Source organism: Onychostruthus taczanowskii, unplaced genomic scaffold, assembly GCF_017590055.1.
Source record: "Onychostruthus taczanowskii isolate IOZ18803 unplaced genomic scaffold, ASM1759005v1 scaffold7, whole genome shotgun sequence".
In the NCBI taxonomy this organism is placed as follows: Eukaryota; Metazoa; Chordata; class Aves; order Passeriformes; family Passeridae; genus Onychostruthus; species Onychostruthus taczanowskii.
In genome coordinates, this window is record NW_024504786.1 from 1,983,359 (window position 1) to 2,271,716 (window position 288,358).

Below are 288,358 nucleotides of genomic sequence, written 5' to 3' on the forward strand. Positions count from 1 at the left end.
ACCAGCTTGTCAAGGGCTTGATCTGGAGCCCGCTGAAGACAATGGAAATGCTCTCATTGACGTCAGTGGCCTTTAGATCAAAAAGCCCCCAAAGCTCAGCATGGAAAAATGAGTCCTAAGGAGAAGCAAACTGCTCTAATCAATAGATGTTGCTGGATGAAGGTCTTTAACAATAGTTTAATGGGCCATGATGAGCTCCTCTGGACACTTTTATTTGGTATTGTATGTATCTTATAATCTTTCTCCTGAAACTTTTAATGGAATTTATCTCACTGGAGAATTTGGGAGAACATCTGCTGCAAATGATGGGTAAAGACATAAGCTGTTGTGGGTGGGGTGAGCCTCAGGAGGTTCACAGTTTGGGTTTGGCTTCTGCTTCAGATTCTTATCTGAACTATACAGATCTCCTGTGGCTGCAAAAATTGGACTGGAATTCACAAGAGTACGAGCCTTCTTGTGAGATTTCCAGCACTTTTCTTATGGTTTTGACTGAACACCAGATGTGGAAAAAATATTTAACAAAACTGGATGCAGTTTTTTTCATGTCTGTTTCTAAAAAGAGATGAAGGTTCAGGAATCTAATTTTATCCTTTCCAGTTTCACTCCTTGGTAAGATTCTGCTCTAGTTTAAAAAAAAATAAATGCAACTTAAGCCCAGAATATAGCTATTGCAACCATTCCCCAAAGAACCGTTCAAGTAGATGAAACTACAAACATTACATTGACTATAAATTAAAACCTTATGCCTTTGGCAAGAGGAGTGCAAAAAATGACCAGGGTGAATGGTGACCATTAGGAAACATCCACTAATGTTCTTTCCTTTCAAAGATTATTTTTATTTGCTTTGCATGCAAGCCTATTTGCATTTTTTACCCCTTCTTGCCTGCTTCCACAATAAAACCAGACTTTTAGGCTTTCCCTACCACAGATATTTGTGAGAATACTTGAGCAATTCTGCTTGCCATGTGGAAATTTTAAATTTTATATCAGAATTCAAAATCACCTGTAAATCTGATAGATTTTGCAGGCTGCATGCACAAGCCTGCATTACTTTTTGGGTGTAACACCAGTACTGGGATGCCGAGTCACTAATCAATGGCATGTTCTTCTAATCCAGATGTTCCATATGTTCTTTGTGGACAATTCACAGCTGGAAACGAGGGTCATATTAGCTGGTTTGGAGAGTTTATTAGCTGGTTTGCTCTAGTTGTAATGCCTGCTCACATTTGCATTTGAATTGGCGGTCTTTCATCAGAGAGGGGAACAAAAGGTTTGTTTGAAACCAAATAGTTAAAGTAGGTTAGGGGAGCTCTTAAGTCACAGGAAGATTTCACAACATGTGTAGGCAACTTTGGGAAATAGAAAATGGCCTGAAGTGAAGTGAATGGCCTGTCTTGAAGGATTTTAATCACTAGCATTGGGAGTAAAGCTGAGCAACAGAGAGTCAAACAAATCAAGCGAGGAAAACAAGTTTAAAAGTGGCACTGACCTCGCTCAGATATTTTATCACTTATGATTGACTCTGAAATTTTTGGTCTCAGTTCAGAACAGCAAGTTTGTCCCTGTGGGGTATATAAAGGCCAGGCCAAATGGAACTGAGCTGGCACTTCTTTCAAACTCCTCATTTGGTGTGTAATCTCACATCCAAGTCAAACAGGATGGATAAAAAAGTGGAGTATTATGTCATCCAGATTCTGTGGAACAGTGAGCTGTAGCTCTGGCGTCTGAGGAGACTGTCTAGAACTCACCATGTCTTGTCATTTCACTGTATTTTTGGCAATATTGGGAAGTTTTCTCCAATGATCTAGAGCCAAGCTTCCTGTGAAACTATACTGTCATTTAACAAGCAGCAAATAAACCAATTAATAATGGGAAGAAGCAGCTCCAAAGCATGGACATCAACACTGGGAATAAAATGGGAAAGAAAAACCCCAAGATTTGTTCTTAATCTTATTAATTTTGGAGAAGGAGGGGCTCTGGTGATGTCTCAGAGATTTTCTAGGTATCTCTTTGGGCCTGGGGAAGGAGTGGTTTGGGAAGTGAGATGTGTCAAGACCTCTGCTTGTGATGGAGATGGGGCTCCCAGTGCTGTTGAGCACAGGGAAGGTTTTGTGCTGGGAGAAGCAGCTTTCTCAGGAGCTGGCTGCTGTGTGTGCATGGGGAGACAAAATAGTTCAGCTTCTTCCTAGTGGTCTAGGAAATGTCCACGGGGATGGGCCCTTCAAGAAAAATCCTGGATTTTGAAATGCAGCTTGGAAGAGTGCTAAAAGTGGCTGCAGAAAAGGGTAAAGAGCTCTCCTACTGCTCTGCCCAGGCTTTGCTCCCAGAGCTGGAGCTCCAGCCCATGTGGAAATAGTTACCTCCAAATAACACATCCTGCGGGACTATTTCTGGTCATTTCACAGAAGCCTTATTAAAAAATAGAGAGTTTATTAACCTGAGATTCAGGGACTCAGCTTCATGATGAAGGCTGTAAACTCTCAGCCTATGGTTCAGTTTTACAGGGATGATTTGAGGGTTGGAAAAAGAAATCTTGTGGAGAGAGGCTTAAGGTGCTCCATTTGGTGAACTTAGTAAAAAAAGCAGTTCAGGCAGTGCCCTGACTTTGGGCAGAAAATGCTTTTGGAGGAAAAAATACCATGTACAAAAGGGCTTTATAGTCTAATGGGGGAAAAACATAATGAGATGCAATAGCTGGAAATTTAAGACAGGCAAAATTGAGGGATTGGGAAGGGAGAGGGGGCAGACTGTTGAAGGGGGCAGGGGATTTGTCATCCTTTTGCATCTTGAAATCAGAACTGGAGACCAGCCCAGATGACTGGTGAAACATATAGTAGTAGGCTCAATTAGCGAGTGAATGTGTGAAATTATTTTCTTGGGGATTTATATTGAGCGTTAAACTAGATGATCTGAATTGTCCCTTTCAGCCTTAAAAATGGAGGAAAGGTGCCAGAAAAGGAGCTAAATATCCAAATTCTACCAAATTGCAATAGCTGGAGCCTCTGGGCCCCTTTGGGAATGGCATAAGTGAAAGGAGGAGGGCTGTTCTGGGCACGGGGTGTGTGGAGGGACAGACAGAATGAAGGATGCCATCACATGCCTCCAGCACAAACCCAGTTGTAGCTGCTTTTCCTTCTTGGCCCTCCCAGCACACTTTTCTTTTTTATATATTTTATTTTTGAAACTAAAAATACATCCTCAGAGGCATTAGTCACTCTGCCCACATATTAATAAATTGCATAATGATGCCACCAAGCATCCAAAAACCTTTCAAACTGTTATATATTATTTCTTTCAATAATATTCTAAAAGGCCAGTGAGGCTTAATGGAGCCACATGGTATTGTATTTAATCCAGAAATCTGGAGCTGTCTAAAATCTCATATATAAATTAAGATAATATACAATATGTTTTTTCATTTAATTTGGTTTTCTCCATTTGGGTAAGCTATAACTCTGTAAGGCTGTGTCTTTTGCAAGGGGTTTTTGTCTACCAAATCATAGATTTGTAATGTTGCTCTTGGTTTTAATTGCCTGGGGCTGTTCCCCATAATAACTCAGCCAGTCCTTTGCCAGCTTAAGGAAAGTTTAATGGAACCACAGCTTAATTGGGCAGAGTTTAGAAGTTATGCAAGTTACAAAGTTTCCTGGGACTTTTCCTTACGGCCTCTCCCACACAGCTCAGTTGGCGTTCCTGCAGGGAATGTCACTGCCATGCCATGGAAATGGTGACCTCGGCAGAGCAGTGGGCACTGATTTGCAGGTGGCTCCTTCGTGATTCTCCTTGGACTCAGCTGGGTGTCTGGCATTTACACACAGGAATTTTTAGGACATCAGGAGCCACTGAGTAAAAAAACCCCAAATTCAAATATTTCCTGTGCTGGAAAAACATAAGGGCTTTCTTTTGATCTGGGGTTTGGGTATGAGGCTTGCTTTCATTAGTGTCACCTCTGGACAGGTCCACCTCTCCTGTACAGTGTCTGCAGGACGTTTTCACATGTTCTGTCAAGCCATGGCAGATATCACAGGCTGTGAGATAAGGGGTCACTAAATGTTGCCTTTTCCTTCTTTCTTTTCAAGCTCCCTTCATGCCTTTGGAAGCTCTGGCTGTCACTGCACCAGGGTGGAACAAGACTGTGGAACAGGATCTAAGTCAGGACCACAATTCAGGTACCTTCTTTTTCTTCTTATAATCTGTGAACCCAGTAACCTCAAAAATTGCTAGTTTTTAAGCTAAAGTGCTTCAGGAGATGGAGGGAGAAAAGTGTATATTCTTGGGTGTGTTCTGCTCTGTAGTTTGACATTGTGGAGGAGAGGAAAGCCAGGTGTGGAAACAAAGTGAGTGAGATGATTTCTTGCAGGGTCAGTGGAGTAGATGCAACAGAGGTGCTGAAATGTGGGGCATACCTTTCGTTTGAGGGAATGCGTAGGAGAACTAAACATGTTCTGGAAAGCAAGAAGCCTGTGCATTATGAGGGAACAACTCTGAATCATATGGGCCCAGGTTTTGGTTGATCATGTGAATAAAACCTCTTCCAGGATTTAATACCTCTGCTCATCATTTCTGGTGGTGTGGGTTTTTTTCAGTTGGCTTTTAATTTTACTTGGCTTTGTCAGGGCTAGATCTGACTTTGAGCAGGGATATTCTCAAGGCTGTAATCTGGTTTTGACAAATTTTTGGTACGAGCAATGTGTACAGAGGCCCCGTGCTCTCCTCATGTCTACAGGATTTGTCCAGTTTTGGGAAGCTGTGTGATAGATGTCTTTAAATTCCCAACCCTCCCTGGTTTCTTTCCCTCCATTCCCAATGCCCTGCTCACCAGAAGTGCAATCCACATCTCTCTTGTCACTACACTGATGATGTACAAAACTGTTTGGCTCCTGTGTCCCAATTCTTCTCCAAACTGGGCTCTGCATTGCTGCTGCTGCACAAATCAAACTGCACTTGTAATAAGCATCTCGAGGTGCTTTATTGAACACCAGATTTGTTAAACTAAGAGTTTCCCCTCTAGAAACATCTGGGTGATATAACCAGACATGTTGGTCTCACAAACTCCATCATGGGGGACAAGCTGGGTCACAGCAGAATGCATTGCTTGGGAGGAGGGAAGATTATCCATGAAACTTCACAAGCAGAAGCTGTGCAGAGAAAAACAGGAGCGAGCCTGAGCCCTTGAGGCCACCACAGCCCTGTCACCTCTGCCCAGGAGGCATGAGCTATATTACACCTTCTCCACCACCTCTGTCCCCTTCTGGGTCCTTTGGGACCCACAGGGAAAGGCCAGGTTTGCTCCTGGGGCACTGGTCCAGCCCTTGTAAAACATTATTGCAGGGGTCAAGTGAAAACTGACTCATTTTTGAGCAGGAGAACAAGGTCATTTTCTTGCAGCCCAGTAATTCCTTCATTTTTTTATTGGTGTTGTTATAAACCAACCTCTCCGAGGTGCTGGGACTTCGCCTATATTGCATCCCTGTTCCCATCCGGTTCCAACAATAAAACCCTTGCCTTTTTTGATCTCTGGCTTTCATGCTTGCTGACACACTCTGGAAAATTTAAGAAGGGCGCAAGGAATGGGTTAGTCACACTTGTTAATATTTATCCCATTGCAGAAAGAGCAGGGCTGACCTCAGAGCTTGGGCTTTGGAGAATAGTTATGAGAATGATTCCACCCAGCTGAAACGAAATCTGCATGCAAAGCTCGTTTGGTGCCTGGAAAGAGCTAGAAGGAAATAAAGGTCTTAAATGATATATTTCCGCAGTTAACGTTTTGTCCTGTTTACAGAATCTCACCAGAATACTGGGGGTTTTGTTTTGTTCATATGTTTTTCATAAGGATAAATATCCATGCAGTTTAAACATTTTCATTAGATTCAGACAAGAAGGAGGATGTGGGATTGTTTTTTTCTGTAATTGTTAATCTCTTCATTTTTTTAATGGTTTTTCTTAAAACACTCTTCAGAAATAAAATCTCAGGTAAATCAAAGAGATGGGGAAAGTAATTCTCTTTAATTATTCTTAGAGCAATTTTGAGTAATGTAGGTTAAATTAAAAAAATATACAAGCAAGATATTTTGGCTGGGAAGTATGTGTAATGTATGAACAGCAGGAAAAAAAAAAAGCCTTCCTTTCTAAATAGAAAATCTTTGAAAGTAACAGGGGGAAACGGATGGGAAGGGCTGAAGTCCATATATTCCCACCTCCTCCGCCTTGTGCTCTCTTAAAGGTGAGCTGCAAAATGCAAAAGAGAAATGTGTTAAATTCAGATGACTCGCTCGGGTGTCAGGAAGTGGCTCGAACAACCACACGAAGTTAACTAACACATTCCCATTTTTTTTTGTTCATCCCCTCCCTCCCCTGCTCTTCTCGTGAAATCTGTTTTTTTGCTGCTGTGGTTTCTGCCTCCAGGCGGGAGCGCAGCCACTTGTCCACCCGAGCAGCACCCCAAGACCCCCCCATGGCTTGCAGGGAGCCAAGAATTTCTGGGAGGATCTTCCAGAAAGTAAGAAAGGAGGAGAATTTTAGAAAATGTATTCCTGATCTAAACAGCCTGGTTGCAGAAGAAATGAGATAAGCTTTGAGGGATGGCATGTTGAGCTTGTGTTGCTTTGCTGCTCATCTTTTGTCTGGTCAATCCATCTTATTATCATCCACCTGCTCTGTTCTAGGTCTTCTTCAGCAACATGGTTCATGCCATTCTTGGGGTTGAGCATCCTGGTCTCAGGAACCTGAAATGTGAGTAGTGCTGTGTCTGTCAACTGCCTTCAGTCAAGGCACAGAGAGAATAGGGAGCTGGATGTGGGGAAAGACTTTTGGAGCTGCAAGTGGCAGAATTTGGGTTGCAGTTGGATGTGTGTGATGGGAATAAGTCTCATTTAGAGGACTTTGAAAGTGGTTCAGGTGACCAAAAGCAAGTTGGAAGCAAGATCCCCATATCCATCAGAAACAGTCCCACTGCCCTTTGCAATGACTCCTATCCCATGGACAGGAGCCCTGCAGATCCTCACAAAAAGGCACAGACACGTGAATGTTTCTCATTAGCTTCCACTTTTCCCTCTGGAAATGCTTCCCATGCCTTTTGCCCGCAGCTTGGCAGTAGGTGTGCTAAGGAGAAGGTTTAAATCTAAATGGAAGGGGGTTATCTGATTTACAGTAAGTAGATTTTTCATTTCAAATGGCAACACATTCAAATGGCAACAGATCCCTGCACATTACCTTGCATCAATATAATACACATGCACACATGCCATGCGTTTATGCCTAGGATATAAAAATAATAAATTATTGCAATGCTGTTTGTCTGCATAGAGCTAACTCATGTCGTACAACATGTTTATCAAAGGACACTCCTTAATTGCATACTAGTATTTTTTAATGAGTCATTAAGTTGTATGACTCTGTCTCTCTGCTGATTTATGTTCTCCTTATTTACAGTGTGACTGACTTCTGCAGCAATTCCTGATTTTAGTTTTCTATTCTTTAACAATACACAAGATTTCAAAACTGGAGGGTTTTTGTTTTTTTTTTTTTTTTTTTTTTTTTTTTTTTTTTTTTTTTTTTTTTTTTTTTAAGAATAAACCCAATTGTACATCTGAGACTCTTTAACCAAGGAAAGCCAAAATAGTATATGAAAACAATGGCTGTTCTCCCCCTCTTAGGGACACTTTAATTCTGTTTTCCCCTCTAACAAATTTATCAGAACTGTTCATTCTGTTACAGCCAGAGAAAAAAACTGTGGATTTGGGAACACCTCTATAGTTTAGTCTCTGGAAGGTAAATTGAAATAAAAAGAGAAAATTAATATTAATTTGCATTTCTCCTTTGGGAAAAAGATTAAATGAATTTTAGAAGGAGGTTCTGCTCCTACTTAGTGTTGAACTTGATGAAGTCACCCAGCTGATCATGGCTCAGTGGAGGAGGCGCAGCATTTGATAAAACCTCAGCAAAGGGAATTCAAGCAGCAATCCCCTTGCAAGGAGAGGGGTTATTAATGCTGAGGATCACTGCTCCTTTGGGGGTTTAGCTTTATTTTTTCTTTCTGGTGTAAGCAGTTGTCAGCAATGGAGAGAAGTTAATACAACAGTGTGGAGGCTCCAGGCCAAATGCATGGAACATCTGTCTTCAGGCACTTGTGGAAGTGTTTAGGATGTGTCTCCTGTGTCCTCCTCCATCAGGAGCAGCAGTGGTCCATGGCTCACCAGTGGATGCTCCCAGTTCACCCTCAGAGTCACTGGTTGGTGATATTAGAATGCCCTGGCGGCAGGACAAGGTGACAAGCCCTGGGCTGGTGTGCCCAAGGTTGTGCACACTACGATGTCCATGGTACCTTCACCTTTGTAAACCTGCTACCCTCATCATAAAGTCATAAAACCCACAAGAACCTGCATTTTCCCCTGCTCCTTTCTTTTTCAAGGTGAAATAACAATTTCCCCTTCACGTCCTGCTCTGGCAGCCCAGTAAGAAGACAATGATCTTGTACTGCACCATCATACCCAAACCTGTGAGGTGACAGCTGGTTGTTGCAGGAGATGAGAAAGAAAACTGATTTAGTCAAGGGTTTTTACATCAAGTGTTGATGCCAAAATATGTTCCAGCACATAGCAGCAGTAGCAGAGCTGGTGCAGTAGGGGTCAAGGCAGCTATTTAAATTGCTGCATTATCCTACATCCCTCCCAAAAGCATGCCTTTCTCTAAAAATCCTCCTCTGACATGGCCATGCCCATAGCAGGGTGTTGTGACCGCTATGCTGCCAGTAGCTCTATTTTTCATTGCCACTTACCTTTTCTGTTCTGCGGGGCTGATTTCTCTGGATTTATTTATTGCTCTATTAATGCAGCACAGCCATGCCATAGTTTCCCTTTGGCAGGAGGCACTGCATAGCAGGACTCATGTCTGCAACTCTGCAACAAGCACCTCCAAAATGTCCATTCCCGTGAGAGCCAGTGGCCTTCTCTTTGCATCTTTCCCCTGTCTTCACAATTAACCTCCCCAAGATTACCAGTTATGGGGAGTTTTAAAACTTTTCAAGAGGCAGTGGCTTCGTTTAGGCAGCAAAGCTGTGTATTGAAATATGAATTAGTAGCGTGTGTATCGGCAGGATAGACCATCTGCTGTGCTCAGCACCCGGGTTTGAAGCTGGTTGGCTGGCAGGACAGCATGTGTTTACAGAAAACCCTAACAGTTGTAAAGGAGCCATTTAGGTTTATCGTGTCAATTCCTGTACAACTCCACGCGGAGAGATTCCTTTCACAAACTCACATAAAAAAGACAGATAGACTAGTTTTGACCTCTCTCGAAACATTTGACGGTTGAGCTTGTTGCAAAGATAAAATATCTAGAAGAGGAAAAAAAAAATCTTGTCATTTCCCCCTCTTAAGCATTAGACTTCTTGAGTGCAACATCCATTCATAGCTTAATTCTTGCATTGTAATTTAACTGCCTTTTATTTTCCTTCTGAGATACAAACACAGGAGCTGTACATGATTTTCATACCACATTATGCAAGACATTGTGAAAAAGCTGCCCAGAGTAATGGCTCCATTTCAAAGTGATGCATATGCCAAGATACAGGGATCATTTATTTTGCTTAAAAAATTAAATGAGGATGGGATTAAAAATGTTATGTTTTGCCTATATGAGCAATTCCTCTATCAGCCATTCCAAACATATTGCCTCTTTGTAGCTCCTCTATAATACAAATTGTCCAAGGGAAGGCATGTGGTAGCACACCAAAGGGGTTTATGCTGCTGCATGAGCATCCCTCTTTCCAGGGACTTGCAAACACAAATATTCCAAGGACAGGACAGAACAAAACCACATTGGCCCTGGGGATGCCTCTGGACTGAGCACTCGGTTGTTTTCCCACACTTGGAGGAATTATTAAGAAAACAATCTCTTTAGTGAATGTGCTGAATCCATTGCTTAGCAGGCACCCTTGTTGTACATATGATTTGTGTGTGGATGGATGCAGAGAGAAAAGGGAATATTCTCCTACATCCTTAACCAAGCCCTTGGTCACCGTGTCCTATGTGTGACTCTGCCAGGCTGTTGGACTGAGAAGATAAAATAAGAGACAGCCACATTTGATGCATCTCTGAGATAACTCCTTCCAATGTGCAAAAGAAAAAAAAAAAAGAAATATCTTAATACATAGGTATTAAGTCTTCAATCAATTTTTTTTTAAATGCTTGATTCTTTTAATGGAAAAATCCATGAAGCAAGATGAAAGATGGCAAGATGAGAGATGGCAGGATGGGGGAGAAAACTTGCTCTTGCAAACATACCCACCTGTTTTTAAGGCCTTTCATATGGATGCTTTAGGACTGGGGATCAAAAGCTGCATAAAAACTGAGTATAGCCAATATCTTAAATAGGAACACAGTATGTTGGTAGTTTGTGAAGGGTTCTACAGCTTATATGAAGTAGCAAGGCTTGGGTAAGGACAGGAGAATGGTGGGATGAAATGAAATTACCTGTTTATAGGCCAGGTGCTGTCCTCTTAAGAGTCCTTTCTTTAAATTATGCCTTGGGTCTTTAGAAATGAAATATCAATTTATTACTACTATTGTGTATTCTATGATTAGAATCTCAGGGGTTTAGGTAACTTTTGCTTACAGTCTTGTTCATCTGTGTCTGTATATTATATGTGTGTACATGTATATGTTTGTAATTATTTTTTTTTAATATATTCAAAGTTCCTTTAACCTGACCAACAGCTCAAGCTCATGTGACTCAGGATTTGGTGCTCAGCAGTGGAGGAGCAGAACAGGGTGGATCAGGACTGTCAGATTCCTTCTCCAGGAAAGCAGCAGATTAAACATGAACACAGGCTCTCTGCTGGGATTGCATTCCATGTTTAGGCACATGAGGAAGCAGGGGACATCTCCAGCTGGGTTGCACAAGGTCACTGCAGAGGACTTAAGTGCCCAGGCCCAGATTTGGGGATTGGTGCAGCACCTGCCACACCACCCAGTGATCAGGGAGATGTTGTGGAAAAGTCCTGTCCTCTCTAAAAGCAGCATCTAATGCAAGTGGGAGAGCAGGACCCTGAAATGTCATCAAGAAAGAGTTTGGTGACCCAGGAGTTGGAGCCACCTCTCTGCTCTCAGGTGCTCACCTTGGCCATTCGGATTAAGCTCTTTCAGCCAAACCACAACCACTTGCCTGGCCCTGGAAATCTGCTAGAAAAGAGCTGTTTTGGGGAGGTAAGTCACCGATTCAGTTTTCCAAGCTGCCATGGTGGAGTAATCTGTAATGGAGCCTAAGGCTGAATCCTATTTTTTACATTTGCAAATGTTACAATCCAAAATTTCATTTTTGTATTTAAACTGTGTTCCTCCAGTTTCCTGTTCTGATTTTGTTTGTGATTCAGTTTTAAGTCCATGGACCCGTGGACTAAAAATGCAGCAACTTTGGGCGTCGTGTTTCTATGTGTCATTATTTTATTATTATCATCACCGTCATCATCACTATTATTATTATTATCACCTATTTTGGGGGGATTCTTCTTATATACTCATTTTTCTTGGCTGGTGGAATGCACTTTAAAGAAAAACATGAGAATGCCTATGACAGCAGCATTTTTCAGACTTTTCCTGAACATCCCTCCCGTTTGCCTGCGGATGGGATTGGGCGCTTCCCGCGCGGAGCGGAGCGGTGCAGCCACGCCACATCATCCCACTGCCTATTTTCAGGCTGTGTGCTGTGCCCTCCCGGGTCAAAGCGAAAATGGGAGAGGATGGCAAGCCAAAGCGTGGGGAAGATGACTCACTGGATTATTTTCTGCATTTCAAACATAACCCTTGAATTCTTGCCAATGTATCGATACAGTCAGGCAGTGAGCCTCATGTATTTATATTTATTTATGCTACGTAATGCCTCAGTCAATACACTTACCTATTTTTTTATATATTATGTTTATTTGTTTTTTTCACATATTTTCTTCAAAACAGGCACTGAAGGAGCAAAACTGCAACCCACCCAATGCAATTCCTGTAAACACAATGTGCCAAGGTTTCCAACAAGCACCAGCTCTAGTAACCATAATCATTCCCATTCCATGCCTTACTGAAACTGGTCAGAATGGTTTTGGAGAACTGGACAGCCCCTGCTCTTTCTCAGGAAGGAAAAACAGCTCAGCTGAGGTATGTTTTCACACAGAGTGGGATTATCTTTGCTCCTCTGTCTTGCATAGAGATGCTGGTCTGCAAAACCCAGCCCTGCTCTGGTCTGCATGTCCCACTCTCTGTTTTGGGAGGGGAGAAGGGAATGAGCTCAGGTGTAGGCAGGCTGAGCTGAGGCCATGATTATTGGAGAAAACATTAACATGGAGCTCGTAGAGGGAAACATGCTTGATACCCCAATAGGAAACTTCACTATCAAGCATTTGGTCTCAGGGATCATTTTATTCTCAGAAAGTGGGGCATAAACACAGAGTTAATTATGACCAGAACCTGCAGCAATAACCTGTTTATGGGGAAAACTCTAGTCCTGGTCTAGAAGAGCTGTAATCTTATCCTGCCATCTGAAATTTGTTTCTTTATTAAGATTACGCTCTCAACTGAAAGAAAAAAAAAGTGAGTTTATTTGATAAGTTTATTGCCTTTTGTCAGGATGGTAGTATTTTTTTCTGCTTTGAAAATAGATGTTCCTGTTTCTATAGCTGTATATTTATCCTTTCTTTTAGCTTTTTCATTGCTGTTCCCTTTAATCATTTAATGAGGAGTGTTCAGGTTCCTGATGATTTAAAATTATGACTCATAGAGACACTGGCAATATCTTTGCTGGAGAAACGTTGATCCTCTAACTTTAAGGCTTTAAATTCAAACCACATGTTTTTGCCACTAACTCCAAAACAACCCCTGGAGTTGTGTGACTGTCACTAGAATATAAACCAAAGCCATTCTGCAAACAAAAGCTGCAGTATTTAAATTGCGATTACGGTCAGAAAAGTGACTATTTTAATCATTGCTCCGCTTTACCCGGGAGATCTGCTCCCTCTGCACATTCCAAATATCTCTGCAGATTTTTATAGACTGAAAGGAGATTTTACTGCCTTCCACCCCTCTTAGCCCTACGGAGGCCGGCCAAGGCAGGCGGGTGAGCCAGATTTGTTCCAGACTCACACATCCGCGGGAGTGTGAGCTGAATTCCCGCGGCACGACCTGCCGAGCCGATGATGTGCCCGCCAGGACACGCTTTTGTGCTCCCCGGGAGCTCACAGGGTGCAGGGCAGTTAGAGAGGGAAGAACAAAACACAAAACCAAAACCACAGGGGTTTTCCTATAAACTGGTTTGGTTTGAAAAGGGAAAAAATCCCTGAAGGGCCTCTTAGGCTGGAATGGCATTTTTGAGTGCAGCTACCTGGATGGACCCCACTCCAAGGGCAGGGACTCTGAGTAAAGAAAAAAATAAATTTCAAAAAGTATTAGATACAGAACTGGGAAATTGAAAATAAGAGGCTGCAAATGTCTCAAGGGGATTTTCTTTTCTTGCTGGTTTTGAGGAGCAAATTAATTTCTTTTAATATTTTCCTCATGTGGACACTTTCTTACAGCAGTCTGGGTGCTGAGCTTATCCTCTTTGGGCTCCTGCAAACCCAATCACTGCCTCTCCAACCCTCAAGCCCTGTTTCGTGTGTTTGCTACTTCAAGAATCGAATCCCATTTAGAGGGTGGCTGCTTTAACTCCCGTTCTTCATTTGTGAAATGCAATATATGTATCTTATATCTATGAAAATCCCCTATTAGAGTATTGGGAATGTTTCTCTGATATACATGAATTCAAAATAAATGTTGTTAAGAGAACATCTAATTCATTTTAGATGGTTTTATTAGGCGTCTCTTAACAAATCCCAGAGTATGTAAATGAAATATAACTATACGTACATATTCATCAGTCTGTTCTTGGAATTAAATATGAGCGCTGTGACATTTGGTTTTAAGGAATGACTAATTAACATGTGTGCAGGATGTTCTCATCTTCCTGCTTTGGAGTCCCGGAGTCAGGGAAAAGCACACAAAGCATATTTCCACTCTTTCTATCATAGTTTGCAAAGCAGAAAGCTGCTCACGACAGCCAAGAACTTCTCAGGCGTTTCTGTACCTGTTGGGTGCTGACACAGGGCTCCTTCTTGAGTGCTTGGTGTTGTTAAATGTCATCTCGTCTGCTTTGGGGCCAGGAGTGCACTAAAAAATCAGCTTTGCAGCTGACCTGGCTTTTAATAATCACACCAACAAGTCACAGAGCACAATAAAGAGCAAGACAACTTCTGGAGTACGGCCAATGTGCTGTTGATTTACCTCCACAACAGGATGCTGGAAAACTGGGCTGAGCCCTCGGGTCCTCCCCATCCCCACTGTCCCAGAGATGCTCTCTAGGAAAACCTGGGCTGGATCCTGTAGGGATTTTTGGGGGTTGGATGCCTCAGTGCCATGCTTGGGAACACCAGGCTTTACTGCACTGCTGGTAAAAACCCAGAGAAACACCCACATTAGTTTTCAGCAGGGCTGGCTCGAGTTGCTTTTGTGCAAGAGCAGTGTGTGTGCAGGGCATACACTTTTTGCAGCAGAAAAAAATGAGTAAAAAAAAAAGGAAACAGACTGTAATTTCTTTCTGAGGGTGCTGGGGGAGGGCAGGCACACCACACTGCCCCGTCTGAGCGCCCTGGAGAAGTTGACCAGAACAAATCTCAGCAGGAACACACAAACCTCTATTATACCTTTTAAAAAGCTCCCCATTGAATGCAGCCGGGCAGATGGGAAGGGCCCTTTTATTTCCTTTTTTCTTTCTCCGCCTGAGTTCATTCTCTCCCTTTGGGGGAGCCAGGTTCAAAGACATGCCAAATGCATCAAAACCTTCCCAATAAAGCCCCTTTCACCTCCCGGCAGAGCAGGGATGGGACTGGAGCGTGCTGGGAGTGCTGGGTCTGACGGTGACTTTCAGGACTGTGTGTGGTAAATCGTGTGCACATTTCCCAAAACAATGCTCTGAATTGGATGTCTAATTCCCTGGAAATTAAATCCCTCAGCTGGTCAGGGAAAACAGGAGCCAAAGAGATTAAACAGTGCAGTAGAGAGAATCTTTGAGGGTTGTTGGGGGTGTTCTTGTGGGTTTGTTGGGGTATTTTTTTTAATAGCAGAGGGCTAGCAAAGTAGTGGTTTGGTGTTGCTTCCACTATTTTAATATGAACCATGAATTCCCCTCTTCCTCTCCCAGTAATCCCCATGAAAATGAGCATACCTCTTTATGCTCATTATCCAACAGGTGAGCTCTGTCCCAGCAAGCACAACCCCGTTTCAGGATGCAGAACTAATTTCTGAGTCCTTGGGGTGAGTGGAGGGGGATGCTGCAGATGCAGAGCCCATTCCCATGGCCCCAGGCATCCCACATCCTGCTCAGATCCCTGCTAGAGCCTGCAGCTCCCAGCATCTCCCTGGTGCTGCACTGCTCACCACAGCCTTCGCTCAGTCCTGGGTTATTTATCCCGGTACAAACTCAGCTGGGACTGGGATTGTTTGGGTGTCAAAGAGGCCAGAAACGGGGCCGAGATGTTCCCGTTGATTTTTTGTTGCTGCTGTGTTAAATACAAGCAGGTCCAGCCACGGATGCTCCGCTGCAGCGCAGCGAGTGGCTGGATGCTGGATAAAAGCACAGTCCCTGCTCCTCAGGAAGCGATCTTTCCCCACAGGGCTGCTTTTGAACTGCTACAAGTCAAAACTTAGTGGGCCTCACAGTGGCAATTTTTTTACCTTAAAAAAAAAAGCAGTTTCCTACGTATTTTTACTGACAAAAGCCTGACGCTTCCTTTATATGCTTTATTTTCTTTCTCCTCTGAAACGATCGTTAGACAAAAGCAGTTTTGCTGCTGGTTAATCAAGAGAGTGATGTGGCCCTGCATTTTAATCCTAAACCAATTAGCAGGATTTGACATCATGCCATTAGACTGCTTGAAACAAAAATCAAGGACAGCGTAATGCAGCTAGAAAAGAACAATAACCATCAGCGCTGCCCTGTCAAAGGGGAAGGAAGAAATTTGGCTGCGTCTGTAATTTCCAAGCAATCCCCCTTTCCTTAAACCTGATCATTCAAATGAGGGAGCTAAATAATAATGAGAGGGGGAAATGTTGAGTCTCTAATCACATTACCCTAAAAACTGCACCGGTTTTAAAAGCAGAAATTGCTGCTCTTGCTCCTGAGCCGGCACAAATTGGTTGCATTTCCAAACCCTGAGTTGTGGTTTATGATTTCTGTCGCAGGCACTCCGTGCTCTGCAGGTTGCACGGCGCCTCGGTGCAGATGCACAACGAGGGACCCCGCGGGGTGCGAATGCACCAGCATCCCTCAGAAACAACTTCCTGGACGTGGAAATGTTTGCTTTGTCCAAACCACCCTAAGATAATTAATGAACAAAGCACCTTTTAGCAACTGTACTTTTTGCTGGCAGGAATGCACCTTGCAGCCGGTCCCGCAGTGCCGGCAGCGCAGCCTGAGCCGGTGGCCGGGACCGGAGCCGGCCTGGCAGGCATTGGCCAGGCCACTGCTGCTGCCCGTGGGCACAAACAAGCCTGGCGAAGATACAGGGTGAGAACAAAACTGCAGGCAGGCCCCGGGGTGCAGTATTGGAGGGATGAATGCCTAAAGCACATCGGGGACTCCGCGCCTTGCTGCGCGCTCGGGGCTGGCAGCGGAGAGCGGAGCAGGAGCGAAACCCAGCGTCTCGTAAAGCAGCATATGGATAGAGCACAAATGGATGGGGTTTTATGTCCTGTGCAATATTTTCATTGATATTTATTTTGATTTAATTTGGCTAATGTGCAGGGAGAAATGAAAGCGTGCCATACTCCTCAACATCTGATGAGGAGATGAATACTTTTTAAAATTAGTATTCCCTCAGAGGCATCAATCTTTAAGGTCTGCCCAGCAACTGTGCTGGAAAATCATGAATTACTCCATGTAAATCACAGGATGACCCTTGGAGCAGCAGATTGTTGTTTTAATGTTGATTTTTTTCTGTTAGATTACAGTTTCTAGTCTTTCTGCTTCAGCCTTTTTGTCCATAACCTTAATTTTCCTTTTAATGAAAGTGGAGTTTTCCACAGTTTCAAACCATTTCAAAGAGAGGTTTTTTTAAAAAAAATTTAATAAATTATAATGAGATTTGTTATAAAAGGTGAAAGATAGAAATTGTCCTTATCCCTGCTTTGGGAGAGGAGAGGCTGAAGTGGAGCCAGGAGCGATGGTCACAAATTGTAGTGTGAGGTTGGAGACTGGGGCACAAATCTCTGCCAAAGACTTCCAGGGCGAAGTTGGGCAAGTGACATAAATCTTCCTCTCTCATAGTTGCCATCTGCAATACGGGACAAAAAGAGCCCATTTCCTCCACAGGGATCTGAGTACAAATGCCTTAAAACTGGCGAGGGGGGCAGCGATGGCAGGGCCATGTGCAGGCCAGAGAGGAACAAAAAATAACTCCCCAAAGAGGTTAGCGGCAAATAAACCCTCTGCCTTCCCACCAAAACAGCTCTCCCAGAGCTTTGTGGCTCTGAATTTTGAGGGAATAAATTTGTGAGAGGATGTTAGTGTGGGTAAGGTGAGCAGGGGCCAGGGGGTACCCAAAGCATCACCCCAAAGCCCCCCCTTTGCCCCTCCAAGGCGTCCCCAGGGCTGCCTCCTGCTGCACCACCGGGATTTTAATGTCCCGCTTCCCTCGCCTGTTAATAAAGGAACAAAAAGCGCTTTTGCCTCCTCAAGGGTGTTGTGAGACAAAGTTGGTAAGTGCTGAAAAGAAACCCAAACCCAAGGAGAAAGCTGGCTTTGTTGCCTTCGGATACAGACCACTGCAGACCTTGCTTGAATTTTGCTGTAACATCTCTTGAATGAAAACGTGTTCTTCCAAAAAACCTAAAAACACGTCCTGGCTGGAAACTGCTGCCAGGGGACTGAAAAGAACTGCAGATTATAGATCCTTGGGGCTCTCGTGGCAACAAAATGTTTGTCCCGTGGATTTGAGCTGGATCCAATGAATCCAAAAAGTGCTGGGAGTGACTCTTTAACCCATCCTCTTGGAAAAAGGGGAAAAAAACCCCAACAGGCTAAATAAACCAAACAAAAAAAAAAAATCAAACCAAAACAAATAAAAACAAAAACTGATCAAGGAACACAAGTTACAAGTTATTGAACATCTTTCTGTGAAGGGTCCCTTCCCCAGTCTCCCGGGGGCAGAGTGGTCAACAACACAGTCCAAAGGAGGGCTCACGAGCCATCCACAATGCAAAGCCAGCTCCAGGGGATGGGTGATGGGGAACACTGGTTTTAAAAAAGGGGGCTTCACAACAAAGGATTTGGTTTTGCCCACTGCAGATGCTGAAGGAGGTCTCAAACTGCGGGACCTGGCAGCTGAGGCTCCCCACTGCTCCTGTATCCTCGAGTCCATGTCTGGAGTCTCTGGTTTGTTTTTTCTTTAAATTTTAAAACGTCTTTTTTTTGTTGTGGTCGTTCTTCTCCCCCTGGGTGTGATGAGCTGAACAGGCTAAATAAACCAAAAAAAAAAAAAAAAAGAAAAAACAGAAAGAAAACAAAAAAAAAAAAAACAAAACAAGAAACAACAGCAAGAAAACAAATAATAATAATATTAATAATAATAGGAATAATGGGACATTGGACAGGAAAAAAGAAAATTCAGAAGGTCAAAGGCTAAACCGCCACCTGAATTTTAAACTAAATTGGAAAGGAAAAAAAAATTAATTTAGTTGGTTAGACCTTGTAAACTGGACTTTAAAAAAAAGTTTCCAAGGACAACAGCAGCAACAAACTGAATTTTCATAGTCAGAGAGGGCACCTTGGGGTACCAGGCAAAGAGGAAAAGGATTGTATAAAAGATTACTGATTCTGTGTTTCTTCTATCCTGTATTTCACTGAGCTCTACAAAAGTAAAAACCACATTTTCATGTTTCAAACTTGTGTCTATATCATGATAAATGTTTTTTCTTCACAGGAAAATAATTATTTAGTGGGAATAATTTTTTGTTTTAAATGTTCTAAACTAGATAAAATCTAATACTAAAAAAAAATCTCTAGAGCAAGACAAGGACAAAATTATCTCAAAATGGAGCAGAATAAGTAGTGTACCCACAGTCTGGCATAACTGAAGCATTAATTACTGGAAAAGGCTACCAGAAATATTTCAAGAAATGGCATCTTTAACAAAATGGGCTTTTCTGCTGTATTCCAGGCAAGCAAATATATGAGTCAACATCTGAAATGTGATGCAAAGAAAACATTGCAACTGCTTGGTTGGTTTCAGGAGCATATTATATTTATAAAAACCAGAAGTTTTATCCTTAATATTAAAAAAAAAAATGTTGTCTCCTTGAGATCTTTGATTTCCCTTGCCTAATTTCTAGATTCAGAAAGGAAATTCTTTTTTAATTATTTTACTGTATTTTATTTTCAGCTACAAAGTCAGCCTCCTTGGGCTTGCATTAATTTGATGTGCATTCATCTTAATTGAAGCTGATCCATTTCAATCTTGGCAGCATGTTGATAATAAACAGGAACCAAACACCATTTGGCAAATTCCAATCTACCAGCAAAACCAGGGAGAAAGCAGAAAACCTGGGGCCATCTCCTGGAATCAGTTCCTGGGCTGCAACTCAATCTTCGTATGTATATAGTTTTATTTTATTTTTTTATAGCCAAGCAGTTATCATCATAATTGTATTTGTAATTTCAAAGGTACATTAGCATACTAATGGATGATGAGCACTCAACAGTCACAAGAAATATTAATTAAAGAAGTTCTCCTGTCCTAGCAGGAACAGTGTTCCCTAACCCCCATTATGGAAATTGGTTAAACCAAGAGAATATTTCCTTTATAGTTTCAGCTCTTCAGAAAGCCTTTGATATCCTAAGCCAAAGCAACTGCCCATCAGAAACAGAAAGATGTACTTTGGTCCCCCATGCCAGCTTTTTACTTATGTCTGCCATTTCATTTCCCCTGTAATATGGGGGTAAGTCTTAGCCAACATCTTCATTTTCATTCATTAATGAAATCATGGCAATATCCCACTTTTCACTTAGCTGTCTCCCAGGCACTTTGGAGGTGTCTGTCACCATGGTATGTGTGTATAGAGAGAAAGCACTCTGCCCAAAAATGACCAGTCAGTGAAGTTTCTCAATATAAAAAAGGTCAAAGTAGTACAGGACTATTATTATCACTTAAAACTCCATGAAGCATTGAAATAATGAGTGTGGGAAAGCTGGAAAACACAACTTGATATAACCGTGTCTGTCAATGAGTTCCACACTCCCTCACTGCCCCACGCTTAGCAGTCATGCTTCTCACCCAAACTTCTTTTTTTCCTGAAATAAAAGGTCACTTTGTGCCATGCCAGAAGATGCTCTGCTCATCCACTGTTCTGCTGTCCTTCTCAGCTTTAATCAGCATAGGTAAAGTGCATCCCTAAATAATTTGAAAGGCAATAAAAACAAGCACACGCAAAAATTACCGCAGCTTCTACGTTCTTGAAAAGGGGGGGGAAATGTCCTGAAAAGCTCTCTTTATTAATATGAGATGGCAAATATTTTTTGCTGTTTATTAAATCATATGAAAGGTTAATTATGGTTAGCGACTGTGGGTAGAAAACAATTCTTGGAAGATGCTTTTGTAACAACAGGTTGGCAGTATGCAGAAGCCATCTGCTTCCTGCAAATGTTAAGGTACAATCTCAAACTTGTGAGGTTAAAAATTACAGATTGCAGAGTAGTTTGGTAGAAGGAAAATCCATGTTGTGTTGATGTAAAGTTGCTCAGTCTCCTTGACACACAGCCTGGAAGGAATGCCAAGTTCCCTAAAGGACGGTGTTTGGCTGGAGAGGACCCTCGCTCGGGGTATTCTGTGCTCACACTGGCTGTCTGCACAGCTAATTAAGTCATTTTTGTGCTGTGATTCATCTTTTTTAATACAAGAATTGGTTTCAAATCCTGACCCGTGAATAGGAGTGGATTGTGGCTATAATATTCTGCTTTCAAGTGGGGAATTCAGCTCCTTCCATGAAGGAGAATAGATAAAATCATTATCGAGGAGACACACTCCTGAAACTTGTTGCTTCAGTCCACAATGTGTGGACTTCACCATGGCTGCAAACTGCTCATGGGCAGCACTATCAGAAAAGAAGAGTAGTCAACCCCATTTTATAAATAGCGATCTGGGCAAAAAGATAGGAAGAGATTTGTCTGTGAGCACACAGGGAAGTTGTGGCTAATGGAATCAAACCCAGATTTTTCAGATCACAGTGAAGTGCCTTAACCACAAAACCATTCTTCCTCTCTGTGGGTCAGCTACGGTGACTTCAGCATTTGGGCTGGGCATTTAAAGATGTTTATCTTTTTCCAAGGATCAAATTTGATTCTGCTGGATTTTCCACTTCTGGAAAACATCACCCACTTCATCCTTCCCCTCTAGAGATAACGTTGCCCAACTTTTCCTGCTCCCCACCAAGGAAAGACAAATTGAACCACCTGTAAGAGAAGGGATGGGGAACTTCCCCCTTCACTTTTCAGTCAAACAGGGAGAAACTATTTTGGTTTTTTTCAGACACTCTGACCTGAAGTGATGTTATGCAACCCTCAGCCCCCTTTGCTGCTCCCCTAACTTATTTACAACCTCTCCCCACACTTGAATCTAGGAGCTGACTGACAGCCAGCTGCTGTGTAAAAGAGCTCATTTAGGAAAAAATCTGGGGCCTTGTTTCCTGCTACCCTACCCCAAACAATTCTGTCAAGGCTATGAATGTCTGCAGGGCTTTTTTCTCCAACACTGCTTGTTTTCCAACAGAGACTTTCCAGATAGACGATTTTTTTTAAGCTTCCTGTAAAGTGGTTTTATCTCCTCCTTTTGTGCTGAAGTTGGTGATCCACCCCATTATCAGCACCTCCTGCCAGGAAGGAAATCCAGCCATTAAAATCCCTCTGGATGGAGGAGAGAGGGGCAGACCTGACCACAGAATTTCACAGAATTTCTAGGTCGGAAGAGACCTTTAAGATCATCGAGTCCAACCCATGTTCTAACACCTCAACTAGATCATGGCACCAAGTGCCACATCCAGTCTTTTTTTAAACACATTCAGGGATGGTGAATCCACCACCTCCCTGGGCAGATGATTCCAGTATTTGACCACTTTTTCTGTGAAAAACTCCCTCCATAATTCTAGCCTGTATCTTCCTTGGCGCAGCTTGAGACACCCCTGGACTGTGCTGCAGAGCTCTCAGTTATTCATCACAGCCTTGCTCCCCAGGGCTGGCAGCATCCCTTACCAGGATGGTTAGCAGCAGCAGGACCTGCCCTGCCCTGCATTGTGCCCTTCTGCTGCCAGCCTTGCTGCTGCCTCATTGCCTGTGAAACCCCGAGCTAGGGGCTGCTGGTGGGCTGCAGGTGATGGCATCTTCTATTTCTGGGCTGAAACCCCTGATGGGGATGAAGGAACCAGCTCTATTCATCTCTCTTACGTTTTGTCAACAGACCTGGACCTTTCCTTCTCTTCTTCTTGGTCTGATCGTTCAATGAAACAGAAGATCATTATGGGTAATACCAGCAACACTTTCATCAAGCTTCCTGGAGTGCCCTGCAGGAGTTGGCTGCATGTGAGGGACTGAAACACATAGAAATTAGGGATGAGATGTTTCAATGCCACCGAAGGGATTTGGATGCCCAGCATCCATTAAAATGAGTAACAATTCCTGTCCTGCCCTAAATGGCCAGAGCCCAAATTGCTCCACGAGATGGAAACCATCTTGGTTAATGCATGGACACTTAAGCCCTCAGCATCTGACTTCACTTATATTTTATTTCCAGCAAACTTGGTTGATGATGTCCAATGAAACACTTGCACACCCCTTACCCTCTCCCCAGCAGCTCATTGCGCTGTCGCTTGCCAGCTCCACTATCAGGGGAAGGTGATGAAGGTACCTCATTTGTTTGCAAGTTGGAGAATGATGTAAAAGGCTCCTCGTCCATCATGATAAAGGCTTTCAAAAAAAAAAACCCAGACAAATGTTCCATCCTCTCATTTCTCCCGCGCTCCGTGAGGACATTTGAAGCAGAGGGAAAGTTCAGCGTAGCCATATGTACAGAGGGACTGCACACAAATCACAGCTACTGCTAATTGGATCCAGAGATCTAATTGGTCCCTCGTGGTGGCACCCTGGGCTGCTCCTGCCTCCCTGACCTGCCAAGGGGCTCAGCCACTCACAGCACCATCACTAAGCAGAGCAGGCATTCAGGGCCTTGCCCAACCTGAGGGGAAGATGAAGATGTAAAATAATATATAATAATGTAAAATAACATAATATAAAAGAACTCCAGGTACTTACTCTGAGGTTAATGTCTCATCCAGAAAGCATCCCTACACCAAAGCATTGAGAAACCTCACTAAAATTGCCAGAAATAGGAAGTTTCCCACATCCCCTTCCTGATCTAAGTGCAAAATAACATGCCTGTCTATGTTAGGGACTATTGGTCTTTTAAAACTCTTTTTAGGACCACTATCACCCCATCCAATTCCACACAGGAGCCCAACCATGAACTCTGGACTTGGATGCTCCCAAGTTACATGGAGCAAAGTCCTGGGGAAGTGGGGAGGAAATACCCAAAATTTGGTCTCAGGACCATTTTAGTCCTGGAAAAGGCTCTGAGTCTTCTTTTATTATGCAAACCTCCTCAGCCAATCCTGATTTTAATAAAGTTGATTAATGATTGCGCTGAGGACAAGGACAGTTATTCCCTGACTTATGCTACGCCGTTTATGGAAGCTGTATCCTTAAATGAATTACTGCAGGGATCATTAAATTTTGACTTAAATTGGACATAGTAAGCTCATTTGAAAAAATAAAAAGCTTAGCAAGTTATATATAAACTAGAGGAAAAATGAATCTCCTCAAGCTGTCTCCCATCTCCTTCTCGAGCAGGAACCTAAAGGGCAGATTTGCAAAGTGAAGTTTAAATTTGCAGGGCAAATCTTCATGAGGGCACTTTGAAGCTGCATTTGTGCAAGTCCTAATTGAATTACAGGCTCAAAACCTGGACCTTTATCCTCATTCACTTTAACAGGTCCCCAGATTTGGGGTTGGCAGTAGAAATATTGTTACCCTGGAGAAGGAAGGTGAAAACTGCCACCCTCTCCCTGTGTGGTGTGGAAGGGGCTGGTGGGAAGTGGGTGCTGCTCCCATTGCCCTGCACTGTGGCAGCTGAGGGGACAGACATGCAGAGAAAAGGCACACTGTTTTTTAATGGGATTGCCTTTAAAAGTCACATTAAAAAAAAAAAAAAGTTTGGTGGCTTTAGGATTTGAGTACTTCTCCACTGAGTGTTTTTAGAGGGAGGATGGAGATGCTGGACATGGAATTTTTTTTCTGCTTTGCAAGCATTTGAAAACAATTCAGTTTTTGTTGATTTGGTTCCCCTTATATAAAACTGCCAACATTACTCCTTGATGCTGAGAATAATAACAGAAATTACTACGGGGCCTTGTGAGGGTGGTCACAGACTGGGGAGCATTGCTCAGAAAAGCTGTGGCTGCCCCTGGATCCTTGGAAGTGTCCAAGGCCAGGTTGGACAGGGCTTGGAGCAACCTGGGGCAGTGGAAGGTGTCCCTGGCCATGGCAGGGGTGGAACTGAATGAGCTTTAAGGTCCCCTCCAACCCAAATAATTTTATGAATATTCATTCATTAAATAAAAAGGACTGCACCTTTGCCTATGGATACATTTCCAGCAGAAGGGAAAGACTATATGGAAAAGTAAGGTGATAAAATGGGGGGGTAGGGTGGGTGGTTAAGTAACAATATTCAGACCCTTCTTAACATCCAGGCTGTAAACTCCAGTCACACTTATTTATCCCACCTTCCAAATCCCAGTCACACCATCCTGTGAGATGGGGTAAGCTCAGATGGTGAAGGGGTTGCAACTACCTGCTTCCCATTCCCCATGCCTCTCTGTGTTTTAATTAAAAATCTTAATGAATTAATTTTTCACTTTGTGTCAAAATTCCCTTCAGTGGGCTGATCAATGATGGACATATCTCTTGGGAAATGGAATTGGAGAAATGCATGATACTTTTTTTAAATTATTCTTACTCAGCAAACTCTAAAAGGCTGCAGTTTACTGCCCCTTCATGGTGAATTGATTGGTCATAGCAGGATTAAATTTCTGCTCTAATCCAGGAGATTTTAAAGCATATACTAACTTTAAAAAAAAAAAAAAAAAAAAAAAAGGAAAACTGGGCTATGCTTCAGATATTTGATAATCTATAAATACAGAGCCAGTATGCACTCTGCCCAAAAAAAAAAAAAAAAAGGTGTAAAATAATGTAAAATTTCAACACCTCCTTGCTTTTTACTTTCTGGCAGAGGGCTCAGCATGCAGGGGGTTCAGTCCTTTCTCCATAGCCCAGAACTGCTTTTCCTCTGGATGGAAATTTCTATTCCATCGCCATCTCGTGGTTCCCTGCAAAAACTGCTGGCTCTGCAGAACGTCTCCTCGCGTTGCTGATGCTGGATTGCACCAAGGCACCTTTTAAAATGCCACTGAGGCACAGGGGGACTAAAATGAATATTGTGTGGCTGGGCCTGGCGTTGCTGATGCTGGATTGCACGAAGGCACCTTTTAAAATGCAGCATCCACTGGACATGAGGCGCAGGGGGACTAAAATGAATATTGTGTGGCTGGGCCTGCAACAGGGGAGTTTGGAGGGGGAAATGGGGGCTTCAGTTCCAACACTCAGGAACTCACATGGCTTTAAGCAGCCACACACTGTCCTGTGTTACACTGAGATGGTTGCCCAGTGGATTTGGGGTTTTTTTAGTGGGTATGGAATGGAACTTAATCCATGAGAAGGACTAGGAGGAAACTCCTCCAAATTATGAAAGACACCAAAGCTGTTATTTAGAGTGGAATATCTGGCATGTTTATCATAGAAAATTTGGTTTGGAAGGGATTTCCTCTAGTCCAACCCCTCTGCAGTGAACAGGGACATTTTTAACTAGACCTGACTGTTCCAAGCCTCATCCAACCTGACCTTAAATGTTTCCAGGGGTGGAGTATCTTATGTCTAAGAAATTATATTTTTTTATTATTTCATTGATTTTTACAACATGCTACTTTGGCTAGCTTGACCTGCACTGAAACAATGAAGAGGAAATCCAGATTTATTATGGTTTTTATAATATTATCATGGCATTGGCACTGTTTTGGGAATGCCACTTACTTCAACCTGTGCAAAGCCCCCTGTGCAGATTGCAAAAGGGGATTGCTGTGATCATGGGTTGTGATTGCAGGGAGGGAAGAGGATGGAGGAAGAGCTGCAGCAACTAACATCAGTCTGAAAAATCTCAACTCCAAGCATGCCAGCAGCAGCTCTCCAGCCCAGCCTACTCTATTGAACTTGTCAAAATTCCCTCACCTTGATTTCATCCTGCTGGAAAAGGAGTCTTTGCAGGAGGCTGCATGTGTAACCCTGGTTTTCCTCAGTAAGGCAGGGAGAGAGGGAATGTTGAAACTCTGCCGGTGGTTGGGAAATTGCCCCTCTCTAATACAAGCCAGACCCATGGAAACCCTCCAGGTCTCAAAGTCCCTCCTCGGCCCAGGCAGGACTTTGATGAAGAAAAGCAGGATAAAAGTGAACAGGAAGAAAACGAGTTTAAATAAGCCCAAACAAGTAACAGCATATTTTGAGAAAGCAAAGTGAGCAGCTGTGGGAAGCCCCAGCTGTTTCACTGCCCCACAAAAAGCCAAGAAACCATGGAAAATGCCCTGATGTGGGGAATGGCACGGACATCCCCAGGTCTCTCCATAGCCATGAGCACCATGGGCAAGGGAGGACAATGAGTAAATCTGTGAGCAGTTTTGCCAATGAAGAGTTCTAATGAAGTCAGTGTGTTGCTCAGCTTTGGGGCTATCTGATGGCAGATTTCCCATTTTCCTAGGAAGAATCCCCCTGAAGATGTTGGCTGGTGGACTCCCACTTCAGTCTCCAGGGCACATCAGCTCTGCTGCCCCATCTTCTTCCCTGCTGGATTTCCTTCACATCCCCTGTTTGCAGCCAGTTGGAGCAAAACACACAATCCTATCCCCCCTTGCCTGCCCTCACCATGTTAAGACACAAACAGGGTTTTCCTTCTTTTCCAGCATGGTGCCAGGGGCTTTGTGCTGCTTCTCTCCAGCCCAAGGAACATCAGGAACAAAGCACTGCAGAGCTCATTTGGGCAGCATACTGAAAGGGACATTGCTGCCACATTTGGGACCTACACTTAGGGCAGAGAAAAGGCAGTTTCAGGACCTCAAGAGGAAGGAGCAGTGGTTGGCACAAAGAACCTCTGGAGGGTACCTAATATACATTATTATCAGGCATTTAAAAGCATTTGCAAGAGGTAGTTCCCAGGTTACTTTTCACTCCACCGTGGAGCCAGCCTAGAAATAAATGAGAAGCTTGTTCCTTTGGACCTTGCTGAAATGAATGGCTTCCTTTATACCAGCTGCCTCTCAGAAATGTTGAGATTTAATTAATCCCTGGCTGGAAATAATGCATAGTATAGCCTAATCTCTAATTCAGGATATCAAGGTTAATGCCCAGCATAAAGAATGAGGTTTGTTGAATGTACAGTTGGAAAACTGACCACAGTCCCACTGGTCAGGTGCTGCTCACTGAGCAGCCTCAGTGCTGCTTCTGGGGGAGAGGAATCATTTGCTGATGGCTGAATTTGGGACTGTATTATCGTGCTGAAGCTTTGCTACAAGCCAAAAGAATGCTACAGCAGCTTGAGTTCCAGCTTCTCCCTCCTCCATTTCACTCCTGGCAATGTAGCCAGTCCAGCTCTTGGTGCCACATTACCAAAGTCATCCAAGGAGGACAAGTCTCTACAGACATTGATGAGCAACAGATCCGTATAATCTTCCTTTAATATAGCCTTGCTAGAAAAGCTGCAGAGAAAACTTCATGCACTGTTTATCCCCTCCCAGCCCCTCCCTGGGAGTCAGGTGCCTGTGTCAAGGTGCTGGAGCTCCTCAGAGGGGAGTGAGGCAGCTCCTGCTCGGGAATGTTGGAGCAGGATGGCCAGCAAGTGTGTGCTCAGCCAGCTTTGCACTGCAAGAGAATCACCTCCTTTTCTGGAGCAATCCACTGGCCTGTGTCTTTTGGGTCACTTTGGTAGCATTGAGTATTCCTGAGCACCCCTGAGCTCCTGCTGCCAGCTCTCCCTGGCTCTCACACACACAGAGGGATGCCAAGCTCTGCCCTGGCCTCATCTGCTCTGCCCTTGGTCCACAACTCCTGGAAACCACTCTTCTTCCTCTCCCTTTGACCTAGGCTATATATAAAGGGCTAATCCCAAAGCTGGACCTACAAAGACCTTAGCTGCTGGCTTCAGGGTGGATTTTTTAACAAATCATTAAATAACCAGAGGAGAACAGCGCAGTATCATCACTGAGCCACTCCAAATTCTGTAAGTGATTTCTTCCCCTCCCCAGGAGGATGCAAACTGTGAGGAGCTGGGACAGGTTGATGCTTGCCAGTGTCCTTTGACAGGTTTTATCTTAATTTGCATTTTCATAGGTGAGATGAGACACACTGGCTGGGTTTTGAATGAAAAGTGTGGCAGCTTCAGTACAGAACATCCAGATACGTGCTCTGTGTTGTCATGTGCAGACTCCAACTGGAGAGGATCAAAGGAAAAGGGTCTATTTTTGGTTTTGCATCTAGTAATTACTCTGAACAAATGAGCAATGCATCTGAGAAGTAATCAGCAATCTTTTTTCAGGTTTCCATCTGGTAAAATTCTTGTAGGTGCTGTAACTTCAGAATAATTTCAGGCCTGTACTTCTCACTGAAGACTCTGAAGTTGGAGTCAACCAGTGAGTGGAAGAACACAGATTTGCTGTTTTGTCACTCATGACCATTCAGAAAACTACTAAAACAACACTCCTCAGGGCTGTGAACACCTACACCCAGTAGTGCTGGATGCAGTGAGTTTTACAGAGTTCTAGAATATCATGATCAGAAAGGACTCACAGGATTCTAGGAATCCAACTCCTGGGAAAGTAAAAAGGAAAGAAAGAATAAAGGACAACTGAAAGAACAGAAGAAAGAATGAATGAAGAAATGAAAAAATAAAGGAAGAAAGAAAAAATATTAAAGGAGTCCATATCAAAGAGATATTTCCTTTTTATAACTTGTGAAGTTACACCCAGGGTGAGAGTTCCCTTTGCCTGTAAATCTTGTTCTGCAGTGACAGTGGGGAATGGAGAGGGTTGTGAGGATGAAGGGAAGGATGCAGGAGTCAGTTGCACTCTGGACTCACTACAGTTTGAGTCCTACATGAAGGCTGGAGCCTTGCCATCTTACGGAGTGTAACAGCGCTTGAAGAGTGAAAATCCCACCACTTCTCCATGTAGGATGAATTAGCACAGATTTGCAGGCTGGTTCCTTGGGAGGCCAGTGGTGATTCTGGGGTGAATTTGCCAGCTTCCTGTGAAACTGAGGTTTCACATCATTCATGAGCAAGTTCCGACCACTGAACTGGGGTGTCACAGACCCATGGAAAGGAGTGAGAGCAGAACAGGAGACTTTGGAGCTGTCACTTTTTAGACACTGGTTATTGCAGAGTATTCTGTGTATCATTCTGAATTTAGGCTTGTTTTGTATGAAAGCAATTGGCTGGCAAGATTGCTGTAAGTATTCCCAGTGGAGTTGTGTTGAGGGAAAAAAGATTCCTTTTCTTAATGGAAAATTTTGACTTTATAACTCAAAACTTGAAAATTTTAGCTGAAAACTGTGAGAGCCTTCCCCAGTGTGACTTCTTGTTTTCCAACAAAAATAAAACAGCAGAGATGGAAGTGGAAAGTTTCTGTTTTCAATCAGAAGGAAATTTTCCTTTCCTACCAGTTCAAATAGCTGGTAGTCTATAGTCTAGCCTCTCTGCCAGCCTCCAGCTTCCCTCTTGTTCATGGATCAGTGTTTCCCAGGAGGTAGAGGAAGCTATGCAGAGCTGAGAAAAGTCTGTGCTTGGCCACAGCTCTCTCTGAGTATGGACAATGTCACTGGAGCATTTGCAATCACATTGCCAGGGATCTCCTGGACACTGGTAGAGACGAGACACCTGCAGCTGTTGAAAAATAAAAATCTGTTTCCAGGCTGTGATCAGCAACAATCTGATTTTCCATGAGAAGGTGACTTTTAGGTCAAGAAATATGGAAATGTAAACTATTTAACCCTGTGTTGTGGAGAGATTTGGGCAGCAGAAGGGGTGAGGTGGTGGCAGAACTCAGCTCACCACGGGCAGCTCTCGGAGCTGGGTGCCTTTCCCTTAATAAGCCATTTGCATGTGAGGTTTGGGGTTGGAAATAGGGACTGTGCAGGGAGTGACAGAGGAAATCCCACCCTGGCTTCAGAGCAGAACTGATGGATTTAGTGGGGATGCTAAAGGAGCCCCCAGAAGTGGCCTCCCCGTCCTGGCAGTGCCACCACCACCACCTGTGTGTGGTGTCACCATGGGCCAAGGCACATCCAGTGACCTTCAAAGAAATAACTGCATTAGTTGGGGATAAACTGTTTCCCCCATATCCCATCTCTGGTGAAAGCCTGGCCTGTTAAATGAAACCCATTTTGTTAAGGGTTTTAAATGCTGCTTGCCCATATGCAGAATTATGTCTTTAAAGATTAAAAAATCCAATATAAACAAAATAAATCCAGGGAGCTGAATGCATGAATCATTATTTTAGTACATATTGTCCATTCTAATCTGCAGTCCAATTGTGAAGTCATTCAAAATGCTGCTTCTCAGTAATTAGCAGGAATCTAACTCCGAGCCAATTTCTGATTAAATGTGCTTAAAATCAATAAAACATCATGAGTGATTAGAGTCACGTGTGATTAGCCCTGTCGAACAAAGCAGAATAAGTTATGGCCTCACTTTAACTTGTCAAAAAACAGAACTGGGGGTGGGAATGAGGAGGAACAGCTGATATTTCTATAAAGGGTTTTTCCAGTTCTCTGCCTCTCTCTTCGTTCCTTTAGAAAAGTGAAAGGATTGGTTTGTTGTCTGAAAATTACAGGCTGAAAGGGAAAGTTTGGGGTGGCTTTGGCTTCTCTCATGGGTTTGTTTAAGGATATGCTGGGAATGTTGTTTTAATCCTACATCACAGCTCTGAAGAGTTACCTCCTCCTGGCCTCACCTGTTCCCCAGCTCAGTCCTGACTAATTGCAGGAGGAAATGGCTGTATGATTTTATTTCTCTTTTCTAGAAGAGGCACAAAGATCTCTTCCCTCTCCCTATAAAGGGAGCAATGCAGTGAGATATCCCCTGTCAGCAATAAAAGCAAAGAGCAACAGCTCAAGCCCAGGTGTTGGTTAAGAAGCACTGGAGGGTGAAGAAGCTGCTGAGATGGTTTCTCCACCCATGAACCTGGTCACTCACAACACTCCCACCCCGGAGTCTCCTGGATACAAACCACCATCTCCTCCATCAACCTGGGGTCCAGCCCGAGGTGCTGCTGGCAGAAAGTGGCTTTTTGGGCAAGGAGCTTTTTGGCAGCACGTCCCCCCATCCCGGCAGCTCGGGGCCGGGGGTGGAGGCGGTGGCTGCACCCGGCTGGGAGGGAGACGGCTGAGATCTCACGTGGGGGCTGTGTGGGGTGGGAGAGCTTCTCTGGAGCTGGGAGCTTGGCAGGGCTCGCCAGCAAAGCTTCCCTTGACGTCAGGAGATGGAGAACAACACTCATTTATAGCTACAGCTTCTTCCCTCACAGCTGTGTGGCTGCATCCCCACCGGCTGGACCCTCGGAGGAAAATCCAGCTCTGAGCTGCCTCTGGATCCAGCCCTAAAAGTGATGCTGCTGAGGCTGCTCTCTTCCTATCTCAGCACAGAAAAACCCACATCCACAACGTGCTCAGGGTGATGGGTGCAGAGGGGAGGCTTGGGAAGCATTTTCCCAAGTGGATTTCTGCTGGCAGACTGTGTTTAATTGTCTTGTTTTGTGGCCTGTTTGAGAGGACATTGGTTTTTTTTTCAAGAGTACATCCACATGCTTGTTTCCCACTCTTGGCAAGGCTTTGGTCTTCCACTAGTGAAGCCAGATGATATTATCATTATTATTATTATTATTATTATTATTATTATTATTTCCCATGAAATTCCCCATTTGCCTGTCCCATGGGACAAGGATTTGTGATTCCATGTCACAGCTGGGAGGTGCAATGAGCCATCAGGAAAAGCTTGGAGAAAGACCTACAGGTACAGGGAACCTTCTTCTAAGAGGAGTCTGCACTGTCCCCAAAACCATGAGCTTTGGGTTGATGTGTCTTCCAAAGGAAATTGTCTTGGAAGCCTCCAGTTGAAATGAAAATGAAAAGAAAGTGTTTAAATGGTGACTTGAGTCAAAATTAGTAATACAGAGTCAGCAAGGGTAGGTTGTGCACCATGGTGTGCTGGGGGCTGGTCAGCACTGCTAGCAGGGACAATGCACCTGGTTTGCCTAAATTCCCTCTCTTTTACAGTTTTTCTTACTGCTTTTCTTGCAAGCTGCTGGTCTTTAATGGCAAAAAAAGTGCTGAAACAGAGGAGCAGATCCTCAGCAGATATCCATGGCAGCAGCTGATTTGCCCCCAAATTACAGCAGCTGAGTCCCAGGGTCTGTTGTGCTCCAAGGGATAAATCACCCTGCACTGACCTCTTGGATGCAGCCTCAACGTGGAACCATCTGTGCTCATCCCTGGTGCCACGGCGTGTGTGGGGAAATCTGCTGCTTGAGGTGATGGGGTTCAGGACCATCCAACACAGGGTGCTGAATAAAACCCAAGGCTGGGTGTGGGAATTACATAAATCAGCTAATTATTCCTCTCCCGGAGCCCCCTGTGCATAGTTTGGTGTCTGAGCTGGGGATTTTTGCTTTTCTCCAAAGCAGCTGGAGATGGGATGTTGAACATGGTGTGTTATTGCTCCTAATGGTATTAAAGAAAAACATCTCAAGTGCTGGTTGGCATGTTTTGATTGTATGTGAGGGTAAAACGAGTGCCAGATTTGGAGCAGGGAAGACTTTCCTCCAGATCAGATTAGCAGGAGTTGATGGGGAAGTGAAGCAGGGAAGCAGGGATTTGGGGGAGCACTGGATAGAATCTCTCTCTTGGAGTTAATTTGGCATTTTCACTGAACAACTCCCAGATACAGAAGACCAGAACCCTTGGTGGTTCCTTTTCTCTCTTCCTTTGGTGTTACTATTTGTGGCTTTATTTATTTGTACTAAAAGCCTTAAGCTCGTTATGACATTTTTGCAAGTGTTTCTGTGGCTTGTGTTGAGTGAGTGTGTGCAGAGCAGTTGTTCCCTGAACTGGTGGATTAATGTTTGTCATACGATTGCCTGGGATTTCATGACCTCTGTGGCTGAAGTGAGCCCTGTGGGGTTTTTTATGTATGTGCAATTTAGCTTTTAATTAAGGCCTTGTTATCCAGGGAGTTGCAGCTTGGTTGGCTCCCATTCCCCAAGGTTCTCCTTCTCCAAAGGCTTGATACTGAAGTAAGGTAGCCCATATTTGGAAATATTCAGCTCATTTCTCTTGTTTCAGTTTTCCAAGCTGTTTGAATTAATCTTCAGTCTTCTCTTCCAATGTTTACTGAAGAACAGCAGTTTTTTTTTAACACTCCCTTGTATCACACAGTGTGATCAGCCCAGCTCAGACAATGTGCATTCACGCTGGGGTCTGTTGTTCATTTAGCAGTCTACAAGTCTACAAACTCCTAATGAAGTGCAGATGCACTGGGGAAGATCCTCCCTCCATGGATGAACCCTGGATCGGGATGCACCGAGGAGCCAAGGCAAGCAATCCACAGAAGCCACTTGCAGGCATTGTAGAGAGAGTAGTTTTACTTTTATCTTCCTATTGACTCCTCTTTTTCTTTGCTAAATGGCTCATCAGGTCCCTGTGTGTAAATCTTAAAATGTATATTATACCTGGGTATAAAATCTGTCTTTTTGTGGGAACATGAGTGGTTTCTGTTGGTGCAGGTTTTGGGTGCTCAGGCTGCCTTGTGTGCACAGAAGTGATTTCCAAAGTGGACTTCCTTTGCATTCACTATCTCCCTCAGCTGTGTCTAGGATACCCAAAGAATTGGGAGCTTTAACAGATGCCTGGCTGCAGATTAATTCCAGATGACCAGAGCAGATAGGTACCAGACCCTTTCCCCCTGCTGCTCCCCAAAGCAGGAATTTACTTGACAGATGCCCTCACACTCAACTGTTTTACTAAAGTAGCCTAAAGATTACTATTAGCAGGTTTTCACACATCTGTGTTGGAGTCATTTAGCATAAGGGCACCTCAAGCTGGATTTTATGGCTGTGGTTCAGTAATTCTGTATAATCATATGCCATCTCTATGAAGAAGTAGTAGAGGTGCCTCACACATCTGAAATTCCATCCCAGGCCAAACAACCAGGAGGTGTTGAGATATTTGTAGCCAATGCTTTTATTGACAAAATGCATGTTTGTAAAATCAGAATCGAGTTCTGAGCTCAGATTTGGTGCATATTTCAATTTTTTTGTATGTTAGATGGGCTCGAGCATCTCCATCCTTTTTTAATAGTTTAACATCCAGTTTTAATAGTTTAGTGTCTCGTTCTTGGAGAGTGCTTTTTACTGATGCCTGTGATTTAATACTGCTGATTTCAGCCTCTCATTTTTCCACGATCTCAGTGGTGAGATGTTGACCTGGGTGCTACACTAGTCTAATAATCTTTAGAAATCAATCTGGGGTGTTTAATATTCACACGGTGGCCAAACTCTGAGTTCAGTCAGTCGTAATCATCACACTGGAGCATGGTCAAGATGCAAAGTTTGGCCTGGACCCTGTGGCCATCTGGTTGCAGGGAAACCAGCTGCCTCTCGAGCTAAAAATGCCCTTCATCCATCATGATAAATCCCCTTTTCTACTAAATAACCTTAATTCTGTAGCCTGTCTCCCTGTTTGTAAATGGCCATACTCTTCAAACAAGGTTGTTGGTGGTATTTTAGGTTTCATGTGGCCTCCTGGGGACAAATCACAGCAGATACCCTGGCAATAAGTGGGGATGGATCAGCCAGACCTTGCAGAAATCCGTGACCAGGTCCATGAACCTTGGTGGCATCACCTGGGAAGGCAGGTGCCTGTGAATTGTTTGAGCCAAGGGGTGTAGAAAGGCACCTGTGAAGGGACAGGACTCTCCCAAAGGAAAGGCACATTCAGAGCACTTCAAATTTTATTTTTTTGTGATACAAGATAGGAGTCATGCCTCTCAACATTGACTTCTCCATTATTTACTAACTGAGCAAAAGAGATGCTGGTGATGCAGAAATTACCCCCCACTAAGTTCAGATGCCTCAAGTAGCTCAGATAAATCATGATTTAGTCACTCATTTCTCTTCACTAAAGGAAGAGATGCTAAAGGAAATCTACAGCACCACCTCCAATGTAGACATCAACCCTGGAGACATCTAATATCCCTGGAGATGCAAATCTCAGCTGGGCTGCCTCTGCTATTTAGTCACTCATTTCTCTTCACTGATGCTAAAGGAAATCTACAGCACCAACACCAATGTAGACATCAACCCTGGAGACATCTAATATCCCTGGAGATGCAAATCTCAGCTGGGCTGCCTCTGCCTCTAAGCTTGAATATGAGAAAAGGGAAGCCAGGCTGAAATCAAAGGCAGTTAGAGACATAAAACAGATGCAAAATGTCAAGAAAGATAAAAGACATTAGGTGGCCCATGGTCCTGGGAAGCCAAGGGCACCCATCTGAAAATGAAGCAGCAAAACAAGAAAGCAGCAGAGAAAAAAGCAGACTTGGACCGGTGCAGGAGGAGAAAAATTTCCTTTCAACACTGAAAGTAACAGTTTCTAAAATCCACCTTCTCTGTCCCTCCCAAAATGTAAATGCTAGTAGTTACCCCTGTGAAAATCTGGAGCAGTTTTGTGGTAGTAAGTAGCAGATTCTTGGCTACTGAAGCCTCAGTGTGGCAGATGGGTTTTTTGGAAAATGACACTTGCGCAGCCCAGCTGGTAACCACAGCTGAGATCTCCCTCTTGGAGATCTTAGAAGTCAACGGCTGCATCGGCTTTGATTTCACTGGAAGCAGTGGCTGGGCTGCTGGAAATTGCACCCAGGTGTGAGGTGGAGAGGTCAGACTTGGCCAGCAGCTCCCAGGGTGATAACTGACCCATTTCAGGCAATCCAGGCAATTCCCCCTGTTTACCAGGAGAAATGGCTGTGTTAACTGTGATACTGCTGGAACCTCGGGCAAATATTTTTTGCCTTTTTAGGTGAGCTATTAAAAATGTTTCCTGCCCTGGGTTTGGGTGATATTTTTGGCTGATGGTTGGGCATGTCTGCCTGTCGCTGCCCAAGCCCTCTGCTTTGGAAAGGCCAATCTGCTGCCATCCTGCTGCTAAACCAAGCCAGGAGCAGGCGTTTTCCACCCCCCAGCAGGAGAGGTTGGCTCTAGGAAACAGTTCCCTTCTGAATCACGCAATAAACTTGGAATATTAAACAATTTTATTGAATAAAAGGATAGCGGATTGTTGTGTCTCACATGTGGCAAAATAGAAAGTAGTCAACAATTTCCCTCAAAAGTAAACAACACTGCATAGGGCAGCTCTGCTGAGGCTGCTGTTGAAATCTTCATGCTCCCAGAAAATTTGGATGCAGTGTTATTTTCAGCTGGAGGGGGAGAAATGTGTGGCACATCTGACCAGTTGCACTTGCTTCTGACTCAGAAGCATCAGCTGAGTTTTTACTTTTTCTCTGCTGAGGGCTGCATATTGTTCCCCCAGTACAAAATGACTTTGTATTTCAAATGTTTCTTGCACCAGGTCTCCCTGTACCCAACAATAAATGGAGGGAACTCCAAAGTTTTCAGCGTCACCTGCAAACAGGTTTTTTTGTATTTTAACTTCCCTTGAGATGAAGAAAGCACAGCTTGCTTTGTACCATCTGATCTGACTGCTATTTAACCCTCCTTTTCCAATAGTTTCTGTGTTCTCAAACTTTGTCTCTAAAACTTACTTTTTGTGCCCATGCCATATGCACACCCACCTGGATGTGTTATGTGCTATGTTATGTTTTATGCTGTGCTAAGTGCTATGCACACACACCTAACCATGATGTGTTATAAGTAGAGATAGCTGTGGATTTTCCATCCTGTCATTTTCCAACTGAAAAAGTACATTCGAAAACATCATGTTTTGCTGTTGAAAAATAGAAATCCTTTTCCCCTGGATATACAGCCCCCAAATAAAGCCGTCGTTGGGAAAATTGAAATGAAATATTTCGTTTGGGGATGGATTGATTGAAATTAGAGTATATATAATGTTTCAGCTAAAAGTTTTCTTTTTCACAATTTCAACCAAGTGTTGAACTGCTCTTGCCAGTGGTGAAACCAGGAAAAGTGAGAGCCCTGGTTCAGCCCTGAACTTTCTCAAGAGAGATGAACTCTCCTTTCATGTGGGGTGCAGTGGTCATGGCACCATTAGGAGTGATGGAAGTGGCATTTGGCTGAGGCCACAGACCTATGGGAAGGGAAGAAGTCCTGATTTTGAGACTGGGATTTGGTGTTTCACATCACTGCTGCCAGAGAAAGAGGCAGTGCTGGGCTGCTCCTGAGAGTTTGGGTCCATGAGATACTTCCCATTGCCCATGGGAACACTGGAGGTGGTCTTTGGTTTGCCAAAATAGCCTTTGTGAGTGTTTCTTTAGACGGGATGTGTTGCAGGGGGAATTGCCATTTTCTGCTTCAGGAGGGACTAAAGAAGTGACTTTGGATGACTTCCACTGTCAAGAGTCAAGCTGTGGATGAAGAAATGGTTTGGTATGTGTCTAGTCTCAGTTTATATTGATCTGTACAAAAAAAAAAGCAAGGGAAGTAGTTGTTCTTTTGCAATGTAATTACAGAAATCATTGCTGTCCATTCAGAAACTGGAGGTCAGCACTGGTGATTCTGCTTTGCCTTCAGAGCCCTAAAGCACTTTGAAACACAGAGTGATCCTGCTTCTACCTGTAGGAGTTCACAGTTATCCTCCTGGGCAAGAGTTATTTAGATTATTTAATTTTCATGAAGGAAATTAGTTGATTGGTTTGGGGGGAGGAGGTGTTTGTTTTGTTGATTTGTTTTCCCCCTATAAATAATTTTATTTTTTCATCTAGGCATGCTGGAAAAGGAAAATTATCTATTCTGTAGCTACAGGCTTGTCTATGATCTAGTTATGTCCTTTGAAAACTGCCTCAGCTTTCAGAAATATCTGTTTTAGAGGAAAACATAGCATTACAGCTGTTCTGTAGTATTTAAAGGGCAGAAGCACCTAGGCTATTGCTCCCCTGACTTCTGTTTCCAATGAGGGAAAATCATCTTACAGACAGAATACTGCTGATCACCAAACAGTGCAGAATTGTTGTTTGATTCCTATTCTCTAACAGGGATGCACCAAAAATAGAAACAGCTGCATCTTTCAATTGAGTGAAATTTGAATAATGTTGCTGTGCTGGAAATGAAATAAAAAAGCCACATGGAGCAAGGGGTTTGATCTGGTAAGTCCAAATGAGACCAAATTTCAGTTTTCTGTAGCAGATCTAATTCTAGATTTTCTGTGACCCAAAACATTTCAATCTGGGTTCTAGTTTCATATAAGGACTGCAACACTGGTACAAAGGTTTACCTTGCACTGCTCAAGGAATGTTCTCACCAGCAGATGCTGGCAGTGGACAAGTGTACAGGCCAGCGATTGCCAGATGAACTCAGTGAGGTGTTTGATCAAGAAATTAAGAGAGCTGCTTTTCTTCCTTAATCCTGTTCATTTTACAGCTTTTAATAAATTTACTGAGAATAGTGGAATTTTCCCTAAAGTTACAGTTTTTAAAATGCTATTCAAGAACACCTGCAATTCTGGGGGTTTACACATCTCTGTTACATAGGAATAGAAGGAAAGTAGCCCCAAACCCCAGCCCCTCCATGATGCTGTTCTGTGCTGTCCTTGCCTGTAAGGCTGAGCCTGCAGGTGTTACTTTGCATGGATGTTGGACCAGCTACAGGTCCCTGGCACGCAGCAAAGCTGTTATTTGGTAAACAAGTTCTTCTCAAACAGTCGAGCTGAAAGCAATTTCTGCACATGAAATGGATAAACTAAGTGGTTTGGGTCTTGCAGTACCTAAATATCCTCAAAGACCCGGGTCCTGGTGCGGGACAGGTTGTGGTGATTGCCCAGCACGCGGCCGTGACACCGCTGCTCCTTGCTGTGCTCCACAGCACACAACAGACAGGGGAACAGCTTTCCATCCTGCTGCAGTCCTGCCAGAGCGAGTTTGTTCCTCCAAGTCTGCCTAGCACTGCTTGGAAAGCTTTGGAGAGTCCTTACTTGGTTTGTTGTCTCCCCACGGGATCACACCTGTGCTGCTCCCACCCTCCTGTTCCTCTCAGTTTCTGTGGGTCCCCAGGACATCCCAAAGATTGTCCCTCTGCAACGTTTACATCTTTCACATTCTTGGGCTCATTTGTCATGTCCCTCGCTTTACTCATTGCACGGTGATGCATATTTACTAATTCTAACATTTCCTCGTTAGTCATTCCCTCCAGGCCCATTAATCACTATAAATTCCCAAACGAGAGGCTGCAGTACATCGTTCCTTCCAACAGACAGCTGACACGTAGTAATTAGGCAGCTGAACATAAAAATAATGAGGCTGAGGCTCCCGCAGATCTCCTTCCCCCTCTCGGCACCTCGGGGGCAGCCTCTCTGCAGCCACCACTGCACAAGCTGCTCCCCAGCACGGATGTGCCTGTTTCCCTCTCTTTACCCCCCAAACCTGCTCTCTGATCCATTGGAGAGGTACCCAGGCATTTAGCTTTGTGACTTCTGGCGGTATTTTTCCATGCATCACATCAACACACACTGAATTATTTAATCTCTCTGCCTCCCCTGTTTCCCCGTCATGCAGGGACTGGTCCAGCTCCCGTTGTTCATCTCTACCTGCTGCTCCAGAAAATCCTCGTGCCAAGCTGCCCTGCCAGCTTGCTGCAGCCTCTCTAACTCAGAGCACACTCTTGGAAATAAATGCATCTTCTCACAACGGCTTCACTCCCTGAAATAAAGAGCGTGATTCAGGCAGGGGTTTGACTGCCATGTGCAACGCAGAAATGGTCTGAGAGACCAAAAGGCTCTTTGTGTCCAGACTAATTTCCCTGTTTTCTTGTATTCTCCCTCCTCTGCACAGTTAGGGAGCAGTTTTAAGGATCAGTTCTGCAGTCTTTTTTCCTTTTTTTTTTTTCCATGGTGATCGCTTTTGTTTGCCACAGAAATACCTTGGAAATTGAGTGCCAATGGAGAGGGACACAGCACCATCCTGTCCAAATTACATTGCAGTGTCCAACACCACTGGCCAAACTAGAGTTAATGAGAATTAGGAAGAAACTTCCCCTGCAGCTCTTTTTTCCTCTTCTGCTCCTTTCTGAAGCAATGTGTCTTGGCTGCATTTGGCTTAAAAAGACCCTTGATCTGCTTTGTTTATGGTAATTTCTTTATTCCTGAGAGAGAGAGAGGGAAGGCAGCACCGAACTGATATTGTTCTGGGACTGCAGATGGGCAGATGGTTTGAAAAAACGATTGCAAGATTTCACTTGCACTCTGGGCCTGTCTTTCACATTTGGGTGAAAGACCAAGTTTTGTCTTCTGTCACGGGAAGCCTAATTTAGATTGCCTAAAACTTGAAATCAGTTTGAAGACAAATCCCCAGGGTCAACGACTCCACAGATTTGGAGGTTAAGGAATTGAGGTTAAGAACTGACAAACGAGGAAGCCAAGGCAAGATTATGGAAATGAGGATCTGTAGCAAATTCTCTCTTGTTTCCCCCTTGTAACCTCCTAATGACATTAGTGCCTGTCTTTGACAGTCCCTTCTCAAAGGGGAACTTACTTGAGCACTAAAGACGCTTTTATGAGTCCCAGAGACACACACAGGAAAACATGTGGGCAAATCTGCTAAGACCCAGATATGGGACACAGTCCTTAAAAGCCCTGCACCGACTTAAAAGAAATGACCTGAAATAAGGAGACAACAAAACACGCTTGGCAGCTGGGTCCCCACCCCTGTATCCCCATCCCAGACCCCGTGCTGAAAGCAAACATCCTTTTTTACCTCCACGCTTCTGAATGCACTCAGTTAAAAATTCAATCTTCGCATCTCCCCAGTGAGCTGGAGCACTTCTACTGTCCCTTCTCCCAGCTGTGAAGCTGTGATTCAGAGGGATTGGAGCCAACACCATAAACCAGCACCTATTAACACTGTCCAGCCCAAACTCCCTAGCCCTCAGAGCAACTCAGCCTTTTTTGTAATGCAGTTTTTGTTGCTTATCCCAGCACTGCTCGGAGATTGCTGAACTCATTTACTCCAGGGAGAGTTTCTGCACATCTGGTCCGTGGCTGGGAATTTTTTTCTGTAAGTATCTCACCCTTCTTCACCAAGGAACACCATGTGAAGCTTGGGCTGGATTTGTCTCTGCAGGTGGTGGTTCTTTGACTAAAGCACAAGACCTGCATGTTCCTGCAAGGCTGTCTCACCCCAAGCATTGCAGCTTGGTTGCTGCAAGAGAAGTTTCCCCCCTGGAGTAACATCAAACCTTTCCTCCCACTTTTTCTCTTGATCATCCCCTCTAAAACTACTCAGAGAGCTGCTCAAGAACAGCTGGGTGGGTAGGAGGAATTTAATGAAGATGCCTTTACTTCCCCATCAAGTTGGAGAGCTGAGCCATGGTGCTCACTCCTTCTCTCCTTCTTGTCTGTTGCACTTTTCTAACAGTGCTGGTGAGCTCAGGCCCGTTTTCCCCCTATGATTAGATGGCAGAAAGCAAGGTGAACTTACTCCTTTTCTTTTCATATATTAGCCAGCTATGGCTAATGAAAAGCTGAAAGGTAATTCTTAACTGTACGGTGAATAAGATATAGCCTTAAAGGGGAACAAAGTATCCCTGAGGATGGTGGCAATAAGTATGGATAAATAATGGACATGGCTGTTTGGGAAGCACCTTACTCACCTGTCTGAAAGACTTGCCATCCTACTGATCTCAGGTGGATGAATTTATGGCCTTGTTGTAAATTTCCTGATGCCTCAGTTTCCTAACCTTGAAACATCCATTCAAAGTAGATAAGTAGATATAGCTTTACAAATAGATAATTTTTTTTTTCAGAAATAGAGTTTTTCCATCTGTTTGTTCCATTTTCCCATCTGTTCCTCCAGCCTCATAGTCTTGTTCAACCTGTTTACAAAGATTGTCTTTAAGTGAATATATATATATATATATATATATATATATATATATATATACATATGTCTTTTTTTCTATTCCAGGACAATTGTTTCTTTCACAGTGGTTTGGTTTGTTCTTAAACTGCCTCTCTGAACTTCTCTGGGCACTATTTTTGCTAATCCATTTACCTTTCCAGTATGCATATTGTGATCCTTCAATGTGCTCATTATGCTTTGAGGGCACCAGGAATTCGTATCAGATGCAGGGTGATCACTGTGGCAGGGCCAGACCATGAGCTGCTCAGTGAGAAAGCCAGCATATCCCATGGATGTGGCATTCTGGTGTCCAGCTGGGCGCCACGAAGTTGGGTGACACCAGGGATTTCTAGGAGACAGCCCAACTCCTGTCCCTCCACTACAATTTTAGTGAGTACCTGCTCAGGAGAATTTTCTGCTCTCATGACCCAGGTGAAGATGGCCTTGTAGCAGCTCCCAAGGCTCTGCTTTCATTGAAGAACCTCTAGTATCTTCTGAGTAATAACCAGGTAGAGATTAAGGTACCCAACACAGCCCCCAGCCTGATCAATCTGGAAAAAACTCCCTGGAATCAGCAGCCAGTATTGTATTACAGTTAGATCAGAAGCTGGACTGGATTTCTCTCTGTTATATGTCTGAGAGGCACAAGTAAGCACCCTCTGAGAAGGGATCATTTCTGCTACAGAGAGAGAGCAAATCTGAGTCTCTCCAGGCCACCCAAAAAGTGATTTTTGATTTGTCAAAATAATCCTTTAAGCAGAGGAATTGAGAACTTGGAAGACATCCAAAAATGTGTTAATCTACACTTTTTAAATTTCTCTTTTTATGTAAGGAAGGGGGGAAACTAATAATAAGCTTGTAAATCATGTGGTTAAGTTTAAAGAAAAATGCTTTGGGAAAGTTTTCTAGCCTCCTGCAAGACATTTTTGTTTTTATTCCTTCTGTCTCCGCAAGACTTTTGCCTTCTACCGTTTGCCAGCAGGACTGGAAAAATTCTACTGGTCCTGTCATCACAAGGGACACTTGTGGAATTGTTTTATTGTTACCCTTCTCCTTCTGGTAGGGTGAGATCAGCCCCTTCATTTAGCTGAAGTCAAGGCATCTTCTCTCTCGTTCCAGATGTGCCAAGCTGCTTGTAAACAACGAGGGGCCTTTGTTAAACCATCGGGTGTTCCTGAGCCTCTGAAGATTGCTGTGCTCCACCTTTCAGGTAAAAGGGCTCACAGGAAGCCTTTGGGCAGAGGAGACCCCAATTCCACTGTCCATGCAGGAGGGTTTTCCCAGGAGGACTAAAGACAACATTGATGTCTTTTGAAGGTTTATCAAGAGCGTCTTGCTAATGTTGGGGAGGGGCAGGAGCCTTTGCAGCAGCCCCTCCTCTTAGTCTTGGCTTTATTTTAGTGTGGTCTTGTGGCCACTGAGCAGAAATGAGCTATACATTTACCTCCAGTGGCTGTTGGTTTGGGCTGTTTTGGGGATTTTAGGCACAAGAAGCCAGCCCCGCATGTTTTATAGCAAACCCAAGGCTTCACCTACCAGCTCAGCATAGAAAGTTTACCCCTTACCAACCTGTGCCGGTTGGGTTCCCTTTGTTCCCAGAAAACAAAGGCTCTGTGTTCACAGCTAAATCCCCCCATCCAAGTGTTTCCTGTAACAAAACAAAAGCCTACTAAATAGGAACGTTTCTCCCTCTGGGAAAAGATGCATTCCCTCACGTTCACGGTATGCAGTGTTCCCTTAGTTCACTGATTTTGTTACTTTTTACAGTTCAGTTTCCATACGCTGCTGCTCATGTGTGGTGCCAATGCTGCTGGTGATGAATTTCTCGCAGAGCTGACTTGAGCAATGTCTCTCTGTAGTAATCATTTTCTGTCTCCCCAGCGTTTAGCTGAGTACATCGTCTCCAAGACCTTTCACCAAGCATCCATCAGCAAGGAGTTCAAGCTAAGCAAGACATTACCCCGTTCCAGAGGCTGAGCAAATCACATGCCTACCCTGTAACTAATTATTTCTATTGGCTGATTGGTTTTTAATGCATCTGTTTTACAGGTAAACAGATTTATCTTAGGAAGGCATAGGTAATTATGATGCTGGGTTTTTTTATTCATTGCCTTCCATCAGAGACTGAAGGGCTCTGAAGGGCTGGATGCTGAAATAGGTGTCATTTAGCTGTACAGTCCCTTGATTTTTGTATCTAGGCAGAATGGGCATCTGGGATTGCTGGAAAAAATTGGGAAAGCCTGAAAAACTTGTGGAGCCTTCTAACAAGACTCCATAAATGGATGACATTAACCATTAATGTGTGGTTTCCAACCCCAGCTCCTCATCAACCTCCCCTTTATAAAACAGAACTTTTGGTAATTGTCAGATTCCCTGGAGAAGCCAATTTCTGCAAGGAGCCCACAACATGGATCTCACATGCAGACAGCACAAGAGCATCAGCCATTTGTGGTGTTCCACTCACCCTCCTGATCCCAGGTGCAAATCTGATCACGGATATCTTGCAGACACCTCAGCAACTGCTCTGGAAACTCTGATGCTGGTTGTAGAGAGGTTGTACTGCAGAAACACTCAGAAATGTCCCAGAGCACTCAACCCATGGATCAAGGAGACCCAAAAATCAGTGCTTGACCCAAAGTGCTTAAGACTGAAACACCAGAAGATAGAAGCAGTAGATGGAAGCACAGGAGACAGAAATGTTCTGCTCACTGGTACAATTTAGATACAGCCAGGGGATTGCAATAAGGAAATGGATCCTGAATATCCAGTTCAGGCTTACAAATTAGGGAAAGGTCAGAAATTCACCAAGTTAAAATTCTTGGAGGGAGATGTCATATATGAATCTAGTAAAGTAAAGCCATAGCCAGAGAGCACTGTCTTGGTGATGTCCTCATCACACCACTCCTGCATGTGTTTTTAACTTGTTTTCAAAGAAGTGTGGGTCTTAAAATCAAATCTCTATTGCTAGAGGTACTCAGGAGTGGCAGTGGCTGCCTTCAATCTATCATGGCCAGCCTTGGAGACCTCAGCCAGGGTGAACCCAACAAGAACTCACCAGTGCCCATATGTTACAGACCTGCTCAGCTGAAAGTGTGGCTTCCCCATTCCCGGACTTTTCTGCTTAGGAAAGACTTTTTCTTTCCACCACTGCCAAAAGGGAGGGGAAAAAAAAAAAAAAAAAAAGGGCTTTCAGAGTAAATTTTACCAGGGCCAGGTTTTCCTGCCTGCCCTCCCAGGGCTGGGGGAAGGAGGAAGACCTTTACCTGCTGCTCGCTGCCGGGCAGGGGGCACCACGAAGGAAACAGGACCCAGCCGTCTGGCGGCAGCTTTTTTCGGCTGGATTTCGGCTCGCCTGCCGGGCTGGGGTTGCAGCTGGCTGGCCTGATCTCCTTCCCTCCCACCGGCTCTCACTGGGAGCAGAACATGCCTTCTCCTGCTGATTTCTGCTTGCCATATTGATTGCAGCAGGGTATAATGGAGACAAGTCAGGCAGAAAGCCAGCCACCCTTGGGAATGATTAAAGAGCAAGCAGAAAAGGATAGAAGTGAAGAAAAACAGGCTGACACTTAGGACGTGGTGGATTTGGAGCAAATTATGCCCTTTTCCCCACCTCACCCCTGCGAGGTGCCTGGGACGGTTCAGCGGCACCTCTATTTCAGCTCTGCCCTAAAGAAGCATCATATCGACCCCCATGAACGCGGGGAACAAAATCCCCAGAACGTGTACAATATCCCTATTGTGCATGGATTTGCAGCCTGATTATTCAGAGCATAGCCAAGGAAAGGTAAGGCTATGACCCATTGTTTTCCTGCGATCAATTGAATACTGTCATTTGCATTTAAAACGCTCTAAATTCGCACTGTCAATATGCCAAACAGCTGCTCGAGCTTTTCAGCATTCCATGGTGACAATCACACTATCATACATCATTGGCACCAGGATTTGCAATACTCTCAGTGTCAAAATTTTGTGGGTTTTTTTTAAGAGGAAAAAAAAAAAAATCCTCCCCTCCCCCCAAAATACCCAAACCTGTGAAAAATCCACTTTTAAAATGATGGCGTTGGATGCTGCTAAGCAGGCCTTCACAGATGCCAACATATCAAAATTCATCTCTTTTCTTCCTCTCCTACAATTAAAAGGTAGTTAAGAAAGAGGCTGTTCCTGATAGACCCACCTTCTGTTTTCTCCTTTGTATGCGTATTATTCATTAGCAGTCTAATAAGAGTTTCAAAATGCTCTGTGCCTCTGCCAGCAGGGCATATGTATGTAGACATGTGCTTGTGACAGATAAGTACATAAACAGCATATTGGCACCAGAAAGACATCTGTGCCTAGAAAAACGCTTGTGATATGTACATAAATGACATTTTAGCTCTAGTCAAGTCCTTGTGGCTTTGAGAGGAATATGTGACTGTACTGTTCTCTGTGAATACTGAAAAGGTGCTCCTTAGACGGGAGAGTTTTCCCGAGGTTTACGGGGAGCCGGAGGATGCGGAGCAGCCCCGGCGCTGCCAGGTTGCGGCAGACGGAGCAGAGCCGTGCCGGGGAGGGTGGGCGCTGCCTCTGGCGCTGCCTCTGGCTCTGGCCCCCGGGGGGAAGCACCCGGCACCCCCAAATCCCACTGGCTGCATCCGGGCGGGATGTGCCTGCCGGGCGGAGCTGGCAACGGCGGCGTAGCTCCTGGGTGCCAAGGGAATAAAATCTTGGACCAAGAAGCCAGGGGTGATGCAAGGTCGGGGGGCACAGGGAGGGCTCCCTGCAGCATTTTCTGCTAACTGCATTTAATTATCTGGCTGAAGTCCGAACGTAATCCCTTCACAACTGGCTTCCACAGCAGAAAAGGGACATTTTGGACTCTAACAGAAGGGGACTGAGCATCCCATCTTCTGGGATCCTTCCCAGATGGCACAGGCAGACACTGTAGGTCTGCTCACACCACTTGGTTTAGGCTCGTAGTGCCTCAGTTTGCCCATTCCTGGTGGCAGCTCCCTGACTTGGAGCTCTAATGAGCACTGGAAATGTTGTGGCCAGGAGGTTACAGGTGAGAGGTCCATGGTCCCAGGAAAACCTAGAGATTACTTGCACCTAGTCTGGGTGAGGGAGAAGAGAGAGAAGATGCAAAACTGGAGGCACTTTAGTATTCATCACACACACAGAGCAGTAAATATGGACTTGGCTTCCCGATTCAGGCATTTAAGCCAAAGCCTGGGATATAGGGGACCCCTTATGTCCCAGTGAGATCACCCCAAGTGGGGAACTTCAACCTAAGAAGCGAGTTCAACCATGTCTTTGCTGAGTTTGCCTCAGGAGGTTTGGGTACCCCAGCACTCTCCATTCCTGGCTTTCTGAAATTATAAATCCCTTGTAGAATTCATTTGATCCGGTAAAGTAAATCCTGAAATTAAATGAGTGTCCTAATCTGTCACTGACTTCAGGTTCATGAAGACTCACCTGTGCTGGACCATGAAACAGCAGCTGCACCTGCGAGAAAACCTTCTGGAACGTGGCATTAAGACAGATATCGGGGTGGTCACTGCTGTTCAAGAGCTTGCTCGTGGTGAAAATGGCCTCACTTCCATGCGTCTGACAGAAAGAGGAAAGAAACAGGAAAATATTCCTTGCTGGGACTCAGGATGGGTCCTTGGACTTTGCTGAGCCTGTTTGTTGATGTGACCTGAGCACGCGGCTCCCCAGGTGGGTGGGAGTCTCACACCTCCAACGTGATGGGTGGAACAACACTGGTGGATGAGCTGTTACTTGCCTGAAAAAAAGTGTTTTGGGGGAAAATTGTCTCCAGTCATTCTCATTTTGCATGTGATTTTTCCTACATATGTTTCTAATCATTAAGAAATTCTGTAGCTTAAATAATGCTCTGAAAGTACGGTAACTGTTGGACTACATTCTGTTGTAACCTTATTGAATTTCACTTCTCTGGAAAAAATAATGGGATACTATATCTTGAAAAACAAATGGTAATTGCATTTTTAACAGAATGTTTCTCTTTGTGTTTCAAAACCTTCTGCACACAGTTAGACATCTAGCCAGGGAAGAAGGTACAAAGCATATGGGCCAATTTCTGTCTCTTGGCTGTTCAAGATGCATTAATATTCAGGCAGTGATGTGTGCCTGTCCATGCAATATGGCACAATTTAGCTATTGTGTGGTATCCTTGAGCTCAGGTGAGGTGGTCAAAAGCTGGGTACTAGCATCAGGGGAGGTATTTGAGGAGAAATTGAGGGAAGGTGGGTCTACATCCTGTTCCCTAGTAGATGTGTAGGTGCACTTCCTCTTATGAATTCAAATTTGCATTATTTGATCTGCAGAAGACCAAAGTTCCAGCATTCATGGTGCTGGCCAGAGGAACAGGTTCATCCTGCAGGTGACCAGGATCTTCCAGATAAGGATCTCATCAACACTGCAGAGACTGGAGTTGCCCAACAGCCTCTGCACTGCCCATGCGCCGCAGCGACGTGACTTCCTCAGTGCTTTGGGGATTTGCACATCACCACGTGCTGAGAACTGGGTTGATTAAAGCCTGAGACCCGAAATAGAATCACCAGAGTTTTGATAACATGCTGGTGTTACTGTCTGCCAAGGTTAGGAGAGCCCTGGTAATACTGGAAGGCTCTTCCCTAATTCTTTGTAAATCTGGCGTGCTAAGAACTTTGTGAGGGGATGCATTTGGACATGTGAATCTTCAAGGCAAAGGAATAGACTTGAGGTTTCTGACTGACAAGACACATGTGAGTACATGCAGAATGTGCTCCTCCTGCTAAAAATAACAATTCTCCTGTCAACCACGATGCACCCACCCCCACAACACCACCCAGAAGAACACATTAACACCTTGGCTTTGCACGTAGCCCGATTCACAGCAGCCACAAGTGGTAGAGGGATCTGCACTCTGTGCATGCTGACAAATCATATGGCACAGCGAGGAACAGAGGAGTGAAACTGGGCTAGCAGAAGTTGACGCCTTATCATCACAGTCCCTCCGAGCATGCTGTAGGCTGACACCTCCACCAACCGAGTCATCTCCCTGGTGCCAGGATGAGGAGCACGAGCCTGCTATCCTGATTTAGCCTCTGGTAAGCCAGGCTTGGCTTGCAACACCAGGAAGGCTGGAAGAGGTGCGTGGACGCAAATGGTGCAGGAGCGCCGTGGGTGCGCCGGCAGGAGGAGAAGCAAAGCACATCCAACCACTGCTGCTCACAGCTGTGCTATGGGCACACAAAATGTGCTTTATACACAAGGGATGTGAGATGTTTCTCCCATTGCTGTTCCCTGTTTGCTGCCTAATCCCATCTGGGAACCTGTAAATAATATTTCAGAGCAAGAAGGGTGGAGTGGAGATAGATATTGTGCCTAAAAAAGACTCCTGCTATAGCCAAGGTGCAGGTCTGTCAGATAGCCTGGTTGTGCTTCTAAGATAATGAAAGACAGGGATAGCAAAGCTTTTTAAAATGGTGAAATACCAGAGAATACCAGATTTTTTTTCCCAATTATTGTTTCTTATGAAAAGCTGCACTTTATTTCCTTAAAAATTAAAGCTTTCTTTAAAACTGAAGACACAGCATCCCTGCTCATGGCAGGGATGGAACCAGAGGATCTTTAAGTTCCCATTCAACACAAACCATAATAGGATTCTATGGCAGTAAAAACTGACCATCCTTCAGAATTTTTCATATTAAATTCCCATTCAACCCAAACCATCATAGGATTCCATGACAGTAAAAATTGACCATCCTTCAGAATTTCTCACATTAAGTTCTAGGCAAATAATTTAAAAACTCATTATTTATAGTTTTGCTTTAGTATAAATTTAGATTCTTTGCAAAAGTAAATGTTGTAAAAGGGAAAAAAAAAAAAAAGGAAAGATAGCTGGAACCAAGTTGTAGCTAAATATCAGCAGGTGACACAAGATTGATCCCAAGTCATAGAGGTCACTGTCAGTCCACTACAGCCTTCCCCCAGGACAGTGTGAAGCTTTATTCAAAGGAGATTTTCAGAAAACCCAGGATTTAAAATATTTAAATGCATAAGTTCCAATCCCATGGCAAGCACATGAGCCTATGTTCTCACTTTTAGAATTAAGCTCCTTTAACTCTCATTTGTGTAGCTGGGAGAGCCCTGGGCCCCTGCAGTTCTTCCCTTGTCTGAACCTCCCCTGACGGTTCCGGCAAAGCCAGGAAGGCTTTGGTGGGCACTGAAGGCACCCAGCCCTTTGCAGAAGGTGCTTAGCACTTAACAGGATCAGCCCCTCAGCCCCTTGTGTGGTGTCCATCACCTCAGATGCCTCACCAGCCCCGAAACTGCGCGATGCCCACCACATGTGATCAGCCCCATAAGCTGCTTTCACCTCACCTCGAATGTTTGCTGTGCTGATAATCCCAGCGGGGTGCCCATATAAAGGAGCCCCTTGTTCAGGGCAAAAGGGAGGAATGCTCTTCCATAAGAAAATTAGGGAGTTGACAAAGTTGTAAAGCTAAAGGTTGGCAAGATAGCTTTTGCTTGGCCAAATGTTGTGAGGTTTCAGGGTTGTTTTTGGAGATCCTGGTGTTTAAAGTTAGTTATTCAGCAGGTGGTCTGGCAGCAGCTGTATATGGAAAAGCAGCTTCCAGTCAGCTATCAGCATTTTAGCTTTTTTTGTTTCTTCTCCAGCCGTTGCTTACTGCTGTTTTAGCAAATGTAACACCAGAATCAAGTCCCTTCCTGGGATGAAAACCTGCGAGTTCATCAGCCAAGATGGAGCTTCAATTTTGGCCTGATTTTGTGTCTTTCTTGACAAAGCTGAATGGTCGGATGCTCTTGGTGGTTCTGGTCACATCTCTTTTGATTATTGACTTAGTGAAAAAGAGACGACCCAGGAATTTCCCTCCAGGGCCACAGCTCTTTCCTCTCGTGGGAACCTTTGTGGACTTTAAGCAGCCCCTCCATCTTGCACTGCAGAAGGTAAGAGCTCCACGAACATTTTCCCTGCTAACAATATCTTACCCTTCCATGACTCTTACCACCACATGCAGAAGCAGCAAGGGCAGCCTCTGCAGAGCTGGGTATATAATAACCACGTGAAATAGATGACCCTCCTTGGTTTTATCTCTCACTATCATCTCCTCTTCCAGGGGAGTAGGATGGTCCAATGGGAGAGAAATCCATAACAGAGGAAGACCTATATGTTCCTCCTTTTTCTTCCCCTCTGGCTGTGACCATTTCTTTCTGGACCCCAGAAAGGGCTCAGAAGGGCTGGGCCAGGCTGGGGGACAGGTGAAAAGTGCTGTGTGATAGCTGGACTGTTTGGACATCACCTCTGAAAATTGTCCTGTCACTGTCTTTGCCAAGAGGCCAACAATTCACTCCATCACATCTGAAAGAAACGTTTAAAATCCTGAGTTAGGTCCTGTGGCTTCTTCTGTGCTGCAGAAAGAGGCAGTGATCCCTCTGGAAAGCTTTGACTCCCACCAGAGGCAAAAAGAGAGAGATTTTATACATGCTGAGTATTCCTCTCTGAAAAGGTGGAAGAAGTTCTGACATGCTGACTGCAAAAATCCTTTCTGGTGACTATTTGTCTCTTGCTTTTGCTTAGCAGGCTGACACCAGCCTGTTTACCCTGGGTGTTCTCAGACCATCAGCATGGGTGGTCCCTGAGGGAATCCTTGGGGAAGGCTGAGGCAGCAAGTTCAGCATATTTTGTCAATACACACAGTTATTAGGAAAATTAATCCCATTTATGTACAAGCACACAATGACTGAGACACCCATTTGGTCCCAGGCTGCTGTCACAAGTCACCTCAGCAGTTTGGGGTGACTCTGTGTGTCCTTTCATGTAGATTCATTCTAAGAAGAGGATGAGCTCCTTGACAGAGAGAAGATATGATCCCCCTTTTACCCTTATACATCTCAGAGGAGACACTAATGCCAGCAAAGTCCATGCAAGGAAAATGGCTGCAATTTGGCCATAAATGCAGTCAGCCTTAAAATTAGAAGTACGTGTCTAGCAATAAGCAGTTAGAGCTCCTGTCTAAATGGGAGAGCTGGAGAAGAAACCACACTACTCTAGACACAAAGGTGATGAAAGGGATAATTTGTTGTGCTTTGCCCTCAGCAGGAAGAGCCTGAGTGTGGTGACCCAGGTGGTGGGACAGAAAGGGACAGAACAGATGCCCATTGGTTACAAAGCAACTTACATCCTTGCCACAAGGCAAACTGGTGTAAACACCTGGTCAAGCCCAGGTCACACCAAATAACAAATAGAAGCAATCCATCTCTTCCACACTACAGCTCTCCAGCCCTTTTTATGCCTTCTGCAGCCTTCATGGATTTTATGACATGCATGTATGCATGACAGCTGAGATTTGATGGGACATGCGTGCTTGGGTTTGGGTTTCTCTGAAGCCCCTTTGCTTCAAGCAGGGTTAAATTCAAAGTCAGATTTCCCTGTTCATGGTCTTGGCCTGGTGAGATTTGAAAATCCCCACCTTCTTGCTCTCAGAGGACAATGGACTCTCTTTCAGCTTACGGGTCGGTACGGGAACATCTTCAGCGTACAGTTTGGAAGTCTAACATTCGTGGTGGTCAACGGGTACCAGATGGTGAGAGAAGCTCTTGTCCACCAGGCTGAAATATTTGCTGACCGGCCAAATATTCCACTCCTCCAAGAAATATTTAGAGGCTTTGGTAAGCACAGCTACAAGGATTTTGGGACAAAACTTCCATCTCTTTGGAATGATAACTGCTAGAGGGAAAGGAACGGGTTGAATTCAACCCTTGTGAGCTGCACCTGTGAAAGTTTGCACAGGGGAAGGCAAGAAAGCTAATAATCTCACAGGAGTATGTTTTAATCTCTGTGAGATTTAGGGATGAGGATGGGCTCAACACCAGATTTTAATGAAAGAGGAGAAATAAATGCAAGCTGCCCAAAGATCTATACACTTGCAGCATTTCCCCCTGGGTTTAATTTCTCCTTTACTTTTCCTGCCTGGGTTGCACACAGCTCCAGAGACGGGGTGCTCCTGCCTGCAGCTCTGCCAGCAGCGTGATAGTACTCAGAGTATTTTGGCTTACACCTTTTTTTCCCACGCAAAGTGACAAAGTAGCAGATTAAAGAAAATCCATAAAGCTAGATCTTTAGCATAAGCCAATTACTCTTGAATTTTAATTCCCAGGCAAAGCCATAGCCTTTTCCACATCCACAAGCTTTCTTTGCCTTGGTTTGGGGCTTTTGTCCATGAAGAATGGACACGGTTTCAGAATCCCAACACTCACAAATGACCCAGAGAGAGGATTGTTCTCCTGTTTTTTCCACCTACAGGGCTCATATCATCCAACGGGCACATATGGAGGCAGCAGAGAAAGTTTACTTTAGCAACACTGAAAAGCCTTGCTGTAAATTTTGAGGAAAAAGTGCAAGAGGAGAGTCGGTACCTCGTGGAAACAATTGAAGAGGAGAAAGGTGGGGGTTAATGCACAGCACTGTGCTCAGGGCTTCCAGCTAAATTAATGATGAGAAGTAAAACTCTTACCCCAGCACAGCTCCAAACGGGCAAACCATTTCTTCAATAGCTCAAATCTCTATCTTACACTTCCAGACTGTGCCTTTTAGCACTTATTTTAGACCTCAGGCCTCCTATTTTAGTTGTTCCTTATTAATATTGAGCAAATATATACTAGGTGGTTATTAAAACATGAGTGTTTACGTGGCTAAGGAAGTGTCTTGTGCATTCTGCGAAGGAATAAATGCAGCTCTCCTGCCATCAGGCACTTCCCCTCAGAGGCTTAGTTAACCTCTGCTTGTCCTTGGTTTTGCAAAGTATTTTAAAACTTGTTTAGTCAGGCTTTCCTTTTGTATCACACACAGATGAAGCGTGTGCCTTGCTCTTTTATGGTCCAGCTTTTAAAAACTGCCAGAGGGATATTAGTAAGAATAATTTGTATGTTGGTACATGGGTGATGTTGCACTTCAGCTTTAAATAGAAGCAGATGGGGTTGAGCTAATTCTATGGAGCTATATATAGTAAACAAGAAAGATCTAAAAAGGAATTGTGAAATTATATACTAAACTTGCTCCATTTTAATTGCTGTTGCACTGAACAGGCCAAATACTCCATGTTGCCAATTGATTATAGTCTTCTATAGTCCTAATCAATAAACTAATTAAGCCGCTGCTTTGGGCCTTTCTTCCCATTAGTAATGACAAATAGTGATCATGTCCATCACTCTGATATCTGAGCACCAGCCCAGTTTAATTACTTTCTTGAAGAGTGGAGAGAGCAGCAGTGCTGCAAGGAGTGCCTTGCATTTCAAAGTGATGCTCAACAGCAGCTCAGGCTGGACTGGGCTTGTCACGGAGATCAGTCTCTTGTCACAGCAAGTGGCTCTCCAGGCTGCTGAAATGTGTCCGAGGAGATGAAGGTCTTTGCTCAGTAGCTCTCTCAGGGAACACAGATGTGACAAGTATCACATCACACTTCACTTTATAAATGGGCTCTATGGGCCACATGAGCTATTTCTGGGGTTTACAGGTGGGCACAGAGATCTGCAACCCTCTCCCCTCTCTCCTCCAGCTCCCTTGATTTCTTCATGGTGCACAGCTAAAGCCCAGGGCAATGGTATTTTGCAGTGTGGCTGTCCTGGGCTCCCTGCCCTGGGCAAAGCTTTGAGGGACGCTCTCCTGGTGTTTAAAATTGGCACCAAACACAGGTTGGAGCATGCAAAGTTGACAGCCATAGCATGGCATGCTGCTGGTTGTTTTCCCTGGAAAATGCCTCAGACCCTGCTTGGGCAGCTTAGTGCTAATGCCACAGCCTGCCAGCAGTCTGGGCTGGGCACAGGACAGGATGTCCTGGCCCATAGTGCCCAGGCTCCAGCGGGATGCTGGAGGTGATGGGGGTGGTGGGTACCCCAGGACATGGGGTGAAACCTGAGCACCACCATGGGTGGGAAGCAGGTCTCACCCTGAGTCACAGCTGTGGATCTGATAGAGAATATGGTTTTGACTGAGACAGAACAGGAAAAACAAATGAAAGCTGCCTTTATAATCATAGAATCGTGGAGAGATTTATGTTGGAAAAGATACTTTAGTTGATGGAGTCCAAACATTCACCCAGCACTGCTGGGTTCACCACTAAACCATGGCCCCAGATGCCACATCCACACACCTTTCAAACACTCCAGGAGTGGTGACTCCACCACTGCCCTAGGAAGCCCCTTCCAAAACCTGCCATCCTTTCAAATGAAGACATTTTCCCTCATATCCAGTCAAAATCTCCTCTGGCACAACTTGTGGCTGTTTCCTCTTATCCCTTGTTCCTTGGGAGACAAGATCAACTTCCACCCGGCCAAACCTCCCTTCAGGCAGTTTCCTTTCCTTTTCTTTCCTCCAGGACAGCCCTTTGACCCTCATTACAAAATTAACGGTGCCGTTTCCAACATGATCTGTTCCATAACTTTTGGGAACCGCTTTGACTACCATGACAACCGTTTCCAGGAACTGCTGCACTCCCTGGCTGAAACGCTGCTGCTCATCGGAAGTTTCTGGGGCCAGGTAAAGCCACTTGGATGTTTTTTCCAGCTTCAGCTGCACATAACAGCTCAGAAACTGGGGTTTCTAAGGCACTGGTGTAATCTGCCTTTTCCTGTAGAAAAAGAGCCATGTTTAAAGGAAAATGACCAGGAGAATTGTTTTGCATTAGATTGGATTTATACACAAATCCTATCAGGAAAGCAAGGAAATAAACTAAAATTATTGGGACACATGGAATTAAGAAAAAAAAAAACAAACAAACAAAAAAAAAAAAAAAAAAAAAAAAAAAACCAAAACAAAACAACCCACTACAGGATTGCAAAACCAATCTTATGCCTGGCATAACCAAAAAACAACAGGAAAATCTTAAAAGAAGATCTTAAAACAATATCTAAAAAGAAGAACTAGTAACACTGTGAAAATCCCTATCTTTTCCAACACCCATATTCCAACCAGTTTCTTAAATAACAAAAAAAAAAAAAAAAAAAAAAAAAAAAAAAAAACAAAAAAAAAAAAAAAAAAAAAAAAAAAAAAAAAAAAAAAAACCAAAACAAAACAACCCACTACAGGATTGCAAAACCAATCTTATGCCTGGCATAACCAAAAAACAACAGGAAAATCTTAAAAGAAGATCTTAAAACAATATCTAAAAAGAAGAACTAGTAACACTGTGAAAATCCCTATCTTTTCCAACACCCATATTCCAACCAGTTTCTTAAATAACTTTTATTTATGAAAAAAAAATTGAGATTCCAGGTTTAGAAACAAAATAGGTGGATTTGGTGATGTATTTTCTGTGTGGCCACACACCATGGTCTGATCTCTGTGCCCACCATGGGGACACATGAAGGGGCTCATCTGCACCTACCTCACCTGTGGCCACCTCATATTAGGGGCAGCTTTGGCCACTCAGTATTTGAGAACTTTATCAGCAGAAAATATCTATCTAATTCTCATCTTGTTTGCACTGATTTACCCCTGTGTAAGTAAATTTGTACAAATTGGACTGTTACAGCAAGGATTATTTTTTTCATGGTAGCAAGCAGATTTAATCAATTAATTGAGAGTCCCATCCTCTCAACTATGATACCTGCTTTTTTCTAACTCAAAAAATGCTCTTTTGCTCTGTTTGATTTCTTACCAGCTCTATAATGCTTTTCCTTTCATCATGAGACGGTTGCCAGGACCTTTCAGGAAAATCTTCAGGCACTGGGAGAAACTTCAATATTTTGTGAAAGGCGTGATTGCAAAGCACAAGGAGGATTTGGACCAGTCCGAGGCAGGAGATTATATTGGCTATTACCTGAAGGAAATAGAAAAGGTAGGAAGAAAATAACTAAAACCACCTAAAGACTAACCCATAGAATGAGCAGAGAAGATTCAGGGCTGTTTTGTCAGGGGAGCTCTTCCCTCACACATTGCCTTCCCCTCCCTACCTCTGCCACATCAAACTTTAGCAGCAGCAGAAGCCTGATCACTTAGAAAACACACAGATTTTTTTTTTTCCATTTGAAAGGATTTACACTTTGTCTTCCTCCCTTTTTCGTTCTGTCACACGGCGTAGGAGGACTCTCAGGGAACATGTTCATGTTTCTGTGAGCACTCGCACGCCCGTGTTTGCTATTGTGAAACTTGACATTTAAAAATGCTACCTGCTTTCAAGAGCCACTCTACCGGGTGCAGCAACCAGGGTGTCTGTCAAAACAGTCCATAGGACTTGAAATTCAGTGAAAGTACAGGCTGGAAATTTCCAAGTCCAGGTGTAGATAATAAAGGAGCAGTAGGACTTCAGTTACACACAAGTGATTTTGGATTGGGTTTTAAAAGCATCCCCTCCAGAGTAAGAGCTTTCATTGCCATGTTTTTCCTCCAAGTTTAAAGGTGACACCAGCTCCTATTTCCATGAGGAAAACCTGCTGTGCTCCACCTTGGACCTGTTCTTAACTGGGACAGAGACAACGGCGACCGCCATCCGCTGGGCTCTGCTCTACATGGCTGCGTACCCCCACATTCAGGGTAGGGCTACTGAGGGGTCCTTTGCTTAGCCCAAAATTAGGAAAGGGAAACTCAGGGAACAGAGTTAAACCAGGTCTGCACATCTTGGATGTGCCTGTGCCCCAGGTGTCCTCTTGGGAACCTTTTGAAGACAAGTCTTAGGAAAAGCTGTTGAGGGAACTGGGAGTGTTTAGCCCAGAAGAAAGGAGGCTCGGAGGGGACCTTCTCATGCTCTACAACTCCCTGAAAGGAGGGTGCAACCAGGTGGGGCTTAGTCTCTTCTCCCAAGGAACAAGTGACAGGACAAAGGAAAATGGCCTCAGGTTGTGGCAGGAGAGGTTTAGGTTGGATGTTAGGGAAAATTTCTTCACTGAAAAGGTTGTCCAGCCCTGGAACAGTCTGCCCAGGGGAGTGGTGCAATCACCCTGGGAGTGTTTAAAAGGAGTGAGGATGTGGCACTTGGGGACATGGTTTGGTGGTGGCCTGGCAGTGCTCATTTAATGGTTGGACTTGATAATTTAAGAGGGCTTCTCCAACCCTAAAAATTCTAAGAGGAATATTTTGAATTTTTTTTTTTTTCCTCCCTGTAGAGAAAGTGCAGCAGGAGATCGACGCCGTGGTCGGGCAGTGCCGGCAGCCCTCGATGGCCGACAAGGAGGAGATGCCCTACACCAGCGCCGTGCTGAGCGAGGTCCTGCGCATGGGCAACGTGGTGCCCCTGGGGGTGCCCCGCATGACCACCAGTGACACCACCCTGGCTGGCTTCCACCTGCCCAAAGTGCGTGGGGACCACTGGCCTTCATCCCTCTGCCTTCATCCCAACAGCCTTCATCCCAACAGCTTTCATCCCACCAGCCTTCATCCCAACAGCTTTTGTCCCACCAGCCTTCGTCCCACTGGTTTTCATTCCCACAGCCTTCATCCCACCAGCCTTCATCCCAACAGCTTTCATCCCACCAGCCTTCATCCCAACAGCTTTTGTCCCACCAGCCTTCCACCCTGGCTGGCTTCCACCTGCCCAAAGTGCGTGGGGACCACTGGCCTTCATCCCTCTGCCTTCATCCCAACAGCCTTCATCCCAACAGCCTTCATCCCACCAGCCTTCATCCCAACAGCTTTCATCCCACCAGCCTTCATCCCACTGGCCTTTGTCCCACTGGTTTTCATTCCCACACCTTCATCCCACCAGTCTTCACCCTACCAGCCTTCGTCCCACCAGAGCAGGGTCTTCACAGCCCAAGCACCAAATCTTACCTGGAGGGGAAGCAGCCAGCAGGATCTTACAGAAATATCACAATTATTTAGAAAATACAGGCCCTCTTGATGGATTCTGTGGGGCTGTTATGGGTCTCACCTCCTTACAGAGGAGAACTGTGAGAGGTTTATGGTGCTGGATGTAATTTCCAATTTTAAAAGGTTTATGCCTTAAATTTTGTAAAAGACACCCTCAACACATTACGGGAATAACAGAAAGACAGGGAAGTAAACAGTTTGGGTTTGTTAATTCTACACAACATTAATAACCCTCTATTAAAAGTAGCACTTGATGAAGGGCAGGTAATGAGCATTGTTTCACACACACTGTTCTGCAATTACAAAAGCAAATATGGCATTTATATATAACTGGTCTCTTCCCTCTATATGACTGGTTGCAACAAGGCAAATGTTAAAAATCCAGGCATTTTCCTCCACACTGATTAGAATATTTCCCTTGCTGATGGAGAATGTGGAGATAAACCAGATCAGTTTTATCTTTTTTCTAAAAAACACATTTAAACAAATCAATTGAAAATTACTTAATTAAATTGCTTCAAGGTCCTATGGGAATGCAGTGCTACCAATTTAAAGTTGGTTTGCATTAACATCACCTGTTACTGCAGCTCAGGATGCAGATCAACGATTGGTGATCTGTAAGGCACACACAAGTGAACAGTCCTGCCGATTTTCACCCATTTAATTACATGCCTTAGGGGGAGAAAAAAGCCTGTTTTGCCCTTAAAACAGTGTATTTTACAAAGCTAATAATAACCCAGTGTGACAACATTTTGGCTCCTCTCCGCCGCGTAATCGCCCCTTTTCTCCACCTCTCGCAGGGCACCACCCTGATGACCAGCCTGACTTCAATAATGTTCGACAAAAACGTGTGGGAGACTCCAGACTCCTTTAATCCTGAACATTTCCTGGAAAACGGCCAGTACAGGAGGCGGGAGGCTTTTCTGCCCTTCTCTGCAGGTAGGGTGATGGATGGGGAGGTGGCTTTTCTTTTTGCAAAGCTTTTATTTTTTCCCCAAAAGACACTGCTTATAGAGTAGGGGGTACCGCTCCTGTTCAGCTTCCAGCCCATCCCCACAGTGAAAATCCCAGTCACAGTTAATAGAGGCTGCTTGGAGCGAGGAGGAAATCAATTTGTTACTGCAGGTTTTAAAAAAAAAAAAAAAAAAAGAAAAGAAAAGAAAAAAAGAAAAAGGTTTTTTCTTCTTGCAGAAGTTACATAACTGGGTTGTTCAGACAGTTTCCACTCGTCGCCTCTCGGAACAGGCGCAGTTTGCTCGCCAGTAAACTTCTGGGGAAGGTTTGAGCAGATTGTGTGGGTGAACATTGCCACCTAACCTTTCCAGGAAGAAAAGCTGCTGCAGCCTGTGCAAGGCGGCGCGGGCCGGAGGAGGCTCGGAGCTGGCTGGAGCTCACTCGGGACTCTCTCGGGTTCTTTGTGCTCCTTTTCCAGGCAAGAGGGCTTGTCCTGGGGAGCAGCTCGCCAGGACCGAGCTCTTCATCTTCTTCGTGGCCCTGCTGCAGAAGTTCACCTTCCAGGCCCCAGCAGCGGCCGCGCTGTCCTTCGCCTTCACGCTCAGCCTCACGCGCTGCCCCAAACCCTTCCAGCTCTGCGCCCTGCCCCGACACTGAGCCGGCCCGGGGCTGCCCCACAGCTCCCCAAACTGGGAAATCCCCTTCTCCTGACCACCCCGGAGATTTTGGGCTGAAATGATAGGCCCTGGAGGTCCAGCACCCGCCAGCATCTGGGAGGCCCGGGAAGGGCTCAAAGGCCAAATCCTGCACGCTGCAGCAAACACAACCCTTGTGGCTCTTCACCTCATTCCTGCTCCCTGCTACCAGTCTGACAAAATGCATGGATTTAAAAGCCTTATTACCTCATTTCCACTGTCAGCAATTCCCAGGAAGGTGTCTGCCAGCTGCAAAATCATGGTTTGATGTTGACTGTTCCGTGAGGAACATGTCCATCACCCAGAGACTGCTTAGCAGCCCCTAATGCTACAGCACCCAAATAGCCAAGGGCTCCTGAGGTGTCCCTGCTCAGAGCTGCTGGCCTTGGACACAAGTTCTGGACTCATGACTCAGCCTCAGTTTGGACTTTCAGGTGGCCACAGCCGATCCTGAGCCTCAGGTGGGCTTGGGCTCAGGGTGGTGGACATTCCCTACAGCACCACATTGCTGCTGTGTGATGGAAATCACAGAATCAAGGAATAGTTTGGCTTGAAAGGGACCTTAAAGATCAATCCCTCTACCATGCGCAGGGACACCTTCCACAAAATCAGGTTGCTCCAAGCCCCCTCCCGCCTGGCCTTGGACACTTCCAGGGATAAAATATATCTAAGCAGAGATCTCTGCAGCAGCAGCAAGCATTTTTTTGGATCTCAAAGGGTATATGGGAATTTTAATTAGGAAGCTACAGGGGAGTAAAAGGAGCTTCTACCAAAGCCCAAGCCGCATGGGATGGCACAAGGAGCTGTGCTTCCAGCAGGTCTGGAAGGGCTATAATAATAAGACACAGCAATTTTATATTAGAAAAAGCAAAAAGTTTGTGCTACTAAAATACAAATCAGAAAAGCTGCAAAAAAATAATCCCCTGGGGTTGCTGGGGAGCAGTTCACCTGAAGCGCAGCAGAAAGGGAACAGCAGAGAGTTGGAAGGGTCATGCCCATGGCGGCTCAGCCCTGCCCCTCAGGAAGGAAGTGTTGGAACAGTGGCTTTGTGGTGGGAAGTCACGAGTTCAGCACTTCCCCTCTGCTTCTGGCAAGGATTTGTGTCTGTGTGACCAGCATGGACAGTGGGGGCCGAGGAAGCGGCTGGGACAGGGCACCCTGCACCATGGACACAGCTTCTTCCTATGCCAGGCCTCTCTGGATAAGAGCTAATTAAAATGCAACTCGTAGAGAATTTGTCCATTTATGTGACCAAGCATTTGTGCTTAGAAATGCTGTCTCCTGTGTGCTTCAGCTTGGACTATAGTCACAGCAAAGATTCTTCTTCTTGTTTTTGTTTTTTTGCTTCTCACCTTCCATAAGTGACTTTTCTGTGGGTACCCACGGAGGATGTGGAATAGTTAACAGGAAAAGAGGATTACACCGAGTTTCATTTCCGCTGGTTTTCTCCTCTGTCCCCGGCAGTAGCGGCTTTGCTGCGGTACAAAGCAATCCCTGTGCAGTGGCAGATTTATGCCACAGGGGAGAGTCCTCTGCACATCACATCCCTGCCACGCCAGGCACACGGGGATTCTGTCACTGAGCTGTCCTTCCGACTGATCCCTTCAATCCTATTGCGTTTTTAATTGTTGTTTCACAGTCACGGGCTCCCATGTTGTGTTTTTGTTTTTGTAAAAGAGAAAACATAAAAGATACAGGGACTTTTTTTCACCTATGAAGTCTTCAATGCCACTCGGGACTAGGCGCTGGTTTCTCTCCATTTTTGTGTTCCTTCTGCTGTAGGTCTGACCTCTGGCTTGTGGCTGCAGCTTGTATTATTTGCACTGGTTTAGCAAATAAATATTGATCTCTTCTCTGTTTCATTTCCAACTTGTGTTTATTCGTTACTTTCGGGTTTCCTCTGTTTCCTCTCCTACTCCTGGAGAGAATAAATGATTGAAGTGATTTTTTTTTTTTTTTTTTTTAGTTAAATGCAATAGTGCCATACCTTAAAGGCAGGAGGCGTGAATTTATTTAATTTTCAAGTTGATCCTCTCATGTCACTGCTGGCGAACACATGCATCTCCAGGGGCTCATGCCTAAGTGTGCTTAAAAACCAGAGGTGAAAAGAGCTATTCTCAAAAGCAGGTCTCTCCCCTTAAAATTCCAAAGTAAAACAGAGATTTGCCTCCTCCAGCTTCCCAAGTGTAAGGTTATGGAGAACATGTGTACGGCATCACAACAGTGGCTCTGCTGCACTTCTGTGCCTTGTCATCAGCACTGGACAATCCCAACAGCCACAACTGATGGCCTCCAAAGAGAGAAAAGGCACCCAAAACGTCCCCCAGAACAGGAGGTGGCAGCTGATGACTGCAAGGGGCTGTGGCAGAGCCATGTGATGCAAGGGAAAAGTGCTGCTTCTCCCTGCTTCTTTCACAGCAAAACGCAACAAACGCATCAAAATTCCACGTGGTCCGTGTGCACGATCACCTCCCCAACCCAGAGCTGCTCCTGGGTGGGAAAATGCAGCACATTCTGCTGCCAGCTCCCACCAAAGGGCCCCAGCCTGCAGAGCTGGGCATCTGCATCAGCTTCTCAGCACCTTCACCAGCTCTGTGGGGCTTTGGGAGCAGCTTCACCGTGGGCTGTGACCTAAAGGACAAGTAGGAAGGGATGGCTGGAGAGCTCAGGGCACGGCCGGAGCCAGCTGCTCTGCCTGCACTCGTCTGGTGGAGATCAGAAAATGTTGGTGCTTAGGAAGCGCCGATTTCCGGAACAGCTGTTTACTTCCAGCCCACGTCACCCAGACACACGAAACAGGAAACTCAGTCAGAGGGTTTGTGAAAGGTTGTGCAACCTTATCTCGGGTGTCCCCTGAGACCTGGGGCTTGGCCTGGAACTCCTCAAACCAGGAAGCGAGCTGCTTTAAACAAGGAAAGCATGGAGGCTCTCGGAGCAGCTGCAGACTCCCTGGCACTGAGGAGCTGAAACTGGGACGCAGCACGGTGAGGGCACCTGGGAAGGAGGGAGCAGGGGCATCCTGAGAGATTGGTTTGTGGGAGCTGCATGCTCAAACTGCCAGGTTTTAATCTCAATCCCACAAAGCTCATTTCTGTCATTCAGACAAGGACGTGGAGCACTGGGGTTTAGTAAAGTACTGAGGGGAGGCTGGAGGGGAAGGGGGAAGCTGGGTGTGTTCTGGTTCGTGGTGGGTTTTAAATCAGATGAGAGGGAATGTTTCAGTTTCATCAATAAGGGGTTTAATCCTTTCTGAAAGCTGGGAAAGCAGGAGTCTGAATGTAGCCTTGAGAGCAAGCAGCAAAAGCCACTCCTCGCTGTCCTGTGTTTGCACCCACAGCCGTGCCAGCACATCACCCATCTCCCCCTGGCCCTGGGGGCCTCAGTGGTGCCCTGTGAGCTCAACCTGCCTGACCTGCTGTGGAACACGTCCCTGCAGAGCCCCACCATCCAGCCATGCTGCACTTCCTCTGGGACAGCATCTCCCTCCAGACATTCCTCATCTTTCTCTTCATCTTCCTGCTCGTCGCAGACTACATGAAGAGCAGAAATCCAAAGAATTTCCCTCCCACTCCCTTCCGCCTGCCCTTTTTGGGGCACATCTACCTCTTAGACTTCAAAGATCCTGCAGTCACAGTGCAGAGGGTATGCAGGTGGTGAGCAGCATGGGAAGGGGATGGAGGGACTGCAGCTACACATCCCCAGCCATGCAGGGAAAGGGATAACCCAAACCCCACAGGTAGTGAAGGCAGGCAGGAGGTTTGGCCTCATCCGTGGCCTTTACCTGAGTACAAGCAGGGTGACAAGTGCGGAGTGATTCCATGGACAAAGGTCACAGCACGATCCCACAGGTGCAGTCACAGATGTACAAACCTGACAGATCCGAGTGGGGGCTGGAATGGGGTGAAAAAAAACCTGGAAAAACACAGGACTGAAAAATCAAACCTGGTGAGGTTTGCTTGATTTATGGCCAATTAACACAATCTCCCAATCACTGATGCAGGAAAAGGGGAAAGGAAAAAACTACACCCTCAGGCAGAGTGCACACATTCTGTCTCCCCATCCACTCTTCCCTTGTTTTTACCCATGTCCTCTGACAGGACTGTGCTGGTCTCACCAGGAACATCCATTGCAAATGAAAACCCCTTTTGTTTATGTCCCCTCCCAGCTACGTAAAAGATATGGTGACATCTTTGGCATACAGATGGGCAGCATGAAGTTTGTGATAATAAATGGGATGCGGCTGGTGAAGGAAGTGCTCGTAAACCAAGGGGACAAGTTCATGGACCGCCCTGACATTCCCATTGACAAGGAGATCTTCAGCAAGATCGGTGAGTTACCCCTCAAAAGATGTCTCAGCTGTAGGGTCCAAGCCTTGACCTTCAGTGGTCTGAAACAGCTGGAGACCGGGCAGAGTGAGCCTTGGAGCTTTTCTCCCTCACTGGGAGATGGGCCCTGGCTCACGGGGGTGTTCCTGCCAGGACTGATCTCCTCCACCGGGCACCTGTGGAAGGCACAGAGGAGGTTCACCCTGACCACGCTCCGGAACTTCGGCCTGGGGAAGAGGAGCCTGGAGGAGCGCATCCAGGAGGAGTGCCGATTCCTCGTGGATGTGTTTGGGGATGAACAGGGTGAGTGCCATGGCCCTCAGCAGCTGTGAAGGCAGGAACTGGTAGGGCCTGTTGTAATTTCACTGCATGCTGAAAAATACCACACCTTGCAAGCAATGCTACAACACTGCCAGCATCCCTGCTCCTTCCTACAGGTGCTTTGCCTTCCAGCTGGCTGGGGAATGCAGCCAGGCAACACCCACAGCATTATTCACATCCCACCTTCAGTCTACTCCTTTCTGGGAAATACCGTGTGTGCATAAATGCTGATGTTTCCAATGAATTCAAACGACATCCTGCAGACCTTGTTTTCAGAAGTATACAAACATCTCCATAAGATGATTGAACTGGGACCACTGGGGTTGTCCTGACAAGCTTGGCCAGCTCATGGGGTCAGCCAGGCACCCCAGGAAAGCACTGACATAGGACAGTACCCATTAGGGGCCACTCATTTCATTAATATTTCTTGACTACTTTACCTCTGATGTGTGTTTTCTTATTTTCTGAGAGGAGTGGAAGAGAACTGATCTTTTTCTTCTCCAGGGAATCCTTTCAACCCTCAGCTTAAAGTCACTAATGCTGTTGCAAATGTCATCTGCTCCCTCCTCTTTGGCAATCGGTTTGACTACCACGATGAGGATTTCCAAAGACTGCTGAATCTGATGAATGAAATGACTGCCCTCCATGGAGCTATTACAAGCCAGGTACAGCCCTCCTGCCACCAACCCAGGGCCATAGTTTCTTCTTGGAATCAACCTTAAAAGTCACAATGTTGTTGTCACCAAAGCTGTCATTCCCTATTCCTTTGCACAGGGTAGATTTTCCTGTCATTTCTTTCTTCCTTCTGTTTAAGTTGTGCCATGCTCACACTGCTCTCTCTCACCCAAAATCACTTTTCCTGCCCACTGATTGCCAACCTGCCTGCTGAAATAGTGGGTAACACACAAGTTACCCTATAATGAATTCTGCTCTTCTGGAGCTGAGCTGTTTCCACCAGCTCCAGGAATTCAGCAAGTGCAATCACAAGGTAGTGTCTTGATGTCAGAAGAGGTTTTTCAAGTTGTTTATTCAATTTGTCTTTGTCCTTTTGTGTTCAAAGCTGTACAACAGTTTCCCATCTATAATGAAGTGCTTACCTGGAGCCCACCAAACCATTTTTAAACACTGGAGGTTGCTGAAAAAATTTATGCAAGAGCAGATCAACAAACACAAGGAGGACTGGAACCCCTCAGAGAGCCGGGACTACATTGACAGTTACCTGCTGGAGATCTCCAAGGTCAGCAATTGGGAGAAAGCCCTCCTGGAGTGGGGCTTAGAAACCAGAAGGGACGGGAAATGAGCTCAGATTCTCCATTTGAGCTGCCTGTGAAGCATTTTATGAGCTCAGGACACACATCAGGTTCAGGCCACCCATCAGCAGGATGGGGATGCGAGGGGTCAGCAGCTTCTGTCAAAATCCTTGGGGTGGTCGGGACCCAGTCTGGTGCCAGGACACCCTCACTGTTCCTGTGTCACTAACACACCTTTTCCTGAAGGACCACGGCAGTGACACCTTCCAGGAGGACCACCTCATAGCCTGTTCACTCGACCTAATGTTTGCTGGGACTGAGACCACGTCCTCAACCCTCCGCTGGGCTTTGCTCTTTATGGCCACACACCCAGAAATTCAAGGTACAGTTGAAAAGTCGGTGATTTCCCTTGCTTTTATCCCTCACAGCTTTGTGACAGACCAGTTGGGAGTGTCCCCACACTCACATAAGAAGTCCCTTGGTAGACCTTGTATTGATCCAAGTTTTTTTCCCTGGGCTCATTCCTGCTCTTCCCCCAGCCCGGGTGCAAGCTGAGATCGATGCAGTCATCGGCCAGGCACGGCCACCAGCCCTGGAGGACAGGAACAACCTGCACTACACCAACGCTGTCATCCACGAAGTGCAGAGGAAGGGCAACGTTATCCCTTTCAACGTGCCAAGAGTGGCATCAGAGGACACCTACGTGGATGGCTACTACATCCCAAAGGTAAACTCTGGAGTTCCAGGCACTCCAGGGACACTCCCAGCTCCCCAGGCATGGTGCCAGGCCAGGTCCCTCCTGTGCAGACACTGTCCCTGCCCTGTCCAGAGTTCACTCCCGCTGAACGTGAACTTTTGCCATCCAGAGTTCTCCAGCTCCCTGAAGGGTGCCACACCCCCACACATACCTTTGAGGCACAGATCCCAGCTCTTACAGGGACTTTAGCCCAAGATTACATCAATAAAAATGATGCTGATGAGGGAAAATGCAGTTATGTAACTGCACCTCCAAACTGACAAGAAGTAGAAAATTTGGACCTGCAGTGGGGTGTTGCACAAATAATTTCCGTAGAATTTGACTAAGGATGTTCTTCATGGAGAGGAGACTGGAAGATAAAACTGCCCCTTCTGCTGTCAGTGCCAGAGAAAGTGTAATTTATTTTTCTTTTTTCCTCTTAGGGCGTTGGTGTAATGACAAATTTATCCTCTCTGCTGTTTGATGAGAATGAGTGGAAAACCCCTGCTACTTTTAACCCTGAGCATTTTCTGAAGGATGGGAAGTTCTGGAAAAATGAGTATTTTCTACCATTTTCTGTGGGTAAGATTTGCTGAATTATGGTGCACATGTGGGCTTGGGTTTCCAACTGCAGGGTAGAGACAGAGAGGAAAATAGCAAGGGAAAGGGCAGATGGACCCTGGAGGTGCTACTCAAAATGCTCCCATTGCCTCCCCAAAGCACCACAACCACACTTGGAGCCCTCTTATGTCTTTCACATGCACAGAAGAGAAATGAGGATGAATAAAAAAACATGTAAATTCCAGAGATCCTAGGAACATCTTCACTGAGGCCATTGCTCTGCTCCTACATGGCTGAGCTCACCAGGGGCCTCACTGTTACCACCACAGGGTTCCCCAGACAGCAGCTTCCATGGGGAAGTTGATTTTAGCACCTGCTTTTAAACCAGCACCCACATCTCCTCTGGTAGTTCTTTGGTGAGCTCTCCCAGCATGGGCACATCCAGGTCGTGTGTATGTGTAAAAAGTCGTGCAATTTGGGGGGCAGGCCGTGCTGTAATGCCAAAGTTATTACTGGGAAGCTTGGTTTGGGTTGAAAAACTCACCAAGGAATGGGGTAACACAGCTGGACCACGGTTCTAAGGACAAAAAGCACACTCTGAGGATGCTGTGGGTTCTGTGTCCACAGGGAAGCGTGCCTGCCTGGGCGAGCTGCTGGCCCGTTCCGAGCTCTTCCTCTTCTTCACCTCCCTGCTCCAGAAATTCACCTTCCAGGTACCCCCGGACACCACGCCCAGCCTCCAGCCCATGATAGGCATCGCAGCAGCCCCACAGCCCTACAAGATCTGTGCTGTGCCTCGGTAGGGAAGCCTTGGCCACCATCCTCACATGGAAAATCCTTTGTCAGGGTGCTGAAAACAAGCCCTTGACAGCTCTAGGGGGAGGCTGGGTGGTTTATTTCTTTCAAAGCAATCGTAAAATAATTTTTTTCACAATTAGACTTTGCACTCTGTATCCCACAATGGTGTGATCATGTGATCAGTCTGGGAGCTTCCAGAGCATTATTAGTCTTGTCCTTTGGCATTGTAAATTAATGAGGGGCTTGGGGATTTCCTAATTTTGTGACGGATGGCCATGGTTCACCTTGGCAAAATGAGGGACACTTTAGAGACTGCACTGCTGAACCACCCACTGTGGCTGGGTACAGTGGGAGAGCAATACCAGCCTTTGTTTTATAACATTAACACAAGTATTAATTTTACATTTCCTTAATATGTACTTATCTAAAAAAAAGTCACTCTATAACACTTGTCTCATACATAATAAATATTTATCAAAGCATTTTTGTCATGAAGTGTTCTGCAAAGTGAAGACCAATGCAGGCCAAGTCCAGCAGGGGCTGCAGGCTTTGGCCATGCCCCTGTGTCTCTGTCCCTGCACTGCAGGAGGTTGGCACTGTAAAAGCAAAGGCAATTCCTACAGAAGTGATGGAAAAAATGATCCTGGCAGCACAGCTAGAATTACAATATGCAAAATCCTCTCTGTTTACCTGCCCAGCATCACAGAGTGGCTGGTGTGTCCAAGGGCAGTGGGGTGAGCTCCAGCAACAGACAATGCAGTTCAGCTGCACTCAACAGTCTAGGGATGAAAAGGCTGCCTTGGGAAATAACAGCAACAAATTACTGTTTTGAGCCATCAGCTACACAGTGAAACAGCCCCAAGATTGACAACCAGTGGTTAACACCAGTAAATGCACTGAACTGGGAAATAACTGCACCACAAGGAGCCTGTTGAGACCTCCAGGCAGAAGCTGCAGCCCCCAGGAACAGGATGGGAAATCAGGAAATCAGCACAGCACCAGGAACACACACCTCCAGCTCCTGCTCTCCTGCTGAGGAAATGAGCAGAGAGCAATCTTTTTTCAATTTTCCCTGAAGTACAGCTTACCTCTTCCTAAAGGAAGCAAATTTCTCCCAGTGACCACAGCTTCTGGCACAGCTCCTTCAGCACTGGCTGGGTGGGGGGCTCTGCCACCTCCTCTGATTTTCTGTGCCAGTGGAAAAAAAGTTTCCAGGGCTGTTCCTGGTACTTGAGGCTGTTTCACAGCTCCAGTAAGGTGGAAAAGTGAGGACACATGGTGGGACACAAACCAGTCCATTTATTAAATGCAGACTTTTCTCATCCCACTCCTAGGGAGAACTTGGTCAGCCCCAGCCCTACACCCCTCCTCTCCTCAAGCCAGCTGCCCTCCAGCCTGCTGCTGGCACAGGTTCCCACACCTCCCTTTTCCAGCAGAAACAAGAAATTTTGACTTCCTAGACCTGATCATCTTTCTTTTCATTCTCTGAAAGAAGCTGAAGGGGAAGGCTGCAAGTGGGCTGCATGCCTGGCATTGACTGGGGAACAGTGGTAAGTTTCTGCTGTGTGAGCTATTTCTGCTATTACTCCCAAACCAATTCCAGTGCACAGGTGTCATCTGACTGTTTTGTGGTACTTTTTTCCCCCTAGTGCTTTGCTCAGATTCCCATTTCCTTTCCCGAGCTGCTCCTCTATCCAAAAGCTCCCTCCATAGGCCTCTGCTCAGTTAGTTAAATTCCAAAAGAAGAATGCATTTCAAAGGCTTCTTGAATATTTTGCCCCCTCCACCTAAACCATCTCCCACACGTGACTGACCTCAGCTCCTCCCTTCCTTTGCACTCTGGGCTGTAATCCTGCATTCCTCTCCAGGGACACTCTTCACATGAACACACAGAACTCCTGCTGCAGTGCTTGGCTCTTCAGGAGCTGCCAGAAGGTGCAAGCAAACGGGGTCAGGACTGAACAGATCCTGCAGCTCAGCTCAGGCTTCCTGCACAGCTGAGCACCTCCTCCCTTCCCTTCTCCCTCACACACCTGCACGCTTTGGTTTCAGTGTCTGAAACTGTTTTTATGTCCAGCCTCAGAAAGCAGGAAAACCATTTCTTCCATAATGGCTTCATCCTTTCTGGGACAGGCCCTTCCATGCTGAGCAATCAACGTAGCTCCTCATCCTCAGATCTTCACTCCAGAGGGCTGAAGGCTGCCAGCCTTCACCAACAGCACTCCTGAGCTGGGGGTAGTGCTCAGGGAATGAGAACTGGCAACAGCATTAAGGATGGAGCACATAAATCACCTGCACAGCAGGCTGGACAGGGCAGCCAGTTTTCTTTTCCCAATAAAAGCAAGGACAGTGATTCAGAGCTGTACCTGATCCTCTGTGTCCTCTCAGGTGGGGTGAGAACAGGCAGAGACCTCACCTACCTGAGCAGCAATAATTACTGAGGTCACTCCACAGCCCACCTGCAGAGGGGTTTAATCTTTCACTTCACAAGGCCCTTTGCCCAGCTCTCAGTCTGGGGGGCTTTGGGTGGGAGGAATGAACTGGAAACAGCAGAGGAGAGCAGCACAACTCATCACATCCATACCCTCATTATAATACAAACCTGTCCTGAAACAGGGTATTTTAGGTGGTGTAAAAGTACCAAAATATAGAACCAGGCTGTGCATTGCCCAGAAACAGCATCTAGGGACCATTAGATATGTGGCTTGGAATAAACACACCAAAGAATTCATTTTAAAAATCTTTATGTGAATATAAAAGGATTTTTTCCAAAGAAAAAAATAAAACCAAAAGTTTAAAAATTAGTGCAATTTTTCGAGTTCTATGTAACACAGTGTTTACATTTGTTTTAAACAGAAGATGTAGACACCGACACACTGAAAACCTTAACTTAGGGGAAGGGGAAAAAGAAACAAGTAAGAAAATTATTGTACTAGACACTACCGACTCCTAAACAATTGTTTTCATTTTCTAATTTCTAAACTATTTATGGCTACCTAAATATAACATCAGTATTGCTTATATTACTTATTTCCAAGTAAGTGTATATCATAGAAAATAGAATACCCATATATATATATATATATATGTATTTTTTTTTTAATCAACAAAAAAATCAGGTGAAAATTTATTTTCAGTGAATGTTTCTTAAACCACTACATAATAAGGTTGTTGCAAAAGAATCTTCTCAAAACTGCTGCCTGACCCATCTTGAGTAAAAGAACCTACTAGTCCATATTTTGTATTATTGCTATAAAACACTTCTCTTCCATAGTAATTAATCTTATAAAAAAATAATTAACAAATGATATGTCAATCAGAACATATTTTTTTTTGTTTCTTTGGATCTACATTACCCGTTTTACTGGAAACTGGCTCAATTCCTAATAATGCCATTTAACTTCAGCAGGATTCAGTGGCTTCATCTCACATTTGAGTCTGCTCTCAACCGTGCTGGTACAAATTCACCTTTCAGGAGAGCCAAGGGGCCTCTCTGTTCCTCCTGCCTCAAAGGACATGGAGTGACAGGGCTCTGCTGCTGCATGTTGGACACAGCTCAGCTGTAACACAGCAGTGTTTTGAGCAGCTTTTTGGTTTGACATGGGTGAAGCAAACACTAAAATGATCCTGACCTAATGGTCCTGCCTGCACAGGCAGATGAGCTGAAGTGATTACAACACCATGGCTTATAATCCAGTATTTATTGCCACACATCAGTTCCTCATTCACAGGACAGAACCCAGGTTTAACTAGTTGTGTAACAGCTGCTTTTAAACAGGTTCTCAGTCCCAAAGAAACCCTCGAGTGATAGTCACAGGCTTCACTCTTAACAGTTTGGAGAAGTCCCAAATAAGCAACATTTCATCCAATACCTGAACACCAGATTCATTTTGGCAACCCCAACATGATTACTGGGGACAACTGTGCCCTGAAAAAGGCTGATCCCTGCCTGTAGTTCAGGACTTGAATTCTTCCATCACTTGTCAGAAGACAAACTTCCAATTAAATGATAGAGAGGTTCTTAGTTATTTTTGGTCCCAGGGTCTGCAGTTTTGAGAAGTCTAAGTCAAAGACATTTGCTCCAAGTTTGTCACTATTCAGCACCTGACAGACTACTGACACAGCTCCACTACTGGGAGAAGTACAACAAATCAAGCCTACCAACTACATGAGTATTTGAAGGACATCCATGAAAGTTTCCATGCTGCAAAGAACAAGGGTTAAGAGACCCACTCAACACCATCAGCAACAGCTCCACGTTTCACTAGAACACACCAAATACCAGACTTTAGGAATGGAAGCATCTTGCTAAGCCTTAATCTCCTGCTCCACTGCTCACCACCACCTCCCTCCACCCACACCACTGGCAGATTAAATATGCAACTGCACCTTAACAACAGCAACTCCACTAACACCACTGCAGCAATAAAAGACCTCAAAACCCTTGAGGTAGTCCAAAGGAGCAGAGTCCTGAAGAACACCACCACAGAAAACTCTCCAACAGCCACGTGTCTGGCTCATACCACACTGAGCACGAGCCTGGCTTTTAAACAATGACTTTTGAAGGGGGAAATCTGTTGAATGCCTATTCATACATACAGCACTGTAAAACAACCACCACAACTAAGAAGCAACCCTAAGTATCAAAAATGAAGCTTGCCTTTTCTCTGGCATGACATACAATGCCCAATTAAAGATTTAAGATGTTGGGGAAGGAAGAAATCAAAGGACAAGCTATAGTGAGGGGCAGTCAAAATGACATACTACCCAAATGTCACAATTCAAAACCTAAAAATTCTACAAAGCTGAACCCTGTTCTCAAATTAAAGATGGCCTTAACGGTAAGACAAGTGTGTTTTCATTCCCACATTTGTGTTAGATGGTGGTCTGATACAGCACCCTCAAATACTTAAATTAAGTGTATTCATTTCATGTTAAGGGCTGCTGCAGTTTTATTTTCTTTAACTGTGGGTATAATAAACTTTTTCTAGACCATTTGCAAAGAACAGACATTAACACCTTTCCTAAAATTACAATTCAAAACAAGAGTTAGACATTTGGGAAATAAAGTCACAAGTTTTGTGAAAAACAGCAACTTCCTGCACACAGATGTCAGGTAACAACCCTCATTTCATTTTCAATCAAACTATTACAGTTTATGCACTTTGCTCCCTGCCAACAAACAATCTCTGCTGCCAGTAACTGCCAAAGCCATCTCTCACTCCTCTGTCTAGCACAGTTAGTTCAGAAGAGCTGAGTGAAACTACATTTAAGAAAGAGGAAATGCAATTGCCATGCACAGGCTTGTATAAACAGGTTGAAATAAATGGGGCTCCTTCCCACCTAATCCCCTTTCTGCAGATAAGTGCAGTATACCAGACTTGAAACATAGCCCAGACTTTTGAGTTAGTATAATAGCTTTTTTCTTACCCAGGAAAAGACAAGCTTTTTTGGCTTAAGTGAATTCAACATCTTAAAGAGAGGTTTTCCTCAGTGCATATATGCACCAACTTAATCTTTGCTTTTTTTTTTTTCTTTAATAAACTGAGAAATTCTGCTTCTCATAAAACAAATCCTGTCTTCTGTTACATAACCACTGGTACCACACCTTAATTCTTCTTCTTCTCTAAATGCAAGTACTTTCTTGCTTTTAAAATTGTACTTTCTATTCTAAAAAAGTATTTTTTAAAAAGATGCTACCAATCTTTTAGATTTGTTTTCAGAAGAGCCCAACAAAAACGCCCAATATTGCCAGTTTCCTGAAGTACACCTTTGCATAACATCTTCCCATTATAAAAGTCAACTTTCTAGCCCAAACCCACTTAAATAAAGTTTTAAATATATAGTGCCAAATTTCGTATTTACAATATAATCTAAAGGCAAATAGAAATCTTTTAAGTTGTGCTTGTACATGTTGCATTTCTTAAATCTACTTGGAAAGCTACATGCTACCTTCTGGCTGATCACCTTAATCCCTTCCTGACAAGTTCTGACGTTGTCATTTGCAGCTACCCCGCATTCTAACCTCCTCTCTCATCAAGTAGGTAAAGTGGAAAGGTATAAAACATTTAAGGACACTTTAGCATGTGAGTCTTCTTCATGTCCTCCTCGTGTTTAATCAGATGTTGCACCTGGTACTTTAACAGTGAGGTTCCTCCTGGTGTTGGTGACGTGACGCTGCTGCGCCAGGAAGGAGCGGCCGGGCCCGGCCCCGCAGCCGCCGCTGCTGCCCACCAGCCTGGCCTCCATGCCCAGCTTCTGCAGACTCAGGCTCTGCAAGAGTTAAACAACAGCTTCAACAACAGCAAAAACAGAAGGAGAAAAATTACCCATCCTGCTCATGCTTTCTTAGTACACACACAGAATTTTTTCTGCGGTATTTCTTAGGTTAACTAAGTTAACTCGCACGTGTAGCAAAAGATGTTTCAAAAAGTGGATTTTGAAGTGACCCACCTTGTTGTACCATGCAGTTACAATCAGCTTTTCCTCATAGTCACGTAGCTTGGCTATTTTGTATTCATTCTGCAAGGACACAAATCTCAGTTAAAACACAAATTTTATCTGCTTAAACTTGCTGCAGTCCACTGAGTGAAATAAACACAGGCAGCAGAAATGCTTCGATACACCAAACAACTACAAAGCCTAGAAGTATAAACAAAGATACTTCCATAAAAAAACCAAGAGATAAATATCAGCCTGCTTTAAGAAGAGGCTAAACTACACAAGTTGCAGTTAGAAACACAAACAGAACTTGGAAATGTACTCTGATGGTTTGTGTGGGGAAATGCACAAGAGGTCTGCTGTGTATCAGAAGATCTAGAAATAATTTAGTAATTTTTCACCTGAAAAGAATGTACCTCCAGTGACTGGCTAATTGCTATTATATAATATACTTCCCTTGTACTCATACATAAAAGAAATGTGAGGCCACAGCATTTACAGTCAGACCTATTAGCCTACTGAATCATGCTGAGGAGTTCTGTATTTATATTCTGTATGTATATAGGCAACTATTCCAAATAGTCCCATCAATAATGCTGTGAAACTCAATGCATTTCCCCAGTTTTTTCTGATATTTGGACTACAGTCAACAATTCTTTCAGAATTTCAGCCAGGCAGATGTTACTGAATCACTAGGAAACAACATATTTAATGCCTAATATCAGAAACAGAGTATATTAGAAGTTATTTTTAAATATAAGCAAAATTTTTACCTCTAGTGCTTCAATTCTTCTGTCTTTTTCCAGTATCTGTTTTCTGAGCAACATAATTTCTGCTGATGCTGGATTTAGCTTGGGGTCTAAGGTTTTTATCACCTGGACAAGGCAAAACAAAAGCACTGCAAGTCAGTTTGATTCTCAACAGCTCTGCATCTCATCTGCTCAAAGGAGGAATGTGAGAACAGGCTGGGCACTGGTCAGGCTGCTACCCTGTACTACAGAGAGCAAAGGGTACAAAGGAATCCCTACTGCACCTCATGCTCAGCCTAAACCCTATTTATTCTCTCAGACTTAATAGACTGCAATAATTTGAACAGTCTGACTAAAAATGCAACTTGTAGCTACTGCTTTTAATTGGGAGGGGGGGGACACACACTCAATCTGTTTAATAATTTATGAGGGAGGAATGCATATGTTCAGAAACATGCCACTCACATTCCTTGCTTTTTCAAGGTACATTTTATATCTTTCTTCCATTGCTTTCATATCCTCATCTTTTTTTCGTAAAGCTGCTTCCAGCTCTCCAATCTTCTGGGCTGTTTACAGAAATTATCAACAAAGACATGCAAAATAAAAACAGACATGGTACTTTCAGGGCCTCTGTGTTCTCTCGATTTCAACATCCCTCAAATACAGAACAATGTAGAAGCTAAAAGTTTAAATTTAGAAGGTTTAAGTTCTTGTTTTTGTTTCAGCTGTCCCACCTGACCCTGAAATCCCATTTTGCAGAGCACTGTTCAACAAACCTCACCCCCACCAGGATCCTGTCCACCACCACCCACAAAAACCCCTCCAGACCCCCCAGTTCAGACTGAAAGCTAAGCTGCAGCAGAAAGCCTCATCCAGACAACTATCCCATAATCCAGTGGATATGGGAATCATTTCAGAAGAAACTTAACACAGTCTTATTAAAAAAATACCAAAAAAAAACCAAAAAAAACCCCACAAAACAACTCACGGTTCTGACTGTCATCAGGCTGGAGCTCTGCAAGATCAGCCTCTTTCTTCTGTAACTCATCATGAACCTCATTCAACTTTTCCCTGTGAATGAAAAGTTGGGCTAAGGATTAAGCTCACAAATAATTGCAGGTTTAACAGCTGGAAGCCTTAATTTCATGACAGAAGTATGTAAATAACTATTTTTAGCACTTCGTCAGGGTTTGAATAGAAATATTAATATCACAAAAATGCCACTTTTGAGTTGATCCTCCTTTAGTTAAAACTAGGAAAATAACAATTAAGCCCCTCCAGCATCATCTTAGGAAGAACTACATCTGCTGGAAGGACTGGAAATATTTCAGAGGAGTAGAATACACTTGGAGTGCTGGTTTTAGCAGTCTGTTGTAGAATCAGAACAGTTAAAATGCTGGTAGAGATGAAGAGACAGTGAAGTGGTACTGGTACTACAAGATCATCATGGTCACAGTAAACAAAACTATGACACCAATATGTAACTCTATGCATAATTCTCAAATCAGTGGCTTAGAAAAACAAGACATCCCTACCAAGATTTAAATAGCACAAGTTCCTGTGTGCTATTTAGTATAAATAAGCTATTGTGGATGCATGTGCCTTACTTACATGTGTGCTGCCAACTTCTGCTTCAGGTTGCTGGACTGTGAAAGGAGAGAGTTAAAATTCAGTTGTATTTCAGTATTGCATACCATGCAACATTCAAGGGCTCTTACAAATCAGCCAAGAATACTCAGCACAACTAAACAAGCCAAAGCAAATAAATCCACTAAGTGATAAAGCCAGGGACTTTGAAAGTAAAGTTGAAGGGTTACAGTTCCATAGAAGGAATCATATAAAACATGAACTTTTCAACTGAACTGCTGTTGATGTGGAGGTATTTCTCAGATACACTGAAAAATAAGATGCTAAACAAAGGACTTGATGCAAAACTGGAGGACTTTAAACAAAACTGACAAAATGTTTCACTTACTCCTTCAGTCTTGGATCCTTGCTCCTGTAAAGTCTTTTGCAGATCTTCAATCTGCTGCTGTAATCCTCCAATGCGCTCTTCATTGAGCCTTTTAGGACAAAAACACAGTTATTGCTCATCTAAATAGTTCACAGACAGATTTGTCTGTTTCATTAGCTGCTCAGATGGTCTACCCAACATGACTTAAGCCACAAATGAACTGATTTCAAATGCTTTTAGTCTGACTGCTACTTCTACAGAAACAAACACATGGAGCTTTACTGAACATTTTGTAATGAAATTCCTATTGTCATTTTAAGTTTTGAGAAAATGTAACTACCAAAAATTTTCCTATTCTAGTAGCATTTTTTAGCATTCATTGATAGAAAATCCATGGTCTAACAGTCTGAAGTTCTAGAAATAGCATTCACATACATTCTTGGTCTACCAAGAATAACTGAGAGTGAAAAAGTGTCCTGTAAGCAACACTTCCTTCAGGGTATGGTACACACAGATCTACCACATTTAAACCACCTTCCTTCTTCCTTGCTTCATAATCCTTCATTAATGATTACACTAGTGAAAGAAAAGGTTCCTACACTACAGATGCAAGGCACAAGTCACCCTAAAAACTCCAGACATGACCTTTTAGTGTATTTTAAGGTGTAGTTTCACTCATCACCTTTTCTCAGTTTCCAGCTCGTTCACTGTCCGGTGCTTCTGCTCCAGCTCTTCCTGGAGCTCAGCAATCCGTTCATTTTCTGATCCCTCCTGTTTCAGCAGGAGCATCTTATTTTCATGCTGCAGCCGAATAAACATTTCCCTAAACCAAAAACAACAACAAAAAAAAAGACACTATTAATTAAGAAGGTAACTAAGAGGAAGAAGTAACAGTCCTGTTCACTCGCCCAACATTAAAGTGAGCCAAGCAGGTTGTACTTAATTATATAATTGGGTAACAATGCAATTTGTTATTAAAAGGTAACTAAAAGTGTTTGAAAACTAAGAGATATGAGCAGAGTTTTAAATTGTCACTCCAAACCCAGATTTATATACAACAATCTGATATGGTTTTAAGAAAAAAAACAAAGTAATTTTAGTATGGGGAAATAATGCCTGTATGGGGGCAAAGCAAGGAGTGGGAGAAAGAATCACATTGATGTAAACACTGAACTTTCACAGAGGCATTGTCATGCCCCACCTATGAACATCCCAAAAACCTCAGCCTTTGGGTCTCACCTATATTCCACTGGCAGAATTTCAGCAGCAAGATTCTCATGGCTTTTTTCACCTGAAATCACATGAGGGGTTTAATTTAGCACACTTAAAGAAACCTGTAACCCCAATAAAAGAGTCTCTGAAGATAAAGCAGTACCTGTTTGACTCAGGTGATCCTGCTGCATCTGTGCACACCGGAGCTCCTCATTTGTCTCTCTTAATGCATCACACTGCACTATCAGTCTCTAACAAAACACATTTGAGATGGAATTAGGTCAGGCTGCACCACTTTTAAGACCAAATAACATTAATCAAAAGTATTAATGACGCATGAAAATTTTAGGTCAGTCTTGATGATCTTGGAGATCTTCCCCAACCTTCACATTTTGATGATTCTGTATTTTGTTTTATATGTGAATGCACGCACACAGGGCTAAACTAAACTTCATTTTTATGGTGGCACTGCTTCCAGGAAGGCTCTCCTCAAGCAGAGGATCTGAGAGAGATTTAGGTGCTCAAATAAACTCTTAAAAGGACTTACCTCTTTTTCTTTCATTAAAGCTTCATATTTTTCTTCAAGACGCTTCATTTCAAATGCCAACTTATCAGCTCTTTTGGATTCTTCAGACAGTTTGTTATGAAGCTCCTGGACCTTTTCATAAAAGCATTATTTAGCACAGGAATGTTGCAAGATGCTACTCAAAAAAGCTACATTAAAACAGTCCTTCCTACTCAATTCAGCCAAAATAAAAGTTGGTTCCTCAAGCTTAAGGAAGCAGAGATGGGATGGGGGCCTCTGTGTTTTGGGGGGATAATACTGATTTTCTGTTGGTTGGTTTTAGATTTTTTTTTAAATTTAACTCTTTCTTAATTCCTACTGAAATTAAAATAAAACTTCTAATTTTCATGAAGAATGGTAAGAATATGAGAATATAAGAATGTAGTGACAGGCCAGGGGGAATGGGTTCAAACTGAAAGAGAACAGTTCTTTACTGTGAGGGTGGTGAGACCCTGCCACAGAGGTCATTCAACTTTCAAAGGGAAGTTGTGGGTGTCCCAGCCCTGGAAGTGTTCAAGCTCAGGCTGGATGGGGCTTGGAGCAATCTGGGATAGTGGAAAGTGTGTCTCTGCCCATGACAGTGGAATGAGATCTTCAAGGTCGCCTCCCAAGCCAAACCATTCTATGATTCCATACAAACAATCTCAGTAACAGCTGAACAACCTCTCCCAGGCACACAAATTACCTCAGTCAGAGTAAAAAAGCCTGAAGACTGTGGACTCTCACATCAGTTGAGAGGGCAGCCACAGTTAAACTTGCAAGTTTAACAAACAGGGAGAAGCCCACAAGGGAACAGCAGGGTATGAAGGAGTTTTCACAACTCAGAAATTCCAAAAGGACAATGCGGGGTTGCTAAGGTGTTCCCAGCTACCTGGGGGAAAAAAAACCTTTCAAACACAAGTGCAGCACTACCTGTCTCTTGTAGGTTTCCAGCTGGGCTCGTGCTGCGTTGGCTTTCCTGAGCTCATCCTCCAGACTGACAGTGTTGTGCATGTACATCATGTTGGTCTCCTGCAGGGACTTGACCTGCCTGCGGAAATCGTTCAGGTCCTGCAGCTTCTTCCGATACACTTCCACCGTCGACTCCAGCTTGCTTGCCTTGTCTGCAGTAGCCCTTGAGGTACCAACAGCAACCAGAAGGAAAGGTTACAAAACCCAAACTCTGCTGACACACACTATTTTCAAAGAGAGATGCGACATGCTGAGCAGCAGCTACATTTCACCGCTTTATTTTTAAATGTATAATCGACACAAACTTGCTTATAAAAACTGAAATCAGCCAGCCTTCAAGTGACACTGACAGTCACATGCCAGAAATATGAGCAAGGGTTAGTGGGTCAAATATCCCTGAGGAATTCTGTGACACCACAACATCCTGTGCTAGACAGTCACCTCAAAATACTGGTACCTGGTATGTTCTCACAGGGGGATTATTCAGAATTAGAACACAACTGCTCTGTGAAAATTATCACTGGCAGATGCACCTGAGAACTGTCAGCTGATCATTAAAAAAAATCTACATGGTAAGAAAACATGGGGACCATAATTTTAAAATTAATTTTAAATCTGTGTTTATTATCTGCATTCATATCCCACCAGAAGCTGGTACAAGAAAATAATGGAAAAAATCTACAGCTAGGATTTGTTTCAGATGTTATTTAATAGCCACTAAGTTAAACACCTGAAAGCACTTTTCTTTCCATGTTTTATTCATATTATATTATGAATAGCAGATCTGCTTTCACAATACAATTTATTTTGGATATTTTTTGGGTGGTCTGGTATTTAATACAGTTTACATAAGCTGGAATGTTACATTAAATTCTCATGAAAGTTACTGTGTGTTTCATCTTCATTTTGTTAATGATCTCACTAACCTAAATCTTGCCTAGAATGCTGACACCAGAAGTTAGGTTAAAATTCTAGGGGCATGTATGTTTTTCTACATGAGAACTTCCACTTTCTGTCCCATACAAAGAAGCTTAAGTTCTGTAGTCATTAATTCTGCTTCACAAATTCCATGTGTAATTCTTGTCAAACAATGGAGCTTTTCCCTTAAAGCCTGCACTTCCAAAGAGCTCATTCAGGTAAGATCTGCAGAAACAACACCTCAAAAAAATCTTGTTAAATACAAATCCTTGGATTTAGCCATTAAATCCTAATGTGTGTGTGGAGCTCTCTCTGCTACATACCTAAGAATGTCATTTTCATCTTTCAAGGCTCTTGATTCTTCTGCCAGAGAGGTCAGTTCATTGTTTCTATGCTGCAGCTCAATCAATTGCTTTTCTAGATCTTCACAATGGACACGATAATCATCTTTTGCAGCTTCAAGCCTACCAGATCAAAACCAGTACTTCTGTTAGGAACTCATCATTATTGCACAGTTTCATTTAGTACTAAAATTACTAAGAAGAAACAAGATAAAAGGAAAACTACTGATTTAAGTAGCAGGGAAAATGTTACAATAGACATGGAACATTTTGTTGTCCATCTGTTAAATCATAATGCATTGCACACTGCGAATTTATCACATCAGTATCAAGGAATCTCATGAAAAGGGATTTTGTTTCCCAATACAGATCACAGAGACTAAAGAAAGAAAGAAATCAATTCAGTACAGAGACATGGTGGTGGCGTTGGGGAGTTTAGCTTTTGATTTGTTAACTCACAAATCAGCACTCACTTTTTTGCCTTCCATCACATTCTTCCCTTTTTGTAAGTATTAGAGGGCTATTCCAATTACAACTGATTCATTTTACAACAAGTAACAGATTCTTTTTCTTTTTAAATGTAAGGACTGCCTTTAAAATATGCTTATACAGCAGTAGACAGCTTTTAATGCAAAAGAAATTGATGGAAAAGCCCCAAAGAGCACCAAAATTTTCAGAGTGCATTAGACAAGTGAGAGATTTTGGGGAGAAATAATTTCATACCTGAAGTTTTCTTCTTGCAATTGTTCCAGCTGCAACTGTGCACTAAAATACTTTTTTGCAACCATGGTATTTGGATCATCAAGAGAGTCATCTAATTGCTCTAGTTTGTCATTCATAATCTCATTTTCTGACATCAAGCTGTTTTTCTCATCCTGGAGGGCAGCCACCTAGCACAGATAAAACAGCATGAACACTATAAGACCAGTCCAAAGAACTGAAGCAAGACAGCAATACATCACCAAATTAGTTTATGAAAAAGGCTGAGCGTTTAGAAGTTTTAGAATGTAGTTTACAGAGCACACTTGAGCATACAGATGCTTTAGTGTATGACAGTTACGAAGCACTACAGGAAAAATCCCTCTAAATAAAAAGACAAATTTCTGTAACTGAAACCACGGTAAAAAGGCAGACAAAGTGATATGGAGAGCTGCTTCCATTAAAAACGCCACGGACGCCGTACAAAAAAACTCTGAGTGCTGCTGCAACAATGTCCATCTTGCCTGGAGCTGAAACCAGAAGCAGCAGGGCACGGCCAGCAGCCCAGGCTGCCGTGCTCGGCGGGGATGGCTGCGGGAAGCGGGGCGGGCCGAAGCGCACACGCACGGACAGCCTGGCCAGCCTCGGGGGAGCATGCAACCCTGGCAGCACACACACGGCTACCCGGTGTCACAGCGAAGCACAGGGGCTACAGCACTTCACTGACAGCAGCCAGCTTCACAGCCACAAGGATTAAAGAGGATAGAACCTTTAAAGTTTGTCTAGTGAAAGCTGCTGTGTTAATTTTAACGTCCTGTCGAACATAAGAGCACGCAGCATGTGTTAGTTGACTGCAGTGAAACAGGGACAATATGCTTTTTGGGTTATGTTTTCCTGAATTATAAAGTAAACCTACCTTTCTTATACTCTTGGAAAATATCAAGGAAGACTGAGACCTTACAAGTGAATTTATTAAGAATTAGTTTAAATGAGAAGCGTCAAGTCAATATTATGGCTTCAAATAAATAAAATAAAACATATCATGATGACATTATTAAACAGATATAATCTACAGTATGCAATATTAAGAAACAATTTGTTTGTGATCATAATTTAAAAATCCATCAGGCAAACAGATGTAAAAGTCAAAGGGTGATTAATTGCCACTTCCTGAGGTGCTGGCTTTCTAGGTTCACTCCTTTTTATGTACCAGATGTCATTTATTATTTACATGCACACAAACACCTGTGAGTAGGGAGCACATCTGAGCCTTGCTCAGCCTCCTGTTCAAGGATCAGCCACTCCTTAAGCATGCACAACACTCAGACTTTCAGAATACTCCTGAAACATCACTCATCTCAGACACAAAAAAACCTAAAGACCAAACTGTGGCACAACTCAGAGCAAGTTTTACATCTTTTCTCAGTTGCTTTCTGGTAGCCTTCTCTTCTTTTTTAATTATTTCAATGTAGCAGAAGTGGTGTCACAGTCGACAGAAATGATGAAGAGAGGTTTTGAAGACACATCACAGTGTGACAGAGATGTGCTGTCATTAACTCATTTGTTTATATTCTGTACCTTTCCCTTGCACACATTTCACCTGTCCCATGCCATGTTATGAGCAACTGGCTCTGCATCACCTATGATTAATTAATAGAGAATTCAGGGAAAAAAGCCAGGGAAAACTGAAGAACATCGGGGAATTCTGCAGATTCTTCTCACAAGCATTTTTACATCTCTGCTTTCACTACGAAGCCTTACTACTGCCTCAAGAAAAAAAGAAAATTAAATATCAATTCAGTTATAGCAGTAGCTTCCTGGGCATGGCAAGTAGCTCTGAGCTGCTTTAGACACAAGTATTCTGCTTTTACAGTTGTCATTGTCAGTAAGAAATGTAAAACTGGCCTCTGCTTTTGTGGGTGTTCATTTCCAGAGGCTCTCACAGCCAGTACAGCCCTCTGGCTCCTACAAGAAGATGCCACCCAAATGTTCTCTTTGTGCAGAGCCAAATCTGACATGAATTGCCTTCCCAGATAAAACTCTTTCTATTCTCAGATTATAGTGCCATAAGAGAGGGACTAATGAGTGATTTTTTTTCTTTAAAGTGTTGATTGAAATGCAAATTTCTCTTTATTGTCATGAAGTCCTCTTTCCTTTCTCTCAAGAGTGACTTGATTAACTGCTATATCCATTAAAAACAAAAATAGGCCTATTTGTTTGAAAATGCCAGCAAGGATCTATTAGTTTTCATTATTTTTATCCTGAAATCTCCTTCTTGTTGCAATTGTGTATGAGAAAAAGTTAGCAAGTTTTAGATAAATTACAAATTTTTGTCCTTCATCAACTCCTATTGAAACAGCATGATTTTCCTATGATTAAATCTAATTACTGTTTATGACATGAACTGGATTTTTTGGACACATTACAAAAGACTAGAGGACTAAGTATGAAAAGGGCAATTTTTAAAACCATGATAAGGTTGTTTCAACACTACCTGCTACTAAGGGTAAACATTAACCTGAGACAAAGAACCTTTGAGATAAGCTGGCACACAACCTCAGCTTACACTTCCTTCAGAAAACTCTTCCCAGTAATTGCATTTTGGAGCACAGAATAATTGCTTTTCCCCCACAAGCTGCTACAAATTCTCACAAAAATTTGAACAATGCAAAATGCACTTTGCCCTTAAAAATTTCTGCATCTTAATAGCAACACCACTGCACATTAAAGAAACAAACAACTGACTGCTTCTTACCTGCAAATCCAGCTCTTGACATCTTTGTGCCAACTCCTCTTTTTCTGCTCGTGCTTCCTGAAGGTCTTCCAAGGCTTTTTTAAGCTTTCAAAAATAAGGCAATCAATCACTATGGCCCATATTCAAAGCACTCAGTTACAGCTTCTAAAATGCCTCAGCTGCTTACACTCATTGTTTAAGTTGGCTGTTGGGTGCACACATTGACACAAAAACCTTTAAATGCTCTGCTAGATCAGGATCCCTGCTCATTTCAATTGCCTTCTCAATGATTATCACACTTAGAAAGTAAATTATTGAAACACAACACCTTAGGCCAAAGGCTTAACAAAACACAGGAATGTGCTGTCACCATTTTCATGTTCCTTTAAAGAAAAGTTCATTTTATGTGCAACACCTTGCAGTGTTCATGTTATCAGGAATTTTATCCCTACCCCTCCCTGCAATGTAGGTTTGCACTGACCAGTTTTACCCCACACAGTCACTGTGGGTTTTTAAAGAAGCTATGGACTAACGCTTAAATTTTCAGTTAATCAGCACTGAAAACCAGCATTTCTTCATCTAAGGGATGGTCAAATACCAACTTGTTGTTCAGGCTCGACCTACAATAGCAACACAGATCAGGCAATTACCTGCTGTTCCACTTCACTTGATGCATCACATGGGGAAGCACTTGTTATTTCCTTGCTCATGAGCTACAGAAAGAAGCCACAGGAAAAAAAAAGGCTAAATTAGAGGTTATAGATCTGTAAGTTCACTGTCTACTGAGTACCAATTGTATTTTCCATTGTGTTATTTCATCCCTTCGATATACCAAAACAGATTAATAATGCTCCTCCTCATCTCACGGCTGGTAAAAGATTTAAACAGATCTACAGTAAGGTGATTTTTTACCTTCCTCCTCTCAAAATTAATCAAGTTTGCAGTAACACTGTATTGGATGAATGTGTGATGTGTTGAAGGTATTGCCACCCCCTAGTCAGTCAAACAGGAATGAACCAGAAGACGGGATTTCACTCCATTGATTTAACAGTTTTCACATTTCTTTGTGTCCCATTAACTGCCTCTAAACAAACAATGAGAACATTACTTCTCAGATACAAAGATGTACAGTGTGTATTTACCAACAATTAAAGGGCTTTAGTCTTCACTCAGAAATTACTGAATTATTTCTAGACCTTCTTCTAGAAAGTTTACTTAAACAGAAGACAACAAACACAAGCTTTATGGTTTATTTCTACCAACAGGACAAGCACATCTTTAAAGACTATACAGACAATTTAAATCTAAGTTATAAAGCTTATTACCAACTCCACTGTTACCTTGATGAGGGTGCAATTACACACCACCTTTTCTTCACATTCAGTATTTAGTTTTTGCCTCTCTCCACACTCTGCTTTACAGTCCTGAAGCTCTCAAAAGCCAGTGACTGCAGAGCTAAGCTGTGAGCTGGATCACTAAGATGATCCAACCAAGAACAAATTAAGACAGGAGGAGGAGCACGCCATGACAAAAATAGAAGAGATGCAGCTGCAAGCTTCTAAGTCAGAGGCTGGAATGGTCTGCCAGAACAATGCAACCTCACAAACACAATCAGCTTAACTCTGGGACCAAGACTACAGCACTGGGACAGAATTTCAGAATCTAACTCCAGTACAATCAGTGACTGGCAACTGTATACATTTCTTGTGTGGAATAAAAAAATCTTAAGCATTTGTTGTGTGTTTGGGCACCACGAGTGTAAAACCAAAACCTTTGGCTGGCGTTTAAGGTCTCTTGGCTCCAAACCTCCCAAATAATTTAGGAAAGTACTTATACTCCACCCTGACCTTTCCTAGGATGAAAAAATTCACAAAGGTCAACAAAAAGGTTTTTGGACTTCTCAACTGACAGCATCAGGCTATGAACTGTTACCTACCTCTTGAATGGCTGTCATGACAACGTGCTGAACAGACTCTTCAAGGGTCATGATATTCTGTATGTGTTCTGTGAAAAAGGATTTGTACTGACTCATGACAATGGTCATCTCAATGGTTTGAGTAAAATGAGAAACTGTTTGCTGAAAGATCCAGAAAAAACTATTATCCATAAAGCTCCTCAAAACAAGTAGTGGTCTCTTTATACAGAGGAGAACCATTAACCACCATCATTATTATCCAGTAATATGGCAGATAAGCACAAAAGATTATAAACTTTTAACTGGACATGTTTATACTCTGCTTAAGGAGAGATGCCATCAGAGCATGGAGGATTATTTCTGGTAATGGGAGAGAAAACAACCAATTCAGTCTTGAGCCTCTGCAGGCAGAGAAGCAGTTTCTAATTTAAGGACATAATTTAATTTTGCTATATTTGCATTTGAATAGGTCTTGGTACATATTTTAACAATACGAATAAACCATACATATTTCAGACTGTATTTATAAACCTACTCTGAACAAAGTTTTGAGTTTTATTCACAGACATTTCCCAGGGAATTTCTGCTTTTAAGTGAACTCCAGTTTCAGAACAGGCATTCAGCAAATTGACAATGTTGATGGAGAATAAAGGGAAGTTTCTACATCTTTTCCACCTTAACTATCACCTGAGGCAGTCTGATGTTTGCTGAGCAGGTTAAGGTAGTGCCTACCTTGTTTCCTCTCACAGTTGACTGCACAACCCAAAATAAGCTGCAGCAGCCTGCCCAGTTCAGTGGGATCCGAGTTCTCAGATATCCGGGTCAAGTCTGGAATAAGCTCTTCTGCAATCTGCTGACCCAGGAACTGAAAAAACAATTAAAATCATAAGGAAAAGTAGACTCCCACTTTTGTACAACATGAAAATCTGGTATCATGTAGGAAATCTGGGCTCAATGAGCCAGCCAGAGAAAATGCCCTCGAAGTTCGTTATTAGGTTTAGTTAACTGAGCACTTCTACAAGAAAATGTGACAATAGTAACAGTTACTGGGACAGTACTCATATATGAGAGAATTCATTTATTTAACCAACATAAAAAAAGGAATTAATAACACTTCCAGATGAAGTTGCTTCCAAATCCTTCAAAACTCTTCTCATAACCTTAAAAAAGTTCTGCTTATAGGCCTGCCAGAGATCCTCAGAACTGGCAGCAGGTCAGGGCCTGGCTCTTGGTGTCACAGCTCAGCCCAGCAAGACCAGGAAGCCACAACAAGATCTGGCAAGTTTTTCTAAACCATACCCATTACATAACTGTAATCACATCAATACAAAATTCAGCAATTTTTTTTTAACTCAAAACACAGCAGCCTTTTATGGCTACTGTACTCATCCTTGCATGAGACAGAACAAACTAATACTGTCCAGGAAGATTCCTACCTGGGCTCCCAGCTTCCCACTGAATATCACAAAACCTACACTGGGGTTGCTGAGTCTGTTCTGTTGTGTACAAAAGGATTAAAACTTCTCTGGACAAGACCAAACATGAACAAAAGTCAACAGGATTCTGCAGCTCAGTCCTTTCAACGTTCACTGGGGCAGACACATGGTTCCCAGTTTGTACTCCAAGAGGATTATCTAAAACACACCTGCTCAAATTAATTTCATATTCACTCAGACCTCCCACTTAACAGACAATTATCATACATCTGCTGCCTAAAAGGTCCTCAAAACAAATTACAGCTTTTTTTCTACTTGGCTAAGTCAAGTGGAGCAATAGTCATTGTGTTTAATGATGAGAACAATAACAGTAAATTGTTTTTTCCATACCTCATGATAGTAGTCCATAATTCCTTGCAGTATCTTCTTCAAATTACTGGACTAGTTGTTGTACATGAAAGACAAGGTTATAATTTTATTTAAAATTTTACTTCTTATTAAATCAAATAATAATTTCTAGTAAAATGGTTACAAGGCAGCTCTGTGAGAGGACATAACAGAAATACCACAGCAGAAAATCCCCATCCCACAATGCTGGAAGGCACTTAAACTATACACAGACAATTCAAGCCCATTTAAAATATCCTTGAAAAGCTTGAGCTTAATTCTGTAGGTTTTGGACTGCCAGATCTCAGGACAGCACAAGCCCACACACTTCATTATCTTCAGTTTTAAATACCTTTATTCTCCAGTTGTCACCAACATCTTCTTTGATGCGATTGAGCCAAGATGCATCAAACCAGGCAACATCTCTGAAACAAAATGAAATGATTAATCAATGAGAACAGACTTAAGTAAATAAGACAGCAAATTCCCAGCATTAAATCATCTGATGCTGAGCTCCAGTGTCTAACAAGGCATGAATTCCTGGAGATTGCAAGGTAAACTAATATAACAGGAGATTTCCATCCTGCTGGCTGCATTAAGGCACATTCCAGGGCTGGGAGAATTTCTCTGTGTGCCTGTGCCAGCTATGGATGGAGCACAAGGATGTGGAGGCCTTTGTCATGCTGAATTTTTATCCTGATAAAGTAACCATAATGAGGTAAAGAAACATCTTTTTTTGACTAGTGCTGACATTATGTTTGGTACCTACTCCTGCAGGCTGCACTAACATTTACTCCAATTCTCCAAAGGCACATATTAAGAAAACACTTTAAACTATTGGCATTTTGTATATTTTGTATGTCTCTGGTTCCCCTGGGCAGAAGGGGATTCAGTTTGCCAGCATAAACAAGGATGAATTGCTGAGGGAGGTGTTACACACACTCAGCTGCCAAGCAGTACAATCACAGCATATTTAACAATATTTAACTTTGACAGTACAATGTTCATTCACTGGTCTCAAAGCACCTAATAAAGGACAATCATTATCCCCACAATTTTTTTTTACACACAAACCAACTTGGTGTTAAGAAGTTTGACCAAAGCACGTGGCTGCCTAATACCCCAAATGCAGGGGGAGCAACTCTCAGCAAATCCTAAATCAATTTTTGTCATGTCCAGAAAAAGGGTGAGCACTGTCTTTAAAAAGTACATTTAAAATCTTTACAAACAGACAGAAGGGTTTTTTTTTCTTTTTTTTTTGGGGGGAGGGGGGTGGTGTGATGATGTTGAAGTAATTTCTTAGCAATTACAAAATGATACTTTGAACCTGAGGTGGTAATGCAGACTTCTCATCAATTACCTGGGCCAACAATAACATTGCAATGATGACTTGCAGCATGATACTATTTCAAAAAAAAGACTTGCATTACAACTCTCTATGCAAATTTCAAAACTAGGGTACCACTCAGACTACCAATCTTCATCACACCAACAGAACAGCTAATCAAAACTAAAGTAATTCCTAAATATTAATTGCAATTGAAGTTTTGCAATTCTTACGAACAGTAAGTTGTCATTTAAAACCTAGAACTTAAATCTAAGTTAACTGAGCAACGTCAGGAAGAAAAGAGCACAAAGCCATGCCTTTGGAATCTTTAGTTTCCCATTCCAAAAAGGAACACATTGCCTGAAGCATGGAAATAGTGCTGATGAGAGAAGTGAAGAAGATAATGTCATCCTTGCCCAATTATCCCCAAGTATGAATTTAATAGTGTAGTATTTGTGGATCTTCTCATCACCTTTTCCACCACAACATTAATCAGCTACTATATCATCCCCAAAACAGCAATACGAAGGCATGACCTATCTTCTGTTACAAAGTGTCCATTCTGAATTTCTGCCTACTTTAAAAGCAACTGTGCCTGTCAAACACAAAAACCTCAGGCAATTGAATCCCTCTTCTTCCAGCTGAAGAATCAACTTACATTTGGTGAAGCACCTGAGCCATGGCAACCCCGTTAGTCAGGTCCTGGACATCCCTGCAGGGTGCAGCTGTATTGAATGTCTGCAGCTAAAACAGGGAAAAACATGGGTTTAGTTCAGTAGACAATAAATTAGCTGCCATCTTCCTTCTCCCCTTTCAGGCATTTAGCAAGATGTCTTTCTACTTGAAATCCTTTTTGAACCACACAGACTTTAAGCCCAGTGAATTTTCTCAACACTTGGGACTGTTATGACTGGTAGCTTTAAAAGTTGGTACAAACACCCACACTCTGTTTTTTCACCCTAGGCCTTCTATCGTAAAGCAGATTATGGAAAGATAACTTGGGAGACTAAAGTCATATTTATCCAGCCTTTATTATTATGTCACAGTGCTTAGTTCTGGACATAACTACCTAAACAAAAAACAGCATCAAAATAAGGTGTGAAAGTTGATAGGGAAAAAAAAAAAAATCCAGTCTTTTACTACAAGAACTTAGTAACACAAATAGGATGGGATTACCTCAATGTTAAAATGTTTCTCTGTTTTAAATATTGTGTGATTTTTTTCAAACTATCCCCAAGCTTATAGCTAACATTTTGACAGAATTAATTATAGATTTAGAATAGCAATATTTTATTCCTCCAAAAACAATCAACTCAGAACTAATTATTCTAGATGAGAGAGCCATTTCCATACACAGGTCAGTTCATCTCAGTTACTCAGGAAAATAAGAGCCTTCTTTACCACAATAAACAAAACAAAGTTTATTATTAGTACTACTAAAAGACAGAATAGAATGGGAGCAAGCAATCCTTATAAACCCCATTCACTGCACGAACTGACTTCTTAAATTTAGTGCATTTACAATATCATAAATTACCTGTCCCTCTGCAAGAGGGCTTTCCCAAACATCCTGTGCAACACAAGCTTCTTCAGAACTCCTGGTAAAAATGACCTTGTGTTTGGGAAATGGAGCTACTGGGACCAGAGTGATGAAAAAGCAGTTTTCAGCTGTGAGAATCTGAGGCAGTTTTTCTCCTTTCTGTGTTTATAAAGAGTGACCATAATTCTGAATACTTGTTTGCTTCCTTCAAGAAGAGTCCAATCAAGCCAAGAGAAAAATAGGCAGAGCAAGGGGATTTTTTTTTCATTTAAAAAGTGGGTTTAAATCCTGTCTTACAGGAAGTGAGAAGTCAGTAATCCCTCGTAGGTTACATAAAAGATTAAGTGGAACACCACAGCCCAAAGCTGCTATGCCTGACAGCACTGGCTTCCACCACTCCAGCAGCCTCAGCACGTTTACATTTCAGGCTGGGTTTCCCAAATCCAGAGTTCTATGGCACAGTGTTGTGATGCTGCCATTTGGATATGCCCCTCATAAAACAAGGAAATTGCTATGTACAGGTGCAACCCTTTCACCTGAGCCTGTCAGAGCAGATAAACAAGGCCTTAGAAAACCCTGACATGCAACACTGCTTTATGCATGATCTCCCAGAATAGAAACATACCACTCCAGCAGCCTCAGCACAAGCACAGGCACGCAAGTTTACATTTCAGGCTGGGTTTCCCAAATCCAGAGTTCTATGGCACAATGTTGTGATGCTGCCATTTGGATATGCCCCTCATAAAACAAGGAAATTGCTATGTACAGGTGCAACCCTTTCACCTGAGCCTGTCAGAGCAGATAAACAAGGCCTTAGAAAACCCTGACATGCAACACTGCTTTATGCATGATCTCCCAGAATAGAAACAGCTAATTAAAATTAAGTAGAAAGCAGAACTGACAGTCTAGGCTTCTCTATGTATTTAAAAGTCACATAAGGACCTAGAAATAATAAGAGAGTAGAAGTATTAATTATGGTTCTCCAAACCTCATGCCAGCCCAATCATTTCATCAAAATGGATTTTTACCATTCTTGCAGAACCAATAAAAGTGGCAGGTGTGGGGAGAAGGCTGGAAAAAGAAGCCACAGACTTCAGGACTGTAGCAGTGCTCTTTCTTCCCTCATTTTTTCAGTTTTACTAAATACAGCTCCAAGGATATGCTGCTACTCACACTGAAAGCCATTTTGTGAATTCCACCCCAAATGCACTCTGCCACTTGCTGCTACAGCAGAAGTTCTTCTCTCAGACACAGAGCTGTTATGCTCCCAAAATACAGCTGAAAAGGTAATTTTGTACCTCTACCACCAAACATATGCAGATGAAACATGAGTGTAGAGAGTGCCCAGCAGAAATCAGCCCATCCACCTGGGAAGGTGTGCCCTCAGTTTCCCTTGACAATGAGGTTGAGTTTATACACACGATTATACACACGAGGGACAGAGGTTTTACAGAGTAAGCAAAGAGATTTTAAAATAAAAATAAACACTCCCATGCTGAAACCAAGTATATTAATAGAATAAGTCAGCCACTGCACAGAATGAAATTACCAGTGGTGCCAGTGTCAAGCAGTGCATTTACAGTGGAAAATGCTTCCAATTTAAGATGTTGCCACACTTCCAGTCCCTGGTTTGGAGGCTAAGGCAGTACAGGACTGAAAAACATCCAGTTAACTTTTCCTCTACACAGAGGAAAAATAACTAACTTAGAAAATTGTTTCTGCTGCAGCTTGTGAGTTCCACTGTAGCAGATATTACCTAAGTCAATTTTTCCATGGATACTCATAAACATTACCCCTATAATTCAGTTTAGCTGCTTTATGTTTTTCCTGTAAAATCCTCAGAACTTGAAATTCAATGACACCTGGGCTGCAGAAACAACAGGTAACATTTTTATTTGAATCTTATCTTTCTTCTCTGGACACAGCATGTTTTCTAATATTGCATTTGGTAAAATAAAAACAGGAAAATGCCACATCTGGCAGCAAAATACAGAGAATCATAAGCATCTGTTTGTTATATTAATGAGTAAATAAACAGAGAAACCATCAGAAGCAGAGAGCTACAGAACCCTTTTCTCTCTAAACACAGAGCACTTCATCCCCCTCTCCTCACATCACTTTTCTCCCTATTATTCACACTGAAGTTCAAATTGTGAGAGGATGTTTCAAACATATCCAAGTGTTAAGAATCAGTTTCTAAGTTGCAAACTAGGCCTGAGAAATAGGGTGCTAAATCTAAAAACATGCATCTGCTGAGTGCTGTATAGAAAACCCAACACAGGGTTGGGTCTTCCTTTTCACAGACACAATTTCCCAGTTTAAGGCCAGTTAAGGTTCTATTAAGATTCATGATGTGATTACAGCTATTGCATTGTGAGCATAACAAAAATTACAATTAGGATAGAAATATTTAAAGCAGGAATTGTGAAAAATAAACGAGTTCAGTACTGCTGACAGGATTGTTGTGAAAGAATTTAGGAATGCAGTGATTTTTTTTGCCATTGAATCACGATGGAGTTATTCTCACCTGACTGAGGAGAAAATACAAAGTTGAAGAGCCCAAAAAAAAGAGAAAGATTAAACAACAAAAGATAACCAACATAAGGCAACCAAAATTTTAGACAGCAACAAAACCTTGAGAGCGATTGTTGTGAAAGAGTTCAGGAATGCAGTGATTTTTTTTTGCCATTGAATCACAATGGAGTTATTCTCACCTGACTGAGGAGAAAATACAAAGCTGAAGAGCCCAAAAAAAAGAGAAAGATTAAACAACAAAAGATAACCAACATAAGGCAACCAAAATTTTAGACAGCAACAAAACCTTGAGAGAATACAACGTCACTAAAAGGAAAATGGAAGGAGGAAAAAGAAAGAAAGAAATTGCTTATCAGTGACTTATTACAGACTTTAACTCATTAACACTTGTGTACTGCCATGCAGAAATCAAGAACACCTTACTCAGGCTGCTGTTCCTGTTACTTTTACCAGTTTCATTCCTGGATTTCTACAATGCCTCTAAAACACTCCCTTCTCTCCACAATTTACACTTCACAGAAGCAACACTCCTGCTATTTCTAGAGAAACCCTTCACACAGGCAATTGTGACCTTCCCTGCCAAGATTTCATACAGAAGTTCTATTTCACAGAGCTCCCTGTCACCGAAATTACTGCACCTGCAAAACCAGAGTTACAGACAAGGTCACAGAAGAAGCTTGGAGAGAAAGATAAAGAGGAAGCAAGAGTAATTGATGAATTTGACAAACATGTTTGCACTCGATGACCTCAAAAGTCTTTTCCGACCTAAATAATTCTGCAGTTCCAAACAGGTGCCTCTGGCACAGGTAACATCACACACCCAGGTGTGGCGTGCCTGACTAATAAACGCTTTAACCAGCCGGCATGAAAAACTCTGAGGTTTCTACGCCTGTCAATTCAAATTAATTGCATTTATTTATTAATAGTGTTAATTGCCGAGCAGTTTCCACGGTGAAGCCACCGCTGGAGAGCCGCACTTGGGCCCACGGGATATTCCAGCCACCACCGGCACGCCTGGAGGGCGCCGCGGGAGCCTTTTGCTGGCTGTGAGCAGCGTGTCCCAGGCAGCCCCGCCGCCGCGGCCGTGCCCGACCCACCCGCAGCTCCTGCTCCCGGGCGGGGACGGAGGGAGGGGCGGCCGGAGGAACGGGGGGATGGATGGAGGGAAAAGCCCCAGCCGCTGGCGCCTCCTCGCTGCCCTCGAGGGTCCCCAGAGGCGGCGGAACCCCCGCGCCACTCACCCAGAGGATGAGGCTGTCGCACAGCAGCGGGTCCGCCGGTTTCGCCTCCATGGCGGCGGCGGCTGCCGCGTCCCCCGCCCTCAGGCCGCCCCCGCTCCGGCGGCTCCGGCCGCGGCTCCGCTCCGCCCGCGCGTCCCTGCGGGGGCGGGGCCGCCGCCAGCGCCGACCACTCAGCGCCCGCTCCTGTCCGCATAGCCCGGGAGTGACAGCGCATCTGACCAATCACAGCGGAGAAGGAGTGCACTCGCGCCAATCACGGTGAGACCCGTTGGAGGAGGGGGTTGCCCTCACGGCCGCGCCGGCTCCGTGAGGGGGCGAGTCGGGATCGTGTCAGCAGCCCCGGGCTGACGCGTGGGGGAAAAGCGATGGTGTCACCCGCCCGGAGTGGCCTCCTGGGCCGGGAGCGGCCCCGCGTTCCCCCCGCACGGCCCGGGAGGCGCCGCTCCGTCCCAGCATGGCGGGTGCTGCCTCTTCATAGCCCGCCCGGGCTGTCAGCGCTGCCGCGGGCACGGACGGGCCGTGGAGGTCACGGGTGAAGAGCTGCTGGCGTGGTGCAGAATTACCTGTGCTTAAGGTGTAGGTCGGTCAGTGTACCTGTACCTGCCACAGACATTGCTCTCAGAGCAGGGTAAAACATTGCTTAAAAAATAGTTAAATTTTAAAGAACCCAAAAGTTAAATGAGGTGAAAAATACCAATTATCTGGAGAGGTGAAGGATTACAAGCGCTCTAAGCGTGGGGGTGAGGAGCAGCTGCTTTAACCATTCTGGAGGTGGGAAATGTGCCCCCTTCCGAAAGGATGAGAAGGGTTGGGGCAATTTTACCTATTCTTCATTCATATTGTCATTTCTTCTTTTCAGGCTCGGAGTTGTTCCTGCCCAAAGCCCAGCAGCCTCCAGTGCCTTGACCTGCCAGCGAGCTGTGAGCTATTCCTCCTTCCTGCCCCTGGCACAGCCCAGGGCTCGCAGCCAAGGCTCTGCATCCAGCCCTCACAGCACATCAAACCCCCCCCGCTTTTCATCTTGTTTAGTTCACTACACGATAGCTAAAACGTATGAGTACTTTTTTGTTTGATCTTTTTTTGTTCCAGAAAATACTGTATTTGTTTCATAGGAAGAGGTTAGCCTTATTTGATCAGAACTTGTGCATGCCTGAGCCAGGATCCTGTCTGCTATAGCACTCTGCTTCAGACACACTTCAGAGAAAAGTCTCAGTACCTTACACTAAGGAGATGTGTTTTTTCTGTCTATTCACTGTTTCACCAGAACTTACTTAAATTTTCCCTCCTCCAGCCTTTTTTACAAATTTGAACCATTATTTTTTTTCTTAGCTGATTCAATTTTAGGAACATTTCTATATTGCCTCTTGTTACAGAAGCATACAGGATGGCATTAAATGCATCAGTGTTTAGGTCAGCCTAAGAGGGGACTAAACAACTTGAATAATAACTGCTACAGGCAGCATCTGCTGGTTTTTGGCTGTTCTTCTAGATACATACTTTAATTTTGTGTTACTGATTCTACTTTGCCTCACAGAGGTTAAAATTGTGGTGGTGACATGATGGTGTTTACCTAACTATTTCCCCTCCTAGTGTTCTCCAGAACTGATAAGGATAACTGGTAAAGACTTGAGACTGGACTCGGATTTCTGGAAACCCTCTTACAGTTTCCTTCACCAAAGGTTCTTAAAGAGATTTGGTTGCCATGGAAGATTAACATAAATCCTTATTAAAAATAGAATAAGGAATAAAAGGTTTTTACAGTAAAATCCCCCAGATTTCTGTGCTAGGATTTGTACTGTTTAGCATGCTCATTTTAGTTTTTTTTAGTATTTTTGCTCTTCTTAAATTACTGGGTTTTATTTTATCCCTCTTTACTTTGTAGTTTCCTTAATTTCATGTTCTTTCCCGAGGGTTGATCCTCATTCAGCAGCATCCAGAAATGATTATTCCTAAGGGATGGGGGTGCTGGAAGGGTGATGCAGACTGGCCAGGGCAAGGAGTGAGGCTGAGAGCCGTGTACAAACAAGGCAGGCTGTGCAGGTCGGGTAATCTGGGATTGTGTCAGCAGAGATCGGCTCCCCCCTGTGCTCCCGGCTGCTGCACCCAGCTCAGACGGGCTCCAGGTGGCTGAGTGCTCACCCAGACGCAGCAGTGTCAGCACTGCCAGGGTTTGGCTGTGCCTGCAGAGAAACAAAATCAGCTCCACGCAGAAATCTGCCCAGTTTTTACACCTTTTGAGTCACAGCTAAGCGGGGGCACATCAGAAGCTCCCCAGCACCGGGCAGCTGTGCCTGGAGCTCAGCCGTGGGGCAGAAGGGGAACAAAGGGATCTCTGTGCCTTACTGGAGTAAAGGTGGGTTGGGTTTATTTTGTAAGCCTGGTTGGAGATTTCTTCATGAGCTGCAGTTTATATGAATGTCTGTCAGTACGTTCTGGGTTTGTGCCAATCAAGGATTATGACCTACATTCACATCCCAGAAACAGGAGAGGCCAGCCAGGCCTGAGCTCAATCTCCTGATGTCTGATATCCACCCTTACTATGTTCTAAAGTCAGGTTAAATTACTTCTCTCCACAGGAATTTATTTAAAATGTGTTCACTCTCTTGACAGTGCATCCCTTGCCATCTTGACAAAGCACCTGACAATCTCTCAGTAAGGGCTGTCTTAACTTTCTTAACAAAACAGAAGAATGGCATTTGCTACAATAACTTAATTGCTATTCATATTAATAAAATCCAGTTCCTAGGGTGTTTTTTTATTCTTTTCAATGGGACTTGTATAATCATATCCAGGAATATGAACAATACTCAGTTGGTAGCTGGCTGACAAAAGCCCCATATCCAGACACTTGAATTTTCCCATACTTTGTATGGCACATATGCATCCCACTGGTAGTTAAAAAATATGTTTTTTAACTACCAGTGATTACAGGGCTCAATCTAAAAGGGATTTTCCAAGCACCTGGGAACAAAGATGTCAGAATGTAAAAACACTGAACACTGACCCTTGGTGGTTAGTCATGTACTTGCACATTTCTTGCCTTTAGAAAACAAGATAAAAAAAATCTACCTCTGCTTTCCAATCGAATTTAGTTGCTCAGTTGATTTGATTTCTGTAAGTCTGCACTTTCTGAGCATCTTGCAAAAGCTTTAGGAGAATCCAGGAATCCCCATCTGAATTTTTAGATGCAGAAACCAGAATCAACCCAATTCCCAATATGTGTGCGATGAATTATTGCACAATACAAACTGCTCTGATACCTGCTGGGCCACGCACCCCTTCACACCCTGTCACAATCCCTGGCACCTTCCTGCCACTTTTGAATCAAGCTGTGTATGGGAAGTTATTCTGCTTTCATGAAGAAAGCAGTGACCATCTATTTATTCTTTAAATGTGGCAAATTTAGAAGCTATTAAATGGAGTTTATTCAGCACAAGTGAACATCTAAAAATCTTAAAATAGGAATTAAAAAGCCACTGCCGTGGACCAGAGTTGTTTGTGCCTTGCTGGTCTCTACAGGTTTTGTTTCCCCATTGCTTTTCCCTGCAGATGCTCTGTGGTACTTTCCAGGTCAGTCATGCCCTGAGGGAAAAGGGAGCAATGTCAGGGTGATGAATGTGAAATTCTTCACTCTATTACTGAAGTATCTGTTTTGTGAAGTACTCTGAAATATTTCCCCTGGCTGCTGTGGGAGATGAAAGTCATTAAAATCTATTTATTATCAAAATAGTAGGAATTCTGGATATTTTGTATGTTCTGAAAATCAATACCTTGTGTGAGAGTATCTTCATTAAAGGAGTCTCATATTCAGGCTTTTCTGAAAGGTGGCAATATTTTCACATGGAATAAGCATCTTTCAAGTATTTTCACATTAGATGGAAATACTTTCATCACTTGAGGCCCTTCTTGGAAGTCATTCAACTATGAGAACATTTGCTTTAAATAAAAGAGTGTTTAAACCAGTGGGATTCCTGAAATTCCTGAGCCATTTATGCTCTTCTTTACACTTTTCTTAGCACATCTTAACTCAGTGAACGTTTCCTTATCCCCACAGATTTAATGCTGCTAAGAAACAGTCATCTCATTAAAACTCTCAAGGCTTGGGGTGGCATTTCTAGTCTTTTATAATTAATTTTGTTTTGACTGGAGTAATTTCTGGGCTTCTTGGTTGCAGACTCCCAGACAGAGTTATCTCAGCCCATGTGGTACAGTGTGTATATACAGAGTACAAATGCATGCACACCTTTCACACAGAACAATAATATTGTTTACTATAGGAGCTTCAGAAAAATAGAACAGCTGCTTTTCCAAATAATAGTTAAGGTTTATCATATGCCAGTGAGGAAGGTATTGATAAACTGAAACAGAAAATATGGAAATACAGCCACAGAACCAAAACCTGTGATAGCTCATTAAATTCTATTAAAAGCTATACTGGAGACAAAGCAGGTCTGAGGTAGAAAACTACCAACCTACCTTTATAAAAGAGATTGTGACCAGATCTTGTAATTACACCTTTAGGTATCACCCAGCAAGAGAGAAATGGTAACTTCCTTAAGGAATGATCTGCCTCAACTATTTCAGGGAAAAATCTCAGAATTGGCAACTTTTAAGAATGGTGACTTGAACAGAAGAAAATATTTACCCCTCTACAGCATCATTTCTGCTCAGCAAAACCCCAGTTTGGCACTGCACCCTTCCCTCCCCTGCTCTCACTGCATCAGTTGTTCCCCTAACGTTCGTTCATCTCCCATCTACTCTTTTTTATTTCTGCCTTTTCATTTACTTTCTCACTGATATCTGCACTTCTATTTTAGTACCCTTACCTTTTTTTAGTGAACGAGGTCACAAGTGAGAGTGGGCTTTGGCAATTCCAACATTATCCGGCTGACGTTAATTGACATCATGGAACTGTTGGCAGTGTGATGGCAGCAGCCCCTCTGCAAGTGCACATGTATTAAATGTCTCAGATACAATTTCAGTTTGTGCCCAGGACAAAAAACTCAGCACTGGGATATGAACTGTGGCAGAGATCTGCTGGTCATAAACACAGCGACCCTTTGAGATCCTGTTCCCACAGGTGTGCTGAAAAGGTGACTCCAAAGGCACCAGTTTGGCAGGTGGGTTTGTGTCCCAGTTTTGTGCCATACAGATTCTGATCCTGAAAGTATCCTCACACTTAATATGGTGCACCAAATACCTCCAGTACTCACCACAATCAGGGATAAATCCACAAGTAAGACCAGGAACGTGTTTTTTTCAAGATCAGGGAAATCACAAACTCAGTTTCCAAGAAGTAACCCCTTTGATTCTGTGCCAGGGTACTGGTATGTACTACTAGGGAAACGAATTCTGGTAATGTCTCTAATCTCTCTAAACAAAATAATTTTAAGAACTCTGTGGTCTCTTATACCAGTGATTGACCACAATCTTATTATTCAACATTATTACCAGCATAGAAGATTCACCAAATAAAATGTTAGTAACTTGATCATTATTTTTAAATGAAAAATTAACAGCTAAGTTATTAAAGAATATTCCTTTCTCAACATCTGAAAGTTAGTGTGAAAAGCACTAAAAGGCATGTTTCTAAATGGAGTATTGAAAAAGTATTCTTTAGTGGAAGAAGAGTCTGTGTTCAAAAACAGAAACACTGGGTGAAAATGCCACAGCCACCACTTGCTGTTGAATAACACAACAGTGTCTCAAACCCACCCACAGGTGACAGAGTAGGAGAGGTACAGGTGTGTGAAGTGTGAGCTGTCCTGGTACCGCAACATTTATATATTAAATACAGAAGTTATTGTGTACCTGCCTGTCAAAACCGAGTTCAGATTTCCCATCATTTCTATATCAATGTCATTTTTCTTGTTTTATTTGAAAATAGACTGCAATTTGCCTCAGAATTTTGAACACATTCTCTTTCATGTTTGAAGGTTCTCCTGCTATGGCATATTCCAGAGAGGGAAAGCCAACTCCCACAGCAGGGGTCAAGCCTCTCTTGGACAGACTGCCAGTGAGATTGCAATTATATTTTTGGTTACTGCATTTTGCACTTGGGTAATTTTTTAAGATAAAGGCTAATCTTGTCTTTCCCTTCTGTTTGCATTTAGAGATTTCTCCCTTGCTGTCGTGCTGCTCTCCAACAGCTGCTCTATTTTGCTCAGGCACAGGAACCAGGGGCACAGTAGTTCTCAGCTGAGCTCTGTGAAGCCTCCTACATATCCAGCAACCCCCACTCTCACATTCCAGGATGGAATTCAGTCACAGATGGGACTCACTGGGGGTGTGTCATGCATAAGCCCATCTCAGTCAAAACCCCCTCAGTTTGTGTCAAAGGCCATCATGCAGGCCCTGCTCCAGAACAGTGCCAGAAGGGTTTCACACACCTTCACACCTCTCAGCCCCGTCTTTGTACCTCACAGGCTCTGGTTTGGTTAGGTAGGCTTTTGTAGAGTTCATCAAGAGACTGGATGAGTAAAATTGGGAATTAATAATGCAGCAATGCCAGTGGTTGGCATGTCCAGACCTGTTGGCTTTGATGGGACTATTCAACTGTGCAAACTAAAATAGGCACGGCAGTGTTTGCCAGCTCAAACTCCAGAGCCAAAACAAGGAGCTCATTAAGAGCAAACACTGGTCCTGGCACTGCAGTTGTGCTTTACAGACCCAACCAAAGATCAAGCACCAGAAAAGCCCAACCTACAATTTAGACAAAATTATCCAGGATTCCAACTTTCAGGCATGTACTGAGACCAAAATGTCAGAAGGCAACATTTGGTCACAGGAATGGCTGGCCTGGGGCAATCATGGATTGACTACTTTAATGTACAAAGTCACAGAAGTTTGCATTTTCCTGTGTTCATTATCTTCCTCAAAATATTCTGGAGCTATGTGAAAGGAACCTTGCTGTTATTTAACAGCCTTTCTCTGTCAAATTCAGTGAGTTAGGCCAAATAAAATCTCGGTTTCCCCATTGAAGCCTGTGTGCTGATGGAAGTGAGAGAAGATTCCCTGCTGTCCTGCATCCAGCTGTGCCTGGGGACAGGGGAAGTGCTTTCAAAGGCACAGCTGAGCCTAGGCTTAGAGTGACATAAAAAATGAACTCAAAATCCTGTTTCTTCAAGCAGTGCAGAATTAAGTCTGCAGATTCCAAGACAAGTGTGTCTGTGGTAAGGCCCGAGTGACTGCAGTAGAGCCACAGCACACAGTCCCTGGCAAGCAGAAGGAAATCTTCTGGGCTCTTTCTACCTTTACAAATAATATGTTTTGCTATTATTTATTTAGAAGGGGTTTCACCTCTGTTAGTACTAACTCAATGCTTGAGTGGCCTAGCTAAAACAGACTGACCTAATGTGTTCAAACCATTTTCCAGAGTATCAACAATGCTGTCTAAAAACCACAGGCCTGACATCTCTGCTAGCAGCCTTTATGAACTTAACACCTTGTGCAGAGAACCTGGGAAAAGGATGGAGAGAAAGAGCTGTGCTTGTAGATCTGGGGAGTCCATTGGGGTGAAGCACTGAACATCCTGGAGAGGATGTCACTGCCTATACCACGTTCTCTGGACAACCAAACTGCTCCAGCTTTTGCATCTGCCAGTCTGGCACCTTTAATAAGTAATTAAATCACACTGTGGATGTGAATACATTCTTGGATAAATTATAAATGACAGCTCTCACACTGGCACGCGAGCACACAGGCATACCCAGGGCAGGAAATCACACACAGCATTTCATTTGTTGCTAATTTATCTGTAACAAAGTGAGGAAGATGCCCTGGGGACTGGTGACTAACAAGGAGAATTGTTTATGCTACAAATCCCATCCGGTTATTAGGCTTTGAAAAATGCTTTGTTTAGCTTATCAGTGCTTCAGCAGGAATGCCAGGGGCAGTATTTCTGTTCTAAGTGTATTTTTATTCCAATATTACTGACACATAAGAGGTTATGTGTTACCTGAGGGCTGAATATTCGGCTTGTGCTTCAGTGCCTTGTTGAATCAGGATCAGGATGGTGAACACTGCACAAAACCAAGCCCTGAACATGTTTCCTTATCAATTTTACAGCATTAAACTGAAGAACACCTTTACATAAATCAAACCTTTCTCAAGGACCATAGAACAGGACAAAGAATAAATACCCTATGGCATGTAAATGCCCATCATTAAAAATTACCTCAACATGTTAGATCTTCTGCTTAAATTCTGCACTTCACTTAGGATGTGGACAAATTCGTATTACACAACCTAAGTCTGCAGTTACGCAATTCCAAAGTATCCCAAGTGTCTGGCAAGTTTTAGAGATGTTTCACAACAGCACTGATAAGCTGCTACTCTGTCAGGTGATCAAAATACTTACAGTGTGCCCTTCATTCAAGTTAATATTTAAAAATAGGAATGCAAGGTTTTTTTATTTGGCTCAAGTACCTTTTCAATGATGTTAAATGTCTTTTAGGGGAGAAGATTTAGAAAGGGAGGGCATTATTTTCAGATGGAAAAAAACTACATTTCATTTCATAATTTATAAAACCTGAGAGTCCCTTGCCAGCTAAATGAATAATCGGCAAATAAAGGCAACTAAATTGGGCAATTAAATTATTAACTGGCAAACAAGGCATAACTGGCCTTGCTGAATTATTCCACACCAGCAGTGTCACTGACTCAGCTCCTCTCAAACATTTTTGCAAAGAGGAATGGCAAACTCAGTCTCGTAAATCTCCTGGACCACTGTAAGAAGTGTTCATTAGATTGGTTAGGAATAAATAATTGAAGTATTTATTTAGATGTTTTATCATTAGATTACTTTTGGAAAATCCACATGAACCAATTCTTCCTTCTAAAATGTCCTGGTTTTAATTTGCTTATGATTAGTTTAGATCTGGATTGCCAAAGCATGAGCTGTCCAGTGTAGTCCCCCTTGTCATCTGAACTGGCCTTGTAACTGAGACTGGGAGCAGCTGTCACTCCTCCCTGACAACTTCAAACCTCAAAGCTGCTTTACTGAACAATGCCACGTGCTTGGAAAAACCAATAAATGTTTGTGAGCGCTCGACCTGCTGAGGGTTTTTAAACTTTAATACCTCTCCTCAAAGATGCTGATGAGAACGGACTCACCGCTGATGCTTTAGAGCTAAATTTCCTTGTGGTAAAACTGGAAGATGTTGTGAGCTGAGCTGTGTCACAGAGATAAAGGTTTATACCCAGGAGCTTCTGGCTTCATAGCCAACAAACAGATCAGTGCTTCATGCCTTCCTTTTGTGGGCAAGAATTAAAAATGTATCAAATCTGCTGGCTGAGGTTTAGCACAAAGGGCAGAGTTCTACTAGAATTATTTTCTGAAATGCACAGCTTTCATTTTTAGCCAAAAGATGTGTCCAGATCTGAAAAGATCCTTTTTCTCAAAAATCTGACTGTCACAGTTTCAAAGCCTGGCCCCTGGTGAGGTACCTACAGGAAGAATTCCTTTGCAAATCTGACCTGTGGAAATGTGACCTCAGTGAACACCTGTGCTGTGCGCCGAGAAAGGAATAGAAACATAAGGATCTGATTCCTGAAAAACTTTAAGGCTCTGTCTGGATCTTTGAATTCTAAATCTGTTTTTCAGAATAATTTGCTTCTGAATTTGGAGTTCAATTTTGGTTGGGCTTTTTTCCTTTCATTTCCTCAAAATGAATTAAACTGACTTCTACTGGACTAAATATTTTATCATTCAGTTCTGGCTGAGGATTCCCAACACCATATGGGTTAGAACCACCAATGGCACCCAGATCCAAATATAAGACTATGAAATAGTCCTTCCTAAGGGCACTTCCAAAGTTTCCAGCCTAAAATGTTAGGAGGAATGACAATTTTAATAGTGCTGCTTGAAATAACACACACAATTACTGCATGAGAGGAAGCTCCCTAAATATTTGTCATTTTAGGCAAAGTCACACTAAATATTTTATTTTGTTAGGACTGTTTAGTGCCATCAAAACCTCAAAGCCTCATGACACAAACACTGACTGCCATAATCAATCTCTAATTCAATCACAGTTCAAATGTTCAAAGGCCGGCTCAGGATTTTGGAAGGGGTAAATTAATTCTGGCAGCCTTACAGCAATCTCAGATATCATCTGTCTTCTCCTTCTATCAGATCCAGCTGGGCGGGCCCCTCAGAGCCACTGATGCTGGTTAGAGCCAACTCCAGCATCACTGGGAGTGCTTGGACCCAATAAATCAGAAATTTGATTATGTGCAGATAATCTATTACAAATAAATGACAGACCTGGCGTGGTTTTCCCAGCAGATCGACTCAGGACAAGACTAAACCACTGATGTCTTAGCTGAAGGTGACCCTGAGTCCCTTTTTCCTCCCAAATGTTCTGTTAATGCAATTGGAGGAAAGAATGTCATACCAGGTGAAACTGGGCCCACCTAACCTTGGGACCTGCTGGACTCAGGAATTCCTAGCATCCATAAGAATGTCCATGGCTTTACTGTGTATGTAAGAAACTGCCTGGTTTTGCTCCCTCTGGATCTGCCACCCCTGGGCATCCTGCAGGAGCTGATTGAGTTTCCTACCTTGCTTCACTCAATCAGTGAGAGATCACAAGGAAATTAAAAATGTGTCACAATCCTGGATTTGAATGATGATTGAATAATTTTTATTCTTCCTACACACACACGTACTGAATGATTTTTATTCTTCCTACACACACACGTATTGATCACACAAAGCAGGATCACTGCCTGGATCTGTGCTGTAATTCCTAGTCCTAATCAAATGCTCTGGGAGCAGAGCTTAAGCATTTGCAGGGCCTCAGCAGGCCCTTGCACTCAAGTGCCAAGGCACTTGACAAGTTTCCAGCCCCTCTACCTGGTGCCTGAGCTCAGTAGCCAGAACTGGTATCATCAGCAACACTAAATATTCAATTTTCCTGTTTTCTGAGCAGCACAAACTCTCTTTCTGCAGACTTGCTCATGAGTCATCTGGAAATAAACCATAATCACTTGTCCCCTAGGAGTCATATATAAGTTAATTACTGTACAAGACAAGCTAATACAAAATACACAAGAGATTCCAACTTGTTGAGGTTGCAAAGGGTGAGGGAGCCTTTCAGAATTTCCATTGGTTACAGTCTGGGAATGCTGGGCTTCCCTTGACTCCATATCTATCACATAACCAGAAACACATTTTGTTCTCTTTGTTGTAGGAGACAAAGCTAAAGAAATGTGGGTGTTATTCCTGTGTACAAGTAGAGTAGATACCTAACGGGCCTCTGTGTGTGCAGTGTTTGTAAACACAACTGCTCTGGGCTGCAGCTGACAGAAACCATCACTGCTTATCCAGCTGAAAGGATGTTCTAGATCTGCAAATGCCCCCCAGCCCTGAAGAGGAAGTCAGAAAGGAATCGGATGTGCCAGATGAATTTTAGGTGCCACTGTGTGAAATAAAATCTGTTTGCCTGGAGTTCAGTGTCCTGGACTTGGATCTGACCATTGCTGTGGTGTCTTATTCCTACCCAGCCATCCTTTGCTGGTGTATTGTGTAGTTGTTATCTCTGCAGGAGAGAATCTTATCAGTGCAGGGAAAGGAAAATCTGAAAATAATGAAAAGGCCTTTGGCATCTGACATTTTTCTGCTAAGGATGGAAACAAATAAATTTATAACTTCACAGTAAAGGAGCAAGATTTTTTCCAGTAGTTATAGAAACACTATTTTTAAGGCTGGAAAAGCCCTTGAAAATCATTGAATTGAAGTTATGGCACATCAGTTTAAAACCTCCAGTTGCTCTTATTTACAGATCCTCATTACAGGAGGAAAGAATGGTATGAATAGTGCTGATTTGAAATTACTCATTTGGTGAATTCATAGTTTTAGACCTGGCTCTGGCAAGAGACCTGGTTTCCTGAACACTCACCTGGATTCTTTTTCCATTCAGCTTATGGTACAGAGAGAATCCCATTCTGGCATCCCAGGAAGGCAGAGAACACGCCAGACTTTATTTCAGTACATTTAAGTGACTGACACAACTGCAGAGGAGGAGGGAAACAGTGACAATTAGTTTATGTGAGATAGCTACACTGAGTTGCTGTGACTCTCTACTAATCACAGTAAATTATTATTAATGAACTGAATATGTCAATCAAATTACTAATTTAGTGAAGACTCTGCACTACTTCTCTCCCAGGAACCACAGCAACTCCAGCTGCCTCACCTGCCTCCAGTGAGCCCCTCACCCAGCAGAAACCAGCTGTGGGCATTTATTCTGTGGGAAGTGTTCTGGACTGACAGTGCAGGCAGTGCTGACACAGGCTACTAAGCAAGGCATTCTTCTGGCAGCAGTCTCAAGGCCTGTGTAAGAACCAGGATCAAGCCCTTCTCCCTGGAATTAATGTAGGTTCCGTCACTAGAAGCAGGAGAAATCCCATTTTTATATTCCCTGAAAAATTAGTAACTGTATTTTTATTTGCTCATTGCTTTCACACCTACAAGGTGCCGCTTTTGAAATGCCCATGAAGTCTTAGGCTGCCAAAAAGTAATAGATGATCTCAGAGGATACTGTTAAATTACAATACAAACTTGTGGAATGGGTAAAATGCACTAGAAAATCATATTATTTGTATTCAACTATGAAAAAAACCCCCAACCTATTACAAAAATCAACAGTCCAATAATCACATTTGTAAGTGTGAAAGCTTGAGATGTAACAAACATGAAGTCTCATCTTCAAGCATGAACTCACTTCTGAGAAGACAGCTTGTCTTTTTAATCAGCAGCATAAAAATCCAGCTGTCCCATAAAATTAATTTCTATGGGTAAAAATCAGGAGTAAGACGCAGCAGGCTTAGGTCTGGTTCTGTCCCCCATTCCTGCTTCCCATGTGAAACATTTGCCTAAAATAAAACAGTGATCTAGGCATAATTACATTGGTTTGCAGTCCTGTAAAAGCTTTTTACACAAACAAAAGTAGTGGAAGTTCCATTTTAAACAATTCAGTGAGTTGGTTTCCAGTCATGCATAAAGGTTTTTTAAATCTGTTTACTGTTTTTAAGTAAATCTGTGTGGTCTTGCAGAGGAAAATTGTTCAAAGACATCTCATCCCAACGTAAGCTCCCTGTTTATTCCAGCCCAGGATCTGTTTAACAGGAAAGGGACAGAACAGATTCAGAGGGTCCTTCTGTTGAGGCAGCCCCTGCTGTGGGCTCCTGTCCTCCCCCAGAGGAGGTATCCCATCTCCACTCACTGGATAATCTGTGTAAAACCCTAATTCTCCAGACAAACGTGTCTGCTAAATGCCTTCTTTGAGGCTCTGGGCCATATGGTTGGGATTACAGCATTTAAATAGTTTTTCCAAGTGAATACAAGGATGAAGCACAGAATAGTGCAGGGAAGTATGTCCAGAATTGCATTTTTAAAGGGATTTCAGGATTTTTAAGGCCCATGTTCTGCACCACTGGAGCCAGTGTGAGCTTGGCACCTTGAAGCAAGTGCAAGTTATATTTACAAGCCATTCACACTTTTTTCACCACGCTATAAAAAGATCTAAGTACAAAGGAGAACAAGGGGCCGTGTTGTTAATGCTGGTGCAATAAAAGCACATTTCTATCTTTAGGATGAAGATAACAGAGCACAGCCCCATGTCACCACTGCTGCTATGCCCATCCTCTGGGAGCACATCAAATCAATGGATCCCCAACAGCCAGGGACACCTCTGGGAGACACCGTGTAATACTTCCGGTTGTTTCATGTTTTTCTAACACTGTTTTATAACATACAGGAAAAGGAGGCTTTGAACAGAACCCATCCAGGACAAACAGCAACCACATGGCCTCAAAACCTGTTTCAAATAATGCCTCAGTAGTTATAGTTTCAAGAACAAAGATAGACATAACAACAAAGAGCATCAACTTCCCTCTTTCCCGGGTCTGGTTAATTTTCCCTTTTCCATCTGTGAGTATGACCTAATGATACAGACTTTATTTGTATTTAATTCTGAGATCTGTAGAGGAGAAGTACCATGTACAAGCTGGCTCTATGTTGTTTTTCTTAGCTGTACATACTTGGCCAGGCTTTCCTTCCCTCCACACCATTATTTACACTCCGGAGCACTGACTCCAGTGCGATGCATTATCCATGTTATGGCTGTTTATAGAGTAGAAGTGGTCTCTGTAACATGTCTGTTTTTCATGTCTTAAACCAATAAAACTTTTACATTTGGCTTATCAAAACCATTCTGTGTAGATCTAAGACTGTTGTGACTGAAATCAGTAATAAAACTTCTCTTGATGCCCCATGGAACAGAGCTAAGGCAACACTGAGCTCTCTTAATAAATTCCGCTCCGGTAAAAGTTTTATTTAAAAAATGTGGTTAACCCAAAGCTTTTAAAGAAGATTAATGTGGACTTATAAAAAATGTCTGATTTTATTATTAGTAGTAATTCATACAGTTTGTCCTGAAGTTTTCCTTTTCAGCTTCAGTTTGAACCATATGTTCAGGAAGTTCAACTGAAAAGCGATCCTTCAGCAATATTATTTTTTTCTAATTAACAATAACCACAGAGGTATTTTAGAGAAACCTACAGAGTCCCTCAGAAGGTTGTAGAGTGGGATAGATTAAAACAGGATTTTGTCAATTTTATGAAAAATTCACTGAAGCACAAATGGGTCAACTTCAGAGGAGTCCTTCCTTTCCTGTTCTACCAAACAAAGGATTCTGAGTGCAGCAAATCTTAGTTTCCACGGGATTCTTTTGTGAAAGGCCTTGAAGGACTCTGGGATCCATCAGTGCCCTGTTGGTCTCGCTGGGACTGAGCACAGGCACAGCAGTGCAGCCGTGGGGATCCCCAGACTCTGATCCACCAGCCCAGTGGGTCAACCCCAGTCAGAGGTGATGGGTGTCAAGCACAAAGCTCAAGGAGAAGCTGGAAGCTGGGTGCCAGACTGGGTTCATACAGACTGGATGGGGATTTAGGAATAAACACAGCTGTGGGCTCAGCCAAAAGCTGTGTGTGCAAACACAACACAAGAGACACAAAGATAAACCCTGCACTCAAATGAAAATGAGTAAAAAGCACAAGTCAGAGCGAGGTTCATAAAAATACCTTTGGGCCAAATTTCACATTCCTAGTCCTTGTACACATGATGTAACTGATGGCATCAGGAACATTTTTTTTTCTGGATTTCAAACATGGTTTCTCTTAAATTCCCTTTCTCAGCGACAGCAGATGAGGTGATGCTGGGTGCAGAACCCCTGCACTGAGGGCTCCTGGAGATTTCTCATTACAGCACAGCTCACACAAACTGTTTTTGCTGGCTGTTTTTAAGAACAAAGATCATTGTTCAGCTCAACAGAACAATCCCATCAAAATGGCAGCACAATGTTGTGCTGCTGTTATCACTGGGGTCCCTGTCAAGTTGCATCAGTTGAAATGCTGAGAAGTTTTATCTCCCTGACCTGTCACACTGCTCACTGTGCCCCAGAGCTGCCAGTCAAGCTGTGCTGCTTCTGCTGAGATGTTGTTTGTGCTTTGCTGGGTTTGTTGGTGGTGCCAGCCCTGACATTCAATTTTCCTGTTTTCTGACCAGCACAAACTCACTGCTGTCACTGCATGTGCAGCTGTCCTCACACTCTGCCCTCTTTTGCTCCTGAGACCTCTCTATGTCGTACTTGGAAATCAGGAGCAGTCTGGCTAAAAAAGGATGTGGCAATTGGCTTTTCCAGAGGTACAAGCTGCTCCTTGGTTGTGCCTGCTGGTTTATGTGAGATAACTGGCCCTAGAAGTCACTCAGGACTACTCCACCTTGATGCAGCTGCAATGCTTCTGTCCATGGGCACCCATATTCCTGAGGGCTTCAACCATGACCCAGGGAGCTTCCAGAGTAAGATCCACAGGAAAGAAGCTGTAGAAAGGAAACCTTACCCTAGCTGATCTGTGAACTGCTGCACATACCAGTACAGAAGAGCAAAGGCTCCATTTTTGCACAGTCACTTTGCAGAGGAAAACCATGTATTAAAAATAAAGAATCACCTTCATTTTCATAGTCCATTGTTGAAAGAGGGTTTATTAATCCTGATAACTTCCCTGTAAACATTAAATAACCTCCAATATGTTTAGCATATCTTCGTTTTTTAATTTGGTATGTTGCTGCCTGACCCCCTACTGGAGGCACAGTCCCTGGTTAGCAGCACTAACCTGCCCTCCCTGCAGACAAAGGTAATATTTACCTCTGTCTGCATTTTGACACATGCCAAACAACAAGCTTGAGCTCTTGGGATCAGATTTATTTATCCTCTAATTTTCCCACAGCATTTCAAAACCCACTTGGGCTTGAATGATGCTGCAGCCATTTGCATTTATCATTTGACACATGTCAGATCAAACAACTCTGAAATATCAAACAGGCCTCTAGCATTTTTGCTTTCTGTAGTTTATTGAATCTCTGGGATAACATTCCACAAAAAGCAGCATGGAAGTTCCTAATCTCACCAGGCCCCAGTCAGAGGTTGCTTGTTGTACTGGGAGGCTGGATACAGGGGAAAAAAGGAAAATGTTCTTTATTGTGGAACCGTGTTGCTTTTCACACCTCTTGTGAGAAGCAACGCAATAAGCAAGGAAACAACCTCTACCCCTAAGTGTTTATAAATCAGCATTTACTGAGTGAGCAGCACATAACAAATGGATTGAAAGAGACCCAGCAAGGAAAACCAGTCTGTACCACTGTGTGATTACCTTCTGATACAGGTACTGGCAATACTGTGGTGGAAGTCTTACCATCCTGCTGCATCCAGAACCTTCTAGTGTAGGTGCTTCTGGAATTCTTACCTGGAGAAGTCCTGCAGTTGCCCTGGCAGAGAGGAGAACACAGTGTGCCATGAAAAGCCTGGTTAATTAAAAAGCAGACCTAGGAAGGTCAAGCTGGACCTTTCAAATATCACTCAGATTTGAACTGCAGGATTTTAACTTGCCTCTAAAATTTCCAGTTTCCAGTGTAGAAAGCAGCTGGATTTTCCCCCAGGTATTGTTAAATCCAAACAGTTCACACTGGCTCTGTCCTTTCTTAATGCTGGAATCCCACTTCCTAGAAGGATTCTGTGTCAAACTGAATACTTTCTTTTCCAAGAGGCAGCAGGGATCCCTTTTAGAAGGATTCCTCTGGCTACTGTACCATGACTGAACAGTGTAGGGGCATTTGGACAGCACAGAAAGGTTTTACATTCAAGAGATTTTAAAGGGCTTAAGAGACAAATGGAATTGAAATGCATCAGAATACAAAACAACCAATCTCGTGTGAACATTCAGTTTGCAGGTTACCTCTATGAAAGGCTGTCATTCCTGACTCTTGCCTTGTGAGGATTCTTCATCTAGGTGGGTCTCATGGAGTTTTTTCCTAAGAGTTGCTCTTTGCTTCTTTGGAAGCATCATATTCTTGTCTTCTCCATGTGAGTGAAGCCTGGACCTCTCTGCAGGACTCTTGGAGCAGCTGATGACACGGTGGTTGCTTCCCTTCTTTTAATTTGCATGATAAAAATCTGTCAGCAAATTGCACCTGAAGGGGTGAGGATGGCAGGGTCTGCAGCTCAGGGGCCGGGCTGACCCCAGCTGGGGCCCTTGGCCAAACTTCCTCAAGCCATGACTGGGGCTTCTCTTGGACTGGGGCAGTGGGATGGGTTTGTCACTGTGCTGCTACCACAGGCTGAAGGACTCAGCAGTGCTTGGCATGGCCAAGGCACTCCATGCGGAGCCCTCAGAGGGCAGTTTCACAAGAATGCCTCAAGCCACAATCAGAGTTTAACATTACAGTGCCCATCGACCTGCAGCTGAAGAGTGTTAGAACTCTTGAGCTTTAATATTTTACTTCTTGCCTCAATTTGAATTAAATTTTAATTTGAGAACTTGGCAAACGGAACAATTTGCTGAGCCTTGTATAACACAAGGATGGCCAGGCAGTCTCACTGCAAAGTCCTGCAGCAGTGTTTGTGTTATCACAGCTGATTTCTCAGCCACTGGGATACAGAGTTCTCACAGCTCTGGTTTTAAAATGGATCATATGAAACTGGTAGGCACGCTGGCCTGGAACAAAAGTGCAACTATAAAGTACAAGTATCACAAGGGGAGGAAGGCATTAAAGGCCATGCAGGAAATGTGAACAGATCTCTGTAACTGTGTCGTGCAAGCCCACACAAGGCACAGAGAGTCCTTGAACCCTGTGCATCTACATTTTACACCAAGGCAGTGTGATTGTTTGTTCCCTTTCCAGACTCCCTACACTCCTTGTGCTAAGTCTTGCTACCAGTTCAGCCAGAGAAATCGAGGCCAGTTTGAGGATAATGATATAAATAGCAGGAAGTTTATGGAAACTTTGCTGAAGTTGTTTGTGTTGAGCTGCAAAGAGGTAAAAGTGCTGGTGCAGTGCCAGCCAACCCTGCACATCTGTCCCTGTGTGACCTGTACCTTTGCTATCCATTTGGAGTCTGTGGACTTCATTTTTACACACTAATTGCATATTAAAATAGAGATATTAAGATTTATGAATACTTACTGGTTACAACGCCCTGGTCTCCAATTGCTTTTTCCCACTCTTGTCTTTTCAGCTGACAGATTTTATCATGCCCCTGAGTTGGGAGCTCTGACACCCCACTATGTCAGAATCATTTTCTTGCTTGTTTTACTCTTTTTGTCATGATGTTTCTTCATTTTATTCCCATCAACTTTCATTGTCTTTAATTATGTCCCTGAACTTGTAAAGCTGTTTCTCCTAACAATGGGTACTTTGGAAAGGGTAACAACTGCTTTTCCATGAACTACAAGGCAGGAAGTGCATTGTTTCTTTAAAAAAAATACCAGATGTTTTTCAGGGCTGACTACTAACATTTAGGAAAAAAAAAAAAAGCTAGAAACTATTATTTTCCAAATAACCCAAGTGTAATTTTGTTATTGTGTGACTCCTGTTTGCATTTAACTGGGAATTACAGCCTAGGCCAATACTAAAGAAGGAATTTCTCTCAAGCAAAGTGTGTAAAGTCCATCTATGTGAATATTGACTCCAGGGAATCAAGTCCATCTGAGTGAATCATGTTATTCCTTGTGCTGTTCCTGCCAGTCCAAATACTGGCACTGGGGTACCTGCAATTGGTTGTCTTGTGTTCTTGAACTGGAGCAAATGAATATTCCTTGTCTCTGTGTGCAAGGATTATTGACAGAAAATATCCAGTGCTTCACAGTAAAGTGACTGCATTTTATTTCTCATTAAAATTTAAAACGTATACTTTAAATGATAACAGGACATTTTCAATATGGACAGTACAGTAAGAAATTACCCGCATCACACATGCCTGGAAATTTGCTTGCTGTTCCCAGCTCCCATGCCTCTGGATCACAAGCTGTTCATGATAGAGCGATACTCTCTCTGGTGCTCCACAAGCTTCAAAAATACTTCATATTTCTTGTCATAAAATCTATATAAGAAAGTTAATGTCAACAAAGCCTGAGATTTGAAGATTTAAATCCCCTGCAATTTACATGTTTACTTGTTTCTCTTAGCATTAAAGATGCTTTGACTCTTTGCTAGGTGCAGCTGCAGAGCCCTCCCTGATCTGAAGAGTTTCCACCCAAGCTGTGATTTCCAGCGGCAATTCCACCCTTCATTTCCCTACAGCCAGCTTGGCTTCTCGGACAGTTTTCCCCAGAGTTCTCTGTCATGAGAGTGAGGAGACACCGGAGCTTCACAGAATTCATTCAGGTGGCAAAAATCCTCCAAAATCACCGAGTCCAACCATTCCCCCAGCACTGCCAAGGCCGCCACTGCCCCGTGTCCCCAAGTGCCACATCCACAGGGATTTTAAATCCCTTCAGCGATGGGGACTGCCCTGGGCAGCTGTGCCAGGTCTGGACAACCCTTTCCATGAAGAAATGTTCCCAAATATCCAGTCTAAACTTTTCTTGGCACAGCTTGAGGCCGTTTCCTCTTGTCCTGTCTCTTGTTATTTGGGAGCAGAGGCCAACACCTCCGGCTGTCCCCTCCTGTCAGGAGTTGTGCAGAGCCACAAGATCCCCCCTGAGCCGCCTTTTCTCCAGGCTGAGCCCCTTCCCAGCTCCCTCAGCCGCTCCTGGTGCTCCAGCCCTTCCCTGGACCCGCTCCGGCCCCTCAGAGTGAGCGCCGTGCTGCGGGGCCCAGAGGCGGGCACAGGCCCCGCGTCCCCCCGTGTCCCTCAGCCCGGGCCCGCCGCCAGAGGGAGCCCGCGCGCCGCCGCCCGTGGAATCCGGAGCCCGTGGAAGTGTAACGCAAATTACCCTTAAAATACAACGTAATAGAAGAAAATCCTCAGAAATTCATAGAAATCATCCTTTAAAATATCATATTACCAATCCTTAAAATAGAAATAATCAAGCTTTAAAATGAATATAAATAATCCTTAGAAATACAGCATGAACGATTCTTAAAAGTATAATATACTGTGATTCTTAAAGTATCTGTCTGCTAAACATTACTGCACTTGAGCAGGGCTGTGAAGAGACACACCCGACCTCATCTCCACACCCCAGCTTTATCTCCCTCGAACTCTCCCAGTGGAACACACCAGGGCCAGCGTTACCTTTTATGCTCGTGGTTGGGCTGCACAACTTTTCCAATTTTCCCCATTTTCGCCATGGCCTCCTAGGAAAAGACAAACACCAACTGGAAAAGCCTGTTTTGATTTAAAATACTTTTTGACAAGAACAAGATGTTTCAAAACCAATCGGAACATTAGTGATGTATTTTGTTTCGGCTGAACAGGCCAGATGGCAGCAAATATGTTCAATTCCATTATAAAGTAGTCAAGAGAACAAAGCTCTGCAGACCCTCAGTAACCAAAGTCTGTTCCTCTCTCTCACTGGGAGTCCCAGGCAGAACAGAGTTATCTTTTATTATTTACTCTAACCAAAGGAAATGTTAAACACTGCATCCCTGGAGGGGAAGGTTCCCAAATAAAATGATACTGTACTTGAGATCCTGTAATCATATTCTGAAAGTATCGGTTCCCTGCAGCGAGGAGGACTCGAGGGTGCTCCACAAGCTGAAGGTAACCTGGGAATGTCTGTTCTGCAGCTCACAGCTGCCCTCACATTCCAGCACAAAGGCGCAAGAGGCAAGCTCTGATCCTGCTCTGCTTTTGGCCAAAATAAAGTCAGAGCTCACAGAATCCCCTGCAAAAGGAGTCTCTGGGACAGCCATGTGTGGAAGGGAGAGGGATGAGTAATCTGTTTCCCTTTTCTGATCTCTGTGAGATTCTGATTTTCCGTGGATTCTCCCAAGCAATCCCACTGGAATGAGAATTGCTGAAGTTAAGAGGCCTGAGCTCTGAGGATACAGTGGAGGCAGCAGACACTCAGTGATTTCACAAGGACAATCAAAGCAACAGCTTTTAGATGGGAGAATGCTAAAAACATTAACGCTCAGAACTCAAGAGTCAGTGTGTGACTAAATCAGGGTTCAGAGTTTCTAAGCAGGACCCTGAACCTGTTTTAATGCAGTGCCTAAGAATGAGGATGACCCTGCAGAACCCTGTGCTTCTGCTGGAACCTTCCAGCCAGCTGCTACAGCTGGATTTTTAAAAGGTTTGGATGATTTTACAAGGCTGGAATACCTGCCCTAGTGAAATCTGTGCTTTCCACTAATCCAGCACTTGACAGCAGAGGATCTCACAGAACTTCAGATGAGCAATGTCAGTGCAGTGTCACTGGCCCAGGGCAGGCTCTGCCAAAGGCAGAAGCATTGCCAGATGTGCACTCAGGACTCCACTCACTGAGGGTGCTGATACAGCAGCAGGGAATATTTCTGTGCTCTCATACGCCCATTCTCCTTCATACGTTGATTGTACTTTGATTCCCCAAGAAACACCCTTGAAATAACTTGCAGAGAGATAGTGTGTTCTTTTCCCTGGGACATGTGAGTCTGCTGGCACTGAGACTCTGCACAGCAGCCAGATTAAAATACTGCCATGGAAAGGCTGATATCCTTCCCAGTAAGAGAAATGGGCATTTTATTCCCTGGCCTTTAACAGGTGACACTGACAATGCTCAAGCATTGTCCCTGTTTACAATAGTCAGTCCCTTACACGGCCATCTGGATTTACAGACTATCCAAAAAATGAATGAACACACAGGAAAAAAAAAAAAAAGGCAACTAAAAGTAAAAGCCAATTCCCTCTGGTACAATGGCTACTGCTTTTCCATTGTGCCTTAGGGAAAACAAAGCCTCCTGAAACACTCTCTCACAAATGGAAGTGTCACCTTCCTTTCTGCTCCCTGCTTTACACCTCCTTTTGAACTGCCCTGGAGACACTGCACGAAAATAAACCCATAACATCTGAAGTGTCTCAACAGGCAAATCCATTTTTTTTATCACAGGTGCAACAAAAATGAAAAGGAGGGCCAGACTTTGCATTCCCCTGTCTGTGCACACTCGAGACCAGGACACAGATCCATTCCCAGGCTATGCTGTGCCTCTGACATGGGTGCTCCACACCCTCGTGTTCTGCTTTACTCTTACAGCTTCCAGAAAATGCTGCTTTTCTTCTGCTGGACCCCCATCATCCACCCTGAGCAAAGGAGGAAGACTTCCAAGTTTATCAGTTTATCAGCTAAAATACTTTTGTGTTTTTAAATCTACTGAAAATACACAGACTTTTGAGAATCCACAGCATTAAAGTCTCACAGCAACTACCATGGTTCCGTGGAATAGCATGGCAAAAAAATACACAGCCAGCAATTTTCAACAACTCACCCATTCTGAGTTGCTCAAAATATCCTAAATTAATTCCCTCTCTCAATTCACATTTTAGTTGTATGTTTTTCTGTGTTTTAAAGTCAGTTTGGTCATTGTTAGCTTGAACAAAAAACTTTACTCCCAGAGGAGAGTCCTTTCAACAATTTTCTGGGGACAAAAAGGAACAGAACATTGAAAATATGAATTTATAATGAAACGGGAAACAAAGGAACATTAGAATTGCATTACTGAATCGGATCAACCTTGTGCACTGCTCTGTCTCCAACAAAGCCTTAAATATAGCAAAGTGATAATACTGCCGTTCAGAAATAGTTTGTTTGAGGGTTGACATCCAAATCCATAATTCCAGTCACCAAGGATTTCACAATCTTAATTTGAATGACGCTCTATCTTCTTTGTTTGCCAGTCTAGACAGCACAATGAATACAGTGATTTAAAACACAATGAATTCTCTCTTAAAACAAAATATTTTGTAAAATTGCTTTTTAATCATTTCTTTTCTCTCTTTCCATAAAGGCTACGCTATAAATAAACCCTGAAAGTTCGCATTTGATCATCGTTTCTAAAGGCTGGGCAAGAGGCAAGTGAAGGGTTTACACAGAAAAAAAGAGAGGCACTGTGGAGCAGAAATAAAGGGATGCATTCATGATTTCTAACCTTTTGTTGGAGTGTCAACGCTGAGACAGATACAAGCCAGTAAACACTCTGCTCTCCATGGAGAGACCCAGCCCAGCGGGGTTATCCCTGCATGGGAAGGGACAGGGAACCAAACTCCCCAAGGCCCACCAAGATCTCAGGACAAGGTGCCATTTTGCTGCTGGGAAGGTCAGTAGCCACTCAAATCCACTCAGTCCTGGTGGCTGAATTCCACTCTCCAGCATCATCTGGGGCTGGGAATCCAACACTTGCTCAGCTGAAGAATCCAGGGCAGCCCCAACAGGCAGTGGATCTCCAAGGGAAACCCTACTGGAAACCCAGGGAAAATGTCTCCTAGGGAAGCCCAACTTTGACACAGCATCTTAAAGCTGGAAATTTCAATCATTGTCCCTTTAATAATGGGAAGGAAAAGGTTTTTAACCTTGTGTGGGAGGAGACAGCAGGAGAAGCCCATCAGCCTGGCACAGGAGCCACAGGAGGTGCACACAGGGAATAGCTTCAGGCTGGGAGACCCATCTTCTCTGATTCCCTGCCCTTGGGGTCCTCCAAGAGCTGCCTCAAAAAACCCTGCACATCCCACAGGAGGAGCCCACATCCCCTGGGACTGCACAGGGAGGCCAGTGAAGCCCACTTGTGGATAGAAGCACAGAATCACAGAACCAACTAGGCTGGAAGAGACCTTGGAGATCATCAAGCCCAACCTAGAATAGTCCCCAAGTCTGATTTTCAGCTGTGACTCAAGGACTGATGAGATTGAGTATTACTGAAAATTAATTAAGGCTCACATCCTTAAAGTACACAGCAGATGAGAAATCAGATTTAGGGACACCAGCCTTAGTTTAGAAAGTCACAAAATCCCAATTGGGCTTTTTCTTTATTTTGAGACTTTAAAAATTGTATCCAAAGTTAAATGGTAAGGCATCCAAGCACAAATGCAACTTCCCATCTGTGCTGTCATTTTGGTAATCCCAAGAAATGCTTGGACTTTCACCTAAGGTAATTATTAACAAGAAAACAACCACAGATCATTTCAAGTTCTCCTGTACCATTTCAGTGGCTGAAAGCACGTGGCTGCACAAAGCACCAAACTGAGGGATCTGATGCTCACATTCAAGCCAGTCTCACCTCTCCAGTGTTTCTGTTTAGTTTTCCTGTCACAGATCCAGCAGCAAGAAGAAAATAATGTAAAAGTTGCCCCATTCACAACAGGCTGAAATGTAGGAACATTCTTCCCACCAGATCTGTCCTGATTTCAGGATTCAGCAGGTGTTAACACTCAAACTATCAGAGTTTCCTTACCCTTCTAGTCTTCATAACAAATAAAACAAATAATGTTCTATGTAATAATTAAAATTGTTCTGCAGCAGTGAAGAAACTCTCACTCATCTCTATTCCACACACACAAATTCAGCTAACAGATGTCTTTAGCATCATTTTAAGAAGTTCAGTGACAGATATATTTGGATTTGAGGGGCATAAATAGATTTCTTGAAATGCTGATGTTGAAGAAATACTTTTAAACTTCTATAAGAATTTTAAGCAATGCTGCTATTTCCTCCTAGGCTTTTATTTAGGGACTGCTTTGGAGATGCAAAATTCATCTTATCTGTGTTTACAGGAGTTGCATGAATGTGTTTCTGCAGAACATTACTTTTTAGTGGGATATGACTGCATGAAGAAAGCATGTGATGGACCATATACAATATTTTTTCTAGTGGTTCCCCCCCCACCCCGCACTTAAATTTGTTTGAGTTATAGGGCCAGATCTTGGCAGCATGCACAAAGCCCAGAATCTGTAACTCAATTCTCTGTGGGTTTCTAGATGGAGCAAGCCAAGTTTTAAAACACATTATGGATAAATATTAGAGCTGAGCAAAAAATTCACACCTAAGACCAAAGTGTGAAAATTTGGCTTTGATTCATTTAGTGAAAAAGTGGAAAATTTCACACAAGTTAGTATTTTCCTTTTGCTCCGATCCAACATTGATTTCTGTGTCTGTATCAAACCTCAGAGAGAGAGAAAGAGGAAGAGTTTTGTCTGTCTGGTCACATGAGATACAGAGGAAGAGGGAGAAGAGGATGGAAGGATGGAGGGCTGGCAAGCAGGACACCAGCTCAGGACTTGAGTTTGTCTTCCAGGAAAAGTCACCGACCTTTGGAATCTCCCTGTCCATGTGTTCAGTAACAGCACTGGCCCTTTTTAGAGGAAGATTTCATGCATTTGTTTGTTACACTGAGGCAGCTCAAAACAAGCCCAACATTATTCTACCCTTCAACCACCCAACCTGAGTTGACAGAGGCCAACTGGATGGATCCTGAGCACTGAGACAAGGTGCATTTCTGGTTCCAGCACTGAATTAGATTCCAGAAAGTTTCAAGAGATTTCTGGAGTTATCTGGGACACATAATTTCTTCTTTTAATTTTCAGTTACCTTTCTCTGCAGTGGGCTGTGCCATTTCCCCAGTTTGGTTTGGCTGGGCACAGAGTTTGTGTGTCCCCAGTTCTGCACTGTGGGTGCCACATGGAGCTCCGAGCCCTCCTGCACCTTCCCCATCCCAATGAAGCATGGATCACCCAACCTATCCTGCACCACCAGAGAAGATTTTCACTCCTTAGTACCAGAACAAATGGAAAACAGCTCTCACAGCACCAGAGACAAGCACAGGTAAGGCCACAGGATCACTTCTGCCCCCAGAGCACTGACTTTGCCCCTCCCTCAGTGTCTCCACAGTGCCAGCCAGGCTGTGGTCACCCAGTTTGGTGTCCCAGAGCCCAGCCAGGCTGGTCAGCCACAGGCACAGCCCTAAGAGGAGCAGCAGTGGCAGGGCAGCTGCTGGAAGGGTGCCTTGCCATGTCAGCCATGATATTAATGACTTATTCCACAGCCCAAATTTAGAATGGGACAAGGGTCAGCTCTGATTGCCACATCATCTATCAGCTGGAAACTATGTTTGGGTCTAAGCTCCAGCCACTCTGCTACTAAATATAGGTTGGGTAGTTGTTGCTTTGAGTCTGCACTCCCCCAAGTTGCCTCTGACTAGCAAATAATTAAACAGTTTGCTTTGTGAGGGCTCTGCTGCTGGCACCTCTTAGTGCTCAAAGCTGCTTGGACACAAACCTGACAGCTTAGCAGGGGTTTCAGCTTCCCTGGGCAATGGAAAGAGCCCAAGTGCTCAGCTCCTGTTTCAGCTTCACAGACTGCTGGCACTGGGTGCCATGAATCAAGTCTGTGGGCAGCACCCAAGCAGTCTGGGGCAGGGTTTAGCTGCTCTTCCCCTGACATGAGCCTGTGCAGTCCTTTCTCCATGAAGGGACTGTTCCCTTCAGGGGCTGTATGTGAAGGTCCCAGCCATGCCATGGTGCTGATGCCACAGCTGGAACAGGCTCCTGACTCCAGCACCAAGTGACACTGGCAGCACATCTCTCTCACCCCCTTCTGAGGTGGAATAAATTTAACCATGCACAGCATCACTGTTAAAATAGACCAAGAAGTTCTATCCACTGAAACCACATGAAAATACATTTATTTAACACAGTTTTTAGGCTTGGAAATATGACGCTGATTTAAGCAGCTGTGTTTAACAGAGCACAAACTCAGCTGGGAGTCAGGAGAGCAAATTCCTCCACCAGCTCCTGATGCTGGGCACTGCCCAATCCACCCTCTCCCTACTCATCCTTCCTGGAGATGGAGCAAACGAATCCAGGGAATGCTCCTCTGCATAACCTGCAACACATTTCTTTTCTTCTCAGGTTCCCTCCTCACCCTCTGCTTGCAGCCATCTGTCCCAGTGCTTCCACCCTCAATTTTAGGAGATAAAGCCTTTGGGGCAGTCAGGGCAGGTGTGTGATTCCACACGGACAGGCACCAAGAACTGAGCTGGACGCAAAGCAATCCCTCCCTTAAGGGTGGGCAGGCCCTGGCTCAGGTTGTCCAGAGAAGCTGGGGCTGCCCCTGGATCCCTGGAAGTGTCCAAGGCCAGGCTGGACAGGGCTTGGAGCAACCTAGGATAGTGGGAGATGTCCCTGCCCAAACCATTCCATGATTCTGATGTAGACCAGGGAGGGTAAAACAGAGACACTGAAGACCCAGCCCAGGGGACCCTGACACTCAGCTGGGCATTCCACTCAATATTTAGCTGAGCTGCATGACTTCCTCCAAGGTGCAAAATTCAGATTTATTTGTCTGATTTCTTTCAACATCCATAATGAACATTCAGCTTTCCTCACATTTAGTCACCAAGTTCAGACTTTTATTTGCCATCTGGCAACAGACTGGGCTTTACTGGGGGGAGGGGATAGGAAAGGAGCTTTTTTTTTTTGCATCTGTATTTGCTTTATGAGCTATGGGTAAGGCATCATTTACACATGGGGAACTGGATCAGGTTCTCACAATTCATTCCATATGTTCACTTTTGCTGTCAAAACATTTTTTCGATCTAATTAATCCACACACGTCTCTCTGTCCATTTCCCCACTTTGGGCAGTTTCAGCATTTTTGGGGTACCTAGCTGGGATTGTCATAAAACCAACTTCTGCCTATACTTTGCTTTAGGGTTACTCCATCAAGAAAGCAAAATTATTTGCAATATTTCACTCTTCTTCATCTATTTATTCTTTCCCTCTTTCCAACACTGGCTGAGGAGACTTGATTTTCCTTTCCTTTCCTTTCCTTTCCTTTCCTTTCCTTTCCTTTCCTCTTTCAAATATATTCTTTGCCATGCTCCAGTGTCTACCTGAGGTTAATGAGGAAAATCCCTGCTGTGAGTTTTGATTTGTGATATTTTTTAACTGGTTCATCTGATGTGTGGTTTACTATTAAAAGAAAAAAAACCCTTGTACCTCAGAAATATGCTTACATTTTACCCAATCTGGACTGCATTTGGGAAATTACCCTGGACAGGGGCTCATAAAAAACAAGAGACCTTTAGAAAAAGTCTTTCACTACTGTACCCAGTAGAAGGTTGAGATGTTAAAACAGAGTAAAACTGCATTAAAATATAGAGAGAGCCTTTTAGTATCCTTACAGATATCCCATGTCCAACAAAAAATAAAACATCATTTAAGAGATACAGAGATATCCAACAAGTTGTGAACAGAGAATAAATCCTAAAAGAAAAAATAGAAATATTTTGTGAGTTTAGCACAGCTCAGAGAAGGCAGCTGTCCATGGCACAAGGCATTTGCTTTCCTTGCCATGATTGCTACAGACAAGGGGTCAGCCACCTTTTCCAGCACACTGCTCCAGAAAGTATTTTTCTTTCCCAAGTTAAAGGCTAGCAGTGACTGAACTGAGTGAAGCTGAAGCAAAGCACACTCATCATTGCAGGGGGGTGGACTACATGACCTTTAAAGGTCTCTTCCAACCCAAACTATTCTATGATTCTGTAATCAGCTGATGGTACTGTCCTGTTTTGTTTAAAACTGAGCACCCTTTCTTCTCCAGATCTGAAAATCAGCCAGGGATGAATGAGAAGCTACTGCTCTCATTTGTCTTCTGCCACTAGAACTGTCCTCCAAGAGTGCTCTTTAAAAAAAAAAAAAGCACTTTAAGTGCTGGATACGTATTGCTAAACAATTTTATTTTGGGAAGGATTCCTTAAGAACTTGGGAAGCCTGGTCTGAGGATGGGATGGCCAGTCAGTTGCCAAATGTGCTCTAATAGCAGCAAGGGAGAAGCTCAAACTGAGCTGTGGAATTCCCATGGACACAGAACTGAGAGAGTTTCATAGGAGGAAACTGCCAAAGTCACACCAGAAGAGGTGTTCTTCTCCCCTTGCTCCTAAAAACTTTGGCTTGTATCTCTTTTGGAGACCACAGGGAAATGGTAAATACAGCTCCCTTTAGCACTAAAATTTCTCTGTCAGCAGGAATCTCTTTATGTGCACAATGTCTGTGTACTGCAATCACATTTATTGCACAGAAAACCTGTAGGCACCAACTTGAACAAATTAATTTGGAATAAACTATTCTTATTGGCAAATGTCAGGTTACCCTCATCACCACCCTGGCTGAAGTTTCTCTATACAAAACCAAACTCAAGAACTATTTATTCACACCTGCCCCAGAGCCAGAAAGAGCCTTTGATTACAGTAATATTCAATAACCTCTGTTACTGAGCAAATCCAAACCTGTCACCCAGCACTGCCAGCAGGAGTTTTAAAGGTATCTCAGGCATCTTTTCCCTTAGCAGATGTTCTAAGAAAGCACTTGTATTCATTTGGCAAATAGAAAAAGAGCACATTTTATAATTGCCTGTGCCCAAAACAAAGGCTGGTTCTGTCTGCAAGCACTCCAGTTGGAATTAGAAGTGCATTTGCTGTGGGCGTGAGGCACCAGATCTGGGCTGGTCACAGCCTGAGATCTAACACAGCACCATCCAGAAAGCTGAGATGCCACAGAGAAGAGCACCCAGGACAGTCTCCACCTTCCCAAGTTTTGGCCATGTGGGAAGCCTGGGGTTTATAAGCTCTGGGGTTTGTAAGAGCTGGTTTATAAGCTCTCCTTTTTATCTGTAGGAAAGGCAAACAACACCAAATCCTTCCAGAAGGATGTTCTCAGCTTGCAACACCCAGCCAGACACCATTCCAACTTTTACTTTGCCATCTCATCCTATTTTCCCAGCTTTTTAAGAAGCCACCAGTGAGCTGCACCTTGTGGCTCCTGCTTCCAAGCAAGCTTTGCTCCTTCAGCCACTTCAGTGAGAAATTCCTAACCCACCGCTCCTGAAGTGCTTAGGGGGAAAGCTCTTCCCAGCACACCTTCCATGACTGTAGTCACTGGATTCATTGGCTCCTCAATTTTAAGCCACACAAGCCCTGAGATCAGCTTAGTTGGTCAGAACATGGTGCTGATAATGCCAAAGGTGTGAGTTTGATCCCCATTTGGGGGCCCTTCACTTTAGAGACAGACTTGATCATCCCTGTGGGCCCATCCAACTCAGAATATTCTGTGATCCTGTGAAGCCCCTAATCCACCACTCCTGAAGTGCTTATGGGGGAAAGCTCTTCCCAGCACACCTTCCATGACTGTAGTCACTGGATTCATTGGCTCCTCAATTTTAAGCCACACAAGCCCTGAGATCAGCTTAGTTGGTCAGAACATGGTGCTGATAATGCCAAAGGTGTGAGTTTGATCCCCATTTGGGGATCAAAGCCCTTCACTTTAGAGACAGACTTGATCATCCCTGTGGGCCCATCCAACTCAGAATATTCTGTGATCCTGTGAAGCCTCCTGCACCTCAGTTCCTCACATATTCCATGAGAATCACTAACACCACGAGATTAATACCAAACACTCAGGAGGAAAATCTGACCAATGGGGGACACAACTGAAGAAAAAACACTTTGTGCTTCACCATTCAGCTGATCCTAAGAACGGAGCCAATTCCCGCTGCTGAAGATCTGTCCTTTTATTTAAAGACAGCAAGCTGGGAAAAGAGATGAATAGCAGAGGCCCAAATGGTTAATGGAGCTTTTCACTTGTAGGTCACTGAGCAGAACCTCAGTGAGTGTTGGGAACTGTGGTGGGCTGCCAGCTTTTTATCGTGTCTTCTGCAAAGGGGATTTACTGGTTTCAAATTAATTTCTATTGTATGCAGTGTTCCCAACATGAAATGCTTCATTGTCATAGCTCAGTCACTGATAACCCTTTGCAAAGCCCCGCAGGAGAAACTGCTGCCACCACCTGAAAGCTTCCTTTTAAAATCACACTTGGAGAAGTGTCCTGACTGTGAACTGAGGCTGGAGGAGCTCAAAGAGCCTTCCCCAGCCGTGGGTGGGGGCACAGCCCTGCAAGGAGAGTGGCAGTGCAGCTGCACTTTCTGCTCCTGACTGGAGCAGAACTGGGGAGAGGCAGAGCCCAGCCCTGGGGTTGTCCTTTGCTCCCCAAGGTGGCTGCTCCAGGAGGAAGGTGAGTCTGTGCTGGCCTGTTCTCTGCAGAAAGTACTTTCTGAAAGGAAAAAAAAAAAAAAAAACCAAAACAGAAGAAGCAAAAATGAACAACTCTATCATTATCTGATGTGCTGAGATCTCGGCAGAGATCAGCTCAAAGATCCATATTGTTTACAGCAGCTGATGAGTCTCACAAGTGCTGAAGCTGTGCTCTCGCTTAAAGTGCTAACATATTTACAGTTTTCAGTCCTGTCCTTAGCACTTATCTGTCATTTCAAGATGAATGCTCCTTTTGTACAGCCTAATCACTTGCACAAACGCTCCACCAGCTCAAAATCCCAGATTTGCTTTGCTTTTCCTTTAGTAGCAATTCTGTACTTTGGAAATTGCTTAATGCAGTAAACCTGAAAAAAAAAAAAAAAACAAACTAGATTTTGTTCAAAGGTATTTCTTTGGCTGTGATGAGTCTAGAAGGGAGGGAAAGATATTAAATTACTTTTATCTGATGCAAGTCTGAATTTTACTGCACACCTTTCTAAACACACTTATCCATTGTTCTGCTCTGGCTTGGTTATTGACATTGGAATAATTAGTTAAGATCTATATAACATCAGAGAGCATCAGCAACATATCTAACTAAACCCTTGATAAGAAGCCATTTTTTCATGCTCAACAATCTTTTCTCTATTCATAATATTTCAAACATTTGGTAGGATCCCATCCTGCCCCCTCCTCTCCCAACAAACAGTAGGAGCATGTGCAATTAAAAGCTGTCAGTCATTCTGGTTTTACAGGAATAAAGGAATGTGGGTCATTCTACAACTCAGTAACTTAATTTAAAAAAATGCAACCCAGGCATGCAAGAAAAAGGATACAGTTCTAAGGAGGAGGTCTTACCCCGCTGGATGTTTTACATTACTCTCATTGGGTTACTGGCCTGTCACAAATCAGTTTCAGATGCACCTCAGAAAATGCTCAGCAAGGCAAGATGCATCTGTTGTTTCTGCTAATCCTGGTCCCAGTGCAGTCAAAAAAAAGGGCAACATCTGATTTTCAGAAGTCTCCAGAAATGTCTACAACTGCAGTTTAGAAGGGTCCATACCTGAGCAAGAAGAGCACCTCAGTTATGTGTAGGGCACAGCATTAGACACCTAAAGCTTCAGGCTGGGAATGAAAATGCTGATCTGGAGTTAGTCTTTGCTGTTTCTAAGAAATTGCCAATCCAAACCCTGAGTGAATTTGTGCTTTAAAGGATGTGGTCTCCCATTCCTTCCCAAATATTCTCTAAAAACAAGAATTCTGCATATGAAGTGCATTTTTTGTGCAGATGTACAACACAATCTTTAAATGTTCTGAATGCTGTAAATACTAAAACCTGATGCAAACATCAGAGTTGTAACCATGCTACAGTATATAATCCATCTTCCATATTATATACATAGCAATGAAAATTAACACAATAACAGACTGCAGTTCTAAGGTAAGATTTTAAAGTCAAAAGATGTTTCAGTTATGTGTAACTGTGTTGATAATCTACAGCCTTTCCATTCTGACTTATTTTAACCCACCAGAGGAGCACCTTTAACATCATCATAGATTTTCTTTGCACTTTTTGTTGTATCACTTTAATACAACAATAAACCCCATCTCTGAGGTATGTAAACATCACTAAATCTGCTTCACAAGTCAGGAGGAAGAAGAACAAACTTACACAACTTGGCCAAAGTCACAGACAAAGTCGGTGACTGAGGTGGGGATAAAGTCTATGTACTCTGCCTCTTAAGTTAGATTACACAGACTGTTTTCTCATTGCAAAATTCTGCTTTTATTTACACTCAGAAGAACTTGGTGCTGCAGTAGTTTGTGTCAATTTGAACTAGCACAGAGTGCCTCCCATTAGCAGGCTGTTAATAACAACTACTTTGGCAAACACAGAATTTTTCCTGTGTCCTTAGGAAACACTACACTACATTTTACAGGCTATTTGTTTGATCTGGAGAGCCAGGCAACTCACTCTTTATCTCCAGGACATGAAACAAGCCTGGGATTCGAGGTGTCCAAAAGTTCTGGACATCCATATCTGTTCATACTTAAGGAATTACAATAGGAGCAGGGATGCTGATAAACCAAGAAAAGCCCTTTTTCCTTAACCCTTCCTGGTAATGCTGCAGAAAAATCCTCCATGGCTGGAACAGGAGCAAAAACCTCTCCAGCCCTAAATCCTTCTGCTGTGTTGCATCTATCCATGGGAGAGGCACAATCCAAAGAATGGCAAATACCATTATTTGGAGAAATTTTAGTTACAAAACATATTAAAAAAGGGTGCATAGGAGGAAAATTGGGCAGGGAAGTAGGAAGGCAGTGGAATGACACTGGAGTGAGAGATGCTGTGTAATTAGCCACTAGAGGGAACAAGAGTCATGCTCTTAATTAAGGTGCAGCCTCTTTTAGCAGGGGTGCCTGAGGGTTATCCTTGCCCAGGGAAGCTGGATGGGGAGGGGTTGAAGCCTTTCCCTGTAAACTTCGGAGTAGGACAAAGCTTTCCTGCCCTTTGTCTGTGTTTCATCCTCCTCTTTCAGGTCTCTATAGGCCTTGGCATAAGCAGGAAATAAGACTTGAGGAATTCATTCATCTTCCACATCTCCTACCTGCAATGAACTATTTTTTGCACCTGGTTAAAATGTTTAAACAAAAACCTGGAATCAGAAGAGATGAGACAAAGGAGAGAATGAAAAAATAAGAAAAATGGTAAAAGAGACAAAGCTGTATTTTGCAGACAGGGTACACTTTCGTGCTGGCTCTTTTGAAGGAGAAGGGAAGAAAAATCACATTCACATCATTGCAAATGGCGTTAAAAATGTGGAGTGATGCTCTGCTGACATCAGTAGACTGAGACAGTGGTTGGGAGGGATGGGAAGGACCTGCACCCCCTCTTGCCTGCTGACCTGACTGGAGCTGCATGAGAAAAATGATTGAGGTGAAAAGCAAAAGCCCCTCTTTTCCTCTGCTGCTGCTGAAGGACACAGACCTATTCAACAGCACAGCAAGGACTGAATCACAGACAAACAGTCTTTTTATTACCATAAAAATGACAAATAAGTAACTGTTATAGCCTGTAAACACAAGACTTGAATTAAATAGAGTTCTAAGTGGTACAGTGTAAGTGGAAGCAGGATCCCACTCCTACTAAAGCCAGCTCAGCCTAAAGAGTATCAGATGTTACCCGGGCCTTAGAAGGCCTGGGACATAAACTATGTGTGTAAGAGAAAAAGAAGTCAAATGACTCATGACAGAGTTTGTTTTAATATAAATGACTTCTTCTGGCTCTCTGCTTTTAAAGCCTTGCCATGTTCAGATACTGAGCAGCTAACCTGGGCAGCTGGCTCCCTCAGCCCTGTCCTTCAGTTTGTGTATAAAATGTTGGCATTTACAAACTCCTATTCCTCTGGCTGAGGAAGGACAGTTTATTTTAGCACTGTGATCAGTGCCATCATAAATCTCCCCTCTTCCAGTCCAAGAACAGTGGCACAGCCCAGTCAGTGTTCATATGCTGTGCCCATAAAACAAGAGGGCATTGCCATGAGGCTTTACTAAAGTCCTGCAAGCCTTGAGAGGGGTCCTGAGGTGAGGGATCAGCACTGACTGATCCACAAACCGTCCCTGACTCTTTGCTTTTCATTATGTGAGGACAGGGGTAAGGGAATGAGATGTGGAAAGAGCTGGGATGAAGGAGGAGGAGAGGAGAAGAGAGAAGAGAGGACCAAGAGATGGGAAAAGAAAAAATGAAAGTTACTAAACCAAAAGAGAGGCAGAAATCAGAGGCAAAAGTACAAGATGAAAGAATAAACAACATCAGAGTGGGAGCAGAGAGAAGGAGATGATGGCTATTGGGGATTTAGTGCTGAAAGAGAAAAGCCCCAGTCCTATCTTTATTCTCTTTCCATGCCTGATTCTCCTCTGGGATGAGTGGAACATCCGTGTCCAAAAAGCCACACATTTGGCATTTAGTGTCTTATGGCAAATGTGCTGAATATCTACAGGGGCAAAGTTATACAAAGCAAATTTTAAAAAGTGAATCTTGCTTAGTCTCCCTTTCATGCAATGCAAGAATCATCCCTTAGATGGGACTATTGCAAAATTAAATGACCTTGCAACCACAACCAGTAAATAATGAGTAATGTGTTTGTATGCTCAAAGCTTTTATGCCAACTAGTCCAGGAAGGTGAGGAGAGCTCATCACAAAAAGGCCCCATTTATCAGAAGGGCTTCACACAGCTTAGCATCTTTAGGGCCATTACTCACCTCCCACACCTAAGCTAAGTGCCAGCTCCCAACCAAGAGCCTAACACACATCCCATTTATCTGCTGGAAGACACATGAGCTGCTTCCCTCAGTCTGGTCTAAAGACACAGCATCTAATACCTAAACTACTTAAAGTTAACAGAAATGGGCGACTTCACAACAACACAGAGAAAACCACCAGTCTGGGAAAATTAGGCAAAAATTAAGTTTTACCAGACATTTTGAAAGCAAAAGGGGTTTGCAGGCTACAAGACTCAGCAGTATTTTGCTGAATACATTCAAGGTGTTTGTGCTACAGGGCTGGGCAATGAAGGCACCTTTCAAAGGTGATGTGTTAGCATCACCCACCCCATGGTTTTGGGAAGGAGAGGTTGGGATGAACAATGGTACAGCTCTCCCATATATGCCTGTCATGCAGAGACTCTTCAAAGGAAAAACCATTGATTAGAAGTTGGTTTATTTTCCAGAGGGTTCTCCCTCGAGGGGTCCCCTGTGCTTCCCAAGCTCCCAAAGAAGTGACGTGGTCAGATCTAACTATCCCTCATTTGTGAGGAGTCCACTGCCACATCACTTTTCTCGGTTCCTTACCCAAAAACTGTGCTCCCCCCAGAGCTCCCACACTCCTCCCAAAAACCTCTACCTGGCAAAGGACTCTCTGGAAGCTGCGTGGCAAACAGCAGCTGACAGCAGGTGCTCACACAAACAGGCCCTGCATGGGTCAGGAGGTATTTCTGTACTGAGGGTTAGTGATGCTCAGAGGAATGCAGCTCCCAGGAATGCTACACATTGAGAACATGCCCCATAAATCATTCCTAAGACAACAACCCAACTCGCTTTTGCTGTGCACTTATAAGGCAGAGCAAGAAATGGGCACAGCAGCTCTCCCTGATTGTGCTTTTCCAATGTTTTCCAAGCCTCATCTGGAGAAATATCTTTGTGCAAAAATCTGCAAGTCAGGCTTTTCCATGCCCACTTGGTGGTCAGCCTTTCTGCCTTTATTTCCCTCAAGAGTGACAATTATGGTCTTGCTACTCATTACGTGGACACGTGTCCAAGTAAAAACAAAAACAGAGACACAAAGGAATTTCATATGGATTCTCTATATCCCATTACCCAACTTTAAAATGTGCCACAGAAATTTTAAGCACAGGACATGTAAAAAGTTGTATCAAAACAAGAAGGAAAGGGTTGGGAATGGTTGTTATATGTCTTTATCTAAGAAACCAAGGAAACAAGAACATATGATTGAACAAAGAAAAGAGAATGAGAATTAGATTCCAATTCTGAGGAAAGACAACACCTTAAAAAAGCAGCTGCATTCTAATAGATGTTATGGGATCTCTCCTTCACCATTTCAGATCTGTGATTATACGAAAGGGAATAAAGAAAAATTACTTTATTGTTAACACAATAAAATGTATTGAACACTGAGATAGTAAAAAGTCTTGTTAAACTATACAGAGAGAGAAAATGTTAAGAAACAAACCCCTCTAGAAACCTTAGGAGCAAGGATAACAGCATATGTAAAACATAAAACTTTTTCAAATATAGGGTAGCAAAAGTATGTCCTAGTGGTCTGAACTAGTGGCACCAAATCCCACAACTGAGTGATCATGATGTCCTTCAGTGTGAAAGACATTCAAGCATTTCAGACAGTGCTGTGACTCCACATGCTCGTGCCTGGCCACGGAACAGTCTGATCCCTGTGCTGACATAGCAAGAGTGCAAATCCCAGATGGAAAATTAATCTCACAATGTAGCCAGATTGAGTTTCCAATTCTCCAGTGCCTAACTTGAAGGTTGTTCTGCTCAGCTACTGAAGAGGTGAGGGCAGAGAGACTTTAACTTGTTTGACATCCCAAACATCATTTAAGCAAGACACGCTCTGAAAAGGACCTTCTTGGCTACTGACAGTTACAAAAGACCCATGGTACCCTCCTTTGTCCTCATCCTTCCTATAAAATATTGCTATCACACTTTTCCCTGCTTAAATGGCCTGGACAGAAGGGGAGTCCAAGGTCCAAATGACTTCAGCTGTGTCTCTGAGCACATGGATAAAATCGTTCCTTAAAATAGAAAGGGGAAGGATCACAGTACACTTTTAAGAAAGTATCTATCTGCTATAAAGACACATTTATGGTTTCCTCATATTTATGGTTTTCCTCAAGAAAAGACAGGGTCAGCAAGCTGAAAAAACTGTAAGGTTGTGATATTATTAAACTTCTACAAGCTGATCTTAATCTTATTCTTCTTGGAAAAAAAAAATCAACTAATTGTACGTCTCCTTTCACAAACTCCACTGTAGTCATTTCATGGTTTGTTACAAAAATATGCAGCAGCAGAAGCTGCACTATTCCAGGCAGCATTTTTTCTCCTACTTGCCAGGTCCTGGGCTTACTGACAGATGAGAAAAACACCATTGGTTTAAAAAGAGTCTCAACTTGTGCAGATTAACAAAACACTACATCTTATTCTTTGCCAGCATCAGCTGATGTGAGCTTCTAAAAAGCTGAAAGACATGACAATGTAAATGTTAATGCTACAGACAGAGGAGGTTATATTCACATACATGTGGTTGTTTCTAACACAGTAATTCAGGGTGTGAAAGCACCAGAACTTGGGAGAAGTCAGTGGAGCTGTGCCACTGTGCAAAGCCAACTACACTTTCAGCATAAAGACAGATAAAATAGATTTCTTTTGTCATGCTTCCCTCCAAGAGGTCTTCATTACCATTTCAGTCCATCCTCGTAAATGTGAAAAATATGTAATAAAATCTTTATCACCAGTCTCAGCCAGAATTAATAAACAGGGAAGTCACACTGATATCCCAACACAGGGTGCCCCATCTCCTTCCACCAGTGCCCAAATGAAAGGCCATGTTTTATTTCATTAGTGTGGTATTTCATGCATATTTCTGCTTTCAAAGCAGCAACAAGGCCACAGCCCTAAGTAGTGGACTGCTGAGGTTGCTGCCTCCAGTGTTAGAAGAGCTGTGCCAAACACTCAGCTCCTGTAAATGGGCAGTTCTGTTATAGCTGATATATCACACGGACTCGCTGCAGCTGCCTTTCCCTGTCATTAAAGAGTTACTGAGAAATTCCAAATCTGAACATTTGTGTCCTGCGTGACATTTCAAACGCAGCACGCTGAGCTTCCACAAAAAGCACAGCACTTAACAAAAGACACAGCCTTTGTGTCCCACTACCTGTAGCATCCACAGCTTGTTCCTGAAGGAGCAATAGCACAAACCAAGTGCAAGAGCTCTAATCACCTTTATCATCTCAAGATGTGTCATCTCCCAGTGAACTCTGTCAGATTCCTCTTTGGGCTCTGATCCAGTAAAGGACTTCAGCACGTGGGCAGTCCTGCCTGTCTCCAGCTGAGCTTCTTGCCTGCTTGAAAGTCAGATGATGCACCCCAGTGCTTGACTGGACTGGGGCACTGGAGTAAACTGGTGTCACTCCTCTGCAGTCCTGGAGCAACACTGATTTGCATTAACTGGGAATGCTGCATTAGGATTGAGGACAAAGATCATCTGTCACTGCAGCAGCTATGTGACCTGCTATGACAAACTCTGACATTTACTTAGACAAGTTTTTACCTGTAATAATTTCAAGTGATATAAACCAGCCACAAATCATCTGCTGTGACAATGAACTAAACACTACTGCACAGCATGTACTGATCTGATAATACATCAAATGTATGACAACATATAGCACTAGACACTGCACTCCCCAAGAACATTTCACAGCAACAGAATTATTTCTCTCCACTCCAGTATAAAAGGCAGCCAGCAGGATGATATCGAATGATGGCAGCTCTGCTTCTCATAAAAGGACCTTGGGGACTGCAAGGAGATTTGTGTATCTGCACTTCAGCAGCACAGCAATGTGGAAATGTTAAAGTTAGTAAAGCAAACAGACCTCAAATGAGAAGGGCAACAGATGTCAACCAGTATCACATGTCAGTAAACAGCAACAAGGCAGAGGGTACTTTTCTAAGCACTTTTGTGAAAGCATCGTGCGAGCAGCTACAGCCACATCTCAGCTGTGTGATCTCTACATGGTGGTGTTTGTGTGTGTGATTTAACTCCCACCAAGAGAGGAACTCCAGCCACATGGAAATGCTGTCCACTGGAGTCAGCTGAAAGAAAGTAGAAAGGTTTCTACATACTTGTTGTGGCTTGGAAAGTGAAAAAAGTCACACTCTCAAACTGATTGAAAGCTCATTCTGTGCTTGGCAAAGACAAACCAGCATTTATATTCCTCAGCTTTAATGCAGAAGGATCATCCTTAGGGCAAAAGAGTAGTAGTGATTCATCTGCTTTTTACCCTCACTGCAAAGACTTCTGACAGTAAGGCCAAAATATGCTAACTAAAAAGGCACTCTTTGTACCATAAACACCAGGCCACAAGGAACTGGACAGTGGCCATTAAATCACTGCCTTTTCATTTCTCTCTCTCATCTATATTTCTCCCAAGATTTCTGGTAAGGAGGCAGCTGACTCTATACAAAAGCCAGAGGCATTGCCAGTATCTTGGTGGTTTCATGCATGCCATATTGAATCTAACTTTATCACACAAGGAAAAAAAAACCACTCTCAACGAGGGAAAGCCATATTTCAGTGTCAAAACACCAAGGAAAGAGGTACAGGGATGGAGTTCTACTGCCAAGTCGCTGCCCTGAGCCCAGGCTTGGTTAGATGTAAATATTCTCCACAGCCATTGAACATTTTACATAAAATAGTTTGGTTCTCCAAGTCTCTCAGAAGAAGAGGCCACACCAACCAATGCCTACCTAAGAGAGCAGGAGCTTTTTACTTTGTGCCCAAGGATGGTCTCCACTAAACTTGGGCTCAAACTCTACATGAGCACATTTGGAGTTCTTGAAGAAAAGGAAGGCAAGGTCACAGCACCTTAACACACTCCTTGTGTACATCATGGTGCCTAAGAAAAACCATCTCCTTCCTCTGCCTTTCCAAAATCCTCTGATTAAGGGAACAGGAGAAAAAAAAAACAACAGGGCAGGAAGGCCTTTGCTGAAAGGTGCATTAATTAGGTAAGGCAAGCCAACAAAATGATTAATTTTCTGTTCTCCTTCAATATTATGTTTACACAAGTTGATTATAGCACTTAATTACTAATTCACCCTGCTCAAAAACAAGAGTGCTTTAAATTTTTAATGAGATGAGGGAAGGCAGCATTCCTGAACTCAACAGGGAGAAGTAATTTTATTTCCTCTTTTGATTTCCCAAGTTATTACCATTTCTAAGGACAAACTTATCCCTTCCCTGATCTTCCACTCAGTCCTTGCTTTTGAAAATATGGAAATCACGGGACGCTTGCATAAATTTCAATCCATGGCCTGACAGGTGATGCTTTGGAAAAGAAATAGAGGATCAGATCATCAACTGCACATCCACTGGAATAAATGGAACAAAATTACACCAGAAAAGGCCTGATCCAGAAATGGAAATGGCCTAACCCCCTCCAGTTCTGTCAGCACAAAAGTTGAATATGTCCCAGTACTATTTATGGGTGTTCTTATGAAAATGTTGTATCTTCCCCATTGCCAGTTGGTCCATTACCAAGGTTGTGGACTAATTGTACTCAGGAACTTCTTTACATTCACGACTGTCTGTAACACTTTAATTGTTACAAGGCAAACACTCCGTGTATCCTATGTTCTTCCTGGCTGATCTTTATAAAACTTGCGCTATCTGTGGGGTTTGTTACTTGTTTTTTCCCTCTGTGTTCTACCACCCAACCTCATCCTGAGACAACTGAGAGGAGATGTCCATCAAATGAAGCAAAACCCAGCAGTGCACGAACAAAACTCTTGCAGGCTCTGTTAGTACAGAGTTGTGAGTGAATTATTTCCCTGCACCACCTTAACTTCAGCTCCCACCTGCAACACAGTCCACAGACTCTGAGCCAGGGGACCACGAGCCCCTCAGCTCCTGGGGCTGCTTCCAGGGCTGCAGACGGGACCCAGGGGCTTCTTCACCTGCTCAGCTGCTGAACGATTCAGCTAATCCACATGAGATAATTACCTGACACCTCTTCCTATAGAACCCAGCTCATTTCACCCACCCTATGACCTGCTTTATAGAAATGAAAAAGATTCTTTATAGAATGAAAAACCTCTTCCCTTCTTTTTGTAGGTTATACCATCAACACGCTTAACAACCAAAACCAACAAAGGAAAGGCTAAACCTCCCTTAAAAGTTAATTTGAGACCTGAAAAATCTTGTAGTCACGTAGATTCTAAATTCTAGCTCAGTGTTTCACACCAAAAATATTCACAGAAAGCTGATTACAGAGAGTTACCAACAAAATGCACTCTAGAAAATCAGAGTTTCTTCTCTCCCATGCCTGACTAGTAACAATGCCCCACGTGAAAGCAGCATATCTAAAATAAATCTGGTAATCTGGTTCCATACAGGTAATTTTATTAATTGCTTTAATACGCAATTAAGGAATAGTCAGTGGGCTGCAGGGTTTTATAAGGCAATAATCCTGTTCCCTGGTGTACAGCTCTGTCCCAAAGAGTGGGCTAGCAAAAAAAAAAAAAAAAAAAAAAAAAATTAGCTGGATGCCTGCCAAATCAAACAGCACCTTCTTCCCATTTTCAATTACGTACGAGTGAGGCAGAGTAACGAGGATATACTGGAAACTTTGACATTTATTTATTGAACATTTTTACTGAGAAGGAATTGCTGGCTGGCTAAACCGGAAACTATATTTTTACTATAGAAACAATCCCATAGAAAAGCAGGATCCTGCTGCTCAGCATGAAAGGAATGGCTAGAACCAATAAATTGACTCACCTAAGCTAGCAATGTTAAGGTTATTTCATTCAATAGAGGATGTATTTCAAAAATCCAAGCCCCAAAAATACAGTCTATTTCACAAATCTTTATGCCACACTGTTTTACACAGCACTGTCTGCTGGGGCCCAGCCAGGCTGTGTTAGAGCCCCAACAAAACCACTCAGAGAAAAAGTGTGCAGCATTTGTTGGGACAAATGAAAAGATAAACCAAGAAGAAATTCAGAGGATTTTCTCCCCTTTCTGGAGTCTCTAGAGACTAAATAACCAAGAGATGAAATGGGGAAGAACTCACCACACTGTGTGGGTTTTTTTTTTCTTTTTGGATAGACCAATTGTTTTACCACAGAGGAGAAAAATGCAGGGAGAGTAAATGAAGAGGAAAATAGGGAAGTCAACATTCTTTGAAGCAACAACATATGGTGACCATGCCTGAGAGATGGAGGTTATAAATCTTCCCTTGATAGAATTACCTAAAGATGAAATTGCAGCTTCAAGGGGCTTGAACTTTTCAATCCACACTAGAAGCTTGCAAATTAACCTGTTTGGTCACAGCTTTTGCATTAACCTTCATTTCCAAGGCTTCTCTGTAAAGGCTCAGCATATTGAGATTTTTGGTGCTAATACAGATGTGGTCAGTAGAAAGCACAAAAAGCTTTGCACAAATCACTTGAAATATGAAGCAAAACACATGAAAATTAAGAATTAGAACAAAATGCTGAATTGTTCAAAGAGCTGCAGTATGGGAAGGGAGAAGAGACAGGAGGAATGTTGCTGCATGTTCCTTTGTGAGAATAAACTTATTTAGGGATACCAAAGGATAAAGGAAAAGCTCTGGAGTGTTCCAGCCGCCATGACCCACTGCCCAAGACAGGTCAGGGTGAGGCTCCTGCTGTCCCACGTGGGGTGGGTGCATCAACAGCCACGTGTGGTGAGTGACTGCCTGTCCTTGGATAAACCATCCTCTGAAGCAGCTGCTTCCCCATCTGTGAACCCCAGTGATGGGGCACCACAGGAAAAGCACCAGGGCTGTGCAGGAGGATGAGAGTTCAGCAACCAGCACAGCCACAGACCTAACCCAGGAAATGTCACCCAATTCCAACACACTTCTGTCCTGTGCAGGTAAATACAGCCTAACTCTGACTACTCCATAAGGACACCACAGAGTTGGCTCTTCCCTAGGTGACCCACCTTGTCTTTCCTCTGCTGAAAAGATGTCCTGGGGGATTTTGAGGACCTTGCCTTTGGGTCCAGATTCTGGGTGAGGCAGCTGCTCTGACCTGGCTGCCCCATGTCCCAAATACCTACAGGATGCACATTCCATCAAATTCAGCATCCCTGGTGGGCAGCACCCAGAGCTCTTGTTAGCAGAGCATGGTAAAGCTGGACTAAGATTAACAGAAGTGATTTGGAGGGATCCAGATTTGGGTGCTACTTCCAAGCTGTCCTAAAACTGCTTGAGTTTTAGAAAGTGGCTTTAGAAAGCCAACCCATAAAAACCAGGGAGCTTTCAAACATTTTGATCCTGACATTGAGTGGAAATGTCCAAAAATTGTTCTGAGAAATGTGACCAGTGACTGGGAAAAATACAGTAAAAATCCCCTTCAAAAAACCATAGACGTAAGGAGAGAGGTTATTGTAAAAAAACCACAGCTCTCTCCTTTACTATTACACTGAGCAAACAAAGAGCTTTGGAAAGCACAGTAATTAAGCACAAACCATCTATTAGAGGAGAAGTAATAACCTGTATTTGCAAAATCTACAAAGATGCTGAATGTTTGCAGCAGCACCTCTAAGAAAGGGTTGTTCTGGAAGACGTTACAAAAATAAATGTCAGAGAGGTTATTGAACTGCAGTGGTAGATATACATATGCACTTCCCTGACCCTAAAATAAATGTATTCAATTTCTCCTTTGTGATCCCATGTAGCTAAATGCTTTTAAACATATTAATATCTGTTCTGACATTACTGGATTTTTTCTGAAATATTTTCATATATAAGGGTTAGGGTTAAAAAACTAAAGGTACGTGGATACACAAAAATTATATAAAACACAAAACAGAAAACTTCACAGCATTAGATTTTTCCAGTGCTGATAAAAACAGACTCAATAAAATCAGTTTTGTTTTCCACTACTGTGAGATATTCAGTTATTGCACAGTAGTGGAAAACATCCTAGACTTGAAATGAAATATGTGTTTGAAGGCAGAAGATTAACAGAAGAGTAAGAATTAAATATGAAGTCCTGTCACCAAAAGTTGCTACTGAAATTACATTTATCAAAATAAGGCCTCTTTACAAGCACTAGAATTATTACACACAGATATCTATGTTGCACTGTGTATTTGCTGCAATGGGACTCATTTTAATGGAAACATTCTTATGAAAGGAAACTGCTCTTTGTGCTAACCTACACAGCACTGTAGAATATTCCCACTTGGAGAAGTGCCAAGCACAGCCCAGCTCCTCAGCTTATGCTGAGCTGTTTATTGATTCCAGTGGAACTGCACCAATTTAACCAGGTCAAGGAGCTGACCTCCCTATTCACAAAATATCTCCAGATAAGCTTTTGGTGCAAAATTTCATCTACAAATATCTGTCCCTGATGTTATAAAGCAAAATGCAACAAATGTATTACGGACCATCCTGATAAATCACTTTGTCCAACTGCATTTTGCTGCTCAGTGTCCTTGTGCAGCACGAGGAGAGAACACGGCTTATGGGATTGCCAGGTGGGAAAGCAGGAACGATTTGGGACAGTCAGCCCCTTCTTTGGGTTTCTGATGCCACTGTTGTTTGTATAAATGCAGCTAAGCCATGCTTTGACTGATCCACTAAAAATAAAAGCCTCACTGCTACTTTTTCAGCTGTTAATGGACTGAAATAACATGAATGAACATGCAGTTCCATCCTCAGTATTAACTCTGCATCACTGGGGGCAAGACAAGAGCTAAGATGTGTTATTTTTTACTGCATAAATAATGCTATGTTGCTTCTTATGTTTAACATTCCTCAATATGAAGGAAGGAAAGTAGGAGAAATGTAACTGAGATGAAAGTGTGACCTTCCTGCAGGATCAGAGCCTTGCCAAATTCCCTGTTTTGTCTGTAAAATTACATGGGCTAACTTCACACACAGCAGCTTCTATGCATGTCCCCACACATGTCCAAAGGCAAATGAATCCTCAACACACCTAAATAATATCTGGAGTTAAACAGAGGGTGGAGAGAAAGCACTGCTGGATCTTGTCTGGCTGTGCAGAAGGGACAAACTTTTCCACTTACATTTAGGTGTGTGCATGGTGCCAGAATCAAGGTGTAAGACACATTAAAACCGAACAAAAAATGACATAAAATCAGGTGCTGCATACCTGGATAGATGCAAAATCCCCAGAAGCACAAGCTCCAAGAATAGCAGCACCCACCAAAACAGACTCCACTTCTTTGGACAGCACAACAGGTTTGCCTGCAGAGGGAAGAGCCAGGCCTCTGTTAGGGAACACAGCAGCACCAGCAGCTCCCCAAATAATTAAAAGCAAAAAGACAAACAAAAAAGGAATCAAAAAGGGCTTGAAAACCATTATTCAAAACCCCATTCAGAGCTACATCCTGCTGTAGGTTAATGTAAATCTCTCTGCTCTGTGGTTCCAGGCTCCAAGAAAAGTGCAGCATTTCAATAAAATCATTTTAGCAAAATATTAATGCAGAACATAAAGCACACAAAAAAACCAACCCCCCAGATCTTTGACACTGGCTATTTATCTCATTCAAAGGGTTTGGTATAAACCTGTTACCCACACCCTCCAAACCCACGTGCCTATTAAAAGTTGACCTGGAGGGGAAAACAAGGCGGTCTCCTTTTTGTCTCTTTTGCAACAAACAAAAAAAGACTGTTTGTGTTTGGTTTTGAACATACAGCCAACAAAGCCAGCCTGGTTTTGCTGGAAGACATGAAAATATGAGTAGTAAATTTTCTCAAGCTATGTATGAAATAATAAGAGAAATCTTGTCTTCTAATTTTTGCAAGATACTGGAAAACAAAATTAAAACACTGGAAAAACAAGCAAACAATATATATTCTAAAGTAAAATTAAATATTAGTGTTTCATCACCCATGGGTACTATTGAGAACATACTTTCCCTTGGTTTATGGAGAGTTTTCTCAGACCTGTTTCACTAGTGTAAAGAAAAGCAGGAAAAGGCTAAAAAAACCAAACAAACACTAGCCTGCTTTCTTAATTCCCCTGAAAAATCTAACCAAGAGCATAAATCTAAATACTTTTCTAGCTGCACTTCAGATGCTTATCCTCACTAAGCTGAAAAATTTAATATTCCTGCAGTATTTGGCAAGTGTCTGCATTTGCAGTACTGAGATAATGTAATTCAGTGAATGATGATGCAAACACAGGGGTGGGAGCAGGGATTCCTGCTCAGAACAGTCTCCACCATATTATATCCCAAAAAATGCTGCTCCTGAGAGCCAGCTGTAAGATTAGAAGGAGCTGAAATTTGGGTGAAGTCCTAAAATCAGCCACGAACAACTTCCATAGAGGAAAAAGGCAAGACACACACTTTGCAAAATGAGAAATAAAATTAATATAAAAAAGCAAATTCACCTCGCACCAGGCTTTCAGTTACTTGATGCAAAGCTTGCCCTGCCACCTGAGCATTCCTGCAGCTCAGCTGAAGCACAGCTCAGGACTTGGGTCAGCTTGGAACAGCAGATCTCAAGCTCAGAGCTCCGTGGCTCTTTGCCAGGCGTCAGTGAGCAATTTTCAGCGTGCTCTAAAATTTACTGCCCATTTCCCGCATGGTCAGAATGAATAGGAATTCTTACCAGGCAAACAAAAAGATCAAGATACTTTTTAAGTGGCCTGTGGAATTATCTATTGGATGTCTGCATGGCTGAGTCATGGGCATTTGTGCTAACAATAATATATTCAGATTTTTTTCTTTTCAGGAAAGAATGGGGGATTGATCCTGGAATGTTAGTTATTTTATCTGATAGGCTCTAATGAGTTCAACATAACCAAGAGCATTTCAGTCAGATGAACTCTGACATCCCTTGTCAGTCATTGATTTTACAAATGGGGGAGAACTCCAGACTGCAAAAAGGCCTTTTTGTACTGAATTGTACTTGGCCATTAGTTACAGTCAAAGAACTTGTGATTACATTTTAATCAGAATACCTTTTCACAGATCTTTTCTTTTACACATTACCACCCAGCGCCCAACTCTACATATAGCTGAAATTCATCTAAAGTATGTGAGTTTTTGAAGGAAAGGCATGGACTTAACATCATTTTTCACAAAGCATCACTTTGACTACGATATATTTAGTGAATTTTAAGGTCCACAGGCATTATGTATTTTGCTTGTTCATCAGGGTTATAAAGTGTGGTTTGATGTTTGATGTCAGATCTCCAGACCAAACGCCCCAAATTTGAGCCTTAAACTTCATTTATGACAGCTTAACTGATCTTAATTTGAAATAAACCCAAACCACACATCACTCAATGTTCCTCTGAAGCCCTTTACACTAAATTTTGTTATTTTTTCCACATTTTTTGAAGTATATTCAATTGACTCGCAGGTGTGCAGAGACGTCCAACACACACAGGCTGAAGGGAGACCAAAACACCAAGGAGACCTGAGAGCTTCTCCTGTAGTGAAACACACACCCAGGGCCTTCCACCCACCAGGAATTCCACAAAACCAAGTGCAACACCTTGCAGGAGCAAGGATCCAGATGCTGTCCCCTAAACCACATAAGTGACACAGTCATGGAAGCAATTCAGGAAAGAATTGTTCTGTAGGATGGATGCAATGGCCAGCATGAGCAGGAAGTGTCACAAGTCAAATAGGATTAAGCCAATAGAAGGAACATTTCATTGCACATTTTTTTGGCCATGCAGCAAAATACATCTATACACAAAGTCTTTATTTCTCCAAAGACAACGTACTTAGACACCTAAAAAAAAAAAAAAAAAAGTATTTCCACTCTGTACTTAGACACCTGAAAAAAAAAAAAGTATTTCCACTCTTTCCCATGCACTTCCCCAAGCTCACCAGTAATGTCAGCGTGCATCTGCACAAAGAGAGGGTTCTTGCTCAGCCCACCACACAGGAACAGCGTGGTGATCTCATGTCCTGCAGCCTGCATCGCCTCCAAAATATGTCTTGTTCCTAACTTCAAAAAGGGGAGGAAAAACAGAACCAGATGAGCACAGGAGAGCAGCCCGTACAGAAGTACACCTGCATGGCAAAGGCATCCCCACCAGAAGCTCCTCTTTACTTTGTGCAACAGCATCTGAAAATCCAGCTCAGTAAAGAGGTTTCAATACTGAAGCCAAATAGGAAAACAGAACAAAAAGAGAACAGCAAATAAAAAACTGTTTTCTGTCTTTTCAGCAAAAAGAAAAACCTGAAGAATTTTGTATTGGTTTAACTATTTCTCTTGGCCTTTGCCCTATGCAAAATAAAATGTTCTACTTCATGGCTGGATTAATTGAAACATCTCAAATGCAAGCATATTTTAAACTTCTAATTTACCATCTCCATTCTGAGAAACTCAGATCAGAATGGCAGAAGCAAATGCTTGGCCATTGGAAAAAAAAAAATCTTTTTTCTTTTTGTTTGCTTTGCTACCCTCCTCACTGAAGTCAACCTTCTCCCTCTTTCCCTCTTGCAAGAATATTTTCCATTTCTTTGACAAACTATTTAACCAAAAATAATTCCCAGTTCTTTATAATACCTTGGAAGTTATGTTTGAAGCTCATATTTGACAAAATGCCAAATTCAAGGCAAAATGTTGCCCAGGCTGACTCTTGGTAGGCAGATTCCCCACAAAACACAATCTGGTCAGAGTTTTCCTAAACAGTTGTTTAAGTTTTCTTTAGACCATGCTGCAGTTTATTAAGAGTGCTGCAGCTGCAACAAACCCCTCTTCAAATAAAAGCTACTGAAAATGGAACTTGCAGGGCTCCACCAGGCTGGAGATGTTCACAGTGAATGCCCAGCACTATTCTGGACAGGCCTTCAAATGTATTTTGACTTTTAGACAGGCAGCTCAGAGGAACCTGAGCAGCCCCAGTCCCAGCTGACTAAATCCATCGCTTCCCTATTGACACAGAGGGCTGATCTCCAAATTGCACAGCCACGATTTTAATTATGGAAAAATCAACTGCTCAGAACGGGCTGGACAGCCACAATTACATCTCTCATCATGTTCTCATCTGGCCAACTGTTGCATTGCATTTTGCAGTGAATACTTAAAAGGAGATTCTCTTTCACTGCTTCTGAAATTCAAATTTATTAACAACTTCTCTCACAACATACACATGTCAAAGACCCTGAGAAAGAACATGCTGTGAAAATTATTTTGTGTTTACCTGCCTGGAAAATTGTATTCACACAGCAATTCAAATTAAAGCCAGACTTATTTCACTGTGGGTGGGGGGGGGGAACTAATTTAATCCTGGGTTGGAGAAAATGCAAATTGAGGGGCTTCAAATGCAAATTTTATATAAAAAGGAAAAAGCATCTCCTGCTGAAAAGAAAACTAGAGATTAACATTCTGTGGGCAGGCCTACACTTTGTACAAGATTTTTACATAGGTTTAAAGTTTATCTTGCACCCATTGAAGACAGCTAATGGTACAGGATTACTACAACTGTTTCCTTCAATAAAAGTGAAGCTAAAATTGGGAGTGAACATTTAATTTCCTAGGTATCCCATTAGCAATGAGTAAATATATAGTCAAAACCAATGTTCTCTGTCTACTTTTTAGTTACTGTTTCAATAATGCTTTGGTGAAAAAAATAATTTCCCTTAACTTGTAGTGAAAAGAAAACTACAATATGTCCTTTTTATATTAAATCACCTCAATCAGCTCTCCAAAAGATATGCAGCTGCTGAGTTTACTGCTCAAGACAGTATTTGTGTTTTACAATCAAGTTTGAGCTGTATCATATAATGAGATAATAGGTGACTTTCCCAGGATTTCCAGCAGAGAAGGTTTCCACTTCGTTAGCACGAGATAATCACGGGGCACCTGTTCCAGACTGGGAAGTTCCTTTCAGGGGCAGGAGCAGTCCCTGGCATTGTTGAACCTCTCCTCCACTTTCTTCTTTCAATGGTGGGATTATACTGAAGCATCAGGTATAACCCAGCTACATTCATCTGCAAAAGGCTCCAAACTCACAACAATAAATCCCAGGCTGGGGTTAAATTCTCCTTATTTGCTGAGGAGGGAGGGTTAACACATGAGATGAACAATTCCCAATAAATTTACAGCAGCCGCCCACCCTCTCCATCCCAGATGGCTGACCCAGCCTAGAAAAGTTGTTGTTTAACCAGGACAGGAGTTTGGAAGTTTTCCAACTGAATGGAGTTTTGTCAGGAAAACTCCCCAATTCATCAGGCTGGTCATGTTTTGCAAAAACACCTCAAGTTCAACAATTTATAAAAAAAAAAAGGACAGAAAGGACGTTAAAGGAATGTGGATTTCAGTGACCAGAGGGCTGGGGACAGCATGTCCCTCTGGAAACACCCTGAGCCAGGCTTTCCAAACCACTTCTGTGAGCCAGGGTTTCACCTCAAAACAGAACTTCTCGTGAACTGGAAATCCTGGGTTTAAGGGAAAATCAGGGCAGAACAAAAAGAATTCCGATAAATTCCCCATGCCTGGTGCTGGCAAACACCAGGGATGTTTCCCAGCCTCCCTGCCTGCCTGCCCAGCCACGGCCACAGGCTGGGACTGCTCCCCCTGGGGCAGGGACACAGGGGGAAGATGTGCCCTGCTGGGTCTGAGCCACAGCCCTGGCACAGAACTCTGCCTCACCCAGCGGGCAGGGAGGGCAAATCCACGGATTTGGGAACAATCTGAAGCTGAGGCTTTTCAGGGCAGCACAGAGCCCTTTGTAGAATTGCCAGTGCTTTTCTCCCCCTCTCTCAGCCTCCCCTCAGGACAGCTGGGATGTTAACACTGCTCCTTGTGCTGTCAGCCTCCTCCCTCACATCTGCACCAGAGGCAAAAGCTCCACGTACAGAATTGCCATAAAGACAGGATTTTTAGGGGAACATCTTCCCCCACAGCCTGCTGATTATCCTCCAGTTGGGAGTGGTCACTAATGTGGGTGAACAGTATCTTGCTCCTTTAAGAAGCCCATTAAGTGAATTAATGTATTATTAGAAATCTGGTTAGCAGAAGCGAATGATCAGAACAATTCATTTCTTCTTTTATGCACTAAAAATGTCTTACAGCAATGGCTTGGATCGTGGCCAGGTAGATAAGGGCAAGTTCATCCAGACCTCGAGACAATGTTAGTCCAACAACCTGTGCAGAGATCAAAAGGAAGATGTAAAAATCCAGCCAAAGTAAAACTCTATTATTCTCTATGGCTTCTTGTTGTAACAAGTTTTAAGTGCTAATTCCAAGCCTTACTCCTGTGAGCTGTACACATAATGTTATGTTAAACATGTTATTCCTGATCTGGGGAAGAGCCACATAAATTATCCTTGCCCTTGTGAAGAAATGAAGAACAAACAACATATTGTATGGGATTAGAGATAGATTAACTCTGACAGTTTTATGTTATGACTCAGATATTGCTCGTGAATGTATTTAATGTAATAATATGAAAATGCTATTACATAAAAATAACTTTTTAAAAGCATTTCTCCCCCTCCCTCCCAAGCACCCTAACACTGAAACACAATTAATAATTAAATACTATATCTTAACCTCCTTTACTCTGACATAAATCAATACTGCACTGTAGTTACTCTGGATTAATATCAGTCAAGACCTGAATGCAGACAGAATTGTGACAGAAAAAATGGGTTGCTATTACCAGTATTTGCATACAGCCATCATACCAAGGAAATTCTGATTTTGCTGCAGCATGTAATTCTTTCATAAAATAATGGAGGTATTATTAGGACCCAAAAATATATAGGCCTTTTTTTTTTAACATTTCCCTCATTGGTGGCTTAAAACATGCAGCAGTGCTTATGCCTTTCCTATCTCAGCCTTAATTACAGCAGATTTTGGTGCTGTTGAGCATCTGGAGAGGTTCACTTGAAGGACAATTTGCCATTTTGAAGGAGACTTTTGCATTAATCACCAGGTATTTTGATATCACCAAATTATACTCTTATGACACCCTTCTGTTACAGTTCTGCACAGTCCTGGCTTGTGAGTGAGCTGATCTACCATTGTAAATGCAGGGAAGAGGAATGCCCAAACTCTGGAAGTTGGGCTGAAAAGCTGTTTAAATCAACCACCCATGGGCAGAATATTTCATTCCTTTCCCAGACAGGTTCACCCAAATTTCTCTTGAAATTCATTGCAACAAATTGTAAGATGTGTTATCTCACAGGTGAGATAACAGCAGCAAGAGCTGTGAATGTGATTCCTAGGAAAGGTACCTGCACACACACAACATTCCTCAAGTTTTTAGAAAATTAATATGGCTGTAGTGATATCTCAAGCACAATGATCTCTGGTTTTCTACTGAAACATCAGCAGTGCAGCAAGAAACCCAAATCCTTTGGGATAGTGTAAATAGCTAAGGAGGAGTGCACTCAAAATTGAAGAAAAGCTCCTTCCAAACTCCTTTAATTTTTTTTCTTTTTTACCCTGTATTGACCTTTTTGCAAAGACAGGCTGTTTCTTACCATGCCCTTTAGTGTCAGATCTGTTAAGGGAGATCTGTTACCATGGAAATCTGGCCAAACATGTAAATCAACAGTGAGGAAACCCACAGGCAAAGATTTCTTAATCAGATCCAGGTGACTGTTCAAGTATGTATATATACTGTGAGCACTGCAAGAAAAACAAGTTGGAAAAAGAGGGGGGAGGTTATTCCTCAAACATAAAACATTTGTACCACCACCAAATGCAATAACCCCACTAAAGGAACAGCAAAATCCCACTGCCTGCCAAGGCCATGGCACTGCAGGGATATCTCTGTGCATGTGGGCTCAACAGGACATCAGAACTCCTTAATTTCCTGGGATGAGGGGAGATAATGGGACCTTGAGCTTGTCCACTGACTCCTAAGAGCTGCTTGAGATTTGGGGGCTGCTGCTGCTCCTCTCCCACAGCTGAGGGAGGAGTAAGGAGGAATCCAGACAGAAATGAAAACCAAATTCCTTTGCAAATGTTTAAAAATTTCTCTGATTAATCAATAGCGCTGGATGTACAGCTTTCCTTTTTTAAACCATAATTATTTCAGTGTGTGTTATGATTAAAATGCAGCACTAAGGGTGGAGGAGAGAAAGTTAGTGGCTGCTATTTTAGGGAGGAGCCCAACATGGGCCTAAATATGATTGTATCTAAGTTCAGATGCTACACCCAGCTCCACAATATCCAACAGACTTTTTTCCTGGACTAATGGTGAATTCTTCAGTGCCTTGGCTTGCAATGACTCTAGTGACATTCCATTTAAAAAATGTTGCAATTACACTCAGAATCTTTTTTTTTTTTCAAACACTCATCCTATCACAAACAAACCCATATATATTTTCCAACTCCTTGGAAATCCCCAAGTGAGGCATTTAATTCTAGACATGTGGGTCAATAATAGCATCTAACCCTAATTACAATTGATTAGTCATTGTCTCATCCACTGCAGACCCAAACAGTGATATTCATTTAGCCTCTACATGTATATTCAATCATGCACTAATGAGATCCCTAAGGGAATTTGGCATATGCTTTACTAGTTTGACTTCTGACCCACTAGCAGCTGTATATTTATACTTTGCATTCAACCATTCAGCTGCATGTTTTTTCAATTATACCTTACCATGTGTACATTATCAGAGGATATCATTCAAAATGAAGTACACTTGGAAGACATTAAAATAACTAATTTACATCATTATTCACGTCCTTTAAATGTGCTTTATGTGTCTTCCTGGACCCGAATTATGATAATTTGGAGGTCACCATAATTTCTTTCCTGTTCTTGTAAAAGTGGCCCTCTTTTCTCCATCCCTAAAGACTCCACTACAAGCAGTACTGCTCAGGATAAAGTAGTTTGAATTCCAGTCTCAATCATGGCTTGACTGTTGGGAAGGATAAAAAAGGAAAGCCTCACTCAACCACCAGACATACCAGCCTTTCTCTCCTTTCCTCTCCATCCTGGCTGATTGTTCTCACAAGGATTAGCCATTTGTGCAGCTCTGTCAGAACACAAGGACTGAACAAAAGGAGGCTGAAGTTGAGCCAAATATGCTTAAGATTCACATAATGTTGGAACTACACTTTTCCCCACACCTTTTCACATTTTATTTTTTTCCTAAATATAGATAAGGGTTCAAGGCACTACATTTGGACTGAGTGACCAGCAAAATCCCTCGAACACCTGCCAGAGCCTGTTTTACCACCTTTGTGTTTAACCCAGTATAACACCATCACCTCCTGGAGCTTTTTCTACTCAGTTCTCTGTGAAAGTATCAGTGGCAGCTGCCTCTGACCTGCAGAGCTGAGCATGAGTTGTTGCCATGAAAAAGGAACTGTGCTGAAAGTGGAAGAATAAGAAATCAATGCAAGGCTGCCCAGAGCTGTGTTCATACTTGGGACACGACTTCAGAAAGCAACCAGAGGTTAATCTGAAAGATGCCAGCAGGTATCTTTCAGGGAGGAAAAGAAAATCCAATTTATTTTATTTCTAAATTTAAAAAAAAAGGGTTCTAAAGCATCTAGAGACACAGAGAACTGCCAAATATGATTCTTATATTCTGCTAGGAAGATGCCAGAATTGCTGGTGGATGTTGTGTGTGTGACTTCAATGCTTTCTCTTCAGGATACATCTCCTTAGATGAGGAAACGGCACTGAGAGCTATAGGAAAGGGAATTCTGCCCTAAAACAGCACTTCAACAAGTGCTAAAGGACATACAAACTTTGCTGCCAGTTAGATACTTTCCTTCTCTATCAGATTAGAAATGGTCATTCTAGAAAACAGAATGATTTAAACTTTAAAGCAAAAAGGATCATATTATTTCTTTTAATTTCCTACTCTAATCTACCTGTACAGGATTTAGCAGAGCAGTGATGACTAAATAATTTCTGTAACTCACTGAATTCCCTGAAAAACCCCAAGTTTTGGAGCTCACAGATTGTGCCCATCAGATAGACCAAATGCTACATTTAAACTGTCCAGAAAATCCCTGTGTAATTCAACCCTCTTCACTTCCAGTAAAAGTAGGGTAAAAAAGAACCCAGGAATAGGACTGGGAGGGCAGCACAAGCCTGGCCTTCAGCAGCAGTGGTCAGAGCTAATTGTCTGAGCCTCTCACGCCCTCCCAAGCCACCACAAATGTCTGCACTGGTGCTAAAACAGCTGGAAATTTGCTCTGGTGGGGGCAAAAGAGAGTTTGCACAGGGAAACTCCCCAGATCAGCTGCTCAGCAGGGACCTGCCACTCCACACCTGCCTCTTAGCAGCCCCAGGAGAAAGGGAGGACAGGCTTGGGGAGGCAGAAGGAGGTGAGAGAAGCAAGCAAGAGGCATGGATTTGTGACCTCTGAAGTTGTTTATTTAATTATCGATACATGCTTGTGCTTAACTCTTCACTGCATCCAGCTTGGGAAGTAAAGGCAACATGGAATTGCACACCAAAGTATGGAATCCTCATCAGATGAGGATTCCATACTTTGCAATGGCTATCTGCAATTGCTGAAGATACTCAAATTCCTACAGCCACACAGAGAATATCCTTAAACATAATAAACCAAATTCTCTGATCTGTTGTGCTGAGAATTCCAGTGAAATCATTTATCATCACCAATAATCCTCCAAAACAAGATACCATGTTTGAAGGGAGCCGACATGAAAGATGAAGAGAGACAATCACAAGGGCCAGGAGTGACAGGACAAGGGGGAATGGTTTCACGCTGCCAGAGGGCAGGGTTAGATGGGATATTGGGAAAGAATTGTTCCCTGTGAAGGTGGTGAGGCCCTGGCACAGGGTGCCCAGAGAAGCTGTGGCTGCCCCAGGATCCCTGGAAGAGTCCCAGCCAGGCTGGACAGGGCTTGGAGCAGCCTGGGACAGTGGAAGGTGTCCCTGCCCACGGCAGGGGTAGGACTGGGTGGGCTCTAAGGTCCCTCCCAGCTCACACCCTTCTGTGATTCTGGGATTATTTTTATTCTGTGTATATGACTTAATGTAGATAAACACATAATCCAGAGTTTTGGCCAACAGCAGCTGCTACTTGTACCGAGGATAAGGCTGAAGTCTGGGGAATCATGGAAAAATAGAAAGGAAAAAAAATAAGGAAAAAACAAGTTCAAATTTCAAAGTTCCTGATTTTCATTCATTCAAAGGAAATTCTTTAACTAATATGTGAGAAGGACAAGGAGACAGAAGATGAGAAAATTAATATGAGACTTGTTTAGCAAATCTATAGCAATACCAATGTTTCAATAGGAGAGTGATATCTGGAAAGCATTACAAAAATACCATTGAGCAAACAAACTTAGTAAAATATTATCACTCTTTTTATAAAATATTACGACTCTTACAATCAGTGCTATTCTCCACCATGTTGCTAACTGCAGGAGACTCAAATCCAAAGTTATGACACCATACCCTTGGATAACATGGAGTTCTACTGCCAATATTCTGTGTTTAGTGTCCTGTTCACATCACAGTCTCAGTTTTTGCACTGTGGCACTGTTTGTGGTCAGTATCAGACCCAGCAGACACAAGTAGGCTACTCCACAGGCACTTTTCCAACACACAAAAAAAAAGATGGTTTATCCTGGCATTACAGACTAAACTGTTTGTCTTATGCTAGTGCTTCAAATGGGGGCACTGGAAAAATGGCCTGGAAGCCAGAATTTTGAAAAAGACCCAGTTCAATCTTTATTCCAAACATACACAGATGCATTTATTTCCTGATTTCCTTTTCCAAAGAACAACAAAGAGAATTCTAGGAAGCATGAATCTGTTTCATATTGAATGAAGTCCAATACATTTCTGGGAATCCTGGTCAAGTTCTTAAAAAACAAGTAAGGCAGTGGGCCCTGCAAGGCAGGGAAGGGTCATCCAGAGAAGCCAGGTAGAGCTTTATCTCCCCAGGGAGGACTGAAAATATCTCTGCAACAGCACGTGCTTAATCCATCTATCAGGACTGGCCCTGCCTCTCAGACCAGAGGGAGAAGGGAAAATGCCAAGTTTGCTGGGTTTTTTTTTTCTTTAATCTAAAGAGGAAAAAGACATTTAAGAGAATCACATTTTCATCAAACGTGCCCAATTGTTCAGCTAAGTCCTCTCTGGGAGTGATATGAACCATCTCAGAGTGAATCCAGGCCAGAAAAGCTTGAGGAAGTCCAGGCCTGACAGAAGTCTCTGAACTGTCTTCATCCACTTCTAAAGCAGAACAAGCTCAAATTCCCCATCACACAGAGCCTCTTGTTCAAGGAATCCTGGAGCTACCTCCAAGTCACCCCTCCATTTAAAGCTTTGTCTGAAAATTCATCCTGTGTTTCTCTATTTGTGCTGCCAAACAGGAGTTTCTCCTGCTACACCTTCCTTTAGATGACTGTTTCAAAAATACTGAATAATATATTCCTAATTAAGCTACATGCCATCCTTGGAGCTCAATTATTTCACCTACAAATTAAGACATACTGTTAGCCCAAGGCATGGAGGTCTGCTGAACAGGGCTGGTGCTATAAAATCAAGAACTACCTTGGGCTGGATAGAAAAGCAAAAAGTTAACATGGTTACTGAGATATGCTGAAGGTATCTGAGGGGAGTTTAAACCTTACATTTACGAGCAATCACCTGGAAAGTCTTTGTAAATACTTCCAGCCCACTATCTGACTGTTCATTCCCCTGAGTGAGAATGAGGACACTGCTGGGAATACAGTGTGCATCAGTCAGCAAGGCAGGTATGTGAAAAAGGAATAAAACAGTGACCTGGCTTCAGCTTTTGCCTCTAATTCTGGGAAGGCGACGTGGCCTCGCACCACGTGATCGATCTGAAAAAGAGAAAAGCAACATTTTGAGGATAAGTACATCTTGAAAATTCAATCCTGGAAAAAGGAAAGGCAGTGTTACAGCTTTAAAAAAGACAAGAGAGCCTCTAAATTACTCATGAAGTGTTAAATCCTAGTCCTAGAGAAGCCAATGGCAAAACTCCCACTGAAATTCAGGATTTGGCATATAAACAGTAAGAAAAACAACCAACCTTGCACCAAACCCAGGGCAAATGCTAAGCATGCAGTTCTTCAGTCAGGAGAGTAAGGTGAAATAATGACTTTTTTCCTGTCCAACACCCCCTGCATGTCCTCTACTCTGTCCCATTCTGCATGGATATCCTCATTGGAATTCTATCAGAAGCATCTTCTTGGCCCAAATCCCTACATCATCTTTCTCTACCACCCTGTTATGATAAAACACAAGGTGTGTTATCATCCTGATAGATGCTTTGTGCATTCATTGCAGGAAACAAAATGTATACCCTAAAAAGCAATTATTGCTATAAAAGAAGATCAATATAAGCTCTGTCTTATGCTGAATTTATAAATCAGCTTGTCCTTTCACTCCAGAGTGGTTACCATTACTCACAAAACAAAGTATCAGGTAGAATAATATAGGCTTTTAAGGCAATAATTCAGCAGGTTTTGTGGCCTCTTGGTTATATCCCATCAGAGGTGACAGTAAAAGCTAAGGAGGCAAAACTGCAGCTACTCAAGAGCACTGAGTATATTTGGCAGTACTTATTGACAGCAAATCACATTAGTATTTAATCTTAACAGCATGAGTCTAGTCCTGAACCACATAATGAAGCACACACATGTGAACACAGCAAAGAAAATAATGCATGTCTGTTCTCCCTGAGATCAGCATCAAAGACAGAGGTCAAATGTGTGCATGCACCAGAAACACAGCTCAGGCCTGAATTCTTCAATCCTGCAGAATCTCTGCAGAACACAGGGGCAGCTCATAAATTCAGAAAGAAATCTATAAATAAACATCATACATAGGTGTCTGCTCTGAAAACATTGTTACACAGAACTGTGACAGGAGTTACGAAGTTTGCCCTTAATTGAAGCCATGGCCACATGAGGGATGCATCTAGAAACCCTCTTCTTTTATTTTTTATTTCACATTTCACAATGATGTCATGCCATCCTCTGTCTCCATTGTGCAATATATTTCTTCTTATAAATTTTAAAAATATAGTGTAAAACCCCATTGAATATACAACTAAACAAGAATTTGCAGAACAAGGGACTTCTTAATCCTTCATTTGGGCACTATACAAACAGTTTTCAAAATCCAACTTTTTTTTTTTGCAGCTGTATCCCCAAAAATTAGAGATTTTTAAAGGGATCAGCTTTACTTTTAAGAAGTTTGATCAGACTTTTCAAATTTTATGGAAATAATTCACCTTGGGATGTTGATCAAGCAATGGAAAGAACTCCTAAACATATCCTTCTTTTTTTTCAGAAAACTTTAGGTGTGAGAAAGCAGGAGCTTTGAAATGACAGAGATAATAAATGCAATGTACCCTGCATATTGCACATAGCAGTGTCTCCTCCCATGGCTCCCTATGTGTCTTCTGTTCACCTCAAGAAAACCACAGGGGATATTCCAAGAGTGTTTTAATGAGACACTTTCCCTAATATTCCCAACAGTACTTCAAGCTGAATTTTGCTGTGGGTCCTAACAAGACTGTTCATTTTTCCCAGTAATTTCTTTAATGATTCAGAAACACCTTGTTCTCTGATCCAAGAAAGGAAAGGATTTTTAAAATCATCTTTTTCAAATGCCTTAATTTTCATTGTACATTTTAAGTGTGGAACCACTGTGAGCCAGCCAAGAAAAACTACTGACTGCCTGTATCCTGTCTGGAACTTAGATAAGTGTATTTACCTGTTCAGAATTAAGCACACAGAAACTTCCTTCTCAAAATTGTTCTTGCAAAGCAGCACATAAGATTTGCTGTTCTCCTTGAAAACTGGTAGTGTTATGAGCATATATTTATTATTTTATATGGGCATTATTTAGTTTTATGTCTGGTTGTAGCAGTTATTTGTAAAATGGGTCACTTTATGGTCCTAGCCCAATCTTTACCTGAAAAATGTAAAGCACACACATCCCACCTGCTGCAAAAGCAATTATTAAAAATTATTACTAATTATTAATTTAAAAGTTTTTAGCCACAAGGCTAAGGATGGGCTGGAGGTGGAGTGGGAAGCCAGGCTGCAGGGAGAGGAATGACTGTGCCACTGCAGCTGTGACACAGAGGAATGTCAGGTTGGTGTGGCCAAGGAGAGAGCTCAGAAGGGATCCCCAGTCCCAGCTCAGCCTGGGTGTGTCTGGGCTTCCTGATCCAGGAGAATTTCTGCTTTTCACTCAGTGACTGTTCCATATGGAATGTTTAAATGCAGCAATGCCCCAGTGCATTTCCTGGCCATGCACTCCCATCTCCAGGCTTTTAAAGAGATGGGTGGTGCTGACTCAGGAGTGATCACAGCTGCAGTTTGTGACAGACCAAACCCACCTGCACTTGGGGCATTCCAGGGACACCCACAGGCCTGGGGCTGTCTCCTGCAGCCTCTCCAGAGGCCCCTGCAGCTCAGCCCTGAGGGCAGACAGGGTTTCCACAAGTTGGGCAAGGTGACACTGATGCTCTGGTTTTGGCTTTTATATTTTTCAGATTCTGTGCTGCTTTAGTGTGTAACTCTGAGATTCACATGAGGGCATGGTGAGCTCTCTGCACAGAGCAGGGAGAAAAAACAATTCCTGCTTCAGCTGGGCACCAAGGACAAATGATCCAAATCTCAGGCCAAGAGCACAAACAATGTGGGCTGAAGAGAGAAAAACAAGAAGGATGGGACTTCATAACCTAAAGCTGTAATTGGACAATTAACTCCAATATGCAAACGGAGCAGAACTTATAAAAATGTATCCCATGACCAGCCATCCATTTTGTGACCACTTTGGTTCATCTTGGGTGCAGCCCTGGCTGGGCTCTTGTGCTGCCCAAGGTGGATCCATTGAGGCCTTTTAATAAATCCCTGCTTTATTCTTTAACTCTGTGTAGCCTCTGTTCCAGGTCAGCCTTCACAAGGCATTAACAAAAGGAGATCCAGAAACCCCAGGGTTAAGCAGTCACCAAGGACTTGCTGACACTTTTGGACTCAAGCCTAAACACTGTTGTGTACATGCAGCTTTTCTTTAAATTTGATGTTTTATTTCTGACTGCCTTCCTGTAAATACAAAAATTCATTTTTTAGTGAACTCTGCTTGGCTTTAATTTTTATTGGTAAATTAAATTAACCTAATACTGTTAGATTCTTTTTATTCGGGGAAACAACTGAGATGATGGAATAATATGTTACCATGTTACTGTTCTGTCCCTATATCTTTCATTTATGCCCATCAATGAAAACAACTGATCTAGATAATAAAATATGTATCATTTTCTTCACCTCAAAGTCTGTGTCAGCCTCCTGCTAAAGCAACGAATGAAACTAATTTGCCTGTAAGATAATTATAATAATCATCACCACCACCACAAAAGGGAGACATGCCCTGTATATAATCCCTATCTCTATGCAAATTAGTAATACATAACAAACATAACACTCATCTAATTGTTAATTGCTTTCAGCAGCCTGGTACATCCCATGATCTTATGGAGATGTTTCAGGTCTGAACTGCCAGTCTCCAAACACTCACCAGTTTTCCTGTAGCACTCTGGCCTCCCTCATTCAACCACAATCCAGGTACCATGGCAGAGAAATACGGTCCCCAAACACCAGGCACAAAAATGGGGGTTTCACTGACCTGGAAAAGCAACAGAAAGTTCTAGTGAATCAAAGTGCTTTTCAAAGTAGGAACTTCACAATTAAAGCTTGGCAGCTATCAGAGTCCAATACCAAGACAATTCCTGCTTCTCCACTGGAATTACCAAAAGAAGTGGAGATGTACAGGTAGAAATTTACTCCAAAAAACATGGGAAAATGTTTTCCCCCATTTATATAATTTTTAGATTATAAGACACAGCCCACAACCCATTCATCCCTACTGAAGAACAGCTGGGCCTGGACAAACAGAAAGTAAGAAATTTCAGGAACAGGACCTGTATTTTACACCGAGAGGGAAACTGGCTCATTTCTCCAGAAAAAGGACTTATTTAGAGTGACTAGTGGGATACAGTACTCTGCTTGATTGGCATGAGCAAACACAGGCACTGTAATCAGCACAGGAGTTTCCCATCCTGTACTTTAGGAGAGCTCAGAATGAGGAGGGAATCCTGCTGACAGAGGACAGTGCTGTCCCTCGAGATCTGCCATCAGCTCCATGCTGGAAGTGGAAGGCCAAGCTCCAGTGCCCTCTCAACAGTGCCAGGAGAGTGGGGTGCCTCAGGTGCAGGCTGCACACCTAGGCTGGGATCTGCTTGGCTTCAGCAGCAAACACACCTGGGTAAAGACCACTTTCTGCCCCTTAGTTAGGCTCAGCTTTACACAAACCACTCCTAGCTGTGAGGGCAGATAAGGCAGATATCTGAGCAGAGTCTCCCAGGCATGGAGCAGAGCTCCACCACTCACACACCAACATCCCCAGCACAGGGACAGCCTGGCCCCTGCACTCCCTGCTTTTGTGGTTAGACCACTCAGGATGTGGGAGACACTGGTTCATTTCCTTTCTCTCCTTCAGAAGATGCAAATTACCAGTTTATAAGGGTGGAGGGCATTTTCCTTCCTCTTGCAGACTGGTTTCACTTTCAATACACCAGACAGACTTTCTACACTTCCCTCCTGGTTCAGCAGATCCCTGTCCAGTCTGCAAGCAAGGCCCAGACACACCAGGAACTGGGATGGTGGGACTTGAGTCCCAGGACTTGCTCCAAAGACTAATTCAGCCCCACTGGTTGAACGTGGAACTCTTGCAGTAGGGGCTGGAGGACACAGGCCATCCATGCCCTGCCAGGCTTCTCTTGGAAGCAGGATTCATGTTTTCTCTTCCAGGACCACATATATACTCTCAAGTGAGACACAGCTGTGATTTCACTGGGAAAAAAGAACAGCAGTGCAGTCCTACACCATCCCATGATTTATGCTGCACTTCCCACTGATGATGGCTAAATCTGCAACTGTTGTTTTCTAGAAGGTGGGAACTACTAACAGAGAAGGATACAAGAGAATTAATTCCCTAACAAAATCAGTCTGTATGTTTCCAATGCTGAAGAGCAAAAAGAGAGGTCTTAGTCAATGGGACAATGGGGTTTTTTGTATTTAGACCTTGCTCTTCAATAGCAAAATTCTAGACCCATTGAAAGACGCTCAAGGTTTGCTGTTGAATTCAATAAAGCCTGGACTTTACATCAAAACAGTTTTGAGAATAATTAAAAATTCAGGCCTGTTCCTGTTAAACTTGATGCACATTTTCTCTATATTTAAACAGGCTGAACATTAAAGGCAGTTTTTACTAGCCAGTAGGGAATATGCTGCAAGATGCAGTTTACTGGCATTTGTGCATCACACATGTTTAGTAAATACAGCAGCAGGGAGGTTTCTGCACAAACAATAGTCTGCTCAAGCCATAAACTTACAGTACAGCTGATTCTTGTCAGGAAGTTAAGTAGGAAAACAAAACAACAAAAATTTGTTTTTCAAAATACATCACCACAGTGTCAAGAAATGCTGATTTCTCTCAGGAACGCATCTAACAAATCTGGGAATCCTGCTTGGATCTCCCTTATCAGCTCTGATGCCCTGACTTACTTTCCTTACAGATGTATGTGTACACATGTGTCTTGTGTGTCTGTGCAAGATTTTGGCTGACTAAACCCATTAAAGAGCAAGAATAGCTGCACTGAATTTACAAAGGCATTTATGACTCCAAGTGGACGAAGCTACGTCAAAAACATTGCAAAGACATTTGGTTTTGTTTTGTTTTCTCTTAAAACTACAAATTAATACAGCTTTGAGTTTTCATCACCTCGATGGGGCAAGCCTTCTTTTACGATTTCAATAACAAAATGAAGCACAAGAAAAAGCAAATCCTAAAACAAGCTGATTTTTAGACCAATTCCACTTCACTGACCTTACTGAGAACACAGCATGTGGCCGAAGTCCCCAGTCAGTATCTGCTCTGAACTGGTGATGGAAGCATGGGAGAACCCAAACATCCCAACTCACTCCCACCCTACAGCCATGGACACAGCACAGTGTCCCAGGAGCTGACAAGGTACATTTAGGGCAGAAGGGGCCTGGAGTTTTGAAGGCTTATCTCAAAATATTTGTGATGCAGAGAACTTTGAAGGGTTCTGCAGTCTGCTGAAGGAAAAATCTGGTTATGGCAAAGGGATCAAGACTAAAATCTAAATGCTGTGTCACCAGAAAAAAAAATCAAGCAGCCAAAGGATATTAAAGGCATCAAGATGCTTTGTGAAATCAGGGGAAAGTCTCAACATCAAGAAGGGCAATAGAGTTTATAAAATAAAAAACAAACCCACACCTTTTTTCTGTCATTAGTCCACAATTTACCAAATTCTCCTGTAAAAATGTTTAGATTCATTAAAAGACCAAATTCTCCCTGCAGCCAGTACTTCTGGCCTAGTGTTTTGGACACTCACAGGAATTTAGGACAGGATATTTCCATGCTGGCTCTTCTCACATTACACTGAGACCTTCCTATCCTCTTACTACCAAAGTACCATTTGTACACATTCCAGCAAACTTTCAACACATGAACAGAGCAAATGAGGGCGTTGGGAATTGCCACACTGATGAATAAAGCCAGCAGGGCACTTGGTTATCAGTTTTGTTGCTGTGGGAACTTTTAACTGGAATAAAGAACACTGGCTGTCATGCTTGGCTTTACTGATGATAGGGCATAATCAGATTTCCCATTTCCCCCTTTCACTTAAGGAGTTTAATTCACATTTTGCAGACTCTGGGCTTTGATACACATGGAAAGCAAGAAAATTTGGGATAACAAACTCCTCAAAACAGACACACAATCCATGAGAAGCAACAGGGTGAGCATCCTCCTGTAGCTATATGCATCAGAAACAGCAAATGGTTTCCATTTCCCCTCCTTGAAATATTTGGACGGTGATTAAATCTTTCAAGCCACGCAGCAGCTGGCATTTGTATTTTCATAATAAAAAGTCCTAATTCTGTTTGAGTATACATCCCACTCAATCCCACTAAAACACATGACTAGACAGAGGCATAAGGTTGGAGAAACAGTGCAAAGTTTGCTGCAGAACCTAGAAGGAAAGAGAAGCACAATTTTCCAGACTCAGGGCTATTTTGGTTACAATAACACCATGTCTCTTTTACAGCTTTCAATTGCCTTCAGACATTCTTATGGTGATATAGGAGGATCAATGTCATTATTTTTTTTTTTCCTTTAATGAGCTTAAGAAAATCCTTAATCTTTTTAGTAGAAAAACAACATATGTTTCAGATTTATGGGCAATTGATTTTTATTTTTAAAGCAAATAAGAGATGTCATCCTTCTCTGGAAGTTAAAATACGAATTCAAAGGGAGCCTAAGACTTTCTGCCTTCCATTGAACTGAAATTCCTCCTGTGACACACTCCCACTGTGAGACATAGTAACAGTTATTATCTTTTATATAGAGTGAAACTGAAACACAGGATATCCTCTGCTAGAGGTGAGAGTGATCTCTGCACAATTAATGCAGCAGGAATTTGAAGACAGAAGACGAGAGGAATCTGAACCTGTTCAGACTTTGAGTCATAAGCTGCATCTATAAATATTTCAGCTGAACGTGTTCACACAGGGACTGTTGCCCTCATGGGTGATGATGCCAGCTCAGACAAGGATTACACCCAGACAGGCAACTCCACCTCACAGTTACTCTGTCTGGGGATGGGGGACAATCCTTTTGTGCAAGGAAATGTCACCTTTCCCTGCCTCCCCACCACACACATTCCTGCTTGCTCAGCCCCACTGCTTTGGATGAAATGAGCACTAAGGAGTTCCAAGATTCCTGCTCATTTCACAGGGGAGAAAAAAAGAAAAAAAAAAAAAAAAAAAGAGTTCCACACCTTCTGAAAGAGAGAAAAAGGGAAATAAAGTTCTCTCTGGGCGGGTTTAACCTCAGCGTGTGCTTTATAAAAGATCATACTAATATGTAAGATATGTAAACATTATAGAGCAATCAGAAACAAATGAAAGGATGAATTCAGTTTAACAATATTCAGCTGTGGTGCAACTGCCAGAAGGCACTTTTTGTTATGAATAGATCATTTGGATGAGTTACAGGCCAGACTTGAACCCTGGCGTGCGCTGGGAAAATCAGTGTCAAACTACCTAAGATCAGAAGGTATCAGCAGCACATCTGGCAGCCCACAGAAATGAAAAATGTTTTTAAAATATAAAAGGCTATATAGAACTAAGGTAAATTAAGAAAGGACCTGCTTAAATGGCATTAATATGAGATCTGTAATGTATTTAATTTAGATTAGTCCTTCCCACTTGCCTCTCCATTTAAAACAAAGGCAGGCAAAAAATTCCATTTCAGTTATAAAAGTCTACCTGGAAAAAAAAGCAGGAGAGGCTAATGCACAGCTGATGTGAGTGAATCAGAGGAGTCTTTAACCCAAGTTCAGCTCTCAGGACTGCCCCTGCATTCAAGGACAGGACAGAACAGAGACCTCCACAGACAAGCCTCACATGGGCACCCAGCCACGCCATCAAATGAGCAAGTGGCACTGTGAGATTTGTTTCACTTAGCTTTGTTTTCCTGGACCAGCCATGATGATCAGGCACATGCTTGTGCTTCCTCCTCAGCTTTATGTAAATGTTAAGGCAATCAGAGACAAGATAAAATAACACACCGCACTGGAGAGAGCAGTTTTGTGAAGTATGAATTTCAGCAATTTTCTTCCCTACTTGAAAGCATCTGTTGCTGGTGTAGGCTCACAAAAACTCCTTCAATAAAACTGACGGAGAATTTGGAGAATTTGGCTATTACCTGAAAAGCAAATCTTTATATTAACAAGGCATACTGCTATATCCATCTTCTGCCATTTTAATTTCTGCTTTTTAATACTGAGCTTCTGATATGTGGCAGCATTCTGCAATCACTATCAGCTTCTCTGTTTACCTGCAACATGCCATAGAGAGAGGAAATATTTTCTGTGGGACTATTCTTGACTTTCACTCACTTCCATGAAAGCAAGTTTAATCCTTTCTTCTACTTTTAGAGTACAGTCACATTAGAGTAAAAACTTTTTAAGGTAATTATTTGCTAAGGAGAAGCTAGGTCAGAAAATTTGTTTGAAAATCACCTCACTTATCAGCTTCTATAGCCAGAAATTCAGAATAACAGCTGCTTTTGTTAGGCTAAGACAGGTATGAAGAAAAGATCTAAGACATTAATGGAGAGAGCAGAGAAAGAAACAAGGAAAAGCACCATATCAGTCACCAACTAATAAATGCTCTTTACAGTTCTGGACTTTGATCACTGACAAGTCAAATACTTTCATTAACTTTTTTGCTGACTTTTAACTTCCAAAGTTCCTGACTGACTGTGGATTGAGAATACTGACAGTCATTCAATTCAGAGGCTTTACATGGATGCATAAAATCTTGCATTAAGAAAACTGTATCATTTTGCTTCTGCTGACAGATGGGTCTTATAGAGCTACTCGACCCCAACCCTCTGACAAAGAATGAAAGAGATTCATAAAAAAAAAGGAAAGAACTCAAAGGGAAACCCAATAATGTTTCATTTCTAGCTTTCTGGTTCAAACTTAGGTCACAGTAATAGCTACTGAATGTGTGATTTAATAACAGCACTTGCTGGTGGCATATAGATATATATATATATATACACACACACATATACAAATTGGGCAGAGCTGGGGCATGAAATTGTGCTTTCAGTGAACTGATCTACTCTAAAACTGCCATGCTGGCATTATTTCTCAAGCTTTAAATGGGTTTAAAACTAAGCTTCCCCATAGCTCTGGAGGCTATTTTCTAAGTTAAATGTATGGTACACCAAGTCAGCTTCTTAAAATATGTCCATTAGTAGTAGTAATTACATACTGAACACAAAACAGTATTCTAACTTCAGCCTGATGTAAGATATATTTAAGAAAATAAGGTTTTGAAACACAAGAAATGTACTTCAGGACAAAGGAAATGAAAATTTATTAATATTCCAATTCCTACAGGTCATACACTGCCAGCAATTTATTTGCTTATATTTTAAGCTCAGGTCCCCTGGCCATCATGGGTTTGCTATGCAGCTGCATAGCTCGTGGTGGGCAAGTCACCAGCTCTGCCACACGTGACAGGCTGGCATCCCCTGAGCCATCCTCAGTGACAGATTTACTCTGCCACGATATTAAGACCAGACCACAAAATTCTTGCACAGAGCTCACTTTATCCCACTGGAAGGATGGAAGTCACACAAGTGACAACAACAACAGAGAGAGGACGAGGGCTTTGGGGCTCTGCCTGAGCTCACCCACCCACGGATGGTTTGGTAACCTGTTTACAGGCAGCTGAAGAATTCTGGCTTAGAGGATACAAAACACTTCCATGAATGCCTCACTGAATATGCACCTCATCATTTATTGCCAAGGCTATATCACAGAGACCTGAAAAATTCAATCCCTGTATTAATTACCTCCCAGACAAAACTCTCAGTACAGCCTAAAACTAGGAGACACAAATGAGTTCTTGGGGACTTCTGTTACCTCTTACTCCAAGTAGTAACCTGTGTGAGAAGGGCAGCAAAATGTCAATGACACACATGCAGAACTATTTCTAATTTTCTAAATTCTCCATAAAACATTAACTGGTCTACAAACTAGAGGCCAAACCAGGTATGTGATTAATGTGCAATAAAGAAACCACACTCCAAGGGCAACTTGATTGCTTCATCTCAAAAAATATTTCAGGTGAGATATACACTGGGACTATATACTGCACAACCCAGCTCTATATCTAACAAGAATCAATTTGAGTAAAACTTCACAGAATTTATTAAACATTTGCACAGTTAGATTTTTTTTGCTCGCTAAAGAAGGAAAGGTATTTGAAAAAAAATAAAACTTATGATTTTTAATAAAAGAATAGATTGACTCATGATAATATTAGTTACTCAAATTTTAAGAGTTTATACTTATTGGTATAAAGAGGAATTAATCTAGACCAGCAGAAGTAGTTTATATTTACTGGCATAAAGAGAAATCCATCTAGAGAAGGAAAAGACAAGGACGATACTGGCTGTTAAAAGAGTTAGAACACAGCAATTAAAATGTTGTTTAAAACTGACAACAACCAAAAAAATCACATTTACCAAAAAAAACCCAAAAAAACACCCCTGTTTTACTCCACTGTATTTTAGAAATGCAACAGATCAGGCAGGGTATAAAGAGGTCAGAGACTACACTTGTATGAGCAGCTTTTCTGGATATCTGCCATTAAAACCAGTTTGAAGCTGCATTTCTGAGAAAAGCTTCTGACAGTGGCTGCTCTGGGGCTGAACTAACTCACTGCTGTGACCCCCTGCACCTCCTGAGGCCCCATTTTCAGGCAGCAACCAGGTCCAGCTTTTTCATCTGAGCTGGCTGTGGGTATTTTTTCCAATGGGCTGCATCAATTTTCAGCCCAAGGTATGTTTGGCATTAGAATGTCTTAGGGTACAGCCACATGAATAAATAATTATGGGCAAAACTTGGAGGTCAGTTGCCCAGCAAAACCACCTCTACTCATCATCTCTCTGTGGTGTATGGTGTGACAGATCCCAGGGACCTGGCACATTGCACAGGAAACCAGGGCCAGAAGTGCTGCTGGGAGTTGCTGACATGGTACAAATACACACTATAGATTACTCAGTTCATTTCTTCATCTGCCCCTACTCTTATTTCACGATCGCACAAAAGGATTTTTAAAATCTTATTTTTGCTTTTTTTTTTTTTTAACACCAGTCTTATGAAAGAAGCTGGCAATGATATTAGCTTTAAACATTAACCAGCCAAGCTGGACAACTGATATTTGTTTTAAGTAGAACAATACTTTTCACGTTATAATATCCTGCCATTTTCCCCAGGGCAAAATAGAGAGCAAGACTAGTACCTACATCTCCTACTGTAAACTTTTGACTTTCTCTCTTTGCACTCAAACCTCTAAATTCAAAAGCAGGAAAAAAATTTAAAAACAGGGAAAAAAGGAGAAAATTATACTGGAAGCAAAAAATGCTCTTCATTTTGTTTGCCTTACTATTACCTAAGTAAAAATGGAGAGATGTTAATAAAAGAGAAGCTGAGAAGGCCACGTCTGAATGTGCTCCTCAAGTCCTGTTCCAGTTCTTTGCTGGATTTTACCTGCTGTTTGCAGAAGATGGGAGCTGCAATGGGATGTGAGCATTTGGAATTTGGCCACTTAAAGCACAAGCTAGAAGAGAAGCACGGCTTAATTACAAATCTATCAGGAGCACTAATTAACCACCCTACCAGACCACCTGTAGCCACTTTGGGAGAAAAAATTACAGAGTGGAAATATAAAAATCAATGCTGCAGAATAGACACAAAGTTCTCAACCTTCTACGAGACCTCCTGCCAGCAATCTCCTGACCATGACTTTCCCCAGGCATTGTGAGCAGCAGACTCTCAGCTTTCACCCAGAAAGCATCAAAAAACTCTGAGCCCTATCTGTGGATCAGGGTCAGGAGTCCCACAGGTGGTAAAAGGGAGCAGCAGATTTGCCATCTTGGGAAGCTGAATCCTGAGACTCCTGTCAGAAAGAGGCAAGTCCTGGTTCAGTCTGGGATCCAACAAAGGATTGTCTAAAACTGTCATGCCCTAAAAGGGCTCAGAGGTCTCGGTGTGCATGTTGTGTTTTAGAGTAATGGTGCATTTGTGTAGAATGAAGAGTTTCACCAGGCACTGTCAGATGGATGAGAGACCAGATTCAAGAATAGGGAACCACCCAGAGAGGGGCTGGAGCAGGAGGATCAAACAAGTTCTGCATCAGCACAAGGAGAGCCCAGGAGGGTCTAGGGAGCAGTGCCAGATTATCAGATCAGAGTCACTGATGAGAGGAGTCTCCAGGAGAACAGACAAGTCTAAGTACAGCATCTGCTTCTGGAACTGTCCCTGGGTTTGCTGTCCCTGGACACTGAAAAAAACCAATCCTGGTGTCCTGCACAAAAAATATGCACCCCTGTGAAGTTTGTGCTCCTTGTGTATGAGGTTAAACTCCTGTTTATTCCAGGAAGCAGACCTGGAATTAAGCCTGGGACGACTTGAAAGTTTCAGCTCTGGAAGAAGTTAAATGGGACTGAATGCAGGGGTAATCATTCCAGACTCAGTCAACATCCACCATTTCCTTCTGCCTAAATCAGAGATGCAAGAACTTCAAAAGTCTTGTCAGGGACCCTGAAAAAATGCTCAGCTTTGCAGCAAACCCTTTAAATTAGATGAATTTTGACTGTTCCAAGCTTAAATGCTCACATCCATTTACTTCTGCTTTTTATCAGTATCCATTAACACTAAGCTTATTTATGTTTCAGCTTGGGAAAGTACACGATGGACACACAGTAGCCTATGATCCTTTCTTTGTATTCCCAAAGGTCAAGGTTTCCTTCAGAAATTGGTAAAAAAAGACCTTTAATCTGCTAAATTGTTTTCAAAATCCAACACAGAAAAAAAGCGCCCCCATTTGTGATGGATTCAGATGCTTTTTGCTAAGCACTTAAGCACTAACAGTTCTGCATTGATTTATTTTATTGTTTTATTTAGTGAAATGTCTGGATATAGATATACACATTAACCTTTTTTTTTTTCTTCTTCCTTTGCTCATATTTACTGTGTCGCCTTCCTTGAAATGGGCACTACAAGTGCTTTGATAAATGGGCTGAAAGGTTGTCTGGTTACCCCATGGCTTCTGCTTGTGTCCTTGCTGTTCTGGACCCTTCTGCAGCAGTGCTGCTCCATGACTCACTGCAGTTACTTCTGTGCCTCTCAAAACAATAGTTCACTGGGGATCCAGGGCCTCAAATGAGCTACAACCATTTATTCCACCCATTTATTTTTACTTCTCCTCCAGTGATAGATATTCACTGTCACAAAATGCCAGTTTGTGTGAAGATTATAAATCTTCCAGCACAGCCATTTTAACTCTGCACTTGATAATACTACAGTTTGCTGCTATGGAAAGTTAAATCCCTTAAAGCTCATCACAGCATGAGCTAACTCTTCTCATATTTAAAAAAAAAATAAAACCCCAAAAGCCACATAGTCCCTTCTAACCTGTTGTTAACAGTGGGCAGTAACAGGTGTCTTAGGGAAGATCACAGAAATACAGGAAATATACAATAATTTACACAAAAATGTCCTCCCAGCCTTCAGTGAGATAAAGTTCAAGCAAATTTCTGTTCTTACCTTCAACCAACACAAGAAACCAAGTCTTCAGAAGTGACTGATACTGCAAATAACCTCCAGTTTTCATGAAGAAAACCTCCATTTATGCAGTAGAAAATAAATGTACTATAATGACAAGTTACAGACCAGTGCAAGTCCTACAAGAAGATTTGAGTTTTTTAAGTCTCAGAATTGTTCCTATAGCTCACAGCCCTTCAATCTTCAGTTCTGGTTCCTAAACAAACATATCTCAGATATTACTTCCAGCAGAATCTTATTTTAGGGAACTACTGAGACCTCATCCCAAACTGAAAGGTTGGGAATTGTGCACATGGAACAGCTATGCCACAAGTAGCAAAACAAACTCTACCCCCACACTGCACTTGAGAAAAGCCCTCCAGGACCCCCAGCCAAGCTCTGAGCATTCCCAGGCAGACCCAGTCCTTGTCTCTGAGGCTGGATGCCCCTCCCACACACCTTAAGGACTTTCTTATTTATTTTTTGCATAATGCAGTTCATTTTAGAGATTTTCCTATTCCTCCACTATCTAAGTGTTCCTTCTACATCAGTGAAGGCCACTACCAACAACAGTATTATGCCTGCACTTCAATAAATCCTCTGCAGTACTCCTGGAGCTGGAAGCAGATTCTCACATTATATGGGACATGCATTCACACACTATTTAAAACACGTTTTTAAACATTTGAATAACTAAATGGGTAAATCCTGAGGATTTTACCCAGTGTTTATTCAGCCCTTACTTACTGAGACAAACTCCCAAGGACAGAGTAAATAGTGAGAGAGGACCTCAGGCCTTTACCCACATCTATAAACAATGAACTCAGCATAAACTGTGATTCCCAGCTGACACTGGGAGAAAAGCAGCAGCTAATGCTTCTCCCCACTTTGCTCCCAGAGGGATTACATGACAAAAGATTTACTTTCTCCCTAAAAGAACTTGCCCCAACCCAGATATTGCCCCATTCACAGCTAGGAGGAACTGCAGCAAGGAACTTAGATGAAGAACTACTGATTCATGAGATGATGAACAGAATTGGAAAGGGAGAGGAAAAGCCAGAGTAAAAGACCTAATGCCCAACGACTGATGGAATTTGCCTGAGTGGGGGAACTGTTGCTGTTAAGAAGAATAAACAGCACTGCATTTATGCCCCTTGGCTGTGACGCCTTGGCTGTGGAGCACTCTCATATCACACCTTGCATTGGAGGGATCTTTGTCTGCACAGCTTACTTCGTGCTCATCGTGCAAGTGAGGGAACCAAGGAAAGGCAATAACCTGACAGAACCACAGTGCAAACCAACTCATTAAACAAAATATGGGATTTGACCCCAAATTTTCACAACCCTCACTGCACATAAGGCTAATTCCAAAATTTTTAAACTAACAGAAAATTCTGAAGTTGTTTTTCATACAATTACTGTATTCCCTCGAAAATTCAATTTCTTTGTTCTACGGCCCAGAAAAAATCTAGGAGATGACCAAGAATATCCCTTATCATATCGCATATAATTTATATTTTAGTTATTCTTTTACAGTTATTGGAAGAAAAAGAGTAGAAAATTGAGTCCTTTTTGTTCTCCCTGAGATCTAGACACACAGAGCAAGCAGGCTGTTCAATAAATTCATGCCTACTCACAAAAACAAGAGAGACAAGGGATCTGGAAAGGTCATTCATTATACATTTGTATGCCTGTCAGCTGAGAAAACTCCCCTATGCAGCTCTCCTTGGAGCAGAGCACTCCAGGAAGACACTTGGGGTTGCTCAAGACTTTGGGCTTCAGGCCAATCCATCCTTCTGGGTCTCGAGAGGAATGATCAGATTTGGTTACCCTGCAGCCTTGACAGGAGTGTTGCACCTGTCAGATCTGATAGTACCACTTGGAAGAATATAAGAAAAGAAAACCAAAAACTTTCCGTTACAATGAAAGACTGCTGCTGCACTTTCATTAACAAAAAAAAATTAGAATGTTGCTACTTAAACAACAAATCAAAAGTAAGTTGCTTTTGTCCTGTCCCCCACAGTGGAATGATGCTGTCATGTCAACATCAGTGAAAAAAGGCAAACATTTAACCTTCCCAGAATCACATAGTACAGAATACAACCTCCTTCCTACAACAGAAGAAGCAAAATCCCCCACATCCTATTAAAATATACAGCTGTTACAGTTAAGAAATGAAGGTGCAAGGCAGATTGAGGGCTTGATCTAATAACAGGTAACCAATCCCACACTGCTTTAAGCACAGGGACCCAAACTAGGCAGCCCAATATTTCCAGCAGCCAGATCAACTAAACCTTTGTAGTGTCAACATAAGAATGGAAGAAGCTCAGTCTCCCTTGCTCACTCTTCTTAAGGCAAAACATGAGGAAAGGAGCGAAGAACAGGAGAGGAGCCCTATTAGCAGTCAGACCTGGAAAGCCCAACACACAGACACTGCAGAAAGAATCATGGAATCATACAACGGTTTGGGTTGGAAAGGACTTTAAAGCCCACCCAGTTCCACCCCCTGCCATGGCAAGGACACCTCCCACTATCCCAGGTTGCTCCAAGGCCTGTCCAACCTGGCCTTGAACACTTCCAGGGATGGGGCAGCCACAGCTACTCTGGGCAAGTATTCTGAAGGCTCAGTACCCCAAATCCAACACCCTGATCCTCTGTCAGACAGGGCAGCTTGCAGTGAAGCACAGCATGGAAAGCACTGCGTGTGGTGGAATTTTCAAAGATTCCATTGATGCCAGTGAGTTGCCTCTTGAGTATCACCCTTCATGGATCTCCAAGCAGAGCATTTTTCAAAGCCTTTTCTCTGTCCACATCTATTATTTGAGTCTTTGAACTCAACTGATGTGTTCACAAAAAGCAAGGAGAGTTGAATGTACAGTTTTGTGGGAATACTACTGAGCATTATCTACTTTATGTACAATAGAGATTAAATTGCTTTCAGATACGTTCCCCTGCACAGGTTGATTATCAGCAAGGCACTGGGATGCAGAACTTTGATGTCTCTGGACTGGCATAGGCTAAATAGGAGCATCCCATTCTCCCCATCACCAGGGCATACCTGAGCTTTGAATTATGCCAGGCCAGGAACAAAGGAATCTTGCTCATAACAAAAACTTTTAATAACTCACTGAGAAAGCCTCCCTTTCATCTCTGCCAAGCTTTAGGAAAGGCTGGGAGGCAAGCAGAAATAAACATTGTACAGACTCACCACTGCTGGCTCTAAAGTAAACTCTCCAACTTCCTATTTACATTTCAAGATCTTAAGCTTTGTGGTTTACTAGTTCTGCAAGTAAGTGCTTTGGGTTTTGGAGGCTGCCTGCACATGATCTCCCACCACTACTGAAGTCTTCCTAGCTTTTATTAATATAATAGGGAGGTCAGAAAAGCAACAATCTTTTATATGCCCTGCTAGCAGAAATATTTTACTTCTTGCTTTTTAAAAACAAAACAAAGCAAGCAAAGCATACAACGGCAAATTAATGCCAGCAAAGGGGATATTACAGTTGTGTTTGTTTGTTTTTGAAACTGAGGATGCTGGAACATGGAACAAGAGAGTTTCATTAAAAAGGGTGTGGAGGAGTTCTTTGAGGGACAAGTAAAAGAAGGTGGCAATTTTATGGATTTATAACCCTTCTAAGGCCATTGGCTGAAAAGGCACCTAAAGAGCCTCTGTGACCTTTTCTACTCGAGCCTAAATCTGTGTACACCAAGGACGGGCAACCTGCAACAACAGTTGTGAAGTAAATGTGGTTTTCATTTCATGCAGCCTTCCCTAAATGTAAAACATCTTCATTAGCTGGGAAGTCAGCACTGTGACTGCTGCCAAATACAATATAGAAGGCAGCAGAACTGTGCCGAATGAGGACAGAGCGAGGGAGAGCCTCCTGTGACACTCGGTTCTTTCTCCCACCCCAAAACTCTGTGGCTCACATGCACAACAGGCTTTACAGGGGAGAGGAATATTTAAAAAGCAAGACTGCAGGTGCTTATCAATTCCATAAAGCTCACACACAGCTCATCCCCCATACTTGCCCAGTCTGCCCCAGCCTCACTAGGTTTGCTTTTGGTTTTATTTTTTCCCCTCCTGCATTCCTCCCCCTTCTCCCGCCTGACCCTCCCGAAGGCAGCGCCTTTCCCCTGGTCAGGAGAAGGACAAATCGCCGTCCCCGCTGCAGGCTGGGTGGCAGCCAGCTGGCAGGGCTGCGTGCCCCGGGCTGTGCCCTGTCCCCCCGGAGACCGCACGTTGCGGGCGGGGATGCCGGAGCGAGCGCGGCCCCGCACCGAGCTGCCAAAGGCCGCTCAGCCCCGCCAGCCCTGCCCTGCTCGGGGCACCGAGGAGCCCCTGCGCAGCGATCACTCCCAAGGCTGCTGCTTTAACAACGTGGCATGTTCTGAAGAGGAGACTCCGGTATCGGAGCCAAAATACACTGAATCCACTTGCTGGTCTGGCTCCCACTGAGATTAGAGATCAGGCTCGGAGAACACTTTGAGCCAGCATGTCTCTGCTGTCTCCTCTCCAGGATGTACTGCAAAGGACACGTACTGTGCATGCTCTGGGGGTGGAAACGTGCTTAACACTCTATTTGTGCGAACAAAGCTGGCAGCTCGGGCGGATATTGTGGAGCAAAGAAGCTCTATTGTGTTTGCCAGTCATCACGAGAATCAAATGAACAAATTTAGAATAAGCAAATTGGGCTGGAGTTCCTTTAGCAGAAAGCACTCAAAGGCTAGTCAGGCTTAGGGAGAGAGAGAATACGGGATATTCTTCCTGAAATAATCCATGGTAAACATTGGGACAGCAAAATGATCTGTTAATTTTGGTGTTCATGTCTGTCTTTTAGATCATGCATTAAATCTGAAAAGGTAGAAGATAAATTACTTGCGCCTCTCCAACTGAAAAAAAGGACTAAATTATACAGTTCAAACCACATGAACATTATCACCCAGGGAAAAAAAAATTGTGCACCAAGCCAGGAGAGTCTGTTCCCGATGCCAAGAGTCACATAAGTAACAAAAACAGATGCAAAAGAAGAGGTTGCATCTAAACTTGAAGAGATTGCTTGACAATCCCCAAAAAGAGGTGTTGAGTACAGAGAACTGATAAAGAAGGAATGACTGAAGAAGAACACAGACCGTATCACTAAATGAAGACAGAAAAAAAAAAAATACCAGAGACTCTGGAGATAATGGAACACAAACCTTGTACATTTGGGACTCAAAATACCAGCAAATTCACACTCCCCCCATTAATAGGCTAAAATTAGGTCAGACCAAGTTCCCATTGAAAGCTGCTCTGCCTACTTTCTTCAGCTGGGAGTCACAAAAGGTGTTGGAGCAAGAACAACAAATATTTTCATGATGGTACAACTTTGCCCTGCAAAAGCACCCCTCTGTCCAGGACTGGGGCATGGGAATACAGAAATCTGTGCCTGAAAACTTCCCAATCACATAAAGGTTTCAGAAAAAAAAAAAAAAAAAAAAAAAAAAAAAAAAAAAAAAATTTTTAAAACCTTTAAAATACCCCAAAAATCTCTTAAGACACTGGCAGGAAGACAGGCTTGTAGGGAAACCAACTACCTTATTCCCAGAAGTTAGGGCATGTCTGTTAGACCCACGCAAACTACAAGTTAGGAATAACAGGCAAGCTCCTGTTTCAGTGCCTCAAACTTGCTGTGATTTTGCTGGGAAACAACTACTCACACATTTGGTGTAGTCACCATGGCTACACAGAGAAAGGCTCCTAAAAGTTCCAAAGCCAAGTGTGGGTACTGGAGCTCAGAGCCCCTGCCTGCAAAGCCAACCAGGAAAGTCAGGAATACCCTTGGGCACAGAGACCAAATCTCCAGGGATGAATCCCAGCCCCAAAACAATCCTTCACAAGTGAAAGAGCAGCTTATTTGCCATTCCAAATGCAAATTCTACCCATGTCTTTTGCTAGGGCAAAGGAGGCAGCAGAGAATCATGTAAAATGCATAACTGTCCAAAAATATTCAGAAAACCATCTTTTCCTTTCTTTTTCCTCATGGATAATGGATGAGCCCTGAGGTGGCAGTGACTTTCAGCAACCAACAGCTCAGACCTGGGCTGGGGTCAATAACCTAATTACAACAAGCATTTTGCTGCTTTCATGAGCTATTCGACAGAAACATGATATTCTCTGTGTCCCTCTGATTACCCCAAACTGTCAGTGGTTAATTCCAAAAGCGTATCCTCACCTAAAAATGGTAGTTCCACCACAAATTAAACTATTATAGCCATGAGTAAAATTAGGTTCCACATTTGTACATTCTAAAATATCAAAGGCATGATTAGCAAAGTCTTTTGTTTAAGATCTCTAGAGTCCTGGAGGTAATGAAAACTGGGTCGAGGAGCAGTTTCTCTGAAAGTTTAAAGTAAATGCTGTGTTCAAGTCCTGTGACTCATGGAGAACTTGGTCTAGAGAATGGAACTACTGTACCAACACACAGATACCAAGAGCAGTACCCTGCCCTGAGCAGAGGAGGAGGAAGGGGTGGAAAAGAAAGGCATTGCAGATGATTTTGAACAGTTTCCTGTTACGGCCCCTTGAAAGAAACCCAGCCGTACTTTCCCCCTGCTTTCTGTTTGCTGAATTTCTCCTGACAGTTGGCTCCTTCGTTTGCCAGAACCACAACAAAGGACGGCCTTGAGTTTCCACACAGGCCATTTTCTCCCTCTCTCGTCTCTGATCATCTCACAAAGGTATTATTGTTGCTGGCTCACTGGGGCTCAGTGCACCTGAGGCACATCAAAGGCACTTTTTAATGCCCGCCTGACCACACAGGTCTCTCTCCCACTGCATTAAATTAAACTCGATGATTAATCTCTGCAGCCCTCAGGGTCCCTTGGTCCACACGGAGAGAGAAAATATATATTTCTATCAAAACACAAGTATAATATACTTTCATTTTATAGCCCTAATTAAAAAAAGGAACAGCTAATTTTGGCCAAATGCAGCTGCATATAGGTCTCATTAAAACACAAATACAACTGCTCTGTGTGCTCCACGCTCACTTCACACAGCCTGTGCAGGTAATAGATAAAAGAACAGAAAACTAAAATCCTTTCACAGATTAGATCCAGAGAAGTTTAGAATTTACTTATTGTCTGCTGGCTAGAGACTGTTATACCCCTCCCTGTGCAGATGGGTGAAGGCAAGGAGTTAAGGAAATGATTATAAAATGCTGAGTAGGTAGATTTAAGTAAAAATCTACTTAAATCTAGCAAAAACTGCACAAGCATCTATTCCTGAGTTTGAACTGAAATGATTAAAAGCCTTAAAAGTTTCTGCCTCGTGCAGTCTGTGTTCGACTTTGGGGTTGCTTTGATGACAGAGCATCAACATGGATTTTATCACATCCCTTTTGCTACATTAGCATATTTAATGGAGCCACAACTCTCATGGTTGTGGAGAGTGCACACAAAACGTGTTAATATCGATGTGCCATGCTCCAGTTTGGGAAGTCAAACTATCCACTGTTGTGAACTGGGTGTATGTTAGACCTCACCAATGCACAAATATCAACCATTAATAAATAACCACACACATGTCCTGCTCCAGGGCTGGTTGTGCTAAAGGAATGAGCCAGAGCCAGCTGGCCCACTGCCAGCTACCCAACACTGCCCTCAGACCTTTGGGGGAAGCTGCCTGCGAGCTCCTCAGCTCACTGCAGTCCAGTACTATGTCTCTATTAACTCATTTTAACAACTCAAACTAACTCAGCTATACGAAACAGGTTAGGAAGAGTTCACTCACACAGCTTCTACTGAAAGGGCAGAAACCTCCATCAAAAAAAGAGGAAACAATGGAAGCAGTGGCAGGGCTTGAAGGGTGACTTCTTCCCCCAGGGTGCCCCACCTGCCCTATGACAGACAGACAGGTACCAGTGGAATTTTTCAAAGACAGAGCAAGCCAAGAGTGATGGAGCTTGAAGCTTGAAACTTTTGTTTAGGAAGGAACCAAAACATATTCCAGTTGGTCTAGGGGATTTAAGCTTAATGCTCTGCTTCACAATAGTGGGATTATTCACGTCCTTAAATTCAATCGCGTGCTAAAATACTTTGCTGAACGACAATCCACGTGACAAGATCACCATTTATTCATGCTCAAGATCACCATGGATTCGTGCTGTTACTACAGAGACAACTTAATTTATTGTTAAGCCTGATGTTTTATTATCAGCCTCCTTTCTTTTTCTCTCCTGGAGCTTTCTCCATGAAGCATGTCATTCCTCCCCAACTCCTCTAGCACTCCCAGTGCCATTTGCTCCTTTTTGGAAAAATCCAAGTTCTAATCATTCTAAATTTAAGACCAAAATGAGTTTTAAATAAAAAATGTGGCAGAAAAGGGTACTTATCTAAATGGAATGCTCTCAGACTCATACATTTTAAAACAGTATAAATTTCAAAAGCAGATACTAAATTTTAATTGCAATCTCAGAGAAAGCTTTTGTATTAATTCACCGAGAAAAATTAGCAAAGTGAAAACTGCTTATTGGGGGGTTTTCTTTCTTTTTAGTCATGATATGTCTCATAATTCTACACACCATGGCAATTTTCAGAGGGAAAAGGATTTATATTGATTAAGGGAAGAGGTGGGGGAGCAGGGCTGTGACTGAAGATGGGCACTCCTTCTCCGAAGACACTCTTCTGTAACACATTAGTGATAGGCTTGTCACAGATAACTCAGGCTCAGGCTTTGGCTCAGATTTCAGGCTGCTCTTTAAACCACTCTGGCATCGTGGTTTTTACTTTCCATGTAATTTTTCAGTATTGATTTCTACTACTATTAAAGTTCTTGCTTAATAGCAAATGCACGGTAATTTATAATTAATATCCAAAGGTAAAGATAGAGTTACCAGAAAAAAAATTCAAGGAAAAAAGAACGGGGTGAGAAGGACAAAGGTCAATTTTCCCTTCAAAAACATAAGTTAGTAAATTCTGCACAAATTAGGATGACACATACAACCTACCCCCATGTGGCACGAAGATGTTCCACAGATCATAGCGACTCGGGATGTAATGGGCTGGTTCTCACATGGAAGGTTGTGTCCTTTCACATCTGCTCCAATTACTCCTATTAAAGTAAAATTTAAACTCTTTGTTAAAGAAGAACAAGCCACCCTGCACCAAACAGACCTTTTCTGCACTCAAATAATTGCTGAGTATCTCACACCACTACCACAAATTAAGAAAGTCTACTTAGCCAACAAAGGAAATAATTTTATCCATCAGATTGAAGTATTTATTCCAAATATAAGGACCCAAGATGATTACTTCTAAATGCATGCCTGTCATCATGATTTTTAAGTGTTATTTTACCTAGAAAGTGTTATTTTACCTGACATTTATTCTCTTAGGTAGCTCACTGGCATGCAGAATAAAAGTGCCCTGCTGTACTGGCAGGCTGCAGATGTGTTTATTTGTTCACAGTTTATCATGAACATCCTGGATGATGTCTTTTGTCAGGGGATGAGTTGGAGAAAGGGGTAACTTGGCAGGAGACTGGAAGGCTGCCAGCTTTATTGTCTTCACTGCTGCTGCTGTTCTGCCCATGTCAGAACCATCTAAAGGCAGAGTTTTCCTCCCCTTCAAGGAACTGAGCTTGGCTCTGAGGAGAAGAGAGTCAGCACCACTCAGCCTGCAGCAGAAAATACACCCAGGAGATGCCAGGCAGACCTACAGCTGAGCCTCAGAACACATCCCATCCTGCTAGAGTCACTTCAGGGGAGGCTACAGAGGCAATCTGCCCTTTCCTCCTTCTCCTCTCCCAGGCTGCATCCTGGCACCACGTTGTGCTGCAGTCAGCAAAATGCAGCAGCCAACAAGTAACATTTTTGCACTGGACTTTTCTTAAACATTCCTTTTCAGCTGGCAAGCTGGTCACCAAACTGTGAATTTTCAGCTGCAAAGCTCAATTTGGAGACCAGCATGTCAATACTGATTAAAAAAATCCCCTTCATCTGTCTGTAGAAGGATCAGGAAAACATTTGCTGGACATTGTGAAAGATGCTAAGTGCTAGGGCTGGTTCATATCCTACATTTCATTAACACCCCCTTGTTTAGATCACCACTGCAATGCTCTGTTATCAGATCAGTCTGGTGAGGTTTGTCTTACTGGGATCACCATGGTTATCCTGGTATTACGACGGTTGGAAGTCATCTAAATCATGAAAAAATTAAGGGCTAAAATTTTAAAGTCTTAAAAAATCTATCCTCATGTCCCTTTAACTAAACCAACTTGTAGCTATGAAGTGGCACAGCTGTCCTAAAGAGACTTAGGTACAACAAAAAGCTAAAACTAAGGCTTCTACTTCAGGTTTTATTTTTTCACTGCTCCAACAGAATAAATGCATATTAGGAATTTTGGATAGGGTTGTCCACAAGGCAAATTCCTGTACTAAGCAAGACCGTATTAGAATTTCTTGAGTTAAAAATACTGTTCACACTTGAGAGGGAAGAAATCTATTAAACTAAACAATCAGCATATGCTGCAAATGTATTTTCATAAACAATATAAAACTGAAAAGATCTTTTTAATTGCTAAGAAAATATGCATTCTGCAAAACAGGAATTATGGCTCTTTTTGGAATTTTAGTCAGTGGCTTCACCAGTGTTTAGAATTGTTAGAGTCTTCTTATTTGTGATTAATTAAAGTCAGACAGCAAATAAGTCTGGAATACAGGCTAAAAATTATATAACTGCTGCTATAAGTCACTTTCACCTTTAGCTTAGGTGGAATTTCTCATTGTCTGAGGCAGATTCAAAAGCAGAGGCTGAGAACAAGAAGTGTGCACCACACAGAACAGAGGAGAGCTTTTTAGGAAGGCAAGCAGTGCTTAGCAATGTGTACTTCTGGATCTCTTCCACAGTGACATGGTATTTTAGACACTGCACCATAAATCATCTACTTTTGTTGAAACAATGCTGATGCCTTTTGAAAAGGTGCAATGTAAACAGCATTTTTATGAGGCCAGCCCCACAAGCCTGGCCTGCCATCCTCACAGTTTTATCTCTGAAATTAGTACAGTAGGTCAAAATGCCAGATATAACTGCTTGGCTCTTAGATCCTCACTTTTCCATAAGAGGTATCAGATGGGCTGATCCAGGAGTCACACATGACCTCCTCAAACATACAATAAACAATTCTTTACCTTATTGTACTCAAAGCTTTGAAGCCTTCATAAACTCCAGGAACCTGCTCAGCCAAACCACACTTCACATCTAGCCAAAAGCAGATCTGAGCTGCATCAAAAGTTATTAACACTGCAAACAAGATGTCCATCCCATCATTCTGGCTTAGCCTGCAGGATATTTTCTTTACAGATATCTGCACTCTTCGACTCTCCTTTTGTTGCTGCTGTCATTTTTGCTATCAAATCTTTTCATTTTTGCTATCAAATCTTTTCATTTTTGCTGTCCTTTCTACTAAGTTTCCACACCATTTCCAATACATTTATTACCCTTCTGGATTCAAGAATTATGAGTTCCACTGTAAATGCTCCTCTTGTCCCAGACTGCACTGAGCTATGGTGGGATTATCATGCAGGTTCTCCCACTATCTTCCTGACTCTTCCCTCTGTAATGCCCCCCTCTCCCTAACAACAACCTGTGTGTTGGTTTTCTCCTCCTGGCAATCATTCCAGGAGCCTGCTGGTGTTTGTGGTGCCATCTGGGAAAACATATTCAGATTAGCAGACTTCTCTATCCAGTGCAGCCCTTTCCTGAGGGATGCCAGTAGCTGAGTGTTTCTAATGTCAGAGTTTCTTTACACAGCTCTGTATCAAGGAACAGACACTTGCTCTCTATTCTTTTTAAAATTCAATTGAGTGATTTCAGCACATGAAAAAATGGGAAAACTTTTTCTGCTCTGGATCCATAATGATGCCAATTAAACAAGGAGGTTCCACTGCCGTTTTCACATGCTCTGTGACAACCTAGTTTTGCAGCAAGTTAATTCTCAGGTCAGATTATTACTCTGTTCTTTTCCAGTAACATAGAATTGCCAAGGCACACAGTTTTAAACACGTTTTTATGCAATTAGGATACTGACAGATATTTTTAAGTCAGTCACAACACACCTACAAATATGACACTGAAGCTCAGTCTTCCTTTTTGCAGACAGATCTACATCTAATCCTTTCCAGGTAGCAAGAAATGCAATCTCCATGATTATTCAACCTCACCAAAAGCAAAGTAAAGGGATTTAAACACTAAAAAGTTCCCAGCCACAGTTTCTAGAAGGACAAATGAAATTTAAAACAGCACAAAACATTTGAAACAAAACTGGTAGTTTAACACCTAATCAAATTTCAGTTAGATCTAGTAAAAAATCCTCTGATGAGCAATAGATTTCCATTAAAGAGTACTGTTTCAATAACAGTGAAACTTCCTGAGGTAAGACTGTTTTCTAAACCAGCAAACTAAAAAACCCTCAATTTCCTGCTGAGAAAGTTACACTGAGTCTCTTTCTTATTGACAGTATTTGGACAAGGCCAAACAGCACAGTAAGAAAATTAACTTGTTTGGCCTTATCAAATGACTTTCAGAAAAGAAAAACCAGGGTTGAACATCAGAATATTGTGCTGGAAAAGAAAAAAAGTCAAAGCATCAGACCTTAAAGCTTTGAATCATGAATCACTTCTAATGCTAATAAGAATCCCAACTATGACCAAACATCAAACATAAGGCTTCTCCCTCAGAATGGCTGTTTGTGTTTTTTTCTTACTTATCCCCAAAGTTTTAAGCAACAGAAGATGCAAACTCTTAGCATGTTGGCATTCCAACACCACGGTGTTTCAGTCAAAAGCAGAACTAGCAGAAATTAACAATTTGCAAATCCAGCTGAAAAGACATATAACAGTGATATATCCTCCTTCTAGAAACAGATTTGCAGTGCTGGTAGTGTGATGATTTGGGGTAGTTATTAAGACTATCATCCAGCAAAATGGCTGGATAAAAACAGTCTGTGACAAAAACGGCTTTCTGAAATGAATTCAACAGTTCCTGTCTCCAGGAGCAGTGAATCCATGAGTGAGTACCTAGTCCTCCAGCATGTGCATCAATGAGAGATGCTGCCACTGCAATCCCTTCCGGGAGCCCGAGATCTCGCGCAGCGTCCGGTGTCAGACCTTTCCCAACAGCCTCTCCAGGAGACAGGACGTGGTTTCCTGAGCAGACACAAGACAAACCAAACACCTGTCAATTTACTAAACAGAAAAACAAACATGTGTCAAGAGCTCCCTTCCTCCCCCTCCAGTGAAGCCTCGTGTCTACAAAAGAAAGAAGTGCATCACAGAGCTCTGTGTGATGGAGCATCTTTCATTATCTGTCTGCAGATTAAACACAACTGTGCCAGATCAGGCCATCCCATGGCAATTTAGGAGTTCAAAAGCATTCAATATCCTATCTAGCCACAGAGAAAGGTTGCACCACAAGCAATTAAATTCTGCTTGGCATCTCTCCAGGAGATATGAAATGCAGAAATCCCAGGTTCTTGTGGAAGGTGCTGCCTGCAGGCATTCTCTGGGCATGGAAGGAGATTCAGCTCAGTCTGTGCTCACAAATGAACACTGCACCTGTTGCACAAGGAATGCACAAGGAACTGGCCAATTTTTTCTTTCCATTTCCATCCTTTCCAGCAGTTCAGCTAGGAATAAAGTGGCTATAGCAACAGAAACTCTGAAAAAGAAACTGGCTTAAACAGCAAATTCCTCCAGTTGCAGCTGTATTTCCTCATGGACTTAAATAATCCCTTTCTGAGCCTTCTCTGGCCTGTGCAGAATGAAGAAGACAAGAACACAACCCTGCCCTCCCTGCCCTGTCACAGCGAGCCCAGGGGCAGGTCCTGCCACAACACACACTCAATTTTGTCTGAGCTTAGACGAACAAATCTAGATTCTTTCAATTTAGGGACACCCCCAAGAGCCTCCTCTCAGCCTCCCACAGCTGGAGCAGTGAGACTGAGCTCCTGGGACTGCACACACTTCCATTTTTATGCAATGGTTTGGGGGTGAGAGGCAGAAACCTCAGTGGGAATTCCCACAGACCTCCCTGCCAATGCCTGCCTGGAGTGTTTACTAAATTCAACAAATCTGGGAAGAGTTGGCAAAACTCTTTAAAATAAAACAAGACTATTTTCATAGTCAATTTTATTGAGAATGTTACACCTGAAGCATGTTCTGATACGTAGAAAGGACATAAAACATCCTCCACAATAGACACTAATTAAGAGGAATAGCATATCATAAAGTATCAGGAATACACTAATTCCCATGAGCATAAACTTCTAGAAATGCAGTAATAAACCTTACTGTTTGAAGAAAAGGTTATGATATTAAATTCACAGGTCTTCAATTCTAGATATCAATTAGATCTAAATTATGCTGGTTCTTCATTTTAAAAAGCTACATTCTCCTTCTGCCCACTTCCTGATGGATGCAGTGTATGGAGCATTTTGGGATCAGCACACACAACTTTACAGTTGTTCATTTATCCAAGAGTTTTTGTTCTATTGACAGCCACATATCACTGCCCCTGAAATTCCAGGCTGAACCTCACAGTAGAACTTTAAAACAAGTCTGTGCAGCCAAAACAGTTGCACTTCACAGCGGGTTTATATTGAATATTGGGGCTGGTAAGGAAACCTAATCATTAAGCTTTATGCAGAAGGACATGAGGACATCAAGTCACCTCCTCACAGGAAAAAAAAAAAAAATCTGTATTTTATTTTTTCTGCATTTTACTAGTTACTTACTGCAAAGCCAAATCATTGTCCTGGCCTTTCCAAGAGATGTATCTTTTGCATTTTCCCCCAATAAGCTGGAGTGCAGGACATTCCTCTTTAAGAGATTTTTGTATTAACATTTCAGGCTTTTTAAATACATTGGAGCAAAATACTAAAGCTGTCTGCTTCTCCTGACATTCAAAGACCCTGCAGGTGGAAGGAAGTTCAAAAGAGTTCATGCAGCTAAACCCACATCTTCTTCTTCAGAATCAATTGCCTGACCTGAAAGCATAACCATGGTGTATATACAGCATGAGATGAAATTAATCTGAAATAAAACCTCTTTCCAGGCATGCCATTCCATGGTTGGCTAGTTTATATCAGTCATACCAGTCAAACACTTGAGTGTGTAATTATTATGTAGTTATACTCAATTTGAGAGATCAGGGCTACTATCAGACAAAATCTTTTCCTACCAGGTTCTCAATTACTGTATTTCTAGTTAATAAGCACTAAGGGAACAATTTTAGAGATAAAGATAATCCTCTCCTCTACAGCAACACAAGAAAATGACTTTATAATTCCTTTGGTACTGGTTATTTGTCAGAATGATCAGCAGCAATGGGCATAAAGTATGTGTGAGGACACACAGGGATGGAGTTCTTGTCATTTGGGGAGGCAGCATAATCATCTTGTATTTTAAATAAAATAATTAACAGTAGTCTGCCCCATAAGTTTTAGAAGTCAAAGTATGCCTGAACAAATATTCAATGGCTGAAAGCACTTCCCCACAGCTGGGAAGGGAGAGCAGTCAGAAGTCACCCATGGCAGGCATTGCAAAGGGGAGTTCTGGGTCACCCAGCAGCCAGGGAGTGCAGGACAGAGAAACTGCACAAGGAGGGGATTCTCACTCTGCCCCTCTCCTTCACCCTCCCAGCTCTACAGAGCAAGGAAAGCTCTCCCAGGCCCATAGGAAATGTTCCCAAGGAGCTTTCTGAAAGAAAGGAGCAGGCTCTGCTTGGGCACTCCTTTTGTCATCAGGAATTTGCCTCCCCACCTATACAAGTGTAAGTCAGTGTGGAATGGACACTCTGAGCTTTCACTCAACCACACGGGCACAGGCCTGGGAAGGGAATTATCATTCTCACAGTTCAATCTTCACCAAAAAGCTGGAAAACTCAGCTAAGCAACAACATGTTTAGAATCTATAAGTATAAAGCTATTAAATGATAAAATAAGGAAACACAAATAGCAACCAATAAGGAGACACAACTAAAAGTGAAGGTTTTGACACAGATTGTATTCCAGTACTAGACTGGGAGAGAGCAGATTCTCACTTGAGCAAAACACAGCAGCTTTAGAAGCCCAGGGGCAGCTACTCTGAACACAAAGGTATTCTACAGCTACACACCAGCAATTCAGCAGCAGGTGCTGCCACCCTTAAATCCGACCTGTCAGGGGGAAAGAACTTGTGGGAGGGGAGGCAGGGAGGGAGGGAGGCAGGGAGAGCTGCCTGCACACAGGCACGCAGTGAGAGCAGGAGAAGCACTGCATAAAGGAGGCACTGAAAGGCCTGAGACTCCTCAAGGCTCCTGCCAAAATAAATGTGTCGAGTCTTTTGTTGACAGTAGTCTCCTGTGCAAGTCATTTACCTTTGCTATAATGACTTCCAAAATTAGAGCTAACCAAACAAACCCATAATGGCTGAAGCTGGAGGACTTTCTGTTTCACGTTGGTGCAGCTGTTTCACTAATGCAGTGCCTTAATCCACAACCTTTCATTTGGGACGAGACAGGCTATTTCCAGCTATTTTTTCCCCTATAAAGCAGTCAGTTTACAAAAGGAAAAAACTGTCTGAATCTCTTCCTTCTCTTTTATCCTTCTTCGAAGACTGATGTTAGAGTTTGCTGTGATCAAGCTTTGTTTAAAGAATTAATGTGCTACCAAAGACCCTCTACCCTTTTAGGTGCTTCCCACAGGAACCAACTATTTACCAGCCACAACACACCAGGCAGATAATGTATCTTCAGTCAAGTTTAGTGATCCAAATTCACTGCATTGGCTCACTAATATTTAACAGAATGAGGTACTTCAGGATAGCCCTTTTTCAAACAAAAGCTGAGAGCAGCCAGGGTGCAGCTGACTCCAGCTCAGCTTTTTATCTATCTCGCTGAACAGGACTGCACTTCATATATTTGGCTATGTAAGTGCATAAAAATATGAAAGGAAGAAAATTCAAAGGAGATGTCCCCTCACTGAGACCCAAACAAACCTGAATTTGGATATAACAATCCCCTGCTGAAATCCCAGCAGCCTCAGAAACACAGCTCAAGGGTACATCCCGTCCCCATTTCACAGCCCCACCCAAACTGAACAATTAAACTGCTTTCTGATTTAAAGGACAACACAGAAAACAGATATCCTGTTAAATAAGTGATAGAGAACATGCACTGAAGAAGTTGTCTCGTTAAACAAAACGGTGCTGAATAGGCATCAAAGAAAACAGGACCTGAGTATAAAAAAGCACTGTCCATCCAAATGTAATAAGAAATGTAAGGGAATTTCCCCCTTCATGTTCATTACAAAGCATGCAGATAATCTCCACTTTTTGTGTTTCATAATGATTCTCACAATGCCAAAATCTGGGATATGCAAGGCATCTCAATAAATAATATACATTGTCCCAACCCTATCTCACACATAATGCATTATCAAATATCCCTCTCAATTACAGACAATAATCACATTTAATTGAGATGTGTATGGCTGACTTTTCTACAATTTTTACCCCAGCTGAGTAGCCAAAACAACACTAAGATGAGAAGGAAGCAGAATAATGATGCTGACTATGAAGTTATAATACTGTTTTTTTTCTTAGGACTGAACGCATGGTGGTTAAAAGATATTAAGAACAGTGCGATTTGGGGCTTTTTTAACCTCCAAATAACCTCCATAAAACTTCCTTGTCAGCTGTTAAAGACTTCAGAATTTTCATTGAGGAAAACCAAAACAAATTGTGATATTATACGCCAGCTTATTTAAAAGTGAGGAAAATGGTTAAACAAAATCACTTTGGCTTCCTTTGGTTCAAAATTCATCTCTGTCTACACGAGCTGCCACAGTAGCTTGAGGCAAATCTAATTTGGGGCCTTTCCATCCCACTCTCCCAGAGAGCCTTTGGCTGAACTACATCTCGACTACCTAATGTGTAAATACTTCAGGCAGATGTATTAGGCTGCTAAACTCTGGCAAAATCAAATCAGGAAGATCCTGGTTCATTAAGCTGAGCAGCAAATTGGTCAGCAAACCAGAGGTGCCTACTTCAACAAAGGCTGGTTTGGCCCAAGGAATGGGAGCTACTCCATGTATAAATTAGAAGCTTTCCTGGTGAAAGGTCAAAAGGAAAAAGAAATTCTGCATCATTGGATCAACAGGCACGTTATGATGGCTGGGACTGAGTTTTCTTTGCTGGACTGCAGTGAACCAGTGCAGAATGAATGTGTCCTGCCATGTGTGGTTCATTGCTCACTGCTGAACTGCATCTGGGTATAAAACACAGAGATCTGATGTCTTACTAAAGGTATAGAATGCAGAAACTTGATGTCTTAATAAGTAATTAGAGAGAATGCATTTACATCCAAATTCAGCTACCTGAGTTCATGTTTTCGCTTGCAAACAATAATTTCACTAGGCTGGTAATTGACATTTCTTTCTCTCTTTACAGCACAATATTCCTCAGAGTCTCTCTAGATACAAAAATACATGCAGATGGCAGGACAGTTGCTCTGCTCTGGTACAGTACATTGCTAAGACTGTAAAGGCAATTTAGCTTGTATTAATCATGCATTATTACCTAACATACTTTTTTTTACTGGATGTTTTTTTTAACAACTCACATGATAGCGACTACTCTTAGAATAAATAATTATCCCTTTTTCTGAACTGAAATAAATGCCAGACCAAAAATAATCTCATCAGTTACTGAAAGGACACTTTTAAATCTTTCAGCCAAACTTATTCCCCACAATGTTCACACAGTATCCAGTTTTGATAGCCATACTGAGAGGATACTGATGCACTGTAAACTAAAGGAGTTCAGAAATGAGCCAGAAAAACAATTACAAGGATTGAGAAGTATGACAGTTCACCCAAGAGTTTTGGGGGAAACCTCAGTGTTTTCCTTGATCATAGGAAATTTGAGTCTGTGCAGGTCAAGCGTGGCCCTACGGTCTGCCAGGCAGGAGTAGGAAGTTAAATGAGATGAAAAATCAAGTGTTCTTTAATTAATTCATTAATTTTGAGACAGCAACTAACAATCAACAACCTTTCAGTCTGAAGTGGGCTCTCCATCACAGGAAATTATAAAATCAAGATTGGTTCTAAGATATACTTTAAACTACTTAAACATTAATTTTAAGGAGTCCAACAGCCTCTGACTTGAAGGAAGCTAGCAAATTGTTTGAAATAGCCCTTCTGATTTTGTGAATCCTGACTCATAAAGCAGACAGCACTGTTTTAAAAGTTATCTCAACAGGAGGCTGAAGCCAAAAAAAAGAAGATGAATAACAAATTGAGACGAGGGAGAGGAAGAGTCAGGTAAAAAAGAAAAAAAAAGAAGGAATAACTCAGAACTATTTTGAGCATTGTGTTTTTTGTTTTTTGGGTTTTTTTTTTTTTTGTTTGGTTTTTTTTTTGTTTGGTTTTGTTTTTGTTTTTTTTGGAAGAGTATGAAAAATAAGGAAGGAGAATAACACCTCAGAAATTTAAATATTGAACAATTACCATAGGCCCAAGTTTACTCAAAACTTCTATGAAATTTAAAACCACAAATTCAGTGAAGAAGCTCCTAGTTTTCATACTCAAAAGTTTCCAAGTCCCCAGTGTTGCCAGAGTAGAAGCAAATATAATTCCTCAGGCAGGCAGAGTCTGAGACCAGAACTCTATGAGTGGACAGTGGAATATTACTTTATTGCTATTTTTTAAAAGACCTAAACTTTTACAAGAGTTTTCTAAGCTATGAGGGATGGAGGGACAGCACACAGTACTCCTCACTTCTTAGAGCAGAGAGGAGGAGAAGTGGAAAGGAACAACCTGCCAGCAGGACTCAAGTTGATGATAAGCAGGGTGAATGATGGTTCCTTTCCTGGTGGAAGAGGAATGGAAAATGTCACCCAGGAAACATCCTGGAGAAACCTGAGCCACCTGAGCTCAGCTCAGCCTGTTCAAGAACAGTTATTGGAAAAAGGAAGAGTATTGCAGACTGGACAGCAAGGAGAAGGCTTGGAGGTGGAGGGAGAAGATTTTATTCATGAGTTTATCAATATCTGATGGGAGGAAGGGAGTAGAGATCAGGGAGAAAGACTCTTCTCAGTGGCCCCCAGTGACACTACAAGTGTGACAAGCACAAACTGAAATACAGGAAATTACATTTAAACCAAACTAAAAAAAAAAGGTTTTATTGGGGAGAAGTGGTTAGGACACTGGAACAGGCTGCAGATTTCAGAATCTCCACCTTTGGAAATACTTAAAACTAAACAGGACACAGCCCTGGACAAACTTCTGTAGGTGAGCCTGCTCTGATCATTTCAGGATGGCCCTTCTAATCCAAATGATTCGAGTGATTCAGTGATCTCAAGATGGAAAAAGTGTAAAGTAAAACAGAAATCACAGGAGTGTGGAGGTTTTCTAAGGAAAAGCCCAACTTCTTCCTGCTGAATCATATATTATGAAATAGTGCCTCGAGCTCTCAGGAAGGAGACACCCAAAAACCTCTTTGCACTGTGCCAGTTTCAGCTCCTTTGCAGTTGCTACAGCTCTTGGACAGACTGAAATGACAGGAAGCCAGAAAAATGTTAGCATATTTGGAACACTATTCACTTGTAAATTCCACGGATTTTGACAGCATGTAAGTGTAAATATCCTCTGATTCATCCTTTTAATTTTGTTTGAAATTGCAGTGTGTTGTAATTTATTGGGGATAGCAAAAGACCAGGGAAAGAAAGATAAAGGCATCCCATCCCAGAGAATCCTTTTACTTATTATTCTCTACCATTTGCAAAGTACAGTGTTTAAAGCTTATTGCTTCAATCCAGCTTTATGAAGAACTGGCAGCTACAAGCTGTCCTAAAAAAAATAAATAAAAATCATCATCCCTTTCTCTCAGCCTTCAAGGAAATCCCTCATATGCTCCAGAGCATCTGGCATCAAAGACCTTGGAAAAAACAGGGAAAACTGGCAGAACAAATGGATTGACCATTCCCTCCACAGCTGCTGTGGCACTGAGTTCAGATTGACCATATTCTCCCACCCTGCACTGAATCACCCATTTTCAGCCTAAATGTAAATAAATTAAGAGAATATCCAAGTATTAGAGCTAACTACTGACAAACCAGAGAACCTAAGCACACTCTATTTAACGTGTAAAAAGTGAGATATTCAATGCCATTACTAGCCTTGTATATGGAAGGATTCAGTGGCACATGCAGGAATGAAACTATTGATATAAAAATAAGTTTTCTTGTTTCTATGTTATTAATAAATACTTCAAATGAAAGAGCATTAGAAAAGAACATCCAGTCTTCCAATTACACAGATCCATCTTTTCAGGACATTCAAAAATGGCATATGTAAGTGTCCAGGCCCATAAAAACATCAAGCCTGCAGTCCCCAAAGTCCTGGAATTAAGGAGAGAGTTAAAAATGGGCTTCTAAAGTGTTGGGGCCATACATTAAAGCACAGGCAGAGTGTTGGAAGAGGAAAGGTGATCAACTGGTAAACTGATGGAAGTGAGTGAAGGTCACTAACCAGAAATCCAGGTTAGAGTCAGGTCAAACTCTTCTTAATTGAAAACACTGTGCAAAAATTAAAATAACAACAACAACCAAAACAAAAAAACCTAAACCCAAACAAAAACAAAACAAAATTAAATAAAAAACAAACAAACAAACCAAAAGCAGAAATCCTACTGGAGGAAGAAAGGGGCAGTTTGTGGAAAATTGAAAACATTCTTCTTGAAGGTGGTAAAGAAGGATGAGTGGGAAAAAGATGCAGAATAGGATTTAAGTAAAGAGATGTATAAGGAGCACAGGCTGTTCTTCCTTATGCCACCATCACCCCCAAATCAAAAATGAAAGACTTCTTCCAATTGTACACTAAAGCAAATCAAGCAAAACTTCAGCTACTTCATTGATGTCAGTTTGCTGCTCCTGCACAGATAAAAGAAGGTGACAAATTGCCCTTTACAAAAGCTACAAAACCTGTAAGATCAGTAGAACATATCCTGCAGCACCCACAACACTCTCTCACACTAAGCCACCATCTTCAACCCAAAAAAGACCTGGTATGAAATATTACCATTCAATTTTAAAAAAATCATTATTTGGTCCCTTAAGTAGGCCCTGAAGTAGAAAGCTGTGGTGAAAATTTATCAGACATTTTTCTCCAAATGGAATGTACGCTCCAGTACCCTAGGAGCTCTATAGTACATGAAATTTTAAAAGAATTGTTAATGTCTTTCTAGGTTTTATAATACCACAAAGAGATACTCATCATGTGCTTTTACCACAGCAGATAACTGCTAATGCCTCTAGTACACAACACTTTCAGAGTGGTTTGAATACAAGTCATCTTCCACTCTCTTGGTGAGCAAATTAACGGGATCAATAAATTTTTCAGTATCTCCAGATAAAGACTCTTTACCTTCATAAGCCTGATCAGTAAATTCCTGATGTACAGAAGGGATCACAAACAACTTGTTATGTGGATTCCCTGAAAGGTTAGTCTGCTCTGAGAAACAGAAAATGTCAAAGGCCTGGGAGTTTTCAGATGTGAACCCACGCCCTGATGTGGGAAAGGTTTGTGGAAGATCCTAAAGGTCAGATGTGAGGGTCACCCTTATCAACAAGGTCATGTGTTAAGTTAAACTGAAACCAAGAGGAGTTTACTCCCTGGAACCACAGCACTCTGATTACAGTAAATGTATTTTAAAGGGCAAGGAGCTTTAAAAGTGATGCTTAAAAGCGTATTTACCAGAATAAAGAAATATGTACCTTCAAGAAGTTGTTCTTGGGTAATGTGCATAAGAATTTCCAGTGACATGAAAGTTAAAGATACTTCCAAATGAAAAAAAATCTGTTTGTAGCTATTCATCTTTGGTTCCCTCTGATTGGAAACAGTAATGATTTCAGTAGACATTGAAAAAAAACCCAAAACCAACAAAACAAACATAGCTTTTCTGCATATTTTAAACTGGTAAACTTTGTATTTATTTTTGTTACAGTCAGAAAATTTTTTCTAATTTTATCTTGTGACATTTTGCTTTGGTTAAAAGAAATGATAATTCAAAGCCTTGTTATCTTTTAGAAGAGATACATAAGAAAAAGGCCATTATATCTCTTTACAAGGGGAACGTGCAGGCACTAAAATACATCCTTGCCTTTGAGCTAAACAAACCTTGAGCAGACAGACACGAGCTTAGAGTAGCTTGAGAACAGAAGAGGAAATTCCACCAGAATTACTTCAGCCCTGTCAGGTTTTTGGTTTTGTTTTCATTTCAAGAGGAGGTTTTGAGCATGTACAACCTCCCCTCACCCTCCTCCTACCTGGGTTATCTGACAAGTTTGAGCTCCTTTATCTGCAGGGCAGCTCAGTGCCCTGCTTCCCATCCTTCCCTGTCAGCCGTGGCAGGCTCTGATGCTCCTCCTGGAGGCACACACTGTCCAGGGAGGCCTTCCCTTGGGAAATGGGTTGCACTTCCAGCAGCTGAGGCTGTTCCCCTGTGGGCAGCACTGCTGTAAACACAGCTTGAGCTGAGCTGGTGCAAGGTGTGATGCTGTGGTGGCAGGGATGGTGCCTCACCACCGCTGCTGACACCATGGGATGTGTGGGAAGCAATCTCCCACCACCCAGGACCATTCCAGCTGCAGTTTGCTCAGGGGCTGAGTATCACCTTCCTGGAAGGTGGATCTACCCTGTCCTGATTAACTTGAGGAAAGCTAAGCTGATTCAGAGTGCTCAAATCCAACACCACTGAACACCTGAAAAGAAGCAAAGCCCCCAGCCCTCATTGGAACACCATTCCCATTCCTCTACACCCAGGGACACTGGTAAGATTTCAGGGTGGCAGAAAGCAAAGCACTTCCCTGGCACACACCACCATGGAGCAGCTCCTGGGCAGGGTGAAGCGCTTTGCTTTGACTCCTTCTGAAGCTACACCCTTCCAAGAAACTCCAAGAAGGACAAGGCAGGAGAGAAACCCAAAGGAATGGAGTGGTGCCTGTCTGGGTTCCACGCTGGTGCAGCGAGCTCCTCAAGCCCTCTGCACAGACACAGGGATGAAGGACACTCTCCTGCTTTCTGTGATGTTATCACACTGCTAACAATAACAAAAACAACACCTTCCCTTTTAAAAAAGGCAGGGTTAGACAAATGGTCAGGAAAATAAGCTCATATTCTCCCTAAAGCCAGGTTTCAGCATTATTATGCAAATAGAAATTGTCTTATGCTGTGGATTCACCTGAGGGAATCAGCCCCAGAATCTGAAATCCGAAGGGTTCCTCAAGGTGAGCACAAGCTACAAGTTCTGCCCTAAGGTTTGGTGCAGTTTTGGAGGTCAGACTGGGCTTCTCCAACTCCAGCCAAGACCCTCTCAGGGATTCTATGGTTCCTTTCTTTTAAAAAAATCCCATAGTCTTTCATGGAACTAGACAATTCCATCAGTAACTCACAAGAAACACTTTTGCCTTGCAAGAACCATATCAACAGAAGATAACTTACTGGTTTATTTTGTAAACGTTGTGTTTTAACTAACATGGAAGCCTGATACTGGGAATTGATGGTTTCTCTCTTAATGAATGTTGAGCCATATATAGGCCAGTGTTATGAGGCTCCCATCACAACAAAAGGCCCCTTTTATTAATGACTACTTTATCATTTAAAACATGCATGTTGTTACTTAAAATGGCAAATTGCTTTGCACTGTCCTTGAAGTGCATTGCATAAATATTGTATTCAAGCCTTAGCTTGCACTTCATAAATAATTTATTTTTAAAATACCCTTCCACGAGACCACCAGCTGGCAAGACATTCAATTTTCTGGTAAAAACATGTATTTATTGCAAGTCTTATTTTAACTTGTTGAAGATTTGCTAAAAGCCACAAGTGACAGATGTTGTAAGGACTGTATTCAACCCAAAACCTCAGGAAGCTGAAAGCCTCATTCTCCTGGTAGGTTTTGTACCTCTGCATAAGCAGTTTCCTTTGCAGGGGAAAAGCTGAAATCTATTCAAGGAAGCTTTCAAGTACCATTTTCTGATAACCCAGAAATGAGTGATAACAGATTATGTGATGATCAGAAAAGTTTATAGATTTCATTACATTTCTTTTCACTACAATCCTTCCTCCACCATTTCCATTTCATGTTGCTGCATTTAAACTGCTGCATAAACTTGTTCAAAGTGCTCGACATTAAAAAAAAAATCAAAGGAAATTTCAGATAATTAACTTTGATGAATGAGCATATTTTAATTCATGTCTGGTAATATTCTTGTTAATGACATGTCTGCTTAGGACATCCATTAAAAGTCCATTAAGTTAACAGGGAAAGTCTAATAAAGTTATCCTGGAAATTTTCTGGTATATTAACATTATGGACTTTTAATGAATATCTGCTGTAGGAACTGCTATTAGCAAGGCTACTATTCTAATTAAACTTGGGTCTGAGAGCGAAAAAAAAATTTTAAAGATAACAACAAGCAGAAGTAGCACTTTTTTTTTAAATTACTATAAGGGAGATGGGTACAGGTCACAAACCATACTATCAGTAACAGCTAAAAAATTACTATATTGTAGCTTTTTTTGTAGCCTGCCATCCAATATACCCCACATCGACTGTGTCCTTCATGTCATCAGCTGCTGGGGCTCCTTTTTACTCCTCTATTGTTGAGACTGAGCAGTACAGAAAGACCTTCCAGGGTAGGAGATAAAAAATTTAAACACAGTTTCTCACAACAATGCAAAATAAAAAATGCACTTAGGAAATCTGTTCCCTATGGGCATCTCAGCAACCCATTTGAAGCTGCTGACATTCATGATAATACAGCAAAATATCTTTTTATATGTATATATCTTTTATTCATAGAATCAGAGAATGGGTTGGGTTGGGAGGACCTTAAAGCTCATCTCATTCCACACCCTTGCCACGGGCAGGGACATGTTCCACTAGACCAGGTTGCTCAAAGCTTCATCTCTCTCTATATTTATATCTATATTTATATCTTTTTTATATATACACATAAAGCTTTTTTATTACTATGAATAAATATGTATGTTTGTTAATATGAATAAATATGTATGTTTCTTAATATAAATATATATGCATATTAATGAATATGAGTATATATTTATTGATGTGAATGTATATGTATATTTATTAATATGAACATGTATGTACATTAAAACCCAACCCTGATATACCTATTTTTTCATACTTATCCTTCACCAAATCTTCCAAACCAATCATTTTCCAGAAACTGTCATCCCAACCTCTATCTGGCGTGTATGTCCACTTGCACACTACTGTACAGAGAGACCTAAAAAAGAGACAATATAGGCACAGAGTCAGGCAAAGGAACACGTTTGGGTTCAAACTTGTGACTAGAAACAATTCCTGCAAAAGGATCTCTTCTCCACTGGTCAAAAACTCCAGCAGAATGCTCACATTAAAAGAAAAAAAAAACTGGTTACTGTTTGGAGTGCATGTCTTGAGGACCTTAAAAGGACCTTGTGTTTAAGATTCTTCTCTGCTGAAACAACTCCTGGTCTGGCCACTTCACTGCATAAATCAGTCAAATAACAGGCTGTGCATGTGCCTGGGGGAGAGCAGGGCAGGAGCACAGCAGCTCTGGAGCAGGCAGCTCAGAGTGCTGCTCCTCCAGCCTAAATGGCTGCTCTGCACACAGCCTGTCCTTAGGAAAACTCGTGTTCCTTCTCTCACAACTGAACTGCAGTTCCCAGGAGATCTGGATGATGGGGACAGATGCTCAAGTCTGATTTCTGAGAAGCTGATGTTAAACTCTGCTGAGCCAGGACAGCAGCAAGGGGCACAGGCAGGAGCAGAAGGACACAGAGGACAAGAACACTCACAGCAAAGTTCGTCCTAACACACAGAATGGTTTTTATCAATATCCCTGACCTTATTCTTCCCCAAAGTACGAACAATATTCCTGATGATTTAGTATTACATGGGCTGTTTTCTGTCTGAGCACTAAGAATCATCTCCAACGATCAATATTAAACTGTGCTTGAAAAGTCAGTCAACTAAAAGGTATTAAAGATGCTAAATACCACTGAAAACTGCAGCTCTGTGCAGTCCTGGGAATACCACAGTACCAGCAAGTGCAAGACAGCTCAGATGCATCTTGGGGAAGCACATCATCATAACTGTTCTCAAAGAGAAACCCTGCTCAGAGGTGGATTTTCTTTGATGTTTTACAAGACAGCTTATTTGTGACTCATGTTTAGCCAAGGTGAGCTTACACAGACATATTCTCTTTATTAGGATGGTACAATTTGAACATGTGTCTTCAAAGCAAGCTCAGTTTTACTGAAGCATTTGACTTTTTCTTGCAGTTTTGCATAAGTAAAAACCAAATAAAATTTCTCTCTTCAACATTATTTTTTGGAGTAAAAGGAAATCTTCCCTTTCATCCAAGAATATTATCCAGGCACTGAAATATGAATCACAGAATGAGTTGGGCTGGAAGGGACCTTAAAACTCATCTTGTTCCAACCCCTTACCATGGGCAGGGACACCTTGCACTACCCCAGGTTGCTCCAAGTCCCATCCAATCTGGCCTTGAGCAGAAAAAGAAAAGTTATTTTTATTTCCTATCTGCAAATCAAAATTAGAGTATCAAAATCAAAATAGCCACTGATACTGCAGACAAAGAAAAACAGCAAAAGTCTTTACACACAGCTGGAAAACTATCTGGGATAAGTATTTCATGTTTTGGGGGGGTTACAACAAGAAGCAACATCCTCTCATGTGACACTGAGCAGAAGATGGGGTGGTTACATGGACTCTCTAAACTCCCACTTTCTCCTCTGGGACAGAAATGTGTCTTTTAAATGCCTTATGTTTCGTTCCATCCTGTTGTACTGGAGTTTTTACCAGAGGACAAGTGATAGTCATTCACATCCCATTGGTTGTAAAGGTGTGTTGGTTGCTCTTTGCTGCAAGAGAACAATTACCATGACATATTTTGGGGGGAAAAAGACATTAGTTAAGTATTTATATGCTTATAAATAAATGGAGTCAATAAATGCAGAGATTATGTCAGGATTACTCTTAAAACATTTCTGACACCCTGACCGCCTTTTTTTTTCTTCTTAATAGTTTAAGAACAGACCACACAATCTCAACTCAATGTCTGGTTTGAAAACAGAAAAAACACATGACCTGTAACTACAGCAATGGCAATGTTGATATAAGGAATTCCAATTTCCAAGGATTTAAAAGCCAGACACAAAAATCTAATTAGGACCTTTGACAAAAACTGGGTGAATAAATAAATTCTAGGCTGAAGAAAATACTGGGAAAAAATAAACATTTTCCCCAAATTGCTTCAAACCTCTCATTAAAAGGAAAAATAAAGACAGGGTATTTGAAATAAAAAGCACTTCATCAGTTCAGGAAAAATTTAGACATAAAGAGCGAAAAACAATGCATCAAGTTTTCCCAAATATGGGAAATACCAAATCATAACAAATTATCATCAAAACCGAATATGTCTTTTTCTAATTAGATTGAAGCTCTGAACTAATGCCACACCCTGAGAAAGGCTCCAAAGAACATGTTTTAACCAGGGGCCTGCTGTCCCACACAGCTCCCTCTGTGGAACACCACAGCACACACACAGGCCCATGGAATCACTGGGGATGGGGAGACATCCCCCCTGCCAATCCACAGAATTCCAGCAGATCCCAGCTCTCTGGCAGGATATGGCTGCACTGAACACATCCTGGAGATTCATAAATGCAAAATGCTCACAGAACAAGGACAAACAGAGCAGTTCTGGTTGGATTTTTAGCACAGTGTGGAAAATGAAGTGGGAAAGACAACTCTTCCCAAATGTACTGGCTGGCAGATCCTTAAGTTCTGGTATGAAAACCAATCTCAGATCTGAGCTAAAACACTAACACATTATGTTGGCAGGTTTTATTTTCATGGCCACAGCAAGAAACTCAAAATGCTTGTTTTAAACACAGTCTGAGCATTTACACTTCTCTGGGATTCAATCTCTTTCTTCCACTCTTGCTGCCTCTCAAAAAGTAGGTGTTTAATGGAACAATATGGCTTCATACAAACCCCTAATATCAAAGAGAAAGTGTCATACAGCAGAAAGGCATTCTGCTCTCTTAGATAACCGTTCAAAGGAAAGGATTTCTTTGTGATGGCCATGATGGATTAACATCACCACACGCTTCAGAAGCACCTGGATGGGCTGAACTCAAAGCCCTGCCCCTCACCTGATGAGGTGCTCAGTCTGTATGTCCCAGAGAGCTCTGTGCACATGCAGAGAGACCACCTCATTCATGGCTTGTCACTGCTGAAGCCAATGGTATACATGTATATTATATGTATTTATATTTATACATATACATAATAACTTTATAGGAAATCGCTCAGAAATTCTCCTTCAGAGCATCACCCTGAAAAGGGGATAGCATCACTCCTAACATGGGAAAACTCTGTCCAGAAAGACACTTTCAGGTGGGAAAGAACCACCTGAGGAAACAAATCAGTACACCTACAAATAAAGCCTCAACTATGAGAAAATTTTATATTTCACAGAACTCCTAAGTTTGATGAGATGAAGGGCAGACATTAAACAGAAACAGTACTGATATGTACCATGGTATATTCATTTTTTCCTATTTGGCAGCATTGCCCCAATTATTTGGTCATAAACACCAGACTTGTGCTGGCTGAAGCTGGATAAACCAGATGGGTTGAGCAAAAGCTCCTCTTAGTTTACTCCCAGGATCAGCTGAGTTAAAAGGGGCAGAGAAGAGGCAATCCCAGAGGGAACAGCCCTCTCCTGACTGCCTGATCCACTACAGGATTTGAGGAGCCATAGATGGAACCCCTCAGTAGCACAAGCCATATGTAGCCAGTCTGAAATACCATGAGTTTGGAGACACTTTTCCTCTAGCATATTCTCAGCACAATGAAATGAAGGATTTCCTTTCTCTGTTCAGAACAAAAAGTTTTGCTTAGAATATTCCTACTGAAAAAAAAACAAAACCAAAAACCAACCGTTGTGCATGGAAAATTTTTATTTTATTTAAACCAGATTTTCAACAGGAAAATGATTATATTTAGAGTTTCCTATGAGTTTCTTGCTGAGGACTGACTGGATGTGCTGAAGTCCTGCATAACCAGAATCTCAGCAGTCTTAAAAACACAGAGAGGCTGTGAACACACACTTGTAATTCCCAAAATGTTGTGATCACTCAAGTGATCAAAATTTGTTTCTGTCCAACTCTTCCCACATTATCTGCCCATTCTGAGTATTTTCTTTCACTCTGTTGTATTTCTTGGAGAGAAGGAAATCAAATACATTAATTGAAAATGGGAATTACTGCATGCTCTAAGTTATCAGCATAAAAATGTATCTAAAAGATAAAAGTCACAAAAAACTTCTCCACAACTACTTAGGAGTCACCAGAGCTTCAGACTTTGGTCCTTTCTTTGTTGACATATATCCCACACTCCAAAAGGGATAAAGCCAGCACAGATAGGATTCCCAAATCTGCAGAGATCCTGCCCTGCCTGGGACAGCACCTGCTATGAAAATAATCCTGGGGTTTACTCCTTAACTGCAGTTGTCTTGTGGAAGTCATCCCTATTTTAAGTATAGGTTGATAGGTAAGTCCTATCAACTAAAAGTTTCTAAGAAACTTTTTTTTTTTCCTGAAAAGTGAGCCCATAAGGCATTTCTACATGACCTTCCATTCCACAGGGCTGGTACAAGATTAGTTAGCCTGGAAAATGAGTCAGCCACCAGCTTGAAAGGCAGAGAACCCCTGGCTGGGGCATCCTGAGGTGAATGGCAGCTTTGTTGTCAATTCCAAAGCAAAAGGATCTGCTCCATTCATCCCAAGTGCTCAGAAATTAACCGAAACTCATGAACTTTATTAATTTTGTAGGCATCATTAACAGCGCAGCAGTTCAATCACTGGATCACTGAACTAAAGCCAGCTGCACCTGCTGAGGGCTGTGCCAAAGCTAAATCCTACAGAAGCAAGGATAGGGTACAGCTAGATCCCAAAAGGAATAGCATGCAGTAGGATAAAGTAACTCTCTGTGGTCTGTTGGGCAGATTTATTTAAAGCTACAAAGAATCAAAAGCTAAGAAAGCTTTATGACGTTGTGAACGCAAGAAGGAGACCTGAAACAATGGAGTGTGACTGTCACATCATCAAATGATTTTTCTTTTGTTCTACAAAGTTTAAATTTAAAACAGATTTTGAATTCCAATTGTAAACCAGGGAATAGATTCTGCTCAAATGAACATCTCCACATATTGACATCTGCGCCAGGCTGCCAATGTCCTCCCAAATTATGCAGCCCACAGTCTCAAGGCTTTTCACAAAAGCAAGCAATTTACAACTCTAACAGAGTCACAGATCTGACTGTGGTTTGTGCAAAAATGTTCCAGGCAAAAAAATTTAATACCCAGCACACATACTCCCAGCATCCAAGAGCAGAACTGGGCATTGGTGCTGCAAGAGCCTAAAATACAGTGGAGGTTATCACAGGGCAATAGGAAACCTGTAATTTTTCTCTGCTCTCTTATGGTAATGCCATATCCATTAATCCACAGCCTTTGAAACAGAACCAGACTGCTGGATCCACATCCACCACTGACATTTAGGAAAAATGTTTCTGCCTGCTTGCTGTATTTGGCTGCTTGAAGGAAACAGGGAAAATTTGTCCTAAAGGAATACTTCTCAAGAAAGAGGAGAAGAAAAGTGACATCTGATCACTGAGTCTCAAAATGTACGAAGTGTACAAGATGCTGTCCCTGTTGAGCGTTTGCTAAAAGGAGTCAGGGCAGGGGTCTGAGCTCAGGCTGGTGTGGAGGAGCTGCCCCTGCTGTCCATCAGCCCATCTCTGGGCCAGGTGGGCTGCAAAGCTCAGGGTGACAGAGTCTGGGGGTGCTCTGACTGCACTCCCCTCCTTTCACCTCTTCAACAGCTCTTTAATTGCAGGTACACACAGCAAAACCTGTCAGGGGCTGCTCCTGCCACCCTGCCATGCAAACCCCAAGTCCCTAACATTTACAACACATTAATTTTTATGATTATTGCCTTTGACCCAAAGACTATGAAATTCCTGCCTGCCCAAACCCATTGTCTTAGCAAGCTGTGCAATTTGACTCTTGCCTGAAAAGGGTTTTCATCTTCCAACAAAACATTAAACAGGCCAAACAAAGAAGACAGGTGGGGAAGCCTGTTTGGGACAAGTAGCAGACACATTCCCAGTTGTACTCAGGCCTGGACTTTCAGTCTTTGCATGTCTGAGGATTTAAACCGATTCAATAAAGGTAGCAAGGAAATTACTGTAATCAGAGTTAGCAGTTCTACCAGCTTCAGTCTTCCTATGCTCTGGGTAACACTTCTATTTATCATAAATAATTAAAAGTAGTCTGGCTGCCATTTAGATTTTTTGAAGGAAGTTAAATACCACAGCAAGGCAAAGCTTTCTCCCTACTTTGAAATCTTCACTAAAGCTGCAGAGAAAAAAAAATATTAATACAAATAAGAGTGATCCAATATCATGATGAAAAGCCAATATTTGTTCACACTAGGGCTAGTAGCAATTTTGTCATATTTCATAGTTGAAATAGGATTAAACTCCAGACCTCAAACCTTAAAAGTTAATGTTCAAAAAATTACTTGGATGTTTTCTTTTTCCTCAGGAAAAACTGAGTGTCAGAAAATAGCTCTTCAGTTTCCAGCTAAAAGGATTTAATAGAAAAGATTTCTTTTTCCAGCAAGTGCGCAAGTTTGGTGGAAGACACCAATCCACAAAGCCACCAAAAAGAAAGTGAACAGCTCAGGACCTACAAGCTGCATACTTGAAGGTAATGAAGATACTGATATTTGCCTATATAATACCTTTCCAAACCCTTACAGCTTTTTTGGCTTTTTTGTTGCTGCAAAAAAAAAAATAATATGTTGAAGTATTACATATGGTGTGAAGATTTCACAGCTTTTCCTTCAAAGCTGTGGTTCAAACATTGGTTTAAAGATATACTATTCCCTCCATTTTTTCCTGAACACTGCTGACTCAGGGAACTCACAGGATCCTACCAGACTCCTTCCCAGCCAGCAAGACTAAATTTGGGGTTAAAAATCTCTGAACTTGTATTCAGCAGCTCTGTTGGCCTCACATCTGGAAAGTCAGAATTCTCACTGGACTGGTGGCACAGCTTTTATTTAAAAATATAAACCAGGTCTCCCTTTCGCTGCCATAAATCTCACTGCCAAAGCAGAGCCCATGAAAGAGCAACACTCTCTTTTAGGTGAGAGAGAGACCCTTAGGGAATGGCAGCTACATCAGAGCCCTTGGGGGACTGGGATCCATCAACACTCTCACCAACAGGCGTAGGCATTACACCAGGACTTCCAAACTCATCCAGACTGGGGGTTTAGGGCTTTTGCTGGGATACAGGGTGTAGGAATCGTGATTCTCCTGAGCTCACACAGCCCTGTGTGTGTGTGTGGAGGGCGCTCAGCTCTCAGCAACAAGCACTGAGCAGCAAACAAAGTCTTTCAATCAGCAAATCAAAAAGTTAAAGCTATTTTTGTAAAGGAGAAGTATTAATTAACTCAAACCTTGCTCTAATATTTGGTGCTCATGTTGTAACACTTAAGAGGTTTTTGGCTGGCTTTTTAAATCACAGGATTTTCTAAGCAAGTCTGCTGCTTACTTAAAGGGACAGTTTTTATTGTATGAAAAACACAATTCACATTTGCAATTTTCTACACCCACATCTATAATTAATCTCCTTTGAATACAGCCACTCCCTGACGAGATTCCATGTTATATTTAAACTCTGGGTGCCACTTTGAAAGGAAAAAAAGAAGAACAATAGGATCATTTTCAAAGCCTACATAGCAGCACAAGGTTTCAAAGCAATGAAGTGCTTTAAACTCTGGCATCAACCTTCTGACCACCCAACCAGAGCGAAGACTGACCTCCAATTACCACCACAATAAGCACAAAAGTCTCTTGAGAAATGCAGAGTGTAGATGTTTCCTGTGTTCCAAAGGAGGTATGGTATATTACATAGATAAATCTCAAATTTACTGAGAGGTTGTTGGGAAAACCCCTTTTATGACTCTCAGACTCTAAGGATTAATCCGCTTAAAGAAAATTCAGTGTTGGACGAGGTACTTAAAATTTGAAATTTGCCCATCTTGTTAGAAATGTGGAAATGTGCATTTGATATGTAACTACTGTAGGAAACTGGCTTGTTTTATTTTTCCATAAATACACACACACACACACACGTGTTTATAACGTGTACACATGCAGATATTTACTTTGGATTGGGAGAATGTGCCTGTTTGTGTTTGCTGTAATCTATTTAAACCTGTCCTTTAAAAATACAAATAAATGTATCAAACACTGCAAATGTCAAAAAAGTCATCCAACAGAAGGTGAATCACACTGACCACAAAGAGACGATGTGTAACAGAGTCCAATTCTTTCTAGAAGTGTGTTTCTGTTTAGAAACATGTTATCAAAAGATGGGAAGACTGAAGAGTCTTGAATTCAGTTTTCCTATAAGTTATGTCACCAAACCTGTAGGGAACCACCCATCTGCAGTGCACCTTATCAAATCTGATTAATCCCTTGTGTGCATCTAACAACTTCAGTGGATGCACTTAGCTAAACACATTGAGTTGGATCAGAAAGTACAAAATAAGACCGCTTTATCCACCCACATACGCCTCACCATGTCATGAGGCAAGGGCAAGCCAACAGTCAGCAGATTGCTGAGTTGTTTTATTAATTTCATTCTGTATTATGTTACAGACACCCAACCAAGATTCAAGCCCATTGTCTTCGGCATTGTTGGAGAACTCATAATGAGACACAGTCCTAGACAAAAAAATGTATTGTCTAGACAAATCAGACATAGCATGTGGGGCTGGAAATCTTAGTCCATTCCCTTAAAAGATGGCAAACAGAGGCAAAGAAAATTCAGAGATTTGGCCATGGGCCAAAGAGAAAACTTTAATCAGACCCCTGAACTCCAGAGGCTCAGTCTAGAGACTGAGACCCAGGCAGAAAGACACTATTCAGACATTGATGCTGAACATGTTAAAAATAACCTTTCTATGGACAACTGTAGTTTAAATCTTTAAATATTAGAGAAACAAAGAATTGTGCACATATATAAAATTCAATCACTGTTTTAAGTAACACTTGTTTAAATTTTGTAAGCTTAATAAGCAGAGGACAGGTTATAAAGAAAGCATCATGCAGAAATGGCAAGGGAAATGAAAAGCAAAACTGGAAGTAGAGCCCACATCTCCAGCCACTGCAGCCCAGCAGCCTTGGGACATTCCTCCTGCCTTCTGCAACATCAGCAATGTTTCAGTTCCATTTAATCACAAGAATATATTCTTTCAAGCTCAGTATTTCAACCAAACCACTCTGCAATAGGAAGCCAAATATTTATTTCAATTAAGAGCTTGTATTTAAAAAACACATTTTTCTCCTGTTACCTTCTGGCAGTTAAAAATATGACACAATTAAAACTGGAAGTATTGGTACACAGAGCCAGTGAACAGCTTCCTCTGGAAGTCTGAGCTGGAGCAAATTTACCACAGCTCAAGGCTTCACCAAACACTCAAGGAAGCTGGTAAAGAGATTAAGCAAATGCTACAAGTCACTGAGAAAAAGGAAGTTGGGTCTGAGCTCCCTCCCCACCGTGTGGCTTTGGACAGAGTGAGATTCTTCCTGTCAGCAACATCAGCTTCTCCCAGCTCAACAACAGCAGCACATCCAGATGTGCATCACCCAGCACATCTGCCAGCACCAGGCACTGCCCCAGCCACGGACACACGGCCACTGCATTGTTCCAGATGTCCTTATCCCACAGGGAGTAAGTGGGCAGGCTGCAGGAAGACCACAGTTACTGCTCCATGGCCCTGTGTCGCTCCTCTGGGTGAACAGGACACACAGGACATGCACACCCACCAGCCATGCCTAGGGAGCAGAAGGATTTAGGGAGTCCTTGATTCTTCCAGCAGTTTGGGAAGCGTGGCAGATGCTGAGGGTGCTGCCTGGTCAGCACCATGTGCACCCTGACACCCCAGACACCGAGCAGGAACACAAATCTCCACAGCATCAGGGCTACACTTCATTATGTGGTTTCTGCTGTCTTCATACAATTGAGCAGAATTAGAGTGGTGTGAAAAAACCCCACCCTTACAGCCCTACCAGTGGTGTTTTGAGGCTGAAAACTGTTAGTCCGGAAATCTCTTCACACAAAGACACATTTTACCAATTCATGAGTAAATAATATATATATTCCTAACATCAAACTGCTGATAGTCTAATTTATCACAGTACTTCCACACATGTGTGAGTATCAAGTCCCGAGTGCTGTCAGTGGGGTTAATGGGAGTTTTTACCAGTTTAGTCAGACTGTGCTGAACTGGAGCCTGGGCTGTCATGCACTTGTGGCTAGACAAAGCCTAAGTGAAACCAGAACAGAAGCAGGGACATTGCCAAGAGTACTGCAAGAAAAGAAAGTCTTAATAACTGCATTCTGATGGAGGCTGTTCCTATTTCAAATGCTGAACCTGAATATTGAGCCCTCCTTTATTCAGGCAAACCACCTTCAAGTCTTACTCAAGTCTGGATGACAGGATACAGCTGCCAGGGGCACCTCAATCAAAGATACACATTAGATATTCCTACTCAGGGAGTGAGCTGTGTTATTACCTCCCACCACAAAAATCAGTTCAGTGAGTGAAAACTCTTAAAATGATGAAGTCATTCCTAAATACTAGATATATTTGGTCAAAATTCAGTCATAAGTACCAATTTTTGAGAACAGGTTTTGTTAGATTTTAAGGTGATTTAAATCAAAGGAAAAGCAAGATGCCTCATTTTACATACATCATACTTGTACTGTATACTTGTATTTTAATATTTTAAATGACAGCAGCAGTGCATCCATTTCTAGAGTATCTTTAATTAATAATTATGGTATGCATGTACAGCCCTTTGTAATTGTATTCACATAAAAAAAGGGCACGTCTCTGAGCAAATCTAAAAAAGCAAAGACACCAACAGTATTATTTGGACAGCTGTGGGATTTCATAAACCAAACAAAGAAAACTCCACCAAGGAGTTCTGAAACAGGTAGTAGAAGTGAGTAAAATAACACATAAATTTCCATAAAGAAAGAAAGAAAAAACATTTCAGCTTATTTATATCAGTAGGGAGATAAATGGAGATCAATTCAGACAATATGGAAGGCTACAGAGTAGATAAACCAGGTGTCATTATTCCTCTGAAGGCAGAAGTTTTTCAAAGAAAACAAGCAATCATTCTGCAGTTGAAAGAGGATATTGCTGAGACCAAGAGAAAATAAAAGAAAAACATAAAGGAGGCTACATTACACGGATACCTAGACTGCTTCCAGTCACAATAATAGAGAGAAATAACATAAGGGAATACAAATGCTCAGTAACTGAGCATGATTTCAAAGCATTGGCCCCAGAAGGATGCTAACGTGTTGTCAATTCTAGGATTCCTCTCTCCTTTCCTTTCCTCTGAAAGCATCTCTGCTGCCACTGCTAAAGAGCAGGGACTGCACTAAATAAACTCCACTCTGACTTTTTCTAACAACCAACCAGATCAACAAACGGGCTCTTGGGAGAGTGGCTGAAAGAATGAAGTTGCTGCTCTAATTTCAGATGCTTTAATCACCTTTACACAAGGAAGGTGGACACGATTGGTTTTTCCATTCATTTAAATCCTAAAAACAACTTCACCTGGGAATGCACATCCCCAGCTCTCTCAGAGCCAGAACTCAGCCTCCCAGGTACTGCCTGAGCTTGTCTCACACCCAGCACCAGGAAAGGTGAGGCTGAACAGCAGGGTGGAATTTACCACTGCTCTAATGAACCCTTTCATGCAGCCCAAACAACACTAAAATATTTGTCTTTCCTTTTCTTGGAACTTGAATTACACTGCAATACTTGCAGAAAATACACTTACAAATGCTGCAAGCACAGAGAAGAATGAACTAAAAGTAAATTCAAAATCCCTGTGTTAGATGCCTAAAAAAAGGACTCTTTTAGTCCCTCTTTAATGGTTTATATGTTTCTAATGAAAAAAAAAACCAAAAATAATTTCCACACCTGTGTGTTTTACCAAATTAAATGATGGAATTAAAAAGATCACTGTTCATAGAGAGACTGTACATTTTTATTCGAGAGAAATTAAGAATGAAATTTCCAAAGGCAGTTTTGTCAACTATTTATTTATGAGCTTGGTCCTAAAGAGATGTGGGTGTGAGTAACTTGACCTGAACAAAAAGTGTCTCTGACGTCAGCTGGGGCATTTCTGTAAGTCACGTGTCTGCAGAAGCAACTGCAGGATTGTGCTTGACTTACCCATATGGATTTTCCTTGCTACCTCCACAGTTAGGTCAGCAATATCAGGCTGCACATTCTGCCATTTGCATTGCTGAAAAGTGGCTTGCGCCCTTAGAAAAAAAAAGCACAAAGAAAATCAACTCCCTGGTGTCCTAAAATGGCTCTAGGGGTGAAAGGCCAACTTTCACTGCTGCAAGATCCAGAGAGAAATCCCAAGGTCTGAATTTGACTGAGTTCTCCTGCCCTGACTTGCCACAAATGGTATGGGAATGATGAGGAGGAAGAGCACAAGACTTGCTGGCCTGCAAGAAACAGAGGTTGGCAACTCTGGACTGCAGCACTGAAAATCAGAAATAAATAAATAAGCAAATCTGCATACAGATCAAAAAAAATAACAAGTGCCTAAAAGACAGCAGTTAAGGAGAATTTTCTGAATACTAAATCCATTGTACTTGAACAGTCTGAAGATCCTGTGGGCATATGACAAATGCTGCCAGCAAGACATCAGATGAAAACTCCTCTGGCTGGACTGACCTTGATTTTTCCAAATACACTGTTTCTTCACAATCAATGGCAAGTAATCAATAACCTGCTACATTTTCAAATCATTCTATGTGTCACTCTGAAAGGACAAATGAATCTTCTAGGCCATAGGTGGCCATAAGGTTCAGAGAAGGAAAATGAGCAGTGTAAGAACAGTTCCCAAACATTGCTAGAGCCAACAGCCTGCTCATACCAACAGGCTTGGACAGCAAATAAAGGACCCAGACCAGCAGAGCACTTAAGCACAGGCTTTAACTTTAAGCACGTGCCTAAGTGCTTTGCTGGAAAAGAGCCCAAAGAAAAGAATGAGCAGAGTTAACTGAAAAGCCCTTCAGAACTGGCCTGACTGCTTTGTTTGTCCATTCCAGTTGCTAGTAAACACACGTTTGGGTTTAACCATCTCACAAGAACAGTGACCTGGTGCAGCCAATCTCTGCACTCAGGGAAGCTCCAGGAACTGGAAAGGCAATACAAGACACACTTGGGATTTAGGCCACGTAAAAGGCACAAGTAGAAGTAGCATCTCCACACCTCTCATGCAGGAAAATCCACATGAGGGCCCAAACCATTAAATAAGCTTTTACCACACAAGCCTGCCTTGCTCTGACTCTTCCACCAGCTTCACAGAATATTTTTTGGAGACCTCATAAAGAGGGCACAAAATGCTGCTACAGCTCTTCTTCCTGTCATCAGCTTGTGAAGGAAACGCAAACTTGAGCAGATAATTTCTGACTCTGGGCCTTGGCAATGTGGCAGTCTCTTTTACTACCTTCACCTTGGTCCATTAATAACATTTTTATATGTATCAAATTTACCCCCAAAACCAAAATCAAAACAAAGTTCTCTAGAATATCTTAAGCAATGTGCTTAAGTTAAAAAAAGAACTGGAGTCCAAAAATGGAAAGATGGTTATGGAGGTAGGTGAAGTTTGAATGAAACAATAATAAAAAACCCTAAGAACACATCATATATTCATAGTTCTTGAATCATTAAGGCTCTGCATGACAGCTCTCACAAGCACCAGTATGGCAAATTCACTGACTTTTAAGCAGGAGTGAAAGTGGCTAAGCCCTAGGACAAATAATTTGAAAATCTCAGCACAAGTCTGATCTCAGAGAGTTTAAAGGAATGCAGACTGCCCAAAAACACAGCAGCTGTTTGTTTTTTCTGCCACCTTTCCAAGGTTCATGTCTGGAGTGAGGATAAACAGTTCTGAAAAAAAGTTATGTGGAGTTCAGACTTTAAGAAAATAAAACATCAGAGTAGTATTTCTTGCAGAAAGAATAAAAAAAACCCCAAACTTTAAATTATTCAGCCCTGAAAGTTTTCAGGTAGAGCTCTCAGGAGTAGAGGTAGATGGCTTGAGGCTTCAATATAATAAAATGCATTCTCTAAACAAGTCTGCATTTTCAAAACCCTGGCCTGATGTGGTTTTCTTGAGCAATATTCCTCCAAGCAGAGTTTCACATTTAATGAGGTAAAACTGTAGTCCCTACTTTATGCACATACACAAAAATAGAGGCCCTTTCAGATAAACCAACAAGCAAATGAGATAGTGGATGAAGCCTTCATCAGCCTGAAGTGATTTCCATCAGCACAGCAGGTATCACAGTCACAAGGTTAATTTCTGAATGATTAGAATTAATCATTCTTTATATTCTACCTCCTTCGTTCTCTGTTTGTGCCAAAGCAAATGAGCACCCACTTTAATTAATTAATACATCTCCTGATAGGTTGGGCAATCAGACATCTCTTAACATTTTAGCAGGTATGAGTTTCCTTTGATCCTCATTTAAAGAGGCAGCCTGAAAAAGAAAGAGGTATCAGGAAATGTTCTTGGGTAGACTACCAGTGGAGCGGACTGGTGTGAATAAGGATTGTCTGTGTTCCAGGCAGGTCAGAAATAGCAGGAAATAGCAGGCACCATGTTGAGATTCAACATCTGTTTATGAACTGTCCTTATACACAAATGAAGAGCTGCTACAGGACAAAATATACAAACCCAGAAAGTCTTAAACAAACTGGAACCCCTCTGGAGAGTCCCCCTGTTAGATTTACACCTGGTGCTAAAGCATGAGGAATGGTGAGCACTGAAGAACTTTACCTTGTCTTTGTGATACACATTCAAATTATATACATGTGTATATATATATATATATATTTATATATTTATATCTATCTCATGGCCCAAAGTGGCACATGAAAGATGCCATCTGTGATGGAGACTAAATCCAGACTGCACACGTGCCCACAGAGCTTCAGAGTGGAACTGAGGGCAAGAATGGCACAGGATGGGATGGACGTGAAGAACAGGTGCCAGCAGTGTATCATGCTCTTACACATTCCCTGTTTTCCCTCCTTTGTAGGGAGATGCAAGCACTCTGGGCCTAAACCTCCTGTACAGATGCTGTGCACAAGGAATTAGGGACAAAACCACACCAACTTTTTCCATAAAGACAGGAAGAACACTTAATTTCTTTCCTGAAAGTAAAGTTATATCATGGTATTTCTTTTACTCCAATGATTCTGTTTGAGGTGTTTTATATACAATGACAAACCAGCATCAGAAACCCACAAATAGTTTTGTGGAGGGAGGCTCAGAAGATGGAAACCACAGGAAAATAGTTTTCTTTGTATTTTGTGGCATTTTCTCCCCCTCTTATCAGTTTTAATTAAATATGAAAACACCTTATTGTGCAGGTACAGCTTCATTCTTCTGAAGAATGAGCTCACCTTGGAAAATGAGATTGGGAGGAAAGGAGAGTGTCTAAATAGTTTCAAAACTGTTTCAAATTACAGACTGGAAGTTGAAGTTATTTTCATCATCCTAACTCCATGTACTCTGTATAGATAAATGCAAGTGGGCTTTGAGGGTGGGGAGTGTTTTGGATTTAACAGGCATATCTGTGCACATCCTGTTTTCCCCAATCACCTACAGCAGGAAGGGATTTCCTACTTTCCCACTTTGACAAAAAATCCTTGTGCATGCCCACTAGAGGCAATAGCTGGGTCACCTTCCATAAATTCTCTTCTACTCCAACATTGGCACATGGATGCTGGGAGTGACTCTGGGACAGCCCCAGCCTGCCAGGGAACACAGGGACAGCTCTCTGAGGAACACCTGTGCTCCTCAGTCCCCTCTCCAGAGAGTCCCAGGATACATCCACGCTGCAGAGCAGCAGCAAGCTCAGAACACAGGCTGACAAGTCTGAGACAGAGCACTTGAAATAAAATAAAGTGGACAAACACAGGTTTAAACTGAGATTCCCAGCTCCAGTTTAAAGCTGAGTGTCAGCAAGCTGAACCAGATATATAACTTAAATATTATCTGAAGTTACATCATAGTAAAATACAAAACATAGAACTTTCAAAACTTCCCTTTCACTTTAAAATTAAACCAACAGCCATGGGGAAATCTGAAATTCCAACTCTCCTATCCACAGGAGAATTGAGTTTCCTACACATGCAGCGTCCAACAACCAAGAAGCACAACTCCAGTCATCCCTGCTGGATCACACTGCAAGCATTATTGCTTCATCTGTTTCTCTGAAGTCAGTCAGAATCCTACCATCGACATTTAATTAAAGAAGGTAGTAAGAAAATAAACAACCTTTCTTGGAATGTCTTTGATTCCATAAGTACATATACATTTCATCCACTGAAGACTGAATTACAACCTTTCATCTAAAGAACAGCTTAATGGAATGGCACTGGAATAAAGAATGGGGGAAGGCAAAAACAAACCCTTGGTGATTTCATATAACACATTATATATTTATATAATATGGGGCTGGCTATCTGGCAGCATCAATTTGCAAGCTGCAGTAAAAGTGTTCATCACCTCAGTGCAAGCAAAAGGCTGAGCCAGGCACTTACACCGAATCAATAACCAGGTCCTACTGAGAGTTAAAGCAGCAGATGGTCCATCACAATGAAGAAATGACAGAACACATCCATAGAAGTGCCTGCTTTCTTCAGACACATTCTTGAAAGCACTGTATCATTGATCTAAGATTATTTTTACAGGCAGATGACAGGTCAAGCATAAAAGTGCTCTGTTTTAAAGGTTACGGAGTTGGCAAGCTTGGTATCACTGCCATGGACAAAGACTCATTTTCTTTTGAAGTCTCCCTTGTCAGGTTATTTACATTTCACAGTTAAAAGGCTCCTCTCTGGAGAACATGAATTCTAAAACAAATAAGAGAAAAAGTCCTAGGCAAGCTAATGCTACTTTAAAGAGATAATGTAAATCAACCCTGACACCATCAGTGTCATCCTAAAGCACGCAGAGAATTTCCAGTGAAAGTTGCTAACATTAAGCAGACTGAGAAAGCCAGCCAAAAAAAATAAAGCAAACCTGTAGGTAAACTGTCCTCCAGGCCAAGACTGTTGTTACAGCCATGTATTACAGTGAGAGGCAGAGGAGGAACTCTCCAGTGGTGAAAGGCATTTGTTTGGGAAATCTGGAGGAAGAATTGGTCCAGAATAAATAATTTATAGTGTGATCTGTGAAAATGCCTACGGAATACGACACCTAATTCTCACTGCAAGTTAGACAGAAAGCTGGATGCCCAGCTAAACACTTAAAGAATGTTGCCCTTCAAATTATACGGCTCTTTTCCCAGCTATAAAATAACAATGCCACTTTCTTGCTTAAGAGCACATTTAAGGGCTGAATTTATTAAGGTTCTTTCATATGCAAGGTATTACAGAGGAGTAAAGGTTTGGGGGTTTAAAAAAAAAAGAAGAAAAGACAAAAGAGGCCCTTATGGGATAATAAATTTCTGTGAGTTTTAATACTTCTAAGCAGTGTATGTACACATACAGTGCACAGACTTCATGCTACACAGCTTTTCTTCCCTTCTCTGGATGAGAACGCTCCTGGAATGTTATTGTTTTCAGGGGGGTGGTTTTTAAGAATTTACTGTGAATATGTGCATTATATATGTGCACACCAAAACACTGCTGGGGCTGTAAATGACCCAGGAGTTCATAAACATGGCTATTTTCTTATCTGGTTCAAATTTAAGCAAGGAAGCAATTGTTACACAGCTCTGGCTGAACAGAGACCAAATCTCACAGGGACAAGGGGGCTTTCCATAGGGTTTCACATAAGGAAGAGTTCAAAGGAGATGACAGATTGTTTATTACATCCCTTGTACCATGAGGGTCTGATCCCTGATGGTGTTCACAGGAGCTAATGCAAAAGAAACACCCTGAACACCCAGCCTGACTCTAAGGAGAACAGAAATGATAAAAAAAAAAAAAGATTAAGAGAACTGAAAGACAACAAACTCCTCTGTGGTTTATGTCTCATTTTTCCTCAGAATTTAAGGCTGTAACACCACAACCTCCTTCAATACTCCCCCTCAGGCCCAGAGAAGAACAGTTATCCAGTCCCACTATTAGTGAGGATGTCAGCAAGAGGAATCTCAGACTCCCAGCCATCTCTTTATGAATATTATTAAGGGGAGATTGTCATCTCAACCTCACAGAAGTTAATAATTACAGTGTCCATATATATCCATTGCTTCTGCACAGGACCAACAATGAAATGGTTGTTTAAACAGAGTTTCTTTGCTTCGATGGGAAACTGTGTGTGCACTACTCATCAGCTCAAGTAAATGTTAATGACTATTATGGAAAAATAAAAGACATTTTATACCCACAATACAGCTATTTAAGAGTCTTCTTAGGATGTTGGATGTTGGATTTCGAGACTGAAGAAATAAGACTTTTAACAACAATGGATATATGAACTCTGATCTGTTTTTATTATTTTGTTTTTTAAGTGCTGGAGAACGTTTTAACCATCACACACACACTCTCAAACTACCACACTAGGCAAGATCAGAGCTTAACAGCCAACAAAACACACATTCAATCCCTGAGATCATTTTCCTGAAATAGAAAACTACATATGTTTCTCAAATTTCACATCAAGCCACTGCACAGCCCGAGCTGCAGGGGAGAAGGGAGCCAAGCCTGCCTTTGGGCTTGGGGGAGGAAGGACCTGAAACCAAGATGACTTCTTTCATATCACCACATTTCTTGTCCACAATCTCCACTTAACAAACACCCCCGTTTCACAGCATTTCTAGCTGGGCTTGCTTATCAAGCAGCCTTTGCTTTGTCAAATTAAGACACATTGCCTTGGATTAGTGAGACTCCCTGAGTTCACGATGACTTCATGGTTGGCTCAGTTCAGTGTCTCTGTGGCAAACTGCCAGGAATACATCCCCTGCCCCCAATCCTTTCTATACTGACCTAGCTGGCTTTTTTTTTTTTTTTAAAGCAGCAAATGAACACAATAGAAAATGAAGAGCTAGATACTGTCACAGCTAATTAACAATCCTAACAACTTCAAAAAATTGAGTAGTAAATATTTGAAGATCTGAATGCAAGCCTCTGCAGTGCAACCTCTCAATGTATGTCTGAAGCTGTTGAAAGGGGACAGTGCAGTTTTTCTTCACTGGGCAGATACAGTGAGACACTCTGAAGGGCTCCTGTTCTTGTGGAAAACACATTAAGCTTCTTTTGCTAATATTTTGTAAAGGGCACTTGTACAATAACAATAGCTAAAGCTTCCTGTTTGCCTGTGTGCTTCCTGGCTAACATTAACGAGACCTGCCGACAATTTTTTTCTCCAGCACACAGAATTCTTTCAGATTACTCTGTAGATTCAAGGACATATCATTTTTAAACTATAAAAAAAAAAAATCTAACAGTAATGGCCCACATTGCACCTGCCCTTCACAGTCCTGAAAACTTTTCCAGCTACACATTTCCTATTTTCTGGATAAGTCTGTGTGTCACCAGTCTCCAAAGAACATGTTTTGAATTTATTAAAAGCCTGATAGCAGTAGAATTCTCTCATTTGGCTAACATACCATTGCAGGGACACTTGCTTTTGGCTCCATGACAAGAAATTCATGGTACTTTGTCCAATCCACAAAAACACCATCCCTCCCCTCCCAAGCAGCCTTTCAAGATAATTCCCTCTCCTCCAGAGACTTCTCTAAACAAGTCTGCATGTCTGAACTCTTGGGTTTCATTTCATAAACAGGACACAACACCCGAGTGTAATTCAGGACACTGTCACTGCCCCATGGGCTCAGCACTAATCACAACAGCTTTCTGCAATATTCCCTAGGCCCCTTCTTTCCAGAGACAAGGCCTGATTTTTAGACTGGGCATCTTTTGAAGTAGGCACAAAATATCAACAAGAATCCAAGCGCCAGATCCCAGCCAAAGGGTATCCATTAGTCATGGCAGGGCTAGGAAGGAAGGGAAGGGCAGCTGGCCCCAAAACGTGGTGTCTGTGCTGCTGCAGTTACCACATCTCTCTGAAAGGATTGCCCAATCCTTGAAAAGGACACAGACACCCTTCAGATAATGGTTTAACTCGCACTGGTTTGTTTTTTCAACAGCGCCTCTAAACATAAGCTCCTCTTCTAAAAGCACTCTCCCTCCTCAAAGTTTCCAGCCTATTCTGGATAAAATATTTGGTGAGGGCTCCACTGACACAGCCACAGGAGACCTCACAGTGGTAAAAGTAAGCAACCTCCCAAGAATGTGTGGGTGCACCAGTTTAACAGATGAAGAACAAACACAGGGATGAACAAACATCAAATTCTCACATGTATGCAGCTCCCTGAACACCTCCAAAGACACAGATTTTAATTCACTTCTCCAAATCACAGAGCAGAGATCTGAATCCAGATTCCTGGAGTCTAGAGCACCTCCATAGCTTTATTGTTTTATTACAAGCTTCCCTCACTACAATTCAGCAAGGGACCAGACTCTACTCCTGTTCATCCCAGTGGACTCTGACAAAGTCCAGGGAATTCTCTGGAATTTAATCAGTGCCACTGAGCTATCTTCAGCCCTAATTATCAGCTACTCAAAACAGGTTACAAATAAATTTTAAGTACTCAATCACTGCTTAACATAAAGAGCCAGCTACTTAAACGTGCACAAGCCAAGGAACTCATAAATGAAAGAAAACAATTTGTCAAGTATTTTCCTGTTGAAAATAGACTGTGAACTAAAGAGAGATCCCCCTCTCTCACAGAGATACAATTATTAGTCATGTGCTTCCCAGAAATCCTTTTTATCAACTACTACATTTGCTTTTCACTTTGCAATCCATTACTACCATAAACAGTATGAATTTCTTCTTTATAAAACTGAGAAACTCGTGATCCTGAGATCTGTTGGAAGGAGATAATTTAGCAAAGTGAAGTATATGAAACATCTGTTCCACCCTTTCCCATGTCATGATGGCAAGCAGCTGAAGACATTGGACAAGTATTTTCACAAGAAAATTATTTGGGTCAAATTCATAGATGAGATGAAGTCTCTACTAGATAGTACACGACTTTCCCCACATGTCTAGAGTATAATAACATGACAAAAAATAATCTGCACAAGCATTCAACTTATTCCAGTATTTTTTGGTCATTTTGGGAGGTGGCTCCTCCAGCACAATGCTGGACACCCTCTATCTCAAAATGTCAGCCTGACATTATTCCCTACATTTCCAAATCCTCCTTCACAGGTCTAATCTCTCTTTTGTTAGAATTCATCTTAAAGTCCAGTACACACTAGCTCATTTTGCAGTGAGTGAGTTGCCTATGACTGGAAATGGCCCTGAAGCAGAACTCTGGGTCTAAACACACATGACCTTTGAGAAATTTGTGTGTGGATTCCACCCAGTTTAACAGCTCAGCCCTATTCTTATCTGCAATGTAATCCCTCACAAGACTCCAGAAACACACTCAGATTGCAGATGTGCATCTCTGGTAAGAACTCCCCATCCATAACACAGTAGCCTGTAACTAAACCAGAGGGGAGTTGAGATTTTATTAAGATAGCTGTACCCAAAGTACCATATAAAGGAAAGGTTACCAGAGGTCCTGCATGGGGGAGGCAGAGCAGTGAGTCACACTCAGCACGAGCAGAAGTGCTGAACCTCTGAAAAGCACTGCTAAGAGTCTGTCACAGCTCTTCCTCTCCACCACAGCATTTCTGAGAGAAGACAGCTGAGTATTCAAGTGGCAAAACCAACACTTGTTGTTACAGCCTTGGAGGGCAAAGCTGAGAAGTTCTAGGTTTAAATTTTTTAGCTAACATTTAAATGCTAATCTAATTGTTTAAATTAACATTTTAAATTTTAATTTTTTAAGTAAAATTTTTTAAATAACATTTTTTTAATGCAGAATAGTCAGCTGCCTGGATCATTCACAACAAGTCAATGGTCGTTCATCAGCCCAAAGCAGAAATAATAAAGCATAACTACATTAAATATGGAGCATTACGGGCAACAGCTGTCTAAGAACAACAGGAATCAAAAATTTGGAACTCATCCTTTGCAACTGATGAGTGGATGTTGTTTAGTGAGATACAGAGCAGTTTCAAAGCCAGAAGGTAAAAAATTCTAGATGTTTGAGCCTCCACCTAAGAGGTAAGAAACACTTATTGTTTATTATAGGTCCACTGGAAAAAAAATTGGCAACAAGGCAGTTCAAGCCAGCAGAATGAAAGGTGAAAGACGTAGGATTTCATACTTAGAAACACACATCAAGAACTGCTTTTCTAATACATCAAACTCTGATCTCACACACTACTTAACTTTGTGCACAGTGACCTCACTGAAGGCAAAAAGACTTTACATAATTTCTAAATGTCAAATACATAGAAAATGTTTTAGAGAGCCCTTTAAAAATTTAAAGAAGCAAGGTCTTTGTTATAAAAGTGCTTTCAGAATTGCATTTATTTTGGTAAAATCCCCATCACCAAAACAAATTTTTAAAAAATAAGTCTTTCTTTTATCAGGGCCAAGTTCTGTATGATTCACAGTGACTAACAGTGTCTTGCTCTGTGAATAGACTCCTTTGTGCTCAAAGGCAAAAAGGGTGGTAAGAGGTAATAATCTCATACATGATAAATTCACACTTCCCCTGTATTATGAGTACATGCAGGACAAATTACTTGACTTCACCAGCCTACAAGAAAATTCTCAGAAAACAGGTGTACATGGGGTAAAGCAGAGAAAGGAAAAAAAAAAAAAAAAAGTTTGATTCCAACAAAATGTTTCTTGTCATTGTTTTCCTGTCTTTTTCTTCCTTCTTTGATATCCTACAAGAAAATCCACTAGAGCCCAAACAATGGGCTTGATTTTGGGGAGCACATTAAAGACAGCAATGAAAGATTTACAAGGAGCTATTTTACTCAAAATAGAAGACTCTGAACCAAAGGGTGAGGGAAGACTTTACCCAGAGAGTCTTTTCCCAACATTCCATTCTCCCTTATAACATCAATACAATCAAAAGATTGTGAGTAATCACATTGTCCTTGCTAAGGAAATGACCTTGCCAATCTAAATTCAGGCATCTCAATTTTTGAGTATAATCCTCTGCAACTCTTTTTTTTTTTATTTTCTCCAGAGAGATTCTCTGCTTCACCTTCAGGAAATTGCAGCCAAGGACACAAAGCCAAAGCCAGGCAGGACCATGGAGCTGTCAGGATCACTGTGCCCTCCCTTTTCAGAGCCTCCCCCACCTCATGCCCTGAGCAAAGGGTGCTAATTCTAAAAGTTTTGAGTACTTTCACAAGATGCAGACCCTGGAATATCATCTGGGAGCCAGGAATTTATCCTCTTGAAGGTAGAGTTAGGTCAGGTGACAGGACTGTTTAGATTGCAAGATCTGTGGGGTGGGAGTTGTTCTTCTGTTACATAATTCAGAGTTAGACAGCAAAATCTGACTGAAAGTCCAAAGGAAGAAGATGTAAGATGCCATTTATCAATTATCATCTGGCAAGTCCTTGCACAACTCCCCTTTTGCATTTTTTAAGTCAATCATAGCACTTCCCTGCTGTATAATGCAAGGAATATATAATGTATAATGCTCTAACAATAGCTGTCAATCAGGAAAACTAACCAGGGAGAAACAGAGCACTCAAACAAAAAGAACTGTATCTGATAAGAAGGTATCTTTATTTCCAAAGAGACTAAAACTATCCTGTGGCCAGTTTTCATCTGAGACTACATTTTGCAGAGATTCTACTCCACAAGTTGCAATGGAAATAACTGTGAGCTGCACTGAACTGGGCATGATTTTAAATAAATAATACTGGCCCTCACTTCTCACAAGGATCTGCAAATGACCCTGTGTTGGTCACTTCAATCCAGATTTTTAAGGGGTTCTCTCAGAGGGTTTTGTTCAACTACTCAGCAAGGATTCCAGGGTACTTTTGTGGAGCAGCACAGCTGCCATGTTTTACAGTGAAGTGACCATTTTAAATTAGATTTTACCAGAGCCCTCCCACATGGCAAAGAAGTGTGTATTTCCAATTCTCAAAAAAGTCAATAAATTTGTCATCAAAATAGATTTCAAAGAATTATTGGAAGTGTATTTCACAGGAACTCCAGCAATCATATTTATGCTCCAAAATGACATTTTGCAGCAACACACTGTATCTGTGAATTCCACTGCTCCCAGGAACAACTGTGCTCAGGAATGCACAATGGAGGCAGGAGATAGGTTCAAGATGTTTTGGAGCTGGCTGAATTACAGACAGATGTACATAACAGCAGGTCCAGTCAAAATGAATTAAAGCAGAAATGTACATAAGAAAATAGACAAAAATCATATTGTTATAATTAACATACCTTGCAGTGACACCTGTGGCTTTCCAAGATAAGAAATCCGGAAGATCAAAGAAGTAGCCAACCTTCTCCCACGATTCTGGCAAGTTCTAATAAAAATATGTTTAGAAAGGCAGATATTAGAGGTCAGGCATGGTCATGCCCTTATTTTAATGCAATTAAAATCCTGATATTTAGGTAAAAATTACCATTTTTTCAAACTCATTGCTCTGATCATCCAGTCAGCTTTTCTCTCTGATTTACTGTCTGGAGAGCTGAGCCTTTCCCCCAGCACAGACTGATCATAGGCAAAGTTCCTCATGAAGAGTTCATGGAGGCACAAGTTTCAGATCAATAACCTGGGGTGTCTCTGTTCCCCATCAGCTGCTCGATGTCAGAGCAGTTTCAAAGTCAACAACTTTATCAAAAAACATTTGCCGGAAAAATGTTCTATTTTCTAATATAAGCCATTTAAGATTTTAAAATGCTTAAAAATTAAGATTTAAAATTTAGTATTTGTTAGTTATAAGCACAGGAAGAAAACAAAGAGCTTTGTGATCGCACAAACGAAGCTTGCAGATCTGAAAAGCCACACACAGCATTCCCAAACTCCTAAAAAACTCTTCTACCAAGATAGCTCATTTACAAGGAGTTTCCACCACTGTTTTCTGAGAGAGATGATGGTCCAGAAAAAGCTGGCCACACCTGGGCCAGACTCTATTCCCTGTTTCCATCTCCAAAGCTCAGTCTGATTTCAGTCTCAAAACTACTTTTCCACAAACACAATCCCCACACCACCCACAGGAATCAGACCATGATGAATGTGAAGAAAGTTTTCCCAGGAGTAATGTTGTATTCCAGTGTGACAGACAGTGAGCATCATTGTCCTGCAAAGCAATCCCAATGGTCCCCTCTGACCCCAGCACATTAAAATAAGTAGAGAATATCAAAACTAAACAAAAGCCCACAAGGGTCACAAATTAAACTTTCATGGGAAGATAAGATTGATTGAAAAACCTCCACCAGCTTCTTAAATAATCGAAAAGTCCAAAGTTTTCTCACTTAATATCAGCTCCTGCTCTAGAAACCCAGTCCTTGCTGGGGTCTTTCTGGAAGTGTCAAGTGCCAAGTGTCTAGAATGTTCAGTCTGAACTAAAGCAGAAGATTATTCCATTTTAAAGAAATAATATTTGGCTCTTGAAATTCTTCCCTGTGAGGGTGGTGATGCCCTGGCACAGGTTACCCAGAGAAGCTGTGGCTGCCAATGGATCCCTGGAAGTGTCCAGGGCCAGGCTGGACAGGGCTTGGCGCACCCTGGGATAGTGGAAGGTGTCCCTGCCATGGCAGGGGGTTGGAATGAGATGAGCTTTAAGGTCCCTTCCAACCCAAATCATCCTGTGATTCTGTGATTCTATAACATAATTTAGACATTCTGTGATATCAAACCAAAATCGTACAAGTCCAGAAAATTGCTGAAATGGAAGAGATGATTTTGAGAAACTAAGGTGCAACTGGGTAAGTACAAAAAGCAAAATTTGCTTAGTTTTGGGTCATGCCAAGAATCTGTCTTAAAACTTCTTGAGTTTAGACCTTGAAAAGGTTCTAAAACTTACTGGGTTTCTATTGAATCAAAAAAAGAAATGCTGTGATTACAACTTTTTAACACAAAACACACAACCTTTGGATGTCTGCTCCTGACCACTCAGATTTAGCTCACCTCCCAGACATTGCTACTCATTAACTTCCTATAAATGCCAAGGTGCTCTATAGTTTAGCCCAAAGATCATTCAACCTGATTATTTTGATAATAAAAGCCATGATGTGTTGTTAACACACCTGACAGCCTTCAAGAAGCAACAGGAGTAGTCTGGTTGTTACTTCAATCAGAAAATAAACTGGATTAAGAATAACTGTCCTCTACAAATAAATCTGTTTCATCAAATACTCCTTGGATCCTTATTCTATTACTTCAAGAATTCCCAAAAGCCACATGTTAGTGACATTCAAAATACTTTGTTTCATGAACATCCAAATGATTCATTTTTTGCCATCTTGATGCTGTGTCATCACTAATTAGTACAGACAAAAAAAAATCACAGCATGCCCTGATGCTTTTTCCAAACAAATTTAAAGTCTCCATGTTTTCAACACTCACTGAAGTTAATTTAAATTTATTTTCACCCAGTCAGGAGTCTGTGACCACATTAAAAGGATTGTGGAAAAGATCCAGGAAAGTTCCCAATGCTGTATTCACATCCTGCAACTCACCCTCCAAACTTACTTGCAAAGGAACTCACAATCTTTCTGCTTTCCAGAGGTATTTATGGGGTGCCCTTTCTTCATCTCTCTCTCTGATTGCTTTGGGTTGCTTGAACAGCTACAACTCCACAGAATAACATTTTGACATTGTTATAGGTAATCCCAAATACTTGGGGTCAAAGAGTTTAAGAATTATGCAGTGCAATGTATTTTAGTCTTCCTAGGCAAGAAGAGAAAATGAAGGATTTCTAAATTGGACTGAAAATACATACATTTTAATCTAAATTACAGAAAACAAATGCACATTGTGTGAAAGGAAGAAAGGGAATTATGCACACACTCACAGGGATCTAAAAACTCATGTCCCATGTCCTGCTCCCACTCAAAGCAAGGATTTACAACTTGGATCTCCCACACTTCACACTGGATGCCAAGCCATGTGATAGAGCTATTCCAGACACCCAAGATAGGCCATGAGCAGAAATTCCATCCTTGCCAGAGTCATGCCTGCAAACGGATCAATTCTGACACAACTGGTAAAAGATTAACTGGCTGAATTATCAGAGTCAGCAACTAGGGCAGGGGGAGAGGAGGGGCTTGGAAAGTAAACTCTTGGAATAAGGCTGCTGCTGAAGGGGGAGAAAACTGCCTGCACCACTCAGACACTGGTGCAGGCACCCTTAAATCCCTGAGGCATCCTAGGCATGGCACCACAGGCAGGCAAGCACCAGAGCCCAGGCCAGAAAGGGCTGCAGAGGGACAGAGCAGGCACGTGGAATCAGAACCAGAGAAGCTGGAACAAGGCAGGGAGGGCAGTGTGTGCCTGCTGGGAGCCTTGTCCCACTGCAGAGGAGAGGAGACACAGAGGGGACAGCCCAAGCAGGACGTGCTCTGAGGTGCAGGTGCTCCAAATCTCCCAGCTGTGAGTGCTGTTCCTAAATGGCACCTCTGCCTGATCAGCAACTGTGGCTAAAAACCAGATTCAGTCTGAAGTACAACTTATGCATGTGTGTCTGCACTGTGTATGGACTGTGATAACACAGAGTGTTGAAACATTTATAAACAATTCTAAACAAGAGTTCAGTTCCAAACTCAACAGCCTGGAGTCATTCTCATTTAACACAGAATTTATTATTCATTTTAATGGAAAAATATTCAGTCACATTCAACAAGACAGAAAGCCAGCTGCAAGGGCAGCAAGCAGTGAAGAAGACATGCACCAGCAAAGGAGCTGCTGCCAAAATAATGCCACTACATGCACTATCCTTCCCCCCACTGCCAGGGAAAGAGAAGTTTTAACTGTTTCTGCAAATGATCCCACTGCTAGCTGCAAGTCATGGGTGTGCAGAAGGAAGAAGGGTGATGGATCGAACAGCAGATCTGAGGATGTGAACTGTAACATACAGCAAGATCACTGACTGCCAGAAAAAAACCCTACTCACTGACTATTGATTTTAGTTATTAATGGCAGAGGAATGATATGCTAAACAGTCACTCCATGGTTTGGGATTTTTTTCCTAAAGGGAGGCTCTTCTTTGCTCTTAAACATGAAAATAAGAGCAGAGTTGTGAAAACAAAATGCAGAAGACTGCACTTTATTTGGAGGCAGTTACCAAATGAATACCTGCCCCCCCAACATCCAGTCCAACATCCCCCACCCACTTAAAATAAACAATGAAGTTCAGCATCTCTGATTTAACGGGACTAGTATTTTTTAGAAATAGCTTGTATGTAATGTCATTAGTATGAGGAAAACATAACATGCATCCTTTCATTTTGGCACAAGTCACAATAACATTTTCAGCCAGAAATTAGTAAACAACATTTTTTCCTTCTGCTATCTCTAGAAAAAAAAAATACTAAGAGGCTAATTCTGTAGCTGGGCAACCCTTCCCTGGAGTTCTTGCATTGCTGTGTTTGAGCTGTGTTCTCACTGCTCTAACCCTCGTTTGCCATAGCATACATTTCTGTACAATTGTGTTGTACAGAAAGCTCCTGCAGCAAAATAATTCCCAAGAAGGAGTTATGTACTCACAGTTTCAGCTCATATGCAGGCACCTACCTCCCAGAACTACCTACACAGTCAGGCAGTGAACATCCAGTTTTTTTAGCCAAAGTCACCAAAATTACAGAACCCACTCAATAAACTGCACAAAAACATACCAGCAACTACAGAAGTAAAAAACTATTGAAATAATGTTTTGTAAGAAAATTGTAAAGAACAAAATCTAAGGAAATAACAGCAAAAGCAGTGAATTTAATTGGCTATTTTAAAAGAACCAGTAACCAGGAATTACTTTCCTTTTTAGTGAAGGTTATATTCAAATTTACCTTAGTGGCTTCAGGAAGACTTTGTCAGAACCATCTTTTAGCTAGTTGCTAAATATTTGTCAAAGGTTTCTTTGCTTCACCTTCATTTAAAGTTGATGTTCTTAATTCATGCGACCACATGTCAAAAGTCAAAAGTGGCTGCATCCACAGAAGTGAGCTTTATAAAAAAATATGTATTTGTTTGGTTTTGCATTTAACACTGCACTCTATCACCACACATGATCCAAACAGGCAGAAAAATACAATGCTGCTCCTAAGTGAGCCACAGATATGCACACTTTAACCAGAGTGCCCCACAGGCCTCACAGTAGCTGCATTCAGCTGATCATTTACTGCCAACAGCTGTGCCAACACACAAACTCCACTTGCAGGGATGGCTTTGCCTTAGGAATACCTATCTGCAATCACAAGCATCAAGACCAACCAATTAATTTCACGGATGATAACTAAGAGGTACCAGAGGGTAAAGTTATTCAGCCCCAATCAAACTGGACTGAATGTAAGCAAATCAAAGACAAGACCTCAAAAAGCCTATTATGGACTTAAAAATTTAGGTTTTTAATTCAAACTCGGAATGGAGATGAAGAGCTGGAAGAAGGGAATACACCCTGAAGACTCCAGTATCTAGTTACATCTCTATGCTGTGTAGGGAGACAAAATGTTAAAGAGAAAACATCACGTGGAAAAGAAAGTCAAAAAGAAGCAGATGAGAGTAACTTGTGACTTGAAAGAAAACCTGCATCAACTCTCCACAAATAAATACAGGGGGAGAGGAAGAAGAAAGCCACAAGAGATAAGGACCAGTATCTGCTTCTTGTACAGTGGTGTCAGCTCATTCCTCTCACTGAGTGAGGTCATCTGCAGCTTCAATTCCAGGAACAAGGTGATGGAAATGGAAAAGCACAGTTAGGTCATTATTGAATCCCAGACTGGTTTGGGTTGGAAGGGATCTTAAAGCTCACCCAGTTCCACCCCCTGCCATGGGCAGGGGCACCTTCCACTATCCCAGGCTGCTTCAAGCCCCTCCTGCCCTTGGACATTTTCAGGGATGGGGCAGCCACAGCTTCTCTGGGCAACCTGTGCCAGGGCCTCACCACCCCTCACAGGGAAGAATTTCTTCCCATCTAACCCTCTGTCAGTGTGAAACCATTCCCCCTTGTCCTAAGTCCCTCTCCAGCTGCCTTGTAAGTCATCTTCATCCTTTCCCCCTTCTCCTTCCTCTTCATCACCTCCAACCAATTCACAGTAAATTTGCAAGTCATATTCTTTAGAAATACTTTTAATTGCTTAGATAAAAATTCTTCAAGCCACAGAAATTCCACTTCTTTCTTTGAGAGACACCCTAATCACTCACAACTTACCAGCACTGCTGGTCAGACCTGTGTCAGAGCCTTCCTCACAGAGATCAGGTTTGCAAACAGTTGTTGTTAGCAGAACCCAGGGCAAAACATGAGACAAGAATTTCTCCTAAAGTGGCCTTCCAGACCCAGGTCAGCACCATGGAAAGGGAGAGGGAGGATTTGGTAACAATGTACACACAATTAACTTCTCAGTGTAAGCATCATTTAGTATCGATACTTTAAATAACTTCCTTCCTAAAGGGCACCTAAGTAATCTCCTAAATGTATCTTTTATTTATTTTATCTTTATTATTTAATTTCTATTTTATTATTTCACTTCAGACATAAAGCGGTACTTTTCCCCACTGCACTCTCTCTGCAAAATCCATATGAATGCAAGCAGCTGTGGAACGTGCACAGCTCCAATCCCAGTCAAAGATGTACATAGGGAAATCAGCAAAAACATTTACTAGCAGAAACACTAAATTCCTGGGGAGTTCAAAATAAGGTCCAGAGAATTCAAAGCAAAAACCAAGTGATTCTTCATATATTAGGGTGTACAAGCTGCCCTGGAGCATGACCAGGCAAAGTGTCTGGCTGTGGGTTTTGTTCTGCTTTGTCTTCTTTACAAACATCCCTGTGTTGAATGTGTTGCAGCCATGTCAAGTCTTCTGATCAAGAACTTTCCAGAAACATGATGCCAACCAAGGGAACAAAGGCTCAAAGTAGCTTCTGGACACACCTTGGTTTAGCCAGTTTTGATTATGGTCAGACACAGGAGAATGTGCCCAATCCACTGTTTGTGTTTTAACTTCCTGGAATGCTGTCAGGTATATGACAACATTAGGGAGGAATACTGAGAAAGGAATAAAGAAGGAAAGAGGAAAAAAACCCATCTCACTGCACTTAATAGTCAGGAAAGCTGGAGAGACCAAAGCCATGATCACAGCCAGGCACAGTGTGGGGAACACTGTTAGACTTTCCCAGGCAGTGACCAGGTACAGTGCACTCATTTTCTGAACACCAGATAGCATAATTAAGTAGAAGCATAATGGGAATTTCAATTTCAACATTGCAAAGCCCTAAGATAGTTGAAAAGGATAGAATAAAATGAAAATGTGTCTTTCTACCTGCTAATCTTGCAATTCTCCCATGGGATTTGAAAACTAAGCTTCCTTTTTACCAGCTTGTGCATTATCACTAGCTTAAGAAATAATCCTGTAGTCAGAATATAAAGTATATTTTCCCTGTGGTGTGCGAGCTAGACCAAAATCTCATTCTGCCATTGAGAAATACACTAATCACAGAAAATTAAGATAATACAACTCAAAAAATAGGAAGAACACATTAAACACCATTCTGTAAGTATTTTTCTTTACCATACCTGTAATACCTGTGTTACAGTTTATGATATATAAAATATTAGTAACAAAGAATCTGAAGAGACTTCAATAATTTACATTTGTAGCACAGTTCAAGACAGCCCACTGAGAAACATCAGATGTGCAAACTGCTGTTGTAGGTTTCATCTGAACAACTTGACATTCAAAGTTATTGTAAGATTTGCCTTCCTTGGCAAAAAGTGAGGACACTTGCGTTACATGAGGCTGCGTTTGAGCTGTCAGAAGCCAAAGTGACCCTTTGCTGACAGCCCTGATGTCAGGTAAGCCATGGATGCAGTACTGTACCTGGCACTGAAAATAAACCCTGCCTCTGCCCCTAATTCCTTTCCCCCTCCTACTTTGCAAGGAGTACAGAAGCAGTAAAAGCACTCAATCCCTCACCTCTCCAGAGCTGAAAGGTTTAACCACATCTCAGCAGATTAGGAGCAGGATAACTGCTCCTGCTCCTGAGCAGATGAGGTGCTGCTGTGGGTGCTGAGGTGCCCGAGCTAAGCAGGACAAGCTTAAGCAGTTTAATGGTGAGTCATGCCCAGAGCACTCAGGAATTGTGAGTGGGCAGCTCAGCAGGCAGACACTGAGGTGAAAAACCCTCTCTTAAGGACAATAATCTCCTTAGCTGGTGTGTCAGGAGCTGAAAAGGGACATGTGAACAAGCCCTGTTCTGTACCACTCTTCTGCCAGGAAATCCCAGCTGCTGGCTGGCACCTGGGGTCAGGAGAATCCTGTGTCCCACCCATGGTTCATGGAGGGAACAAGCCCTGCAATGCTCTGCCCTTTACACCACAGCAATCATGCACAGGGCTTTGAGGTCACAGCAGGCTCACACCTCCACATGACCATGTTTGATCACCCCATAATTCTGGATTTCCTGAGCAGCCAGGTACTGATATCCCAGACCTTGCAATATAAAAATGCTTTAAATGCAAAGGATTAATTTAATGTTTTTACAGCTTACATTTTATTATTTATAAAATGACTGATGTATGATACTCATAGCTTGAGAAGGGAAGAACTAGTAGATGGATGTTCATATTTCATTATCAACATTCATTACCCTCTGTTATCATTAATCTGTCAGTACCTGCTTCTACCAGTTAATTCCTTAGACTTTCTCCAATCTGCACCTTGTTACAATCTAATGTCTCATGTCTGTAAGGACAGGAGAATTTGCCTGAAACTGGCAGCAAGTAATTTACATTTGGGCTTTGTTAAAATGACAGTGAGCATCATTGAGGCCAAATGTAAAAAGCCAGGCTGGAGGAGGTTATAAAAAATTCAAGTGGCAAGTGTCTCTTCTTTTATCTGACAGTTGTTATTAAGAGGCCATACTTCATTATAACACACCAAATTTAAACACAGGAGACAGAGGTAGAGGTCCACATTACACACAGGGCACCTTCCCCCTACACGTTTTATTCCTACTGATGGGACAGAACTGAACTGAAGCTGGAACTAGAGAATTCCTTTACCAGCAGCCAAGGCCATCACACCCTGAAATGCTGGATGCCTCAAAGGCACTCCTCTGGCACTCCAGGCTCCAGCTGGAGTAGAAAACACATCTCCATAACTAAATCCTAGAATACTTCATTTATTATCTGTACCTCTATTTGTATGTATATCTAATCTTAGACAAGGAAGGCATATGGAATGTTTCTCTCAGGGAACACTCCACTTCAATGAAATCAAACATATTTCTACAAAACTGAGAGGAAGAAAGAACCTTAAAAGGTTTAAATCACAACTTTAGCCTGACCGTACTTGGCATACACCTTGGCGTTCAACACTAAGACTGAAGGCTTTTGTTTGAGAAATCTCATTCTCAGGAATTAACAAGGGCACTAATCACTAGTAAAAATGCACCAGAGTGTTAAATGTACTCACTTCCTTTATCCAAAGCAATTTAGGAGGCTGCATTTCCACAGACATGGCTCCCCCTACATAGCTGAGAACCCTGTGCTGGGTGGCATTGATGTGCCTGACTTGGCTCGCTGCACGATGGTCCATCCACATGATCACATTCCTACGGTTCTGTCCTTGGGGGGAAACAGGAAAAGAGTTATTTTAGCCCTGCTTTAACCCCAGCTCAGCACTGTAAGTTACTAGGCTCTAAACTGCTTCACACTTTCACTTCTACACTGAAAACTCAAATTCTGTTTGTGTTAATAATTCACAGTGGATTTCTAAATATAAAATTTTAGCCCTCTGACCCAACTTTAGCACATGCTCAACACTGAGAATGCTGACTGAAACCAATCAGGCTTGTGAGCATCCAAGAACTGTGAATCACCATGTTCTCTTGTATTTCATTCAAAAAACCCAAACTTCCTGACAAAGTTCACATATTTAGTTAAAAATATAAAGGAACATTCTGGTGACCAAAAACTAAAAATGTGACAAAATCTGAACAATTACGTTGTGAATTGAAATTAGCTCAATCAGCTGCAGGGATTCTCTCTCCTCTTCTATGGTTATGAGAAGATCCACCCTAATTCCTTCCCAAAATACTGTTTCAAGGGGGAGAATTTGCTGAAATGCTTTTATTTTGGATGTGCAAGTAAAAAGCATTTGGCAAGTCTGCAGCACACACAAATGAGAACAAGAAGCAAAGAACATTTTATCCAAATGAACCTCCAGAGGACCTGCCAGAGAGGGGGAACAGTAATCCAGGTGCCACTGCAGATTCCTCTCTGGCTAAGTACACTGCACACTCCAAGGAATAGCCACTCAAGCTTCATCTTGGAAACACAGTGCAAAACAAGGCAGAAGTGTGAGGTCCATCAATATTTCTAAAATGGATTGAAATACAGCTCAGAACTGTGAAACTGAAATACCACCACTGCCAGGCTCTTCGCAGCATTACAGTGTTGAGTGAATTCTTGTCTTGTTGTTTAGCACCACCACTGTGTAAACTCAAAGTTCTTGGGGATATCAGAGCACAGAAAATGAGAACTGAATTTGACTCATTAGACCCAAAATAGCCTCAGACATCATTAGGCATTGAACAGATTGTAAGAGACTCTCAAACTGAAAAATAAATAATCTGATCTAAATTTAGAAAAGGACATTTTGGGGGCAAAGCTGGGTTTTGAGAAGGATAGAAGGAGATGACAAACATATCTGAGAAGGGAACATACACAGAATTATGATTATGTCTCTGTAACTACTGATATAGCACACACTTAATATTAAGTGGAATTCACTGGGTAAAAGCAGTGCAGAACAGACTTTCTGTGAGTCTTCTGAATCATCTACCCAAAAACTAATAAAACGCCCCAGAATTTTAGCTCAGGACTGTCCTAGACAAAGACAGAACACCAGTGTAATAAAATACACAAACTGAACTTCTTGCCTGCAGCTCCATGACAGAGCAAGCAGTTAGACTACACTAACACTAGCATTTTTAACATTCCTTTAGCCAGTGTAGATGGGCATTTATACACACTATAAAAGCCATGATCAGTACAGTCTGAAGGAGAAGAAAACATGCTGAAAAGAAAAATGAGTGTAGATTTCCCTAAGAAGAAATTTCTCAGAGCCAAGATGAATGAATGGATCTTAAGATGCCAAATATTTAACCAAACAGTAAGTAATTCTTATCTCAGATTTAATTTTGCAGTAAAATTAAAACAGTAAAACCAGGTAAAAAAATCCTCTTATAAAAAAGAGTCTGTGTCATCTCCATCTCCAAGAGTCTTTGGAGGACATGGGAAGTTCCCTCCCAACAGTGGTAAAACTGACACAGTAACACCATGTTTTGTGTGCAGCCCTACCTTCAGAGTTGACTGCCAAAGGCTGGAATTGTTTATCCACCACAACAAGGGAACAGGTAGCATCAAACCCAAGCCCTCGGATCTGGCTGGCATCCACTCCACGGACAACTTCCTGAAAATGCACAAAACACAGAGGAATACAAATATATCCATGCAAGTGCAAGTGCCATGTGGCAGAGAGTACCAAAAAAAATCAGTTACAAGTTAGCTCAAATGCTGAAATTTCCTAAATTCAGTGTTCTTTAAAACTTCCAATATAAACACATCAAATTACCAGAAATTCTTTGTGTTTCAAATCCGAATTCAGAGGTCTTTATCCACAGTCCTTGATAAAAGCAGGGAGCACAAAAATATCAGTAAATAAAGGTAGCAGAAAACCTGCAATGTTAATTTTCTCTCTTGTCTAAAGCTTGGAGCTAAACTGGATGTAAAACATGGACCAGGAGTAGGACCAAGTGTTTCCATCAGTTACCTCACTGACTTTCTGCTTATGGAAGCATCAATCTTCCAGAACTGCTTTGGTAATACTGTGTTTGTCTGGCAATACTGAAGGGTTCCAAAACTAAAGTTGGTCAAAACCTGTAGCCATGATAACACCTCTACAATGCACACTTTTTCTCAGCTACCAAGAGTGTGACTAGCACACTTTTTGGAAGGTTTTCAAAAAAAAACCCAAACCATCGCCACAAAATGCCTGAACTTCATGGCTTCCAGCAGCACTGGAAAAAAAAACACAACACCCACAAGAATTAAGTGCCAAATGAGGTTGCAAGACACCTAAAATGTAGCATGGTAATAAATTGTCACTTCTCAGCAACAATAAAAATATCATTATTTTAATTAGTACTATAAGGAAAGACTTTCAGTAGACTTGCATAGTGCCAGTCTCTTATTGGCTCTGTAAAACTGCAGTTTCTGAGACCATTTTATTGCTTAAATATGAGAGACTGCATTTAAAGAGGTCAAGAGCAAGAACAAAGCCACTCAGACAGAGAAAAATCAGATAAGCAGAGGAAGACTTGCTCTGCTTTAATGTCAAGCTGTTCTTCCCTATCATTCCTGTCACTCCCTTCTTTTCCTTCTATCCACTCACCTCCTCTTCTCCATCTCAGGGCATTTCTGCAGAGCCAAGCTCATTAATGTTTGAAAAGGCTGATCAATAACAAGACAATGGGTGAACAGTCCATCTGCAAATTACCAAGCATATCATGAATATTTAAAAAGCCAACCTTAGAACATGCAGCAGGCATGGGCTGTAGTGTGGAGGATGAAATGGCCTCTGTGTGCACTGCAAGCAAGGTCTCTAATTTACCTTTATCTCCAGCATGTACAGGAGCCCTGGATCAGAGGGTACAAATTTTCCACTGTAGTAAAGTCTATTTCAATCTGGTTTTATGCCTGATACTATCCACAGACATTTATTATTTATTTTGATCTTATAATACTGGATCCTTTTATAATGAGGATAACAAGTGTTACTTTAGGGGCCATCCAAAATCCAGATTACAATTTCTCTATAATAAATTCTCCTTTATGACTCCAGAGCAGCCCAATGCACATCTCTAGATATATGCACTGCCAGGTTCTGAGCAACCTTGACTCCTCCAAGAACTGTCTCATGGGTAGAGCATACACCAGCTAAACAAAGCTCACAGATGTGAGACCTGGAGGCAGTGGCTAAATCCTCCCTCTGCAATAACAGCACAAAGAAAGGTCTTTCATCCTATCTGCAGCTGTAGCATGAGTTTTTTTTCACTCTGGCCTTCAACTCCTCACCAGTAAAACAGACATTTGTGAGGCTGCATCAGCCTCAAGGTGCTTTCAATGCACAAGGGTGGTCACAAGTTACACAGCATGAGGAGACCCGAGTGGAACTGACAGGCACGGAGACTGAAGGTCCGTGAACATTCAAAACTTGCAGAGACACCTGCAACACAAATCCTTCATCTTGTCCTCGCCCACCTTTGTGACAGAGCAGCAGGCAGCCCAGATGTCTGCAGAGGACTGCTCATAGTGGTCTGGCTGGGGCTCCCAAACCTGGATGGGTTGTTCTGCGTGTGCCACCACCGTCCCAAAGCCGTCCACCAGCGCCGCGCGAACGCTGGCTGAGCCCACGTCAACTCCAACGTAGTATTTCACTGCAGTCTGCTTCTCACTGGGCATGTTTAATAAAACCTGTTAAAGGAAAAGGGAAAAAAAGGGGTTAAAAGCATATAAAAAGACTGACGGAAAAAGTGCCAAGAGCTGCTGCCTCCCACCAAGCCAAACTTCCCACCTGTGCTGTGATGCTGGTAATTATAAAGTAACAACATGACAATCGGTTACATGTTACCCAGAGGGAAAAAAAATAAATAAAGTCTCCAAGAGCTCTCCACCATCAATTCACACCACTTTTAAGACTCAGAAAATAATTTTCTGAAAGTGTTGAGCCATGAGAGCATGGTGTGAAAACTATGCCTACTCTGACATCTTACAAGAACAAAGTGAGGTTAAGTTAATTGATTTAATTATTCACAATGAGTTGCTTATTTCACTATATTAAGTTTAACTATTTGACATTTAATACAGTGACAGATTCACTGTTCTTAATTTCTCACGGTTTGTTCTTAATTAATAGTTAACATTTGCATTTTAATCAAGCTGTGAGAATGCTAAGTAAGAGCTGATAGAAATATTTGAAACGTCAGACAAATACCATGTTTAGTGCTTGTATGAACCTTTTACATCTCTGAAACACGTAAAACTCAGCTGACACACAGCTTCTGACATTCAGAAAATGAATTGGCATTTAAAACACATGGCATTTACAGAGCATCAAAATGGCTCTACTTTAAAACAGTCCACTTCCAAAGAAGTGACCTGCTAATATCTGGATATGGTAGATGGGGTGATCAGAGAGAGGAATATAAGCACAGGGGGAAAGATTTGGTAAGTCCTGATTAATAGAATATGATTATTCACATTTCAAATTAATATTTTTTTCCTTTTTTTAATAATAACACTGAGTACAGGTCAAGACCTACTGGCATAATGTAGTGTCTTTCACATCCATGGCTGTCTTATAATGACTGCTGCTGATTGATATCACAAATCTACAATCATTGAGGGTTAGAGGCAGCAGATGAAATAGAGAAAAAACTCCAATTCTGCATAATAATTAATTAGGACAAAGTTTCATTTGCACTGAAAATGGTATCAAACACCTTGGCTGAAGAAACCAACTGAGGCTTCCCCTCCTCCCACCCCTTAAACAGCTCAGGGAAATGTGGACAGTCAGTGGAGATCTGTGCTCACACGTTCATTCTTCCCTGATTCAATCTAGCACTTCATGCCCAAACCCCACTGCTGGGTCCAGGGTCCATGGTTTTGTTCTTTGCTTGGCCAGCACGAGGGAGTTCTGTCCCTGGTACAGACCAAAGCAGTGACCACACCACATTCTGCTCACACCCTGCAGGGTCACCGGAGTAGCAGCACAGATCACCAGCTTGTACTAATGTCAGAAAGTAGAAAAAAACCTCCAAGCTACAGAGCATATTGTGGTCCTGCTGGAAATCCTGGCTGCTGCCTCCCAGCATGCTGGTTCTGCCCAGCAGATTAGGTGCAACACACACTAATCTCCTTAAGCAAGGTCATGTGTCCAAGCGATGAGCAATCAGCTAAAAATAATGGTGTGCCATGAGTCTAACACCTAGGAATATTGGCAAGAAGGCCTGCTTTATTTTCTTGGCCCTGGCTCTGTGACCTGGTCAGAGGAACAAAAGCCAACCCCTCTGCCAGAGAAGACAACTCTGCTGCTATGGGTGATTAATACTGCATCTGTCACCTGGGGGGTGACAGCACTCAGCTTCTCCCTCTTAGCTCTCAGCTGGAAAAGCAGTTTTAAGACATTCTTTACAACATGGTATTTACTTCTTAATTTTGCACTCCACCTCCCCAAAGCTCCAAAGACTGGCTGCAGGTGCTGCAAGTTCCTTGTGAGAAATTTTACTACAAAGACATTGCATAATACTGTTCCTGATACTATCTCACAAATTTCCCTGTTTTTCCCCTATTTCGGCTCTGCCTTTAGCTGCTGACTCATAAAAAGTTGAGAATAAACCACAAGCTGCAAAACAGATTCTTTTTTTTTTAAACATAGGCAAATCCTTCTTACTTGCTCTTCACTAAATACAAATAGCAAAAGGAGTATTTTATATCCTCCCTCTTGCTCACACACACAATATTACTCCAAATTTCTCTTCCTTGTATGGCAGCCTTGATTTTAGCTCATTAATGTGTTTTTGCTACTTAGAGAACAAGCTTAGCAGATGTTAGAGAATTAAGCTCACAGTACCTCCTACTCAGCACTTGAAATTATGGCTTTGCATTGGATTCTTCCCACAAACATTTGAAACCTGGAACCCAATCTGCCCATGTAATGTTTACTTTCCTTTTTTTTCCTTACTAAGCAACCAGGATGTGCCTGTGTGAGTGACTGGGCAGGAAGCAGAGTTTGTTTATGTGCTCGAGCAGTGCATATCAGCCTTTGCACATCCACCAGTTTATTGCTGTCAATCAGTGGGAACATGAAAGAGTTAAGTGACAGTACAAAACCAGCGACCCCAAACTTACTTTAACTGGTCTTTTTCTGAATAAAGCTCATCTAGATTCACAAAGCAGCAAGATTCACTCAAAATCTCATTTTAAAAAAAAAGGCTAAAAGTAAATATTAATCCTTTTTCAAGAACAGCAAGCACTAAATTACAGAGGCTGTTCAAAGTAAAGTGTCTCTGCAACAGGATCTGATCTGCTTGCAAAAACATAATTTGATGCCAAGGGTTTTTTTGGAATACCAAACACTTGGTATGCCACCTACTTATCAACCCCATCCACAAAAAGCACTGTCATCTCTAGGTCATAAATGTCAGCAATTATGGACTCTGCCCAAGGGTATTTCTTGAGAACCTAAGAACTCAGCAGAGAAGTTGGTGGAAAATATTTAGCCAAAGTACAGTGATAAGAATTTTAAAAAGGAATGTGGCCATTCTGTTTTGTTTCCAGAAGATTTATTTGGTACAAAAGGAAGCTCCAAATCAGAGCTGAAGGAACTCTTTAATGGAGTTCAGGGGTAGCAGAAGGTCCCTGCACAAGCTTGTTGCTTTGGAATTTGGACACCAACATTAATTGTCATGTGAAAAGAAAACTGCTGTGCAAATAAAACATTGGTTTGGATTTTTTTTTTTAATCTGCTGGATTCTATATTTCTGCAGGCAATACAATCATGAGGAAAACTGAACCAGAAAAATAACTGAAATAAAATGTCCTAAAAGTCCAGTCAGACAGGTCAGTTCATCAAGCACAATATTCCTAACATGGCACCAAAATATTTTATGCATGGATGATGCATGTTCATGGACTTCCAAGGGGTGGAAGGCAGTGGGGATAGAACCTTCTAAATCCCTGCAGAAACTCAGGAAGTCTGGCTCCTTGCAGCCAAGAAAAAAGCCCTCCAGAACTTCAATAAAGCCTTGTCTGTCCACTACAGAATTCAAGCCTCATATTTGCAACTTATTATTTGAATTTGCAAACAGAAGGAGAGGGGTAGAGGGAAAAAGTAAACTCAAAAGACATGTCCAGCTTGACCGTGTTAATCCATGTCTGTAACTGCTAAGTCAGGACAAGAAGCCAAAATTCCCTCCAAGCACTAAACCAGCAACGGCCTCTTTCTCTGCAAATCACAGCAGGGACAGAATGGCTTTTCAAACAAGCATTTATGATCAAAAGGCTACAGCATATTATAAATATTTATATGGACCATTAAATAATAGTCTGTATAAATATTATTCAAAATGTGCATGCTGGAAACCACAGACTTCCCAGTTTATCCTTGTACAAATGTGTTATTTTTCCCACATAAGCAATGAAGAAAGAAAAAAGAGGGGTGAAACTCAGTTGCAAAAATATTTAAAAATAAAAAAAAAGAAAGAAAATCCTTAACATTATTTACTTTAATTTAAGAGGAATGAGTAAGTAACCAGATGAGTTTTTCATGAGCACTGTTAGACTTGTCTGTCCCACTTTACCTCACAGTTATCGAGCTGCCAGGACATACCTTTCTGTTAAAGCCAGGGTGCAGGAGGGGCTGCACTCACATCAGCATAGGCCCAAGCTCAGCACAAGCTTTCAGCAGCAGCAATTTAGACTTCGTGGTGCTGTGTGCTTAAACACAAAGAATTAGGAAGGACTGGCATGTCTGTTTTAAACTTTGATCTTTGGAACGCTGCGGGCTGCCCAGACCCAGTGATTGTGGATAAACAGTGTGTTTTTAGTAGTGCAGCTGTGCTTTTCTATGGGTTACCAAGAAAAAGATTAACAGGCTCAAATTAGGCTTCTTAAGCTTTGTGTGAAAAGATCTAAATATGCTAAAGAAAAGCTGCTTTCCAATTGTAGAAAGGACATTAACCAAAACAAGTCCTTTTGACATTACACTGGAAATTCAGCACTTTGCTGGCTTGCTAGAGGTAAGTAATCAATACAAGTGGTGGTGGTAGAGTGGCAGGATCTCCTTGAAGGCAGTGAATTCCCTTTGCTCTTCCAGCTTCTGTAATTCCTGTTTGGATGTGGAAAGAGAAAGAAGGCACATGTCTGTGTGGGAGAGCAGGAGCAGATGGGGAATTCTAACACTGTGGTGAAGGGCAGTACTAATATAGAAAATATCCTTAAATGCCCAAGGGAGTGTGCTATAACTATCAACAAGCATTTATTTGTCAGCTACCCCACAGCAAACAAAACAAACACAGGGAACAAAAGCACACCTCACCTCCCCTTTTCCCTTCCCCAAACAGAAACACGTACATGCAGGACCTCTGTCTTAGGAATGTGAGGACTGTGCTAACAGTAAGAAAACTGGAATAAATAAAATTGGAGCTGGGGAAAGTATGCTTCTTCATTGAAAACCAAACACCTCTAGATTCTTTCATCCGTTCTCTGGTACATTCTGTGAAGTTTTCTTACATCTTACAAGGAAAAACAACTTGAAATAATGGAAGATTTCAGTAGTAAGATGCAACCCTAACTCCAGTCCTATAATATTTAGATTGTTCCATCAAAACCTTCCTAACTGTCCCCCTAACATTGTAATGCAATGTCAATAAACCCCAGCACAGGCAGGACTGATAATATTCTACTATTTTCTAGTATCTCCTTTTCTCTCTATAAATAATTCACTACATACTAATTTGCTGTAATGTCTCTCCAGATCTTTTTTCTTCCCCTTGCTTTCAGTGTCCAAGACAAAGTCATTACTTCATTGCTGCCCTCTGCCCTCTAATTCTATCTTTTGGATTTTAAATACTTTCAGGCCAAACTACTTCCACCTGCTCTGATTTAAAGCAAGGCACATTCTGGTTTATCCTGGTGTAACCAGTAAGTGCAGAAATGAAAATGACTAAATTATTCTAAGAAATTAGATCAAAAAATTATTTCTTTTCAACTTCTACTGCCTACATAGTTATCTCACTCAGGAACAGCAGAAGGATGTCAGCATGACCAGTGTCCGTAAATACCAACAGCAGAGCTGGTTTTCTCTATATTCTGCTTGAGAAGAGTTTGTACTAAAGAGAAGAATTATTTGCTCTCCTTCCAGTTCCTGTGTTCAGCTCACTCAGGCAGACACAGCCTGTAGTACTGATGATCAAACAGGAGCAATGGCATTCTGGCCCCTGATTAAAGAGCAGAGCATGGCTGTGCTGGGTCAGATGAAAGGTCCAATTAGCTCAGGATCCTCCACAAACAGCAGAAGCCGTAAGAAAAGCATATGCCTGCCCTTTTCATCCAGCAGTACTTCCCCAGGACACCTTTCCTCCTGCTATCTATAGTAAAGGCACTTCCTGAGCCAGAAATTTTATCTTTAGGATTAGCAGACCTTGAAGGCTTTTTCCTCTCTAAATTTGGTTGTGCTCTTTCTGAATCCAGGGAAACTTTACTAATTGCAAACAACTGTGGTAACGAGTTATAAAGTTCTGTGCAAACAATGCAGGAAAAAGCCTTTTGGTTTGTTCTGAGCATGCCACCTGCTAGTTTTGTTTGATGTGTCTGAGTTCCTGAGCTAGAGGAGACATTAAGCAATTGCTGTGTATTTACTTTCTCCATACAGTCATGATTCCATCGCATTCTGAATCACCCCCAAAGGCCTCACTGCAGCGATCCACAGACCACGGGTATTGAGCTGAACTCACAATCCCTACAAGGTCAGTTAAGACAAAAAGCATTTTCCTGCTCTGAGTGCTCATGGAAGTGGCAGTACCATAACACACTGCAGTAGTCACTACTAATAAACAGCAAGAAATAATGCCAAGGCCACTGTGGGCAAGTGGAGATACTGCTCAGAGATGCTGCAGTAGGAAAACTGTGCTGGTGTCAGCTGAGAGGTGCTGCTCAGGAGCATGGAACTGGCCAGGGATTTCCAGCTTCAGGCAGGTCCCAAAACACTGAGCTCACAACAGAGGGATCCAGGAGCTCTTCCAGCTACATGCTTGGGGAAGACTTGGGGCTACTGCTGCCCCTGGCTCCACTGTGGTTGTTGCATGCCCCAATGGGCTCTGCACAGCAGCAGCAGCACGCCGAGCACAGCCGGCTGCCCCGGTGCTCCCTGGCCTGTAACTCTGGCACACAAAGGAAGCAAGTGCAGCTCCCCCTGCTCCAGAGCCCACCTAACCCCGGGAACAGCAGGAAGCAGCTGTCGAGAGGAGCTCTCAGGAAAAAGGAAGGCTGAGAAGAGGGCTGTGAGAACACGCAACATGAGATGAGAAGACACAGCCTTTGGGGAAAACCAACAGCTCTGATTCCCTCCAGGGCGCTCTGGGCCCTGCTGGGATTCGGCCATCACTTCAAAAGCAGATTCGGATCCTGCATCCATCAGTGGCAACCTCCCAGCCACTACCAGGAGTTCAGGACTAAACCCCTGACACTCACGAACATCACAGGTGCACTCACACGACGGCAGGATTTTGAACACTTGCCATGACCTCCAATTTGTCCAGCAGAGGAAATGTTGATCAGTAAATGCCAGGACACAATTCCCAGGCAGGAAAACCTAAGGAATAAGGGGGGGTGTATAGCAGCACCCTTTCTTTTCCCCAGCCTGGCAACAGCAGTGGGTACAAGCCATGCACACCACACTCCTGAGATCCATTCCCTGCTCTGACGCTGCAGCTGCACACATCCCCGAAGGCTGTGCTAATGACCTGGCAGACAGACGTGTCCCAAATGACTCTGCAGAATGCCTGGAGCCCTGAAAGAAGACACTATCTTGTTTACATTGACTGAGGGGGGAAAAATGCCATCTAATTATTACATAAATTCTGGCTGTAGCAGCTTCATGACTAGTTGAAAAGAGGTAACAGGCTCCAAAATGACTGATGGACCCAAGTGTTTGGATCCACCAGCTTATCAATCTAATGCTAAGGAAGATCTTTCATATCACTGTGTCTCTATCACTTTAACCTACTCATGATGGACAGAGAGAATAATCTCTACTCTTTGCCTGTAAAATTGATTCATGTACTGTGACTTTTTTATTTTTTTCACTCTATGCTATGATGAAAATGGAGAAACAAATAAAACCCTGAACGACCAACAAAACACACGCCACAAAAAAGCAGTATACTATAAACACAAATTCACAATAATGTGAATTTGCAAAATATCTGTGTAAGTCATAAAATGTAATTTGGAGGAGCATGCAATTCAAAAGGCACAATTACAATTCACACAACAGCTTTAAACTGCATTCCTGGAGCAAACCAGCCTTGGCACCAGGAGCTTCTGTGCAGGTTACATGGGTAAATACAGCCATTATGCCACTGTGGATACAAATTAGCCAACCCAGGGTAGTGCTGATAGTCTAACTTTAATCCCATCTTTAGATTCTGGTGCTACATCACGGTTGAATCTGGCACTAACCCTGTGATTACGTATCAGCAGATCAGTATAAAAATAATTTGTTCTGAGTTCACAGTTTTATGAAATGATAAAACATCAAAATTAGCATTCTGGCTGAAATCCACTGCATTTCCCATCAAGGCTTACACATTTAAGCAACATCTGAACCAACTGCCTATAATTACTCCTGGCAGATACTGGAGCACTTAGGCCAGCAGTAGATGCAACAGTGAAATAAATTTTTAAAGACATGCTACAAACCACTTCAAGATGCTCAGCCCAGAAGCAAACATGTGTCCATAAGCCCAATACATGGTTTATTTTACAAGATTTGTTCACTCTTGCATAGTAAAAGCCTGAGAAGAATGACAGCCCCAAGTAATCTGTCAGTTTAAAATTAAACATTTATTTGGGCTGCAATTTCAAAAACATTCGCCCCGAAGTTCCTGTCACAACTACTTAAGAGGAAGTGGGGTTGCATATTAACTTAGGTTAAAAGAAACACTAATTCTGCACAAAACCAGTTATTTATTTATTCAAAAGAACCAACATTTTAAAATGATAATTTAACTGAGAAACACAGAATGAAGTAACAGAAGTGGCTAAGAATACACATAAAAACTTCCTAGCACAGAACTAGTTTATTTAGTCTCTCCTGACACTATAAATTTGTTTCTGCCATGATTCTTATTGCTGGGAACAGCTGTCCCTACAAGCAACCAATTCTCTCTGCATTCATTCTCCTATCCCAGACACCCTTCCCAGGAAAAAGTAAGTGCCTCTTTTTTTTTTCCAAATGCTCATACACGTTCCTGAAGGAAAGGGACCATTAACATTACAGAGCCTTTAAAATTTCCTTGTTTCTGTATTATATATAAGTACACTTAAAAAAAGTTAACTTCAACTACTTAACCAAATGGTCTTCCAGGATAAGAAAACAGAATGAAATGCACGAGAATGAAATACACGAGAGTGAAATACAAGGGAATGAAATACACGAGAATGAAATGCACAAGAATGAAATACACAAGAATGAAATACACAAGAATGAAATACAAGGGAATGAAATACAAGGGAATTAAATACAAGACCACCTTCCCAGCAATGTGTCTGCTTATTACTTTCTAAAAACCTCTCAGATGACCGGGCCCTTTCCTCTACTTCCCTGGAATTTGTTTCGTAAGTGCTCTCCAGAGAAGAGCACTGGTGCTAAGTTTATTAAACTTCCTAACAAATCCCAGGCACCTCAGCAGGGAAGGAATCTGCCAAGTTACCAGTTCCTCACCGGGGCAGAGCCTGGCACCAGCGAGGAACACGGCCGTGTTGGCAGCTCTGGAGCCAAGCACGAGTAAATTCCAGCAGGTTCCTGGGGCGTGCTCTGTGCCAGCCCAGGAGCTGCTTGGGATCACAGGGGCATGACAAGGAGACAAGGCTGTGAAGGTGCCAGAAAAGGGCACCTGCGTGAGGACAAGAGAGGCAGTGGTGGCAGCAGGACACCAGGGCCAGAGAGATGAGACTGGAGACTGTATTTATGGAAATTTCCTGGGGATATGGAGGATTAGGTAAGTGTGTGAGTGATGTGCGTGTCCCACCTGCCCAGGTCAGGTCACCTGAGGGCTGCCCTTTCACAGAATCACAGAAAAAGCTGAGATGGGAAAGGATACTCGAGGATCATTGAGTCCAAGTCCTGGACCTGCACAGAACCCCAAGAGTCACACCATGTGCCTGAGAGCATGGTCCAAATATCCCCTTGAGCTCTGGAAGGTTTGGTTCTGTGACCCTTCCAGGGCAGCCTGTTCCAGCACTCGACTACCCTTTGGGGGAAAATCTTTTTCTACTATCCAACCTCAACCTCCCCTGACAGAGGTTCAGGCCATTCCCTCGCATCCTATCTCTCGACATCATGAAGAAATCAGCGTGTGCCTCTCCTTGTTCCCTCACCAGAAGCTGTATTTGAAGCACATGGGAAGGCGGCTGGGATAGAGGTGATCCAACAGCACAGGAGGCGCTGGGAGGATCCGTGTGCCCACACGGATTTGGGCAGCATCAAACGCCTCCCCTGGCACGGGGCACCCCAGTGCGGGCTGTGAAGGGCAGCCCCGCTCCCACTGAATTACAGTAGGAGTTACACATGGCCGTGCTGTGCAAAAACGTCAGGAGACAACTCGGGACAGCCAGAAGGACGTAAATCCCACCGGCTGTAGGAAAAGCAGGCTCTGAGCTGATCCGGGGCGATGCGAGCCCTCAGCCCACGCACGGCCGGGGCGCGCCGCACGGGGCCGGCAGCAAGGGGCTCCCTGGGGAAGGAGGCGGCGCTGGTGATTAAACAACAACACGAACGCGAGACCTCCTTTGAGAGCAGCACGATCCGAGCCCTAACGGAGGAGGACGGAACCCTCCGGGCGTCACGGCGGAGAAGGGGCAGGAACAAGGGCAAGGAGAGGGGCGGGAGCCGCGCTGAGGCAGCGCGCGCCGCGCTCCCCCCGCGGGCGGCCGCGCTGAGGGCCGGGGGCCGCCGCGGCCTGGCCAGCGCCGTCACTTACTCTGCAGCCATCACTTACTTGTGCCCCCGGCATTGCCCGGGCCTGCACACCCCGGCGGGGACGTCCCCTGAACCCGCCGCTGCCGGGAAAGCCGCCGGGCTTCCCCCGTGCCGGGCCGGCCGCGCCTGCGCCGGGAAGGGGCGGGCGGGGGAAGCGGCGGCGCCGCCGGGCACTGAGGGCAGCGGCGGCTCGGGCCGGGCAGCGCCCTTCGCCCCGGCCTGAACCGGGAACAAGGCGCGGGTTGGCGCGGTTTGGTGAACGGATGATAAATCCGGTTTTCCAGCCGTGCTGCCCCGTACACGGCTGCGAAATATCGGGGGTCGGAGAAGCGGTGCAAGAAGCCACGTGGAGACCACTGAGAAGAACGTATACAATATAGAAGAATAAATATATAAAAACATACAGGCCAATAACTACGGAGAAACATATAGAAGAATAAATAAACAGGAGGGAATGTCAGGGCTCGGGACATCTCACTCTGACCCTCCTTAAATGTAATGTAAATGATTCTTAAATGAGTAAAACGGGGCTGCAAGCCGTGAGTTTGGTTTTCTGTGTGGGGTCGCTCTCAGAGTTTACCTGAAAAGCTGGAGATTTGCTGATGTGAGGAAGAAAACCCTGGGTTTAGTTAAGGTTTGCTTAAAACAGATAGAGGATGGGGCAGTGGGATGCCCTCAAATGCATCCCTGGAAAACAGAAATCACAGAATCAATGAGGTTGGAAAAGACCTCTCAGATGATCGAGTCCAACCCATGGGCCAGCCGTGGCTGAGCACTCCATGGTTTGGGACCAGATCCCACCACACCCCTGCGTGACCCTCCTCAGCCCACGCAGGGAGGAGCAGCCCTCACATTCCCATCACGTCCAAACACTTCTGGCCCCAGGGAGCCACCAGGGATTTTTCCCGTTACCCCCCAAATATTCTACAACAGGAAATCTTGCAGCAAAAAAAAAAAAAAGTTATCTTGCAACACTTCCAGAGTATTCCCACTTCGGCCCGAGCAGAAATGCTGCAGGAACAACCTTGCTCAGGGAAAGATGAGTGTTTGTCTCGTGGTTAGAGCACAGGGTTCGTGGTCAGGAGCTGTGGGTTCTCATTCCAGCCTTGCCACTGAATCATTTTGAGAGCTTTGCTAGTCACTTTGTACTAGAACCAGTTAGGAATTTTCCGTTGGGATGATTTTCTGATGGAAAACACTGCTTATACCAAACTGAAATCTGGGTGAAAATTGATTTTTCCGTTGGGAATACCTTGTGTCTGGGCTGGCTTAGAAAGGACATTTGACCCAAAATGAAGTGTTTGGGGGTTTCTTCATTAGTCCAAATGTTTTGCTTTGAATAGATAGGTTAAAAAATAAAATACCCCCTCCTGACTGTAATTCCAAGTCATCTTATAGCATGGTGTGAATATGTGCCCTCATGCTCTGCTTTGCTCCCCAGGAGGTCTGCGGTGTAGTGAGATTTAAATTTCTGTTTTCTGAGATGTGCACATCCCAATCTGAGTCAGACCTGGCCCGTGGGGACAAATCCCAGCATAGGGCCATCACTCTGGCCAGGGAAGCGCTCCATGCAGGGAAAGTGTAAAGTTCAGAGACACAAACGAGCTGTTTCACATTAGCTCAGTGGCCTAAAACGAGGCACCGTGACTGGGGAGATGCCCAAATGTTTTGTTCAACTGAAAAGCAGTAAAATGAAGCCCAGAGAAATGGACCTGATTCTGTTCCAGAATCCCATTCCTCCGTTCATTAAAAACAAATTTATTTCTGCCCTCACTATTGTCATACACTGACAGTTTCTTTTAGTATAATACTTGTTCTCCTCCCATAATGTATTTGTAGACACCGTTGAAGTCCCTTATTTGTTTTGTCATGTTAAATATTAATAATTTATTTTCTCTTATAACGGCAAGTTGTGGATTATCTAACAGTTTTTCCTTCACTTCTGTCAGTCAGAATTCATCTTTTCTGAGCGTGAGTGGTCAGAGTCTGACATACTGTGTAATGTTTAAATGATGGCTTGCAAGAGACTTGTACAGTGGCAATAATAATTCCCCCTGCACTCTTTTAGTTACAGACAAGCATCAAATGTGCCTTTTTTACACCTATACCACATTAGCACCTCGATTTACCCAGGTTCTTTTTGCTCCTATAAATAACAGAAATAAGTACAGACAAATTTATTAACTTTTGCTTAATACATTTTTCCATTTCATCCCACTTCTCTAGTGCTCACATGGTTTCTTTCCAAGTGAGTGACAAAGGAAGATATTTTCAAGAGCAATTATAAGTTTACAACTTCCAAATTCAAAGACCTGAAAATGCTTTTTATTAAAGAATCCAAGTTTAGATTATCACATATTCCCAAACCCACATGAGGCTTAATTCATTGCTCCTTTGAAATATTCTGAAAGCTGAGGGTTAAGAGGTGTTATATTAGTGCGGAATAATGATGATTAATTTGTGCTTTGTATCAAATGCAGGAGGAGCAGATACATGTGCAGTGAATCCTTTATAATTCCAAAATCTTTCTGTAAACCTGAAAATATTCTGTGGATGTATGTGCCTTAAATGGAACTTGACCAATTTTTCCTGTTTAGCATGTGGCTGTTGTAGCTTTCCTTCAGGTAACTCCCCCTTTCTTCCAAGATTCTGGACAGATTCACTTAAAAATACACCCTTTTGCCTTTTCATTACAGAGTAACTAATGAAAATTCCATTTTAAATGTGCTTTCTGGGAGACAGGGATGTTCTTTTTTTCGTGATTAACCAGAGCCCGTATTTCAAGCAGCAGGGAAACAGCTCCAGGTAGTGTAAATCAGCATTGCCCGAGATGGCCCTCAGTCCTCTCAACCCCACAGAACAATTTAGTGGGTTTAGATGACAGTTGGCATCTTTGAAATATTCTCTTTTGCAGAACTAGACTAGATGTGACACTTGCTGGAGAAGAAATCTTGCATAAATCTGTCGAAAAAGACTCAATCATATTACTTCACTAGCTGTGGTAACCTTTGGAGGCCAAAGTCCAGACAGGTTGAGAAATGGAGCATGAGTCCATAAAGGTGACAATTCCATTAACTGCAATCAGAGAGAGAGGTGAATGGTGAGATAAAGACAAATGACTCCTTCTGTAAAGAAAAGAAAATATGTGTGTGCAGGGGAAAGAGGCAGAATGAACATTTTCCAGCCTTGTCAAGGAAATAAAGACCCAGCCCTGCTCTGTTGAGATCAACACAAAAATGTCTCTTGAGCTCAGTGGATGCAAGTTTTGCCCCAACATCCCAACTTCTGGTAAATGTCAAGCAGCAGTGGACCTCTGAACACCCCAAAATTACATTTAGATGTTTATTAGCATAAAAATAGAAGGGGAAAAGCATTTAATAAAGTTCCTGCTCTTGTGTGTGCTTAGGCAGTTCATACAAGCACCTGAGGGTGGGTTTTAATCTCATTTGATGAAGTATAGCACTTCTTCAAGTGCAATAGGAAGTAGAAGCTGGGGAATACTCTGGATGAATGCTTACTGGGCAATTAGACCAGGACTATTCATCTAAACAGGGAAATGGGGAAGTAATAACCAAATGAATTCTCTGCAACAAGAAGGGATTTTTGAGTGTACAATAGGAAAAAAAAAGGAAATTTCCTTTGGGGGATTTTTTCTGGTTTTAACAGAAATATTAAGTTACTCTTGGATACTGTAGTCGCCAAAAAGGGAAATCCCTGTTTTAAGTTCCTCTAAATATAGCTAGAAAAATAATTCCAATTTTATCAATTTGTGGCCCATTTCCTCACGTTTTGGGCAGCTCACCTTTTAATACCAAAGTCAGAAGCTGATACAAACAAGCAGACAATATTTCAGGCTCCACCAAAATTCCAGTGTCTTGCCCAGGGCCTGTTCCTGCCTGCCCACTTGGCTGGACACCAATATCCTTTATTCTCAGGGGAGTCAGCCTTCCAAAAAACCACTTGGCACTGGAGTCAAGGCTGCTCTGTTTTCCTAACGTTCGTGGCAGGCAGGATGTTTTCCGACTCTGGTACCCAACAGTTGAGCATTCCAGACAGCACAGAGATTTTTCTTTTGAAACCACACTTCCAGTGCCATAAGAATAAGGGAGGTTCTGTGATCCCATGTGATCCTGGTGGGAAAATAGGATGACTTTGCTGTCACACAGCAATGCACCAAGGGAAAATGTGCATGGCTCTTGCCACCTTTGTGAACTCTCCTTCTGTGGTGTGAATGCTGAAAAAATCCTGGCTTAAAGTCCTGTTTCATCAACTGGTTCCCCTCTGGGAAGATTGCCAGAAGGAGAAGACCCCCCTCCCAAAATGCCTGGCCAGAAAAGCAGCCCACCGGTGCAGTGTGGCAGAAGGAGTGCTCAGTAGTCTGTGCACACAGTGTTTTCAGCAAGTGAAAATAGTTGTTTGCTCCCCAGAACACACAGTACAGATACCCCTACAATTTTTTTTGCCTATCCCTTACACTGCTTGAATTTTAAAAACATTACTTTGTCACTAACATTTTTATTCAAGTGATTCCTGAGCTCACTGATGTCAGGGCCAGCTCCAGCTGTGCAGCCTTTCCCTTGTGGAACAGACAGTGCCCAGGGCAGGGCAGGCAGGGGACAGCTCAGCCAGGACTGGACTCTTCACTGCCCAGGAGCAAACACTGTCCTGGGAGGCAAACTGCTGGAGACATCCCCCCCACAGCCCTGTGCCAAAATCCAGATGTGCAAAATCCTGAAATCGCAATCTGTCAAGCTGGAAATGAATTTCACAAGCCAAGCTGTGAAAATCTCCTCAAATTTCACAATACTTTACATCTACAGAAAAATGGTGAACAGAGGTTAAATATTTTTTCTGCAACATCCTTCCAAGACTTTTTCCATGGGATATGACCAGCTTGCTTGAAGTGCTTTGTTACAGTGGTGATATATCACACAGTGGTGCCAAATCCAGTTGGTGTGGGGAGGATTGAAAAGGCTCATCCACCCTCCAGACAGTGTGTCCTGATGCCATTCCTGGCACCTTCTACAAAAGGCAGATGCTATTTTGCCCTTTGAATTCCAAAACTGGTGAGCACAGTCATGGGAGGCAATCAGTCAGGATCTGTTAATTTGTAAAAAAATATAAGTGTCTGTTCTCCAAGGGTAAGATTAACTGGGATCTGTACTTCCCAGATTATAAACAACACGCAGCCTTTCTCCTTAACTCATTGCAAAATGTACAAATGTTCCAACGCCAGCTCTGTAATCTTTTAAAATCTTAAACAGAGCAGGGGCTCATTCCATTACATAAAAAGAAGTGTGTAGGATCATGTAGCTACCTGCAAATCACACACAGATAAACCAAACAGCACAAGAAACAGGGATAAAGTCACCTTTTATGTAGCTGGTTCCTATAGCAGTGAGATTGTCATGCTCTGTATACAACCCAAAACAAATTGTCTGTTTAGAATTAAAATATGATACTGTTTCCAAAAGTCTTGCCTCCAGGGAGATCATTTTATACCACAGGGCAGATTCAGCTCTGGTGTAGGATTTCTGATTTTCATGGAATTGCACCATTAAGGAATTTGGCCCAACATCTTGCCCACACTGATGCAATTCAACTTTTAAGGGACAGCTATGGGGTTTCCTCCTAAGTCAGGCCAAGTTTCTGGAACAAGGGAAGTCTGTAAAAGAAACCGTTGGAGGGATGTTTTAGTCTGGCATTTAGGAACATTCCCATATTAGAAAACGTCACAGGATTTATTTTGTATGTCTTGCATGTTAGAATTTCGTGCTTTTTCTTCTTTCCTTTCAGAGACATTGTCAGTAGGTGGTCACAGTAAAACTGGATAAACCCCAAAGAAGTGTAATGAAATTATTGTAGACAGAGTGAGTAGAAAGACATTTGTGAATCCAGTTCATTCTGCCTTATCTTTGTTATATAAACCTATTTTCCATACTTAATGTATTGCCTGAGCTTGCAATATATGATTAACAGAACGTCTGCAGCACTCAGGACTCTGGAGAAAAATGTGAGATGTTAATTCGCCAACATTTTAGGTAACTTCAAATATTCTGGGCGTGACTGATCTCAAAGAGTGCTTTGGATTTATGCATTGCATGACAGATGGAAATCTGAATACACACACTGATGCTCTCACTGATGTTGAAAACTTCTGTGCAGGAACAAAGAGCTGTAACAATTCCCTGCTCCTGGAGCTAACCTGGTATTTCCTAAAATCATGCAGCCCCACAGGTCATGGCCCAGCAAACAGGAGTTTCCCCAGCTCTTCCTGCCAGCGCTGCACGTACCGGGCACCGTGACGGGGTGGAAATGTGATGCTGTCAAGGGTCTGGGGGAGATTATTCCCTTCCCTCTGCCGTTGTTTGAGCTGCCCAGACAGCATGAAGCAGATGCTCAGGTTCTTAAGGCTTCCTGGGAAAAACAACACTGTTTCAAAACCATACCAGAAGCAAAACTATGAAAAGATTAATCGAGCTTGGGTCAAGAGGGAAGAAGGATGCAATAGCTTGTGACAGCAGTGAGCTGGTAAATGATGTGCCCAATGCTGAGCTCTCCTATGAATAAGTCAGAATATTCAGTGCATCACATTAAAAACTCCTTTGGGTTCTTGACATAATATCTGAAAGAACATGGAAAAATGATAGGACAATCACAGGTACAATTTAATTTTCCTACTTGCATTCTTACACTAATCTGACAATCATAAAGCCTTAGTATAAATCAAATTGAGCAAATGCTCTCAGTAAATTAAAATATAGGCAGAAATATGTGTAGAATATGTGCGTACAAGAGTTACAAAAAACTTTGGCACAGCTGCAGTTCATACAGAATGAACCTGCTTCAAGCATTCTTTAAAATCCCATTCTGCTTTGGTAACTTCTGGATTTTGCAGCTTGTCTTCCCAAAGCTATGATAAAACTATCATGGCTTTAATTAACTTTTTGAGTCATTGGCCAGCCAAAAAAGCTGAAAGTTCAAATAAAAAGCAAGACATGACAAAAATCAGAAATACTGGACATGTTTGCCATTTCTGTCAGCCACAGCTACGAATGTTGTGATAAAGCGAGATAAGAAATTGAGGAAGGAAACAAGTGGTAACTGCATTCTTATTTTAGAGTATTTTATAACTGATTGTTCCAAAATGAGGAGGAATATGTGACTGTGTACATAACTCCACCCTCTCCAAGGATTGCTGGGGTCATTGTTTGTGAGTGTATCCAAACACCAGAGCAGTTTCCTTACCTCCAGTCTGTTGCAGTCATGGAAATGCCATGGGGTGTTCTGGTGGACATCTCATCCCCATGGCCACGGCGAACACTGGGAAGTTATCATCTTGGGACATATGGGACTGGAAAATTAGAATTGCAGATAATTATCCCATATTTCCTTCCATGGAATCCTGGCCACTGAGGGTCAGCAGCTAAGAAGCAAATCCATGTGCAGGGCACGACTCTGCCATAGTGGGCACAGGACCTGACGTGGTTGCTGAGAGAGCAACCATCCTTCGTGACCACCTCTCACAGTCACCTTGAATGCCAAGTGCCCTGCTTCAAGTTAACTCTGTTGTTTTTTTTCCTCCTCACTTTATTGCTTTTAAATGAACTGGCAGCTCAAAGTTTCATCTAAAGCTGTTTCATATGCTTTTCTGCTTTAAAAAAAACCATCTGAGGATTATCTACTCAACATGAAGCTTTAAGAAATCACATTGATCTGGAATAAAAAACTATCTGTCTGAGTTATTTTGTTTAAATGTTAGTGAAGGAAAGACATCTCCCAGACAGAGCCATGGATGTGACTGTTTGCCATCCTTTGAGAAAATAAATGTTCTCAGTCAGCTCAGTCGTCCTTGTGCAACTGAGTTTCCAAATGTTGAAAATTGATACCAATACTGTGACCCGAATAACTTAAAATTTTGCACCAAGAGTAATGTCCCCCTGTAGAAGAAAGACACCCCCAAATTAAAATTCCAACTGCTCCATTTTGAGCTATAAAACAATTTTCCAAGCTGCTGCCTGTATTGGGCTTCAAACCAAAACTGAGTGAATGCAGCGGAGGAAGTCTGATGTACAGCAGTTAAAATATACGAAGGATTTGGGGAGGGGGTTGGTACATCAAACCCTTCAAAGTACAACATATTTGCAGGTTGGTATTGCAGGCATTTCCCTACCCACTGGAAGGTGAATCTGTCGTGGAGGACTAGCTGCTCTCAGATGATATCACAGGCTGGTCATGCCCTTGACACATTAACTTTTTCTGGGGCAGAAGAAACTTAGTGTCACCTCTAGTGGGGCGTGTCCTGGTTATCTTGTTCTCTTTCATTTCACATGCTCCTATTGGAGGGAACCAATTCAGAGGGTGAGAGTGGTGGTTTTGGCCCTTTAATCATGGCCCGTTCAAGGTAATCCATATTTTGGCAATGGCCCACAATGTGATCTTTATCTGTTACCTATTGCCAGACTTATTCCATACAATTTTGCACAGATCCCAGGACCAGGGGGGCTTCTGGCTGAAATTCCTCCCAGCCCAGCTCCCAGCAGTACATCCCAGCCCTTTGCAGTGTTTTTAGCCTGGGTTGGGACCCTGGGTTGAGCAGCAATGTTTGGGACACCCACTCAATGTCCTTAATGTTGTGTGACAAGAAAGCAGGGGAGGGAACGAGCTACTGCTTTTGGTTTGCACGGTCCTGAAGCTCTGAGCTGTGGTTCTAGGGGATCTCTGCTCTTTGACAACACTTCCCACCACGCGTTCCAGCCAGGAAGATGGATGTACCTCAGTTAAAGTGAGTCATTCACTGAACCTGGGCCAAACTTTGAAGCAAATCTGGGCCAGTTTACTGCCTCAGGAGGAAACCTGGTTTTTGCATGAATTAGATGTGAAAATAAGCAGAGCCTGACTGACATCTCCTCCAAATTCCAACTGTAAGGGTAAAACCCAGAGGGCATGAGCCTCAGGCATGACAAAAATGAGGAGGGGAAAATGAGGCTTCCTGTCTCCCCTGCAAGAGCCAGAGACACTTTACTCAGGACTTTGGCTAAATTGTTAATGATTTATACACTAATTAAGTAATGTTTATAGAATGGCTTACATATGTAAATGGCTGTAAAGATGCTTACGTTTTTCCTGCACTCTCCAATTAAACCAACTTTCATTACAGAGCAAAACAATTCCATCCTAACTTGTTACACCAGTTCTTTAGCCAGGCAGCTTTGCAGCCACTGCTCCCAGCTCAAACTGGGCTATTGTGTTTCTCTGAGGAAACTTCTGTGTTGGTTTGTAGTTGTTTTAATTCCATCACAGATCACATTCTGTTTAATGATAATTTGATTTTGCATTGCAAGACCCAGATGTACATTAGGAGGTCACAACCTTTCCATTTATCTCGTAAAGTAACTATTTTTTCCCCGAGTTCCATCAGGTTAAAACAGTTAGCAATTTTTCTCCTTGAAGTGTCCCTTCAGCTTGGCCAAGATATATAATAGATCAGTGTAGCTACAAATGCATTACAACATTAGTCATCAATTAGTTTTAAACCATCGTTGTAATATATCATTTATCCAGCTTGCTGTAGCACTATTGTGAACATTTAATTTTTTTAAAGGCATCTTGATTTTTTAACCTGACGGCTGCATCCCCCTTTTGTCTCCTGTACAGACATCTCCTTAAGGAACAATAAAAATTAGATTTGTTTGACCTGCACTCAGGGTTCGTTTAAGCGAGATGGATTTTAATTGCTCTGCCCAGTCTACCAGACAGCTTTTATGTAATATTCCAGACATTTACGCACTGTCTTTCCCCTGCTGTAAGCAGGTGTGTGTGCCCACAAATGCCTGTAAAGCAGCTCTTACAATTCATTTCGCATCTCTGACAATCCTCTGGGAAATTGCTTTCTCTGAGATACCGGTTGGCATCTAATTAAGGCCTCCAGTCATTGCCACTTCTTCCCTCCTAACACCATTTCCTTTTGTCTTTAAGATTCAACTTCTTGTGTGGCTAATTCTAAAAGGACCTCGCTGAGGATCGTGTTCCTTGGGCTGGCACAGGTGACTCACCCCTGAATCTCTCATAGTGAGAATGGCTACAGGGCTTTACCTGTCTCTCCCCAAATCCATGATGTCTTTGCAATAAGATCTACAACTGGAAGAGGTTTGGAGTGTAAGAGTTCTCAGTCTGGGAGCAGCAGGTCTGTGCCACAGTCGCTCAGTATCTTTTAGGATCTCTAACTTCAATTAGGAAGTCACCAAGGAAGTTTCACTGACTCAGAGCCCCAAACACCGCAGCTGCTCTGCCAGCTCCGAGTGGAGGCACAAGGAGCTCACATTTGCCCATGATGAACCTTATTTTCTCCAGCTGCCCCATCAAGGAGAGAAGAACCTCATGTGGGGAGTTCTCTCCCTGCTATCTCTCCCCTTCCACGGGTGATACAATCTGAAGATGATGTCCTCTGTTTTTCCTCTTCTCCCCATTCCTAAAAAGGAAGATTTGGCTGTCCCCTGAGTTACCAAATCAGCACAAAAAAATGGGCCTCCTAAGCAGTTCTTTGTGCCTACAGCTGGTTCTGGTCTCCTCTCTGTTGGACACACACATGTATTTAATTCCCAGTTGTGCTGGATGCCTATTAAAAGAACAAATCTGCAAGTGAGGAGGGTCTCTTCTGCTGTGTCAATGGAAGTGAGATACGTAAATCTCCCGCGCGCTGAGGCGAATGAATGCTCAAAGTGCTTGGGAGAACAGCTGGGAAAGAGAAGAAGCAGTTTTTATTCTGCTGCAAAGTGTCACTGATCCAGCTCGCTAAGCTGATCCTCATGTGGCACATTGTGCCTGCTCCATGATTCTGCCTACTGCTTCCAGGGGGGTAATTCAGAGTGCTCAGCACTTCAGTCAGCACAGAAAAAGGCACAGACCTGCTTCTCCCACAGTGCTACAGCCAGCATGGTGCAGAGCAGCAAGGGAGCACTGAGGGGGAAGGGACAATTCCAGAATTACAGTCAGGGGCCCTGTGAGGGAGTGGAGGTGTAGATCATGGTGAACCACAGAGAAAGCTGGGAGATCTGCCTGCCTTGCCAGCCCGGGAAGCCAGAAGAGGGTTTGAAATAATCTTCCTCCGTGCCACTGCATTTCTCTCTTTTTATCTGTCAGTGGTAAATCCCAGTCCCTCAGGAATAATCCTGGAGTGAGACTGGTACGTGATGATGGGGGAATCACAAAACATTTAAAGAAAATGAAGGGTGCTGTAGGAGGCTGCAGAAGGAAATCCTGTTTTCTCTTCTTGAAACTGAGCAGAATTGTCCACTTGACAAAACAACTGCACAGCTCAAGGAATTCACCTTCCACCTGTCCTGCCTGGGCCAGTACCCCAGTGCCACTATAAACACATGGATGTCTTCCCTCTGGACAAGAGAGAGGAGCAGCAGAACATGGTCAGTGTTAATTGTGGCATCAGTGGAAGAAATTCAGATGAGACATTCACTGAGAAGAGCCTTAGAAGACACCTACTTGATGCAGAATTTGTGAACACAGCAGTGACATCAGGAAAAGGGTTGGGAGGTCCAGCACTCTTACTTTGCATGTGTATACATAATTCTTAATTTAATATTCTGTGGGTTTTTTTCTCTGGGGCTTTTATATCCATCAGTAAGCCACACCAATATTTTTTACTTCCCTGACAGAAGCACTGAGAATCAGAACCCATTTATTTAGTACCAAACAAATGCAGAAATAAGAGCAGGCTGCAGCACTAGAATACACATTTGTAACCCTCTGAGGACCAGATGCAGCAGAGCTGGATCACTCAGCAGCTGTAATGTGCACTGAGAAGTCACATTTGTTCAAGAAAAGCCACATTACTTATGTTAATTGGATGTGTCCAGCTCATCCTGAGTCCACTTAAGCCTTGGCAAACCTCTAGCTCTGAGCATAACAAAGGTATTAATACTGATATTCCCTTATATTATCCCATTTACATAACGACTCCCACCTTTGCAGCCTAGTACTTATTCTTTGGAACACAGAGAACTATTGACTCATATCTGGACTGGGTTGCCAAAACCTCCTAAATTTAGAGATGTTTGGAACAAGAAAAGGAGTTTGGTTCAGGCCCATCCACAACAGCAAGTTAAACACAAGTCATCATCTGTGCGAGCGACATTTTCGGCATGTCCAGAGCCTGGCGGGAGCTGACATTCCTTCTCCCAGAAAGATTTACAGAATTTGTGCATTGAAAAGCATTGAGGTAAACCCTGGTCTGAGGGCCAAGTGCATAAATTAGACCTGTCCCCTCCCTTCAGTAAATTACAGACGTACAGGCCCGGGGTTGGCTCGCTGTGCTCTTGGCAACTCCAGCAACTCTGCGAGTGTGTGTTCACAGAAAGGGAGGCTGTGTCCTACTCACACATTTACATTTCATTTTCTGAGATTTTGGTGCAAGGAATATGTTGTACATCATTTCTTCCCTCCATTCACATCAGATCCTGGATTAAACAGACTGAGAGAAAAGAGTAATATTAAAATGTTGGCATGTGCTGCACTTTCTCAGCAGAAACTGTGTCGCCTGCACATCACTTTGGTTTAAATTATGTAGGTCAATGTTAGGTCAGCAAGAAGTGCTGGATTAGCATCTGCAGAGACTGAGGTCCTCTCCTCATTCACAGAACAAGTCCAGATCAAGAAGCTGCATAAAAGCTTCATGCACAAAGCTGCCTTAGAAGACAGGACATTTCCTCAGGCCAACCAAGTGCTCACCTGTTCCTCCAGCCCTTGGTTTATATGGAAACCAAACTGGCCAGTTGGCAGTGACAAGGGTCTGACACTACCAAACTGCTTCTTCAAACTCTGTCAAGGCTTTTATGAGCTGCATATTTGCAGAAGTCCATGTACCTGTGAAATAACTGAATCACTGTCTTCCATGTGTCAAAATGATGCCATTTCTGGGCTGTTCCATCTTCCTCCCACAGACCTACCACGTTTTAGGTGGAATGCATGGCCTGAAAACCCAAATACATGTGGCAGCTCAGACTGGCTCTAAAGAAGGGACACGGTGAATGGCACTAGGAACCCCACACATCCCAAAGGATGCAGTTCACTCCAGGCTTTCAGCCTCCTAAACTGGATTATCTGTGTGAACGTTTTCTCAATGACCTGAAGAACCAGTAGAACCTTTCATTGAAGGCTGAAAGCCTCATGTAATCAGACAACATGAAAATTCAGGTTTCTAAAAAAAAAACCCAGTATTTTGAGCATATTGCAGGAACTGCTGCTACAAAGTTATGCAAATTCCAGATCTTCTGTTTCTGTAAATAAGAATTTTCCAGGGGAGAACATACAGAGGAGACAGTCGTGCTCTAGCCTGAACAGGGACTGGGAAATTCAGGCTCTAGTCCAGCTCCACTCAGACACTTCGGCTCACTGGCTTCCATTTTCCATGGTGAGACCAAAACAATGGTAATAAAAATCACAAAGAAAGCAATTGAAAAATATTTGCATAATTATTTAGCGTGTGTTTGCATGCTTTGCATGTTAAACAAGGGATTGTTCCTCATCCCACACTCTCAGGACAGATAGGGAAGTAGAAAGTGTGGAGCTGTGTGGGAACAAAACCTGATGTGTGTAGAAGTAAATTCAGTTCTGTAGGAAAACAAGCTGAAATATGTGTTTAAGACAGAGTAAATATTGAAAGATTCACAGCCTGGTGGAAAAAATCAGCGAGTTCACATGGGGAACAAAGGCTGTGACACAGAAGGAAGGATGGAAATAATTGTGGAAGAAGCTGATGAAAGGTGGACCAGGCTGGAAATACTGGTAGAGCTGAAATTGTGACAGGTGAGCAAAGAATGATGATGATGATGATGATTGATGATTGATGATGATGATGATGATGATGATGATGATGATGAAGAATCCTTTTTCAGTTTGCACAGTGATGGAACATGACTGCTGCTGACTCAGGGTGAAACCCAGACTGGGAGATTCCGATGCTGCAGGGCAAGGGCCACCTCGGTTATCTGGGATCTCAGCCACTTCCAAAGCTCTGCTGAAGCCAAGCACCTGCCTGGGGAAGATATTGCTCCACAAGCCTTTGATATGGCACATTTAGCAGCAGGTTCAACCAGTAATTAATTGAACAAAGCATTCAAGGCAATGGGACAAACCCATGAGGGAATAAGGCTGAGTCACGTCCAGGAGTGGCACCCCTAAGCCAAGCCCATCCCAGAGCTGTTCCCTTTTCATCCATTCAGGCTCTGCCACAGATGGAGTTCTCCATCTGAAATACCAAGCTCTCCCTCATCTGGGATAAATTTACCTTTATTTTCAGACACCCCTTTATTTGGACAGGCCAGATGAGGTTTCCTGAACACTCACCCAGGGAGATGGAAATATCAGCAGGAATTAATGGAGAGATGTCACCTTGGCAGATTTAACTTACTGTGTCCCCTCAGTGCTTTGCCAGCTTTCAGCTGAGGCTGGTTGTGATTTGGTAAACTAAACTGGGGAAAGGCTGATTTGAGAACAAAAAATAGAGCTGGAGAGGAGCTGGGGGTTCCATACTCAAGGAAGTAAAATTATAATCCCCTATCAAAAGACAAATATGTGATACTCTGGCAGTAAAATTCATAAGAGCATCATGAGCTATAAATTAAAAAAAAAAAAAAAAAAAAAAAAGACAAAGACATAAAGAAAAACAGAGTAATCCAACCATGGGAGAATAGCAAGAAAAGCAGCTGGTTCAGATATTCATATTGACAAAACTCTGGCTGGATATCAAATATATCACTTCCCACCCTGAAATCCTGTGGACTTCAAGGGAGCACAAACATCCCTTATCATTCTACATCACTAATTGCCAGTCCTACTCTGTCCAACTACCAGAGCACTGACCTCTGAATGCAGATACAAGTGGTCCTTATCACCCTTTACCCCACAGTACAGTCCTGTGGGTTCATGTGGGGAGAAGCATGAGTTGCCATATGGAACATATCAGTAAAGGAAGGCATTTTTATCTTACATAGAAGGCCATTCACGATCTCCCACTGGTGTTTGCCATAAAACCAAGACAAAGTGAGGTTGTTTCAGCACTGTCTGGTCTCAGGGAATGTGGATGGATGTCCATCCAGTTTTACTGCAGTCTGGAATAGAATTTCTTCATGCAAGGAGCACATTTAGCTGTCTGCAAATTCCAGAGATGTTTTCAGAAGAAGTGCAAGGTTGTGCTACCAAAGGAGAACATGAGCCAAAGATGTTCTATTATCCATATCCTATTAAAGGTCAGCCAGAGCTCTTACCTCAGTGCTATAATGTGACCAGAAACTTAATTGAAAATATACGAAAAGGTTATTAACGAAGAGATGAAACTATAGTAAATTTAATATGGCCCACAAAAGGACTCTTGCTAGAAAGAGAAGGTTACATAGATAGATAGATAGGCCTTTAATTAAGGTGTATTGCTGAGTTAAGTGTAAATTTTCCAAGCAAAAATGAAGATAGAAAACTGGTAATTGCTTCCAATTTATATTATAAAAATCAGTCATATTCATTTTAGTTCCTATGACAGCTCTAAGCTTCATTCACTTAATTGAAAGGGAGAATTCTTTGAGCAAAACATAAGGAATTGAGGAAAGAGACAGGCAGATTGCAAGAACTGAATGAACAGCACTTTAAATGAAATCATTAAAACCCCTTGTCCAAGATTCTCAGTAGATTCATATTTGCTGTCCTCAAGGGATATTTATTATCAAAGCTGAGTAGGAAAAGATTAGGAATTATATCAGAAAAAAAAAAATCTCTAATGGTTTCTTGAAAATTGAATCTGAAGAACTCCCTCTTTCTAGTACTGTCATCATTTTTCCATGTCTCAAAGTTAGTGGTAGTAGAAACTCAAATATTTCTCTCACCGACGCCTCTTGCAGCTCTGGTGTCACACGGAACAACAAAGGTGCACAAAGGAACTACATTTACCGCAACTAAATTCTCACTTAGCTCACAACAGACTTGCAGGAGGGAGTACAGTCAAGGAGGACTTTGTTGTGAGTGTTCGCACAACTCTCCTTGCATAAATCAGTCTCACGGGGAAAAAAAAAACCTTCCTGAAGCGGTGAGTCCTTGTGGGTTTGGGAGTCAACGATGGTGATTAGGAAACAATCCGTGGTGGCTGAGGTGGCAGATAAGAAGCAGAGATGTGAAGAGCTGACATTTAAAAGTAATAGTCCTGGAGCATACCAGTGATTCACAAGAGCAGATATCAGAATCACTTGATGACTACTGTTGAATAATAAGTCTACATCCCTTTCAAAGATTTTTAAAAAAAAAAATCGTTGCCCTAACGAAGATTGACTTATGAGAAGGGTTTAGTTCTTCAGGATGAATATTCACATTGCTCCATGAGTGTAACTGCTGGCTCTCCTTCCCCTGACAGAGCCCAACACAGGATGGGCTATGGATGTGAATTCTCCACATTCTCTGTTCCTGGACAGGAGATAGAATTCTGTAATTAGAATCAGCCAAGGTGCACGGAATTTTAGTCCCTCCATGCATAAATGAAAACGAGTGAATCACGAATACATTTGTGGTGAGGGCAGTGGGTTCTGCCACAGGCAAATGCATCAGCAGTACCATTCCCAAGTCTTTTTGAGATCCATTTAAGCAACCACTTAAAAAGGGATCCATAGCAGAAAGTGGGGAAAGCTGAGGCAAAGGCACTAAATCTCTCCCTGTCAGAAGTCAAATGATGTTAGAGAAGTTACTCAATGGATGGTTTTGGTCTACATCTCTGGTTTCTGGAGGGAAGTGACATAGGACACTGCTCCATCAATTGAAATAAGAGAAGGTTAAAAGGTACAGATGCCAATCGTTCAGAAATATAAAATAATCATGCTGCAAAAGTAATTAACACCTTCAGTTTTCAAATGGCTGAGGAAGCTTTAACTAATTAAACAGTAAGGTTAGAGTAATTGAAACTCAGATGTTAGGTTGCTAAGGGGAACAGAATAATAGACTGAATTAATTATCTTAGAGAATTCAAGACTAAAACACCAAAACATTCCTCTGTTTACTTGAAAGGAACGAGCTCTCAGCATGTCAAGAACATTGAAGGTAGCAACAATAAATTTTTATCTGTCAGCGGGAAGGGAAGATAGAGCTCCAGAACGCCCAGGGAGGATTAGGGAGAACAGTAGACAATTGACAGTGAAACACAGACAAAGCTGGGAACATAACCATAAAGTGCTTGAGGAAATCCCTAAATCCACTGGTATTAAAGCATTTAGAGGGACTTTTCAATTTCATGGCAGCCTCACTATCAGAGAGTTCTGTCATTTCTGACAGTGGAAGCAGGCAGAGGTCTTCAAGTCAAAAAAGCTTTAGTGAGGTTTTGAAGTTTATTCCATGAAACAATTTCAGATGATTTCCCAAGATACAGCCAATAGCTAGCAGTGAGCCTTAGCTGGGAATACAGAAACAAGTTTAAAAAAGGTAAGGTAGAGGATGAACCTGAAGCTTTTCAGCTGCTGGGTAGGGAGCACACACTGTCAGGGTTCAGTGATACCTTATCTCAAGAGCAAGGCTTTCTCCAACCTTTGCTTCAGCCTCTGAGCTACATTTGCCAAAATTTATAATTGCACCTAGAACTGGATCATTGAAATATTTTTTTTTTTTTTAATCAATAAAAACCAGGGGATTTTCTATTTTCCTTAGCTCAGATTATGTCCATGATCTAACTGAAAGCACAGCTCCACACACAGCTGGACTGGCACCAAGAGAAGACAGGAACCTGCAGCACAAGGGCAGAAATGAACTTCCAAGAGAAGAAGAATTTTGTTATAATGGCTTCAGTGCTTTGCTTTTGTTTCCAGCTGACATAAAATGATCTGCCTTCAGGAAAAGAGAAGTGAGATAACTTCCATTTTCCAAGGGGAAAATGGGCATCCAGGCAGTCACCACGAACCTGCTGAAATGTTGGGAGTTCACAGCTCACCTTCCCCTTCTCACTGAGACACACAGAGCAAGCACATCACTTTGACACTAAAAATCAGTTCTTATAAACATTTGTTAAGAAACAAGCCCTGAAAAGAACTTTTCTGATATCTGAACAGACTAAGATGTGAAAACCCAGCAAAAACTGAAGAAATATAATGGAAACTCCCTTTGCTACAAGTAAGAACAGGGTTTAGATAAGCATAAGAAGGGAAAGGGGTTATTTCAGGGAACAAATATCCATGGATCTTGCCTAGAGGGGAAGACTCAGCCACTCTTAACTGGAAGTACCCCCAGTCGCAGCCTGTACCAGTTCCTCCAACAAACTCAGAGCTGTTGTTACACCACAGCTCTGTCAGGCAGTGGTTGTGACAGGACACAGCACGTGTAGGAAAATGCAGCTGTTAAGATGAACTCCTCACTGCATTTCCTGCACATGAGACCTCTCTACCTTGATCCTTTTGCCTGTTTGTCTGCCCTGACACAACCACGAAGCTCTGGATCCCAAAGCTCAGCCAGACCCAGGAGTTACTGCTCACCCAGCTGGTCCAGGCACCATTTCTCAGCATCCCTGGTTCATCCTCTCTCCTGCCACCTCTGCATCTTTGTGCCTTTTCATGTGGATCTTTCATTCCTAAACCTCTGCTTCTTGCCATGAGCAGAGTCTTTACCAGCACGGTGGCACCTTCCCTGTCAGTGTTATAACAGGCTGGAAGGCAGGAGTGATTTACACAATCACCCCTGGGCTAAGAGATAGCACCATGCAAGTGGTCTGAGCTCTCATGGGCAGTGCACAGAGCAGAATCCTGAGCTCATCCTGCCCCTGACACCAGCTCAGCCTCAGGCCAGTTCCACAGCCTGATCCCAGCCCTGCTGAAATCACCACAAAGGGCTGCTGGATGTAACAGCACAGGATGAGCTCCTGCATCACTCCTCTGCTGCTGTCTCAAGGTGTCTCTAGGGTGAAAACGTGTGAAGTGTTTTCAAAGATTTAAAGTACTACAGTTGTCATCCCACAATTCTTATTCATCCCTGATAATTTCTGCCCGTGGGAGTAGGCCCGTTGGCTCCATAGTCGTCATTATTTGTAACATTTCTTGTATTATTCACAACACATCTCCCTCTCTGACATACTTTTATTAATTTTAGAAGCAGAACATTTTTAGCAGCAAGCTTTACATATTCAACAGATGCATGATATAATTAACCAAGAAATGTCGTAAGAAACACAAAGAAAATATTCTTCTCATTATATTCAATATTTAATTGCTCACAGTTATTCTCAAGTCAAACCTTTTGCTGCTCAGAGAGAGTTGTCACATATCACTTACATTGTTTCATGGGGGTTGTTTTTAGTGAGCCTAAGAGCTCTTTTTCTTAGTTTTAGAATTTTAATCTGTCATAATGAAAAAGGAAAATCACACCCAAGGTGAGGCTGTGGCATTAATTCTTTACCCCCAATTTTGCAAATATCCTGTAGGGATTTTTTTTACTGCATCAAAGAAAGATTTGAAAGTCTTGCCCATATTGAATCTACTTGATGGAAATTTCAGCAGCCCCATAATGATGCCAGGGTTTGCATCCTCAAAGAAAAGTAAAGTAGGTCTAGAACAGATAAGGGTTTGGCCAAGTTTGCCAAAGTTTAATTTTCTGATTGAGTGGCCCGATTGTTTTCCCTTCATTATCCTAAAAGTTGGAATTGCTTGTTCTCTCCTTTGCCATCCATTCTGTGCTGTTGTTACTACAGAATCAAGCAAATATTTTTTCCCCTAGGAAAGAGACTTACAGGATAGAGATTCCCAAGGTGGTCTGTAGAGTAGTTATTTCCTCTTTTTCTATTGCAAAAGGAGTGGTAATGAACCAAAAATCTGCTACAAAGGCATAAAGAGAAAAAAGGTTGCTAAGACACTCTGAGTATATGGGCAGACTGGACCAAGGTTAAGTGAACCATTGCTGGCACCCACGGAATCATGGAATCTGTGATCCTATGGACCTGTGGTCTTTGGCACATGGCAGTGAATCAGTGCTAGCTTTATCTTACCTAACTTGAGCTGTCTAACATCAATAAACTGCCCTCTCCAGATTCTCTACATGTTTTGCTGAGTATTAGGAAGTGGTATTAGGAAGGAACATCAAAGGACAACTCATTTCAGCCCAGCAGAAAAAAGAGAGGGGGATGAGTCAGCTCCTGGTCCTTGTCCCCTCTGCCAGCAGCTCAGGACCTGGGTGCCTTGTTGAGGCTGAATGCTTAACTTCACATGGCTGGAGCTGGGTGAAGTGAACCACACTCAGATTTGTATTCAACATCAAATCCTGCTGCTTCCCACAACCTGAATTATTTTAGTCATCAGGTGCCTTACTCACTGCCTTTTGCTGTTTTGTTCAAGAGCATTTACGGAGTAAAAAGCCTTTCCTAGAAATGAAAAGGAGAATGCTCCTTGCATTTCTAACTTTGCTTCTGGTAGTGCTCCCTGCAAGAAGGGGAGGTGTGGGTGTGGTGGGCTCTGTGTGTGTAAGAAGTGCCAGTGATGCAGCAGCCAGGGAGGAGGAGATCTTTCCAAGAGCCTCCTGGCAAGCAGTTGGTCATCCAGGCATCAGGAGAACACTGAAAAGGGATGACTTGGCAGCCAGAGCTGTGCTGGTTGGTGCACCAGAATCAGCATTTTCTGCAATGGAAGCAGATTTCCCAGTCCTAAGAAATCTCAGCAGCTGCTGGGGGTGTCTGATTCCCTCACAGACCACTGAAAATCTCCATGTTGGATTTTAAAGATGCAGCTAATGGATATCCTGGTGACTCAACATGAGTCAGTCCAATTAAGAACTGAATCAGGCTCTCCAAATATTCCCATGAAGCTCTTCCTCTGAAGACTTCAAAGTGCATTAGAGAGATTCAAAGTGCTAACGAGGATAATCCAATGATGATATCAATGCTGGCATGACACAGTGCCCATGTGACCAGGGACAAGTCCATTTAGAGACACACTTATTTAGCAGCCACACAGAGATTTGGACTAGAATATAATAAAGATTGCATCTTGACAATCTTCTCTGTGGAATTCTGTAAACTGGTTGTAAAATTTTATAGAAAAAGCATTCCACTAACTATGGTACTCTGGGGGCTTTCCTACAATAAATACCTGTCCTGCCTCCTTCTGGAACATAAACTGAGCTTTACTGCTCAGCCAGATATGTTGTGTGAACCATAAGGCCCCTGCAACAGTTTTCACAGAGGTTGTGTCTATACTGCAAATCCAGAAGGAGAAGGACACAGTTTAATCCATGATCTCCCAGGCTGTGTTAGAGCTGTGTGTCACTGTTAGAACCCTCCCTGACATGGCACTGGCCTGTCCCAGCTCTCCCAGATGATGCCTTGGAATACATCAAAGTCCAAGGACTGTTCCCTGTAGACTGTCTGGATGAGACCACCTGCTTGGGATGCAGGAATGGGGGGAAAGAGCTGAATCATGTGGATGTGAGTCACCATACTCTACTGTGTGTTTGGGTTATTTTATTTTCTGGCCATAGCCAGAGAGTACCAGGGAATAACAGCCACCCTTCCTGAGGCACTGAACTACTCTTCCTGAACAAGCTGCTCCCTGAAAAAAGTCCTTTGGTGAGAGTGTGCAAAGAGAAAGCTGCTGGCTTCAGGCAGGCTTTGTCCCTTGCCATGGCTGAGCTGGGGACAGCCGTCTCCCGGGCTGCCTTCCAGCTGGATTCGGCACCGACTCATTCACTGCAGAAAGCAGAAAAAGAAACAGGAAAAAACGATAGGAGGTTTCCATGGCTACTGGACTGTTTACTTTCTTCTCACTGTTATCACAAATTTTGCCATCCAAACAAGCAACAGATGTTGTAAATAACGTTTGGGTTTGGTGAGGGTTCATTTTGGATACGCCACGGGGAAAGGTACTAACCTGGAGCCCAAGGAAGTGGCACAAGCTCATCAGTGGGCAAAATATAAAGAAAGTACAGACATCCAGATTCCAAACACTGGGCTTGGAGCTCTACCTCAGTGCTATTTCCCAATGTCATTGAATTTCTAGATTTCATGTATTTTTTTTGTGTGATGGTTGCTGAAAGTAAAAGGTCAGGAGTAACCTCACATCAGGTTTTCTGGAGAAATGACAAAAACTTTGATTTTAATATTCTAGAACAAGGAAGAAAGAGCAGAAATCAAAGCCATGTAATCAGTTCCTGTTATCATTGATGCTGGAGTGCAGAACAGCTTATCCTGTATTCATTTATGATGTATTCCAGAGTAACAGGTAGAAGTACAAGTAATGCTTCTTCTGTGTGCCTGGTCAGCTTATCATTATTATTCAGATAACAAAATACAGCTTAAGTGGAAAAAAATGTCAACAATTTTCATTAACTACCAACCAGCCTTCTCCTTCCTTTCCTATGATTCTGTCATCCTATTTCCCTATTTCAGCTCCCCACCCTGGTCCACTTTTTGGAGCAACACCTGGATCCCACCTTTGCTACAGAGCCTTTTTCCTTCACTCCCCTCTTTCAGACAAGTTCATTTCTTTAACATACCAGCAGCATTTACTGAAAGGTTCTATAGAGAATTTCATAGCTCTGCCCAAATTTCCATCACGCTGTATAAGGACTTTGCTAAACCACAGTCTGAGTGCTGTTGATTCGGTTTTCTTGTAAATCAGACTTCTTATTCACAGTATAATAGATCAAAACCCCCAGAGAGTTTCCATAGATGTCTTTGCTGCCTAAACAGGCTGCACAAACCATGTGCTACTCAACAGTTAATAATAAGCAGCTTCTTCCCCCAGCACTTGGTTTGAAAGGACTACAAGTTCTGAGTCATTGCACAGTTGATTTGAGCTTAACCCTAATAGCTCTGTTATGTCCTGGCTTATTCCTAAATCTTCTTGGAAGCAGGAGAGTGTCAACAATAAACACGTAAGGTTTAACACTCTTAGCACCAGGTGAGCTGCTTTATCTCAATTTAAAATATCAGTAGTGTCCTTTCCACTACATCACGGAGCTGTAAAGTAACGCCGGAGCAAAAGCATGTGCCTGCTGGTATATGCCTGAAGAGGTTCTGGGAATTAATTCTGCTTTGCAGAACTATTCCAGTTATTCATGTGACTCAGCGGCGGAGACCGGGATCTTCCTGCACTCCAGGGTGACGTGCTGATTCAGGCTGGTTCAGCAGCCCGGCAGAGGAGGCACCTTATCAAAAGAAAAGCCCTCTTTGGGGACAGGCTCTCCCAGCAGCTGGGAAGGAAATTTCCCTTGCGCTCCCTGAGCTGCTCCGGTGGGGTGAGATTAGCGAGTTATTATTAGAGCTGGATGATTTTCTTTACTCTGGGTAAAAAGGGAATCATTCTTTTCAACCAATAAATGATTTCTGGGTACTGCTGCTGTGATGTGTGTCCAGATGTGATCCCAGGGCTGAGGGCAGTGTCACAGGAGAGCAGTGCTCTGCACCTCTGCTTTCAGTCATACCTGCGGGGATTGCAGCCACACTCGGTATTCAGGTTTTATTTATGAATGTTTTAGAAAGGATTAATACCTGGCTGACTCTTGTTACACACTCATTGCAGAGGGAACAGTAATTGGCAAGTCGTTTATCAGTACCCCCTAAACTTATTCAGCTTGGTAGGGAATGACTGATCAAGACATTCTGAATAGATTAACCCTTTATAAACCAATTGCAAATAGTCTCTGGGCCAACAGGCACACATCAGCCCCATTATCTGGTTGAATGCAGGCATCTGGGATGGGAGCCTGAGCATCTCATCCAGTCAGTCCACACTCTCTGTGGGCAATACAGTCAAAGGAGTGAGCTGAGTCCTCCAAACAAAAGTAAACATCCAAAGTAGGTCTGTCAAGAAGTAGCCAAAATATTTTAAGTGACCATCCCAGGATCTCACAAAACAAACTGTGGCACATCAAGACAATTCATATTTCCTAATTTCTGAGTTCTGAGTCCACCAGACCACAGCTGCCCTATAATCACATCATGATAGCTCTGCAGTTCTGCAGAGAAGCTGTGAATGCATTTAATCAAGGGTCTTAAATCTGCCAGCTCCACAAAAACAGACTTCCTTCAATATTGTCCACAATCCAGTATTTTTGTAGGAGCAGCCAGTGTAGCCAGGCCAGCAACCACCCAAACATTACAGTACCCAGAAGTACCTGGAGAGGAGCAGGGGTTACATCCCACACCTGTACTGTGGTTTCACAGTTCACCCTGACACAAATAACAATTACAAAGTGTTTTTGAAACGTGTTGTACCAATTGGAATACCAAAGTATTGCTTCCTGTACTCACTGTTCCTCCACAGCCTCCCTCCCCTGACCCACCTTACATCGGATTTTCTCTTGCAGGAGACATTATTTTCTGTCTGCTCTGCTGCTCACCTCTCCCACAACAAATAGCATGTGAAAAATATAAGGGAAGCAGTAGATTTAACCTCTCCAATGGATGAAGGAGCAAGTACAGCAGCATGTGATACATAAATGAATTTTTAAAAATCCATGTGCTGACACAGGCTCTAGATATATCAATGGATTGGAGCAGAAGAAGAGATAATATCAATAAAAGTGAAAAGAGTGCTGTCCAAAATAGAAAGGAAAGGAGAAAAAATATCTAAAACTACCTCAGGATGTTTTTCTTTTTCACTATGAAGACCTGGAAAGTTTCTTCAGGACTAGTCAGACTATAGCTTCTAATGTAGGTACAGCCTCTTTTAATTTCCCCCAGTCCATAAAGCTGTAAATTCTTTCCAAAAACAGGACTTCAGCATTTTTATCTACATGAGAACTTAACCAGCAGGTACTCAGAGGCATAAATCCATGTGGTATTTGAAGGTTAAAAAACAGAGGAAATGTGCAGCCTGGGAAAACTAGGGACTTTCCATTCCCGGTGTAATGAAACGACAGATTTAAAGTGCAGAGTGAGAAAAGTCACTGAAAGGAATTAGGCTTCAAGCTTCCTGAGACATACAGGCTTTGTTTTTCAAGGCTATTGATAAATCTATCAGTCTCCCGATTACTGTCCCCCTCGCCCCTTGGAAAACTCTGAAAAAGAGGAATTTGCTGCCTTAATTGGAAGGGAAAGGGTTCAGAGAATATCCACTGTAAGGTCCCTCTGAAGAAGGAAAGTCCCTGGAGGCAGAACAATAATTGGTTTTGACCTTCCGCAGTTTAAGAGGCGTCGGTAAAGACGAGACTTAAACACGGCCTGACAACTGCGGGTTCCAATCAAACTCAGAAAGAGGCGGAAATTGGATAAGCAAATTCCTTTTTTGTTCGTGACCCCGGTCCCGCTCTCCTTTCCCCCTGCAGCATGACACATCACAATCTGTGCTGCGTGCCATAAATCAGCGGTGGGCCAGCCGGGCCCGTCCGCGGTCCATGGCCGTGCTGCGTGCGGCCTGCTCCGCGGGCGGGCGGCCATCGCGGGCCCGGGCCGGGCTCGCCGGGCCCGGCACAAAGCCCGGCTCGGAGGAAGGAAGCCGGGTGATTTCATTGCTGTTTTCAGCACGGTGTCAATTCCCTCTCTCCGGCTTTGGAAGGACTCTCCACAGCAGCGCTAGGAGCTGCTTGCCAATTTAAGGAAATTTGGTTTTGAATGCAGAAGCCCACAATCCTCATTCTGTCAGAAGCTGCAGCTGACAAAATGCTTTCCTTTTTGTACATCTGAGCTCATAGAGGACACTCTTTGTCATTCCCTGCCACCGCTCCGGGAAACGTAATGTTTCCTGTGTCACCTTCCGCATGGCAAGTGCATCTTGTCTGGGTGTCCCTGCGAGCTGTTGGCAGAGCTGCAGGCATCTCTGTGCTTCCCACAGCTTGTCCCTGCCTGTGCCTGTCACCCCTGCTCTTCCTGCCACACTCCTCAAGTTATTTGTTACCTGAAAACCCCACACAGAACTTAAAACTCCTCTTACTGCTTCAAGGACAACTTAAGTTAATAAAGCCTCCAAGGCTGGCAGAGAAAAGTTTTCCTTACAATGGATCTGAATGTCAACATACAAATACATGTCTTTAAAAACTAAAAGAGAAATGGCAAAGGCTCATCAAATAAACCCCATGAACTAATGGTGAGTTTTTCCACCAGCCACTTTGAGATGGTCACCACTGAAACCCGAGCCATGTAATTTGCAGATATGACTCACAAGAGCTGGAGGTCCAAAAGCAATAAGAGTGAAGATTGGAGAGATATCAAGGCTTTGGAGACAAAAATCAGTTATTTTTAGGGTCTGATGAGACAGAGGTGAAAGTGTCAATAAAGTAAGTGTGATGTTCAGGCATTTTCCCAAAGTTGAAGTAGTTTCAGTTTCTCCTGGAAAGGGGGTGAAAGTTGGGAATGGCTTTGTACAGATAGGGTTACATGAGTTACGAGCAGTAGGACCATCCCAGAGTGCCAGCTCCATGTGCTTTGACCTTTCCTCAAGTTTTGGGAAAAGTTGCTTCTAGACATGCCTCCTTCAGCTGAACCTAAGCCCTGTTTCCATGAGCCATGGCTCTCCCAGCCTCTTCGGTGTCATGACAGCTGGCTCCTGCTGAGTCTGTGGAAAGGATTCTGTCCCAGGAGAGCTGCCTGGCTCTTTTAGGCCAGGAGTGCCCAAAGATCCAGTGTGACATTCCGAGCCTGGCGGCCAAGCGGAATATCCCGACAGCCTCCAAAGCCACAGAGCAGCTGCTCAGCAACGCTGGCACTGTGAGCTGGCACCTCTCAGTGACCAGGGACACTGGGCCCCAGCTGAGTCCCACCACTGGTGTTTGGAAAGGCCAGATTTGGAACACGCTTCAGAATTCCAGATCTCTGCCGTTTGTGTCCTCCAAGTCTTTGCTACCAAGATGCTTCCTCACCATGAGTTCTACCTTGTCTCATTCCTATCTAAAAAGTTTTGGTTAATTCACTTTGATTTGAGGAATTCTAGCAACAGACAGCTCCCCTTATTGCTCTGGATTTCATCCCACAGACTGAGATTGCTATGACTCCCTGCTCCCAGTTTTTCTCTCCTATCCTTAGGAAGTATTATAGACTGTGAGCAGGAGAATGAACCCTTGTCTATAATGTTCAAGCTGTATGTAGACAAGGGGAATTACTAAAACTGGAACAGGCTCAGCACCAGCACTTTATGTAGGACAATATGTACCTCCTGAGCTGGGTGTCCTTGCTGAAGTGACACCTCTGCAGAGGAATGCTGACATTCCCAGGAATGTGTTGTGGTTGTGCAGAGGCTCCTGCAAAGACCCAGCAGGGCAGGTTCGCTGGGAGCATATTAAAAAAAAAAAAAAATCTATAAATAACATTCTATAAACAAGGTTCCATAAAAAGACCTAAAAATACCAAAAGGGCATTTTTTTCAGTTGTTGGGATTTGTGAAGTGATTTTATTTATTTTTGTTCTGAATGGGAATGAATCTTTAACCCCAGATAAGAAAAGAGGAAAACCTAACATTCAAACTCCAAGGTGCTGTGTGGCTTTAATGCCCCAAGAAATCAAACTGTGCTGAGTTCCCATCAGAGTAGCACAACCTATCCCAAATTTGTGGTCTAACCCATTATCAACTCTTTCCAGTCATCATCTGATACTTGCTCAGAGCTCAGAAAGGATGATCCTTGATTCCAAGAAGTCCCAATTTAAGCAGTAAGGAACAGTACCACAACCTATCCCACATTTGTGGTCTAACCCATTATTAACTCTTTCCAGTCATCATCTGATACTTGCTCAGAGCTCAGAAAGGATGATCCTTGATTCCAAGAAGTCCCAATTTAAGCAGTAAGGAATACTTGCAACTTTTGTTTCTGCATTTTGTTTTTCATTTCGTGTTTTAACTTCCTCTGCTTAACATATCCTCTTTAACTTCCTCTGCACTTCATAGTGAACAACAGGCTTCAGCCATTGATCTCAAAATGGTTCAAAAACATTCTCCCTGATTTCAGAAGACAAAGCAGAGTGGTACCACACTGAAGGAATTTATTTGAGCTCCCTGGGCAGGTCAGGAGCAGAAAGAGCCTAGTCTCTGCAAAGTCACAGTGACTCCTCCATCTGCTCCTGTTTTCAATGCTATGAGTTGCAAGAAGGAAAGCCCACAATGGCAGGGGTGATATTAGGGCAGGGAATGAGCCAAAACAAGTGTCCTGAAGTCACTTCCTAACACAGGAGCAGGGGAGGGTTTTCTGTCAGAATGCTTTGGCTCTCCCCATTGAGGCTACCAAGGTTCTGTTAAGAAGAGGCCAGACAAGGACCTGAGACAGACAATTTTCACATTCTGTTCCAGTGCAAGGCTGCAGGAGGGAGCCCAGCAGAGCCTCCTGCTCCTGTCTGAGCCCTGAGTTCTCCGTGCTCAGCTGTTGTGGAAGACACGGGATCCCCTGGGCCGCGGCGCGTCCGCGAGTCACGCTGGAGACACGGCCACTCTCCTGCCTTGGGGGGCACTTTGCCTCACAGATCATTTTGGGTCACCACATTTGTTTTCAAGGTCTGTTGAACCCCTCAAATATACATTTTAAAGACCACCAAGGCAGAGGCTGCCGTGTTTTTGGTGGCATCTCTGTTGAATCACACTCTCCTTCGAGAGGATCAGCCGGCGCTCCCAGACATCCGTGCTATGGGAATGACACACCAGTCACACTGCTCACACCAACTGTGGCAGTAAACTCCAGTTCAACTTTGACATTTAGTTCCTGCACAGTGACTCATGGCTGCCCATGGTGCTCCGTTTAGGGATGCAAGACTCCAAAGCCAATGCAGGAAAAAATCAGCAATCTACAGAAATAAGAAAGAGGCATTTGCTGAAATGAGGCACCTCATAATTTTTATATATTGCAGGGAAGAAACAATAGATGAGCCCAAGTGCCAGTTTCTGCTTCTTTTTGCAGTGAGAACTGGCCATTTATATTTAAAGTACTTTTCACTGTGTACTTTTACCTGGTGTTCTTTTGATAGTCTACCAGTCAATGGTGTCACCAAAACTGCTCAGTTTAATGAAACCATCATCTCTGGCAATTTCCAGAGTTTTAGAAATAAATAGGACCACAAAGTTCGGAGTGCATTGACTAAAACTGTAAAGAACACCACATGCATTGCTTATCATGTTCATCCTGTTTGTAATCCTTGACTAATTTACAGCTCCTGACAGCCTGAGGTCTCCCAGGGCAGGTGGAAGGTGACAGCAACCAGCACATTCTGTTTCCGAAGGAACACTGAAGAATGTGGGAGCAGGGCTCCACTGTCATCCCAAGGAACCCACCTTGGACATCAACCACAGCTGATCCAGACACAACCAAGTCTCCTCTGCCTGTCCCTTCTAATTTTACTAGCAATGTTCTGCATCTATTTATGCAGCTGATGCAGAGAGAGCACTAGGAAAAATAGTAATTTTTAAATCCTAAATAACTTTCTATGTATGGGTGTCTAGAATTACTTCACAAATGTTAATTACGAAAAACATGGATGTATGTAAGTTAACAACTAGAGATTGTTTTCTTAGGCTGAGTGAAGGCATTCTGGAGATGAAGTAACACAATTCAGCATTTCCTTAAAATCTGTACAAACACATCCTACAAGGATATGCTCTCTTTTTCAGAGGCTGAAAACATGCTCCTTTGACATGTTTCATTTCCCAAGGTACAATTTCCTTGTACCTCCAACATCTCTGTGAAACCATGAACCCTACATTAGAGATGGAGCTGAGCTCTGAGGTCTGTGATAGCTTCATGAGCTGAAGAACAGCCCAGAGTGCCCAGATTTTCCATACATTTCCACCTATAGGTATAAGATGCATTACCAAACTCCTGCAGCAGAAAATCTGTAAACAGCTAAATGAGGGCATACACACATCTGCTGCCTGGAAAATGTCCAAGGAAACATGCTCAGAAATCCAGCTCCTTTCCCTCACCTGCATCACAGAATTATTTATTTGCCTAACAGCAGTTTGAGGCAAGTAGTGCATTCAAAGGTTGGTTTAAGACTTATTGACAGTGCTGGGGGGAAGAAAATTGCGGTGGACGTCAGTAATCTGAGCATTTTTGGACCCAAGCAGTGCTCAGATTTAGGAACAGTGATGCTATTTCAAGGTTATGTTTGCTAATATTAGCAAGTAGTCAGACATACCAGAGTGCTGTTTTTATTTTTGTGTTGCTATTTTTCCTTAAAGTCAAAGTTTTGATTTAAGGCAAAATACAGCCATGGCAGCAGGAGTGGCAGAAGTGATAGCACGTGATTCAGCCAAGTCATTTGGATTAGTGGGTTTTGGAACAAAGAGGTTTCAGTATACTTAATTTCCTTGTCTTAGATTTCTTAAGCTTGTTTCAAACCACTCAACCCTTAAAACCTCTCATGAGTCAGTGTTTCTAACCCAAGACACACAGCAGATATTCTGAATGTGCCTAAGTGGTTTAGGATCCCGTTAGGCTAGGGATGAATTTGTACTCCCTGCAAAATAAAGAAATAACTATTCTGAGTGTTTATCAATGCCTATAGATAATCATATACAGAATCTCAGACTGGTTTGGGTAGGAAGGGACCTCAAAACTCATCACATTCCATGGGCATGGGATCCATCCTTCCACTATCCCAGATTGTTCCAAGTGATGCCTCTGATTTTGGTTTTTCTATTTTTCAGATTCTATGCTGCTTTAGTGTGTGGGTCTGAGCTTCACATAAGGGGATGGTGAGCTCTGCACAGAGCAGGGAGACAAAACAATTCCTGCTCCAGCTGGGCACCAAGGACAAATGATCCAAATCTCAGCCCAGGAGCACAAACCCCGTGGGCTGCAGAGAGAAAAACAAGCAGGATGGGAGTGCAGGGGCTGAGCTGGAATTGGACACTGAACTGCAATGTGCACATGGAGCAGAGCTGATCCCAGGGAGAGACCCCGGGAGCGCTCGTGCATTTTGGGACCATTTGGGTTCATCTTGGGTGCAGCCCTGGCTGGGCTCTTGTGCTGCCCAAGGTGCATCCACTGAGGAGATCCTTTTAATAAATCCCTACTTTATTCTTTAGCTCTGTCTAGTCTCTGTTCTAGGGCAGCCTTTACAAAGCATCACAAGCCCTGTCCAACCTCTCTTTGAACACTTCCAGAGATCCAGGGGCAGCCACAGCTTCTCTGGGCAACCTTTATGTGGTATCTGCAGTCAGGGGTGACCTGCTGGTGACCAGCACCCTCAGTTAACACACACTGCTCCTCACACAGATTACATCACACAATCTGTATGTTGCTCATTTGCTACCAGCGCTGGTCATTAAATAAACATTAATGTGACAGGGAAGGGCCTTAACCAGGCATGCAAAAATAACACCAGGTGTAAAGAAACAACTTATTGTACACATACAAGTTGGTAATACAGCCCAGGAAAGCAACAGGTAATACTGTCCAGGTGCCCCCTGGTAATCCCTTAAAAATAACCTCTTACATCTTTCACATAAGATCCTTTCCCCACTTAATTCCATCTTATTACATTTTATAGAAAATTCAAATTATGAACCTTCAGTTTCTTCAACAACGCATTAGTGTGATAGAGATGCTCTGATTTGGGGTCAATTTCAGTTCTTAAAAAACAAATTACTCATTGTATGTGGGAGTGAGAAGTATTACTGTTTACCTACCTAGCTGCTCTGAAACCAGCAGACTCCCCTCACTGCTGTGTTACCTTTTTGCTGTCATGATTGCAAGAAGATAACTGGCAAGTAATAACCTCTAAGCAACTCTGTCAAGAGGTAAAATTCACAGTTGAATATACCAGGGGCATTTATGTATGTATGTATGTATGACAAGGCATGGGGATGTATGCAAGGCTAAGCCCTGAATTTGGAATTCTAAACCTGGACTGGTTAGTGTGAAATTCTCAATTCACTGACCTCAAATTCAGTTTTTTCTCTGGAGACTGAGCAGCTCTCACAAATGGAGTCTGTAAGGTGTTCAGCAGATTATTCAGAGGACCCAAGTCATCTCTTTGACACTGGGAGATTCATCATCTGAAATCCCCATGGCCATTCTGCGAGGCTCATCCTCCAGAATTTGCTGTTAATGGCATTAAACCCCCCAAATACTATCCCTATTTTAGATCCCAAAATTAAGTAAAATATAAATTTTTCCTTCAGCCTACTGCCATTACTTCCAAATTTCCATGAACTCCTCTGTGTGAACCTGCCTGGCAGCACCCAGAGGGGCTCTGTAGGGCAGGAGGAGATGTCCTGCTGTGGGTGCTGCACCCCCTGCTCCAGCTCTGCCTTCCAGAGCAGGAGCAGCAGTGTTTCCCCTTGGTGTTTGATGCCATTCCCCTTTCCACACAGGGAATGTGTGGCTTTGGAGGGAGGTGAACACTGATCCCAGGGCAGCATCTCACATTTCACTGCCTTTTAAAGCCCAGACCAACACTGTGCTGTCACTGTTCTGCCTTTAAACAAGCCCTTTCATTTTGGTGCCTTGTGCAGGGCTTTTTGTTTTGCCTTTGGGTTAAAATCCTTTTAACTTGGGATTCTTTTGTGAGAGTTTTCATCCCCCTCCTGGATGTCCCACCCACTCAGCATCACTTGAAATGAAAAGATTAGATGCCAACTGGTCTCCCAAGTACAGAATGAAAAAGAACAACAAATTCTACCAAGGATCTCTCTCAGACTGCAAAAAATAAAAGATGAGTTTTTATTGGCAAAGGCCTCTCTTGATCTGTTAATATCAAGGAAGACAAAATTATCTGTGTTCTTTGTGAAGCAGCAGTTGTTTTAGTGGGGAAGGAAGCCAAGACAGCTGTTAGATAGTTCAGTACAAAATACTGACAGCGACACACCAACAACAACACCAGCAGTGAGGGACTGGGCCAAACCACCAAAACACCAAATATTATTGATGTTTCTGCCTTTCAAAGGTTTGACAAGCTGTGATAATTGAAAATTTTCAGAGTGAAAGATGACTTTTGAGTTCATCTTGACTTATTCTGCCTAAAGGATGCTGTGGAAAAAGCAGCAAAATCTCTCAGCTACAAAAGACCCCATTGAGAAGAGGGAGGCAGGTCTTGGTCAGCACTCAAGATTCAGTGGGGAAGGAGCCATCCCTGTTTAGTTTGGATGCAGGACTTGACTCCTTTGAGGAATGAGAGGCCGTGAGATTTCAGCAGCTTTTGAGGAGTCTTCAGGTCAAGCTACTTGAACAAATGGCTTTGTCCACATGACCTGCAGTGTGCCCAACCCCATGACAAGGGATTATGAAATCATTTCTTCCACTTCCCCGGGGCAGGATGAAATATGGGGTGCACTGAGGCCGGGAGCAGACCGGAGCTTCCTGGCTGGGACCTTGCTCTCACCCTGTCAGCTCGCTCTGGTGGCCTGACCTCTCCTGCACATCATTTCCTCTGCTTCTAACATCCCAGGAAGGGTTTATTTGCAGATCTCCATGACTTTCAGATAGATCTAATATCTAAATACCAGGAATTTAACTCTGCTTTCAGTTGTCCACTCATACACCCCACCAGGTCACACCTGCACAGCTACAGGTCAGTTGCATATTAAGCTCACGACAGAAATAAGAGGTAGGGAGCAAAATTTGGCCCGTCAGCAGGAGCTCCAGCCACCAGTGCAATACAGGCTGCTAAAGACTGCAATAAACATGCCCTCTGGCCTTTTCTGGAAGGTTTCACATCCAATTTCTCCCCTTCCAGGCCCCTGTGTCCTCTGGAAAAGCTTTCTTTTACTCAACTGCACCCTTCTACAGGGCACTCTGCTTCCCTCTCCAGCTGCACCTTCTAAGCTTTGCTAACTCAAATTACTGTCTAAATTGCATTTATGAGGAAAAAGAAGTCATTTTCTATGAGTGTAGAATTACACACTGGCTGTTTTCTTATAGATTTGGATCACAGAAGAACTTAGAGAAAATAAAAACCCCACATAAACTTACTGCCCAGCTTGGCTGGAAGAGCCTTTGTCCTCCATCAGTGGATGTAGTAGAGAACAGATTGTGATACATTTTTATAATAAGGAACAAGAAAGACCCCACAGCTCTGATGGAAATCCAAGAAAACCCACCAACAGAAAACTCCCACTGATGAACCTGTTCCAAAATGCAGCTCAGCCCTAGATCTCCCCAAACACTCATTGTGAAATTATAATGAACACGCTTTTTGCAGCATCAGTGACTCCTGCAACCTTTCCCCCTTCTCCCTTTTTATAAGGGATGCATCACATCCTAAATTCCACAACAGATGTTCTTTACAAGGCTAGAATAATTTACAATGAGTGTTGTGTGGGTAGGGAACTCAAAATCTCTGGGTTTGCAGTGGCCACATCTCGCCTGCAGCATGCACGGTCAAACTCAGTGAAAATTCCTAAGATCCTCTAGCCTACATTTGGGAACTTGCCCAAACAGAAGTGGATTTGACAATCCAGCAAGTAGCAAGAGATAATTCTTAGAATTCAAAAGTCAGTAGAAATATTTAAATCTCCACAGCAAAATTGACTTTTGGTGTCTGTTATTTCCCACCTCGGTTTTGCGTTGTGGCTCAGCCCGGTTTTCGCTCAGGGAGCAGATCCTTTTGACTCACCAGATTGAAGATAACCTTGCCAAAAGGGAACTTTCAAGAAGCTGCCCACTGAATTCACAGGGGATTAAAGGAAAGCTGCAGTTCTAACAGCAACATCACCTGACAAAGTCTTTGGCATTTTATACCTAAAAAAAATAAATCTCTCCTGCAACTTCTCTTAGTGTTTTCAACAGCTGGATGTTTTACTGTATTCACAGGCAGGTCCAAATATAAATAGTAGTTTCTCTACTGACCCACATACTTGGCCTATATTCAGAATCTTGTAAGATGTTTCCATTAGCTGCAGAAGAGTGTCAGGTCTTTCTCCAGTGAAATTTTATTTATGAGGTCTTCTTTCCCAGCACAAAACAGGACAAGATCAGCTGGAGTCGGGCTCCTTGCTCACAGCTGGAAGCCTGTTTTCCTCCTATCCTCCATGGACATGTATCTTTATCCTCAGAATCTTTCATGGCTGCATTTTGAGATGTAATTTCCAGTGCTATGTGAAGAAAGGAGACTGAAAGAGAGGATAAGCCATATCTGGGGGGAGGACTGAAAAAATAAAAGTCAAGGAAGGAAGCTAGTGGAAGCTGAGGCACACGGCCCCACAATTACTATTTTTTAAATATTTTATAACAACATTTACAATACTCTTAACTCATCTGGCCTGTGAAATCTCCACTCCAGAGAATCCAGAGTAACTGAATTAACCTAACTACAAAACCCATGGCTCAAATCCTCTGGCCTTTGTCTGGGGATGTTTTTCTTTGGAGCTTTCAGCTGGAAAGAGACTGCAGGAATTAGTGGCTGTGGAGCATGCAGTTACAATAAATATATAATTCATCACGGAGGGGTTTGTTAAAACCGTTAGGAATAAAATAAATGTTCTTCTTTCCTATTGCAAAGAGTTGTCAGTTTTTCTCTTACTATTACTGAAAGGTCCAGCCAAGGAGAATAAAGGCTTATTGCAAGGGAAAGCATATAGAGCCCTTTTATGAACTCTGGCTGCAGCCCTTCTCTTTGTGAGACTCTTTGTTTCAGTTTGTTTTTCAGCAGCTGTATCTGATCTGTATCTCGCACACTTTCATCCTGTGACAAAACACAGCTGCAAAAGTGACTGCAAGTTTCTCATCTGTCCATCTCTGTGCATTCTCACAGAGGGGACAGGTATGAGAAGCACCAAACCCGGCTCTGGGGTGTTTAATCTGATAAATAATGGTGCAGTGAGTCAGGAGGGCTGGCTATCTCTTGGCTCATCTTTCTTGGAAGGATCAGTGATAGCGCTGTATCACCAAAGATGCTGAAGTTCACCAGAATGAAATGCAGGCACTTACTGGCATCACAGAGTGCCTGGAGTTGCCATCCCTTACAGGGATTTTAAGGACAGAAATGTTTTGTTTTCAAATGCAGGATAAGAAAACCAATCACCACATGCTTAAGCCTTCCACTGAAAAATCCTCCACTCAAATAGAAGTGGCAAGAACACAACCAATGCACAACAGCCTTGAGCATCTCCTTGCCTGATTTTGATTACTTAGTTACAATTATTACAGAGTCCTGTTGTATAAAATGTGCATGTTAATGTTTTCTTTAGACAAAGCTGCCTTGAGAGAAAATAGCTGATTTTACACAGGCGGGGTTGCAGTGGATTCAGTGCATTTGGACACCAAAGAAAAGCCATGGATATCCCATAACTTCTAGATTTGCCATCTCCCCCCAAGTATTCCCTCTCCTGAAGTTTCCTAGTTTCTCAAAGCACGTTCTCTGTCATGTGCTGCTCATCACAGATGGTTCCTCTATTCCAACCCTGCAAAAAGACCACCAGGAACAGCCACTTCCCAAACATTCCCATTGAGCTCTGTCCTTCCTGCCCCATGTGCTTCTTAAGAATCCCACAGTTGCCAATTGTGATTTACAGAGAGGGGTAAGACACACTAATGACTGAAACTCTTACCACTAATTACCACTTACTCAGATACTAATGGACTTCGTTGGCCAATGCAAGTCAATGTAAAAGCCTTTGCTATTTGAAAAGAAGAGTTTTATTTATTAAACCCTGTGGATCTCAGGCACTGGTAATGGTTCACATGCCCACATTTCTCTCCACAGTTAGGAAAAGGAATGTACAGCAACAGCACCTGCACTGCCTGAGTGACCACGTTTGACCTGGGCTGCACTTACAGCTTTTACTCTTTTTTTACTGCTCTCCTTACTTTGACTGTGGATGCAATCAGCAAAATGAGTAGACTGGCAAACATGGAATCAGAAAACCTCCAGAATCATCAGGGGACACCTTCTATTTGTAAGCTGGATTTCCTGTCCAACCTGGCCTTGGACCCTTTCAGGGATGAGACAACCACAGCTTCTCTAGGCACCCCATGCCAGGGCCTCACCACCCTCACAGGGAATGAATTTTTTCCCCAATATCCCATTCAACCCTACTCTCTGTCAGTGGGAAGTCATTTCCCCTTGTCCTGCCACTACAAAGCCCTTGCAAATACACTCTCTCCATCTTCCTTGTAGACTTTTCTTGTAACCAGAGAGAAAAGCAAAATAATCAAATATTTTGCAGGATGGAAACTCTGAGTTATTTTTAGTGAAAGGATCAAAATTAGTTCATTAAGAAGTTCTGTCTGATAATGTCAAACCATTCATATCTAATCTTTAATATCATAGTAATTTTTAGAAGCTGAAAAGAGTTGAATTCTGAAACATGGAGTCAAAATGAAAGTTGCTTTCTCAATCTCAAGTAGTATCAGTGTTTCCGTTGAAAACTTCATGAAGATCAACTTCCCCCAAAGTTCTGATTTTGTTGCCAAAACAGCATTTTCAAGAAGAAATTTATTCTGTTAAAATTAAAAATAAATTAAAAAACCCCAACAAACCAAACCAAACCAAATAAAACCCCCAAAACATGAAACCTGACTGCCTGGAAGCCTCCACCTCTCTAAAAATAACTGAGCCAAGTCAAATCCGTCCACCTTCCCTCTCCATCACAAAGACAACCTCTCACAGCTTGATTACAAACCTCAGGGCATGCTGTGGTTTCGCTTCCAGCTGTGGGTCCCAGAGTCGGGCTGGTTACAGGAACACCCCATGACTTCCTACATGAGACAGGATTTTCTCAGAAAGAATTGGCCCAGGCTGCAGTGCCAATAGATCTGTCTTGGCAAATGGCTGGGATGGACATTGTGATGCAGAATAAGCTTGTTCCCCACATGGACACGTTCAAGGTGGAAGCCCAATCCCATCACACATCTGGCAGCCCAGCTGCTGTTCAGAGGGATGAATTTCCCACTCCCTGGATGGAGGCAGCTGTGCCAGTAGGGCTTTCCAGTGAACATCATCACAGCCATTCAAGTGAGCAAAGGCTTCTCTCACTTTCAGGACTGAATTTTAAACCGTAGCTAAGAACATTTTGGGATCTGAGCTCTGAACTTTTCAATTGTGGGGCTGAGAGAATGTACTAGTTTAATTAAGAACTGAATGAACTCAAAGTAAAAAAGGATCACCATTTCCAGAAACTGATTTAAATACTCTTTTAGAAATCATTAATTATGTATTTAACTTTTTACTTACTGAACATTTCTTTCCACTCCTACACACAAATCCCATATTCCTCCACATCTGGGCAACCTGGTCTAGTAGAAGGGGTCCCTACCCATGGCATGGATTGGAACTGGATGAGCTTTAAGGCCCCTTCCAACCCAAACCATTCAGAGATTCAATGATCTAGAGCTGTGCAAAGCCTTCAAAATTCTGATTTGGTAGCTGTTACTTCCATTTTGCACCCGCTTTGCATCTGTGTGATTGACTTTAGAAAGAGGGAAAGCAGGGAGGAAAGGGAAATCCATGATCCACAGCAGGACAGAGAAGACAAGAAGAGCACACCCACGTTTCTCAGCTGCTGTGCATTTACAGGCAGGAGGTCCAGGGAAGGAGAGAAATCAGGTACCCACTCTGGTGAAAACAGAGGTGTTTCCGGGTCACTAAAAATTCCAGAATTATTCCACATTTTCTCCAGTCTTCTTTTCCACTGCAAAGACCGAAACCTGCCCCGTCAGATGCCAACCAAGCTGTTACTTGTTTTGTTTTGCAGGTTGCTAAGGAACAGGGCTGTTTTTGCTTACTTGCCTCCCTTGGGCTATTTCACAACACTTTGTAATATACGCTGCTCTTTTTTGCTGCACATCTGGTTTTGATTTCAGGTTTCAGAACCCCCTCTGAAAACTGAGATATTAGTTTTTCATATCTATCATCTAGACAAAGTGCATCAGCCTGTCAAACTGAGTGCACCGGTGAGACACATTTAACCCTCTCAAGTTACCCTCCCAAAAGCTGTTTCCATTTGTTGTCGAGTTCAGACGGTGGAAGTAGCTCAAGTATTTTGTCTAATTTGCTGTGTGAAATTAGTTACAACCACCATTAAATTTTAGGTATGAAATAAAAACTACCCATTCCTTCAAAATGTGCCATTGGATAGGAAACCCTCCTGCCTCACAAATGCTAACAAAGGGAGAGCCGTGCTGTGGATTAATTGCTCGCCACCCCATTAGATGCTCGACAACTTCTCCCAAAGCTCCTAATCTTTCATTTTCCTTGGAAGCAGCTACTCCCAGAAAGCAGCTAACCAGCACGGAGAGGGCTTCTCCTGTGTCTCTGGAAAATGGCATTGTGGCATGGCAGAAGAGCCCAGTTTGTCCTTTGGGGCAGCAGCAAACACATCCCTCAGCCCCAGCACTGGAGCTGGCCACAGGATCACGGACTCACTGACGTAGGGAAAGCTCTCTAAGATCATCAAGTCCAACCATTAACCCAGTACCACTAAACCATGTCCCCAAGTGCCACATCCCCATGTTTTTTGAACATTTCCAGGGATGCTGATTCCACCACGGCCCTGGGCAGCCTGTTCCAATGACTGACCACACTTTCAGTGAAGAAGCTTTTCCTAATATCCAATCTAAACCTCCCCTGATGCAACTTGAGGTCATTTTCTCAACCACATACAAAAAATGTGAGGGGAATGACATGTATTCCTGCTCTGCTTCTACCCCTAAACCAAATGCTCCTGACCTAAGGCCTCTCCCAAAGCCTTTCTCCATACTCTCCAAGCAAAGCTCTAACAGAGAGGGGGTGGGCAGAGCTAACAGTGTTCCTTCAGTCTTTGCCCATCTGGTCCCAGCGTCATTTAAAGTTGCAATTAAAATTTATATCACTAGGCTAAGGTCACTGGGAAAACTTCTGCCAAGAACTACATACATTTGACACCCTGCAGAGAAAAGAAACTGCCTCTGCTTTATCCTGATAGTTTGCTTTTCCCAGCACCCTGAGGATTTGTCTCTGTGCCCTTCTCAAGCCACTCTGATGACTCTCAGATCCCATAAAATTGTATATACCAGGGAATCCTCCTGTCTCAGCAGGACAGGGGGTCCAGCAGGTCCCACAGCCCCGGAGCAGGACCAGGGTGATTCACTCTCTGGCCCTGCAGGCTCTGGCCCCTGCTCCAGCCCAGCAGTGCCAGGGAAGTCCTGTAGTGCAGCAGGTTTGAATGACACAAGTTTTTCTAAGAATCACCAAAACTATCTGGGATTATTTACTAAAAAATACCATCCAGGAAAGGTAGGTCTGGCAGCTGCACTTTGTGCTGGATGAGCAAAAAACCCCAGACTGCTGGGGCTACGAGGGCAGGATTTCCAGGTGGGAAGAGTGAGGTCTTCCACAGGGCATCCACGTTCTTCAGTACCAGACCAACCCTAAATCCACAACCTTCATCTTCAAAACTTTAAGTAAATATAAAATTTGAAGTCTGATTTTCACTCTTCTCCTGAGACCCATTCCAGCAGTGTTAAACGCTCCCACTGAAAAAGTAACTGATGCCATGGAGGTTCACACCAGTAAAAAATAAACCTGGGGACTCCCAAAGTTTTGTCTCACAGACAGACTGCCTTTTCCTCAACATGAGGACGATACCAGAGGACCACTCCACCATAGAGGGGATGTAGTTTTATATCACTTCACAGATGCCAAATGTTGTGAATTTTAGAGACCTGCTGAGCTCAGAATACGATGCCAATGGCTGCACCTGAAGGTACTGTCCGGAGGACGATACCAGAGGACCACACCACCATGGAGGGGATGTAGGTTAATAACACTGAACAGATGCCAAATGTGAATTTTAGAGACCTGCTGAGCTCAGGACACGATGCCAATGGCTGCACCTGAAGGTACTGTCCCAGTGCTGCCCAGCTTCCTTCCTGAAGGGTGCTGAATGCAGCTCAGGAGCCAAAGGGAGATGCCTGAAGGACAGCTGGGCAGTGTGATGCTGGATTTTCCCTTCCCCACCTTCTCCTGGACACAGCAGAATTCAGCCAAGCCTGGAGATCCATGTGGCAAACAGGAGCCTGGCAGGCAGTCCCCCTCCTGTTTGGGACTCTCAGGAGTGGGCCAGGGCTAATTGCTGCAGGGTCTCTGTGACCCACACAACCACAGACACTGGGATCCTGCAGTGCAGCAGAGCCTGGGAGCACAAAAAGCCCCTAAAGGATAAAGCACAGTTGGTGTCGTCATTATCCCGTCACAGCTTCTCAGCTGCTCCAGGGGCACAAATTGAAACAAAGGTATTACATGTGGTGAACCACATCTTTCCATCTCTTTACATCAAATCTAAACCAACCCAATGCTTGGAGCCTTCGTATCCAATTTCTCCACACACCCCTCATCCCTTTGGTGTGGTCAGGCTTTCCCCTCCCGCCAGGCCAGCCTGGAACACTCAGGCAGCTCCCTCCACCCAGTGAGGGTCCTGCCCAAAAGCCGTTCTGTGGCGTGAGCTCACCGTGACCTTTAGCAGAGCACAGCCCTGCGTCCCTCCCGTGTTTGGAGAGGCTGGTGGAGCCTCCCCTGCAGCCCGGGTGCTTCATATTAATCCTTCTTCCCATGGGACACTGGCTGGGCTCAGTGCTCATCCTGGTGGATGGGTGGCAGGCCAGGAGAGGGTTAAGAATATCATGGAGCAGTGGGGGATAGGAGAGCTTAATCTGGAAGCAGTTTAAGTAACCTAAGGAGAATCTGATACAGACCAAATACACACAAGTACAGATGCATTTAATAGAAGCCTCTCTCTGCTCAAGATCTACAGCTGAGGCTCCTGCAGCAAAATGTGCTGCTTGGAACATCCTGTGCTCCAACCACCATGGCTATGGGAGGGATTGGAGCCAGTGTTATGTGCTGGTGCTCTGAAGGACTGAATGTTCACTGCAGACACACGTTTGGGGGATGTATATTTATACACAGATTTTGGGATGCAGCACATCCCACTGCGAACTTGGACAGCAGCTCGCTCTTCCATCTAAGAATTCCTCTCTTAAGAAATCTCAGTGTTGTGTAAATCAGGGCACAGCCAGGGCTGTTCCAGCAGCAGCTGAGCCAGGTTAAGACGTTTTCACCTCCAGCCTGCCCACAGCTGTGTATCCACTGCCCCCCATTAGGGGTTACCACCCTTTTCCATGAGCCTCATAACCACATCTGCGGACACTCCCAAATCTGGCTCTGACAGAGGGATCCAGCTTAGCTTAAGTACTTTTTAGTAGGTTATTTGTTTGGGGTTTTTTTTTTCTTTCTTTTTTTTTTTTTTTTTGAGCTAGCTCATCTTGAGATTGATAGTTTCTTGACTCAGTTCAGCTGCAACTGGAACAGCATCTCTGACCACATTCCAATAAAACTCTTGCAAAATTGCATCTGTCAGTCTCTTCAGTCAAAGCCTGTAAGAGTATTCTAAAGATAATATATTTAATATTATTTTGTGTGCTGCCTCAGTATTTCCTAGGTAGTACTGGGATTTAAATGCCTCATGGTATGCAGCAGTCTTTATTCTCCACCACTTTATATAAGATAATGAACACTCTGAAGAAACAATCACCAAAAAGCAACAAACCCAAAACTTCCAGTACATCCCTCTTCCAGAGAATTTATGTTTTCCTTTAGGTGCAAGATCCAGTAAGTCACTGGGGAATTTGATCAGAGACTGTTGATACATCTATACTCTTTGTATTATTACTCTATTTCATTTTCAGCTCTTGGCACATGGGACTGAGGAGGGCTGTGCAGCCAGGGCCTCGCCTGGCTGTGCCAGGAGGCAGGAAAGGTAGTTTGGGGAGACACAAATATTTGCTTCGCTGACCTCTGTGTTTAGCTCCCCAGTAGGTTTGATTTGTATTCTGGGCCGTGCTTGTGCTCTCAGGGAACACACATAACTCTGGCCAGTTGTATGAGATGGGAGTACAAAGAGGAGCCCAGCTCAGGCTCTGACATTTAGCAAGCCAAGAGGTTTGAAAATGGAGCCAAGTCCATTGCCTGGCTTGGCTGTACGAACCAAAACACAGGCCTCGCCACTGGAATTGATTATAGACACATGAAAAGAAAATACATAAAATGATACATAAGGTTCTTGTAACCTCCAGCAGCTATGCCAGAATACTCTCTTGGCTTGGTCCTGCCCTGGCTCGACAGCACAGTGAGTGCAGAGCTCAGCCGAGGCCGTGCTCAAGTTTTCATCAGATTAACTCTTCAGCCTGGGTCACAGCAGCCCTTGTGCCTGCTCCCAGCTCTGAGCTTTCCCTCCAGCCCCAGGAAAGGAGGAGCTGAGTGTGTGACTGCAGGATTTACAGCCCTTCAGCCGGTGCAAAAGGTGCTACAGCTGCCCACAGGAGGAGAGGAAATTGAATTAAAGGAGATTAGGAATCTATACAACAAAGTAGCCAGAAGGCTGTTTATGCTAAATGTAAAATACTCCATGATCCAGCCCCACATAAAGTGTATTCTTCCTCTGCTGCAGATCCCAGGTATCCCTCAACACAAACTGGGGGCTTTGATTGGCTTTTCTTAGCTTAATTACAGCTCATAATTTAGCTAGGAAGATTAACCCATCCAGACCACTCCACTGATTTAAACAACAAAACCCAGCAGGCACTAAAGTGTTTTGTTTCTTGGAAGAGTGTGAGTTATTAACAGCATTCTTTCAAATGCAAAATTTGTGTCTTTCTGTGGAGTCTCACTATTCTCCAGAAAGACACTTTTTTCTCAGTTTGAAGTATTTGATATGATAGCTTGATATGATTAATGTGACATTTTCAGGAAGGGCTCGAAAGCAGACATTATAATTTTGCTGCAATGCCAGTGAGACTCAGTGCTTCCCTGGAAATGGGCAGAACTAAGATGATGTTAAGCATTTTCCAGTAACCCTTGTGCATAGTGTTGGAACCTTTCTGAACTGACCACTGAAGGGATTGTCTGAAAAATCAATTAAGCCTTTATCCAAAAACCTCAAAAACTGAGTTACCACAACTAATTTGCTTGTGGACAAGCACCTTTCCCTTCAGAAACACCAAACCCAAGGGCTTGAAGCAAATAAAGTATTTCTGGAAAAGGACAATGAGATGATCTTTAAGGTCCCTTCCAACCAAATCATTCTGTGATCCTCTGAATACTGGAGTCCAATATTCAGGAATATCATATCTGCTAAGTTTACTACTAATACAGTTGCTCCTATAGCAATTTCCCTTCAAATTTCAGAAACTCCTATGTTCTGCAGGAAGGCAGGAGTTCCAACAGTGCACTTAAATTCTCCCAATTTAACTTGAGGTTTAGTATTTTCTAATTCAAAGACATTTCATTTGAAAGTGTTTTTGCTTTATAATAAACAGATAATAAACATATTCTTGGTTTCCTACAATAAAAAGAGAAAAAGACTGTAAACTTCAAACTTCTAAAAGGGCACATGGGACTATTCTCTAATTTTACTCTTTGGCTGTGGAATCTATAGTCATTAAAAGTGAAAAGTTGAGCTCTGATTACTATTTGTGCTTTAAAAGCTTGCATTTCTACCCCAAATGAAAGGCAAAATGGGCTGATATGCTTTCACTTTTTGGTTTTAGACTTTTTTTTTCCTTCTTTTTGCAATATGGCACCAAAATGCAAAGTTTGGATTTCCTAGAGTGCAAAGAAACAAACAACTAATGTAACACTATTTTAAAAAATCTTTCTAAAAGGAAATATTTGTATTAAAGATGTAAGATATAGAAAACATTTTGCAGACTATGAGTTTTAGCTACTAAGTGATAGAAAGGGTCACAAAATGGCCCAACTCTTTCCTTGCTGTGAATCATCCCGATGTGCTGATGATCCAAATATGTAATTCTTCCCTGTTCTGTTATATTTTTCTAAAGAAGCATAACAGATAAATACTAAAAATAATATAATTGAGTTGCAGACATGGATGGAGATTGGATTCCTGACAGCTTGCATGAGATAGACAATAATCTAACCTGATGGGAGAGGGCAAGGAACAAGAAAATGTTTCCATCTCCTCATTTTACTGTTGGAAATGGAAATATGACATCGCATGAAGGTCATATTTTGGAAGATGCTGAGCTTCTGTACGTTCTGCTGTTCTACTATAGTAACAAGCATTCTGAGAGCCTGAAAAATAGGATTTTATTTGAGGCTAGGGAAGGGGTGGCAGAGGCAGGACCCACATCCCATGCTGATCCTGCTGGGGATGTGCAGCATCTCCCTGATGCAGCTGCAGCCCTGCCCAGCTGGGCACACCCTGCTCCCCACGGGCTGTGCCAAATCCTAAATGTCGAGCTGGCTGCTCCCAGCAGAGCCCAACCAAGCCTTGTGCAAATCAACAGCACATGGAGGAGCTTTCCCCACGTTCCCCATGGCTTTGGCTGCAGAGTTCAGAACATCTCACACTTTGAAGGGTGTTTGGGAGCTCTGCTTTCTCCCACAGCTTGAGAAAAAAAAAACAAACCCTTAATTATTATTTCATTAAAACTGTTATTTCAAAACTTGTTTTCATTCCTAAAGCAGAGCCATAATGATCCAGCCAACACTCTGAACACAAACATATTTAACATAAAATGGTTTTTAGAACAAACCATTAATTTCAAGATTTCCTGGTAATATATATTGCTGTTAAAGCAAATATTTTTCCATAGGTTTTGAGCCTCTTATCAGGGTTGCAATAAATTCTGCTATTCCCACATAAACTCATTAAAAATAGAAAGGAATTATGTGTCAACTAAATTATTTCTATTGGATCAAATGAATGAATCTCATCCTTATTT

General features: G+C 42.6%; 4 protein-coding genes and 1 pseudogene across 9 annotated transcripts; 3 read left to right on the top strand and 2 right to left on the bottom strand.

Moving 5' to 3' along the window:
• The first annotated feature begins 51,082 nt into the window (after positions 1 to 51,082).
• LOC121345089 (cytochrome P450 2J2-like) lies at positions 51,083 to 60,755 on the top strand. Its single transcript, XM_041421637.1, has 9 exons — positions 51,083 to 51,289; positions 52,849 to 53,011; positions 53,646 to 53,786; positions 55,717 to 55,877; positions 57,001 to 57,177; positions 57,731 to 57,872; positions 58,442 to 58,629; positions 59,945 to 60,083; positions 60,577 to 60,755. Exons 1-9 carry the CDS (start codon positions 51,083 to 51,085, stop codon positions 60,753 to 60,755), a joined length of 1,497 nt encoding a protein of 498 aa, XP_041277571.1.
• Positions 60,756 to 63,636: 2,881 nt separating this feature from the next.
• On the top strand, positions 63,637 to 69,266 carry LOC121345090 (cytochrome P450 2J2-like). The gene is made up of 10 exons (XM_041421638.1): positions 63,637 to 63,777; positions 64,131 to 64,435; positions 64,959 to 65,121; positions 65,272 to 65,421; positions 65,944 to 66,104; positions 66,500 to 66,676; positions 66,936 to 67,071; positions 67,229 to 67,416; positions 67,869 to 68,007; positions 68,614 to 69,266. The coding sequence occupies exons 2-10, from the start codon at positions 64,247 to 64,249 to the stop codon at positions 68,787 to 68,789; spliced, it is 1,479 nt and encodes a 492-aa protein (XP_041277572.1). The 5' UTR covers positions 63,637 to 63,777; positions 64,131 to 64,246; the 3' UTR covers positions 68,790 to 69,266.
• Positions 69,267 to 71,573: 2,307 nt separating this feature from the next.
• Positions 71,574 to 95,981, bottom strand: HOOK1 (hook microtubule tethering protein 1). The gene is made up of 23 exons (XM_041421592.1): positions 95,730 to 95,981; positions 91,072 to 91,157; positions 89,439 to 89,511; positions 89,090 to 89,140; positions 87,996 to 88,128; positions 87,285 to 87,352; positions 85,999 to 86,061; positions 85,370 to 85,453; positions 83,531 to 83,542; positions 82,639 to 82,805; positions 81,898 to 82,038; positions 80,618 to 80,819; positions 79,688 to 79,798; positions 79,304 to 79,391; positions 79,168 to 79,219; positions 78,611 to 78,751; positions 77,950 to 78,037; positions 77,586 to 77,620; positions 76,963 to 77,045; positions 76,440 to 76,540; positions 75,999 to 76,100; positions 75,238 to 75,306; positions 71,574 to 75,057 (listed from the first exon to the last, which is right to left on the bottom strand). Exons 1-23 carry the CDS (start codon positions 95,778 to 95,780, stop codon positions 74,899 to 74,901), a joined length of 2,160 nt encoding a protein of 719 aa, XP_041277526.1. The 5' UTR covers positions 95,781 to 95,981; the 3' UTR covers positions 71,574 to 74,898.
• Positions 95,982 to 100,913: 4,932 nt separating this feature from the next.
• Positions 100,914 to 113,309, top strand: LOC121345106 (annotated as a pseudogene).
• Positions 113,310 to 114,937: 1,628 nt separating this feature from the next.
• Positions 114,938 to 242,894, bottom strand: FGGY (FGGY carbohydrate kinase domain containing). Of its 6 annotated transcripts, none has more exons than XM_041421737.1 (17): positions 242,787 to 242,875; positions 236,396 to 236,495; positions 232,267 to 232,479; positions 230,305 to 230,416; positions 228,416 to 228,567; positions 219,226 to 219,311; positions 194,787 to 194,902; positions 181,630 to 181,758; positions 177,562 to 177,665; positions 157,873 to 157,980; positions 154,099 to 154,160; positions 148,844 to 148,991; positions 147,426 to 147,500; positions 144,233 to 144,353; positions 141,535 to 141,629; positions 116,309 to 116,370; positions 114,938 to 115,171 (listed from the first exon to the last, which is right to left on the bottom strand). In XM_041421737.1, the coding sequence occupies exons 3-17, from the start codon at positions 232,465 to 232,467 to the stop codon at positions 115,090 to 115,092; spliced, it is 1,653 nt and encodes a 550-aa protein (XP_041277671.1). In that variant the 5' UTR covers positions 232,468 to 232,479; positions 236,396 to 236,495; positions 242,787 to 242,875; the 3' UTR covers positions 114,938 to 115,089. The 6 variants fall into 6 exon arrangements, with proteins under 6 accessions (XP_041277671.1, XP_041277670.1, XP_041277669.1 ...); XM_041421736.1 differs by having other exon boundaries at positions 236,396 to 236,502; positions 242,787 to 242,874; XM_041421735.1 differs by lacking the exon at positions 236,396 to 236,495 and having other exon boundaries at positions 242,787 to 242,894.
• Positions 242,895 to 288,358: the final 45,464 nt, after the last annotated feature.

Excerpts from the sequence above, each read along its gene's own strand:
- HOOK1 (XM_041421592.1), bottom strand. The coding sequence starts at position 95,780 with ATGGAGGCGAAACCGGCGGACCCGCTGCTGTGCGACAGCCTCATCCTC. Across the intron at positions 86,062-87,284 it reads TCATGACAGCCATTCAAGAG|CTCATGAGCAAGGAAATAAC; the intron begins GTAGGTAACAGT and ends TTCTTTCTGTAG. Across the intron at positions 77,046-77,585 it reads CAGAAGTTGGCAGCACACAT|GGAAAAGTTGAATGAGGTTC; the intron begins GTAAGTAAGGCA and ends TTTCATTCACAG.
- FGGY (XM_041421735.1), bottom strand. Across the intron at positions 154,161-157,872 it reads AGAGTGCTACAGGAAAACTG|ATCGATCACGTGGTGCGAGG; the intron begins GTGAGTGTTTGG and ends TCTCTTTTTCAG. Across the intron at positions 147,501-148,843 it reads ATCTGACACTAAAGGGCATG|GTTGTTGGACTAACATTGTC; the intron begins GTAAGAAACAGC and ends ATCTCTGCACAG.
- LOC121345089 (XM_041421637.1), top strand. The coding sequence starts at position 51,083 with ATGGAGCTTCAATTTTGGCCTGATTTTGTGTCTTTCTTGACAAAGCTG. Across the intron at positions 58,630-59,944 it reads CTGGCTTCCACCTGCCCAAA|GGCACCACCCTGATGACCAG; the intron begins GTGCGTGGGGAC and ends CACCTCTCGCAG. Across the intron at positions 60,084-60,576 it reads TTTTCTGCCCTTCTCTGCAG|GCAAGAGGGCTTGTCCTGGG; the intron begins GTAGGGTGATGG and ends CTCCTTTTCCAG.
- LOC121345090 (XM_041421638.1), top strand. The coding sequence starts at position 64,247 with ATGCTGCACTTCCTCTGGGACAGCATCTCCCTCCAGACATTCCTCATC. Across the intron at positions 67,072-67,228 it reads CACACACCCAGAAATTCAAG|CCCGGGTGCAAGCTGAGATC; the intron begins GTACAGTTGAAA and ends CTCTTCCCCCAG. Across the intron at positions 67,417-67,868 it reads ATGGCTACTACATCCCAAAG|GGCGTTGGTGTAATGACAAA; the intron begins GTAAACTCTGGA and ends TTTTCCTCTTAG.